Consider the following 252,455-nt stretch of genomic DNA (forward strand, 5'->3'; position numbering starts at 1 on the left):
TACTGCCCCTCTCATCGTGCAGCACTCCCTCAGTACTGCCCCTCTCACAGTGCAGCACTCCTTCACTACTGCCCCTCTCACAGTGCAGCACTCCCTCAGTACTGCCCCTCTCACAGTGCAGCACTCTTTCAGTACTGCCCCTCTCACAGTGCAGCACTCCCTTGGTACTGCCCCTCTCACAGTGCAGCACTCCCCCAGTACTGCCCCTCTCACAGTGCAGCATTCCCTCAGTACTGCCCCTCTCACAGTGCAGCACTCCTTCAGTACTGCCCCTCTCACAGTGCAGCACTCCCTCAGTACTGCCCCTCTCACAGTGCAGCACTCCCCCAGTACTGCCCCTCTCACAGTGCAGCACTCCCTCAGTACTGCCCATCTCACAGTGCAGCATTCTCTCGGTACTGCCCCTCTCACAGTGCAGCACTCCTTCAGTACTGCCCCTCTCACAGTGCAGCACTCCCTCAGTACTGCCCCTCTCACAGTGCAGCATTCTCTCGGTACTGCCCCTCTCACAGTGCAGCACTCCTTCAGTACTACCCCTCTCACAGTGCAGCACTCCTTCAGTGCTACCCCTCTCACAGTGCAGCACTCCCCCAGTACTGCCCCTCTCACAGTGCAGTACTCCCCCAGTACTGCCCCTCTCACAGTGCAGTACTCCCCCAGTACTGCCCCTCTCACAGTGCAGCACTCCCTCGGTACTGCCCCTCTCACAGTGCAGCACTCCTTCAGTATTGCCCCTCTCACAGTGCAGCACTCCCTCGGTACTGCCCCTCTCACAGTGTAGCACTCCTTCAGTATTGCCCCTCTCACAGTGTAGCACTCCCTCGGTACTGCCCCTCTCACAGTGCAGCACTCCCTTGGTACTGCCCCTCTCACAGTGCAGTACTCCGCCAGTACTGCCCCTCTCACAGTGTAGCACTCCCTCGGTACTGCCCCTCTAACAGTGCAGCACTCCCTCAGTACTGCCCCTCTCACAGTGCAGCACTCCCCCAGTACTGCCCCTCTCACAGTGCAGCACTCCCCCAGTACTGCCCCTCTCATCGTGCAGCACTCCCTCAGTACTGCCCCTCTCATCGTGCAGTACTCCCTCAGTACTGCCCCTCTCATCGTGCAGCACTCCCTCAGTACTGCCCCTCTCATCGTGCAGCACTCCCCCAGTACTGCCCCTCTCACAGTGCAGCACTCCCCCAGTACTGCCCCTCTCACAGTGCAGCACTCCATCAGTACTGCCCCTCTCATCGTGCAGCACTCCCCCAGTACTGCCCATCTCACAGTGCAGCACTCCCTCGGTACTGCCCCTCTCACAGTGCAGCACTCCTTCAGTACTGCCCCTCTCACAGTGCAGCACTCCCTCAGTACTGCCCCTCTCACAGTGCAGCTCTCCCTCAGTACTGCCCCTCTCACGGTGCAGCACTCCCTCAGTACTGCCCTTCTCACAGTGCAGCTCTCCTTCAGTACTGCCCCTCTAACAGTGCAGCACTCCCTCAGTACTGCCCCTCTCACGGTGCAGCACTCCTTCAGTACTGCCCCTCTCACGGTGCAGCACTCCCTCAGTACTGCCCCTCTAACAGTGCAGCACTCCCTCAGTACTGCCCCTCTCACGGTGCAGCACTCCTTCAGTACTGCCCCTCTCACAATGCAGCACTCCCTCAGTACTGCCCCTCTAACAGTGCAGCACTCCTTCAGTACTGCCCCTCTCACAGTGCAGCTCTCCCTCAGTACTGCCCCTCTCACGGTGCACCAGTCACTCAGTACTGCCCCTCTCACAGTGCAGCTCTCCCTCAGTACTGCCCCTCTCACGGTGCACCAGTCCCTCAGTACTGCCCCTCTCACAGTGCAGCTCTCCCTCAGTACTGCCCCTCTAACAGTGCAGCACTCCCTCAGTACTGCCCCTCTCACGGTGCAGCACTCCTTCAGTACTGCCCCTCTAACAGTGCAGCACTCCCTCAGTACTGCCCCTCTCACGGTGCAGCACTCCCTCAGTACTGCCCCTCTAACAGTGCAGCACTCCCTCAGTACTGCCCCTCTAACAGTGCAGCACTCCTTCAGTACTGCCCCTCTAACAGTGCAGCACTCCCTCAGTACTGCCCCTCTCACAGTGCAGCACTCCCTCAGTACTGCCCCTTTTGACAGTGCTGCCCTGCCTCAGTACTGGACTGGATTTTGTGCTCAAGTCTCTGGAGTGGATTCAACTACCTTTTAACTCAGAGGTGAGAACACCACCCACTGAGCCACAGCTGGACATGATGTGTTTTTCTGGAACTTTTTATTTTTATTCCATTGCCCACCCAGTGTGTGAGACATTAATTGTACTTGGCTTTTTGACAGGTAAAGTAAATAAACTTTCTTACATTTAATATCTTGAAAATAAATAGCCCATGTTTGAAAGCTTGTGAATTCCTGGCTGTTTTGTCATGATTAAATATTGCATGCACATAGAAAGATCAATGATTGGTATTGCTCAGGTTTATAAGTGGGGTAATAAAAGGCTTTGGTCACTTTTAGTCTTTGACCTGAACCATTGCCTGTATAATCCAAATGGCGAGGCAACCTCGTGAAAGGAGAGAAGTGATAATTCTCTTCCTCTGCTTTTCACTGCGCCTCGGAGATGATTAAACACCTGAAAGAACATAAGGAAATCGAGCAATATTACTGAGTAAAAATGACAACATACAGCACATTTAAAAAAAAATTATATAACACCTTTCATGGCCAAAGGACATCTCAAAATGCTTTACAGCCAATAAACTACACTCACGCTACTAATGTAGGAAACACAGCAGTCAATTTGCGCACAGCAAGCTCCCACAACAGCCTCTTGCGCATTTCCGATTTCCATCGCTCCACGATTGGCAGCTGTACCTTCGTCCGTCTAGGCCCTAAGCTCTGGAATTCTCTCCCTAAACCTCGCCGCCTCTCTACCTCCTTTCAGGGGATCCTCAAAACCTACCTCTTTGACCAAGCTGTCGGACGCAATATTTGATTTGATTTTATAAAAACAGAAAGTGCTGTAAATACTCAGCAGGTCTGGCAGCATCTGTGGAGAGAGAAGCAGAGTTAACGTTTCAGGTCTGTGACCTTTCATCAGAACTGGCAAAGGTTAACTTTGTTTCTCTCTCCACAGATGCTGCCAGACTTGCTGACTAATATGCAGCTCAGTGTCAAATTGTAGTCTGATAATGCTCTTAAAGGTGATATACAAATGCAAGTTGTTGTTGTTGGTGCACCAGGCATGCGAGGAGGTGGCAGGAAGCCAACTGGGCTGGTCCGCTGATTGACAGGCAGGACCCCTCATATTGCATGGTAGGCTGTCTGAAACTCAGCAAGATGCCAACCAATCCCAGCAGGCAACCAGCACACTTACTCCTTTCCGTGAGGAAATTACTCAGACATTACTCAGTGTCACACTCATGACACAAACCAAGGAGCAGCACTCCTGCCAGTTCAAGCTGTTAACATTCACACACGGCACAACAGCGGAAATGAATGCCACACTTGATTTGAATGCAGTGCCGAGTATTCATTTACTGGTTGACCGGTTGTCACACGGTGTGCATCGAGAGGGAGGCAGTTCATTTCTTTAAAATGTTCGATCCACACAGTGGTGCTCATGAGTGATTTTTTTTTGCGTGCAAAGGGGCATTCATTTATTTTTTGTTGTCATTTACAGATGAAAAATATTGTGTGACGGGGGCCAAAACAAATTATTCATTTTGTGACTTAGTATAGAATTTTGGATTTTTAATGTAGGGGCTGTTGTAATGGCAGGCTATTTATTTGTAAAGATATACTATCTTGCAGACTGGGAAGGTCAACTGTTAGTCACAGAGAGAATCTCAAAGGTTGTGGCCTAAGATATACGGGTTGGAGAAAAGAAGACTTACATTTATATAGCGCCTTTCACAACCTCAGGACATCCCAAACTGCTTTCCAGCCAATGAAGTACTATTTGAAGTGTAGTTACTGTTGTAATGTAGGAAACGTGGCAGTCAACTTGCGCACAGCAAGCTCTCACAAACAGCAATGTGATAATGACCAGATAATCTGTTTTTGTGATGGTGGTTGAGGGATAAATATTGGCCCAGGACACCGGGGAGAACTCCCCTGCTCTTCTTCGAAATAGTGGCCAAGGAATCTTTTACATCCACCTGAAAGGGCAGATAGGGCCTCGGTTTAACGTCTCAGTGGAAAGGTGGATAGGGCATGGGGGGAAGAACTGGAATAATTGGTCCAATATCAATTTTCAAGGAACATTACTTTATTTTTTAAAATTTAGATGTATGCAAAAAATCAAAACTTCAAAGAACTCTCCATATTATTAAATTATTACAATGTTTACAATATGGCCGACATGAGAAGTAAGATGCTCCACATTGGTTTCCATTGGCCAAAGGGAGAACTGCAGGGCAGCCTCATGTTGTTAATGGGAAATCCCGGCCACAGTGTCACCTACAGGCCTGGACAACCAATTATAACTGTTACAGGGGTGGGGAATGACATACCATGGGGACCTCCAATGAGGAATGTTGATACCCTGATCCCACTCGGCCTCTGGAAGTGTGGAGCAGAGGAACTCTAGCCTACTCCAGCACCACTCTAGAGGCCACATCTCAAATCCAGGGATAAGATCTTATGAATGGCCAGAGGGCGTACAAGGCATTGGTGAGGCCACACCTAGAGCACTGTTTTGGTCTTCTTACCTAAGGAAGGACATACTTGCCATGGAAGGAATGCAACGAAGGTCCACTAGACTGGTTCCTGGAATGACGGGATTGTCCTATGAGGAAAGATTGGGTAGATTAAGCCTATGTTCCCTGGAGTTTAGAAGAATGAGATGTGATTTAATTGAAACATATAAAATTCTTAAGGGGCTTGACAGGAAAGATGATGAGAAAATGTTTCCCCTGGCTGGGGAACCTAGAACATGGGTTCACAATCTCAGGGCAAGGGGTTGGCCATTTAGGACTGAGATGAGGAGAAATTTCTTCACTCAAAGGGTTGTGAATCTTTGGACTTCTTTACCTCAGTGAGTGGTGGATGCTCAGTCATTGAGTATATTCAAAACAGGTTGATATATTTTTGAGTACTAAGGGAGCTAAGGGATGTAGGGATAGTGCAGGAAGGTGGAGTTGAAATAGAAGATCAGCCATGATATTGTTGAATGGTGGAGCGGGTTTTAAAGGCCAAATGGCCTACTCCAGCCCCTATTTCTTATGTTCTTAAGTTCAGAGGAGGCCATTGACACTTGTGAGGATGCTTCAGCAACATCTGGCATTGTAAGGCGTATCAGATCACAGTTGCTGTAGCACGGTTCACCTCCCCCCCCACCCCACATCCCCACACCCCCACTGCCTCTTTTTGTGGCTGAACAGAGACGGAATTATTTTCTTAACCCTTTGGGAACCATCAGCTTCAAAAGCTTCCATTTTGCCTCCAGGCAAGGTAGTCGAAATCTTCCAGAATTGATTGCCATTAGTTTAGGCAAGGTTTGGCATCCTCTAGAAGGTCTGCTGAAACTTTTTAATGGTGTAAAGGGAAGAATTCTTGAGGTAGTCCCAAAAATCGAAGCTCCCTTAACTCCTTGACATGACATGGAAGGGGAGCATGAAAAGGATAAGAATGGGACTGATTGGATAGCTCTTTCAGAGAGCCAGCACATGCATGAGGGGCCAAATGGCCTCCTTCTGTGCTGCATGATTTCATGATTCTAAGAAAATTAGATTTTGCAGATGGCTGACTGTTATTCATCCAGGTTTTGAGGAGTGTGGGAAAAACATGAAAGATGAAATGAAAGGAAAGACTTGCATTTATATACTTTACAGCCAGTGGAGCACTTTTTGAAGTTTGGTCACCGCTGTAATGTAGGAAACGTAGCACCCAACTTACGCACAGCAAGCTTCCGCAAGCAGCAATGAGATAATGACCAATAATCTGCTGTCCTTACCTGGTCTGACCTACATATGACTCCAGACCCACAGCAATGTGGTTGACTCTTAACTGCCCTCTGAAATGGCCTAGCAAGACACTCAGTTATATTAAACTGCAACAAAATGTAAGAAAAGGAATGAAACTGGATGGACCACCCAGCATTGACCTAGACACTAAAAACGACAATGACAAACCCAGCCCTGTCGACCCTGCACAGTCCTCCTTATTAACATCTGGAGGCTTGCGCCAAAATTGGGAGAGCTGTCCCAGAGACTTGTTAAGCAACAGCCTGACATAGTCATGCTCACGGAATCATACCTTACAGACAATGTCCCAGACACCACCATCACCCTCCCAGGGTATGTCCTGTCCCACTAGCAGGATAGACCCACCAGAGGTGGCGGCACAGTGGTATACAGTCGGGAGGGATTGCACTTGGAGTCCTCAACATTGATTCTGGACCCCATGACGTCTCATGGCATCAGGTCAAACATGGGCAAGGAAACCTCCTGCTCATTACCACCTACCACACCCCCACCGCCTCCCCCCACCCCGCCTCAGCTGATGAATCAGTGCTTCTCCATGTTGAACACCAATTGGAAGAAGCACTGAGGGTGGCAAGGCACAAAATGTACTCTGGTGGGGGACCTCATTGTCCATCACCAAGAGTGGCTCGGTAGCACCACTATTGACTGAGCTGGCCGAGTCCTAGAGGACATAGCTGCTAGACTGGGTCTGCAGCAGATGGTGAGGGAACCAACGAGAGGGAAAATCCTACTTAACCTCGTCCTCACCAATTTACCTGTCACCGATGCATCTGTCCATGACATTATTGGTAGGAGTGACCACCGCACAGTCCTTGTGGAGATAAAGTCCCATCTTCACATTGAGAATACCCTCCATCATGTTGTGTGGCACTACCACCATGGTAAATTGGATAGATAGTCTAGCAACTTGAAACTGGGCATCCATGAGGCGCTGTGGACCATCAGCAGCAGCAGAATTGTATTCAACCACAATCTGTAACCTCATGGCCCAGCATATCCCCCCCTCTACCATTACCATCAAGCCGGGGGATCAACCCTGGTTCAATGAAGAGTGCAGGAGGACATGCCAGGAGTAGCACTAGACATACCCAAAAATAAGGCGTCATCCTTGTGAAGCTACAACACAGGACTCGCATGCCAAACCGCGGAGGCAGCATGTGATTAACAGGGCTAAATGATCCCACAACCAACAGATCAGATCTAAGCTCTGCAGTCCTGCCACATCCAGTCATGAATGGTAGTGGACAATTAAACAACTAACAGGAGGAGGAGGCTCCACAAATATACCCATCCTCAATGATGGGGGAGTCCAGCACATCGGTGCAAAAGACAAGGCTGAAGCATTTGCATCCATCTTCAGCCAGACGTGCCAAGTGGATGATCCAACTCGGCCTCCTCCTGAGGTCCCCAGCATCACAGATGCCAGTCTTCAGACAATTCGATTCACTCCACGTGATATAAACTGGGTGGGAGGGTGAGTTGTGAGGAGGATGCAGAGAAGCTTCAGGGTGATTTGGACAAGTTGAGTGAGTGGGCAGATGCAGTATAATGTGGATAAATGTGAGGTTATCCACTTTGGTAGCAAAAACAGGAGGGCAGTTTATTATCTGAATGGCTATAAACTGAGAGAGGGGAATTTGCAGTGAGACCTGGGTGTTCTCATACACCAGTCGCTGAAGGTAAGCATGCAGGTGCAACAGGCGGTAAAAAAGGCAAATGGTATGTTGGCCTTCACAGCAAGAGGGTTCGAGTACAGGAGCAGGGATGTCTTGCTGCAATTATACAGGGCCTTGGTGAGGCCACACCTGGAATATTGTGTGCAGTTTTGGTCTCCTTATCTGAGGAAGGATGTTCTTGCTATAGAGGGAGTACTGCAAAGGTTTACCAGACTGATTCCTGGGATGGTGGGACTGAAGTATGAGGAGAGATTGAGTCGGTTAGGATTATATTGGCTGGAGTTCAGAAGAGTGAGGGGGGATCTCATAGAAACCTATAAAATTCTAACAGGACTTGACAGGGTAGATGCAGGAAGGATGTTCCTGATGTTGGGGGAGTCCAGAACCAGGGGTCATAGTCTAAGGATACGGGGTAAACCTTTCAGGACTGAGTTGAGGAGAAATTTCTTCACCCAGAGAGTGGTGAGCCTGTGGAATTCGCTACCACCGAAAGCAGTTGAGGCCAAAACATTGTATGTTTTCAAGAAGGAGTTAGATATAGCTGTTGGGTCTAAAGGGATCAAAGAGTATGGGGCGAAAGCGGGAACAGGTTACTGAGTTGGATGATCAGCCATGATCATAATGAATGGTGGAGCAGGCTCGAAGGCCTGCTCCTATTTTCTATGTTTCTATGTTTCTATATCACCCGGGCGGGCAATATGTCGGCACAGACTCGGTGGGCTGAAGGGCCTGTTTCAGTGCTGTATCTCTAAATAAAATAAGATTTTAAAAAAAATCAAAAGAGCTGAATTCCAGAGATGAGCAGAGAGTGACTGCCCTCGATATTCAGGCAGCGTAGAACCGCAGAAATGTTACAGTACAGAAAGAGGACATTCAGCCCATCATGTCTGCACTGCTGAAAAAACTGGCTGCCCATTCTATTCCCACCTTCCAACGCCTGGTCTGTAGCCTTGCAGGTTTCAGCACTTCAGGTACAGGTCCAGGTACCTTTTAATAGAAACATTTGACCACGTATGGCATCGAGGAGCCCAAGCAAAACTGGAGACAATGGTAATCGGGGAAAACTCCCCACTGGTTGGAGTCATACCTCGCACAAAGGAAGATGGGTGTGGTTGTTGGAGGTCAATCATCTCAGTCCCAGGACATCACTGCAGGAGTTCCTCAGGGTACTGTCCTAGGCCCAACCATCTTCAGCTGCTTCATCAATGACCTTCCTTCAATCATAATGTCAGAAGTGGGGATGTTCGCTGATGATTGCACAATGTTCAGTACCATTCAAGACTCCTCAGACAATGGAGCAGTCTGTGTCTAGATGCAGCAAGACCTGATAAGTGGCAAGAACATTTGAGCCACACCAGTGCCAGGCAATGACCATCTCAAACAATAGAGAATCTAACCATCTCCCCTTGATGTTCAATGGCATTAACATCACTGAATCTCGCACTATCAACATCCTGGGGGTTACCTTTGACTGGAAACTGAAATGGACAAACCATATAAATACTGTGGCTACAAGAGCAGGACAGAGGTTGGGAATTCTATGGCATGTAACTCACCTCCTGACTCCCCCAATGCCTGTCCACCATCTACAAGGCACAAGTCAGGAGTTTGATGGAATACTCTCCACTTGCCTGGATGGGTGCAGCTCCAACAACACTCAAGAAGCTCAACACCATCCAGGACAAAGCAGCCCACTTGATTGGCACCCCATCCACAAACATTCTCTCCCTCCACCTCCGATGCACAGTGGCAGCAGTGTGTACCATCTACAAGATGCACTGCAGCAACGCACCAAGACTCCTTCGACAGCACCTTCCAAACACGCGACCTCTACCACCTAGAAGGACAAGGACAGAAGATGCATGGGAACACCAACACTTGCGAGTTCCCCGCCAAGTCACACCATCCTGACTTGGAAATATATCACCGTTCCTTCACTGTCGCTGGGTAAAAATCCTGGAACTCCCTTCCTAACAGCACTGTGGGTGTACCTACCCCACATGGACTGCAGCGGTTTAAGAAGGTGGCTGACCACCACCTTCTCAACGGCAATTAGGGATGGGCAATAAATGCTGGCCTAGCCAGCGACGCTCACATCCCATTAACTAAATTTTCAAATAAGTTTTAGCAATGTTGGTTGAGGGATAAATATTGGCCAGGGATAATTCTCCAGCTCTTCTTCGAAAAGTGCCTTGGGATTGTTTACATCCACCCGGGCGGGCAGACAGGGGCTCGGCGGCACATCTCTTCTGAAAGACGGCACCTCTAACAGTGCAGAGTTACCTCAGTGCTGTGGTTCAGTTGGTAACACTCTTGTTCTGAGTCACAAGGTTATGGTTTTAACTCCCACTCCAGGTCTTGACCACAAAAATAAAGGTTGACATTCCTGGTGCTGCACTGCCAGGGGAGATGGTGGCATAGTGATAATGTCACTGATCCCACAGAAACTTGGTCTAATGCCCTGAGGGCACGGGTTCATAATCCCACCACTATGCCAAGGAGGGAAGGTGAGTTCTCCCCAGTGTCCTGGTCAATATTTCTCCCTCAATCAACATCACAAAAACAGATTATCTGGCCATTATCACATTGTTGTTTGTGGGAGCTTGCTGTGCCCAAATTGGCTGCTGCCTTTCCTACATTACAACAGTGACTACACATCAAAAGTACTTCATTGGCTGTAAAGCACTTTGAAATGTCTGGTGGTCGTGAAAAGTGCGAAAGAAGTCTTTCTTTTGTACTGCACTGGAGTGCCAGCCTAGATTTTTGTGCTCAAGTATCTGAACCCACAGCCATCTGACTCAGAGGTAAGAGTGCTACCAACTGAGCAACAGTAAATAGCAACTGAAATGTGGCTAGTGAATTGTTGGAAGAGCAGAAGCATGAAACTGCTCAGCACGTTGTCCTGCCACTTTTTCATTTCTCATTCGGTCTCAGTATGGTTTTGGTGCCACTGGGTTGACTGATGACCAGGAGCTTTCCATACAGTGGAACCGCCCCCCACCCTCACCCCAGCCCCCACCACCTTCAGTCTGCAGGCCTTTTCCTGTCAGAAAGCACTGCCCCTAAAATTCTGTTTCTCTCCCGAAGGAAGTTCTCCACTGGGGGCTTGACAATTACTGCTGATTCCAGGGCCCCTATGATGACCCCAGTGCATTTGAGTTGCTTGTTGGAAGCAACAGCAAGAACCATAACAATAGCAGTTTGCACTGCAGCAACTTAGGAAGGCTCCTTAGACAGCATCTTCCAAACCCGTGACCTCAACCACCTAGAAGGACAAGGGTAGCAAATGCATGGGAACACCATCACCTGCAAGTTCCCCTCCAAGCCACACACCATCCTGACTTGGAACTATATCGCTGTTCCTTCACTATCGCTGGGTCAAAATCCTGGAACTCCCTTCCTAACAGCACTGTGGGTGTATCTGTGCCACATAGACTGCAGCGGTTCAAAAAGGCAGCTCACCACCACCTTCTCAAGGACCAGTAGGGATGGGCAACAAATCAAAAAATGCTGGTCTTTCCAGGAACAGTCAAATCCCATAAATAAATTGAATAAATTAACAACTTGCATTCATATAGCGCCTTTAACATAGTAAAAATGTGCCAAGGCATTTCACGGGAGTGTTATCAAACAAAATTTGACGCAAAACCACATGAGGAGATAATGGGACCCACTCAACCAACATCATTTTAAAAAAACAGATTATCTGCTTGTTGTCAGCATCGCTGTTTGTGGGAGCTTGCTGTGCACAAATTAGCTGCTGCATTTCCTACATTACAACTGTGACTATATTTCAAAAGTACTTCATTGGTTGCATAGCACTATGGGATGTTCCGAGGTTGTGAAAGATACTATATAAATGCAAGTTTTTCTTTCTTTAAAATGTTGACATTGGCAATCATTAACTCTGATATTAACTTCCACAGCCTCACAACCATTACCAAAAATATTTTTCCGCCGAAGAAACCCTCCAAGTTAAAATGCACCCCATATCAGTCTCCAAACAAAGCAAGTCTTTCAGTAACATACTTACATTAATGAAATGCTTTACCTTCAACCACCTGCTTTTCGCACTCAGGACATATGAATTTCTCCATGAAGCTGGGCATCAAGACTGCACAGGATAATCTTGTGTCATTGGTCAGGATGGATTTGACAGTAATTGAGTTGCAGGTTCTAAGGGCCTGTTTTGTGACAAGCACTGGAATAGAAAGTTGTTGCCTTAGCAACTTTCTTCAGGTCAACCATCCTTTTTCTGCCTCACATTTCTCTTGGTTGTGTGGACTGTGTTCAACCTGCCTGCTATCCCCAGGCCAGGCTTCCCATGCCAGTCACCTATGGGGGAAAGGGAAGGGATGGAGGGTGTGTGGGTAGAGCTCCCTTTGATCCCACATGGATCAGCTCTCTTTCGTATAGAATTACATAGGATTTGCAGCACAGAAACAGGCCATTTGACCCAACTGGTCCATGCCAGTGTTCACTTAAATGTATCTATGCTATTGGCCTTCACTACTCCCAGTGGTAGTGAGTTCCACATTCTAACCATTCTCTGGATAAAGGCGTTTCTCCCAATTCCTTATTGGATTTATTAGTTCCTATCTTATATTTGTGGGTGCTAGTTTTGGGCTCCCCCACAAATTTCCCACACTTCCTGGATCAGAAACTCAAGTGCTGCATCTTGAGTTACCAACCCTGGTTGGATGTATTCCTCAAGGTTTCCTTGTAGGGCCTTTCACTTTCAACTTCCCCAACTGCTCAAATAATCTTTCCCCTGACCTTCACTAAGTTTTATAATTAATAAACAAATATGTTCAAACAAAATGAGAAAAAAACATACCATTTTAACGCCCCTATGATCTTTCTTCTGGGGTTTTAGTTGCAAGAGATTAATCTTTAATTCCTGGAGACTCCCGGGCAATCCTGAAGGGTTGGCAACCTCCTCACCACATCATGGGAGCAACTTGCCCAGCTGTGCACCAAGACTACAGTCCACTCAACTGTAGCATGCGTGCAAAGGCTTTACTGTGAAGCAGACATCCTTTGTGCATGATCATGCAAAAGGTTAACAGGACATGGGCAAATCTTTATCAGGAAGGTGTCAGAATGCAGCATTGAGGTGTTTGGATAGAGTGGATAGGGAGAAGTTCCTTCCACTGGGCAAAAGGTCAGTAACCAAAGGACATGGGGATTTAAGATAATTGGCAAAAGAACCAGCGTAAAGATGAAAAGACTTTTTTAATGTAGTGGGTGATGATCTGGAATGCGCTGCCTGAAAGAGTGGTGGAAGCAGATTCAGTAGTAACTTCCAAAAGGGAAGAAAGGATGAATAAGACTTGCATTCATATAGCATCTTTCATGACTTCAGGATGCCCCAAAGCCCATTACAGCCAATGAAGTACTTTTGAAGTGTAGACACTATTGTAATATAAGTAACGTGGCAGCCAATTTGCACACAGAAAGCTCCCAGAAACAGCAATGTGTTAATGACCAGATAATCTCTTTAATGTAATGTTGATTGTGGGATAAATATTGGCCAGGACACAGAAGAATTCCCCTGCTCTTCTCCCATTAGCACATGGGATCTTTTATATCCACCTGAGAGGGCAGACGGGCCTTGGGTTAACATCTTATCTCAAGCACAGCACCTCTGACAGTATAGCACTCCCTCAGTACTGCACTGGAGTGCCAGCCTAGTGTATTCATGTCTCTGGAGTGGGATTTGAACATATAATTTTCCTGCTTCAGAGGCAAAGAGTGCAGCCACTGAACCACAGCTGACACTTGATTGGCATTGGATAAATACTTGAAAAGGAGAAATTTGCAGGGCTACAGGGAAAAGAGCTGGGGGAGAGTGGGACTAATTGGAAAGCTCTTTCAGAAAGTTGGCACAAGCACAATAGGCTGAATGGTCTTCTTCTGTGGTGTATGATTCTACATGGCTCTGATTATTAGCACAGGCCAGACCTTCAGGCCAAAGCAACCAAGCAATGTTCATGCCTGGACACTGGGTGGTGCTGCAGCTAACAAAATGCATTTTGATGTGCCCAAATCTCTCATGCTCCAGATGTTCGTGCTCCAGATGTTTGTGCTCCAGGTGTGGTACCTGCTCGATCAATTCTACATCCTGCATTGGCGAATGAGATTCAGGAAACTCCCTCAACTTAAATAAAGAAGTATGCAGCTATGATTTGTTGCACATTTAATCGTGCAGTAAATGGTATAAAGCTGTAATGTCCTGAAAAGAATTCAGTGGATGTATTGAATTACTTTATTACTTTGATTTCACCCAACCCAGCCCCTCTCACCTTCCCCTCCTCAAGATCCTGGGGAAGGTCTGCATCTTCAGCACAAAGACTTGCATTAATCGAGTGCCTTATCCTTCTGTTCCTTTCTCGTTAATGTACTTTGGAAGTGTAGTCATTGTTGTCATGCAGGAACTGCAGCAACCAATTTGCGCACAGCAAGCTCCCACAAACAGCAATGTGATAATGATCAGATCATCAATTTTGGTTTTGTGATGTTGGTTGAGGGATAAATATTGGCCAGGATGCTGAGGAAAGGTTGTGTTGCTCTTCTTTGAGACCTTTCAAAGTGCACTTCTGGGGTCAGATGGGGCCTCGGTCTAACATAATAAAAACAGAAAGTGTCGGAAATACGCAGCAGGTCAGGCGGCAACTGTAGAGAGAGAAACAGAGTTAATGTTTCAGGTCTGTGGCCTTTCAGACCTTTCGTCAGAACTGAACCTCGGTTTAACATCTCATCCGAAAGATGGCACCTCCGACAGCGCAGTACATCCCCAATGCCAAATTATTAAATCTAATTTCCTGCGTTCTGTTTTACTTAGCAATTAACTGCAGATGGCGAGATGCCTCTCAGCAAAAATGCAACATGTACCAAGACAGATAAGACAGCTAAGTAACCAGGAGTAAACCCACTTGAGCTTGACGTATTGTTTTGGATTATAACCTCTCTGACCCAAAACGTGTACAATTGGAGACGCAAAGAGATGAATAATTCCATAAAATCAAATTTAAAAATGCTTGCATTGCTGGATGGGACTTTCAAACGGAGAAGCTGATTACCAGAATGGTACCAAGGATGAGGGACATTAGTTATTTAGAGAGACTGGGATTGTTCTCCTTAGAGCAGAGATGGTTAAGGGGGTGTTAGTAGAGGTGTTCAAATTCATGACGTGATTGGATAGATTAGGTAGGGAGAAACTGTTTCGACTGACAGCAGGGTCAGTAACCAGAGGACACAGATTTAATCTGAAACGCACTGCCTGAAAGGGCAGTGAAAGCAGATTCAATAGTAACTTTCAAAAGGAAATAAGCTTTTGGCTAAAAAGGAAAGAGCAGGGTGTGGGACTAATCAGATAGCTTTTTCAAAGAGCTGGCACAGGCACGATGGGCCGAATGGCCTCCTTCTGAGCTGTATGATTCTATGATAAATGTTACTGCGTTTTTGTATTCCTTCAGCTGGCTGTTAATTTCCGACAGGTTACTGTAATGAATGGAAAGGTGAATAACTGATCATTAGCGTGTGCAGGAGTAGAAATTATTTGGTAATTATCCCTGTCTCTTGGTGCTCTCGTTCCTCCCTGCAATGCATGCTACAGAATAATTACATTACACAAGGCCCTGTTAAATTCGTATGGTGCAATCCCAGCATGACAGCCTATCTGTGCGTATGAGTTAAGCTTCTCTTTTACACTTAAGCAGCCTCAATGGTGTCACAAACAACACAACTTTTTATTTTAAAAAAGGCATTGTTTTTTCCTCCACAGTTAACAAGGATCGCGTGACTAATAGACTGATTAAGGTGTGCATGTAATGCTTTGGGTGAGTCATCATCTGTGCTGAGAAAAAGGTGCATTAGCCCAATGTAAAATTTGAACTCGTGTTGGCGATACAGTGGAGAACACAATCACAAGCACATCTGCCTCATGACAGTTTCTATCTCCTCGAAAACCTCTGCATCTGGTTCCATTTTATGACTCATTCTTCCCATGCAGCCCATATGTGCCTTGCCGAGGCCATATAACTTTGTTTGGTTAAATACCAAGCTGTGTACCTGGCCCAGAGCCAAGGGAAGGTAATAAACAGGCTCCATACAAAAACAAAGATGAATTCCCCACACATTTAAAACTTCATTAGAAAGCTTACTGCTCACTGGGGATGGAGGGGATTCTTTATGTTCGCAATGCACAGGGAGCATGGCAAGACTTAAGGGGGAGTGGGAGAGCAGGTTATTAATTATCCAGTCACTGAAACCTAAGTGAATCATACATCAATCTGACTAGCTCAGTGCGATCATGTTTTAATATTCCTTTTGCTGTGCCTATACTTGATTAGGCCTATCTATCTTGGGAAGTGAGAAAGAAAGAGAATTTCATTTATATATCCTCTTTCATTCCCTCAGGATGTTCCAAAGGCAACAAAGTACTTTTTGAAGTCCAGACATTGCTGTAATGTAGGAAGCGCAGCAGCCAATTTGCGCACAGCAAGCTCCCACAAACAGCAACGTGATAATGACCAGATAATCTGAGTTACTGATTTTGAGTTGAGGGATGAATATGGCCTAGTTCTAATGTTAAGAATATGTCCTCTTTGATATGGATTTCCCCATCAGAGGAAATAGCTTCTCTGTATCTACCCTATTAAATCCTTTAATCATCTTAAATGCCCAATTGAAATCATTCCTTAATCTTCTATATTCAAGGGAATACAAGATAAATTAATGCAATTTATCCCCATAATTTAACCCTCCAAGCTCTGGTCTCATTCTGGTGAACCTGCACTGCACCCTCTCCAAGGCCAATATATCCTTCCTGAGGTGCAGAGCCTGGATATGAACATGGGACTCCCAGTGGTCTGAAAATATTGAAAGACACTTTACAGAGATTTGGAGGGGAATAGTTGAAATCGATAAAGGGGGAGGGCGTGGAATCAAGGAGGGAGGGGTTAGAGGGGTTGATTAAGTTTGGTCAGAAAAATGGGGTTGGAGAAGGTTTTTAAAAGTGGGAAAGGTGGGAGGCAGAGGGATTTAGGGAAGGAATTCCAGAGAGCTTAGGGATACAAAATTGGTTGAGTGACAGGAAGCAGAGTAGTTGTGAACGGTTGTTTCTTGGACTGGAGGTACACAGTGAGATTCCCCAGGGGTTGGTACTAGGACCACTGACTTTCTTGATATGTGTAGGGCACAATTTCAAAAATTTGCTGATGAACTGTGAGGAGGATAGTGATAAACTTCAAGAGGACGTAGACAGGCTGGTGGAATGGGCAGACAGGTGGCAGATGAAATGTAATGCAGAGAAATTTGAAGTGGTTAATTTTGGTAGAAAGAACAAGGAAAATAAAGGGTACAATTCTAAAGGGGGTGCAGGAGCAGAGGGAGCTGGGGGTATATGAGCACAAATCATTGATGGTGGCAGGGCAGGTTGAGAAAACAGTTAATAAAGCATACGGAATCCTGGGATTTATAAGTAGAGGCATAGAGCATAAAAACAAGAAAGCTATGATAACCCTATATAAAATACTGGTTCAGCCTCACGGAGTATTGTGTCCAGTTCTGAGCGCCATATTTTCAGAAGGATGTTAGGACATTAGAGACAGTGCAGAAAAGATTCACAAGAATGGTTGCAGGGATGAGGAACTTCAGTTACGTGGATTGGTTGGAGAAGCTGGGTCTGATCTCCTTGGAGCAGAGAAGATTTAGAGGAGATTTAATGGAGGTGTTCAAAATCATGAGGGGTCTGGAGAGAATAGATGGGGAGGAACTGTTCCCATTGGCTGAAGGATCCAGACGCAGAGGACACTGATGTAAGGTGATTGGTAAAGCAAGCAACAGTCAGATGAGGAAAAACTTTTTCACACAGTGAATGGTTCGGATCTGGAATGCAAGGCCTGAATGTGGGGTGGAGGCAGATTCAATCGAGGCTTTCAAAAGAGAATTGGATAATTATCTGAAGAGAAAACAAATTCAGGGCTATGAGGAAAGGGCAGGGGAGTGAGACTGGGTGAGTTGCTCTTGCAAAGAACCGGCATGGACATGAGGGGCTGAATGGCCTCCTGTGCTATAACCATTCCACGATTCGATGATTCCATGATTTTATGAGAGAGAGCTGAAGTCTCTGACTACAGTCTTGGGACAAAGGGAATGGTGGGCAACGTACAGTGAGGCTGAATTTTATGGGCCCCCCCGGGAATGGGTTCGGAGGCAGGGGGGCCCATAGAATTTTGACAGGAAGCAGGAGGCAGGGAGCCCTTTACCTCCCCATTACAACGCAATTTGTCAGGTGTGGGATAGGCTGAAGACAGTCTTCCCGCCTAGAAGCCAATTGAAGCCCTTAAGTGACCTCTTAATGGCCTCTTCCTGCTGCCGCTGGCATTTAACCAGCAGTGGAGTGGGAGGGGGCCTCCACCGAGCGAGGCGACCTCCCTGCGGTCTTGGGGGAGGAGGCCCTCCTCTGTGGACAATCTGTGGCCGACGGTGGGGCCCCCGCTGGGAAAACCTGCACCTTGAAACACCGCCCCCCTCCCCCCACTGCATTAAACACCCACCCAATCCAGCGACCCCGCCTCACTTAGCTTTGATCTGGTCTCCTGTTCTGGGCCTGGGTGCAAGGCCTCTTGTTCCCATTGGCGCTGCTGTTATTGCTGAGCTGCTGGCCCTGTGATTGGCTGACAGCTCTTGGAGGCAGGATCCCTGTCTTTAAAGGAACTGGGATCCTGGCACTGGCTGGTAATTGGCCTGGCGCTGTTAAATAGATCCAGGGGGTCTCCAGCTGGCCGAGGCAGGATTTTCCTCGCCTTTTCGGCCAGTACCAGGAGCCCAACCGTGGGCACAAAATTCAGCCTTAAGGTGCAAGAAAGGTTAAGTGGGGGTGGGGGGCAGGGCAGGAGGGGGCATGAGACCATAGGGAGACTTGAAGATGAGGATTTTAAATTTAACGCGCTGGAGTATTCGGAGCAAATGCAGGTGATTGAGGATGAGGGTGATGGGTGAGAAGGACTTACTGCGGGATAGGATACAGGCTGCTTTCAGATGGCACACTAAACTTCTATCACTTCTGATGAAGGGTCACCAACCTGAAACGTTAACTCTGTTTCTCTCTCCACAGATGCTGCCAGACCTGCTGAGTATTTCCACCATTTTCTGTTTTTATTTCACATTAAACTGAGGCCCTATCTGCCCTCTCAGGTGGAAGTAAACAATCCCACCACATTAATTCTAAGAAGATCAGGGAGATCTTCCTGGTATCTTGGACAATATGTATTCCTCAATCAACATCACAAAAACAGGTCATTATCACATTGCTGTTTGTGGGAGCTTGCTGAGTGCAAATTAGCTGCTGTGTTTCCTACATTACAACAGTGACTACACTTCAAAAGTATTTAATTTGCTGCAAAGCACGTTGGACATTCTGCGGTTCTGGAAGGCACTGTATAAATGCAAATCTTTCTTTTCTTTATTTTGGGCGAAATGGTTTATGGAAGGGACGGATTATGTGAAGCATTTTTAAATGGGTCTGCTGGCATAGAGCACTGAAAAAATTAAATTTTTGCGTCAGTTAGCAGATATTGATCAATTTCACTCTTTACGTGTTCTCATTGGAGATACTCAGTTAAATGAAGAGAAATCTTTAGCTGTAGTTTGTAAGAGTAGTCCAATTTTGGTATGGACACACTGTCAGGCTGTTTGACAGACACCCTGAAGAATCTTGCTTATTCTTCAATTATAATCTCACCCAGGTCAATTACCGCACATGGTCTATCTGTTCAGACATTGTGGAGCCCTCTAATTGAAATTGCAGACTGATAGCTGGCTGTCTCATTTATTATCTGTTTTAATTTTTAATGTATTGTTCTGTAAAATAATTCAAGCTAATTCATCCTTAGACCCTGACTTCCTTGATGGCAAGATTTGGAAATGGACAGAAGTGAACACCCAATGAGCCATGCTTATTTGCTGTATTTGTCTTATTTTTCTTTCTGTCACTCTCACATTCATCAGTTCTGGGCACCACATCTCAGGACAGATATATTGGCCTTTGAGGGGGAAAAGTGCAGATTCACCAGAAAGATACCAGGGCTAAAAGAGTTAAATTATGAGGACGGTTGCATAAACCTGGCTTGCATTCACTTGAGTTTAGAGAATTAAGGAGTGCTGCAGTTGTGTTTAAGATGATTCAAGGATTTGATAGGGCAGATAGAGAGAAACTATTTCCGCTGGGTGGGATAGCCCAGAATGAGGGGGCGTAACCTTAAAATTAGAGCTAGGCCTTTCAGAAGGGTAAACAAGACAAGCTTTTCACACAAAGCGTAATGGAAAGCTGGTAGTCTCTCGCCTAAAGTGCTGCGGATCGATTGAAACTTCCAAGACTGAGATCAATAGATTTTTGTTAGTCAAAGGTATTAAGGGATATGGGTCAAAGACAAGTGTATGGAGCTGAGGTAAAGATCAGCCATGATCTTATTGAACGGTGGCACATACTTGAGGGACTGAATGGCCTCCTCTTGTTATGGATGAGTTAGATGAAAAACCCCTATCACTGGAGTTGAGAAGGCTATAGACCTCCGAGAGAACAGAAGGGCACCGGGCAAAAATGGAATCCCAGCCAAAATGCTCAAGCACGGAAAGTCCCATCTATTGTCACAGCTTTAGACCTTCTTCTCTGCTGGAAAGTAGGGTCTGTTCCACAGGAAATGTATGATGCCAAAATCATCACAGTACACAAAAACAAAGGTGACAGAAGAGACTACAACAATTACAAGGGAATCTCACTCCTTAGCGTCACGGGGAAAGCCTTTTTGGTTAGCTCAGTTGGCTAGATGGCTAGTGTGTGATGTAAAAAGATGCCAACGGTGCGGTTCAGTTCCCGTACCAGCTGTGATAGTTCATGGAGGCCTGCGTCCTTGCCTTGCCCCACTTGTGGACTGGTGACCCTCAAGCTATACATCACCAACTGTCTCTCTAATGGGAGAGATGCTTGTGATCCTTTGGGACTATGGCTACAACAACAATTTATAGACTCCATTTACTTGCAGACTGAGTGTACCTGGAAGCACAGTGTGGTTTCCGTGCCAGTAGATCTACTCTGGATATGATCTTCTCCATATGCCAGCTACAAGAGAAGTGTAGGGAACAGAGTATACACCTTCACCTTACTTTCATAGATCTCACTAGGGCATTCGACACCGTCAGCAGAGCAGGGCTGTAGAAGATTTTGGGAAAAATTGGCTGTCCACTGAAGCTCCTCAGTCTCATCCACTCCTTCCATGACAACATGCACTGCACTGTACATTTTGTTGGCTCCACTTCCAACAGTTTTGGAGTGAAGAATGGAGTGAAAGAGGTTGTGTCCCAGACCCCACTGTGACATCTTCTTCTCCTCGCTCCTGACTTTCACCTTCCCTGCAGATATGCACACTAGGTCAAACGGCAAGCTCTACAATCTATCAAGGTTGAAAGCGAAGACAAAAACATGTCTCATCCTGATCAGAGAACTCTTCTACACTGATGATGCTGCACTAGCCGCTCACACAGAAACTCAGCTACAAAGACTCATGGACTCTCTCTCTCGTGCCTGTAACTTGTTCTCCTTGACTATAAATGTCAAGAAAACTATGGTCATGCGACAAGGAGTTGCATCTCCACCCCTGATTACACTAAATAACACTCCACTGGAAGTGGTTAGTAAATTCTGCTACCTTGGGTCCACGGTGACAGACAATCTGTCCCTTGATGCACAGCTCGATATACACATAGGGAAAGCAGCTATCACTTTTGGCCAACTCGTGAAACATGTATTGGATAACATCAAGCTGACCCTTAGGACCAAGCTGATGGTTTATAAGGCCTGTGTTCTCAGCACCTTGCAGTATGGCTGTGAAACATGTGTGATTTACAGCTATCAGGAAAAGAAGCTCAGTAATTTCAATCTTCGCTGTCTGCAGTGCATTATGGGTATATCCTGGCAGGACACAATCACAAATGCAGCAGTCCTCTCAAAGGCAGAGCTCCCAAGTGTGTTGACACTAATCAAACAGAGGCAGCTTTGGTGGATCGGACACGTCTGGAGGATAAAAGACGGTCGTATATCCAAGGATCTTCTGAATGGTGAGGTAGCCGGGGTCAGATGACCAGTGGGGTGCTCAAAGCTCTGCTTCAAGGATGCTTGCAAGCGTGACATGAAGACCCTAAATGCTGACTATCGTACTTAGGTGTCACTAGCTGGTGAAATGGCAACACATCCTGTGGACTGGTGTGCACTACCAGGATGACCAGTTGCTGCAGCAGCTTGGCGACAGGCGCCAACATCAAAAACAACAACTCACAGCATCACTTGGCAGCTTCACGTGCAGCACTTGTGGCAGAACCTGCCTCTCAAGGATTGGCCTTCACAGCCATCGGTAAAGGTGCATCAAGAGAAGACGCCCCACCTAAATGGATTGGTCGGTGCCTGTCCATCATCTTTCATAGACGGAAGGATGCCAAAGATGCAACTGGTTCCTATATTCTCATTCTTCCACATAAATTCTCATCCTTGCTTACAAATCTGTCCATGGACTAGGCCCCCCCCACCTCCCTATCTCTGTAACATCCTTCTACCCTACAAGCCTTTGAGATCTCTGCACTTCTCCAATTCTGGTCTCTTACCCATCCGTGATTTTCATTGCTCCACCATTGGCAGCCTAGGCCCTAAGCTCTCAAATTCCCACCCTAAACCTCTCTGCCTCGCTACATCTTTCTCCTCCTTTCAGCTGCTCCTAAAGCCCTACTTCCTTGACCAAGATTTTGGTCACATGTCCTAATATCTCCTTAAGACGGATTGGTGTCAAATTTTGTCTGATAATCCTCCTGTGAAATGACTTGGGAAGTTTTGCTGCATTGAAGGTGCTATATCAATGCAGTTTGTTGTTAGTTAGCCTTGTAAGATGCTGCTGGAGACTGGGTGGAAGGATGGTTTGCATGTGAGGTTCCTGCATAATTCCCACCAACGCCATTGTCAATGCTCAGCCACGAGGTGTATTATAATGGAATCAAGGGATGATCTCACTCTCCCATCATCCTGCCCAAATGTAAGAAGGGGATATGTTCCTGGGCCTGGGCCTGGGCCTGTTGCATCGTCTGGGGCAGGGAATATTGGAAAACTTGGCAGGTCAGACAACACCCCTGAAAATAAACCTGCCTTCCGTTAAAACTATTGGCCATGTTTCTTAACAAGCCTGTGTTTCAAGATGCCCTATTTTTCTGATATTTACTGCTCTCGAAATCCTCTTCCTGTGTTCCTGTAAAGTGAAAACTGAACTGACTTGAAACGTTAACTCTGCTTCTCTCTCCACAGATGCTGAGTATTTCCAGCACTTTCTGTTTTTATTTCAGATTTCCAGCGTCTGCAGTGTTTTGCTTTTATTCCTGTAAAGTGAATTGCCAAAGTTGATCCAGACAAGTTGTTCCTGACAATGAAGAGTTCAAATCCCAAGGAACACAAGTTTTAATTCAGGAGGTTGGGAGTAAAATGCCCTGTATATGTCTACTTTGCAAGTATTTATCCAATTCCCTTGTGAAAGTTACTATTGAATCTGCTCCCAGCCCCATTTCAGGCAGCACATTCCCAAACATAACTTGAGCATGTCCTCCAGCCTGACCTTGCAGTACTATCTGTGGACTGCACTGCCGTAGGTGTCATCTTTCAGACACAGCATTAAACCAACTTCCCGGTCAAGTATGGAGTTAAAGATCCCATGGCACGATTCAAAGAAAAGCAAGGAATTTGCTGAGTGGCCTCGCCAACATTCATCCCTCAATCAACACCACGTTCAGTCATCCAAAAGCAAAATGTTGCAGAGGCCGGAAATCTGAAATAAAAACTGCAAATGCTGGAAATGCTCAGCAAGTCTGGCAACATGTGTGGAGAGAGAAGCAGAATTTCAAGTCGATGGCTTTTCATCAGAACTGGAAAAGGTTAGAGATGTAACAGGTTTTAAGCAAAAACAGAGGCCAGGAAAGCGGGAGGGGAGTAGAGAACCAATGGCAAGGTCTGTGATAGGGTGGAAGGCAGAAATGATTAAATGACAAAAGGGATGATGGTGCAAGGCAAAAGGGGATGTTAATGGGACAAGTAAAGAAACAAAAGATGGGAATAAAAACTGAAATTGCTGGAAATACTCAGCAGGTTTGGCAGCATCTGTGGAGAGAGAAGCAGAGTTAACGTATCAGGTCTGTGACCTTTCATCAGACCTTTCAGGTCACAGACCTGAAACGTAAACTCTGCTTCTCTCCACAGATGCTGCCAGACCTGCTGAGTGTTTCCAGCACTTTCTGTTTGTATTTCAGATTTCCAGCATCCGCAGTATTTTGCTTTTATAAACAAAAGATGGGTCTAGAGGAGGTGTAAATGGCAACAGCAGAGTCATTATCAGCAGCTGCTGTCCAAAAAGTTGGGGACCGAGGTTATGATCCGAAATTGTTGAACTCAGTGTTGAGTATGCTGTAAAGCTGTAAAGTGCCTAATTGAAAGATGAGGTGCTGTTCCTTGAGTCTCCTTTGAGCGTCATTGGAACTGTGTAGGAGGCCGAGGACAGAGAGGTCAGAGTGGGAATGGGGTGGAGAATTCACTCAATATTCTTTAACGGGGTTGCCATGTGCAATTCGGTGGCTACATGTGCTCACATAACAAGAGTGCAGTTTGGGATGTCCTAAGGAGCTAAACAGTGCTACATAAAAATATAGGTGCTTTCTTTTCAGTCTTGTAACTGGTGAAACAACAGTGACTGAGGGAGCAGGCAGGACTTCATTTTGGGGTCTCCAATAATGCTTGCTCAGAGGTGCTTGAAGATGTGCTAACCTACCTCACGCCAGTTTTTTTCCTTTTTTGAGGGTAACTTCTGGCTTCCACTCACACCTGTCCACGGTGCACTTGAGTGATGTGATCAAACACTCGACTGTACAACCTTATTTCCAAATCATATGAGTGTGGTCATCTACTTAGCATATTTAGACATGTACAATGGGCTGACAGATGGCACAATGTCAGTCACTCCAGGACCAAGAAATTTGCCATCTTATAAAAAGTCAATATGGCTACTGCCTTGGTTTTAATGACTCTTGTGGTAAGTGGAGTGCAATTAATGATTACTGGGATGGTACCTCGACTGGTGCTTATGGTAGTTGGGTTGATGTTAATGAAGGTGGTGTTGGCTGTACTGATGGGGTATAGACTGGTGCTTTGACTGGTGTTAATGGTGCTTGTGTTGGATAACGGTGGAAGCACTGATTGCGGTGCTGATATCTTAGCTGCAGATGGTGCCCTTAAAATCCCTAATGATCTGGACTGATCTGCAGAGAGACCAACTGTAGTCTCTGAGAACAACATAATTAACTTGCATGTTTGTATAGGTTAACAATATTTGTCTCATACATTGCCACTAAAGATGAGTGAGCAATTTTACTAGATTAATAATAATAAGCGTCACCTTGTGAGTAATACATGGCATAGTCAGAATCCCATTAGCATAACATATACCGCATAACATAATACCGCATGAAGATAGATGGGCAGAAGTTGTTGTGGTCGAGGTAGATTCCGGGAATGGGATGGAGCTGATTCATGTTGTGCTAATGGGATTCTGAATCTTCTTTGGCCTCCTTGTCTCGGAGACAATGGGTAAGCGCCTAGAGGTGGTCAGTGGTTGGTGGAGCAGTGCCTGGTGTGGCTATAAAGGCCAATTCTAGTATTGACGATTTCATTTGAATGTCTCTTCATGCAAACTCCTTCTAAAAAGTAATGCTGCAAATAGAAGGATGGGATCCGAGATGCAGGGGTACTTGTGCAGTAATAACTTAACAAAGAACAAAGAACAAAGAAAATCACAGCACAGGAACAGGCCCTTCGGCCCTCCAAGCCTACGCCGATCCAAATCCTCTATCTAAACCTGTCGCCTATTTTCTAAGGGTCTGTATCTCTTTACTTCCTGCCCATTCATGTATCTGTCTAGATACATCTTAAAAGACGCTATCGTGCCCGCATCTACCACCTCCGCTGGCAATGCGTTCCAGGCACCCACCACCCTCTGCGTAAAGAACTTTCCACGCATATCCCCCCTAAACTTTTCCCCTCTCACTTTGAACTCGTGACCCCTAGTAATTGAATCCCCCACTCTGGGAAAAAGCTTCTTGCTATCCACACTGTCTATACCTCTCATGATTTTGTACACCTCAATCAGGTCCCCCCTCAACCTCCGTCTTTCTAATGAAAATAATCCTAATCTACTCAACCTCTCTTCATAGCTAGCGCCCTCCATACCAGGCAACATCCTGGTGAACCTCCTCTGCACCCTCTCCAAAGCATCCACATCCTTTTGGTAATGTGGCGACCAGAACTGCACGCAGTATTCCAAATGTGGCCGAACCAAAGTCCTATACAACTGTAACGTGACCTGCCAACTCTTGTACTCAATACCCCGTCCGATGAAGGAAAGCATGCCGTATGCCTTCTTGACCACTCTATTGACCTGCGTTGCCACCTTCAGGGAACAATGGACCTGAACACCCAAATCTCTCTGTACATCAATTTTCCCCAGGACTTTTCCATTTACTGTATAGTTCACTCTTGAATTAGATCTTCCAAAATGCATCACCTCGCATTTGCCCTGATTGAACTCCATCTGCCATTTCTCTGCCCAACTCTCCAGTCTATCTATATTCTGCTGTATTCTCTGACAGTCCCCTTCAGTATCTACTACTCCACCAATCTTAGTGTCGTCTGCAAACTTGCTAATCAGACCACCTATACTTTCCTCCAAATCATTTATGTATATCACAAACAACAGTGGTCCCAGCACGGATCCCTGTGGAACACCACTGGTCACACGTCTCCATTTTGAGAAACTCCCTTCCACTGCTACTCTTTGTCTCCTGTTGCCCAGCCAGTTCTTTATCCATCTAGCTAGTACACCTTGGACCCCATGCGCCTTCACTTTCTCCATCAGCCTACCATGGGGAACCTTATCAAACGCCTTACTGAAGTCCATGTATACGACATCTACAGCCCTTCCCTCATCAACCAACTTTGTCACTTCCTCAAAGAATTCTATTAAGTTGGTAAGACATGACCTTCCCTGCACAAAACCATGTTGCCTATCACTGATAAGCCCATTTTCTTCCAGATGGGAATAGATCCTATCCCTCAGTATCTTCTCCAGAAGCTTCCCTACCACTGACGTCAGGCTCACCGGTCAATAATTACCTGGATTATCCCTGCTACCCTTCTTAAACAAGGGGACAACATTAGCAATTCTCCAGTCCTCCGGGACCTCACCCGTGTTTAAGGAAGTTGCAAAGATATCTGTTAAGGCCCCAACTATTTCCTCTCTCGCTTCCCACAGTAACCTGGGATAGATCCCATCCGGACCTGGGGACTTGTCCACCTTAATGCCTTTTAGAATACCCAACACTTCCTCCCTCCTTATGCCGACTTTACCTAGAGTAATCAAACATCTGTCCCTAACCTCAACATCCGTCATGTCCCTCTCCTCAGTGAATACCGATGCAAAGTACTCATTTAGAATCTCACCCATTTTCTCTGAGTCCAAGCATAACTTTCCTCCTTTGTCCTTGAGTGGGCCAATCCTTTCTCTAGTTACCCTCTTGCTCCTTATATATGAATAAAAGGCTTTGGGATTTTCCTTAACCCTGTTTGCTAAAGATATTTCATGACCCCTTTTAGCCCTCTTAATTCCTCGTTTCAGATTGCGCCTACAATCCCGATATTCTTTCAAAGCTTTGTCTTTCTTCAGCCGCCTAGACCTTATGTATGCTTCCTTTTTCCTCTTAGCTAGTCTCACAATTTCACCTGTCATCCATGGTTCCCTAATCTTGCCATTTCTACCCCTCATTTTCACAGGAACATGTCTCTCCTGCACGCTAATCAACCTCTCATTAAAAGCCTCCCACATATCAAATGTGGATTTACCTTCAAACAGCTGCTCCCAATCTACATTCCCCAGCTCCTGCCGAATTTTGGTATAGTTGGCCTTCCCCCAATTTAGCACTCTTCCTTTAGGACCACTCTCGTCTTTGTCCATGAGTATTCTAAAACTTACGGAATTGTGATCACTATTCTCAAAGTAGTCCCCTACTGAGACGTCAACCACTTGGCCCGGCTCATTCCCCAACACCAGGTCCAGTATGGCCCCTTCCCGAGTTGGACTATTTACATACTGCTCTAGAAAACCCTCCTGGATGCTCCCTACAAATTCTGCTCCATCTAGACCTCTAACACGAAGTGAATCCCAGTCAATGTTGGGAAAATTAAAATCTCCTATCACCACCACCCTGTTGCTCCTACAGCTTTCCATAATCTGTTTACATATTTGTACCTCTATCTCACGCTCGTTGTTGGGAGGCCTGTAGTACAGCCCCAACATTGTTACCGCACCCTTCCTATTTCTGAGTTCTGCCCATATTGCCTCACAGCTCGAGTCCTCCATAGTGCCTTCCTTCAGCACAGCTGTGATATCCTCTTTGACCAGTAATGCAACTCCTCCACCCCTTTTACCTCCCTCTCTATCCCGCCTGAAGCATCGGCATCCTGGGATATTTAGTTGCCAATCATGCCCTTCCCTTAACCAAGTCTCAGTAATAGCAATAACATCATACTCCCAGGTACTAATCCAAGCCCTAAGTTCATCTGCCTTACCTATTACACTTCTTGCATTAAAACAAATACACCTCAGACCACCAGTCCCTTTGCTTTCATCATCTGTTCCCTGCCTACTCTTTCCCTTAGTCACGCTGACTTCATTATCTAGTTCCTTACAGGCTTTAGTTACTACATCCTTACTCTCCACTAACCTCATTTGGTTCCCATCCCCCTGCCACATTAGTTTAAACCCTCCCCAACAGCGTTAGCAAAAGCACCCCCAAGGACATTGGTTCCAGTCCGGCCCAGGTGTAGACCATCCAATTTGTAATAGTCCCACCTCCCCCAGAACCGGTCCCAATGTCCCAAAAATCTGAACCCCTCCCTCCTGCACCATCTCTCAAGCCACGCATTCATCCTGACTATTCTTTCATTTCTACTCTGACTATCACGTGGCACTGGTAGCAATCCTGAGATTACTACCTCTGAGGTCCTACTTTTTAACTTGGCTCCTAACTCCCTAAATTCTGCTTGTAGGACCTCATCCCGTTTTTTACCTATATCATTGGTGCCTATGTGCACAACGACAACTGGCTGTTCACCGTCCCCCTTCAGAATGTTCTGCAGCCGATCTGAGACATCCCTGACCCGTGCACCTGGGAGGCAACATACCATTCGGGAGTCTCGTTTTCGACCACAGAACCGCCTATCTACTCCCCTTACAATCGAATCCCCTATGACTATAGCCCTTCCACTCTTTTTCCCGCCCTTCTGAACAGCAGAGCCAGCCACGGTGCCATGAACCTGGCTACTGCTGCCTTCCCCTGGTGAGCCATCTCCCTCAACAGTATCCAAAACGGTATACCTGTTGTGGAGGGAGATGACCGCAGGGGACACCTGCGCTGCCTTCCTGCTCTTTCTCTGCCTTTTGGTCACCCATTCCCTTTCTCCCTCAGCAATCCTAATCTGCGGTGTGACCAATTCGCTAAACGTGCTATCCACGACCTCCTCAGCATCGCGGATGCTCCAAAGTGAGTCCATCCGCAGCTCCAGAGCCATGCGGTCTAACAAGAGCTGCAGCTGGACACACTTCCTGCACGTGAAGGAGTCAGGGACATCAGCCGTGTCCCTGAGCTCCCACATTGAGCAAGAGGAGCATGTCAACTTAATATGAAACAGCCAGTGTGAGTAAAGAAAGGGAAGTAAGCTCTTTGTTCCTTCAAGGTATCAGATGCCCTTCTTTGAGTGGAGCCATGACTTTATGCGGAGAGACTGGAGAAGCTGAGATTGGTCTCCTTAGAGCAGAAAAGGTTAAGGAGAGATTTAATAGAGATATTCAAATTTAAGAAGGGTGTTCATAGAGTAAACCAGGAGATACTGCTTCCAGTGGCAGGAGGGTTGGTAACCAGAGGACACAGATTTAAAATAACTGAGGGGAAATGAGGAGAATATTTTTTATACAGCGAATTATTATGATCTGGAAAACATGGCCTGAAAGGGCAGTGGAAGCAGAGTGAGTCACAGCTTTCAGAGGGAATTGGATAAATACTTGAAGAGGAACATTTTTCAAGAATATGGGGAATGAGCAGGGGAATGGGACTGAATGCGTAGCTCTTTCAAAGAACAGACACAGACATGATGGGCCAAATGGCCTCCTTCTGCGCTGTGTGAGTCTATCCTAAGGAAATCACCAAGCACTGAAACAATGGTCCAGTTACAATTTACAAATTCTTTTGAAGTGTGGTCATTATTTTAATGTAGGAAAATACGATGACCAATTTGCAAACAACAATTAGATAATGACCAGGTCATCTATTCTAGTGATAGAAATAAAAGCAAAATACTGCAGATGCTGGAAATCTGAAATAAAAACAAAAAGTGCTGGAAATACCCAGCAGGTCTGGCAGCATCTGTGGAGCGAGAAGCAGAATCTGTTGTGGTGTTGTTGGTTAAGGGATATATTGGCCAGGACACTGGGGAGAATTCCCCTGCTCTTCTTCAAATCGTGTCGCAGGATCTTTTACATCCACCTGACAGGGAAGGCAAGGACTCAGTTTAATGTGTCATCCAAAAGACAGCACTTCCAACAGTGCAGCGCTCCCTTGGAATTGCACTGGAGTGTCAGCCGAGATTTAATGTCCAACCACACAGGTGAGAATGCTACTAAATGAGCCAAACAATACTCAAAAGAGAGCATTGAGTTAGAATAGAGAGCAAGCGAAACATCTTCACAAAGTGGATGAGCAGGTTCACCTCCAGAGTTAATGGTTGAATCATACAATCAGAGAAAGTTTAAGGCACCGAAAGAGGCCACTTGGCCCATCGTGTCTGTGCTGGCTGAAAAACAATCCACTTATTCTAATCCAGCATTTGATGCGTAGCCCTGCAGCTTACGGCACTTGGGGTGCATATCCAGACTCCTTTTGAATGAGTTGAGGGTCTCTGCCTCAACTACCCTTTCAGGCAGTGAGTTCCAGACCCCCACCACCCTCTGGGTGAAAAACCTTTTCCTCATCTCCCCTCTAATCTTTCTACCAATCACTTTAAATCTATGCCCCCTCGACACTGACCTCTCTGCTAAAGTGAATAGACCCTTCATCTCCACTCTATCCAGGCCCCTTAAAATTTTGTACATTTCAATCAGATCTCCCCTCAGCCTTCTCTGTTCCAAGGAGAACAACCCCAGCCTATTCAATCTTTCCTCATAGAGGAAATCTGGTTGAGCCCGATTCTACATCAACATCCAAGGTTGGATTGGCTGGATGGATAAATGAAAAGGTGATGAAGGGGATGTGGAAACAGGGAAAATAAATGTGATTAGGGCTATTTGATCATGTGTTGGGTCAGCTCCCACACGGGTTACATGGGGCAGGTATCATGATCCTGTGTTGTAACTCCTATTTATAAGAAGACATACCATACAGTGCTAGCAAATAGGTGACAGCACATTTGCACAGATGCAATTGGCTTTTCCATTTTTTAGTCGGCAAGGTTATTAAGGATTACCGAGCCAAGGCTGGGAAATGAGGTTAAGATACAGGTCAGCATTGATCTAACTGAATGGCGGTGGAACAGGTTCGATGGGCTGAATAGCCTATTCTTGTTTCTATATTTTAAAACACCTCATATATAATATATGCAAATACGGCAGCTGATTTTCACATAGCAAGATCCCACAAACACCCCAAACAAGATGAATGACCCAGTTAATTTGTTTTAGATGTTGTTGATTAAGGTGGAAATGTCAGTCAGGGTGTGAGGACTACTCACTGCTCCTCTTCAATATCCAGCTGAGAAGACCAATGTGGCCTCAGTTTAATCTTTCACATCTAACAAAGCAGCTGTACTGAAGTAGCCTAGCCTGGATTAGGTGTTCAATGGGATGTGGGACTCAAACTGACAACGTCTGACTTGGGAGGGGTTTGGTGGTGTAAGTGGCAGAGGGGCTGGACGAATATCAACTGAGCCAACCTGGCACTAGGAGAGGTGATTGCTCGCAGATCAGCACACGGACCTGTACAATGTGAATGAGGCAGACTGAACAGTACCAGGAACCAAGGGTAGGAGCGAACAGCTTATATTTGAGGTGATTTGGTAAATGGTGGGTGTTTCATTGCAATACCAGTCTGCAATCCTAACTTTCCAGATTGGTATATACTTTATATGCTTTTATTGCCCTGTTAACACTGTTCCAGGACACAATCTACCCGACTTTCTGCAACGTTAATCATCATTTGAAATTCTCCCCAGCATCTTTATTTGGTTGGGCTATACAAACTACACCTCCGCCCTTCTTTATCTAAACATAATATACTCAGTTGATCATGCCCCCCAAACCCATTCATAAAGGCCACAAATCCTCTTCTAACCACAACCAAATGAGGCATTAAACGAAGGCCCCATATCTCCTCACAAGTGGACCTGATAACACCACCAGTCAGCTGAACCTAGATCTGTCACTCTCCGTTAGCACTGTGTTTGCCTCCATGTTGGAAGGTTGTGGGTTTGAGCCCCAGCAATTTAAGCACAAGATGGCATCCAAGGACGTTACTGAGGGAGTGCTGCCTTGTCAAAGGTGCTGCCTCTTGGATGAGAACCGGAGAGTCTGCTCTCGCGGTGAACATAAAAGGAGAAGTTCCCGCTGATATCCTGGCCAATATTTATCCCTCAACCAATATCACTAAAACATATTATCTAGTCATTATCTCATTGCTGCTTGTGGGAACTTGCTGTGTGTAAATTATGACAGTGTTTCCTGCATTACAACATTGGCTGCACTTCAAACAAGTACTTCTTTGGGATGTCCTGAGGTCATAAAAGATGCTCTATAAATGCAAGTATTTCTTTCATAATCAGTTTATAGCCTCACAGATTCCTGTATAGTCATTAACCTGGGTTTATTTCTTCAGCAACCAACTGAGATACCTAGCAAGGCACTTACAGAGTTTTTTTTATTTTGCAGGTTACCTCTTCCTCAACTCTGGAAGGCTTGTCACAAGTTCCAGCAATAGGAAATATTAGAGTTAATATCTTTCCTTCTTGCTTCTTCAGTGACACTTTGCATCTGTCCACTTGAGGGCTAAATCCTGTGGGAAGTGAAACCGTTTAGGTGTGAATCCTCCCCGGAACAATATGGTATAATACCCCATTTAATTGCACCTGACAGCCATCGATATTTCATGTTATTCTATCAGGATACATTTTCCAAATCTTCCTCCAGCTCTTTAGCTCACAATTTCTTTTTTTTAACCTCACAACTTACTTAAAGATTTCTTCTAACTTCATCCTGATAGAAGACCTTGATGTCCTCTGAGATCTCTGCGCTCCCCCAATTCTGGCCTTTTGAGCATTCCCGATTTTCATCGCTTCATCCATTGGAGGCTGTGCCTTCAGCTGACAAGGCTCTAACCCTGGAAATCCCTCCCTAAACCTCTCTATCTCTCTACCTTTCTCTCTTCCTTTAAGACACTCCTTAAAACCTCCCTCCTTGTCCAACGTTTTGACCACCTGTCCTAATATCATTTTCTGTGGCTTGGTGTCAAACTTCGTCTGATTACACTCCTCTGAAGCACCTTGGGATGTTTTACTATGTTACGGTGCTATATAAATGTTGCTGGTACATTCTCATTAGCCAATCCCAACTCTAATTTTAGATCTTTTAGTTTGATGGCAGTTTCATGCAGTAATTTGCTGACTAAATGAACATTGGCTTGTGGTATTAAAGCTAACTCAGGTACTAACCACCCACCCGCCCCTCCCCCACCCACTGCCAGCCATTAAGACCAACAATGCAATTTGCTTTATTTGGTATCACTTTCACCTTTGAGTCAGGAAGTTGTGGGTTGAAGTCCCGATCCAGGCTGGCACTCCCAGTACAGTACCGAGGGAATACCGCATTGTCGGAGGTGTTGTCTTTTAGATAAGGCATTAAATCAAAACCTTGTCCTTCATCTCAGGTGCATGTAAAAGATCCCTTGACACTATTCGAAGAAGAGCAGGGGAGCTCTCCCAGGAGTGCTGGCCAATATTTATCCCTCAACCAACATCACTAAAAAAGATTTTCAGGTCATTGCCACGTTGCAGTTTGTGTGTTTCCTACATTGCAACAATGACTACACTTCAAAAAATAATTCATTGGCTCTAAAGCGCTTTGGGAGGTCCTGAACTTGTGAAAGGCGCTATATAAAATTTACCCCTGCTTTCCTTCCTTCTTTGTGTGTGGTCCTCTGTGGAGGGCAGGATAGGATCGGCCATGATGCACTTCCTGGTCAACTAGCTGCCCATGCTGACTTTCTAGGCCTACCTATGAAGAGCGGGTGCTTGAGTAGGGTATGAAGGGAGAACTGGCACCCATTGGCCTGATGTGAGTCTGTGCCATCTGTGGAGTGCAAGGGGAGCAAAGGGTATCAAGAAGGAGAGAAGGAGAGCTACTAGTCATTGCAATCAGACAGCAATTCTCCAAAGTTAAGCATGTGGTTGTTCAAGTCTGTGCAGCTGTTGGAGAATCTCCGAACACAAACAAGACATGGAAACTTTCTGAAGGCTCAATACCTGACAAATTGACTTTGGATTCACTTGTGCGTTGGTCAGCTGAGCTACTTTATGATTTTCCATTGAATTCCTCCCCAAGTTCTTGTAAAACACTCCAACGTAATTTATGCCCCAGGGCTAGAAATAATTATCCCTAAAAGTCCATTAAATACTGGAGACATTAGATTCTTTTTGTTTTTAATTTCCCTATAATAGTCGTGGCAGGCGTTTGTTTTAAAACATTGGAAGCCGCAGCATTAACTAGGTGAAGAGGGACATCAAGTAATGTATTGCTAATAGCGTGTCATCGCAAAACATAATATTGTCTGGAATCTGAAAAGAAAATCAACGCTGCATTTCTTCCATTTTTTTTAAATGGAGATTATTTATTTTTACAGTTTGAGCACTCTATGTTTCCATGACGTCGACACACATGTGTTGCTGATTGTGAAAACAGGCATGTTGTAAATGTCTTTGGCACAAGACACGCTTTAATCGCTTGCAGGTCTTGCAGTCGTCAGAGAGGATCCTCAGCCAGTCTGTCTCCATATGCTCTGGAGCCTGGAAATTACTTTTTGGCTTTTCGTTGCGAGTGGTCACTCAACTGGTGGAACATCCAAGATTACATAACAAAACATAATGTTATATAAGACGGTTCCGTGGATGACTGAAGGATGTTGATATCACGCATCAGAACCCGAGTAGTGGAAATCATCCCAGTCTCAGTGCTTTGGGACATCCCGAGGTTGTGAAAGATGCTATATAAATACAAGCCTTTCTTTCTTTTATTCAACAAGGAAAGGGAGCCTAGCTGAGTCCAATTGTCCTTAGCTGACCTCAATGCATGTTTCTTTCAATGGGGAACAGGGTGGGAGGCTTGTGGGGGTGGGGGGCGGGGAGCATATCACCGTAGGAACATAGGAACAGGAATAGGCCATTCAGCCCCTTGAGCTTTTTCTGCCATTTAAATAGATCAATTGGATGATCTGAATCTATGTCCCATTTACAATCCTTAATATGCTTGCCTAACGAAAATCTATCAATCTCAGTTTTGAAATGTTCAATTGACTCCCAGCCTCAATAGCTTTTTGAGGGAGAGGATTACAGATTTCCACTATCCTTTGTGTGAAGAAGTGCTTCCTGATATCCCTTCTGAATGGTCTAGCTCGAATTTTAAGGCCACTCGCCTACAAGTGGAAATGTTACTCTCTATCTACACAATCAACTCTTTCAATCGTCTTAAGTACCTCAATTAGATCACCCCTTAATCTTCTTTACTCAAGGGAATCTATTCTCAACAGATCCTTCTGGCAAGGGACCTCAGGTAGACTGGTTGGGGGGGCGGGGGGGGGGTGGGTGGAAATACTGTTTTAAAAGGGACTCCTGTCACAGTGAAACCTTACCTGTTTGCAGGTTGGTTGAGTTCATGCCACGGGAACCAAATGCTGCAAGTGTGCTTCTGGGACTTTTTCTCCAAGTGCTTTGTCATGTAATATTAGATTCAAAGTTGATGGTTGATTTTGCAATTCATCCCTATTGTTTCTTAAGAGGATTGAGTCCTGGTTGGCTGATAGCCAACAGTGGAATGCGGTTGGGGCCTGCTCAGAGCCAATGATTAAGTCCAAAGCTATATGCATACTGTTAACAGCTTTTAGCCTGCAAGTATTATGAGCTTCGATGTTCTACTGTATATAAAGGTCAGCATGTTATGTTGAAGCGAGATGCACTAAAGGTCTGCAGGGCCCCTAGATTGCATAGGATAGACACTAGAAACAAGGCAGAAAATAAGTGAGGATCTAATTAATATTTTCAAGAGCTCCGTAATGACAGATGGCTGTAGCTGAGGGGCTGGAGAATGGGAATCCCCATTTTTGAAAAGTTAGTTGAACAGATTTAAGACCAGTGGCAAGAGAACCAGATGTTGGTGGGGGGGGGGGGGGGGGGGGTGGTGGGCAGGGGGGGCGGGGGGCAGTGCGGGAGCGGGTGCAGTGGAAGCAGATTCAATAGTAACTTCCAAAAGGGAATTGGACAAATACTTGAAAAGGAGAAATTTAGAACAGAAGGAGGCCATTCGGCCCATCATGCCTGTGCCAGCTCTCCGAAAGAGCTGCACTATTAGTCCCACTCCCCTGCTCTTTCCCCATAGCCCTGCAACCTTCTCCTTTTGAAGTCTATCTGCAAAGGACAGCCATAAAGGAGGAGAGGTAGAGGGGTAAAGAGATTTAAAGAGGGAAGTCCAGTGCCCAGGATCTGGATGGCTGAAGGCACGATTGCCAATATTTAGGCAAAGGAAGTTGGGCATGGTAGAATAGAAGATGAGGTAAATAAATAGGTGATGATTAGATGATCCTAACCTTGGGCTTTAAAACCCAGAGCTTATTTTGGGGAAGGGAAGATTGAGGGAGGTGAGGAGGTCCACAGTTTTGAGGTCCTGGGAAAGATTGAGTTTGTTGTCAGAGACATTGCAGTGACTCTTCTGATAATTCCCCTAGCACTTCAGTGTACTACTGAGGGAAACATATAAACATAGAAAATAGGAGCAGGAGTAGGCCATTCGGCCCTTCGAGCCTGCTCCGCCATTCTTTATGATCATGGCTGATCATCCAACTCAGTAGCCTGGTCCCGCTTTCATCCCATACCCTTTGATCCCTTTAGACCCAACAACTATATCTAACTCCTTCTTGAAAACATACAATGTTTTGGCCTCAACTGCTTTCTGTGGTAGTGAATTCCAAGGGCTCACCACTCTCTGGGTGAAGAAATTTCTCCTCATCTCAGTCCTGAAAGGTTTACCCTGTATTCTTAGACTATGACCCCTGGTTCTGGACTCCTCCACCATCGGAAATATCCTTCCTGCATCTACCCTGTCAAATCCTGTTAGAATTTTATAGGTTTCTATGAGATCCCCCCTCACTCTTCTGAACTCCAGCCAATATAATCCTAACCGACTCAATTTCTCCTCATACGTCAGTCCCACCATCCCAGGAATCAGTCTGGTAAACCTTCCCTGCACTCCCTCTATAGTAAGAACATCCTTCTTCAGATAAGGAGACCAAAACTGCACACAATATTCCAAGTGTGACCTCACCAAGGCCCTGTATAGTTGCAGCAAGACATCCCTGCTCCTGTACTCGAATCCTCTCGCTATGAAGGCCAACATACCATTTGCCTTTTTTACCGCCTTTTGCAGCTGCATGCTTATCTTCAGCAACTGGTGTACGAGAACACCCAGGTCTCGCTGCATATTCCCCTCTCTCAGTTTATAGCCATTCAGATAATAATCTGTCTTCCTGTTTTTGCTACCAAAGTGGATGACCTCACATTTATCCACATTATACTGCATCTGCCATGCATTAGCCCACTCACTCAACTTGTCCAAATCACCCTGAAGCCTCTCTGCATCCTCCTCACAACTCACCCTCCCACCCAGTTTTGTGTCATCTGCAAATGTGGAGATATTACATTTAGTTCCCTCATCTAAATCATTAATGTATATTGTGAATAGCTGGGGTCCTAGCACTGATCCCTGCGGTACCCCACTGGTCACTGCCTGCCATTCGGAAAAAGACCCATTTATCCCTACTCTTTGTTTCCTGTCTGCCAACCAATTTTCTATCCATCGCAATACACTACCCCCCCAATCCCAATGCTGAACTGTTGGAGCTGCTGTCTTTCAGATGAGATGTTAAACTGCAGGCCCTCTCAGGTGGATGTAAGAGATCATGTGGCACTATTTTGAAGAAGGGTAGGGAAATTCTCCTTGGGGTCCTGGGCAATATTTATCCCTCAACCAAGATTATTAAAAAAGACAGATAATCTGACCATCATCATGTTGCTGTTTGTGGGAGCTTGCTGTGCACTAATTGGCTGCTGTGTTTCCTACATCGCAGCAGTGACTAGCGTTCAAAAGTAATTCATTGGCTGTGAAGCGCTTTGGGATGTCATGCGGACACGGATGCTGCTATACAAATGCAATTCTTTGTTTTTGCATTTGGAGGCAGGGATAAAATGCAAATTGGACTTTTAATTGAAATAATGGGGCAGCTGTCATGGCCTTTCTTCAGATGCATTGCAGCAGACTTTGTCAATACACAATGTTTCCAGCCTATTATAAGTTGTTGTTGTTGTTCTGTGCTACTGAGTTAAATTGGCTGGAAGACTTGAGGAGTTCTGTGTTTCTAACCAGAAGAAGAAGCATGTTGCAGCCAAGGGCCGTAACATGCAGAAAGCTGGCAAATTATATGTGTGTGTATATATATATATATATCTATATATATATATATATAGAGAGAGAGAGAGAGAGAGAGAGAGAGTTTAATGATGTTTGCTAATAAAATGAGCCTTGAGTCTCCTGTGTTGGTATTTCTAGTTTCCGATTGTTATGCTAGGCCCCACCTACCAAGAATGAGGCACATTAATTTTGTCATGACCATTGATTTTAAACTGTTGCTGGAGCGAGGAAAGGACTTGTTAAACAGATCAGCCGTGGCTGGAAACGACATTTGCATATTAGCAGACAGTGATTGGAAGGACAAAGGACCATTCCCTGACACATTCAACCCACAATGATCACCAGGTATTGTGTGTAAAAGGAGCATTCCAGAGACTGCTAAGGTGATACAATCCAAGACTTGATCAGACAAGTTAGTCACATGACTAACCTGCTTGGCAACCTGGGTTTTTCTGAATTGTAAAAACAGTTTGAACAGAGAGTGTCTGTTTGCTCCTGAACTGAGAAGATCTCTCCTGTCTGCTCCCATCTCTTTCTCACAAGCCTCTGAATTCACTGAAGATACATGAACCCCAAGAAAGAAAAGTCTCCTGCAGCGAACAAAGTTTAAGAAGAATAATGGGCCCCAATAAAAAGCGAGATCTATCTACAATCAAGGACACTACAGTGAGCTCCAAGAACCGTAACAAAAACTTTTCAGATTGTGCCTCAAACTTTTATTTTTCTTCTGCTCTTTTCTGTCTCTATTTGCATGGGTGTATCACGTGTGCATGCTAGCATGGGCGCGTCATGTATCCGTAGGTGTCAACCGAATAAGAGTTTAAATTTAAGTTTAATAAATTTCAACTTTCCTTCTTTAAACCTAAGAAAGTTTGTTTATGCTGGTTTCTTTGCCTTACAATTGGAAAGGGGTAAACAAGGATTCACCAAGGGGGAGCTAAAAACAGTGCGTTTAAAAATAAAACCCTGTTATGGTAAGACCAGGTGAAGGCTGAAAGGGAACCCTAGACATCTTTCTCACCTGGTCAGAACACCGATGTTCTCCAGCAAGTACTGGCAGATGTCCCGAGCATCTTCATCTGTTAACCTACTTCTGTGAGCAAACTCACCCCAAAAGTGGTCAACTTGATCAAAATCCATTATGATTTTAAACACCTCTATTAAATCTCCCCTTAACCTTCTCTGCCCTAATGAGAACAAACCCAGCTTCTCTCGTCTCGCCACATTACTGAAGTCCCTCATGCTGCAGTCACTGGCCAGGCCAGCACTAGCCACTAGCCATTGCTCGTTGTCCTGAGAAAGAGGTGGTGGGGCTTTGTCTTAAAGCACTGCAGCAGTTTGATGCAACTGAGGGGCTTGCCATGCCACTTCAGAGGGCATTTAAAAGTCAACCAAAATAGTGTAGGGCTGGAGTCACATATAAACCCACACCTGGCAAGGATGGCAGGTTTCCTTCCCCGAAGGACATTAATGAACCAGTTGGGTTTTTACAACAATTCAACAGTTTCACAGTCACCTTGACTGAGACCAGCTTTTTAAAACTGAATTTAGCTTCTCAACCTGCACATGGTGCCAATTTGAACTCACAATGCACTGGATTATTAGTGCAGATTACTAGTCCAATAACATAACTACTGCACTGCTACCTACACCTCCAGTATTTAGATAAACAGCACATTAAACCACCAGCTTTCAAATGTTCCCTCAGTATGGCTAATTCGAAGCACTGTGCTCATAATATACACATAGTAGATAACTGGCAGGGAGTTACAGTGTAGAAACTCAGTCATGCCATTCAGCTCAGTATATGAATGTAAACAAAACTACAGGTCTAAATTAATCTTAAACTCATAGCCGGACATTTATTATTCTTTATACTGTACTGTCAAATATTTGTTTTAGAATAACTTTTTTTTTATTAGCTAGGTGTGGGGGAGGGGATGAGGCAGGGAGAGTGCTAGTGTTAGCCTCAGTGCCGCTGGCTAGGGAGGGGGAAATAAAGGAACTGCTGCAGACCCCCCTGCTGTGTGAAACTAATCCACCTTTCGACCTGCCCACCAAAACATCACTGGGTTGTGATAGCAGTTTTTTTAAGGTTTAAAAAAAATGTGTATGAATGACATCCATTGTTGTATCATGAAGAGGACTGGACTGGCTTGGCTGCAAAGTGATCACCTGGCTGACTTTTCCTTTCTTTGGCAGGCTGGCAGCTATGTGTGGGGGGCCTGGCTAGGTAGGCCAACACCTCGAGCATGCTGGCATTATTGTCTGGAACAGTTGCTTGGCAGAGCTTCAGAATCACTCAGCATCCCCCTTCTCCCTTGCTCACCCAATGCCAGTCTTCCAGTGTGTTGTTCCTTGCTGGTGTTATTTTGATCACAAGCCAAAACCTAGCTGAAGGCCCTGGCTAACAAACTGGCTTCCTTTGGCTAACTTTCATCCTTTTTTTTGGCAAGTTGATACCTGGCTGAGGGACCTTTCTTGGCAGCCTGGTCTTTTTCAGTCCTCTTGTGACCAATTGGCTGGTACATGATGGAATCCCACTCATTTCTGCTGTACTGTGAGGAAGCTGTGTGAATTCTGCTGCTAATCCTTTCCAATGGGGCTCACCTTATCTAAATGAAGAAAGAAAAGACTTGTATGTGAATGGCGCCTTTCACTATCTTAGGACGTCCCAAAGCTTTACAGCCAATGTAGTCACTGATGTAATATAGGTAACATGGCAACCAACTTGCACACAGCAAGCTCCCACAAACTAATGTGACATTGTGATGTTGGTTGAAGGTTAACATTTGGACAGGACACCTGAGGGAACTCCTCCTCTTTGCCAAAATAGTGCTGTCAGATCTTTCACATCCACCTGAGAGAGCAGACACAGCATCGGTTTCATGTCTCATGCAGAGGACAGCACCTCCAACAGTGCAGTACTCCCTCAGTACTGCACTGGAGCATCAGCCTGGGTTGAGACCTCAAGTCGCGGGATGGCTCTTAGAACCGACAACCTTCTGATATAAAAGAATGTGGCCACTGGGCCATGGCTGATCGTGCCTTAAAGATTCATCTCTATATGTGTATATCCAAATGTAAACATAACAGAGACAGTCAATAACTTAATGATACACACTTGAAAACAAACCCATAACATCTTGGCAGATGGTATTCATTTTATAACATTATACAGGAAGGAGGTTTTAAAACATCTGTGATCATCAGCTTACACGGGCTGGCAATATTTCATTTCGTCCTTGGCAACTCATAATGGCTTCTCTTCTCAACCTCTCAGCAGGAATTGCCCAGAAGTCCTCGACCCTTCACCCATGAAATTTGTGCTCCTCAGGTTGTGACAAAGCAATGCCGAAGAGTGGAATAAAAGCAAAATACTGCGGATGCTGGAAATCTGAAATAAAAACAAGAAATGCTGGAAATACTCAGCAGGTCTGGCAGCATCTGTGGAAAGAGAAGCAGAGTTAACGTTTCGGGTCAGTGACCCTTCTTCAGAGCTGCATTTCTTGTTTTTACTGAAGAGTGGAACATTTTTCCCTCTGTACTTCACTGGCCAATATAGCACAGGACTTAAAAACAAATCTTCTATATACAACAGAGGAGAATGCAGGTGAGTAGATTAATGACACAAGTTATATTGGCAGCAATGGGGACAAATTTCCCACAATCTACTGCTACCTGAATATCAAGTGCACTGCCTCACATTGTCTCATCATTTCTCCACAGTACATATATCCACATCACTTTACCCAAGAGGCTAAATAGCAAATTTGCTGCTGTTTTAAGCAGTGGTTTTACATTAAGCATATCTAAACTCACTTCACTTCAAATACCTCACCATACAAGAGAAAAGAGTGCATCTCAGCTGGATATTAACTAAAGCTCCTTGCTTTGTACTCATTCTTAGTTTGTGAATGTCACCAGGATTTATTGCCCATTCTCTAGCTAATTGCGGCAGTCTATGTGGTGAAGGTGCTTCCACAGAACTCTTAGTCAGGACGTTCCAGGATTTTGACCCAGCAATAATGAAGGAACGGTGATATATTTCCAAGTCAGGATGGTGTGTGTGAGTTGGAGGAGAACTCAGAGGTGATGCTGTTCACATGCACCTGCTACCCTGTCCAGCTGGGCGGTGGACGTCACTTCTTTGGAGTCACGTATTCTCCAAACCAGATAAGAACAGCGAGTTTCCTTCCCTAATGGACATTAGTGAACCAATTGGGAGTTTTGCTCCAATCTGACAATTTAATGGTCACTTCCAATGACACCAGTTTTAAATTTCTAGATGGTGTTTTAAAATGAATTTAAATTCTCAAGATGTCATAGTGTTGCTATTAGCAGTGACAGCAAAGGTGGGGAGAATTTGACTCATTATCAGAACATTGAAGGCTTTGTCCAGATCTGCTAACATGGAAAAACCATGAGTCGTCCTAGGGACACATCTGGATTTGACCAGAGTACGTCGCATTCAGTCATCAACTAGTCTGCATGTGTGGTGTAGGGACACAGGAGGGAGATTCATGCCCAATACAGCCGAGTAGTGTTACACTACTGACAAGGGAAGGCTGAGGGGCTGACCTGATGCAAGTGTTAATGATTATGAAGGAGTTTGATAGGGTAGACATGGAGAAGATGTTTCCACTTGTGGGAGAACAGAACTAAGGGCCACAATTATCATAGTCACTAATAAATCCAAATGGCAATTCAGGAGAGGGTTTAGAGGGTGGAACTCACTACCACAAGGAGTGACTGAAGCAGTGTAGTGGCGCATTGGTTAGCACCACAGCCTCACAGCTCCGGGGACCCGGGTTCAATTCTGGGTACTGCCTGTGGGGAGTTTGCAAGTTCTCCCTGTGACCGCATGGGTTTTCGCCAGGCGCTCCAGTTTCCTCCCACTGCCAAAGACTTACAGGTGATAAGTAAATTGGCCGTTGTAAATTACCCCTAGTGTAGGTAGGTGGTAGGGAATATGGGATTACTGTAGGATTAATATAAATGGGTGGTTGTTGGTCGGCACAGACTCGGTGGGCCGCAGGGCCTCTCTAAATAAATAAAAAATAAATAACATAGATCCATTTAAGGGAAAACTAGATAAGCACATGAGGGCAAAAAGAAGGTAATGTTGATAGGGTGGATGAAGTAGGGTGGGAGGAGGCTTGCATGCAACATAAACACCAGCATGGACCACTTGGGCTGAATAGCCTGTTTCTATGTTGTAGATTCTGCGTATATGGATGATCCTTCATTAGAAGCAAACAGCAACTCAATGTAATTTCAGACCACAACCCAACTGATCCTGTTACTGCATCAATACAGCTCAGCTTTGGTGGTCACTGCAGTGGTGGTAATGGTCATTGCAGTGGTTGTTGTGTGGTCACTGCAGTGGTAGTTGTGTGGTCACTGCAATGGTTGTAGTGGTTACCACGGTGGTTATAATGGTCACTGCAGTGATTGTAATGATCACCACAGTGGTAGCCCCTCAAATGATCCAAGAAAATTGCCTCCCGTTGCAAACTTTTAACCTGCACAAACTAGTAAGTAAACAGCTATTGAAATTCTGAGTGAGTTGTGAATTGTCCTTAACTCTCAATCACTTACAAACTGCAAAGAAAGGCTGCACTGCTGAACCCTGTAGCTCCATATTCCCATGTCTTTTCAAACAGCACTCTCTACTCTAAATGCCTCTTGGGTCAAAAGCAGAGCGAAACAAAGCTCCAGTTAGAACCTAACCTGCCTGGCTGGGCCTGTGTTTCAAAATTCCATCAATTTCAATGGAGCCTAAAATTGAGCGGAGTGTGGAACAGGTGTCTGACCTGAAGCCTTGCTGGGTTCTTCTAGGTTAAAACCTGGGCTTTAGATACTGAGCAACACACTGAAGTAAAGAGGTCCAGCTGCTATTGAAGCTGCTGCTGATAATGTCGCTGAGTGCTGCTTGCAGTGCTGACTTCTGATACAGCAAAGAAGGAGGCCATTTGGCCCATCTCTTTGAAAGAGTTATCCAATTTGTCCCACTGCCCCTTCTTTCCCTCATAGCCCTGAATTTTTTCCCTTCAAGTATTTATCCAATTCCCTTTCGAAAGTTACTACTGAATCTGCTTCCACTGCCCTTTCAGGCAGTGCATTCCAGATCACAACAACTCACTGCATAAAAAAAAATTCTCCTCCTCTCCTCTCTGACTCTTTTACCAATCTTAATCTGTTTCCTCTGGTTACCAACCCTCCTGAAAATGAAAATCCTTATTTACTCTATCAAAACTCTTCATAATTTTGAACACCTCAATTAAATCTCCCTTTAACCTGCTCTACTCTAAGGAGAACAGCCCCAGCTTCTCCAAGCTCTCCACATAACAGAAGATCCTTTTCCCTGGTACCATTCCAGTAAATGTCCTCTTCACCTCCCCAAGACCTTGACATCCTTCCTAAAGTGTGATGCCCAGAATTGGACATGCCTCTATAGATAAAAGCCAGGATCCCAATTGATTTTTAAACCATCTTCTCAACTAGTCCTGCCACCTTCAAAGATTTGTGTATGTGAACCCCCAGGCCTCTCTGTTCCTGCACCCCCTTTAAAATCGTACCATTTAGTTTATCTTGCCTCTCCCTCATTCTTCCTTCTAAAATGCATCACGTCACACTTCCCTGTAATAGATTTTAGCAGCCACGTGCCTGCCCATTTCACCAGTCTGTCTACATTCTCCTGAAGTTTATCTACTCTCCTCCTCATTGTTCACTACAAGTCTGAACTTGGTGTCACTCGCAAGCTTTGAAATTATGCTCCCTATACCCAGCTCCAGGTCATTGGGATATATATTAAAATACTGAACTGCTGCCATGATCATTTGTACTGCTGGCCAGATTAACTAGAACAATAGTTTCACCTCCCCCATCACTGTAGCTACCAAACCCTGCAAGAACCAAATTAAATCAACACAAAGGATAATACCACCGCACATTTTATTTTCACTGAACATCACATACACACATTTTCCAAAAGGGTTCTTCCCCCCACCCCACCCCTTATATATATATTTCTTTTAAAACGACAGGTCTGTGCTTTTATCACGCTTGTTGTTCAAGTCTCTGCTGTACAGTTAAGTGTGATAACAGGAAATGTGGTGACAGTGTCAGTTTATGAGTAATTACACAAAAATTACACAGATAACTCACTTGAAATATACAGTATTTACAGGTTTTTGGAATGTATTTTTCCGCCTTTGCTAATATATCAAGCACTACACACAAAAAATATTCACATATAAGTTTAAAATATCTTTTAAAGTGATTTTGTTTCTGTTTCAAACCTTTTCAAAGGCATAAAAGATGTACACCGCTCAGGTACAATTCAATTAATGCTAAACAGTACTATATTTAAAAATCACCAGTAAGCACTTCATTTATAATGAATACAGCAACAGTCTGGATTAAAAATTTAATTCAAACAAATGATTACATCATATGCATTCTTCGGTTCTGAACCTATTCTCTTTTAAGTGCATAATCACGGTACGTCATTTACAAAAAAAATTCATATATAAAAAAAGGAGTAGGCATTACCATCTGTTACCCCGACTTTAAAAATGAAATCATGCTCCAGAAACACCAACAATTCTTTTTAAAAAGACATGTATTTAATATTTCTTTTTGTTTGCGTAGAGTTCTGAGTTAGTAACAGGGAATGATTGTGAATTTTAGCAGGGGAGTTGAACCGGGAGGAATCAGCAGTGTGGGGTGAGGGGGGTAGGAGTGGGCGGGGAAAGAGGGGTTTAATTAATGCTCTGGTATTCACCAGCTTAAATGACTGTAACCAGTCACCTTGGAGCACCAATGTTTAGTGGGGGCGGGGGGAGGAGTTTAATGCCTTCCCTCCCGTCCCAGGCTATTCTTTCGAGTTGCCTATCTCGGTCATGCTGCCAAGGAAGCTGCATGGGGAAGCCAGTGATTGGGAGTGCTTGAAAAGAAAATATTGAAAGAAGTTGTTTTTGGGATTTTCTTATGGAGATCTCTGAGCAGCAGACACACAGCAGCAGCATTTGACGTCAGCTTTGCGGATAGATCACCCATTTAACCCTCGGACACAGTCGGTGCTTCACTGGGGTTGCAGGGGGTGAACTAGGAGGGAGAGTGAGAGAGAGGGAGAGAACCTTAAAATAAAGACAAAAATTAACTGTACCTCAGGTGATGCTAATTCAGCTCCTTCTTTAGGGACAGTTTCTCTCTTTCCCATAACCCCCACAATATCATCAGCACTCACTGGTCAAACAGAAATAGAAGGGTATTAAGGACAACTCTTTGCGATGGTTTGAACTTTCAAAAAGCGGGGGATCAGTAGCGATGGCAGTGCCCACCCCTCAGAATCTCAGCAGCAAAACATTTACAGCGTACAAATCATTATCCTAACTTCAGCAAAACAAATCCCATGCTTCATGTAAGAGGTGCCTACAATGAGAGGGGGTGAAACAAAACCTCTACAAGTTATAAAACGAAAATTAATAAATATTAGTATCACAGAATCATTGCTGTACACAAGAGTAGTTCAATTGTATAAAAATACATTTTTAGTGCAACCTCACATATATAATGATATTCCACCCCTTCACCCCACCCATAAAAATAAACCGTTTCAAATCATTCACATCATTCAAGACAAAACCCCTTCCCAACCCACCAAGTGCTCTGAAGAGAAAACATTACAATTATTAAGCAGGTACACAAGTTCTAAAATATGTACAAATTCTCTTTTTTTTGTAATGCATACAAGAGTTCGAGCAAAAGTAAAAGGCACAAAATATCTGCGACATTTAAAAAATAAAATAAAGTACTTAACAGGATAACAAAAGTAAGTCTGCAAGTTGATTTTGGTCAGGGTTTTGTTTTTACATACAAATAGAAAATATTTCCATATATTTTGTACGTTAAGTCTAGACCACGGACAGACAAAGGTTGCAGCAGCCAGCATGCCCCCACTTCCCTCTAACTCCCCCACCTTACCCACCCCCCTCCCCCCTCCCCACACCTTGCCCTCACTGGGAACGCACACAGCAGGGCATCTTGCAGTATGTCTGCCCTGGCGGTTAAGGTCATCGCCTCCTATTGCTGTTTCTAGGCCTCCCATCGCTGTTTCTAGGCATCCTATCTAGATCCCCCTCCTGCAGCATGGCCACCAGTTACCCCTCGTGGCCGAACGTTGGCGGCCGGTGGTCCTCAGCGTGGGTGGATTGAGTCCCACTGAAGTGCTCCGCGCCCGACTGCTCATGGGCGTCCTGCCCGCTCGCGCTGCTCTCTTGCCGCCGCTGGCGTTCAAAGGTCTTCATCGTCTCATCCAGCCGCGACTGGGCAATCACTGCCCTGGTGGGAACCGGACTCGTCTCGGGACGGGTCTGGAACGTCCGATGCTCCTGCTGCTCCTCAATGACCCGGCTGTATGCCTCCTCCCCTGTTGTCCGACTCTCCTTGGCTCCAGAGGGAGCCAACTCAAAAGAAGCTGCAGGGCTGGTTGGCCGTGGAGGAGACAAGGCCATAGGAGAGGCCATTTGTACGTCTTCAGGCTTGGAAAAGATATCCATCTCCTTGATACTCTCAATGACGCAATGCGTTGCTTCGTCAATGATGCTCTCTTCCCTTCGTTTCACTTGCAGGGGGAGCTGAGAAGCCGGAAGCAGCCCAGGGAAAGCCGTGGCCCCAGAATGAACCATTTGAATGCCCCCAATTGGTATCATTTGGTACGGTGCCCGCACTTGCTGCTGTGAGTGCAAAGGAAGGTGGCTGAAGAGGCAGCCTTGTTGTCCCTCGGAAAGGATGGGGCGGCCTTGTTCTCCCTGGGCATTCTCACGAACAGGGTACGAAGGCCAGGGCATCATTCTGCTGTTATCGTATGAACTGTGGTGAGATTGTCTCTGTACATAAAAAAAGAAAGTTTTAAAAACATAACTAGAAAGAAAAATCAGTGCCCTACTTACGCATTTAATGCAAACCTCTGATCCTGTCCATATCTGTTTTCCCTCCGTGCCCATGGAATCATTTCATTGCTGTGTTGCTAGGGGAGGGGTTCCCTTTATAATTTATGCCTCAACCCAATAATAAATCCATCAATAATTTTAATAAGGTGAGATGAAAAGGGGTGGGAGGAGGCTCCTGTGGAGCATAAATATCAGCACTGACCTGTTGGGCCAAATAGCCTGTTTCTGTGCTGCAATCAACCGGCCTATCTTGTTCTCTTTCTAATTATTGGAACTGTTCTCTTATTTGAACAATGTAGGGTCACTAAATACACCAGAAAGCATTTGTTGGTGCTTTGTGTGTTTGAATCACTGCCAGCTAAACTCACAGTATCTAGGTGACAACCAAACTGTTCTAACAACATTTGAATCCATTTAGGCTGCGGGACTGGATTCAGAACGCTGCTGGTTTTTAGACTCCTTGGCCCTTGTATTAATGAGGAGGCGCAGAGGGTGTTGGGGAGCACAGTAGGGTGTGGAAAATCCAGTGAAGTAGGGGGCTGGAGGCTCTGCTGATCTTAATGAGCTGACGGTTATCTCAAGCTAGGCAAAAAACTTTTTTTATCTCACTTACACCATTTGCCACCATTCCTTTCAGTCAGCTGCAACCTCGCCTCCTAGTCAGAAGGTCTTGGGTTCAAGACCCACTCCAGACTCTCAAGTACAAAGTGCATGTTGACTCTCCCACTGCAGTATTGAGGGAGTGCTGCACTGCCAGATGAGACATTGAACTGAGACCCGCGTTTTCCCTCTCAAAGAACCCACACCACTATTTCAAAGAAGAGCAATAGGTTTTTTTTTAATAGCTAATCTCGCATTAACTAAGATCACTCACTTTCTTCTCTGTTATTGTGAGTTATGTGATTGTTCAGTGTTCCCTTCCCAGTTAAAACCAATATCAGTATTCGCCTGATGACGGATGTGTTAGACAGACCTTTTATAGCAGCAAGGAATTTACTTTTCCATTTAGGAGTTTCATATGAACTAAACTCTGCTGCTTGTATCCTAACTCGCACCAAGACACATTCACCCATTAATCACCCCTGTGCTAAAGGTCGGCGAAGGAAACCCGACCCGAGCCCGAATGCCGGACCCGGAAGTGCGACGCGACACATGCCGTCAGGTCCCATTGGGTTCGGGTCGGGTAGCAGGCCTTTACCCTGTGCTCGCTGACCTACATTGGCTCTCAGTACAGCAATGCCTCAAATTTTAAAATTAGCATCCTTGTTTTCAAATACCTACATGGCATTGCCTCTCCCTATCTCTGTAATCTCCTCCACCCCTACAACCCTCTGAGGTCTCTGAGCTCCTCCAATTCTGGCCTCTTGCGCATCCCCAATTTCCTTCACTCCACCATTGGTGGTCACACCTTCAGCAGCCTGGAATTCCCTCCCTAAACCTCTCTGCCTCTGCTCCTTTAAAACATTCCTTCAAACTACCTCTTTGAGTAGGCTTTTGGTCACCTGTCCTAATACATCCTTTTGTCTAATTACAGTCCTGTGCAATGCTTTGGGACATTTCACTATGTTAAAGATGAAATAGGAATGTACATTGTTGCTGTAGGCGATTGCAAAGTACAAGGAACGGTTATCTATAATGTTACAAAATTGCAACACGTTCTATATCTTTTCCTTCTTGAAAATGTGAATTTTTAACCAAGTCCTTCATGTCAGTGTATATACTCACCAGGTTCATTTCTGAATGCTGCATATACTGGTTCATCATATATGCACTTTGGAATGAACCCCTCCTTGGCGATGTTGCTCTCATCAATGGCATGTGTCTCCTTTCTCTGTAGTCCCTCCTTGGAGACAATTCTCTTCTTGGGGAGAGGTCTTTCACAGGGGAGAGCTGCCTTGGCGAAGGAATCTCTCTCCTTGAAAGGAAGTGTCTCCGCGGGGAAACATCTCTTCTTGGAGACAACTCGCTCAGGTAGGTTTCCCTCTTCGGCGATCGGTGCCTTATTGGCGATATGTCTCTTCGTGGAGACAGGTGTCTTCTGGGTGAAAGGTCCCTTCTTGGAGACAAGTACCTCCGTGAAGTTGGTGATGCATCTCTTCCCGGAGAGCCGTCGTAGGCTGGCGATGGTTGTGTACTTGAACCTGTATCACCCGAAGGGGACATTTCCCTGGAACTATCGCCTTTAGAAGATGTGTCATCAGTTCGTGGTAGCCACACATTTGTTGAAGTCGGTATGTCGAGTCTATCTTTGTACTCAACTGATTCTGTCAACCTATTATGCAAATTTCTCTGACAGTCTGTTAACGGAGTCCCTGCATGAGAATAACTGGGTGACATTAGTTGAGTTACTTGAATTCTAGGTAGTGTCACCAAGTAACTTATGAGGGAAGACTGATTGTTTGAGTGTGAAACGTCAAAGGCAGAGGGTGATGCAATGCTGAAAGTGACAGAGGATGGTTTGGAATTGCATGGTAGTGGGCTTGTACTTCGCGATCTTGTGGTTGGAGTGCTATCTCCTTGTCGGTCTTCATCTTCATCATCCTCATCTTCGTCATCTTCATCTCCCTCCTCCTCCGCTCCATCAGATTCTTCAGGATCTGAAAACTGGTGCCGGACTGGAACTTCGCTCAGTGCATCTTTCTCAGTCTCATCTGTAATTCCTGAAGGGGAAGGAAGTATAATGCTGAGTTTAGTGCACTGGTAATGTACTCACAGTCTATTAGATTTCCATAAGAGAATCTCTGCGTGACCTCCCAGCTTAATCCCAATATCTAATTTTAGAATCCTCACATACTGGGAAGAGTGAGGCAGTGCAGTTGGTCACTAAACTGCCCTTCCAACTCTAGCCCTGTGTTGAATTCAGCCCAGAGTGTTGTTTCTTTGTTTCTTGTAAGGGTTCAAAATGCCTCATCCCAATTTCCAATTGGATGGAAGAGTTACACTTTGTGTAGCCAAAGCAGGATGAGGCCATTCAGCCCCTCATGCCTGTTCCACCATTCAATTAGATGATAGCTGATCTGTATCACCATCTGTAACTCCTTCCACCCAGCTTACAGAGGCATAGAGTCATTACAGCACAGAAGGAGGCCATTCCACAAGCGAGTTCATGCCAGCTCTCTTCAGAGAAATCCAATCAGTCCCACTCCCCCGTTCTGTCTTCATAGCCCTGCAAGTTTAGTTCCCTCAATTACCCATACAATTTCCTTTTGAAATCATTGTTCATCTCCGCTTCCACCACACTCATAGGCAGCGAGTTCCAGATCATTACCACTCGCTGAGTACAATAGTTCTTCCTCACATCTCCCTGCATCTCATGTCCAAAACTTTCAATCTGTGTCCCCTAATCTTTGTATCATTTGTTAATAGGAACAGCTTTTTTTTTTGTCTACCTTATCTAAACCTGTCACAATACACCTCTATCAAATCTCCCAACTTCTCCAACCTAACCTTGTAGTTAAAATCCTTCGTCCCTGGAACCATTCCAGTAAATCCACTCTGCACCCTCTCAAGGACCTTCACATTCTTCCTAATGTGTGGAGGGGTGATGTATTTTAGCAGAAGGAATAGGGAGAGACAATATAACCTTAATGGCGCAGTTCTAAAGAGTGTGCAGGAACAGAGGGACCTGAGGTTCATGTGTATAGATCTTTGAAGGTGAAAGGATATATTGAGAGAGTAGTTAGCAAATCTTATTGGATCTCAGGCTTCATAAATAGAAGCATTGAGTACAAAACAGTGAAGTTATGCCGAACCTTTATAAAGCTCTGGTTAGGCCACAACTAGAATATTGCATCCAGTTCTGGTCACCACCACCTTGGTCCCATAACCCTTAATATCCTTACACATTGCAAATCTATCAGTATCTGTTCTGAAATTTTCAAAAAACCCCTCTAAACCTCAACAGCTTTTTGGGGGAGGGAGTTCCTTTGTGTGAAGAAGTGCTCCTAACATCACCCTTGAATGACCTACCTTTAATGTTAAGGTTCTGCTCCCTTGTTCTGGATTAGCCCCACCAGAGGAGATACTTTCTCTCTACCTCGCCTATCAACCTCTTTAAAAGGGACACTGCTGGTTATCCAGGAGTAAGCCTTGCATCCATGCTCTCTGCAGAATGATCAAGAAGGCCATGGGAACTGAAGATGGGGATATATATAATAAAAGGTAATGACACCAAAACGACATAAAACGTTGGTCTTGATGCTGCTGAGGAGGTGGAAAAGAATAGACAGGCTCCCTAATTGCTATCTAGTGATCCCTGCTGAAAAATGTTAAAGTGTGGACATAGGGCAAGGAGAGGAGTGGATCGGACTCAAATGTGAAGCCTCCCCGGTCCAAATAACCTCCTGGCACTGTGTAATAGAGTCATAGAGAGATACAACACTGAAACAGGCCCTTTGGCCCACTGAGTCTGTACCAACCAACAACCACCCATTTATACTAATCCTACATTAATCCCATATTCCCTACCATTCTCCTACCACCTACTGCACTAGGGGCAATTTACAATGGCCAATTTACCTATCAACCTGCAAGTCTTTGGCTGTGGGAGGAAACCGGAGCACCCGGCGAAAACCCCACGCGGTTGCAGGGAAAACTTGCAAACTCCACACACAGAACTGGACCTGGGTTGCTGGAGCTGTGAGGCTGTGGTGCTAACCACTGTGCCACTGTGCCACCCCCTCATACAAAATCTCATACAAAAATGGCTACTTGGGCAAGGAAGAAAGCTGGGAGTGGGTGATGATGTCTATACACAATTCTGGGCATCGCATTTTAGAAAGAGTATCAAGGTTTTAGAATGGGTGCAGAGGAGATTTACCAGAATGCTACCGGGGCTGAGGGGATTCTGTCATGTGGAGAGACTAGAGAAGCTGGGGTTGCTCTCCTTAGAGCACAGAAGGTTAAAGGGAGATTTAATGAGGTGTTTAAAATTTTGAGGGTTTCGGTAGATAGGGAGAAACTGTTTCCACTGATAGGAGGGTTGGTAACCAGAGGACACAGATAAGAGGCAATTCATAAAGCAACCGGGGCGGGGGAGGGGGGTGGAGGATATGGATTTTTTTTTTACACAGTGAGTTACGTCAGCAGACGTAGTCTCTTCAGACTACTGGAAAAGATCGGATGTCTACCAAAGCTACTAAGTATCATCACCTCATTTCATGACAATATGAAACGCACAATTCAGCATAGCAGTGCCTCATCAGACCCCTTTCCTATCCTGAGTGGCGTGAAACAGGGCTGTGTTCTTGCACCTACACTGTTTGGGATCTTCTTCTCCCTGCTGCTCTCACATGCTTTCAAGTCTTCAGAAGAAGGAATTTTCCTCCACACAAGATCAGGGGGCAGGTTGTTCAACCTTGCCCGTCTAAGAGCGAAGACCAAAGTACGGAAAGTCCTCATCAGGGAACTCCTCTTTGCTGACGATGCTGCATTAACATCTCACACTGAAGAGTGTCTGCAGAGTCTCATCGACAGGATTGCGGCTGCCTGCTCCGAATTTGGCCTAACTATCAGCCTCAAGAAAACAAACATCATGGGACAGGACGTCAGAAATGCCCCATCCATAAATATCGGCGACCACACTCTGGAAGTGGTTCAAGAGTTCACCTACCTAGGCTCAACTATCACCAGTAACCTGTCTCTCGATGCAGAATTCAACAAGCGCATGGGAAAGGCTTCCACTGCTATGTCCAGACTGGCCAAGAGTGTGTGGGAAAATGGCGCACTGACACAGAACACAAAAGTCCAAGTGTATCAAGCCTGTGTCCTCAGTACCTTGCTCTATGGCAGCGAGGCCTGGACAACGTACGTCAGCTAAGAGTGACGTCTCAATTCATTCCATCTTCGCTGCCTCCGGAAAATCCTTGGCAACAGGTGGCAGGACCGTACCTCCAACACAGAAGTCCTCGAGGTGGCCAACATCCCCAGCATATACACCCTACTAAGCCAGTGGCGCCTGAGATGGCTTGGCCATGTGAGCCGCATGGAAGATGGCAGGATCCCCAAGGACACATTGTACAGCGAGCTCGTCACTGGTATCAGACCCAACGGCCGTCCATGTCTCTGCTTTAAAGACGTCTGCAAACGCAACATGAAGTCCTGTGACATTGATCACAAGTCGTGGGAGTCAGTTGCCAGTGATTGCCAGAGCTGGCGGGCTGCCATAAAGGCGAGGCTAAAGCGTGGCGAGTCGAAGAGACTTAGCAGTTGGCAGGAAAAAAGACAGAAGCGCAAGGAGAGAGCCAACTGTGTAACAGTCCCGACAACCAATTTTATCTGCAGCACCTGTGGAAGAGTCTGTCACTCTAGAATTGGCCTTTATAGCCACTCCAGGCGCTGCTTCACAAACCACTGACCACCTCCAGGCGCTTACCCATTGTCTCTCGAGATAAGGAGGCCAAAGAAGAAGAAGAAGAGTTACTGAGATCTGGAATGCGCTGCCTGAAAGGGTGGTGGAAGCAGATTCAATAGTAACTTTCAAAAGGGAATTGGATAAATAATTGAAAAGGAAAAAAAAACTTCAGGGCTAAGGGATTAAAGAAAGGCAAATAGACTAATTGGCAAGCTCCCTCAAAGAGCCAACACAGGTATGATGGGATGAATGGCCTCCCTCTGAAGTAATGATGAAATGAGGAACAGCATTTTTACTTGCCTGCTTCTTCTGTGTCTGTGTTATACGTGCAGGTTACAGCTATTCCCAGCTCAAGGCATTTTTTAGTATGAGCCTTTGACTTCATATGTTTTGTCAGGTTTCCTAGAGTGGGGGAACAAAATTATAAAGGTAACCATATAGAGATAATTAGCCTGCAAAAGCAATGAAGGTCGACAAGGTCTATCTATTTCTGCTGACACGCTCAACACACTACACTTCAAACTTGTAACTGGCAGAGTGAGTCATTCAGTTCCTTCCCCATTACCAGTGATGAATATAAACAAGGAGCTCCGCAAATTATTTTTTGTTTTTAGAATAGTACCAAAGGATCTATTAATTTACTAACAGCCTGTTAATTTACCGCAATGCAGTCTTTACACTGTTACACTTCAGCTTGCGCTTTTAAGAGAACTCTGACCCGTTTACACGTTCAAAAAGCCTGTATCCATATCCTGCAAACATTTCAAAGGAGCTTTACATAAGCCGCTAGGAAGGAGCTGCTGCCATCCTCATTGTTATCGTGTAGAAAAAAATAAAACACGACAGCCATTTGGCACATAGTTAAATCCCACAAACAGTAATTTAAAGCACGACTACTTAAGCTTTTTTTTTAAACCCCTCTCTCGATAGCGCCCATTAAGGGACGAAATATTGTCCATCTTTGAATTCCGCCTTGGGATCTTTAAAGTCCATCTGAATCACCAAAGGCAGTCGGATCCTTGCTCGAAACATCTCCTTTGAAGGACGGCTGTGCCACACTCTCTCAGCACTTAAATGCCAGCCTAGAGCTGGACTCTCAAGCCTTAGAATAATGCTTGCACATTGGGGGTAGAATTCTGGATCTCTCACCCTCAAAAGGCTGTGGGTGCTGGAGCTTTCGAGACCGAGATCAATAGGCTTTTGTCAGGTGAGATTATCAATGAATACAGAGCCAAGGTAAATGGAGCTGAGGCCACAGATCAGCCACAAGGTCACTGAATGGCAGAGACGGCTCCAGGGGCTACTCTCGTTCCTAATGCTCCTAAACCCCCCAAAAATCCCTGCCTCAAGGCAGACTGTTGACATTATTTTTCAACATGAATATTTAACGTTCAGAACATGTTTTGTGTGCAAGTAAATTATCCTGAAATTAAAATTGTGTGGAATAATCCAGGTGAAAAAAATTTTGAGGTGTTTAGAGAAGAAAATGGACTATTATTTTGTGAAGACAAAGGAAAAATTATTTTCAAATGTGGCTATCTGCAAGTTTTAAGGTGGATTAGGTACTAGTTGCTCATAGGCTGGCACAGCATAGTACAGTACTTTTACAGTGAGACTGGTGGACACCTGGGAGAAAATCATCTGCCTAACAATAACTTGCATTTGTCTGGCACCTAACAACTTGGATTTGTATTGTATGTCTAACATGGTAAAACCTCCCCGTGATTGGATGATAGTTCTAAGCAGGTGGAGGAAGGGCGGTTAGAGGTGTGGACTAAAGGAGATTTGTTTTAAATGTGAGGAAAAGTTAACAGCAAGACAATGGGATTTGGGGAGGGATGTTCCGGATGTAGAAGCAAGACTCGTGAATGGCAGAGCCTGGGGGCCTGGGGAGTGAATGGATGCACGAGAGCAGGGAAACGGCATCCACTAGAATTGGAAGAACAGATGGTGTGAACAGAGGAGGAGGAACAAAGGGCGAGTACATGAAGGGCTTTGAAGATAAGGACGTGAATGTGCAAGAGGGACGCACAACCAAGGGAAGACACAAAGGTGTGTGGCAATAATGGAGTCAGCTGTTGTGTGGAATAGGATGTGGATGGAAGAGTCATGGAGCAGGCGAAATTTATTCCAAACTGGAGTCCAGAGAAAAGAGCATCCGGAAACATGAGTCTGGCAACGACAAAGACATGATGGATGAGGATCTCAGCAACATTGAGGATGAGGCCAGAGGAGAGGGGTAGGGCTTCAAAGATGTACGTTGGCAGGCACATTGAGGATCTGGAAGTAGGACTGAGCAGCACACTGAGCTGGTGTACCATCAGATTCAGTTTGAGCTCACATCTGGGAAGACCCACCTGATAGCCCTGCTAATTGTGGATAGTTTGGGGAGACCCACCTGGGGACAGTGAATTTTTATGGAATGCACGGAATGTGCATTGACCTTTAAAAGGAGACATACAAGTCTTTGTCATCAAATCAGGTCACCAGCTCCTCTTTTGTTTTGTTATTCATTCACAGGATGTGGGCATCACTGGCAAGGTAAGTATTTGTTGCCCAACCCTAATTGCCCTTAAGAAGGTGGTGGTGAGCCAACATCTTGGACCACTGCAGTCTGTTGTTAAGGTGCTAGCCGTTGTAGCTTTTTTTTATACAATTGAGTGGCTTGCTGGAACATTTCAGAGGGCAATTTAGAGTCTGGAGTCACATAAATGCCAGACCGGGTATTGACGGCAGATTTCGTTCCCTAAAAAGCATTCATGAACCAGTTGGGTTTTTATGACAATTGTCAGTTACATGGTCACCATTATTGATACGAGCTTCTTTGAATTCCAGATTTCTTAGGTTAACTGAATTTAAATTCCCAGTTACCATGGTGGATTTGCACATGTCTCCAGATCATTAGTCCCAGTCTCTGGATTACAATTCTTGTAAGATAACCACGAGGTTACTGTTCCCATCTGATAGACCAATCAGGTGTGGACAGGTGTGTGAAAAGTGGGGAGACTCAACCGGAAACTGGCATGAAAGACATTTTATGGGACAAAATGAATTAGTTTCCAGTATTACAGAGGACCTGGGATTGCTGAGTGTTACGTATAATTAATCTGCAACTCATGGTGACATTGAAGGACAGAAATACCCAGTATTGAAGAGCTGGCCATTCAGGGCTAATGTCGGGAAGCACTTTTTCTCATAAAAGATAATGGTAATCTGGAACTCTCTCCCCCCTCTCAAAACTGAGCTTGACGTTTGCTCGGCAAGGATATTAAGGTTGTGGAACCAAGGCAGGTTGATAGAGTCAAGATACAGATCAACCATGGTGTAACTGAATGATGCAACAGACTTGTGGCGCTGAATGGTCTCCTCCTGTTCATCTGACTTTGAAACGACTCAAGCATCACCACATCCTGACCCGCTGCTCTGGAGTGGGGCTGTTCCATTGCAAAATATTGAAACATATAAGATCCTGAGGGGTCTTGACAGGGTGGATGTGGAAAGGATGTTTCCCCTTGTGGGAGAATCTAGAACTAGGGGTCACTGTTTAAAAATAAGGGGTCGCCCATTTAAGTCAGAGATGAGGAAACGTTTTTTCTCTCAGAGGTTCGTGAGTCTTTGGAATTCTCTTCCTCAAAAGGCGGTAGAAGCAGAGTCTTTGAATATTTTTAAGGCAGAGGTGGATAGATTCTTGATAAGCAAGGGGGTGGAAGGTTATCGGGGGTAGGTGGAAATGTGGAGTAATCAGTTCAGCCATGAACTTATTGAATGGCGGAGCAGGCTTGAAGGGCCGAATGGTCTACTCCTGCTCCTAATTCCTATGTCCCAATTATTCCATCCCCTGTTTGCTTGCAAGTCCTCAATTCAAGCTTGCGCTTCTTCAAAGGAATTGGTTTCTACTTCGGAAAGTGCAAAGACAACAGGCATGCAGAACAACCGCCTGTTTGGTGAGTGAGCACGGATCAACAGCTCCTTGCTCCCCCCAAACCAGTTCACGCGACAGAACAAACCTTACCTTTCGTTTTAAATGCAAAATTGCAGAACTTGCACATGAAGGGTCGAAGATCGGTGTGCGTACGGATGTGCTTCTTCAACATGCTGGGCTTTTTACAGCGAATTCCGCATTCCTCACAAATATATTTCCCTCTACCACGACCCCTCACGTATACATAGTCTTCATTGGATTTATACCTACAAAGACAAAGGGCATTTTTTTTTAAGAAACTCAACGCTGAAAAAATATTTTTACAAAGGCAAAATATATGTACTGCTAAACTGCTCCAGAATCCTAACTGATCTAACTTGTCACACCGTGTTATCTTTTATATTTTCTGGTTTAGGATAGCATGGGATCAGGTATCTAGAGCAGGATTCATCTTCTCCATCTTGAGGACTGAGGAACGTCATGAACACACACATTGTATATCGTCTGGGAGGGTCTGGTGCAATTTCTAATGGCTTTTGATGTGGACAGGCCACTCACCTGCTCAGCATGTGGGAAAGGATTCACTATTTCACCCCGTCTGCTGACACACCAAAGAGTTCACACATAACTGCAGGGGTTGGATTCTGCTGTTATTGCTGCTGTCAATCACATTCAGGACTGAACCGTGTCCATTCTCACAGTTGACGGGTTAATAACCCCTCTGTCTGGGCTGGCATTTAATTTTCCAGATAAGTGTCAGAGGGCAAAAGGGTCAGATTGACAAATCCCCCGCTAGTGGAGTTTGTTTTATTTGGCCTAAGGGAATTGGATAAATGCATGAAGAGTGAAGACTGGCAGGGCTATAGGGAAAGAGTAGAGGAGTGGGACTAATTGGATCGCTCTTTCAAAGAGCCAGCACAGGCAGGATGGGCTGAATAGCCTCCTACTGTACTGTAACCATCTGATTCTATCCTGCCTCTCACTTAGCTGTAGTGGTCCAAATGACGTATGAGATCACTGTCCTCCTCAAATTTGGGAGATGCATTGCCGGTTGGGAGTCAGTAACAGATGACACCTCTAAAGAATACATGGTGTCACTCAGGCCTAGTCACCTGCTGAGAAATTGCTTGCATTTGCTAAATTTGATCAGTATTTTCACATGTCCCGAATATCATGAAAGTGACCCCAAACTGCAATAAACTTTTTGTTCCTGTTTGGGGAGGGAGAAAAGCTAAACATCATATTCTTTCGCTAAAAGAATTCAGACAAGATAAATGCCAATGTGTTGTGAAAGCAATTCGCTACCCATAGCAACCAGAGCTATTCAGTACTCGTAGCAACCGGAGCTATTCAGTACCCATAGCAACCCGAGCCACTCACTACCCAGAGGAACCAGATTCTAAAAGACAGTTTATCCACAAACTTTTAAAGGAAGGGTGAGAGGACTGTGTACATTTATGTGCCTTAGGACATTTTATTACATTACCGGCACTATGTAAAATGTGAGTTGTTGTTGTAGTTGTAGATTTAACTCTGAAGCAGAGTGTGGTGTGTGTGTGGAACAGATTTTATCAGCAATTTCAATTGTGAGTTGTATAAATATCTGGAGAGGAGTGTGAGGGGGACTGAGAGTTGGGAGGTTCTCTAGATATTGGGACCACTCAGGTAGATGGCAATGGTCATTGTAGGCCCTACACATTCAAGTGCTTCTCAGGTCATCCATTAGTGACATGCAGACGCGTTTTGACTGAGTTTTACATCAGAGCACTGTGCTTGTCGACAAATGGACCACACAAAAACAAAATTACACAGACTCTGCAGCACAGATAAAGAGCATTTAGCCCAACTTCAGGTCTATGCCAGTGTTTATGCTCCACACGAGCCTCCTCCCACCCCATTTTATCTCACCCAAAAAGCATGTCCTTCTATTCCTTTCTCCCTCATGTGTTTATCTAGCTTCCCCTTAAATGCTATTCGCTTTGACTACTCTATGTAGTAGTGCTCCATTCTCTGGGTAAAGATGTTTCTCCTGAATTCCTCATCAGATTAATTGGCAACTATCTTATATTTATGGCCCCGAGTTTTATGTTATTTTCTTCTGTTGGCTCTAGATTGGCAAACACTTTTGAGTAGGCAGTGATTTTTGAACGCTACACTAAAATTAAATTTGTGATTGAGTCACAAATAAAGAAGCAGAATGCACCACATCTCTGCCAGCCGAGTGCTTAGTGGAGAAAGGCACCATCTCGTGTGGTATAGTGCAACAGACAGATCAGGGTGACTGACGCTCGATCCCCCAATCCGTGATTTGGGTAGCTGATCACTGTGTCACTACAACCAGTGTCAGCAGTCTTAGACTGGGAGAAAAGTCCCCCACGATTAGCCAGCTGGAAAGTGTGGAAGTCGGGTGGTCAGGATGGGGCCCAGCTGTAGGGTTTGCCAACTCTCTAGGAATGCCCTGGAGTCTCCAGGAATTGAAGGTGGATCTCCAGAAGATTGCTGTGTGAAAAATCCCAGGAGAAAAATTATGGGGGCATTAAATGATGTGTGTTTTTCTACTTTCTCTGAACACATTTCTTCTTGGTTATAAAAATATCACAATGGGGGTGGGGGGAGCAAGGCTGTTTGACTGATAGTCAAGAACCATCCAATCGGGCAATGAAGAGATTGCTCGCTTTCCGATTGGCTGGAGGAAGACATTGCGTCACGAGATGGACGTGTCAGGCAACCAATGGCCAGAGTGTGGGGGTGGAGCAGTTGGAGACAGAAGGTCATCTGATGGCACACATGACCTCCATTGATTGGGGAGTCTTGTACAAGGATATATAACCTTGAAATCCGAGCCAGGCCATTCAGGAGAGAAGTCAGGAAACATTTCTTCACGCAAAATTTGTCACAGTCAAATAGAGTTGCCAATTCTGGTTGGACGTATTCCTGGAGTTGGTGTAGAAACAGGAGGAGGCCATTCAGCCCCTCGAGCCTGTTCCATCATTCAATGAGATCATGGCTGATCTGTTTCTTCAGGCAAAGGGTGGTAGAAGCTTAGAAGTTCCTCCCATATAAAGCAGTGGATTCTAGGGGTCAATTCATAACTTTATATCTGAGATGATTGAATTTTTTTCTATAAAGGGTATAAATGGATATGGAGCCAAGCTAGGTGGATGAAGTTAAGATACAGATCAGCCATGATCTCATTGAATGATGGAATAGGCTCGAGGGGCTGAATAGCCTCCTCCTGCTTCTATAACAACTCCAGGAATACGTCCAACCAGAATTGGCAACTCTGTTTGACTGTGACAAACTCCCAAGGTTCAAATAATCTGCTGCAACTCAGTGTATGAATTTCACAAGGGAAGGGGTCAGTGTCAAGGGGAGGAGGGGGAGCAGAATTTAACAGTTCAGGATTTAATTTGTTGAATATGGACCTGATTCTCTTTGCAAGAAGCACCCGCACAAGCAGTTCACAAACGGTCGTTAGTGATATTGAGACTACAGTAGTTAAACACAATGCCCTGTTTAACTTTTAACTTGCAGGTTGTTTAACCTGGCCGCAGGATATGCGACTGCTGTCCATCACTTGCTTACTGTATTATCTTGTCTCATAAGCAGTGCTGATACTATGGAACAGGTGCAGATGGCACATGCAGACAATTGAGAGCGTGGTGTGTGCATGCATGTGTGTGTGAGAGAGGATCAAAGCTCTGAAGCTGCACGCACACAAACATACACACACGCGCACACTCTCACAGTGAGCCAAATCACACCCCGAGTCACACCACATGAAAACTGATGAGTCTGCCTCGCAGTGCAGCTAATTCTATATATAGCAGCACACGTGGGCAGATAAAATATCATGATACAACACTTCATGTAAGTCAACCGCCAAGCTCAGTGACATCATGAAGACATTTGACTGCATTCAACGTTGAGTCTTCCTGTCTCAATCAACATCGCTGAGTCTCTCGGTTAAAAGCTGCCCCCACCAAACAAGAATCTAGATGCACCCCCCCCCCACTCCATCAATTCATGTCACAGCACACAAGCTGCCACATCCCATAAGCTAAGATCTGCTTTACTGCAATAACACAGAGAGAGGGTCATAGGGTTTATACTGAGGATTTCAAAATGAAATTTTCTGTTTTCCTATCATAACCGGGATAACACACAGTGAGGGGGGTGTCACAGAGCAGGGTCACAGTGAGAGGGGTATCAGAGCAGGGGCGCAGTGAGCGGGGGTATCAGAGCAGGGGCGCAGTGAGAGGGGTATCAGAGCAGGGGCGCAGTGAGGGGGGGTATCATCAGGAAGTGTGACAGCGAGTTGTGTGTTGTAAATATGTAAATACTGGACGGCAGAAAGAGGAAACACAAAGAAAATGTAACAGAAACTTTGTGAGGTGTTGTGCCGAATCTGCTTTGCAGCTGAACTTCACAAAAATCAGAGCAAGCCATTCAAAAGCATTGGAAGTCTCTAAACATGAGAAGGTGGGATGCAAAATAATGAAAAATCTTACAAAGAATAAACCGATATACGTTAAAGATATATATTTCACGTTTGCAAGGATGTTTACCCTCCATCGAAGACTTTGATCCTGGTGGGCTCCATCTGCTTGCTGGGATGGTCTTTATTGATACACGTTTCCATCTTTTCCCTCTCCTTTTCAAAACTTCCTGTCGCTTTTCTTCCAGCCCCATCACTATCACGCTGGGAAGATTCGTACCATTTAATCTGGAAAAGACAGATGGCATTTTGTTATTTTTTTTCTCTCGTCCAAGCACAAATATAAGCTTTTAACCCTTCCAAGGACCGTGCAGTTGCTTTACTTGCAGATGCTGAGGGTAAAAGCTGAGGAAAGAATGTGAATTCTCCAATTAAGAATCTTACAGCACAGAAGGTGGCCATTCGGTCCACCATGCCTGTACTGGCTCTTTGAAAGAGCTATTCGATTTTAATCCCACTCTCCCTCTCTTTCTCCACAGCCCTGCAAATTTTCCCCCTTTCAGTATTTATCCAATTTTCTTTCAACACTATTACTGAAACAGCTTCCACTGCGATGTCAGGCAGAACAACTCGAGCAAAAAATGTCTCCTATCTCCCCTCTGGTTCTTTTGCCAATCATCTTAATTCTGTGTCCTCTGGCTACTGACCCTTCTACTTGATCAAAACTGTTCATGATTCTGAACACCTTTATCAAATCTCTCCTTAATCTTCCCTGCTCTAAGGAGAACAACCACAGCTTTGTCAGTCTCTCCTCTTGACTGAAATAACGTTCTAGTAAATCTCTTCTGCACCCTCTCCAAGGCCATGACATCCTTCCAACAGTTTGATGCCCAGAAGTGGACACAACCCTCCAGCTGGAGCCTAACCAGCAGTTAACAAAGGCTCAGCATAACTTTCTTCCTTTAGTACTCTGTGCCTCTGTTTATAAAGCACAGGATCCCCTTTGCCCTTCTAAACAGCGTTTCTTTTACTCATTCACAGGATGTGGGCATCACTGCTAAGGCCAGTGTTTATTGTCCATCCTTTAAACAACTAAGTGGCTTGTTAGGCCAAGTCCAGAGGGCAATTTAAGAGTTAACCACATTGCTGTGGGTCTGGAGTCACAGATAGGCCAGACTGGCTAAGGACAGCAGATTTCCTCCCCTAAAGGACATTCGTGAGCCAGTTGGGTTTTAATGGAACATGGGAACATAAGAACAGGAGTAGGCCATTCAGCCCCTTGAGCCTGTTCTGCCATTCAACTAGATCATGGCTGATCATCTACCTCAATGCCACTTTCCCATGCTATCCCCATATCCCTGGATGTCTTTAGTATCCAGAAATTGGCCGATTTCTGTCTTGAACATGCTCAATGATTGAGCTTCCACAGCCCTCTGAGGTAGAGAATTCCAAAGATTCATCACCCTCTGAGTGAAGGAATTCCTCCTCATCTCAGACCTACCCCTTATTGAGACTGTGTCCCCTGGTTCTAGACTCACCAGCCAAGGGAAACATCCTACCCACACCTACCCTGTCACGCCCTTCTTCAAAACTCTAGAGAATACAGGCCCAGTTTCTGCAATCTTTTCTCATAAGACAATCCCAGCATCCCAAAGATTAGTCTGGTGAACCTCTGTTGTACTCCCTCTATGGCAAATATATCCTTCCTTACATAAGGAGACCAAAACTGTACACAATACTCCAGGTGCAGTCTCACCAAGGCTCTATACAATTGCAGCAAGACTTCTTTACTCCTGTACTCAAATCCCCTTAGGATGAAGGGCAACATCCCATTTGCCTTCCTAATTGCTTGCTGCACCTGCATGTGAGCTTTCAGTGACTTATGAACAAGGACCCCCAGGTCCCTTTGGACATCAACACTTCCCAACCTCTCACCATTTAAGAAATACTCTGTCTTTCTGTTTTTTCTACCAAAGTGGATCACTTCACACTTATTCACATTATGTTCCATCTGCCATGTTCTTGCCCACTCATTTAGCCTGTACAATTCCCATGAAGCCTCCTTGCATCCTCCTCACAACTTACATTCCCACTTAGTTTTGTGTCATCAACAAATTTGGAAATATTACATTTGGTCCCCACATCCAAATCATTTATGTGGATTGTGAACAACTGTGGCCCAAGCACTAATCATTGCGGTAGCCCACCAATCACAGCCTGCCATCCTGAGAATGACCTGTTTATTCCTACTCTCTGCTTTCTGCCTGTTAACCAATTCTCAATCCATAGCAGTATATTACCCCCAATCCCATGTGCTCTAATTTTGTTTACTAACCTCCTGTGTCGGACTTTATCAAAAGCCTTCTGAGAATCCAAATACACCACATCTCCTTTATCTATGCTACAAGTAACATCCTCAAAAAACTCCAAAAGGTTTGTCAAACATGACTTCCCTTTCATAAATCAATGTTGACTCTGCCCAATCAATCATTATTTTCTAAGCGTCTAGTTATAACATCCTTTACAATAGATTCTAACATTTTCCCTGCTACTGATGTCAGGCTAACAGGTCTGTAGTTCCCTGTTTTCACTCACGCTTCCTTCTTATATAGTGGGGTTACATTTGCTACTTTCCAGTCAATCCAATACTTTCACAGTCAGCATTACTGATACTAGCTTTTTATTGAATTAGTTGAATTTAAATTCTTCAGTTGCCATGATGGGACTCATGTCTCGAGATTATCAGACCATGACTCTGCGATTACATGTCCAGTAAGATAGCCACTATGCTACCCCACCCCTTATCTTACAAAAATTAGTTCATACTTCCCCCTGTTCCTGCACTGCCCTTTAGAATTGTAAAGTGCAACATCCGTGGGAACTTCTTACCTGAGCTAATCTTTGCTTCCAACTGCTGGAGGCCACGAGCTTTCCTGAACTGGGCCAACTAACTGCAGACATGATGTACATCTCTCGGCTGGCCTTCTGCTTGGATCTCAAGAGGGCCAAGGCCACCTTGGTTGCCGTCCCAGGCGGGTTGGGGTTGTATGAGCTGATGCACCAAGTGGCATACATGGACAATTTGGGAGCTGTATGCCGAGTGTGGTTGGGCTTGGTGTAGTTCAGGAAGCACCAGCTCACGCTAGTCGATGTGCGGAGGCTGGGGAACTGTAGGAACTGCTGGAGGTCAGCCACATCTGTTAGGAGAATGGTGCCCCCCACCACTGTCCCGCCTTGACTGGCGGGCACCTGCACCAGCATGCTGATGGGGAACTTCTGGATCTGCTGCGTCTGAGAGTCTGAGGTGCCTTCGCTTGGTGACTGAGGAGTTCTTTGGGGACTTTCGGCGTCAGTGCTGTCCAACGATTCCATGTCGCTACACTGGCTTGAAAACAGGCGCTCCTCGGATGGAATGGACTCCAGCGTCTGAATACTGTGCCGTGGCCTGAAGTCTTGTGAAGAGGAGGAGGAAGAGGAGGAAGAGGACAATGGGGAAGATCGTCCTTCTTTCAGCTCGGTGGTGCAGAACTGCCGCACCAGTTGTGGTTTCACTGGCTTGGCAGCGCTCTGCGCCATCATGGCCGTCGAGACGCTTGACTCTTGGAGGCTCAACTTCTCCAGCATCTGCCCGCAGATCTTTTCCTCTTTAATTCGCTTCTGCTGCTTGGTTTCCATGAAGAGCTCCAAACTGCTGGCCGGTGAGAGCATTCGCTTACTCCCGCCGATGGAAGAGGAGCTGTCCGTACTGGTCAAGTTCAGGGTCAGCGGCACTGAGGCCTCGATCTTGCCCGTCATCGAGGGGGGAAGCTTCCACTGTGGGTACTGCAGCAGGCCTCTCCGCTGGGCTGCCAGGACGTGAGCCAGCTCCTGGTCCATCCCTTGCACTGCCGTGGTGCTCACCAGTGTCCCCTTGGGCAAGTAGTCCTCCACCTTGCAGTTGACGATGGCATTGCTGCTTGTTGGCATGCGGGAGCCCAGGACATGGGAGACGCTGGTGTACATGACGCTTCCATAGGTGGGCATATTGGCTTGAATCCTGACTGGCACCAGCAGCGATGACGAGGGCCGCATGGCCCCAGAACCTGGGGTGATGACAACCTCGGGCACATGGGGTACCGCCGCAGTTGCAGATCCCCCGCCGCGGTCTGGCTGGAATTTCGCCCGACGACTGGGAGAATGCTGAGGGGAGGCACGGGGCGATGAGGTTGGATGATCCTTGTCTCTCGAGCCCGCTTGGCCCTGGAGCCACCTCTCAGTCAGAAGGCACGTCTGCTGTGTCGCATAGGCTTCACTCGAATTTGCCGGGTACAGTGGGATACCTGGCGGGACCTGTGGGTAGGGATGCGGCAACGCGGCCCATTGAGAGGTGTAAAGTTCGGGGGTCAGTGAATCCACTCCCCCGGGAGGGAGCAGACGACCCACCCCTGGGCCTGTAATCTCACTTGAAGACTGGGCCAGGAAGTAGGGGGCCGGCTGCTGGTGATGATGGAAGTACTGCCATGGCTGGTGGAGGTCAGGCTGTTGCAAGGCGTCACCAGGCAACTGGCAGGTTGGAGACCCGCAGGCTGCCTTGCGCCCATCATCCAGCGGTGCTGGAGATGGCGAACAGTGGCGTGGGCCCCGGGTGTTAATCGGGCATACCTGGGCAATCTGCATCTGTTCCGCTGGCTCCTGGCCCTGTTCCAGTTGGGCATTCTCCGAATATTGGCTGAGAGAGGCCTGGCGCACCAGGAAGCACTTCCTCCTCTCTTTTCCGAGGGGCGATGAGGCTCGTAGAGGTGCTGCCGCACAAGGACCTCCGGACAGATTCCCGTAGTCGAAGGATTTGCTACGCATCTCGGCCATCTCCATGTAGGGCTGACACGGAGCTTGTTCTGACGCAGAACGCCTCATCTCCTTCTGCTGCTGAATGAGCGGGCCAAGGGAGCTGATCCCGTATGGCACGGTCAGGTATTCCGCTGCCTTGCCAAAATCCTCCAGCTTAGCAACAGGCACTGGTTTCAGGCTCTCCTCCCTCTCCAGCGACAGTGAGAAACTTGAGCTGTGGGACCAGTTACTATCTTGGCTGGGGCTCCGGGACAAAGTGCTGGATTCCAAACTAGATTCCCCGGATGAATACTCCAGATCGGCCAGTCGTAGCCTCTTCTTCTTGGGCGGGAGCTTTTCTGCAGGCAGTTGGGAGAGAGTCTCACTCCTCTGTGGCCACTGGAACTCCTCGGCCATTTTCTCCGGCTCTTTCATGGGCATCTCTTGCTCCTTCTCGGGCTTGTCAGGCTCCTCTGTGACGCGGATTTCAGGCACCTGTATGTTGTGCTGGCGGACAAGTTTAGGTTGCAGCTGGGGCTGAGGAGGCAGTGAGGCAGGTAGGCCACTGGATTGATGCTCAGCCCCTTCTGGCTGCATGCTCCCTTGGCCTAGCGAAGGCTCTGTAGCGGCAGCGGGAATATCACACGACGTGGAACGTTGGGTGGGAATAAGCTCCATCGACTCTGATCGCTCGAACGAACTTGGCCTGCTCAGGGAATTGGTGTGTTGTATGACCGAGATTTCATTTCCAGTGACCCTGCGGCTGGTGTCAACTGCATGCTTGCCTTGTGGTGAATTAGGCCAGACTTCCACAGAGTTAAGGACATCCTCCACTCCGTGAGGCTCTCTCTCTTCTGCTTTGCCTCCAGCATGTATGAGCAATTTACACCCTTCCGAGTCCCTCAGTGGGCCGTGAAGGCTTGAAGCTGTCATGGTCGACACAGAGACAGTTCTGGAGGCAGGTTCCTGATCTAGAGAGGCGCAGTCTGTTTTGGAATCGCCCATCGAGGCCAGCGATGTGGTAGAGCCACTGTAAGGACTACCGTATTCACTGGGAAGGTCTTCGTCATCTCCTACACTCTTCTCTTTCCTCCGTTTTCTGAAAGGTAAGTTCTCTAGCCCCTGGCCTGACTTGTAGTGCATCATCTGCGAGTGCACCCCATATTCTGGGCAGCTCTCGCCAACAGGTTTGGGGACCATTGTCTTTATTCTTGGTGTGTGAGGCTGCGAGCAATAGAACTTCCTGTGGGCTTCAAAGTTGTCCCATATTTGGTACTTGATTCCACATATTTCACATTCATACACTGAGCCCTTGCCTTTCGGCGCTTTCCTTGCCAGGGTTGTGAGGTCGCCTTCGCCAGTCTCCCCCTCCTCTGTCTTGGCAATCACCAGATGAGCGCTTTTAAGGAGGCCGTGCCCCTGCTCTGGGTCATCGGATGAGCAACCCGCCAGCAGATGCCCCTCTACCCCGGAGAATAACTCAATGGCCGTCTGCCTTTTTAACATGCGTTGGTGCGGTAACACGGCTGAACCAGAGTGAAATACGTCGTCAGATCCAGTCATCCGCTCATCGAAAGAGTGGCTTCCTCTCAACACCTGGGGGACACCGAGCCCATTTCCTGAAGATATTGGCATCGAGTTGCTTCTGATTAGTGGTGTACTGTCAGCCATATCTGAAGGGACGCCCAAAAGTTCCTTCCCAGCTGCCAACATTAGAGACTCACTCACATTAGACTGTAGGGAGCCTCCACAATATGTTTTTGCATCACTCCCCGGATGTCCAATCAACATTTGATGCTTTTGCAACTCATTACTGTCTCCCCGGCATAAAGAAAACTTCCTGGGCTTGACGGTGTTTAGTTGACTTGGGTCAACTAATACTTCATTGTGCGTGATCAGCTGGATGATATGTTCCTCGATTAACTTTTCAATGTCTTGTTTAGTGCTAGAGATTGTTACCGAGCTGGCCTTCTCCTTGAAGCCCATCAGCTGAGGTTCCTGGGTCGCCATGTTCGCTGCCAGAGATCTCGGAGCCAGTCTTGCAAACTTCCCGAATATGATTTCTGCGTACGACTTGGCGTTGGTGTTGGGTGGGCTGATCTGTTGCTCAGCGCTTTCTGAGCGTGAAAAGTAGCCAGAGTCTGTGCTCCCCTTACTGTGGGGGCTTAAAAGGTTCAGGGACTGCTCACTGTCCTGTCCTCTCTTTTCACTCAACCTTAGTGCAAGTCTTTGCTTGATAGTGTGCGGGCCGCCATATTTCCAAACCACACCCGGACTTTGGGAGGGTTCCGTTTTTATGAACTGTGGATTTTCAGTCTGAGTTTTGATTCCGCCTTTTGGGATGATCAGTATGGGCACTTTCATCGGCCCTGCCGACAGCTCCTCACCGAACACATCGGAGTCCGAGCTATGTTTCTGACTGCTCCTGCTCATCATGCTCCTATCGGTTTTAGGTGAGTGGCATGGAATGAATTTCCCATCTTTGGCTGAATCTGACTCTGGCGCCACTCGCAAGGACAGCCTCCTGTCAATGCAGATCTCATCATCCGTGTCCGTGCTCTCATCGCCCTCAGACTGGAGTTCGGGCTCCTCCCCGGCTCCTGCTGGGTCAGCGTCCGATCGGCACGTGGCCTCTGCCTCTGCCACCGAGACGAGGCCGGCTTTGATGGCGTGGGCGTGGGATTTCCGGTGCTTGTACAGGTTGCTCTTGGTCTTGAAGGAAAAGCCACAGGGGGTGCAGGGATAGGGCCGTTCGCCCGTATGTGAACGGATGTGCTTCTTCAGCACGCTAGGCTTGGCACATGCCCGACCACAGTACTGGCAGATGTGCTTGCCGGGCTTCTTGGGCTTCTTCTCTCTCCGCAGTGCCTCTTCGCGCGGGCCAAGCAGTGCCTGGGAATAGTGCCGGTAACCGGGTGGTGGAGGGGCCGCCGATTTCTTGCTGAGCCCCGTCCCGGCGTGGTGAGGGCGAGGCTGAAGGGGGAGGAAAACCTCTGGCGGGGCGGGCTCCATTTGGCTGGCAAACTGCCACGCGCGTCCGTCCGAGCCTGGCTCCGGGGTGGAAGTGGGTGGGTAACTCGGAGGCCCAGCCTGGTGGGGGAAATGCGGGAATGGGTGGGTATAGCGGTAGGGACTGCCAAGAAGATGGCGGTGCTGGTGCTGGTGCGGGTGATGCTGCTGCTGAGGAATCTCAGCAGGGAGCTGAAGTTTGGGCGGATAGAAAGGCTGCATTGGTGTCGGGCTGCCAACCTGTGCAGAGTCCGGTGCCAGTCTTTGTCCCACCTGTTCAGAGAAAGTGCTGGGTTGCATATGGGACAGATCCCTATTGCCTTGACCTGCAGGGCTGGTATCCTCAGCTGTGCTCAGCATAGCATGTTTAGGCTCCATTTCTTCAGGAGGGTTGTAAGTGCCAGATTGCCAGGGCCTTACAGATGCACATCAACTGCATCTAAAGCAGTGCTTGCTGAAGTCCCAACATTGCCATCTGTCAAGAGCTGTTAGCATGGGTACAAACTGTTGCTGTGTCTGTTCTGTGAGGTCACTGTGGGAGTACTTTACAGGCGATCAAACTGAAGTGCAATCAGAGAGGGCTTGTCGCTCATAAAGTTCCCTTCATCAGACACCGCGTTTCTTGTCTTCCCAACCAAAGTGCGGGGCAAGTTTACGCAGACAAATTCAAACTATTTTTCTTGCTGTACTTGTAGCAGACCCGCTGAAAATCTTTGCTTTTAATCGTTCTGTCTTTTCCATTATAAAACAGCATTCTTTTCAATAGGCACAGGGGAATGCAAACACCAGTCCCTTTTTTCTCCGTTCCCGTAACATCACGAAATCGTGGAATGCACAGAAAACTAGAAAGGCCCCACTCCTGCCCGACGGCGAGAATTCAGTTTCCTGCCGAACAATGCTTGAACAATATTTGAAGCTTCCTTCAGAGTTTCTCAAGAGGGTCTTTTTTAAAGCTCCCTAAAAAGGAAAACAAAATAATAAATTGAAAATCAATTCCCACGACCTATTTTGATATTTAAAGCATCGATGTGGGATCTATAGCCTCTATAATCCATTCGCTGTGGTTCATGGTACCACACTCACCTCTGAGTCAGTGGGTTCAAGTCCCACTCCAGGACACTTAAGCACAAACTCCATGCTGACATTCCAGTTCAATAAATTGGTTGAGGGATAAAAAATGTTTTAAATAACTTAAAAAGAATGTCTTTTTTGGGTCGGCTCGGTGTCTGAAATGCAGAAACACTAATGAACAAGGGAGCCCAATTGTAGTAAAGGCATTAAAGCTAGAGAGAGGGTACAGTGCAGATTGACTGGGATGATGCCAGGGAGGTGAAAGTATTGATATGAGGAAAGAGTTGAGATACTGGGACTATTTCCTCTGAAACAGAGGAAACTAAGAGGAAATTTGATCAAGGTTTTTAAAACATAGAAACATAGAAAATAGGAGCAGGAGTAGGCCATTCGGCCCTTCGAACCTGCTCCGCCTTTCATTATGATCATGGCTGATCATCCAACTCAGTAACCTGTTCCCGCTTTCGCCCCATATCCTTTGATCCCTTTAAACCCAAGAGCTATATCTAACTCCTTCTTGAAAACATACAATGTCTTGGCCTCAACTGCTTTCTGTGGTAGCGAATTCCACAGGTTCACCACTCTCTGGGTGAAGATATTTCTCCTCATCTCAGTCCTGAAAGGTTTACCCTGTATCCTTAGAGTATGACCCCTGGTTCTGGACTCCCCCACCATCGGCAACATCCTTCCTGCATCTACCCTGTCAAGTCCTGTTAGAATTTTATCGGTTTCTATGAGATCCCCGCTCACTCTTCTGAACTCCAGTGAATATAATCCTAAACGACTTAATCTCTCCTCGTACGTCAGTCCTGCCATCCCAGGAATCAGTCTGGAAAACTTTCGCTGCACTCCCTCTATAGCAAGAACATCCTTCCTCAGATAAGGAGACCAAAACTGCACACAATATTTCAGGTGTGGCCTCACCAAGGCCCTGTATAATTGCAGCAAGACATCCCTGCTCCTGTACTCGAATCCTCTCGCTATGAAGGCCAACATACCATTTGCCTTTTTTACCGCCTGTTGCACCTGCATGCTTACCTTCAGCGACTGGTGTACAAGAACACCCAGGTCTCGTTGCACATTCCCCTCTCTCAGTTTATAGCCGTTCAGATAATAATCTGCCTTCCTGTTTTTGCTACCAAAGTGGATAACCTCACATTTATCCACATTATACTGCATCTGTCATGCATTTGCCCACTCACTCAACTTGTCCAAATCACCCTGAAGCCTCTCTGCATCCTCCTCACAACTCACCCTCCCACCCAGTTTTGTGTCATCTGCAAATTTGGAGATATTACATTTAGTTCCCTCATCTAAATCATTAATATATATTGTGAATAGCTGGGGTCCTAGCACCGATCCCTGCGGTACACCACTAGTCACTGCCTGCCATTTGGAAAAAGACCCATTTATCCCTACTCTTTGTTTATGTCTGCCAACCAATTTTCTATCCATCGCAATACACTACCCCCAATCCCATGCGCTTTAATTTTACACGCCAATCTCTTATGTGGGACTTTGTCAAAAGCCTTCTGAAAGTCCAAATAAACCACATCCACTGGCTCTCCCTCATTAACTCTACTAGTTACATCCTCAAAGAATTCTAGTAGATTTGTCAAGCATGATTTCTCTTTCGTAAATCCATGCTGGCTCTGCCCGATTCTACCACTGTTCTCTAAGTGCTCTGCTATAAAATCTTTGATAATGGACTCTAGAAATTTCCCCGCTACCGACGTCAGGCTGACTGGTCTATAATTCCCTGCTTTCTCTCTACCTCCCTTTTTAAATAGTGGGGTTACATTAGCTACCCTCCAATCTGTAGGAACTGTTCCAGAGTCTACAGAATCTTGGAAGATGACCACCAATGCATCCACTATTTCTAGGGCCACTTCCTTAAGTACTCTGGGATGCAGACCATCAGGCCCTGGGGACTTATTGGCCTTCAATCCCATCATTTTCCCCAACACCATTTCTCTACTAATACTGATTTCCTGCAGTTCTTCCCTCTCACTAAACCCTGTGTTCCCCAACATTTCTGGTATGATATTTGTGTCCTCCTTTGTGAAGACAGAACCAATGTATGCATTTAGTTAGTCAGCCATTTCTTTGTTCCCCATAATAAATTCCCCTGTTTCTGACGGTAAGGGACCTACATTTGTCTTCACCAATCTGTTTCTCTTCACATACCTATGGAAACTTTTACAGTCAGTTTTTATGTTCCCCGCAAGCTTGCTCTCCTACTCGATTTTCCCCTTCTTAATCAATCCCTTGATCCTCCTTTGCTGAATTCTAAACTGCTCCCAATCCTCAGGTCTGTTGTTTTTTTCTGGCGAATTTATATTCCTCTTCCTTGAATCTAATGCTATCTCTAATTTCCTTTGTAAGCCATGATTTGGCTACCTTTCCCGTTTTACTTTTGCACCAGACAGGAATAAACAATTGTTGCAGTTCATCCATGCACTCTTTAAATGTTTGCCATTGCCTTTCCACCGTCATCCCTTTAAGTAACGTTTTCCAATCCGTCATAGCCAACTCGCGCCTCATACCTTCGTAGTTTCCTTTAATAAGATTCAGGACCCGAGTCTCAGAATCAACTACGTCACTCTCCATCTTGATATAATATGAAATATATATATAATATAAAATATGAAGGGTCTTGATAGACTGAAGAAGAAAAGACTATTTCTGTTGGTTTAGGAGTCAGTGACGAGTCATTAATTTAAGATTATTACTAAGAATATGAGCAGATTGGTTAGGAGAAATTTCTTTATGCAGAGGCTTGATAGAACATGGGACTCTTTGCCACGAGGGTGCAGGTGGGGGCAGGGGCTGTGGCCGAGACTAAGACCATTGCATCTTTTAAGGGAAAATTATTACAATATTTGAAGTAGTTCAAGATGTGGGTCTATGGGGATGGTGCGGCCAGTGGGATTCGTTTTGCATTGGTCACGCAAATTGACACAATCGATAGAATTGGCGTCTTCAGAGCTGAAGATTTCTGTGGCTCTATGATAAATAAAAGTCTCCTAATCGTAAGAAATCCTTTTCATTGAGAGTGTATATGTGCATGTGGGTGTGTGCATATGTGAGTGTGTGTATGTGTGGTGTGTGTGCGCATGTGTGTGTGTTTGTATGTACAAGCTTGCATACATGTGTGCATGTTGTGGGGGGTTACACGCATGTGCTTTCTCCCTGTGGGAACACATTCTATTTACAAATCTAGAAACGTTAGCCTGAGGTTGGTTAAGTCTCCAAGTCTTACGGACCCCAAGTGTGAGTGTGGCTGTTTAAAAACACGAGAAGTGGGATACACTAGGTTTTAGGGTAGGATATAGCCCATTAATTCAGCCCACTAACAGTAACTGATGCAAAGCACTGCCCTTTCTAAGAAAAAAGTAGGGATTCTCAGCCTTAATATATAGCACAAAAAGGCCATTCACAAGTGACCACCATGTGGTGTTGCATGGAAATTCTCTTGTTGTCTGCACAGGGTTAAAGGAATGTTTCCAAGAGATTATGAGCCTGAGTGTTGTTTATCTTCTCAGGATCACCAAATTATTACAGTGCAGAAGGAGGCCATTCGGCCCATTGTGTCTGCACCGGCTCTCAGATTGAGCAATTCACCTGGTGACATTCCCCCCGCCTTCTCCCCATAACCCTGCACATTCTTCCTTTTCAGATAACAGTCTAATTCCCTTTTGAATGTTTCAGTTGAACCTGCCTCCACCACATTCTCAGGCAGCGCATTCCAGACCCTAACCACTCGCTGTGTGAAAAAGTTTTTCCTCATGTCGCTTTTGCTTCTTTTACCAAATACTTTAAATCTGTGCCCTCTCGTTCTCAATCCTTTCACTAGTAGGAACAGTTACTCCCTCTTCTCCTCTCTGTCTTCTCTTATTCTCCTCCAGCTCCCCTCCCCCCTTTACCTTTTCCATTACACAGCTGGCAAACTCCTGCATCTTTACCAGCCAAAATGACAGGGTAAAAACTGGCGCCTTATTGCAGTTCATATGCTGAAACACGGGCCAAATTCATTCTGTCTCTGAGCGCTACATACAGAAAAGATACAAATCATCCAAAACAAAAAGCAGAAGAGCAACAGATACTGGAAAACTGAAATCAATGCAGAAACTGTGAGAAACACTCAGCGGGTCATTCAGTATCCATAGAATGCTCTCTCTGCTGGAGCAGATCAATACCTTCAAATGTGCAGTATGTTAATGTTGCCGCATTCTGTACAAGATATCGGTAAGCTATGGATTCTATGTTAGTCCTGGCAAGGTTAAATGTCAGGTGTTTGAAACAGCAATAACTGGCATTTATTTTAAGACATGATTATTCCAGCACACACGTGTCCGGCCTCCCACGTACCGCCCTCCGTATCCTCCGTACCGCCCTCCGAGGTCATCCAAAACTCTGCTGCCCCTGTCCTAACTTGCATCAAGTCCCGTTCCCCTATCACTCCTGCAGTCTCTGACCAGCATTGGCTCGCAGTTAAGCAATGGCCTGAATTTTATGTTGCCGCCGCCCGTACAAAATGGTGTCCCACAAGCGCAGGCTTTACTCCGCGGAGACGCCGCGATATTAAATGCGTCAGCTCATTTACATGGCCAGGCTGGACCACCCTACCTCCCACCCCCACCCCCCCACCCCCGCTGATGTGGAGGGGGCGGGTGATTCGTCCCCGGCAATGGCGTCAGGTGCCATTGTGCAGGCGCCAATGCATTTTTAAAGGGCTTTGAGCCCCATCAATACATTTTGAAGCTTTAAAGTGATAGTCCAATAAAATTTATTTAAAAAAATTAAATACATGTTTCAAACTCCTCTCCCACCCCCAATTAACATACACTTCATTCTGTGCCCTCTCCCCCTTCCTTACCTCGTGATCCTGACCTTCCTCCCCAAAGTTCTCAAACGTTTATCGTTAACCCTTCCCACCATCCCCTCCACCAATCATACTAGTTTGACCCCGCTCCCTCCCCAACACCCCCGCACTGAAATACCTACCTGCTCCCCCCTCCCCACCAGTGTCCCGCATCGGATCTCCATGTGGCGTGCCGGCCACCGGCTACAATATCGGAGTGGAACAGATGGCGGGAGCGGGTAAGTATTTAATCATTTATTTTAATAAATTTAAATATTTAGATTTGCCTCCCGTCGCCAAGCAGCGGGCGGTGGGTGGAGGCTGCTATAAGGCCTTGCCGCCACCAGCAATGTCAGGGTGGGCTTTCCCTGCATCGAGGCCCATGGCGGACCTCTCCCGGAGACATTTTCCCGGCTCCCCGCCACGACCCCTTTGTCGGGGTGCCTGTAAAATCCAGCCCAATGTCTCAAGTTAGCAATGTCCCGATTGTAAAATTCTTATCCTCGTTTTCAAGTCCCTCCAAGACCTCACCCAAGGCCCCTCTATTCTCCTTGAGCTCCACAGCCCTCTGAGATATCTGCACTCTTCTAACTCTGGTCTCTTGAGCAACCCTAATTTCAGTCGTTCCACCATTGACACAGACAAGTTTCGTATCATCTGCAAACTTTATAATGCTGCTCCCTGCACCCGAGTCTATGTCGCTTATAAAAACTGAAAAGAGTTCTTCTTCTTCTTTGGCCTCCTTGTCTTGAGAGACAATGGGTAAGTGCCTGGAGGTGGTCAGTGGTTTGTGAAGCAGCACCTGGAGTGGCTATAAAGGCCACCAAATGAAAAGAGTAATGGATCCAAAACTGATCCTTGGGGAACACCATTGCAAACCACCTGCCAGTCCGAAAAACATCCATCCACCGCCATATTTTTGTGGTATTTTGTTGATGATAATAGGTTGTGTTAACAATGGTCTGGCGTTTAACGCTCTGTATCATGGCCCTTGGACTGCCATGTTTCTGACTAATAGGGAGCAAATGGATGGTTTAGACACTTGCCTTTCACCTCTAAAACCCAGGTTTCATTCCAGCACAGACTGATAGCACAAATATTGCCTTGCTTTATTTTGCTCTATGAGTGATGGTAAGTTTAGAGAGTTTGGGTAGTATTCAGTTTAATTTCTAATGGTCTTACAGTAACAGCACAGAAGTAATTAGCACCTGATTGGCACTGAATCGACGCCTCACTCGCAGAAGATGACAGGATCGCTATTGTGTGATGGAAGAGTCACGCTCATGTGGTAGAAAGTGCTATATACTGTGATTAGAGCTTTGACACATGGTTTATAAACTACAGGGGGTTTTATCCTGCATCCAAGCAAATAGCCCTGGAATGGACAGTGACCCAATCCCTACCATTAACAGCCCTCACCTCAACAAATTCACAAGCAAAAACCACATTTCGGCAATCCATTACCTATTTTTCCTTCGAGTTTCCCTTCAGTATGGTAATCCCAACTTTTCTTTATTGTGGCATCAGATTTATCTGGAAAGGATTAAATGGAGAGCCTGTAAGAATATGCTTTACAACTGTGACCAGCTTTATGAGACGGAACACAAACAAACATTCAGGCACCCATGTTCTCGTTAGATGGTGAATAATTAGACCACAGATTCCAAGCTAAACTCTAAACAAAATCTCACAAACACACGGAAATTCTCAAATAACCTTCCTTTGCAAAATAACCTGCTTCATTAGAAGCACTTCCAGTAAAATCAGTTCACAATATACAACACACGCCAGTTCATTCGAGAGGTTTAGTGAGGGAATTCCAGGCACAGCTGTCAACGGTGAAGTGATTAAAATAGGGGGTGTGCAAGAGGTCAGAATTCGAGGAGAACAGAGAGCACTGTAGGGTTGGAAAGTGGTATAGAGAAAGGCTTCACCACAGGTACTGTGTATTATCTAATCTTATGTCATGCAGTACTTATTCTAGGCTGGCTACCTTCCCTGCTGCTCCATTTCCATTGATCCAGTAGTTTGGGAGCACCCCAGACAGAATTTGATAATCTCTTTCTATCCTTACCCTCAGGTTAACAGCAGCTCTACTGCAGTAGATTGGGTGTGATAGACCTGATGGCCTTCATTATCAGCCCCAAAATGACGATCCTTTTTTAATAGATCAACCCCACTTACCTGTCTTTTCAGACCATTCCCCAATCCTTTCTGTCTCTAAAAGCATATCTAGAATTGCTCACACAATGACCTCTCTCTCCAGCAATCTGAACAGGAGGCTGCAGCTCATGTGAAAACATTCAGGAATACATCCAACCAGGTTAGGTAACCCTATATCCACCTGATTTCCCTTTCCCCTCCTAACTTCCTTATTTTTAACTTATGATCTTTGGTACTTGAACCTTTCATAGCAATAAACATTTGCTTTAAAATCTTGACAAGTTCAATTAGGCCACCTCAAAGTCTCGAAAGTATGGATGATGAGTCTACTCCTAAAATACTAATCTGTCTTTACCCTTTCCAAGTGTCGATGGACCTGCTGTGTATATCCTGAGTATTGCTGTTTTTGTTTCACATGTTCAGTGTTTGCAGCTTTTATATATACATCTGAGGAAGTGAGGGGAAATTATCAGAGATGAAACAGCAGTATTCAAGGAATTCCATAACAAAGGAAGTGTTTAATGGGCATTCATAGGAATTTGAGGAACTGCATAACAAAGTGAGGTCAAAGTTAAACACAGAAACCCTACAGGCAACAGCTAACATGTCTGTACACGGGATACACCTGCCAAACAAGTCATCAGAGGCCTCGATCATTTCATCTGAAAGTCTCATTATAATACCGCCTCCAAATGCAGTCCTGCCTTTGGAAAGACAGGACTATGCCAGAAGGCAAGCAGCGTAATGAAAGACATAGTGTATTGGACATGGGAAGATTGGAACAGGAGTAGAAAGTCCCTTGAGCCTGTTCCACCACTTGATTAGATCATGGCTGATCTGTATCTTAACGTCATCCATCCACCTTGGTTCTGTAACCCTTAATATCCTTGCCTAGCAGGCTCAGTTGGTAACATGCTGGCCTCTGCGTCATAAGGCTCTGGGTTTGAATCCTGCTCGAGGGTTTTCGGAGTGCAAAAGACTGGCACTCCAGTGTGATACTGAAGGGATACTGCACTGTCAGAGGTGCTATCTTTTGGATGATGTGTTAAACTGAGGCCTCATCTGCTCGCTGAATGTAAAAGATCCCATGGCATTATTTCAAAGTAAAGCAGGGGTGTTCTCTCTGGTGTCCTGGCCAATATTTATCCCTCAATCAAATCACAAAAAAAACAGATTATCCGGTCATTATCACATTGCTGTTTGTGGATGTGGAAGTTTGCTATTTTTTTTTTAGAGATACAGCACTGAAACAGGCCCTTCGGCCCACCGAGTCTGTGCCGACCATCAACCACCCATTTATACTAATCCTACGTTAATCCCATGTTCCTGCCACGTTCCTATGTGCAAACAGGCTGCTGTGTTTCCTACATTACACTTCAAAAAGTACTTCATTGGCTGTAAAGTGTTTTAAGACATCTGGTGGTCGTGAAAGGTGCTATATAAATGCAATTCTTCCTTTTGTAACAAAATTTTATTAAACTCAGTTTTAAAATGTTTCATTGACACCCCCCCCCCCCCCCCCCCCCCCCACCCCCCAACAGTCTCAATAGCTTTTTGGGGAAGAGAGATCCGGATTTCCTCTATACTTTGTGTGAAGAAGTGCTTCCTGACATCATCCCTGACCAACCCAGCTCTAATTTTAAGGTTATGCCTCTAGTTCTGGACTAACCCCCATCAGAGGAAATAGTTACTCTCAATTTACCCAATTAAATCCCTTATTATTTACACATCTCAATTAGATCACCCCTTAATCTTCTATATTCAAGGGAATACAAGCCTAATCTAGGCAACCTGCCCTCATAAATTTAACCCTCTATGGCCTGTTGTCCCCAGGATTCCAGAAGTGATGCAAGCCTCCAGAAATAGGTATAAACAGCTCACCGTGTCAGTGCCAAAGCCCTCGCCATTGCTCCTGTATAATAACACCACGGCATGGCTGTGCTCTGAATGGAATGAGGAAGTGGTGCTTAATGATATAACGGTGGTACATCAATGTGATTGTACAGACTAACCCAGCAATACTAGAGTGGGCCCTCAGTTGCTGATTCTAATGTTACTGCTGCTCTCCAAATCTACTCCCGAGAATAAATTGAAACCAATCTTTAATGCAAATACAAAATTATGTGATTTGGTAGAGGTATGGTAGCATAGTGGTTATGTTACCAGGCTCGTAATTTAAAGGCTTAAATAAATGATCCAGAACTATAAGCTCAAAACCCACCATAGCAGCTGGGAAATTTAATTCAATGAAAAATGTTTTAATATGCTCTTATTTAAGGGATAGTGCAGGAGGGTGGAGTTGAGATAGAAGATTAGCCATGATCTTGCTGAATGTTGGAGCAGGCTCGAAAGGCCAAATGGCCTACTCCAGATCCTATTTCTTATGTTCTGGAATCTCAGATTTGTAACATGAAGGACTCAAGCGTTGCATTTATTTTACAAATACTTGGAATGTCTTTTTAAAAATCATTTTTAGATACGGTGAGCACCAAGGAGTCCAAAAAAACTCCTTAAACTTAGAGTTGGGTCATTCAGGGGTGATAAGGAAGGACTTCTTCATACAAAGGACAGTGGAAATCTGGATCTCTCTCCTCACAAAAGGCTGAAGGGCTCAATTGAAAATTTCAGAACAAGGGCATTAGTGTTAGAGAACCAAGGTAGATTTAAGATACAGATGAAACATGATCTAATTGAATGTTGGAACAGGCTCAAGGGGCTGAATGGCCTCCTCCTGTATTCCTAAAAATAAATCCACGCTGATACATTTCAATATAAAAAAATATACATCCTTTCATGTGATGTGGGCATTGCTGGCAAGGCCAGCACTTGTTGCCCCTCCGTAATTACCCTTGACAACTGAATGCCTTGTCAGGCTATTTCAGAAGGCAGTTAAGAGTCAACCACATTGGTGTGGGTCTGCAGTCACATATAGGACATGGAAGGATGGCAAATTTCTTTCCCAAAATGACATTAGTGAACCAGATGGGTTTTTACAACAATTGATGTTAGTTTTAAATTCATTAATTAATCCCATTTCAATTTCACCAGCTACCCTGGGGGAATTTGAAACTGCGTCCACAGTGCATTAGCCTTGGTCGAGAGGTTACTAGTTCCGTGACATTACCACCATACCACTGCCACCTGTATGCTTCGTAAAGCATCCTAGTAAAAAAAGAGTGCTGAATGAAGGCAAATTTAACTGTCCCAACTTGTAAAGGAAGCACATCCCTGAGAGTTAAAGGAGGAAAATATTAAGGAAGAGAGGAAAGATGTAGCGATATCGAAAGTTTGACTCAAACCTACACAAAGGTTAGATGAGGATAACTGGAGTTGAGGTTAGCTGTACAATATGGCTGGGCATTTTTTCTCTGTTATGCGTGAAGCAGCTGAATTCTTCAAAGGACAAATTTAGAGGGAATATGGAAGGAATTAGAACTGGATGCATCATGCCAACCTACATAAAAATACAATAGTGGACTCACTGCAGAATCACGCGATCTGGTTCTGAAAGCTGTGATGTGCACGGATGTTAGTTATTGGGAACTTTCTAACAGTAAATTGGGTATCAGGAGACAGACCCAGGTGAGTGTCCCTTACATGGGGAGGCAGTGGCGTAGTGGTAATGTCACTGGACTGGTAGCCCAGAGGCTAATGCTCTGGGGACATGGGTTCGAATCCCACCGTGGCAGATGATGAAATTTGAATTCAATTAATAAAAAAGCTGGAATTTAAAAAAGCTAGTCTAGTGTGACCATGAAGCCATTGTTTTTTGTTGTTAAAAAACCCATCTGGTTCACTAATGTCCTTTAGGGAAGGAAATCTGCCATCCTTACCTGGTCTGGCCGACATGTGACTCCACATCCACAGTGATGTGGTTGACTCTTAAAATGCCCTCTGAAATGGCCATTCAATTTAAGGGCAATTAGGGATGGGCAATAAATGCTGGCCTGGGCAGTGACACCCACATCCCATGAACAAATAAGAAAAAACTACAAGGTAATTATATGAGAGGAATGCCATTCAGCCAATCTTAACTCAACCATCGAAAAGCTCCCGCGGTCTCCCCATTGTAATAATTATTTACTTAAGTGAGTCTAGGGTTTTTGCCTACACTTCTCTATCTGGAAGTTTATTTCACACAGTGAACACTCTTTACATGAAGAATTTCTTGATTTTCAGACATACTACTTGTCAACTGTGGCTCAGTTGGTAGCACTATTACTAACCACCCACTAATTCAGAAGGTTCGGCATAGTAACCAAAGCTGATGCTTCATTGCGTTTTTTTTCTTTTATTCATTAGGGGTGTGTGTGCACTGCTGGTTGGGCTAGCATTTATTGCCCATTCCTAATTGCCCTTGAGAATTTGGCGGTGAGCCGCCTTCTTGAACCGCTGCAGTCCATGGGGTGTAGGTACACTCACAATGCTGTTAGGAAAGAGAGTTCCAGGACTTTGACCCAGCAACAGTGAAGGAACGGTGATATAGTTCCAAGTCAGGATGGTGTGTGGCTTGGAGAGGAACTTGCAGGTGGTGGTGTGCCCATGCATCTGCTGCACTTGTCCTTTTAGGTGGTCGAGGCTGCGGGTTTGGAAGGTGCTATCGAAGGAGTCTTGGTGAGTTGCTGCAGTGCATCTTGTATGTGGTACACACTGCTGTCACTGTGCATTGGTGGTGGAGGAAGTGAATGTTTGTGGATGGGGTGCCAATCAAGCGGGCTGCTTTGTCCTGGATGGTGTCGAACTTCTTGAGTAATGTTGGAGCTGCACCCATCCAGGGAAGTGGAGAGTATTCCATCACACTCCTGACTTGTGCCTTGTAGATGGTGGACAGGCTTTGGGGAGTCAGGAAGTGAGTTACTTGCTGTCGAATTCCCAGCCTCTGACCTGCTCTTGAGGCAGGTGCTATCTTTCAGATGAGATGTTGAACTGAGACCCCATCTGCCCTTTCAAGTGGATGTAAAAGATCCCAGAGCATCATTTTGAAGCAGAGCAGGACGTTCTCCCCAGTGTCCTGGCCAGTATTTATCCCTCAATCAATATCACAAAAACAGATTATCTAGTCATTTGTTTGTGGGAGCGTGCTGTCTGAAAATGGCTACCATGTTTCCTATGTTACAACAATGACCACACTTCAAAAGAAAGTACTTCATTGGCTGTGAAGTGCTTTGGGACATCTAATAGTTGTGAAAGGGGCTATGTAAATGCAAGTTTTTCTTTTGAACCTGTCTCCTCTTCTCCCATTAATAATTTTTTTTCCCATTCGTTTAACAGCTTATATCCCAAGATAATATTAGCTCTGAAACACTTTCTTTTCAAGGTGAGTATAAGTTTCTACAGTCTTTCCTCCTAACTCGAAAGGCAGTTTTAGGGAGCAGCTTCCTGGGCATTCTCTACACTGACTTGAAAGGAAAAAAGGTGTAGGTTTATAGGAAAAGAGGAGGGCAGCACTTGAATCTCTCTCTTGTTTCTCAGTGATCAGCATAGACCAGTTAGCATACTAGAACATTTAATCATAATCTTTTCCAAATTACATTGGCTCTGGAGTTCAGCATTGCTTCATTACAACAATGACTACACTTCAAAAGTACTTTATTGGCTGTAAATCCTGAGATCATTGAAGGTGCCATATCAATGCAAGTCTTTTTAAAAATTTCTTTAAATGTTTTGCTAATTGTCTGAGATCTGCGCGTTCCTCCTATTCTGGCCTCTTTCGCATCCCCAATTTTAATTGCTTCTCCATTCATGGCTGTGCCTTCAGCTGCCGAGATCCAGAGCTCTGAAATTGCCTCTCTAAACCTTTCTGCCTCTCTCCTTCTCTCTCCTCCTTTAAGACATTCAGAGAAGGTTCACTCAACTGATTCCTGCGATGAAGGGTTATCTTATGAGGAAAAGTTGGACAGGTTGGGCCTCTATCTGTTGCAGTTTAGAAGAATGAGAGGTGATCGTATTGAAACATAGAAGATCTTGAGGAGACTTGACAGGGTGGATGCTGAGAGGATGTTTCCCCTTATGAGAAAGACTAGAACCAGCGGACACAGTCTAAAAATTAGGGGTCTCCCATTTCAGACAAAGGTGAGGAGAAATTTTTTCTCTTAGCGGGTCCTTAAGTTGTGGAATTCTCTTCCCCAGAGACAGTGCTAGCAGGGTTATTGAATATTTTTAAGGCTGAGGTAGATATATTCTTGATTGACAAGGGAGTAAAAGAGTATAGGGAGTAGACAGGAAAGTAGGGTTGAGGCTACAATCAGATCAGCCATGATCTTATCAAAAGGCGGAGCAGGCTTGAGGGGCCGAATGGCCTACTCCAGCTCCTAATTTGTGTATTTGTATGTTTATGTGTATGTTCCTTAAAACCTACTTCCTTGACCAAGCATTTGGCCATTTGTCATAATATCTCCAATGAGTCCCACTGCCCTCCTCTTTCCCTATAAACCTGCAATTTTTTTCCTTTCAAGTATTAATCCAATTCCCTTTTGACAGTCACTATTGAATTTGCTTCCACCAGCCTTTCAGGCAGTGCATTCCAGGTCATAACAACTCGCTGCGTTAAAAAATGTTGCCTCACATCACCTCTGGTTCTTTGGCCGATTGCCTTAAATCTGTGTCCTCTGGTAACTGACTCTTCTACCACTGGAAGCAGTTTCTCGCTATTTACTTTATTAAAACTTTCAGGATTTTGGACACCCCCGATCAAATCTCCCCTTAACCTTCTCTGCTCCAAGGAGAACAACTTTCCACATAGCTGAAGTTCTCCATCCCTGGACCCTCTCGTTAAATAGATGAAGTTCTCCATCCCTGGACCCTCTCGTTAAATCTCTTCTGCACCCTCTCAAAGGCTATGACATCCTTCCTCAGGTGTGAAGGACAGATTTGAACACAATATGACACCTGAGACCTAACCAGTGATTTATAATGTCACTGATTATAACTTGTTATGCACGGCTAATGCCTCTGGTTAACACTATTATCCGGCCAGTTCGGAATAATGTACAAGCCCACAGTGCAGCATGAAGCTAGGATTTATTGCAACTTTAGGTTTTATCCTGTTAATGACTGATAATTATTTTCTAATTTCACTAATATTTCCTGCTGTGTCCCATCTGCTTCTGTGCGTTACTTCATTCACAGAGCGTCACACAAGTGTGAAACTTTCTATTCATATCCAGAAATAAAAACGAGAGCTAGCACTTCAGAGCAGAATTTAGGTTAATGTCGTTCGGAGCCCAGTTATACTCGAATCAAAAACATTTTTTCAAAAATCTTAAAGGTTTACAATGTTCTCATCAGATCCTGAACTGAATGTGAAGTCAAAGCATTACAACTGAGACAAATAGCACTGTGAAAGAATTTAAATGTAGTCAATATTCCATCTGTGTCAGCCTTGGGTGTCATTCTTGCCTCTGGAACAGCAGCTGGTAGGTTGAAGTTCCATTCTAGAGCCTTGAGTACTTCATCCAGGCTTACACTCCCAATTCAGTACTGAGGAAGTATCATTACCTTGGGAGGTGCCATCTTTCAGATGAAATGTTAAACTAAGGCCCGTCTGTCCTCTCAGGTGGATGTCGATGATCCCATGGCTCTATTTTAAAGAAGAGCAGGGAAGTTCTCCCTAATGTTCTGGTCAATATTTATCCCTCAATCAACACTACTAAAATTAGATTGTCTGATCATTATCACACTGCTAGTTTTGGGACCTTGCTGTGCGCCAATTGGCTGCTGCATTTCCTACATTAAAACAGTGACGTTGTGTGGTTGCCTTTGTCATCCTGGTAGTCACATGATACAACCATAATGGAGTTCTTGCCTAATCATAGCAATCAATCGCTATCAATGAGTAAACAACAAACCCAGACATTAGATGAGGAAAACCCCCCAGTGCTGAAGAACTTTGGAACCACAGACCCAAAGTCACCTGTTTCTTCGGAACAGAATGCACTCACCACATGTCATGTCTCAAATTACTCATCTACTGTGTCCCAAAATATTGAGAGAGATCTACCAAATTCGGATTGGAATCAATCACTACTGAGTGCTTGTACTGTTTCCCTAGGGAGTTGGTTCCATAGATTGATCACTCACTCACTGAAATATTGTTGTTGCAGATTAGTTCCAAATTTATACCCTTCAAGTGCAGGCCATGTCTAGTTCGACAGTTCCAGACAAGGTTAAGGTAAGAGAAAAGGAAGACAATCTGAAAGGGGCAAGAGCACTAAGTGGAGGATCTCATGGTGGTTTTTAAACAGCAAAGTGACTAGGGAGAGATACTGAGGAGAGGCAAGCAGCAGTTCGAGAAGACCGTTTACAAGGGATCCTGGGCTTTCTGAACAGAGGAAGAGAGGAAAAAAATAAGGAAGTTAGGCTTAACCTTTGTAAAACACTGGTTTTGCACCAGCAGGAGTATTGTGTCCAATTCTGGACTCCACACTTTGGGAAGGATTTTAAAGCCTTAGAGAGGGTGCAGTTAAAAACATACAATGGATGGAAGACTAGTTACCTGGAGAGACTGGAGAAGCTGAGATTGTTCTCCTTACAGCAGGGATGGTTAAGGGGACATGTGATAGAAGTGTTCAAAACTAAGAGAGGTTTTGATAAGAGTAAATAGGACAAACTGCTTCCAATGGCAGATGGTTCTGCTGAGCCTTTTTCAAGCTCTGGTTAGGCCCCAAACTAGAGTATTGTGTCCAGTTCTGGTCACCACACTTTAGGAAAGAAGTGAGGGTCCTTGAGAGGGTGCAGAGGAGATTTACCAGAATGGTTCCAGTGATGGGGGATTTTAGTAACAAAGTTAGGTTGGAGAAGCTGGGGTTGTACTTCCTGGAGCAAAGGGGATCGAAGGGAGATTTTATAGAGGTGTGCAAGATTATGACAGGCTTAGATAAGTTAGACAAAGAAAAGCTGTTTCCATTAGTTGATGGTTCAAGGACTAGGGGACACAGATTGAAGGTTTTGGGCAAGAGATGCAGGGGGCGGTGAGAGAAAGAACTTTTTTACGCAGCGAGTGGTAAAGGCCTGGAACTCGCTGCCCAAGAGGGTGGTGGAAGTGGAGACAATCAATGATTTCAAAAGGAAATTGGATGGGCACTTGAAGGAAATAAACTTGCAGGGCTACAAGAATTGATCCGGGGAGTGGGACTGAGTACCTCCGCGGACAGCCGGCATGGACCCCGTGGGTCGAATGGCGTCCTTCTATTCCGTAAATGAGTCTATGACTCTAAGGGTCGATTACCGGAAGGCAATTAGCAAAATAACCAGAGGCAAAATGAAGAAAATACTATTTTCACAGAGTGAGTTGTTGTGATCTGGAATGTGCTACTTGAAAAGGTGGTGGAAGCAGATTCAATAGTAACTTTCAAAATAAATACTTGAAGGGGAAACATTTGCATGGCTATGGGTCGAATTGGATTGTTCTTTCAAAGAGCCAGTACAAAATGATGGGCCGAATGCCCTCCTTGTATGCTGTATTATTCTATGCAACCTGTGCAACAATATGGAATAAGAGGGTACAGACATGAATATTTTATACTGATGTTCCTTTTGGCTCCATCAGCTGGTGAAAGGTATTCTTGATAACACAAAAAAATATTTTTTAAGAAAACCTTTAACCGTTTATATAAAAAAAAACTTATAGATGACACGAGTAAACATCTGCATACATTAAACTTTTCCGCTGTGGGTAAATTTAACGTACGCCTTTGGAAAAGCAGAATCCAATTAGCTGCTCTTGGCAAAATGCCAGGTGCTGTAATCAAATTCTTCCTTTCAACAAAAATAATTGAATTGGGTTCTCTTTGGCACGATGCCTAAAATGGCAAATTAAATTCTATATTTCCTGCTGCAGTATAATATATTAAATCCAGAACACCCAGTTATACCATCACATCTCCTAGCTTTGTGGTAAGCATAATATAAAAGAAAAAGCAGTGTGTTTTCGAAAACTTAAGTCAGAAACCAATTGTTGCAAATAAGAATATCCGAGCCTGGCTAATGATCGAGCAGGAAATGAGGACTGATCCACTGAGTGATGCAGAATGTTTTCAAATCATAATTTATCAAATTTAATGGAGCTGAGTGGGAATGATTGGCTCCCTACTTGCAGAAGTCATGGAAATGCTAGGCTAAGTCATCAAGGATGAACAACGTGGGATGTAAATTTAGATAGATGTCTTTCAGTTTTGTACAATTTAGAATAAAAACAAGAAATGCTGGAAATTCTCAGCAGGTCTGGCAGCATCTGTGGAGAGAGAAGCAGAGTTAACGTTTCAGGTCAGTGACCCTTCATTAGAAGTAGCAGAGGCTGGAAATGTAATAGGTTTTAAGCAAGTAAAGGGGGGTGGGGCAAGAGATAACAAAAGAGGTGTTGATAGGACAAGGTCACAGAGAATAACTGTCCACAAGGTCATGGAACAAAGGCAAACGGTATGTTAATAGTGCGGTGAAAGACAAAGCGTTAGTACAGAGAGGGTGTTAACTGACAGAAAACTGAGCAGCCTGGCCCCAAGCACAAACATGAAAAAAAACGGTGGATAGGCACAGTAGAAACAAACTAAACCCCGGCTCACTGGGGTGGTGTAAAAGTCAGGTCAATATTTCCAAGTTAGGATCATGTGTGACTTGTGGAGGGGAACTTGGAGGTGGTGGTGTTCCCTTGCGCCTGCTGCCCTAAGTGGCAGCGGTCACGACTTTGGGAGGTGCGAAGTGTTTAAGGAAAGGAAAGGTTTTGATGGGGTAGACATAGGGGAAATGTTTCCATTCGTGGGGGGTGGAGGGAGACCAAAACTAGAGGCTATAATAAATCAAATAGGGAATTCATGCGAAACTTCTTTATTCAGAGATTGGTGAGAATGTGGAACTCGCTACCACAGGGTAAATAGAACAGATGCATTTAAGGGGGAGCTAGATAAACTCATGAGGAAGAAAGGATCAGAAAAGTATGCTGATAGGGTGAAATGAAGTAGAGTGGGAGGAGGCTCATGTGGAGCATAAACACTGGCATGGATGCATTGGGCCGAATGGCCTGTTTTGCTGTAAATTCTATTTCAATGAACCTTTGCCCTGGAAGTGAAGTGTTCACTCACAACAACAACTCGCATTTATATAGAGCCTTTAATGTAGCAAAACATTCCAAAGCACATCAGAGGAGCATAATCAGACAAAATTTGACACTGAGCCACGTAAGGAGGTATTAGGACAGGCGACTAAATGCTTGGTCAAAGAGGTTTTAAGGAACGTCTTAAAAGAGGTTAGAGAGGTAGAGAGGTGGAGAGATTTAGGGAGGGAATTCTAGAGCTAATGGCCTCAGTAGCTGAGGGCATGGCCACCAACAGAGTTGTGAAGGAAATTGGGCAAGAGGCCAGAATTGGAGGAGGACATTATTTAGATAACGCCAAGAAAAACCATAAACCATAAGTGCCTGCCACAAAAAAATTGTATTATTTCAATACTAAACTGTATCCTATAATTTGTGCTCTAAAGTGGGCAGTGTGTTATTATATTGGATGATTTATAACTGTACTAAACTGGTTGGCGTTGCAGGGTTTACTAGGTTGTAGGTTCCCATTGATGTAAACGTGGGACTCTCTACTAGGGCGGGGAATCCTTACATGATCTACGCTGACTCATTATCTGAAAAAGCGGTTGTTTGTGGTCAAACTGGTTATTCTCAACTGAAAGGTCATCTCCCTCAGGCCACACCTTCCCCGGACCTACACACCAAATAGTGACAGAGGGCAGGTGGGGCAAATTAGTCCAGTTATTGTACCCATTTGGGGTAGCATCATGGGCTGGCGATTTAGAAAACTTGATATTGAATCCCACCACATCGTTTTTAAAAATATCTGGAAATAAAATAACTGGCGTCAGTTAAAACGTCCTTTTGGAAAGGCAACCTGCCATCCTTATCCAGTCAGGCCTACACGTGACTCCAGTTCCGCCATTTAAAGGCATCAGCAGTGGCTTAGTTGGTAGCTGTGTCACATTCAAGTCAGAAGGTTCAAATCGTACTCCACAGACTTGCTTGCAAGGATCTAGGCTGGTGCACCAGGGTGTTACCGAGGGAAAGCTGCACTGTTGAAGGAGCTATCTTTTAGATGAGACATTAAATTGAGGCTCCGTCTACCCTTTCAGGTGGATGTCATAGATCCCATCCACTACTTCACAGAAGAGCAGGGGAGTTCTCTCCCGTGTCCCTGGCCAATATTTAGCCCTCAATCAGCATCACTAAAATAGATTAGCTTGTCATTAACACATTGCTGTTTCTGGGATCTTGCTATGCTCAGATTGGCTGCCGCGTTTCCTCCATTACAACAGTGACCACACTTCAAAAGTACTTCATTGGTTGGAAAGTGCTTTGGAACGTCCTGGGGTCGTGAAAGGCGATATAGAAATGTAATACTTGCATTTATATAGTACCTTTCACGTCCTCAGGATGTCCCAAAGCGTGTTGCAGCCAATGAAGTACTTTTGAAGTGTAATCATAACGTAGGAAACACAGCAACAAATTTGCTCACAGCAAACTAAACCCAACAGCTTTTTATTTCCAGATTTCCTTTACTGAATTTGTGGTGAGATTTGAACTGACATGCGTTAGATTTTTAGTCCATGTTTGCATGGATTACTAATCCAGGGACACAACCACCCCAGCACAGTAATCACTAAAAGTGTCCAGTTATCATCCCATCAGCAAACCACATCCTGACGTCCCCAAACAATCAGAGGGTCAAACCAGAAAAGAGTAATCCAAATGGCGTGACAAGCAACCGGAAGAACTGAGCATTAGATTCATGGAAACATGCTGCACAGAAGAAGGACATTCGGCCCTTTGTGCCTCTGCCAGCTCTTTTGAGAGAGCAATCCAGTTAGCCCCACTCCCCTTTGCAATGATCTCTGTTAGCTGCAGGCAAGGCAAACATATACGGGACCAATTTTAACTCTGCGTAAGTGAACGAAGGGAGGATTTTTCAGCCCCCTGGCGTGGGCGAGCACAGAGGCAGGTGGCTGCGAATATTCACGCCAGCAGCCGGTGTACTGGATTCCCAGCACCATCCCGCTCCCAGACCTTTTCTGGAGTCGGGATGTGTGCGCGGAGGGGTGGGGGGGGGGGGGGGTTGGACAGCAGGACTAACCCCCGCATTCTCAAGCATCAGGTAGGCAATTGAGCTCATTAAAGGCCTATTGCCAAAGGCAGACTGGAATTTTCCAATCAGCCCCCAGGTTCCCAGAACAGTGTAGCTTCCTGGAGGTGGCTTCCTGGCAGCAGAATGGTGGGGGCAGTGCTCCAGGCAGGCCTGGTTTCAGCTGCAGCAGCATGTTTGCCCTATGTAGGGGATCCTCCTCCACAATAGAGGCTCGGCTGCGAAATCTCTTATTTTAAAGTTGAAAAGTGGGACAGAAGGAGCCTCAAGATGGAGGCGCCCTCTCTCTCACTTACCTGGAAAGGCAGCCTGCTGCTCCTTCAGCGCTGGCGGGCCTCCTATTTGTCCTCCAGCTTCTAGAGCCCACCCGTCATCCTTAACTGGATGGCGAACCCGCCCTCCGGCCACTAACTGGCCAATTCAGGAAAAATCACAGCCAGGTGACCATTCCCCACATATTGCGGACTTTGGACCCCCATTTGACCCTGACATCGGGGTCCTGAGGCCCCCGGGCAAAATCCTGCTCTGGGTTTTGAGTGTTAAATTCTCGCCCATAGTTTCAATTTGTGCCAACACAATCTTATATCCAGGAACTGCTGTAGAATTGCACCAGGATAAAAAGGCTTGTGACAAATTGAGAGAGCAGGCGGAACAGGCTAGAAAGAGAGGAGGGAAGGGGAGAGAGAAAAAGAGAGGAGAGAGAGAATGGAAGGAGAAAGTGATAGAAAAGAGCAAATAGGACGAGAGAGAAAGAGATAGAAGGGGAGAGAGAGAAGAAAAGGAGGCAAGGAGAGGAAAGGATAAGAGAGAGACAGGAAGGAGAGAGAGAGAGAGAGAGATAGAGAAAGCACAAGAGAGCAGGAAAGAGTGGGGGATCAGAGGTGTTATCCAGAGGTTGGGAGCAGGGAGTGAAAATTGAGAAGCATCACTCTTTGACAGCTGCACTGTAATCTGCTAATTGCTTTCTTACAAAACAGCAGTGAGAGCTTGGGGAACATGTAATGTGCACTCTGCTGAGAGTGTGATGCATGTAAGCCCTGGAGGTGGGAGGACATTGATTGGAAGACTGCACACGACCATGGTCCTCCCCTTCTTGAGCTTTTGATATCAGCTGTGACTGAGGCTGTGCTTGCTGACAATGCAAACACTAGGTGGCGCTGCACTAGCACATGCGTAAATGTAGCCTGTTCCACGGAAACGTCACTGTCTGCGACATTCAGACCACTGCCTGGATTAAAGATGACGCTGATCAATTTATCACAGGAAAACAACTTCAACCCACGGCAGCACACAATGGACCTGTTTGATACTTGGAGTTAAAGTCTCATCAGAAGGACAGCACCTCTGACAGTGCTGTACACCCTCTGTAATTCTGTGAGGTTTCAGTATCATCCCGCTCTCCGGCCGCTCACTCCCCCCTCCCCGCTCTCTGGCTGCTCACTCCTCGCTACCCCACCCCCCGCCCCAACCTTCCAGATGCTAGCTCTAGGCCGCGGGCCCCGCCGCTTCCCTCCTCTCGGCCACTTGCTCCCACATCACCCCGTCACCCCTCACGGCCTGCTCTGATTCTTCGGGCGGAGCGAGTGGCTGAGAGGAGGGAAGCGGCCCACGGCCTAGAGCTAGCGTCTGGAGGGATGGGGTGGGGGAAGCAGGGAGTGAGCGGCCTGGAGTGAGTGGCCGAAGGGCTGAGTGCGTTTACCTGCGCGTGCGCCATTTAGTCCTGGAAGATGTAGGCTGTGCATGCGCAGCATCTCAGAGCGCAGGAGACCGTTTGCGCATGTGTGGAGCTTGGAGCACTCTGATGATGTCAGCAGGCTGCTGCGTTGTCAGGAGTCACTTTGAACAAAATAAGAGCCTGCTTTTAAAAATAACTTAAAGATTGCTTACGTGACAGCTATGGCTCAGTGTGTGACACACTTGCTTCCCAGTTAGAAAGTTGGGGGCTCAAGTCTCCCTCCAGAGACTTGAGAACATCCATGCGGACTGACATCCCAAGTGCGGTGCTGAGGGAATGCTGAGTTTTAAATGAGATGCCAACCCAAGGCCCCGTCTTCCCTCTGAGCTGCATATAAAAGATCCCATGACATTATTTGAAGAGCGGGGTGGGTGAGGAGGGTGTTTCTTCCCAGTGTCCTGGCCAATATTTATCCCTCAACTAACATCGCTAAAACAAATTATCTGGTTATTACCACACTGCTCTTGTGTGGAATCTTGCTGTGTGCAAATTAGCTTTGCATGTCCTCCATTGTAACAGTGAACACACTTCAAAGAATACTGCATTTGGTGTAAAGCACCTTGGGACATGCTGATGTCATGAAAGGCGTTATATAAATGCAATCTTTATCATACAATTAAAAAAAAAATCACAAATGCTGAAGGCCTAAAAAACTAAAATCCAAATGAAAGGGTCAATCAACAAGCTGGAAGTGATTAGAATTGTGGGGGAGAGAGGGGGGAGGTCATCCTTCATCAATTAATAAGTTTCCTTTTAGGTGTGAAACAACCTCCCGTGTAATTCCAGCATTTTCTCTCTCTCTCTCTCGCACGTATGCACACACACATTAAAACAAATGTGTTTTGCACTTCATGCAATCCAACAAGGCTATTGAGTCTAATAAGTGTGCCAGTGTGAACATTCTGCCTTTCACATACATACACTTTCCATTACGTAGCATTTGGCAAGGAGGATTTCTGCAAAGTTTCTTACACCCAATATAACGTAAAGTCAGAGAAACCTACTGAACCACACAGCATTTCCAAACTCACCGCAAAAAAAAATAACTTTGTTTTGCTTTTCTATGTATTTAACAATATATAAATGCTACCCTTCAGAAGGGCTAAGTGTCACTCGAGTTAGACCTCTATTGAAAGCAGTGTTGCTGAAAAGTAATTAAATTTCCCTTTTAAGTCAGCCATTCAGCCTCAGCTGTTCCAAATGGATTGCAGTCAGGATATGGAATTCCCTCCCCTTCTGTCACCAGTTTACCCTCAGTGACAATGGCCTGATATGTTAGCGATCGGAAGGTGGTTTGATTTCTCAAAAGGCTCAGTGATTTGCTCATTGTGACAAGGCTGTTACTGAACTTACTGAGCAGCTCATAGGGGGCAGTGAAGGGGAGGAGGGGTGGTGTAAATCTCTCAAAAATAGCATGTGCAAATGAAGTGCTCAAGCACCACGTCAGCAAGGCAGATGAACGTGGGTGGGCAGATAATGCACTGTTAACTGCAAAAGGGCAAACTATTAAAATTAAGAGAGAATAGTTTGCTTCTAAAAAGCCTGGACAGGAACCATCCATTTTCCAGTGTGCCGCAGATGACATGTGACATGATTTATCCGTTCCTGGAACCGCATATTTCACAAACACTCAGCTATCAAGGAGGTAACATGACATGCAGGAGTCTGGGAGCCTGAGGCCGAGGGCTGGCACTTTCAGCAAATAAAATGGGACATTTAAAAAAAGCACACAAATGCGCAATGATGAATCTCCTGTGACTTTGCTTACGCTACACCTGTTTTATAAGATCAGGAGATCTATTATACGTGATGGATAAAAGGTTGTCAGCTGTGTCACAACGGTTAGCACACTCCCCTCGGAGATAGAAGGTTGACGTCCCACTCCACACACCTCAGCACAAAATCTAGGCTGAAAGTCCCAATGCAGGACTGAGGGAGTGCTGCTCAGTCAGAGGTGCCGTCTTTGGGATGATGCCGTTTTTGCCCTCTCAGGTAATGCCAAAATATGCATGGCTTGATATCAGGCGCTGCTTCACAAACCACTGACCACCTCCAGGCGCATATCCATTGTCTCTCGAGATAAGGAGGCCCAAAAGAAAGGATATCACAGAAGAGCAGGAGAGTTCTCCTGGTCAATATATTTCCCTTCACCAACATCACTAAAATAAACAAACAGAGTACCTGGTCATTATCACATTGCTGTTTGTGGGAGCTTGCTGTGTGCAAATTGTCTGCCGCATTTCCTACATTACAACAGTGACTACACTTGAAAAAGTCTTTCAATGGCCATAAAGTGCTTTTGGGAGCTCCAGTGGCATTGCCCATGCACCTGCGCAGGAGTGTTGGCAAGCTGGCTGGGCTGCTGTCAATGGGCGGGCCTCATAGGCATGACGCTTGCCGATTTCTTGGCCAAAGTGGTCAGTGGTAAACAGTTGCCTGGAGCTACTGACCCCAGAACAGAGTGAGTGCTCCAGGGACAGAATCTCACTTGGGGAAAAGGGGGGTTGCGGATACCCAAGTTTGAACACCAAATGTGACCAGATTTTGGCGAAAAGACCATTATGCATTGAGTCCTCACCAAGGTGCACTATCAGGCTATTCCACAGCAGGAAGCATCACAGTTCAGCCCAATCCCATCCTTATCTAAGATTTCGCTCACTGGACCTACCCCCTTAACCCTTGCATGAGGAACATGACATTTCCTACATGACAAAAGTGACTATGTTTCAAATGTACTTCATTGCATTAACAACCTGCATTTATATAGCACCTATAATGCTATAACATGTCCCAAGGTGCTTCACGGGAGCATTATCAAACAAAATTTGACACCAAGTCACGTAAGGAAATATTAGGACAGATAATCAAAAACAATGTCTTAAAGGAGAAGAGAGGTGGAGAGGTTTAAGGAGAGAATTCCACAACTTGGGGCCCAGGCAGCTGAGGGCATGGCCACCAATGGTGGAGCGCTTAAAATCAGGGAGGCGCAAGAGGCCAGAATTAGAGGAGGCAGATATCTTGAATAGTTGTAGAGCTGTAGGAGGTTACAAAGATAGGGAGGCGTGAGACCGTGGAGCAATTTAAAAATAAGGGTGAGAATTTTTAAATTGAGGTGTTACTGGACTGGGAACCAATGTAGGTCAGTGAGCACAGGGGTGTTGGGTAAATGGGACTTGGTATGAGTTAGAATATGGGCAGCAGAGTTTTGAGTGATGTGCTTTAGGACATGAGGTTATGAAAGGCCCTGTAGCAATGCAAGTCTTTGTTCCATTTCTGTTAAGATGATGGGATAGTGATTTAGGAATTAGCAGTTTAACATCACCATTAAACAATGGAAAGAGGGATCTGGTACAAGCATCTTCCATAACCTCACAGTAACACAGCATGTGACCTGCTCAAGGCCTGGGGCCGGATTCTGTTCTCATCCCGACGGCGTGTTTCATGGCGGTGGGTGGGGGTTGGGGGGGTGGGGGGCCCGGAGAATCGGGGCAGAATCGCCCACCACGGAACCTGGCGCCGGGAATCCCGATTCCGATTCTCCCAGGGGGCGGAATTGGCCAATGACAACCTTCCAACCCAGAGGCCAAATAAGAGCCTCTTCCCGCCGCCTCTGGGATCTTGCCAGCAGCGGGCGGGAGAGCCTCTGCCGCGCAGGGAGGGCACCTGGAAAACAAGGCGCCCTCCATGCGGTGTTGGGGGAGGGGGCCCTCCTTCATGGGCAATTTGTGGCCCACCTTGGTTCCAGGGTTCCAGCGCTGGGCCTAGGTCTGAGGCTTCTGCAGTACCAGCAGTGGCCACCATTCCTGGTGATTGGCCAGAAGCACTTGGGGGCAGGATCCCCGTCCCTTTAAAGTCTTTAAAGGGACAGGGATCTCGCCTCCTTAAACATCAACACCAAAAGACTGGAGGATCGCTCCAAGAATCTGAAAAAATGCAGAGGCGGGGCTCCCCCCGCCTTTTCGCCCCGGTGCTGGAGCCCCGCCTCCTGCACAAAATGCAGCCTGCAATTTCTAAAACTCAAACCCTATTCTGCTAACATGCATCAGATTTCAGCTTCAGAAATCTCTGCTTATACCATTGCATGTGAGGGTTGTGTGTTATTATTTTAAATTTTTTACTGTTTTGCTGTTATTTTTAAATGTTTTTACTTCAAAAGCCTGCTTTTGCCTTCAATTGAGCAAACCTGAAATTAATGTGTCAGTCGTCGCTCAGAGGGGAGCAATCTCGCCTCTGAATCAGAAAGTTCCAAATCCCTCCATGGCCTCGCCCCTCCCTATCTCTGTAATCTTTCCCAGCCCCATAACCCTCCAAGATCTCTCCACTCTTCTAATTCTGGTCCCTTCTGCAGCCTCGATTTTAATCTATCCTCCATTGGTAGCCGCGCCTTCAGCTGCCAAGGCCCTGAGCTCTGGAATTCCCTCCCTAAACCTCTCCGTCTCTCTACCTCTCTCCCCTCCTTTAAGCTCTTTAAAACCTATCTCTGTGACCAAGCTGTAAATCGCCTGGCTTAATATCTCCTTATGTGGCTCAGTATCAAATCTTGCCTGATTACGCTGCTTTGAAGCACCTTGGGACATATTACTCTGTTAGAGGCGTTTAATAAATGCAAGTGGTATTTGTTGGTCATAAGTTCAGGCCCCAATCCAGACATGTGAGCACGAAATCTAGGCTGTGCTTCAGTGCAGTACTGAGCCAGTGATGCAGTGTTGGAGGTGCTGTCTTTTGGAAGAGACGTTAAACCGAGAGCCAGTCTGTGCTCTCACATCCCATGGCATGAAGAAGAGCAGGGGAGCTCTCCCTGGTGTCCGGGCCAATATTTATCCCTCAATCAACATCACAAAAACGGATTTTATCTGGTCATTATCACATTGCTGTTTGTGGGAGCTTGCTGTGCACAAACTGACTGCTGCACTTCCTCCTTTATAACAGTGACTATGCTTCAAAGATAATTGAGCAAAATACTGCAGATGCTGGAAATCTGAACTAAAAACAGAAAATGCTGGAAATACTCTGCAGGTCTGGCAGCATCTGTGGTGAGAAAAACAGAGTTCCTCAGGTCGATGACCTTTTGTCAGACCTGGCAAAGATTCTGATGAAAAAGGTTGTCAATCTGAAATGCTAACTCTGTTTCTCTCTCCACAGATGCTGCCAGACCTGCGGAGTATTTCCAGTATTTTCTGTTTTTAGTTCAGATTTCCAGTATCTGCAGTATTTTGTTTTTACTTTGGTTTAGTAGTCTGGCAACACAACCTCAACACTACCATACCTCAAGTTGACACAACACCTAGTTCCTAACATTTGCTTCCAAGACTCAGACAGGAATGAAGTTTTGCATCAACAAGGGAGTGGAGGACGGCAGCTGGTTCCTGTGGGACTAAAGCCTAACAGGGAGCTAACAGCTTCAGAGGAAAGGCGGAAAGGAAAGAAAACTGGCAGGGGGCGAAAACACGCAACGCTACTGCAACTGAACTGATTGTGTCACACAAATAGCACAGACGTCAGTCAGGTACCAGGGGTTCAAGGAGATTAAGTCTCCTGCTCGAGGGCCAAAGCCAGTCTGTGGCTTTGGTATTCATTGACCAGCTGCCTCTAGCCTGTGTCCCCTCTTCAAACGCCAGGTAATGTCACTTGACAGCCAAAGCCTCACTCGTCCCTATTCACAGATGCCCTCTTGTCACCTTGGCTGAGTGTCAAAGAGGTTCAGCTCTCTGTAAGGCTATTTTGTCAACACCCTTATCTACTCCCAAGGTGGGGACTGAGTGGCAATCTTTCCGAGGACTGGTCTGTTTAGTTGTCAACACTGTACATCACTACAAGCCCCAAATAACACCACTGAAGACAGTCGCGTAGCTTTAACTCGTTCATTTGCATCAGATTTCAGTTTCAGGAATAACCCTTTATCTGTAGCAATTTGCATTTTGCATTGGGAGGGGAACAAAAATGAAGTTCTCACAGATGAGAAGCCGAATGGGATGATTCACATTGCACTAAGCTGATCCAATAATGAGTAAAAGACTTGTATTTATATAGCGCCTCTCACAACCTCAGGACATCGCAAAGTGCTTCACAGCCAATGAAATACTTTTGAAGCGTAGTTACTGTTGTAATGTAGGAAACGCCTCAGCAGATTTGCGCACAGCAAGATCCCACAAACAGTAATGTGATAATGACCAGTTACTCTGTTTCAGTGATGTTGATTGAGGGACAAATATTGGGCAGGACACCAGGGAGAACTCCCCCTGTTCTTCTTTGAAATAGTGCTGAAGGATCTTTTACATCCACCTGAGAGCTAAGGGTGTATGAGTTTAGAGTGGGGCGGGGGGGGGGAGAGTGTGTGGGGAGGGAGGGGGGATGTAGAAAAGGTGGAGAGATAGAGGAGAGAGGGCGGAGAGATATGAAGACAAGGTTGAGAACCGCAACAGTTGATTCTGAGACCTGGGGAGCCAGTGGATATTGGTGAGGGGACAGGGGATGATGGGGATCCGGGCTTGATGAAGGTGAGTACAGAGGCTGCAGTATTTTGGATGGCCTAGTTTAGGGAAGGTGGTAGTGAAAAGTGGGCAATGAAAATGTTGGAGAAATCCAGGCACAACCCGAGAAAAATATGGATTCAGGATTTGGAGAGGTGAAAAGAGGTGGATGATTTTTTGGATGTGGAAGTGTTGGAGTCAGGTTGAATTTGCGGAGGGTAAATTGAGCTTGGGCGCAGTAGTACATTAAGGCACGGCATCACTGGCTAACTTCCATCACTACCCCTAATGCTTGGCTCTCAAACTGTGACTAAAATCTCTGGATAAATCCAAGATCCCTGCACACCTCCAATTCTGGTCTGTTGTCCATCCCTGATTTCCTTCGCTCCACCATTGGTGGCGATGCCATCAGCTTTCCCATCCCTAAACTCTGGAATTCCCTCCCTAAACCTATCTCTCTCTCTCTCTGTCTCTCTTCAGTCCCACTCCAAGGCTGGCACTCCAGTGCAGGACTGAGGGAATGCAGCCCCGTCGGAGGTGCCGTCCTTTTGGACGTTAAACCGAGGCCCCATCACTTGCTCAGGTCGATGTAAAAGATCCCATGGCAATATTTTGACGAAGAGCAGGGGAGTCCTGAACAATATATATCCCTCAATCAACATAACAAAAACAGATTATCTGGTCATTATCACATTACTGTTTGTGAGAGTTTGCTGTGTGCAAACTGGCTGCTACATTTCCTGCATTATACAAGTGACTACACTTCAAAAAGTACTTTATTGGCTGGAAAGCGCTTTAAGACGTCCGGTGGTTGTGAAAGGCACTATATAAATGCAGGTCTTTCTTTTTCCTTCCGTTCTCTCAACCCGCTTTAAATCACTCCTTAAAACTTTGAACGAGCTTTTGGTTCACCTGTCCAAATAGGTGGCTCAGTCTCAAATTTTATCTGGTGACATTCCTGTGTAGCTCCTGGGACCTTTTTTGATGGTAAAGGCACTATGCAAATGCACGTTGTTGTTGTTGGACCTGTAGGCAGGGAGTCAGCACTCTGCATCAGACAAGAGAAATTCCATCTGAATGGTTTTCTCACTCGTTTGATTTTTGGGACTCTCAGGAAATTTGCATTGTTAATGCCTCAGCATGTACTCAGTGCAGCCCAAAACAACTTAATAGTCAATGGGCTACGATTGAAGCACAGTGAACGTTCTTATGTTAAAGCACATGCAGCAGCCAATTGCAGATAGCTAGGTCAGAGAAATGAATATCCAGTTTGGCTGTGTATTGGTTAAGGGAGGAGTGTTGGCCAGGACATGGGGAGAATTCTTGCTCTTCTTCCAACAGTACTGTGCCACCTTAAGTAAGTAGAAGGGCTTCAAGTCTGCAATTGCAGCACTCCCTCAATGTATTTCTATTAGATAGAATTTTACTGCACAGAAATAGGCCATTGAACTCAACTGGTCTCTGCTGGTGTTTATGCTCCACATGAGCTGATATAACACTGAGGTGTCGTCCTAGGTTTTGCACCCCAGTTTCTGAATGTGAGGTGTGAAGCTTCAGCCTTCTGACTCAGAGCTGACAATGTAACCAACTGAGTGGATATGGAGGGGGGAGGGTGAGGGTGACAGAGATCATTACATTAATGACCAATTCCCTTAAACATCCCACACTTGATTGTCTAGTCAGTGGGTTTGAAAATTCATGTTTAACGTGGTGAATCGAGTGGTCATGATCTGGTTTTACACTAATGCGTGCTGAGTGGATTCACTGTTTGCCAGGGTTAGGCCGCTAGCAGATGCTCCTCTCAACACGTTCCCAGGCACCTGATAGCAACACAATCCAGGAGGTCATGTCGAGAGCATCTGTTCCAAGATAAATGCTCAGCAAATTGTGGTAGTATACATCTCGTGGAGATACAGAGAAAGAGAGGAAGAGGGAGGAAGGGAGGGAGGGAAGCAGAGAAGGAGGCAGTGAGGGAGACAGAGAGGAAGGAACAGCGAGAGGATAGGAACTGAAACAGAGAGTGAGCCGGGGGTAGTGATGGACAGCAGGAGGGAGAAAGAGGGGAGAAAGGAGGGAAAGGGAGAGAGGGTAAAAGAAGGGAGAGAGAGGGGGGGTGAAGAAGGAGAGAGAAAAGAAGAGAGAGGGAATGGAAGATAGGGAGGAGAGAGAGGGAGAAGGAGGGAGAAAGGGAGGCAGAGAGAGAGGGGAGGGGGAGGGAGGGCAGAAGAGCGAGTTAGAGGGGAGAGTGAGGGAGAGAGAGCGGGAAGAGGAAGTAATGGAGAGGGAGAGAGATGGAGACTAAGAGACAGAGAGAACGAGAGATTGTGAGACAAAATAGAGCTTGAGATGCAAAGATAGTGGGAGACGCATGCAAACAGGGAGGGGAGAGAGAAGGGAGAGAAAGAAAGAGAAGGGAAAAAAGAAAGAAAGAAAGAAAGAAAGAAAGAAAGGCAAGAGAGAGAGAGTGAAAAAGAAAGATAAACAGAAGGAATACACGAAGATCCATAAACTGCCATGCACCCAGCCCCAGTATAGACACACATAAAAAGAGAATGAATCTCAGCAATTCACACATATTCCAATGTGAATTTAAAAAGCAGTCAGAGAATATCAATATGCAGGAGAAAGGAGAGTGAGTCGGTGAGTATCCAGCCTGATTTGGGAAGATGGAATTTTCAGTTTCTAGATGATGAGCTTGCTATACTCACACCCTCACTGTGGCTTGGCACTGAGCAGATGCAGCTCAACCTGCTTTTCAAATACTGTGAAAAAATTCCTGAAACTGCAGATATTAACCCCACAGGTGCAGCGATTACAGTTTTGACTCTTTCTCAGAGGCAGCTTAATATTGGTACCGGGCCCTCTGGTAGTGTATGGACACTGGACACCGAATGTGCTGCCTCCACTCTCAGCACTCCATTTTTGTATTGAAGCTGTTTGCCATTGTACAGAGGCTCACGCTCGATCTCTATTCTCAGGATGCAAGTAAAGTCAGGTACCACTGGAGTTCATCCCTATTATATCATAACCTAGTCAGCAACAAGATCCATTGTGCTCTCTACAGAGATTTAATACGAACATCATACATGGGAGGAAGCAGCTGCCCAACACGTTATAACCACATAGAGACTGAGAGTGTTAAATGCAGCCGTGCCAGTCTGTAAATCCAGCAAAAAACTGTCAACAGCTTCAAAAACAGGGAGTGCAGCCCCTCAAAATTCATTCAAACACATTTCCAGGGCCACTAAATTGCACCAATGGAATCAATTCTATTCCATTTTCATTCCAAGTGGTTCAAGGATTTGTACCAGTGCTTTGGGAGCCACATCAATTCCGATTCCTTCGGCTATCAGCCATGGCTCGGTAGACAGCAACCTCACCTCTGAAACATTTGGGTGGTGCAGTGGTTAGCACCGCAGCCTCACAGCTCCAGTGACCTGGGTTCAATTCTGGGTACTGCCTGTGTGGAGTTTGCAAGTTCTCCCTGTGACTGCGTGGGTTTTCGCTGGGTGCTCCGGTTTCCTCCCACAGCCAAAGACTTGCAGGTTGATAGGTAAATTGGCCATTATAAATTGCCCCTAGTATAGGTAGGTGGTAGGGGAATTGTGGGGATGTGGTAGGAATATGGGATTAATGTACGATTAGTATACATGGGTGGTTGATGGTCGTCACAGACTCAGTGGGCCGAAGGGCCTGTTTCAGTGCTGTATCTCTAAAACAAAACAAAGAAAGTTGTGAGTTCATAGCCCCAGTCCAGGAACTTGAGAATTAAGACTGATAAATCTAGATAGGCAAGAGTGTCAATGGATGAGGTGGATAGATGGAGTTGTGAAACAGATCAGTCACAATCCAATTGAATGAGTGGTTGAATGTCCTCTTACTGGTGATAATGATATTGACAAAGAAGAGAAATACCACCTGTGAGGAGAGGGAAAGGTGGTAGGAGGGAGAAGTTAGAGAAAGGGTATCAAACAAATTTTTAAGTGTGTTTGTGCTCATTGACCTACACTGGCTCCCAGTTAAGCACTAACTCGATTTTAAAATTCTCTTATTTGTTTTCAAATCGTTCCATGGCCCCACCCTCTCTATCCAATCTCCTCCAATCCCACAACCGTCTGAGATATCTGCACTTATCTCGCACATCCTGATTTTAATCACGGCGGCCGTGCCTTCAGCTACCTGGGTCCTAAGCTCTGGAATTCCCTCCCTGAACCTCTCCACTCTCTTTCCTCCTTTAATACACTCCTTAAAACCTGCCTCTTTGACCAAGCTTTTGGTCACCTGTCCTAATATCTCCTTATGTGCTTCAGTGTCAAATTATGTTTGATAATGCCTCTGTGAAGTGCTTGGGGACGTTGTATTACATTGAAGTTGCTACAGAAATGCAAATTGTTGTTGATTTGTTCAAGAAAGGGTCATGGTATAAAGCAGTCTCTCACAGGTGTCCACAATTGTATTCTGCGACTTTAGATGTAGCGATATCGGATCTGATTTCATTGTATGAAAAGCACACATATCCCATATCTAGTATAAGACAGTAATTCAATCAATCAGTGCCAAGGCCAAAACAGTGAGCAAAAGCAGCAAAGCTCTCTAAGTGCCTGAACTCGAAGCTTTCATTGTAGGTTCTGAGGTATTTGTATTTGGAGGAAGTAAAGGACTTGCATTTCTGTCACGCCTTTCAGGACTTCAAGATGTCCCAAAGCGCTTCACAGCCATGCGAGCACTTGTGAGGTGCAGTCACTGTTGTAATATAGGGAAATGCAGCAAATAATTTTAACACACTGACCACCTCCAGGCGCGTATCCATTGTCTCTCGAGATAAGGAGGCCCAAAAGAATTTTAACACAGTAAGATCCCACGAACAGTATCATCTACTTCAGGTGTTGCTGTCAGCTGTGGCTCAGTTCATGGCACTCTCACCTTTTAGTCACAAGGTCCTGGGTTCAAGACTCAATCCGGGGCTTGAGCTTAAAAATCCAGGCTCACACTCCAATACAATACTGAGGAAGTGCTGCACTGTTGGAGGTGCTGTCTTTCAGGTGAGATGTTAAACTGAGGCCCAGTCTGCGCTCTCAGGTAGGCATAAAGATCCCATAGTGTGATTTTGAAGAGGAGGAGGGGAGCTATTCCCAGTGTCCTGGCCAATATTTATCCCTCGAATCAACATCACAAAAACAGATTAGCTGCTCATTATCACATTGCTGTTTGTGGGAGCTTGCTGTGCGCAAATTGGTGGCTTGCATTACAACAGTGACTGTACGTCATTGGCTGTAAAGCGCTTTGAGACATTCAGCGGTCATGAAAGACACTATATAAATGCAAGGTTTTTTTTATTAGTTGAGGGATAAATGTTGGCCAGGACACCGGGAATTCCCCTGCTCTTCCTTGAATAATGCTGTGGGATCTTTAACTTCCACCCGAGAGGGGAGGCGGGGCCTTGGCCAACGTCCTAATCGAAAGACCGCACCTCCGGCAGCGTAGCTCTCCCTCAGGGAGTGCCAGCCTGGATTAGGTACACTCTGGAGTAAAAATTGAATGATATGAAAGCAGAGAAATTAGCCGGTGCTTGTGCTGAGTATGAAAGAACTAGAGAGTTTCTGCCCTCCGGTCAAGCCTTTCCTCTGCTCCTGCAAAGACAGAGAGATATTGAGGAGCAGACTGGTGGTCCAGATTTATCCCATGCACCCACGCTCCTTAATGCAAACAAAACTAATGTACAAGATCAGGTAAAGCATCTTCACTCATGCAAATGTGATACTAACGCTCGCTCACTTGGAAGGGACCTGAAAGTGGAGCAGAAGGCTGGGAAAGGAACAGCAATCAGCCTATCCTGTCCTGCCCCACACCAATGGGGGAAACATGCACAACACCATTCGAGAATTTCAGTAGCATGAAAACTGGAGCGGAACAGTCAGTGGATCAGCACTGGGATCCTGTATAGAATAGAATGCTGCCAGGGAAATGTCACAACACATTTACATCAACACAGCGGCAGGAGTAGGAAACTAGGAGCGCTGTTTAGTGAGGAAGGACAGCAGGGGCGGGTGGTCAGCAATGAGGCATCAGAAGGAGGAGGAGAATTATGTTTCGTCTCTTATGTTTATTGCAGGGTCTCTGTTCACTTGCACAGAGTGAGGAAAGAACTGCTGATTCCAGTCAAAGCAGACAGGGTCCTTCTATGTATCTGATATTTGATCTAATTCGCCAAGGCTTAAAAGGGCACACCCCCACCTCCCCCCCCAAAAAAAAACAAGGTCGAAGGGTTGTCTCTGTAGCAATAGAAATAAGCTCCTGGACTCATGTGAACCTGAGGGGACCTGAAGACCACACAAGGTAGGCACAGAAGCAAGGTGTGATGAAAGAGAAGTAGATACTGTCTGTAAATCTGTCAGTCTTTACTTGTAAATAAAAAAAATAAAATTGATAATGGAAAGAAACAAAGATCGGAAATAGCCACGTCCTACCCCCTTGACAAACACCTGTTCCCTGTCAACCCACGATACATTTCAGATATATTCTCTAAATTAAAACACTGCATGCTCATTTCCCCATTTTACCTTTAAAAATAGGTTGCAGACTGATTGACAGCTATCAGTATGAGCTAGTATGAATTATCAGTATTCATGTTTTGAACAGGAAACAAGGCACCTTAATGTTTGTCCATTATAGAATTGAGGGTAGAGATTTGAAGCCTGAAGAGCAATTGAACTCTGATTGATTTCACTGCACAGCTCCCTCAGATAAACAATTAAACTCTGAATGACCCAGGGGTTGAAAATGTGTCCGTACATGGACATCAGTGTCTGTGCTAATTTTAAATGCCTTGCTCCAACCTTTGTATTAATAAAAACTTGGAGCAAGCCATTTAAAATTATCAGGAGTGAGAGTAATTACAAAGGATCAGATCATCGGGGCATCAGGCCAGGTCCTACAGCCCATCAAGGCTTTGTACCCGGTCCGCCAATCAAAAGCTCAAAGGGTTTGACTGCATGCGGACCTCCGTAGAATCAGAGCGCGGCGAGGTAGGACTCACTGGGAAGACCGGTGCCATCAATCAGGGGGCACTGACCAATGGGAACAGGGCAGGGGGTGGGGCAGGAGGGGGTGCTGGTGGTGCCGTTCATCCAGAGCTCTCTGCCCATGTACAGCCTGCGGAATCAGCCCAGAGAGTGTTGGTGTGAGTAGAAGAGATAGGAAAGTAATGATAGAACTGGAAAGGCAAGACTTCTTTGAGCCAGAGCAAGCTGGGTTTTTTTTTTAGGCAGACAGTCCACGTTCGTAACGCTCCAAAAGCCCTGGTTTCTCTTACAGTATGGGGCCAGTGCCGCTCCTGATGTATGGAGGTGAGCAGCAGAGGGACTGGGGGGGGTGGGGAAAGAGGTAGGGGAGAGAGAGAGAGAGAGAGAGGGAGGGAGGGAGGAAATGGGGAGAGGGAGGGGAGGGGGAAGCAGGAGGAGGGGAGAGAGAGAGAGATGTGGGAGGAGAGAGAGGACAGAGGGGCTGGGGGGAAGGGGGGGCAGAGGGAAAGAGAGAGAGAGGGGTGAAAGAGGGAGGAAGAGGGAGGGGAGGGCAGATGGGGGAAGAGGGGGAAGAAGGAGAGGGAGGGACAAGAGGGGGAAGAGAGGGGGACACATGGGAAAGAGAGAGGAGGGAAAGAGAGAGGGGTCACAGAGGGGGGTGAGAGGGGGAACACAGAGGGGAGAGGGATGGACATGAAGAGAGAGGGAGAGAGATAAGGACTGAGAGGAGATATGGAGAGGGGAGAGGAGAGAGAGAGAAAATTGACAGATGACATCTCTGAATTCTCTGCATCGCTACATCAAATGTGTGAGCAGACATTAACTACTTGTGCAAGCAGAAATAATGCCAGGTATCTCACTAAATAGGGAGAAATGTGTTTTAAATTGGATTGTGTTTTTCTGGCATTAGGTTGGCTATACACTTTATAAACAGATTAATTGCACCCACATCCATGGATGAGTCAATAATTTTGTCAAATATCTGTGGTGCATCTTGGTGCCTATCCCTGGACTGACCATATGCTACTTAGCTCTCTCACCAAGCAACTGAACTCTGACTGACCTGAAACTCTTTGTACAAAACTTCTGTCCTTATAAAGAATATATCACTCACCTTACACCAGAGTGGATATACTACAATATTCAGGGAGCACATGCCACATTGCAACATATCATCTGCATTGATAAAAGAAAAAAGACATATTTCTATCATGCTTTTCACGCTCACTGGACGTCCCAAAGCACTTTAAACCAATGAAATACTTTTTCTGAAGTGTTGTCACTACTGTAATGTCAGAAATGTGGCAAATCATTTGCACACAGCAATGTGATAATGACCAATCGACAGCACCTTCCAAATCCACAGCCTCTACCACTTAGAAGGACAACCATACAATAGCAGTGTGTACCATCTACAAGATGCACTGCAACAACTCAAGAAAGTTCCTTCGACAGCACCTTCCAAACCCCTGACCTCTACCACCTAGAAGGACAAGGGCAGCAGATACATGGGAACACCACTACCCAAGTTCCCCTCCAAGCCACACACCGTCCTGATTTGGAACTATATCGCCGTTCCTTCACTGTCACTGGGTCAAAATCCTGGGAGTCCTTTCCAACTGTTGGTGTACCTACACCCCAAGGACAGTGGTGGTTCAAGAAGGCAGCTCACCACCACCTAACAGGGTACTTATCAACGGGCAATAAATGCTGGCCCTGCATTTACTCACATCCCAAGAACAAAGTAAAGAAAGGATCACACAGCACTTTTTCAAAGAACAGGAGTGGTGGTGGGTGGGTGGGGGGGGGGGGGAGTTCTCCTGGTGTCCCCAACCTTCTGACTTCTGACTCAGAGCTGTCAACTTTTTTCACTATCTTTACCTCATTTGGTATTTGTGGGATCTTGCTGAGCAGCAAGCAACAGCCATGTTTCCTACGTTAAGGCAGTGACTACACTTCGGAAGTGCTTCATTGGCTGTGAAGCCTTTCAAGCTGCCTCCAGGCACAATAGAGATGCAAGTTCTTATCTTTTTACAATGAAGCCTGATGTAACCATGACACTGTGCACACCTGCTCGCATGGTCTAGCACAAGCCACTCAGCCAGAAGGAGGGATGGGTTTTGTCCCTCCAATTACCCACTCAGAAATCTTGATTCACTGCTTCCTGTGTCACAGCTGGGCAGATTACCACTTCCCCTGCAGATGCAACTTGAAGCTTACACTGACATGGGTTGATGGAAAAAACGGTCATATTTTCCACTGTTCAGTCTTGAAACCATTACTGAACCAAACCTACATTTAGATTTTCCACAACATTTTGTGTTAAAAAGAGCTCGCAGCAGAAAAAACAGCTGCACAAAATGCTGATTAAGTGAAGTGATGAGGAGAGTGACCCACGCAGGCGCTGGCTGATTATATAGATGCTGCTGCTGTTTTCATACAGTCAGCAGTGCAATTTAAATGCTTGATTTTTTTCCCCTCTCTTGTGTCTAGAACTGATTAGTTGCTGTCCCTGCCTCTGCATCTCCTGACTCTATTAAAGCAGAACAGCCGGTCTGTGTTGTCAAGAGGACTTAACAGCTGTGGGCTTCCCTCCAATTAAGCTCATGATAACAGTCACGAGAATCTCTTCCCAAACTGCACTTTGCACTGGTTAAGGTCAAGGCACCCAGGTAGCTGTGTTTGCAGAAAATCATCAAGCTCAGAAAGAAGCCATTCAACCTATTTTGCCCCCATCGGCACTGTTGAAAGAGCTATATAGAGCCTTCTGTGAGCACTGGATGTCTCAAAGTGCTTTACAGCCAATGAAGTACTTTTGAAGTGCAGTCACTGTTGTAATGTAGGAAACACATCAGCCAATTTGTGCACAGCAAGCTCCCATAAACAGCAATGTTATAATGACCAGACAATCAGTTTTTGCGATATTTGATTGAGGGAGAATTATCGGCCAGGACACCGGGGTTAACTCCCCTGCTCTTCTTCAAGATAGCACCAGGCAGTCTTTTACACCCACCTGAGAGGGCAGACGGGGCCTCATGTGAAAGATGGCACCTCCGACAGTGCAGCACTTCCTCAATACTGCGCTGAAGTGTCAGCCTTGAAATTTGTGCCCAAGTACTGGAGTTGGACTTGAAGCTACAAGCTTCTGAGTTAGAAGTGAGAGTGTTATCCACAGAGCCACAGCAATTAGTCCCACTCCCTCTGCTATTTTCTTGTAGCCCCACAATATTTGCTTCCTGTTCTCACACACTGAGTGAGAGCACTTGTGCCCCTTGCTTTTCAGATGAGTGATTTCAGCAATACAACAGCGACTTAAAGAGGGGATGAAAAAGGCCCAGTGGTCCATCAAATTCAATTCTCTCATGAAGTGCGTGCAAACTCTCCTCCTGTAAACTCCTCTCCATTTAATTGCCTGAAGGAAAATAACTGCAAACCACAGAGCTATGGAAGTTAACAACCCATGAGGAAGTAATTTGGCCCATTATGACTTTTCTGGAGCAATTCAAATTCAATCCCACTGCCCTGCTGTCTCTCTTTCTCTCTCTATCTGTCTCCGGATTGTCCTTGACTGAAATGCTTCAGCAAACTCCGCAGTATCTATCAATACTGAATCACTCTAGACCCATATACTTAGCTCAACAGACTTAACCTCAGTCCTAACCAGATAGGTACCTAGCTCTTTTCGGTTTTGTTTGGAAGTATTCCCAAACTATAACGCTCTTTGAAAAATCTCATTGCAATTTTAAAAAATCTTTCACGGGATATTGCCCATCCCCAATTGCCCTTGACAATTGAGTGTCTTGCTAGACCATTTCAGAGGGCAGTTAAGAGTCAACCACATTGCTGTGGGTCTGGAGTCACATGCAGGCCAGACCAGGTAAGGACAGCAGATTTCCTTCCCTAAAGGACATTAGTGAACCAGATGGGTTTTTACAACAATCAATGATAGTTTCATGGCACCATTAGTGAGACTAGTTTTCAATTCCAGATTTTTATTAATTAATTGAATTTAAATTCCACCAGCTACCGTGATGAGATTTGAACCCGTGTCCCCAGGCCAGATTTCACCTTGCCGATCTGGGAAAAGAGAACTGAAATCTGGTGAATTTTGAACTCAAAGCTAGCACTAGGGGTTGGAATACTTTTCCATTTCAGAAATCTAATGTCAGCATTAGGGTGGTACAGGTTAGATACAGAATATAGCTCCCTCCACTCTGTCCAACAATGTGCTTCAACTCAACCTCAAAGAGCCTCATATACTGTGTCATTTATATAACAAAAGACTTCCATTCATATCGCATCTTTCACGACCACCGGACATCACATAGCGCTTTACAGTCAATGAAGTACTTTTTTTTGAAGTGCTGTCTGTTATAATGTAGGAAACATGGCAACCAATTTGCACACAGCAAGCTCCCACAAACTGCAATGTAATATCAACCAACTAATCTGTTTTTGTGATGCTGTTTAAGGATAGATATTAGCCGGGACACTGGGGAGAACTCTGCTGCTTCTCTTCGAAATAGTGCCATGGGATCTTTTACATTCACCTGAGAGGGCAGATACAGCCTCAATTTAACATCTCATCTGAAAGACAGCACCTCTGGCAGTACAGCACTCCCTCAGTACTGCACTAGAGCATTAGCCTTGATTTGTGAGCTCAAATCCTGGAGTGCAAGTGAAATTGAGTACCTTCAGGGGCAGAGGAGAGAAAGCTATCAACTGAATCACAGCTGAGATTGCTTTTTGCTAGTGTATGTGTGTACATCTAATTAACTAAATATGAATTAAACATTTTACAAAAGGTTTATACATTTATCCATTGTGTGCACTGACCAAGAATGACAGAAGCAAGAATGAGATTGCAAATTTAGTGCTAATTAAAGCTAAAATATTGGTGATTTCAGACTTTTGAAACTCATTTCACCCTTGCATCCAACAAACCATATGGTCTGGAGATGCATCTAAGTTCTGGAGGCAGAAGGTCTTTGCATAATTCACTGCACAAACCAAACCCCAGAAGCAGTCTACCTCACCAAAAAAAAGGCTATCGACCTGCTCTCTCCTTAAACACGGTCAGAATTGACATTTTGGAATCAGGTTTGTAAGCAAAATTACCCCTGGTGTAAACAGCACCACTATAACTTGGTTTTCATTGATGGAAAGTAGGGTGTGTGGAATCCTGATTTTGAGAATTTTTTTTTTATAAAAGGGACACTGTAGAAGATGCAGACAGTATTCAGAAAGTTGCTATCAGAACTGAGTTATTATATCTATCAAGAAAGGCAGAAAGGCTGGAACTCTTTTCTCTAGAAAAAGGCAGAGGGGTGATTCAGATAGAGGTCTTTAACAATATGAAAGGGTTTGATAGGGTAGACATAGAGAAAATGTTTCCACTTGTGGGCAAGACCAGAACCAGGATCATAAATGTAAAATAGTCACTAAATCCAATAGGGAATTCAGCAGAAACTTCTTTACCCAGAGAGTGGTGAGAATGTGGAACTCGCTACCACAGGGAGTGGTTGAGGAGAATGGTATAAGAAGCAGCTAGATAAGCACATGACGGAGAAAGAAATAGAAGGATATGCTGATAGGGCGAGATGAAATAGGGTGGAGGAAGCTTATATGGAGCATAAACACTGGCATAGCCAGTTGGGCTGAACGGCCTGTTTCTATGCTGTACACTGTATGTAATTCCAAGTAAATTTTAAAACATACAATTCAATTTTCCTAAAGCAATCACAGCTCACTATTAAAAATGAACTGTAAGTTACAATGAGGCAAAGAGAGACATAACAGTGCTCCTCCTTTGCCAAGAGAGCTGTTTTGGATACAGGGATGGAAATATACATGTCTGGAATCTGTGGTGAGCATTCCATTCAGCTACTTAAAGGCCACTCCTTAGTCTGACCCCCCCTGAACCCTCCCTCAAGAGATCTGCAGGCTGTGTGGACTCCAACGTTGGACAACAGTACTTGAATTGAGTTGAAAAATGACCCTGTGCTGTTCCAGAGCAGTGGGATGAAAGTTTCACATCACCTCACTACCTTTGATTTCACTGCACCTCTAAGCTGCCAATTGCTGTTCTACTGATTGGTCAAGAGAATGGAAACCAGGTATCTCCCTATTGGCTGGAATTTTATGGCCCACATCCCCACCCCCACCCCCAGCCCCTGGGAACAGGCTTGGAGACTGAGGACAGTGGGGGTGGGGCGGTGGGGGGGGGGTGGTTATGCTTAAAATCAGGTGGGATGGTGGGGTCACTGTGCCTGTCGCCTACCTGCCTCCACTGATACTTTACCAGTGACAGGGAAAGGTGCAGGGTGGCCCCCTCGTCCTTGGGTCAATTGAAACCCGTAAGGTTAATTAATGACCACTTAAGGGCCTCTTCCCACCTCCGCTAGTATTTTACCAGTGGCAGATGGGCACCGTTACCTGGCAAAGCTGCCCACTAAAACCTGGCAGCCTGTCTGTGGCCACAGTGGGTGGGCTGGGGGAATCCCTCCTGATTGGGTAACTATGCCCCCTGAGGGCCCCCCAGTAGCAAGTACTGCCTCTGCTGGAAAACCCCCTCCTGCCCTCGCAATCGACACCTCAACCTATCATCGAGGCCTGCCTGATTGGCCCCGTGGATCCCCAATTCCCCTCACCTGCACTCTGGGGCCTCCTTGATGGATACTGTTCCAGGGACTGCTGCAGTCCCAGCCGTGGCCACTACTCCCAGTGGCATTGCTGGGACTGAAGAACTGCCGGCTCTTTGATTGGCTGGCAGCTTTTGGAGGCGGGACTTCCTATCTGAGAGGCGGAAGCCATAACCTAAGGCAATTAACGGCCAGAGGACTGTAAAGTACAGTCATGGCTTGCAGGGCCGGCGAAGGCACGCTCGCCCCCGACCTGTCAGCTAGTGGGCAGGACCACTACCTCCTCGTTAAATTCCAGCCACTGAGCAGACGGCTGAAACTCACCATCAAAGATCACACACGAACCATGGACATTTGGATGAGGCGTCAGAATGCAACAAACAACAACACATCCCAAGGTGCTTCACTGGATCGTTATGAAACAAACGTTGACACTGAGTCATGGAAGGAGATATGAGGACAGGTGACCAAAAGCTTGGTCAAAGAGATAGGTTTTAAGGAGCGTCTTAAAGGAGTATAGAAAGATAAAGAGGGGGAGAGGTTTAGAGAGGGAATTCCAGAGTTTAGGGCTCAGGAAGCTGAAGGCATCACCGCCAATGGTGGAGCGATGGAAATCAGGGATGCACAAGAGGCCAGAATTGGAGGAGCGTAGAGATCTCAGAGGGCTGAAGGAGGTTACAGAGATAGTGTCCTTTTCAAAAATGACTTGACTAACTACCTCGAAAAGGAAAAGTTTGCAGGGCTATGGGGATAAAGCAGGGGAGAGTGGGACTAACTGGATAGCTCTGTCAAAGAACCACCACAAGCACGATGATCCAAATGGCCTCTATTATTCTATGATAACAATGGATCAGCAATGATTGAAGACCTTCAGGAGAGGAGAGGAGCCAGGAAACTAGAGGAGGCAAATGGCAACAGAGTCCCCTCCCCTCAAGAAATATTTTCTTTAAACCCTCTCACCGTCTTTAAAAAGGTTATCCCTGCTAACGTACTTTCCAAATTTACCTATAGCTTTCCCAGCACCAGGACACTGTTGAAAGAAAAGAAAGACCTTTATTTAGATAGCACTTGCACGACGTCTCAAAGCACTTTACAGCCAATGAAGTACTTCTGAAGTGTGGTCACTGTTGCAATATGTTGGGTTAACAGGTACCATTCCCAGCGATGTCTACCTATTCCGGGTTATCAATGTTTTTTTACATTTGTGAGTTTTTATCTAACAGTACAATGGCTGACTGTAATTGCCCTCAATTACTTTGCCATCTGATCCAATTGTTCTTTAATCTTGAAGACTGAGTGAGAGCTTCCAACACTGATGCTGCTCCTGCTGAATAAACAATACCTGTAATTTGTTTGCATTGGTTGTAACACTTGGAGGAGAACAGAAATAGCGCAACAACCTTTTGACTATTCGTTGTAAGGCAGACACAATTTGTTTGACCTTTAATAACTGTCAATTTTTTTTAGCATTTGCCGTCTTAACAAAACAAATGAGCTCATAATCATTTGTTATAATTTGATTGGCTTTGCGAAAAGAGAGGCGTTGAGCTATGATTTCACAGCATTATTGAAGAATATGGGAACAATTCCTGATTTAAGTAAGGTTCAGCTCCAATATTAATTTCAGAAAGCTAGAACATCACCCCCCTCCAAACATATCCACTGCTCAAAATGATTCAAGGAGTTGATAAGGTAGATAGAGAGGAACTATTTCCTCTGGTAGGGGGAGTCCAGAACAAGGGGGAATAAGCTTAAAATTAGAGTCAGGCCGTTTGGCGTGATGTCAGGAAGCATTTCTTCACACAAAGATTCATGGAAATCTGGAACTCTCTCCCCTAAAAAGAACTGTTGAGAGTGAGGGTCAATTGGAGCTTTCAAACTGACTTTAATAGTTTTTTGTTAGGTATGGGTAGTAAGGAATCGAGGCGGGTAAATGGGGTTAAGCTTTAGATCTAATTGAATGGCAGAACAGGTTTGAGGGGCTGAATGGCCTACTCCTGTTTCTATGTTGTTGCCTCCCAAATCTGGGCCCCTCTTTCCCACAATTCTATGTTTGAACCTCTCCAGTCAGGATTCTGCCCCAGCACAGCACTGAAATGCCCTTTATCAAAGTCATAAATGGTGTCCTCTGTGACTGTGTTTGCAGTACACTATCCCTCCTCATCCTTCTTGACTCCTCCCAACATACAGTGCATAAAATGTAACGCATTGTTATTAGGACCACTGCACAGAGGCACTTCACAGCATGATTACTGCAGTAAAAGGAATTATACACCTGCACCTGTGGGGGAATTACTTGGTGGATGTGGTTTTTGAGAAATCGCTCTGGTTTCCGCCCTCTGCGGGGGACAGGGATGGTGAGGGAGCCAAGAGAAGAGAAAGGAGAAGTTTCATTTCTTGACAGAACATAAGGAGCCAATCTCCTGAAAGATGCATCTGTTCAACGGAGGTAAAAACACACATTCATTCGGCAAAACAGTGTGTTTTAGGGTTGGAAGTGTGAGCTACTGTATGAGCATTAAATGTGACTGCGGAGGTTACAAGGGCTGTATCACCCCGCCAGGATACAATGACATGCTGACTACATGACGTCATTGCTGCGTTATTGATTCTATCTGCTACCACAGATTTTGATATTAATCTTGATTATACAAATCCTAGCAAGATGAAAGCCTCTGTAGCAGGTACTGCAATTGTAGCAGTACGTGCTCACTGCAGGTCTTGGATCAGACTGTCCCCAACAACAGCCTGCCCAAATATTGTGACACTGAGCATCTTCAGAGTCTGGCCAAAGGCCAGGACCCCAAGCAGTGTCTTGCTTCAGAGACCACTCTCGGAATCACTCCAATACTCTGCAACACGGAGGGATGGACTGCATCCACAATTCCTACATGGTGACCCTGTAATTTTATATTTATGACAATGGACCTCAGCCTGGTCAAGGTGGGACACTTACCCCACTGGAAAAAAACATGGCAAATGCGTAGAAGGATAGGAACAGGAGTCGAGCAATTGGCCCCTCAAACCTGTACTTTTTTTAATTTGCTCGTGAGATGTGGGTGTCGCTGCCCATCCCTAATTGCTACTGAGGAGGTGGTGGTGATCTGTCCTCTTGAACCACTACAGTCCGTGTGGTGTAGGTACACCCACAGCATTGTTAGGAAGGGAGTTCCGGGATTTTGACCCAGTGACAGTGAAGAAATGGCAATACAGTCAGGATGATGTGTGACCTTGAGAGGAACTTGCAGGTGGTGGTGTTCCCATGCATCTGCTGCACTTGCCCTTCTAGGTGCTAGAGGTCACAGGTTTGGAAGGTGCTGTTGAAGAAGCCTTGGTGCATTACTGCAGTGCATCTTGTAGATGGTACACACTGCTGCCACTGTGAGTCGGGGGTGGAGGAAATGAATGTTTAAGCTGGTGGATGGGGTACAATCAAGCTTTGTTTTGGATGGTGTCAAGTTTCTTGAGTGTTGTTGGAGCCACACTCATCCAGACAAATAACAAGTATTCCATCACACTCCGACTGTGTCTTGTAGACGGTGGACAGGCTTTAGGTGTCAATTAGATTAGATTTGCACCTTAACTCTATTTATCTGCCAATGTTCTATATCCCTTGATATGCTTACTCAAGAAAAATTAAACTATCTCAGTCTTGAAAGCTCCAGTTATCCTTCAGCGTCCTGAGCCTTGTGCAGGAGAGAGTTCTAGATTTTGATTACCCTTTGGAAGGCTAATAATTCGTTCTAAACCATCAGTTTCCATACAGCCTCATCGCCGGTTCCATGTAGACTGGGTTAGTCTTGCTCTGTAATAGTATTCCCTATTTTTCTGTCACTGGGAGGGCAAAAGGGAACAATGATGAATCCTAGCTCTCCTGCAAAACCTCGAACTCTCTCCTGCAGACTGGCAGCCCATGAGCAGGGGGGCCAGAAAAATATGGTGTTCATCAGTCCTGCTGATGGCCAGAAGTGGAAAAGGAAGTGGACTACAAATAGCAGTCTGTAGAAGTAACACTGCTTTAAGCAAAATAAAAACAAGCTGCTTTCCCTGGTTGGAGAGTCTAGAACGAGGGGTCACAGTTTCAGGATAAAGGGTCAACCATTTAGGAGTGAGACAAGGAGAAATTTCTTCACTCAGAGGGTTATGAATCTTTGGAATTCTCTACCTCAGGGAGCTGAGAATGCTCAGTCATTGAGTATATTCAAGGCAGAGATCGACAGATTTTTGGCCACTAAGGGAATCAAGGGATATGGGGATAAGGCGGGAAAGTGGAGTTGATGTCGAAGATCAGCTATGATCTTGTTGAATGGTAGAGCAAGCTCAAGGGGCCGAATAGCCAACTCCCATTCCTATTAGGCTTCTCAAAAGAAGCAATAAAGGAACTAGAAATATGAAGTAGGAAAAGAAATAGAAAATGCTGGAACTACACAGCAGGTCATTCTAGATTTCTAAAGAGAAAAGGCAGCTTTGCACATCCTGATGGAAGATCCTTCTCAGGCTGACTGATCTGCTGGGCAGCTCCGGCATTTTCTGTTTTTGCGTGAGAGCGTGTGAGAATTTTTCTCATTCAAAACGCAATCTTGCTTCTCAAGTCTGTTTAGAACTAAATTTAGATCCATTCAAAACCTGGCCACAAAAACTGCCACTGTGTGAATTTCTTTGTGCAAATTGCTGCTCTTTGCTTTCAGGTAAAGATTTCTGAGAACCGAAGCTGACTGCAGTCCTGGACAAAAGAAAATATCCAAAATGTTCAATGTCTTATAGTCTCCCCTTTCTGCTCCCTCCAGCCACCAATATAAACAAGCCCAACATTCTCTTGATCTCTTCCCAGGATGTAAATTCATGGCACTCAAGAGTCATCTTTATTGCTTGCTTTCCAAGATTACGTGACTAGAACTAAACACAGCTCAAGAGTTCTGGGCAATCCCCCACAACAGAGCAATAATGAAGATCTTTTGACCTGCATACAGACGGCCAGGGGGGCAGGATGGAACCAAACGTCTCCAAATTCATGAGGAAACTGCATAGCTCATCTTGGCCAAAACGTGTATTTAGGGGTCGAAATTATAGAATTTTACAACGTAGAAGGTGACCAGTCTTCCCATCACGCCCATGCTGGCTCTCTGAAAAAGCAATCCAGTTAATCTGAGGCCGTTTTCCTTTTTCCATCACCTAATAAATTCTCCTTTTTCACTATTTCTCTTTGAAAGGCTGAAATAGATTCTGCTTCCTCCAGTCTTTCTGGTAGGGTATTCCATGTCTTATCAACTCTCTGTATAATGGAAACTAACTTTCCTAATCTCTCCTGTCTCTCTTAAATCTATCCCCTCTCACTAACTAGTGGAAATATTTTCCCCCTTTACCCCAGCAACAACCTTATCACATCTTCCCAATATTCCCCAACCTTTCCTCCTTGCAATCATCTCTTATTCCATCTCCATGGCCTCAACATCTTTCGTAAAGTAGGATGCTCAAAATTGGGCACAATGTTCCAACTGCGATCGAAGCACCGATTCCTGTTGGTTTTACATTCCGTCTTTATGGCTCTGTTTATTAAACCTTGGATTTCTGACCTTGTTTTAAAAAGCAGTTTTGCTAACTTGTCCTCCCATTTGAAGACAAATGTCTATTTGAGCCCCCGAGTCTCTCTGCTCTTCAACTCCTTTTAACATGTTACCATTCAGTTTATATTTCCATTCTCTATTCTTCCTCCCAAAACATGTCGACTGGCATTTCTCCAAAATCACTGTGTGTCCAATCTATTAACTTGCCTGAAGCTAACCTCTTCCATTAGCTACACTCCCTATTTTTGTGTCACCCGCATGTTTAATTATTGCACCCTCTGTAGCTGTGTCCAGATAGGTTGGAATGAGATAGGATGAAGTTGGATAGGGTAGGGAAGGATAGGATAGGATAGGATAGGGTAGGATAGGATGGGATAGGATAGGATGGGATAGGTAGGATGGGACAGGATAGGCTGAGATAGTGTAGGGTAGGATGGGATAGAGTAGGGTGGGGTGGTGTAACTTTGAATAGGATGGAATGGGATAGGTTGGGATAGGATAGGATGGGATAAGATGGGATGGGATATGATAGTGCTATACTGGTGAATCAGAAATGGGGGCTTTGCTTCACAATCATGCCCTCCCACAATAATTCAAATGCTCACCTCTTGAAAGATCCTGACTGTCCGTAAATCCAAATTCAAAACTTGAACGTTTGCTGCTATATCTGAAAGACTCTTCCAGCACCTCACGTACCCCTGGACAGGGTGCAAGGAGAGACTTCTCATTTTTGTCCTGCACCATCACCGCGCCCCCCACCCCCCCCCCCGCCCCACCTTTGACCCTGTCATCTAGAAACAAATGAAAGCATCACTTTGATCTAACTGAACTCCACCCACATTCAGGTACTAAAGACGGGCTTGGTTCAAATTTAATATAGACGTGCGCTGTTGCTGGTGGTGGGAATGAAGGAAATAAAACCCAAGCAACACACTGGTATTCTCACATCTGTATGTGCAATGTTTCTATGGTAACTGTGCTGTGTATCAGGTTATAAAACACTACCAGTCCAGCCCGTTGGGATCAGAAAACCATTAAGAATGACTGAATGTTTCCTTCTACATTTGTGTGCCAATGGAAAAATCCAACATTTCTGCACAGATAGGAGGCTGGGTTTCCATGAAGAAGCCCGCTGCAGGATGAAACATACATAGTGACATCACTCCAGAACATGACCTCTGATAAACACTGACCACAACAGTTCTGTGTCTTTCTCGAAAGTGCCACTATCTTAGGAGCATGGGCATGAAGAAACCCTCTGGAAGATGCTTGCAGCCCTTTTCCTTCCAGTTAAAGATCTTTACTGTAACCACCAGCTGTCCTCTCGGCATCACAAATGGAAAATTCACTTGGCAGTCCGAGCTCCAATCTGCCTCACTTTCATATCCTGGTGTTGTTCACTGGTGCTACACATCACAAGACGACTGCCAATCTCTCTCAACCCTCCTTAATTGAACTATCTGGCGGGGTTTTTCTTTTGGATCAGTGCTGCTGGATATATTCAACTATAGAAACATAGAATGGTTACAGCACAGAAGGAGGCCATTCAGCCTGTCATGCCAGTGCTGGCTCTCTGTAGGAGCTACTCAGCTAGTCCTACTTTCCCCATAGCCCTGTAAATTGTTTCTCTTTAGATATTTATTCAATTCCCTTTTGAAAGCCCCCACTGAATCTGCACACTCTCAGGCAGTGCGTTCCAGAGCCGAACCACTTGCTGCGTACAAAGGTTTTTCCTTGTGCCACCTCTGGTTCTTTTGCCAATCACCTTAAATTGAGGTTCTCTGGTTCTTGACCCTTCTGTCAATGGGAATACCATACCCCACAAAAAGAAAACAACAGGTCATTCCCCTCAGTCACTAGAGGGAACCTCTGGTTTAGTGGTAGCCTTTCTGCCCCTTGAGTCAGGAAATGAAGTATTTGAACCCCACTCCAAGCAACCCCAGTGGGTGGAGACTGGAGTTCAGGCTCAGAATTCCGAGTTGACATCCAGTGGGATACTCAAGTCCAGTATTGTGTGTGACCACTGCACCCCCCCTGCACCCACCCCCCCACACACAATACCCCTTCATTGTACGGTTTGTAGGAGCCAATAAAACCCTCCTTCTGTCTATGGCTAACACCCCATCAGCTGGTGTAATGATGGTCAATGTGAATATGCCAAAACAACAACAGTTGCTATTTGTGGGATCTTGCTGTTCAACAATTGATCATTTAACAAACGGAATTAATTTGTGAGAATATGAAGCACTTTAGGATGTCCTGAAGATAAGATAAGGCTCTATTTCCAGATTTTGTATCTCCAGTCTTGGATTATGCCTTTGAACTGAATAACACAGGCAGTGAAGGCGGGAGTGACAGATTTGCCACTGATGGTGCAGCTAAATATACATTTCCATGCCTGCTGTTGAGTTCAATATTAACATTAGATCACTAAATATTTTTGTTGCATCATTATTTTTACCACAGCCATATATGATGCAGAAAGAGGGCACCAAATGTTTACAGATTCTAACCCACTACCATTTACAATCATGACTGAGCTGCAGAGACACGAAGTAAAATGGCATCTGAGCTTACAAAGTACTTACAGCACTTGGTCCGAAAGGTCCATGAGGGTGTGTATCAGCAGCATTCCCTCATACCAGTGGCGCATAAAACCAAAGTACAAAATGAAAAAGTTCTCACATGCACAGACCTCCTCCACCTGCTGCTCACAGTATAGGGGTAGATATTTATACATATTTGAATTTTGCAATAAGCAATCTCCGTCCACACTGCACCCCACAAGCCCCCCGTCCTCCCCCCCCCCGCAACCCCCCGTTCCCCCACCCCCAGCCAACCAACTAGGCCATTTTCCTCACCATCCCAATAAATGCTCCTCCAGAGACACAAACAACTGGGGCGGCACAGTGGCGCAGTGGTTAGCACCGCAGCCTCACAGCTCCAGCGACCCGGGTTCAATTCTGGGTACTGCCTGTGTGGAGTTTGCAAGTTCTCCCTGTGTCTGCGTGGGTTTTCTCCGGGTGCTCCGGTTTCCTCCCACAAGCCAAAAGACTTGCAGGTTGGTAGGTAAATTGGCCATTATAAATTGCCCCTAGTATAGGTAGGTGGTAGGGAAATGTAGGGACAGGTGGGGATGTGGTAGGAATATGGGATTAGTGTAGGATTAGTATAAATGGGTGGTTGATGGTCGGCACAGACTCGGTGGGCCAAAGGGCCTGTTTCAGTGCTGTATCTCTAAACTAAACTAATCTATCTACATGGAAGGCGATCCAACATCTGACCCTTTGGCAAGTCCGGCGATGCTTTCAATGTGAGACAAGATGAGCAAGTTTTGGCTCCAGTAGAACATGCATCTTTGCGATGTCTTTAACTCAACTGCATGGACAAGCGCTCAGAAGATGTAAAAAGTTTTCTGAATCTGCTAAAAGAGTGCAACATTCCAACTCTGAAGCCTGGTGTGCTAGAAAGGAAGGTGATAGAGAGAGGGCAGAGAGAGAGTGGTAGCGAGAGAGAAAGGTGAAGCAGAGAGGAGAGCACAGAGACAAAAACAGAGAGAAAAGCAGAGAAACATGGTGGTAAAGAGAGGAAGAGAAAGATGCAGAGAAAGGGCAGAGAGAAAGAGAGAGAAAGTGGTAGAAAGAAGCAGCGAGGAGAGGGCAGATAAAGAGATAGAGAGAAAGTCATAGAGAGATGCAGAGAGAAAGATGCAGGGAGAAAGAGAGTGAAAAGAGAGGCAGAGAGAAGCAAAGATAGAGAGTGGTAGAGAGAGAGAGAGAGAGGCGCAGAGAGAAAAATAACTTTAAAAATCCAGAGCATGAACAAGAGATGACAGTGAAATTTTAAAAAGCATTCTGTGTGTGGGTTTTACATAGGCAATGACAGAAATACATCAGTAATCCAATGATTTCTCCCCCATCACTACTGACAGCTTTTATTTAATTAGCTAAAGTTCACCCACAGATAATTGATCAGATACACAAACTCTACGGAATGATACTTTAGAAGTATCAAGGGCCACTAATCACATCAAGACAAAACTAGAAAAACTATGGGAGCAAATATCAAGTGTGCATGAAGTGTCATCGAACAGCCACAAAATGAGATTAAAAATTTCAGAATGATTCATGTCTTTTGTGGCTAATAACACAGGGAGTGGGGAATCACCACAGAGCCTGGCCTCCCTCTGTCCGATGTGCGGTGCTACCCCTCGTGAAGGATGAATGATTCATGATTGTGACGTGGTTACTGTCACTTTCTTGAGTTATGACCTGCAGATGTAACAGCAGCAGAAGACCGTGCTACATAACAGCAGTCTGCATTTGTTCCATAACCTGCCTTGTTAGTATAGAAAAGCTGCAGAAAAAGAAAGAGAAAGAGAGGTGGAGAGAGAGAAAGAGTGAGATAGAAAGAGAGAAGTTGGGGAGAGAAGAATAGGAGAGAAAGAAAGTCTTGCCTTTATATAGCGCCTTTCAAGACCTCAGAACGTCCCAAAGTGCTTTACAGCCAAAGAAGTACTTTTGAAGTTGAGTCACTGTTATAATGTAGGAAAGAGAGAGAAAGAGAAAGGAACAGAATGAGACAGAAAGAAAAAGAGAAGAAAAGAATGAGTAAGAAAGAAATAAGAGCGAAATAAATGTTAAATTAAGAGATTTTCTTTTTATTTCTTGACAAGCCTATTTCCCAAGTGAGTCAGTAGGCAGAGCACAGAGGTGCTTGCCTGGGTTAGCAGACAGTACTGCAGGTCAGCGCACACTCTCGCTAACAAGGCCTATGGCTGATAATCACGCGAAACAACAGCAGGGGGAGGAGAAAGCGGATGGGCAATTTATTTATTGAAGTGACAACTGGAGAGAGCAGCTGACGCTGACCCACACTTGCGCCTCAGTCCACGCTGCAGAGACACAGAGTTACTGAGCAGAACAGCAACTGCGTAAGTTGCACTTGCATCACATCTTCACTGGAGGAGGGCAGAAGAAGAGTTCCGTGTCGAGTGACGCTGCCGCAAGTCTCGATGCACGATTTTTCAGATCATCTCAAGGGTCAATGTGAATGGGGTGGGGAAAAAAGCCAACAGCATTCAAGAAAATGTTTCCAAAACACTTCTCCATTACTGCTGTTGGAGAGATCCTTCCTTAGAATTTAGCAACTGGGCACCTCCGTCTTTGGCAATTATTCCTTTCTCAAAACTATCAAATCAAAGAGTCATGGGGACTGTGAACAGATAGGGAGAAACATGAGCTGAAAAACAAGAGCCTTGAATAGGCAGATATCTCAGGCAGACGGGTGTTGTGCCAATGTTCAATTACATACAATTAGCAGCATGGCAACAGGCCATTCAGCCCAAAAGGACCATGCCAGTGTTTATGCTCCACATGAGCCTCCTCCCACCCCACTTCATTTTACCTTATCAGCATAACCTTCTATTCCTTTCTCCCTCAGGTGTTTATCTAGCTTCCCCTTAAATGCATCTATACCATTCGCAAAAGTAACATTCGCGCTACACAAGTGCCAGGCAATGACCATTTCCAACAGGACAGAATCTAACCATCTCCCCTTGACAGTCAATAAGCATTAACCATCATTGAATCTCCCACGACCAACATCCAGGGGGTTACTGTGGACCAGAAACTAAACTGGACCAGGTCAGAGACTGGGAATCCTGCGGCGAGTAACTCACCTTCTAACCCCCCAAAGCCTGTCCACCAGCTACAAGGCACAAGTCAGGAGTGTGATGGAATACTCTCCACTTGCCTGGATGGGTGCAGCTCCGACAACAGTCAAGAAGCTCGACACCATCCAAGACAAAGCAGCCCGCTTGATTGGCACTCCATCCACAAAAATTCACTCCCTCCAACACTGACACACAATGGCAGCAGTGTGTACCATCTACAAGATGCACTGAAGCAACTTGCTAAGGCTCCTTCCACTGCATCTTCCAAACCCGCGACCTCTACCACCGAGAAGGACAAGGGCAGCAGAAGCATGGGAACATCACCACCTACAAGTTCCCCTACAAGCCACACACCATCCTGACTTGGAAATACATTGCCGTTCCTTCACTGTCACTGGGTCAAAATTCTGGAACTCCCTTCCTAACAGCACTGTGGGTGTACCTACCCCACATGGACTGCAGCGGTTCAAGGAGGCAGCTCACCACCACCTTCTCAAGGGCAATTAGGGATGGGCAATAAATACCTACATAGACAGCTACGCCGACATCCCATGAACGAATAAAAAAAAAATCTCAACTGTGTTAGCAAGTTCCACATTACCCTTTCTGGGTAAAGATCTTACTCCTGAATCCCTTATTGGATTTATTAGTGACTGTCTTATATTTGCGGCCCCTAGATTTGGATTCCTCCACAAGTGGAAAAAACTCTACGTCTACCCTATTGAATCCCTTCATAGTATTAAAGATCTTTATTGGGTCACCACATCAACCCCCCCCCAAGCCCCCCCCCACCTTCAGGGAAAAGAGTTCCAGCCTATTTCACATTTCCTGATAGTTAAAACCCTCACAGTCCTGGCTTCATCCTTGTAAAGCTTTCTTTTCACCTTCTCCAGTGCCTCTGAGACAGTGCAGGGAGAACACACAGGAGTTCCTGTCACAGTATAACACGGTGTGCTATGTGTCAGGACGGTGATGGGCCTCTCAGCACTGGGCCAGGCCTGATAGGAGCACTGAGCTGCTCTCTGACTGAGGGTTTCCTGACTCGAGGGGCTTCCCACACCATCAGTCCAGGGACTGACGCATCACAGCCAACAGCCTGCAAGCATCGGATGTGAAAGGTCATTGTAAATATTTTAAAAGCAAGTTAGACGGGGAGCCCCCAGTTTTCAGAAGCACTTGACGCAGTTGCAAAGGAAAATGCACAATTTTTTTCCCATAGGAAATCGCATCGATTTTCCCTATGTCAGCGAAACACTGAAGCGCCATGACAAATTAAGCCAGTGACTAAAAATAAAGTTTCAGCTCCCAGTAGGCCCTGTTACAGCGAAAAATCTCTGGTGTAAAGTCTCAGGCTGGGTGAGCAGCATTAACCCTTCCAGTTTCTTTTGCAAAAAATTGTCGCATGGGGCAATCCTTAAAAGGCAGCTTGGGGTTTGCGAATAGATTTTTCAGGATTATTAACCCAATTAAATTGGTATTCACAGCAGATCACATCAGCACTTGAGACTGGCAGAGGACAGCTCTGACCCAGCTAGCCACTTTGTGACCTGCAAAATATGCCAATAGCAATGGCTGGAATTACTGAGGGACTCCTTTGACAGTGTCAGATTTTCCTTTATCCTAAACCTCTCTGCCTCTCTACCTCTCTCTCCTACTTTGAGGTTCTCCTTAAAACCTACTTCTCTAACAACCTCTCCTAATATTTCGTCAAATTTTGTTTGGTAACCTCTCCTGCAAAGCACCTAAGGCACTATATAGATGCAAGTTGTTATTACATACTGCAAATTAATCAGATGACTCCAAATCCTTTAAGTCACCACGCAGTATAATCATTACAAACTACTATGAAGCAACAGTCTTCAACCATTTTGTGTCTGTTTTCACTCAAAATGAGCAGATCTGTTTGTGTGTGTGTGTTTCCCAGTTCAGCAGCAACAGACGATCAGCAGCAGTATCGGGAGCATTAGCAGATTGAGAGTAGAATAAGTCTTGTGCTGCTGTTCCTGTGAGCTGATTCTGGTGCTGAATTCAAGTCTGGCAGACTGTCAATCACCTTTCATGGTCCCATCCATTTCCCCACAAAAACAGGAAACCAACAGCCTTGACAGTGATCCTTTCCAAGACCCGAGGAGCACAGAAAGCATCACCCCTCTGCTTGCTGCTCGCTGCCCTACATTAGCAACCGGTACAGCAGTGCTTCAATTTTAAAATTCTCATCCTGGTTTTCAAATCCCTTCATGGCCTCACCCCTCCCTATTTCTGTATCTCCTTCAGCCCCACAACCCTCCAAGATCTCTTCAATTCCAGCCTCTTGAGCATCCCCGATTTCCATCGCTCCACTATTGGCAGCCGTGCTTTTGGCTGCCTGGGCTCTAAGCTCTGGAATTCCCTCCCCAAATCTCTCCGCTTCACTCCTCCTTTAAGACGCTTCTTAACACCTACCTCTCTAACCAGACTTTTAGCACACGCCCAAATACCTCCTTAGGTGGCTTGGTTTGAAATATTGTCTGATAATGCTTCTGTGAAGCGCCTTGGGATGTTGTACGACATTAAATGGTGTTATATAAATGCAAGTTATTGTTGTTTCATAGAGGACTGATCTACAGGAATCAGTTTATAGAAAGGAATTTTTTTTGTATGTGTATATAATTATTAGTTAACAAGAGTAAAATATATTTCACCTGATGGCAAATGTTGTGGGTTGTTTTGCCACTTTAATGTCAGATCCATCTGGGCTGTCTCTTGTTGCCCGTTTTTAAAAATATGTTTATTTGTTGTGTGTTCAAGTCCCACTCCAGGGACCTGAGCACAAAATACTGGTAGACACTTCCAATGCAGTACTGAGGGAGTGAGGCAGTGTCCGAGGTGCCGTCTTTCGGATTAAATGTTAAACCAAGACTCTGTATATTCTCTCAGACTGAGTTGAAAGTTCCCATGGCACTGCTTGAAGAAAAGCAGACAAATTGTCCCTGGTGTCCTGGCAAATATTTATGAGATCTAAAAATGGATGATATTGATATTATCACGTTGCTGTTTGTGGGAGCTTGCTATGCACAAATTGGCTGTCATGTTTCCTGACTGACAACAGTGACTATTTCATTGGCTGTAAGAAGCTTTGGGGCGACCTGAGGTCATGAAAGGAGCTTTATGGAATACAAGTATTTCTTTTTCTTTTTATGTAAACATATCATGCAGGTCACCCCACTGCTCCATCCTGGGAACCCGAGTTAGGTCACAGGCGGGCGGGGACCGTGCAGCTGCTGCTTTATCATCTAGTCCACATTTTTAAAGCGTCACCCTGTCACAGCAGCTGTGTTTAAAAAAACTTCAAGAGTAAAGGAGGCCCTTTTCCAAATTAGCTGATATCAGCAAAAATCTACTGCCCGAATTGCCTTTGCTCTGTTGGAATTGGTTTTACAGAGAGATTGAAGGGAAAGCCCGTAGCCTTGTCTGCTATGGCGTTTCAAGTGCACATCTAAATACTTCTTAAATATTGTATGGATAGTTCACATACAATATGCATTGTCACAATAGCCTTTTCCAAACTTACTATAACCCCCAAAATAAAAGCAAAATACTGCAGATGCTGGAAATCTAAAATAAAAACAAAAAGTGCTGGAAATACTCAGTTCTGAAGAAGGGTCACTGACCTGCAACATTAACTCTGCTTCTCTCTCCACAGATGCTGCCAGACCTGCTGAGTGATTCCAGCACTTTTTGTTTTTATTACCAAAAAACCCCCAATGGAGAGGGAAATCTACAGATGAGCATTTTCACAATTAAACTGAATGTATCCCCTGCTTGGTGTTGTAGCGAGCCTCACAAGCTAAAGTTTGAGCTCTGGTCTGTGGCCATGCCCGCAATCTGAGGTGGCATGAGTTGGGTTTTACTATTTGTCTAAATGTCCGTGTCTTGGGTGGGGGGAAGAAAGGTGGTCCTATTGTCACCAGCACAATCCAATGGCCCCCATCAGAAAGGGCATATGCACTCAACATGTCGGCTGACACAATGACCATATGGGGCAGGCAGATGAGGACTTTCAGCACCCCATGGAATGGTGCCACAGCAAAAGTTAGCACTTCAATTTCTCCATAACCCAGGAAGGTAACTGATAAAACCCTGACTGCTTCCAAGCAGAATTAGAAATATGTACATCCATCCACATTTGAGTGTTAATGAAAATGAAAAGTAGCCTTTCTCCATACAAAACAAATCAAGCAAACTTTATTTTATGATAAATACCAAGGTAGGAGACAATGAGAATGGTCACCGAGAGAAATATTTCTCTCCATTTACCTGATAATAAAATTCTCCCCAAAATACACTGGTTGGTTTATATGCCACCAAATACCACTTTATACAGTAATTACAGTACCAGGACAATTCATTATACTCCCCACCCCACAACGCAAGAAGTTTTCAAACTGAATTCACCATTTCTTCAAAACAAAAATACTGAAATCAGGAACTACACCAGCACATCTCATACCTTTACTGTACAAACCCAAGAAATACCATCTCACTATTAAATCAGACTTGAATCATTTTCATAGTTATTTATGTCTTGATTGCTAGCCCGCAAATTACCAGATTTATTGAATTCAATCTGCAACTTGGCATGGTGGAATTTGAACTTACAATGTCTGAGGTACTGGTCCAACACCAGAACTACTGTAATACTGCACCTATATGATAAGAACACTGTGTCCTCAGTACCTTGCTCTACGGCAGCGAGGCCTGGACAACGTATACCAGCCAAGAGCGACGTCTCAATTCATTCCATCTTCGCTGCCTTCGGAGAATACTTGGCATCAGGTGGCAGGACTATATCTCCAACACAGAAGTCCTTGAAGCGGCCAACACCCCCAGCTTATACACACTACTGAGTCAGCGGCGCTTGAGATGGCTTGGCCATGTGAGCCGCATGGAAGATGGCAGGATCCCCAAAGACACATTGTACAGCGAGCTCGCCACTGGTATCAGACCCACCGGCCGTCCATGTCTCCGTTATAAAGACATCTGCAAACGCGACATGAAATCGTGTGACATTGATCACAAGTCGTGGGAGTCAGTTGCCAGCATTCGCCAGAGCTGGCGGGCAGCCATAAAGACAGGGCTAAATTGTGGCGAGTCGAAGAGACTTAGTAGTTGGCAGGAAAAAAGACAGAGGCGCAAGGGGAGAGCCAACTGTGTAACAGCCCCGACAAACAAATTTCTCTGCAGCACCTGTGGAAGAGCCTGTCACTCCAGAATTGGCCTTTATAGCCACTCCAGGCGCTGCTTCACAAACCACTGACCACCTCCAGGCGCGTATCCATTGTCTCTCGAGATAAGGAGGCCCAAAGAAGATGATAAGAACAGAAGAATTAAGAGTAGGAGTAGACTATTTGACCCCTCGAGCCTGCTCCACCTTCAGTAAGTGGCTGATCTTCTACCTCAACTGCACCTTCCCGCACTATCCCCATATCCCTTAATTCCCTTAGTACCCAAAAATCTATTGATTTCTGTCTTGAAAATACTCAGTGACTGAGCATCCACAGCTCTCTGGGTAGAGAGTTCTGAAGTTTCACAAACCTCGTCTCAGTCTTAAATGGCTAACCCCTTATGCTGAGACTGTGTCCCAGTGTTCTAGATTCCCTAGCCAAGGAAACATTTTCTCAGCCTCTACCCTTATTAAGCCTCTTAAGAATTTTATATGTTTCAATGAGATCTCTCATTCTTTTAAACTCCAGGGAATATAGGCCTGGTCTACTCAATTTCTCCTCATAGGAGAGGACTGGCATTGGCAGACTAATACCCCAGCACCACTCAGCACATTCAGGAATGGGGAACCAGTGGAGGGAGGAAAAGAGAGGAAGTATACAGAAAAAAAGTGGACACAGCACCACTTCCAGACTGAACCAACCCAAGACCAAAGTGTACAGTCCAGCAAACCTCAAGCCATTCTCCTCACTCCTGGGGCCTTTGCTTAAGATTTGTGGCTTCTCATCTATTGGACTCACCTTTACAACTCTGTCTGCTCTGTGGAGTGAAATTGTGAACAGCTCCCTTTAATTATAGCTACACATATGAAGCAGAGCAGGCATTCCCTGTGATCAGTTTATTTTGAAGGGTTGCGCCAGATCTTTCTTTTGTGCTCAGGACAACTTCTGTAAGCTATTAACTGATGATTGTCACACTGCTGTTTGTGGGAGCTTGCTGTGTGCAAATCAGCTGCTGCGTTTCCTACATTACGACAGTGACTACACTTCAGAAGTACTTCATTGGCTGTAAAGCACTTTGGAATGTCTCGAGGGTGTGAAAGGCACCTGCAAAAATGCAAGTCCTTCTTTGGTGAGCCCTCATGTTCTCCTAATTCTTTGTGTTAAAAAAAATGGACAGTGTCATGTTATCAGACCACAGATTTAAAGGTTTTGGGCAAGGGGGATGCAGGTGGAATGTGAGGAAGAACATTTTGTCGCAGTGAGTGGTAATGGCCTGGAACTCGCTGCCTTCGAGGGTGGTGAAAGCGGAGGTGATCAATTATTTTCAAAGGAAATTGGATAGGCACTTGAGGGAATTATACTTGCAGGTCTACAGGGATACAGCGGGGGAATGGGACTGACTGGATTGCTCTACAGAGAGCCAGCATAGACTCGATGGGCCGAATGGCCTCCATCTGTGCCATGATGACTCTATGTGACTTGCACTATAACTTATCAATCTGATTTAATAAAAAATTATTTCATTCTCCTAATTCGTTGGCTCGTATGTTCATTGATGGGATGTGGGTGTCGCTGGTTAGACCAGCATTCATTGCCCATCCCTAATTGCCCTTCAAAAGGTGGCGGTGAGCTGCCTTCTTGAACCGCTGCAGTCCTTGTAGTGAAGGTAAACCCTCAGTTACATTTTTGTAGCAGTTTGGTATGTTGCTAGGTCATTACCGAGTCAGTCACGTTGCAGTGGGCGGAGTCACATTTAAGCCAGACCAGATAAGGACGGCAGGTTTCCCTCCCTAAAAGGACATCAGTGAATAAGACTAGGTTTGATGGCAATCTGATACTTATACGGTCATCAATACCGATAGTAGATTTTTATTCCAGAGTTTCTCATTATTTAATTAACAATTTAAATTCCCCAGCTGCCATGGTGAGGTTTGAACCCCTGTCTCCTGATCATTAGTCCAGGCCTCTGCATTACTAGTCCAGCGACATAATAGGCTACCATACCCCTACAAAAACGTAGCAATTAATTAGCAGCAAAAGATCAGTGCAGGAGAATTAATTAATTTATAATATTTAATTCACAGCTCTTTGATTCACAAAAGAATAAGATACTAAACTTGGCTAACTCTCCTAACACTGAACCTCCACCAATATCCAAAGCACAAAGTTTAGACATGAGACTGAATCTGTCCCCATTGAGACTTTAAATATTCACTTACATTGCGTGCATATTGCAGAATACACAGCCCTGTCTGGGCACAGAGGTGGAAACTTTCCCCCAGAGCCAACTCCTGGGACTGTCCCCTGCCACGAGAAACTCTTACTCCAAGTCACCTCTCACAAAAGCTCTGTGGGAAGCACTCTCACCTTTCAGTCAATGGGTTTACTCACACCACGCAATTTGAGCACATATACCACGACACTCCAGTGCCAGTACTGAGGGAGCACTGCACTGTCGGAGGTCCTGTCTTTTGGATCAGATGTTAAACCAAGGCACTGTCTGCCCTCTCAGGTGGACGTAAAAGATCCCACAATGCTATTCATGGTTCGCCCCAGTGTTCAGTCCAACAATTACCCCTGAACCAACATCACTAAAATAGACTATCTATCTGAGAGTGGCTTGTAGGATCTCGCTGTGCGCAAACTGCTGTGTTTCTTACATTACAACAGTGACTACACTTTGAAGGTACATTTAGATTGTGAAGGCGCTATATAAATACAAGACTTTCTTCCTTTGTCTGACTTCAGTCTTCCTCCCACTCTATTCTCGGACAACGGTAGAGAAGAAAAGGAATTCATAGCCACTCTATTTACATAGTTATGAGCTGTAGGTAGCAGGGAAGCTTGGAGCTGAGACAATTCATACATTCTAAGTAATCAAGGCTGAGCAGCGAGCAAACTAAAAGTAACGACCAAAATCCCAAGAACAGATCTCCCCCTCTGTCACAATGAGATCATAAACTGGAATAGCCATGATAGAGGGGAAACTCCATCAAAAAAAAGTGAAAGACCACTAAACACAAGTAACTAGTCATTCAAGCTACTTTATCATAGAGTCATAGAGTTATACAGCACAGAAACAGGCCTTTCGGCCCATCGTGTCCGTGCCGGCCATCAAGCACCTAACTATTCTAATCTCTATTTCCAGCACTTGGCCCGTAGCCTTGTATGCTACGGCATTTCAAGTGCTCATCTAAATACTTCTTAAATGTTGTCAGGGTTCCTGCCTCTACCACCTCTTCAGGCAGTGCGTTCCAGATTCCAACCACCCTCTGGGTGAAAACATTTTTCCTCAAATCCGCTCTAAACCTCCTGCCCCTTACCTTAAATCTATGCCCCTGGTTATTGACTCCTCCGCTAAGGGAAAAAAGTTTCTTCCAACCTAACTTATCAATGCCCCTCATACTTTTGTACACCTTAATCATGTCCCCCTCAGCCTTCTCTGCTCTAAGGAAAACAACCCCAGCCTTTTCAGTCTCTCTTCATAGCTGAAATGCTCCAGCCCAGGCAACATCCTGGTGAATCTCCTCTGCACCCTCTCCAGTGCAATCACATCCTTACCACAGAGGACTGGTTGCTTATCACAACTCCATGAGCTTCTACTCAGCCATACCTTGTAAACAGACAAATGTATAACCATACAAATAACATGACAGAAAAGCAAAGCCGACAGGGTGGGAGTAATTTTGTCTTTCTGCCATGGTGCAAAGCGATGGTAGATCTGCTGCTTGTTGGACACTTTGCCTGATTTGCTTTTTGACTCAAAGGAATCGAGGGGGCTGTTTAACAACAGTGGTCCAATATCACCATTACCAAAACCAAGAACTACACTGCCCCTTTTTTCTTAATTATTGAAAGGCTCGTAGTGCAAGGCACCACTGAGGTTGGAAACAGCAAGAGAAAAGATAATTAGGGGACGCTGATCTCGGGCTTTAAAAAGTTATTTGCAGGAGGAAAGGGTGGTATGAGTAAGGCAAATAGTTGAGTTTTGAGGTCCCAGAAAAGAATGAGTTAGACTAGTAGAGGCTGTGTTGAGCTAATTCCAAACTAATAGAACGTCACCAGAACTGTAGGTCATTACCAAAATATACAACTTTCCCACCTGCCAAGTAGCATATTTCCTCATCAGTTTTTAAACCTCTTCGGTCCAAACTTGACTTCATACTTGAACCCCCTCCTTATATATTTCTTCTCTGAAGTGAGACAACAAGATATCATCTTTCCACTTGCTCTGTTTTTTTTTATAAAGATCTAAAATTGAAAGCGCTATAATTAACCAAATATTCAGTCAATAAACATACCCTCCAATAGTCTCAAATTCCTTAAGTCCTGGTCAATCTTCTTTAGTCTTACTTTCAGTGATCGGGACTGCTTTCTCAGCCTCTCTTCATTCCAACCTCACTTATACGATAGGCAGCTCTGCCTAGGATTGCAATTCAACCTTTTCGGGTCAACTCATACATCGTAAGGGGCAGTGGAAGTGTCATACACCATTGATCATACCCACAGCAAGAAGCTCAAACTGAAGACATCGACAGGTTATTTTTCTCCATTGATTTCTCATTACATAAGCATGAAAGTAAGATACTTTTTGTACTTCATGAATCCACAATCATAGGACAGAATGGCTGGTCCATCTGTCTACTTACCATGTCCCCCCACTCATGATGGTGTCAGCTGTGTCTCAATGGGTAGCCTCACTCCCTCAAAGTCACAAAGGTTGTGGGTTCAAGTCCCACTTCTGCACAAAGTCTAGGTTGACACTACAGTGGAGGAGGGCTGCAATGTGGCAAGTGCAAGCTTTTGGATGAGACATTTAACTGAGGCCTTGTCTGCCCTCTCAGATGGACATAAAAGATCCTATGGCACTATTTTGGCAAGAGCAGGGGAGTTCTGGTGCCCTGGACAATTTTTAACCCTAAACTAACCTCACTAAAAAACAGAATATCTGATCATTATCACATTGCTGTTTCAGGGAGCTTGCGGTGGACAAATTGGCTGCTGCGTTTCCGACATTACAACAATGACTGCACTTCAAAAGTATTTCATTGGCTGCAAAGTGCTTTGGGATATCCTGAGGTCATGAAAGGCACTATAGAGATATAAGTTCTTTCTTTTTCATATACTTTTGCTTCTTATCCTCCTGTTACCTTCAAAGCTACTTATTATTACAGAGGTGTGGTTCCATGGACAGCTTCTGATACCCTGCTCAAGAGGTCATTTTACAAAGTGTGAGCTTAGACAGCGTCAGCAGACTGCTGGACCACAGGATTATCATGGCCCAGCTCCATTGTGTCTTCAACCCATGTTCATAAAGGTGGGAGTGGGGCTGAGGGAAATCCCAAAGCTGCTCACTTCTCTACAAATGGGATCTTGCTGTCCAGTCAGCTGGGATGCCCTGCGACCACGGAAATCGACTAAAAAAAAAATCATTGGCCTGTAAAATATAAACAAGTGTCTATGGAGAATTATGTTCAGCATGGTTAAAGCTCAAAGTATTCGACTGAATAATGTTGTCAGGCAGTGACAGCTTATGTTTGTATAGTGTCTTTAATGTAATAAGACTTCCCAAGGTGCTTCACCAGAGCGTTATGAAGCAAAATTAGGCACCCGAGCCACATAAGGCAAAATTAGGGCAGTGACTAAAGGTTTGATCAAAGAGATAGCTTTTAAGGAGCATCTCAAAGGAGGAAAGAGAGGTAGGGAGTTGAAGTGGTTTAGGGTGGGTATTCTAGAGTTTAAGGCTCAGGCAGCTATAATTGGGAGGGGCTAGGCCATGCAAGTATTTGAAAACAGGGATGAGAATTTTAAAATCGAGGCATTGTTTAACCAGGACCCAATGTAGGTTTGTGAGCACAGGGGTGATGAATGAATGAGAATTGGGGTGAGTAAGGTCACAAGCAGCAGAGTTTTGGATGATCTCAAAGCTTAATAAAGGGGATTTTAAAAAAATTACAAACTGCTGCTGCTGCTGCTCAATCTTGCTATCTTTTATTTAAATGGGGGTGAGGCAGCATGAATAAGGGAATTGATTTCTGTCATATCCTGTCAATTTAGGTATTGCTAAATGCAAAATTCCAGTCCCAATGAGCCACCATTCAAGTTGACGTAAAGTACTGTGAACAAAATGCACTCATCCCCACTATGAAAGGTGGGGAGTTTTGCTTTTAAAGTTGTGAACTTCTCTGTCACCAGGAACATGTGGGTAGATGGGGGAATCTCCCTCCCCATCCAACCACTCTTAACACTGGATTGCCAGGAAGATGTTTACCCAATGAAATTCAAAGCACAAACAGTGTTGTAGCAGGAAACAAAATCTATGCAATGTGGTTTCAGGAGGTAAGTGAACTCATACAGTTAACAATAGCCTACTCTCAATGACAAAATATGGCATCTTCTACCATGATGTATGCTGACTGTATTGATGCTTACAGGAATTCTTCGCAACAGGAAAACCCCATCATCAAGTGCAACATCTCCATCACTATTGACTCACCTTACCTCCCACCTTCCACCATTTCACCTCATTCCTCAGCCCCCTCTTTCTTCAGAAGCAAATCCCATTTCTTCTTGAATCTATTTCCTGTCCTGTTTCAAAGCCCTAACCCTGCCTGATAACTCATTCCACAAGTCAATTCTACATAATAAAAAAAAAATCCACTCGATTTCAGTTCTGGCCTTTCTGCTTTCTACTTGTGCCCCAATGGTATTTGAACCCTTCGACATAATGAATAATTTGTCTGGATCAGCTCTGCCAGTCTCCTTCGTGATTTTGAAAAACAGCAATGTGGCCAAGGCAAATCACCTCCCTTCCAAAGAAAGCAAGAGAAACAGCGTGAGCTTTTCCTCATAACATAAACTCCTTATACCTGCAGTTATCTTGGTTACTTGCCTCTGTACTGTGTCAGAAGTAACTGATTTCCTTACAATAATAGGCCAAGCAGAGCTGCATACAGTCCTCCTGATAGAGTCTGGCTGACACATGCACAACAATTCATAGCGACAATTGTCCAGGCATCTTAAACTTGACCTCTTTCACTTGCCTTTATTTGCCTTTAGAATGGAATATTTTCAGGATGCCAAAGTGCATACCACTGAAAGCAAAGTCATATAATCATAGGCCATTTGGCCCATCATACCCATGCTGGGCTGGTTCTTTCCCCATAACTCTGCAAGTATTTCCTTTTCATGTATTTATCCAACACCCTTTTGAAAGTTATTATGGAATCTGCTTCCACCACCCTTTCAGGCAGCGCATTCCAGATCATAACAACTCACTGCGTGAAAAGAATTCTCCTCATCTCTACTCTGGTTCTTTTGTCAATTATCTTAAATCTGTGTTCTTTGGTTACTGACCCTCCCTCATCATTTTGAACACTTCTATTAAATCTCCCTTTAACCTTCCCTGCTCTAAGGACAAACATCACCTGGACATTTACCAAGTCCTTGACTGTCGACCTAAAGTGTGATGCCCAGAATTGGAGGTGATACTCCAGTTGGGGCCTAACCAGTGCTTTATAAAGGTTTATGTCAATTAAGAATATCCTGTAATGATGCATTTCAAGACCAATTCTCTAGTGTAAAAAAAGTCAGATACATCCGGGCAGTTGCTGACACCTAGGCTGTTAAATTAAAACTGGCAAAAGATTGCTGGGTTCCATGACAGCTTGAAACTATCTCCTTGGCCACACTGGGCATTATTGATATAATAAAATCAAAATACTGCGGATGCTGGAAATCTGAAATAAAAACAAGAAATACAGGAAATACTCAGCAGGTCTGGCAGCATCTGTGGGGCGAGAAGCAGAGTTAACGTTTCAAGTCAGTGACCCTTCTTCAGAACAGGCATTATTGAGCGCAGCTCAAGTGCTCATGAATTGGACCAACTAGACACCTACAATGTGCTTCTGTGTTGGATACACTCTAGAATTGGACTTTATAACCACTCCATGCACTGCTTCACAAACCACTGACCACCTCCAGGTGCATATCCATTGTCTCTCGAGACAAGGAGGCCAAAGAGAAAGAGAGTTGGATACATGGACCTACAGCCATTCTTTTTAAGGTTGGATTGCAGATTGAGTTGGAAACACCATCCCTTGGCCAATGACAGCAGGCCCAGCAGAGGTACATGATTTGTGATGGTACATTCCACAGTCGGAACCATGGGAGTGCACATCGCCAACTGTCTTCAAGTCAGAGCAAAATGAATTAGATATACATGAATGAGCAGGTGACTCCAGACAAAGATGAGCCCAAGTTCATCGGTTCTAAAAGCATAAAAAAGTTTGAGAACTTCACTCATTGGTGGAATACCAGCAAAATCCTGATAGTAACTGTGGATCTTGAGACAAATCAGGATCTTGTTGAGGTGAGCGAACGAGAAAGAAAGCAACCCGCGTACAAATTAATGCAGTACCAATCCATATTTGAGTATATGAGCAATACGAGACATGACATGTGGTGAGTGTAGCGTGCTTGGAAGGAACAAGTGACTTTCGACCGATGGGGCTGGATTTTAAGAGTCCGCCGCCAATTTTGGCGGCAAGCTCTCAAAATGGCCGCACGCCAAAGAACCACCACGATCTTAAGCACGGCGGCTCATTTAAATAACAGGGGCGGCCCCCCCCTCCCCCAATCACGTGGAGTCCGTCGCCAGCAATGGCTTCAGCTGCTTGTGAGCAGGCGCTGGTGCCACTTTTAAAGGGCCGCCAGCCCTACCGGAATATTTAAATTTTTAAAGATCCCCCAAACTAAATAAATAGATAAATTTCTTATGCCCCTTTCCCACCCCCTCCAATAACAATTACAATAACTATTTATCATTTCTCTCCTAAAACACTTACCTTTGACAACTGACCTTCACCCCCCACAAACTGCATTAAGTTTAAGGTTCAGTCCTTCCCACCATCCCCGCCACCCAATAAGTATATTTGACCCCGTTTCCCCCACCCTCCGCACTGACAAACTTACCTCCTCCCCCCTCCCCACCAGTATGGTGCTTCGTTTCCCCGGATGGGGATCTGAAGGTGCAGGAGTGCCGGTCGCCACACCGAAGATCACAGTGGGCCCGCAAGATCTCGGGTTAATGTGTTTAAATTTCTTAATTTTATTGACTTACATATTTAAATTGTAGTCCCGTTGCCCAGATGCCGGGGTGGGAGGGCGGAGCTGCCACAGAGCCTCGCTGCCGCCGTGAGTATTGGGCTGGGCCCAACTGGCATCAAGGTCCATGACGGGCCTCATGCATTTCCATCTTCGCTCCCCCCGGCCACAGATCACAACTTCTAGGGCCTCTTAAAATCCAGCCCATGGTTCTCAAAGATCTCCAGCACTGGGCGTTTTCCTTACATCTTGTGTAGGTCTGTTGCCGACTGATTGATAGAGATTAATTGTTGTGATTGATCAATGATGTCATTACTGTTGCATCATGTGACTACCAGAATGGTAGCACAGTAAGTGGTTAGGATCTGGAATGAACTGCCTGAGAGTGTGATGAAGGCAGATTCAATCATGGCTTTCAAAAGGAAACTGGATAAGCTCCTGAACAGAAAATATTTGCAGGGTTATGGGAAAATGGCAGGGGGAGTGGGACAAGCTGAGTTGCTTGTGCAAAGAGCTCTTACATATATGATGGGCCGAATGGCCTCCTTCTATGCTGTAACCATTCTACGTTTCTATGACCTTGGTCTTTGTCTATAGAGACACCACAAGTCCCAGCCAGAGGAGAAATGATTGGGTTATTCTCTGTCAATCACACCTAAAGACCACACTGCTGTAAATGACCGGGATTGATTTTACGCACATAATTTGTATTAGAGTTCATTATCAAAGATTTTACAGCAGAGTACTTAGAGAACAGTGGTAGAATCGGACAGAGTCAGCATGGATTTACGAAAGGGAAATCATGCTTGACAAATCTACTAGAATTCTTTGAGGATGTAACTAGTAGAGTTGATGAGGGGGAGCCAGTGGATGTGGTTTATTTGGACTTTCAGAAGGCTTTCAACAAAGTCCCACATAAGAGATTAGCGTGTTAAATTAAAGCGCATGGAATTGGGGGTAGTGTATTGCGATGGATAGAAAATTGGTTGGCTGACAGGAAACAAAGAGTAGGGATAAATAGGTCTTTTTCCGAATGGTAGGCAGCGACTAGTGGGGTACCGCAGGGATCGGTGCTAGGACCCCATCTATTCACAATATACATTAATGATTTAGATGAGGGAACTAAATGTAATATCTCCAAATTTGCAGATGACACAAAACTGGGTGGGAGGGTGAGTTGTGAGGAGGATGCAGAGAGGCTTCAGGGTGATTTGGACAAGTTGAGTGAGTGGGCTAATGCATGGCAGATGCAGTATAATGTGGATAAATGTGAGGTTATCCACTTTGGTAGCAAAAACAGGGAGGCAGATTATTATATAAATGGCTATAAACTGAGAGAGAGGAATATGCAGCGAGACCTGGGTGTTCTCGTACACCAGTCGCTGAAGGTAAGCATGCAGGTGCAACAGGCGGTAAAAAAGGCAAATGGTATGTTCGCCTTCATAGCGAGAGGATTCGAGTACAGGAGCAGGGATGTCTTGCTGCAATTATACAGGGTCTTGGTGAGGCCACACATGGAATATTGTGTGCAGTTTTGGTCTCCTTATCTGAGGAAGGATGTTCTTGCTATCGAGGGAGTGCAGAGAAGGTTTACCAGACTGATTCCTGGGATGGCGGGATTGACGTATGAGGAAAGATTGAGTCGGTTAGGATTATATTCACTGGAGTTCAGAAGAGTGAGGAGGGATCTCATAGAAACCTATAAAATTCTAACAGGACTTGACAGGGTAGATGCAGGAAGGATGTTCCCGATGGTGGGGTCATAGTCTAAGGATACGGAGCAAACCTTTCAGGACTGAGATGAGGAGAAATTTCTTCACGCAGAGAGTGGTGAACCTGTGGAATTTGCTGCCACAGAAAGCAGTTGAGGCCAAAACATTGTATGTTTTCAAGAAGAAGTTAAATGTAGCTCTTGGGTCTAAAGGGATCAAAGGGTATGGGTGAAAGTGGGAACAGGTTACTGAGTTGGATGATCACCCATGATCGTAATGAATGGCGGAGCAAGCTCAAAGGGCCGAATGGCCTACTCCTGCTCCTATTTTCTCTGTTTCTATGTAACTATCCCCCACTCACAGCATTTTGGTGGAGAAATAATCCTTCTATAGTCGGGAGATGTGGTTTGCTGTAGTTTAGGTCATGAGTTTGGTAAATTAAAACCACATGTCCCACCACTGCCTCTGCCTTATTGTCTGACACAGTGGTGTCAATATTCGCTCCCTTCCTCGTCTAGCTTTTCCCAAATTCCTATGTTGTAACGGCTTCATATCTGTACAGTAGGATACAAGTCGGATGCAGACAGGGAGAATAATCACCATTCTGACCATCAGCTTCCAATCAAACTGGTTTGTGAAGCGAATACTTTAGAAACACAGGCCAACAACATGGCAACCTTCAATAGCGTATCTCTTTCTCCAGCTGCCACAGCATATTGAGTGTTACAATTTCTTTTTATATCTGTACTTGAAAATCAAGAACCCTTCCAAATGAGATTCCAAATTAATCACAATTTCAGGGCATCAAGACCTAAAAGCCATACTCAATTTTTACCTCCAAAACCAAACTTTCTTAAAAAGAAGTGAATGACAGGCAATTTTCTTTACAGGCGAACTAATTCTACACAAGTATTCTCGGATTCAACTGCTCGATGACTGCTGTCGTGTAACTCAGTAACCAACAGTGCTCCTGCCATAGTATCCACCACACCTCCTGGGCAGCCACCCAGCTACTGGTTCCAAGGGGACTACTTTCAAGGAGGGAGAGAGAATCTGCCTGTTTATCCTCCGTCATGACACTCACTCAGGCACAGGCAACACACAGCCTGCATCACTCTCTCTCCTAATAGACAGAGATTAAACATCTCCATTAAGAGCTGATGCTTCAGGAAATTAAGTGAAATAGTCGTATTATTGGTTTTGGCAGGTAGCCTGGACCTAACTACGGGAAAAAAAATAAACAGATGGAAGCAAAGCAAAAAATAAAATCGAACAGCATCATAGGAAATCAGCCACGGGCGGAGAAGGAAAACGTCAACATACTGTGGGGAAAACTACAATCACATCTTAGAATCGTAAGATATCTGGAGGCCATTTAGCCCATCATGCCTGTTTAGATTACCTCCCTAAACCTCACTGCCTCTCAATGCTCCTTAAAACCTAATATCTCCGGTCGTTCAATGTTAAATTTTGCTTGATAACACTGCCGTGAAGCAGCTTGGAACGTCTGACTAAATTAAATGAGCTACATAAATGCAATTTCTTATTGTTGTCATCAATGGTGGTATTGACAACCAACATGATGTGGCTTTCTTCAGCCACAGTCGCAAATTAGCCCTCATGTCCAATCTTTCTGCCTTATGATACTGAACACCACTGAGTTTTTTGTTTCATTATTAATGTTGGCCAACTTCTTAACCATCCCTGCCTGTGTGTCTTTGGGCAATACAGCCCTCATTTATTTATTTAGAGATACAGCACTGAAACAGGCCCTTCGGCCCACCGAGTCTGTGCCGACCATCAACCACCCATTTATACTAATCCTACACTAATCCCATATTCCTACCACATCCCCACCTTCCCTCAATTCCCCTACCACCTACCTATAATAGGGGCAATTTATAATGGCCAATTTACCTATCAACCTGCAAGTCTTTGGCTGTGGGAGGAAATCGGAGCACCCGGCGAAAACCCACGCGGTCACAGGGAGAACTAGGCTGACAATTTAATGGTTATTCAAACACCGCAACCAGAGCAGGTAATCCTAGCCGTGCACTCACCCAGAGCCAGCACTTCCACTGCGGCTTTGCAAGGTGAACAGAAGAACAGGAGCCCTGGCCAGTTTTACCTGTCCCTCCCAGAGGATATCAAGGTGAACTGTAGTGTGGACACTGAGGTCATCCAGCTCGGCACAGATCAGGGGCTTAACCCTGGCATGTTATGACTCAATCCTGCACCACATGGAATACTTACCACTGTTTCCATATCGAGGTGGAGGAAAATAAGATTAGAAATTTAACATCCTGCTTGGTAGTCACAGCAAATGATGGAATGCAAGACAGGTACATGCAAGTCACATGCTCCTCAGGCTTCTCTCCTAACCTTTTTTAAATGTATTTTTTGTTCCCCAATGAGTCATGCTGACACGGCTGCATTTATTGTCCATCCATAGTTGCTGTGAGCTGCTGGTAGTAATGGAATGCTCCTTGAATCATTGCAGTTCTTTTGGTGATGATACTCCTACAAGAGTGTTAGGTAGGGAATTCCAGGATATTGTCCCACTGAGGATGAAGAAACAGTGGTGATATATGTCTCAATCAGGACGGTGCATGACTTAAGAACATAATAAGAAACATAAGAAATAGAAGCAGGCCATTTGGCCCCTCAAGCCTGCTCTGCTATTCAATAAGATAATGGCTGATCCTGGATCTCAACTCCACTTTCCTGCCAGATCCTCATATCCCGTCATTCCCCAAAGTCCAAACGTCTATCAATCTCAGCCTTGAATGTACTCAACGGCTGGGATGGGGAATTCCAACGATTCACAACTCTCTAAGTGAAGAAATTCCTCCTCATCTCAGTCTTAAATGATCAACCCCTTATTCTGAGGCTATGCCCCCGGTTCTGGAATTTCCAGCCAGGGAAACAACCTCTCAGCTTCTACCCTGTCAAGTCCCCTCAGAATTTTATACGTTTCAATGCGATCTTCTCTCATTCTTCTAAACTCCAGAAAGTATGGACCCATTTACTCGACCTCTTAGCATAGGACAACCCGCTCACGCCAGGAATCATTCTTCACGACACTGCCTCCAAGGCAAGTATATCCTTCCTTAGATAAGGAGATGAAATTAAAATGTCCTGTTTATCTCTACTCTCTGCTTTCTATCTGTTAACCAATCCAAGCCAATGACTTGGGAGGTGATGGATTCTCAGGACTTTTCTGGTCAGCTTCACTTTTCAAAGATGGCAGTGCCAATCAGCTGTTGCCATTAACTGCTTCCCCACTCCTCCAGTGCTGGGACATTCAAACACAACTTTCCCTCCAGACTTCTGGGCAGACTGTTGACTAACTTTTGATTTAAAAAAAAAATCCAGAGACATGTTATTTGCAAACTCTATTTGCAAACACGATACACAGTGCCATACAGAGTACTGAAACACCTCTATCGTGAAGCTCCAATGACAAGGAGTTGGGCAGCTCTTCCCCAAATCAGCAAAAGATTCACCAAAACCTATTATATCCCTTTAATAACGCAGTGAGAACTATGTTCTCCATCTTAAAGTCTGGAAGTCCTACAAGAGTGGAGGGCAATTCTACATCTCAGATCCTGCAATCAGAGCAAGCCTATTAACTCACTAATGACAGAAAATAACCTGCCAGGTTAACACAGCAACAATGACCTCAAAAAGTCATCAGAAACCTTTTACACTTCTGCTGAACAGTTAAACAATCTGTTCACAATGTTTCAAAAGAAGAGAAGGAATTCGAGGGGAAGTACTTTCAATACAAGTATCCCGGCCCCCTGCAGCATTGAAAGCATTGGCGGTACCTCCTTCCAGTTAGCTAATAGCTTTGTTTCGCATGTGTATTGTCCCTCTTTGGGGCATCCACCATTTCAATTTGCATTTATGCAACATCTTTAATGTAGAAAACATTTCAAGAAACTTCAAACTTTCTGCTTTCACTTTGAAGCTAGTCTGAGGTCAATGGACAGACTCAGGACAATGACCAGTCTCAGGACAATGACCAATCTGTTGTCAATGACAAGTCTGAGGACAATGACCAATCTGTTGTCAATGACCAGTCTCAGGACAATGACCAGTCTAAGGACAATGACCAATCTGTTGTCAATGACCAGTCTGAGGAAATGGCCAGTCTGAGGACAATGACCAATCTGTTGTCAATGACCAGTCTGAGGGAAATGGCCAGTCTCAGGACAATGACCAGTCTCAGGACAATGACCAGTCTCAGGACAATGACCAATCTGTTGTCAATGACCGGTCTGAGGACAATGACCAGTCTGAGGACAATGACCGGTCTGAGGGAAATGGCCAGTCTGGATACCAAATGGCAGTGGACTGGCTCCATTTGTTGGTAGGGCCAGGATGCAGGGGCTGAGGGCAGAGAAGGAGGTTGTCATTTTAGATTGGGACATTACGATATGCACAACTATAACACTTCCCTGACTCAGATACCGCCTGACCAATCTGCCATTGAGTAAAGGAGGCACTCTGGTAGTTGCCATCCTATAACAACTAAGATTTGGGCATCAACTTCCACTCTGTCCAACGAGGCTTTTAGTGACAGCCAACTGCTGTCAACTCACAACTGCGAAGCTGGAATGTCTAAGTAGTGTCTGCTTTTACCAAATATGACCGTTAAACACATTCTGCAGATGAGATCTTAAACCAAGGTCCCGTTCAGGTATTATTTCACTACATGAAGAAAAGCAGCAAGTTCTCCAGTGGCCTGGTCAACAGTTCCCCCTCAGCTAACACCACTAAAAACGGATGATCTAGTCATTCACTCATTTATTGCTTGTGGGGCCTTGTTGTGAGTAAACTAGCTTCGGTGTATAACTAACAACAGTGGCTGTATTCAGGTTGTGACATGGTTTGAGAGGTTCTGACCACAGGAAAGGTACTGTATAAATGGAAATTAAAATAAATTCATTTCCCGCTATTGTTGCAAGACTGAATTAATTAAATTTGCTCATTTGTAGGCTGGCACCAAATAAAATGAGCATGAAATCTGCCCAACTGTTGCAAAAACCCAACTGGTTTCAGTAAGGCAGTACATGCAACTCCAGGCCCACATTTTGTGGTTGATTCTCAATGCCCTTGGGGCAACTAGGTGTAGGCAATGAATGCTGCCCTATCAATGTCGCCCACATCCCAAGAATAATTAACAACAAAGTCTTTCTTTCTTTATAAAGAATACTGCCAAAGATCTCTCTTCAATCTGACCTTGAGTCTTGGCTTGTACACTCTTGTCAACAGTAACAGAAATATTGGCTTACAGTGAAACAACAACAACTTGCAGTTATATAGAACCTTTAATGTAGTGAAACCTCCCAAGATGATTCACAAGAGTGTTGTCAAACAAAATTTGACACTGAGCCACGTAAGGAGATATTAGGGAACATGCTTGGTTCTAATCAGTGTCTTAAAGGAGGAGGGAGAGGTAGAGAGGTTTAGGGAGGGAATTCCAGAGCTTAGGGCCCAGGCTGTTGGAGGCGTCGCTGCCAATGGTGGAGCAATTAAAATCAGGGATGCTCACGAGGCCAGAATTGGAGGAGTGCAGAGGTTGTTGGGCTGGAGGAGGTTACAGAGATAGGGAGGGTGAGGTCACAGAAAGATTTGAAAACAAGGATCAGAATTTTAAAATTGAGCCGTTGCTCAACCGGGCGCTAATGCAGGTCAGTGGGCACAGGGGGTGATGGGTGAACAGGACTTGGTATGAGTTAGGATACGGGAAGCAGAGTTTTGGATGAGCTCAAGTTTATGGAGGGTAGACCATGGGAGGCTGACCAGGTATGCATTGCAGTAATCATCTAAGCAACTGAAAATACTGCAATTATTTCGCCTGCTGCTGTTTTTCAAACACAAGACAGCCTAACCAAAACTGCATTCACCTTCCCAGAAATAAAGAGACTACAGGAAGGTAAACTGCTGAGTGGAGGAGGGAGCTTCCTGAAGTATACCTTTGAAATCTTTGCAGAAATGAAGCACTCAGAATCTCAAAGTGCTCATTCTGCAAATTCACTTTTACATTCACCTCAAAATATCCACACGCGTTGGATGTAGTGTCAGCCACAAACACAAAGCATCTAACTACTACTGCAAACATGCATCCAAAAATAATCTTTCCTTCATAACTAGCCTCCCAAACTCTCCACAGCATTTCTCTTCCCCAATCTTTAGTAATTCATGGCTATAAAGTGCTTTGGGACGGCCTGAGGTTGTGAAAGGTGCTACATAAATGAAATTTCTTTCTGCTATTATCTTATTGAGGCAACAATAGTCATTGCACCTCTCACTTTTCCTCTTTTCTCCCCTTTACCTTCCAAGTAGACTGTTCTGTGCATTCTTCTCCCTTCTCTATGCTACTCCTGATGTTGAAATCACTTTCTCTAGCACAATCTGTCCCAGCACCTCAAAACTGAATTTCTTACCTGCCTCAGTTTTCTCTTCTTTCTAAATCTACAGAATGTTAAAAACCCAAACCCAGTCAATGTTTGAACAGGATTTACAGCAGGGCTTTGCTGCAGAAGTTCCTCAGGGTAGTGTCCTAGGCCCAACCATCTTCAGCTGCTTCATCAATGACTGGATGGTGTCGCACTTCATGAGTGTAGCTGGAGCCGCGTAAGGTCAGAAGTGGGATTGTTCGCTGATGATTGCTCAGTGTTCATTACTCCACAAATACTGAAGCAGTCCAAACACATGTGCAGCAAGACCTGGATAACACTCAGGCTTGGGCTGATAAATGGCAAGTAAGATACATACTGCATAAGTGCCAGGCAATGAGCATCTCCAACAAGAGACAATCTAACCATCTCCCCTTGACGTTCAACAGCATTATCACTGCTGAATCCCCCACCATCAACATCCTAGGTGTTACCATTGACGAGAAATTTAACTGGACCAGCCATATAAATACTGTGGCTACAACAACAGTTCAGAGGCTGGGAATTCTGCGACCAGTAACTCACCTCTTGACTCCCCAAAGCCTGTCCACCATCTACAAGGTACAAGTCAGCAGTGTGAGGATACCCTCCACTTGCCTGAATGATTGCGGCTCCAACAACACCCAAGAAGCGTGACATCATCCAGGACAAAGGAGCCCGCATGATCGGCACCCCATCCACCAACTTAAACATTCACTCCCTTCACCATCGACACACAGTAGCAGCAGTGTGTACCATCTACAAGATGCACAGCAGCAACTCACCAAGGCTCCTTCGACAGCATCTTCCACACCCACAACCTCTACCACCTAGAAGATCAAGGGCAGCAGATGCATGGGAACACCAGCACCTACAAGTTCCCCTCCAAGACACATACCATCCTGACTCTGAAATATATCGCTGTTCCTTCACTGTCGCTGGGTCAAAGTCCTGGAACTCCCTCCCTAACAGCACTGTGGGTGTGCCTACACCATCTGGACTGCAGCAGTTCAAGAAAGCAGCTCACCACCACATTCTCAAAGGCAATTAGGGATGGGCAACAAATGCTGGTCTTGCCAGCAATGCTCACATCCCATGAACAAATAAAAAATAATTATTGATCTACTGTGCCTCCTACAATTTTTAACCTTGATGTTGTTCTTTACGATAGCCATCAGGGCTTCAACTTGGCTTCTCAGCTTCAATAAAAGCACCCAACAGAAGCAAACACCCAATCAATATAAATGATTACTGCTGTAATTAATAATGAAAAATGTAAAGTATTGCATACCAATATCAAAAATAGCAAACAGCAAAAATGTTGGAATTATGGCTGAGCAAGTAAAGTCGGAAAAAATAAGTAGTATTGGCTGCTTCAACAGTGAAAATATCACTACAGTGCAGGACACCTGATCCAAAGACAACTAACATATGGAAACAGAAAGGGCTGGAAATACTCAATAAGTTTTGCAGCATCTGTGGCGAGAGAAACAGAGTTAATGTTTTAGGTCAAGCAACCTTTCATCAGAATCTAACCTGTCAAACGGTCTAAGAATTTTATAGGTTTCAATGAGATCACGTCTCATTCTTCTAAACTCCAGAGAATATAAGCCCATTCTACCCAATCTCGCAAGAACTGCTTATTCTGGTGAAAGTTTAAAGTGGCACCACGTAAGTAAGGAGTTCTCCGACTGACCTCCCCAACACTACTCTGTCAACCTGCTGCTAAAGAAAATCCAACTCAACTAATCAGTCAACTCATGGCTTGATATAAGACAGTGCTTTTGCAAAATGGATGGTGTGTCTTTCTACATAATCAGTCATTGCATTCAATTGGGATTAACATTAACATTACTGCTCCTAAACACCAAAGTGGACTGGTTAAGATGTACGCCTAAGAACACAAGAACAGGCGTAGGCCATCAATTAGATCACGACTGGTCTTAATGCCACTGACCCACCTTGGTTCCATAACCCTTAATATCCCTGCCTGACAAAAATCTATCAAACCTCACTTTTGAAATTTTCAATTGACCATCAGCCTCAACAGCCTTTTTTATTTGAAGGGGACAGAGTTCCAGATTTCCACGACCCTATGTGTGAGGAAGTGCTTCCCAACATCACCCTGAACGGCCCAGGTCTAATTTTAAGGGTACTCCTCCTTGTTCTGGACTCCTCCCATCAAAGGAAATAGTTTCTCTTTATCTACCCTATCAACTCCTTTAATCATCTTAAACACATCATCCTGTTTCTTTCTTTCTTTATTTATTTAGAGATACAGCACTGAAACAGGCCCTTCGGCCCACCGAGTCTGTGCCGTCCATCAACCACCCATTTTTATACTAATCCTACACGAATTCCATATTCCTACCACATCCTCACCTGTCCCTATATACCCCTACCACCTACCATACTAAGGGCAATTTATAATGGCCAATTTACCTATCAACCCACAAGTCTTTTGGCTGTGGAAGGAAACCGGAGCACCCGGAGGAAACCCACGCGGTCACAGGGAGAACTTGCAAACTCCACACAGGCAGTACCCAGAATTGAACCCAGGTCGCTGGAGCTGTGAGGCTGCGGTGCTAACCACTGCACCACTGTGCCGCCCCTTGTAGAATTTCTATGTTATAATTCCGTGAACTGTCAGATGTTTCAATGTGAAAAGATGATAAACGCAAGAAATGATTATTTTAAATTCAATAAAAGAATGCAAGCTCAATTAAGTGTTGCTAACGTTAAGACATTGGAGATGGTGGGATTGATGGAGGAAGGGCAACACAGAAGGGCAGCACAGTGGCGCAGTGGTTAGCACCGCAGCCTCACAGCTCCAGCGACCCGGGTTCAATTCTGGGTACTGCCTGTGTGGAGTTTGCAAGTTCTCCCTGTGTCTGCGTGAGTTTCCTCCGGGTGCTCTGGTTTCCTCCCACATGCCAAAGACTTGCAGGTTGATAGGTAAATTGGCCATTATAAATTGTCCCTAGTATAGGTAGGTGGTAGGGAAATATAGGGACAGGTGGGGATGTGGTAGGGATATGGGATTAGTGTAGGATTAGTATAAATGGGTGGTTGATGGTCGGCACAGACTCGGTGGGCCGAAGGGCCTGTTTCAGTGCTGTATCTCTAAACTAAACTAAACTAAACTAAACTAAACAGGATGCAAAGTAAAAGCTGAGTTGGGGTTTGTAAAAGTAGACCATGGGGCCAGCCCATCGAAGAATTGGCCGTAAAACAACAACTTGTATTTATATAGCGCCTTTAGCAAAGTAAAACATCCCAAGGTGCTTCACAGGAGAGTCATCAAAAACGGAGCCACCTAAGGAGATATTAGGACAGGTGGCCAAAAGCTTGATCAAAGAGATAGGTTTTAAGGAGCGTCTTAAAGAAGGTGAGAGAGGCAGAGAGGTTTAGGGAGGGAATGCCAAAGTTTGGGTCTTAAGCAGCTGAACGTATGCCTGCCAACAGTAGAGCAATTAAAATTGGAGATACATAAGGGACCCCCAGAATTGGAGGAGCACAGAGATCTCGGAGGGTTGTAGGATTGGAAGAGGTTACAGACATAGAGAAGAGTGAGGCAATGGAGGGATTTGAAAACAATGTACAGAGTTTTTTTAAAATCGACACCAGGCGCCGGTATAGGTCAGTGAGCACAGGGGTGATGGATTAAAACAGGGTGGATTCCCACAACCAAGTGCACTGAGCTACCTCTACAGCCAGAACAACTGATTGCCCCCAATGCTACTCTTGCCATTGGAGATAATCCTATAGACAGGTTGATAAAGGTGGTTAGGAAGGTAAATGGGATACTTGCCTTTATTAGCCGAGGCATAGAATATAAGAGCAGGGAGGTTATGATGGAGCTGTATAAAAGGCGAGTTAGGCCACAGCTGGAGTACTGTGTACAGTTCTGGGCACCACACTAAAGTAAGGATGTGACTGCCCTGGAGAGGGTGCAGAGGAGATTCACCAGGATGTTATGAAGAGAGACTGAAAAGGCTGGGGTTGTTTTCCTTAGAGCAAAGAAGACTGAGGGGGGGACATGATTTAGGTATACAAAATTATGAGGGGCATTGATAGGTTAGATAGGAAGAAACCTTTTCCCTTAGCGGAGGGGTCAATAACCAGGGGGCATAGATTTAAGGTAAGGGACAGGAGGTTTAGAGGGGATTTGAGGAAATTTTTTTTCACTCAGAGGGTGGTTGGAATCTGGAACACACTGCCTGAACGGGCGGTAGAGGCAGGAACCCGCACAACATTTAAGAAATATTTTGATAGCACTTGAAACGCCATAACATACAATGCTACGGGCCAAGTGCGGGGAAATGGAATTAGAATAGTTAGGTGCTTGATGGCTGGCATGGAAACGATGGGCCGAAGGGTCTATTTCTGTGCTGTATAACTCTATGACTCTATGATGACAATATTCGAGGTGTTGACGAACGCAGCAGCTGCTGGAATCATGCTAACAATCCATTTGGGGGGTTTCTAAAGGAGGCTGGATACACTCCTGCTTTGGCAGTGTAGTGTTAATGTCACTAAAACTGGCAATCCAGAGGCACAGGCTAATGTTCTGGAGACATGGGTTCAAATCCCATCATGGCAGCTGGTGAAATTTAAATTCAATTGATTCATAAAATCTGGAATTGAAAACTAGTCTCAGTAATGGTGCCGTGATTGTTGTAAAAACCCATCTGGTTCACTAATGTCCCTTTAGCGAAGGAAATCTGCTGTCCTTACCTGGTCTGGCCTACATGTGACACCAGACCCACAGCAATGTGATTGACTCTTAACTGCCCTGTGAAATGTCCTGGGGCAATTACGGATGGGCAACAAATGTTGGCCTTGCCAGCAATGCCTACTTCCCATGAAAGAATAAAAAAAATTCAGGAGAGCATAGTGGGTTATTGCTCGAGTAGGGAAAGGAAAGGGACAATCATGCCTTGAATTAGGAGCTGGGTGGCAGAGTAAGCAGCACGAGCTGAAAGACCTTTTTATGCTCCCTATATTCTCATCTTCTACCAAAATTACAAGGAACAAAAGGAAAGAAAGAATTGGGCCTTTCACGACCTCAAGACATCCCAAAGCACTTTACAGCCAATGAAGCACTTCTGACATGTAGTCACTGTTATAATGTAGGAAATGCAGCAGCTACTTTGTGCACATCAAGCTTGCACAAATAGCCATGTGATATTGACCAGATAATCTTGGTTTTTTTTTAGGTATTGATGAGAGATAAATATCACCCAGCAAGTACCGTTGAGCAATGTACCCTCTTACTACTATAAGATGCGAGGCTAAACCAAATAAGCAGCTGCATACTCAAGTTCTTTCTTTTTCTTTTCTTCTTTTGGGCCTCCTTATCTCGAGAGACAATGGATATGCGCCTGGAGGTGGTCAGTGGTTTGTGAAGCAGCGCCTGGAGTGGCTATAAAGGCCAATTCTGGAGTGACAGGCTCTTCCACAGGTGCTGCAGAGAAATTTGTTTGTTGGGGCTGTTGCACAGTTGGCTCTCCCCTTGCGCCTCTGTCTTTTTTCCTGCCAACTACTAAGTCTCTTCGACTCGCCACAATTTAGCCCTGTCTTTATGGCTGCCCGCCAGCTCTGGCGAATGCTGGCAACTGACTCCCACGACTTGTGATCAATGTCACACAATTTCATGTCGCGTTTGCAGACGTCTTTATAACGGAGACATGGACGGCCGGTGGGTCTGATACCAGTGGCGAGCTCGCTGTACAATGTGTCTTTGGGGATCCTGCCATCTTCCATGCGGCTCACATGGCCAAGCCATCTCAAGCGCCGCTGACTCAGTAGTGTGTATAAGCTGGGGGTGTTGGCCGCTTCAAGGACTTCTGTGTTGGAAATATAGTCCTGCCACCTGATGCCAAGTATTCTCCGAAGGCAGCGAAGATGGAATGAATTGAGACGTCGCTCTTGGCTGGCATACGTTGTCCAGGCCTCGCTGCCGTAGAGCAAGGTACTGAGGACACAGGCCTGATACACTCGGACTTTTGTGTTCCGTGTCAGTGCGCCATTTTCCCACACTCTCTTGGCCAGTCTGGACATAGCAGTGGAAGCCTTACCCATGCGCTTGTTGATTTCTGCATCTAGAGACAGGTTACTGGTGATAGTTGAGCCTAGGTAGGTGAACTCTTGAACCACCTCCAGAGCGTGGTCGCCAATATTGATGGATGGAGCATTTCTGACATCCTGCCCCATGATGTTCGTTTTCTTGAGGCTGATGGTTAGGCCAAATTCATTGCAGGCAGACGCAAACCTGTCGATGAGACTCTGCAGGCATTCTTCAGTGTGAGATGTTAAAGCAGCATCGTCAGCAAAGAGGAGTTCTCTGATGAGGACTTTCCGTACTTTGGACTTCGCTCTTAGACGGGCAAGGTTGAACAACCTGCCCCCTGATCTTGTGTGGAGGAAAATTCCTTCTTCAGAGGATTTGAACGCATGTGAAAGCAGCAGGGAGAAGAAAATCCCAAAAAGTGTGGGTGCGAGAACACAGCCCTGTTTCACACCACTCAGGATAGGAAAGGGCTCTGATGAGGAGCCACCATGTTGAATTGTGCCTTTCATATTGTCATGGAATGAGGTGATGATACTTAGTAGCTTTGGTGGACATCCGATCTTTTCTAGTAGTCTGAAGAGACCACGTCTGCTGACGAGGTCAAAGGCTTTGGTGAGATCAATGAAAGCAATGTAGAGGGGCATCTGTTGTTCACGGCATTTCTCCTGTATCTGACGAAGGGAGAACAGCATGTCAATAGTCGATCTCTCTGCACGAAAGCCACACTGTGCCTCAGGGTAGACGCGCTCGGCCAGCTTCTGGAGCCTGTTCAGAGCGACTCGAGCAAAGACTTTCCCCACTATGCTGAGCAGGGAGATTCCACGGTAGTTGTTGCAGTCACCGCGGTCACCTTTGTTTTTATAGAGGGTGATGATGTTGGCATCGCGCATGTCCTGGGGTACTGCTCCCTCGTCCCAGCACAGGCATAGCAGTTCATGTAGTGCTGAGAGTATAGCAGGCTTGGCACTCTTGATTATTTCAGGGGTAATGCTGTCCTTCCCAGGGGCTTTTCCGCTGGCTAGGGAATCAATGGCATCACTGAGTTCCGATTTGGTTGGCTGTATGTCCAGCTCATCCATGACTGGTAGAGGCTGGGCTGCATTGAGGGCAGTCTCAGTGACAGCATTCTCCCTGGAGTACAGTTCTAGGTAGTGCTCAACCCAGCGGTCCATCTGTTTGCGTTGGTCAGTGATTATGTCCCCCGATTTAGATTTGAGGGGGGTGATCTTCTTGATGGTTGGCCCAAGAGCTCTCTTCATGCCATCATACATTCCTCTGATGTTTCCGGTGTCTGAGGCCAGCTGAATATGACTGCATAGGTGTTGCCAGTAGTCGTTTGCGCAACGCCTAGCTGTTCTTTGTGCAGTACTTCTGGCTGCTTTAAGTGCTGCGGATGTTAAATCGCTGGGGGCTTTCTTGTAGTTCAAAAGTGCAATGCGCTTAGCGGCTATGACAGGTTCCAGCTCTTCATTATGAGATTGAAACCAGTCTGCATTTCTCTTCGCACTTTTGCCGTAGGTGGTCAAAGCTGACTCATAGATGGCGTCTCTGATGTGGGCCCACTTGGTCTCAGCATCCCCTGTGGGAGTGTTTTGAAGGGCTGTTACAAGTGAATTTAGAAATTTTTGTAACAGCTGTGGGTGAGAAATTCTGCTTGTGTTGATGCGCGGGTGGCCCTTCTGCTTGGAATGATGCAACTTCTTTGGTCTGAGTCTAACCTTGCTGCACACCAGGGAGTGGTCGGTGTCGCAGTCCGCACTGTGGAAGCTGCGTGTGATTTGAACACTGTTTAAGGCGGCTCGCCTTGTGACAATGAGGTCTAGCTGGTGCCAACGACGTGATCTTGGGTGCCTCCATGAAACCTGGTGACAGGGTTTAGTGTGAAAGAACGAGTTGGTGATGCAGAGGTTATGATAGGTACACAACTCAAGCAGTCTCTGCCCGTTCTCATTCATCCTTCCAACGCCATAGCGCCCAAGGCAGGAGGGCCATGAGTCATGGTCGGCCCCAACCCTGGCATTAAAGTCCCCCAGCAGGAATAGGTGTTCGGTGTTGGGGATGCTGCTAATGATGTTATGGAGTTGTTCATAGAACTGGTCTTTAGCTTCAGGTGCGGAACAGAGTGTTGGAGCATAGATGCTGAGTAGGTGTACTGGACCAGAGGTGGTGAGCAGTCGGATGGACAGTATGCGTTCCGAGCCATTTGAGGGAGGCTCTATCATGCTGAGCAAGGAGTTTCTGATGGCGAAGCCCACTCCATGCTGTCTTGGTTCTTCAGGATCCCTGCCCTGCCAGAAGAAGGTGTAGTCTTGCTCTGCTAGAGAGCCACTCGCGGGGAGGCGAGTCTCCTGAAGTGCTGCAATGTCCACATTGAGTCTACTGAGCTCGTTGTTAATGATGGCGGTCTTCCGAGAATCGTTGATTTGTGTAAGGTCTTCCGACAGGCCAGGACACATAGTTCTGACGTTCCAGCTTGCAAAGCGAAGGGCTGGTACCTTCTTTCCTTTTTTCATGTTGTTTGGTGCGGTGTATCAGTCCACCTTTCGGGCAATGACCCTGAGCTCCAAGCACCCATTGAAGCAGGCAGACTGTGGCGGGACAGAACCTTATTGACCGGGGGCTGCCCGGTTTGAGGCGGGCGGTAGCTGTCCAGTGAGGTGCAATGACCTCTCCCACCGACAAAGGCAACCCGTGGCGCCCAGTTTCTACGCCAATTTATCTGGACTTATAACCCGTAACTGCTGCCTTCCGTGTTGTTTCAGTCGCTGTGAGGCAACTATGGAGTGACCTCTCCATGGCGCATGCCTGGGCAAATTTATGGAGGTTGAGAGTTGCCCAGTCGTCAAAACCCCCCTCTCGGCCTTTCTGGTGGGGTCCAAAGGAGTGCAGGACACGACGTTTGGCACCAGTATGGCTGCAGGAACTGCCGGAAACATGCCAAAGGTGACACATGACCGCCTACGGGGTTCCGCTCCGGATTTTCTGTTAGGGTTTACTCCCTTAGCCTTGGTCTCTCCCGAGACGCCCACAAGGCAGTGGGGTTGTTGGGGCCCCTACACAGGTGTAGGATGGTGCCGGTGGGAGGAGGGGATGCAAGGGGGAGGGGTAGAGGGAGGGGGTGGGGGGGGGTGCAGGGGGAGGGGGTGCGGGGTGAAGATGGTGCGAGGGGGGGGGCGGGCTGGGACGGGGTTGTGAGGGGGTGAGCTGAGAGGGTGGAGCAGGGAAGGGGACGGGGGTGGGGGGGGGGGGGTGGAAGGGGGGTAAAGGGGGGGGGGAGGGGGGGTGGAATCTGGTTACCAGCTCAAGTTACCAGCACATAAACACGTAGTCTAGACTGTCACTCTGGTGCACTAGTACCAATGGAACCTTGCATTGTTAGAGTTGCCATTCTTTGGATTAAAGCAAGGTCCTGCTTTCTCTGCCTGTCCCATTGTTTCAAGTATATATTGAAGATTCCATGGCATTGGATTTGAAAAACAGTGCAAAGAGTACTCCCACTATACTGGTCACCACCAATAGCAGATTATTCACTTCATTACCAGCTTGTGCACCACCAAATCCAGCTAACAAGCCACTGCATTGCAAAGCAACTCACTGCATGTGAAGTGTTTGAAAGACATGTTAAGGCATTATACAAATGCAGGTCTCTCTTTATCGAGATTTGAAGAAATGGGAGCAGCCAAACTAAACAAGTCAGTCCCACCATCCCCGTAACTACATCACTGAAAGAAACAAAACACACAGACTTACAGGACAATTAACAGCACATAACAGTGTTCTTCAATAGAATCAAACCTGCAGCCTCATAAACTTATCCTACTCAACAAAAACTTATTGCAATAAAAATAGAAACACCTCCCGCATGCTAACAAAAAAATACCCTTGGAATGTTTTATGCAGTGTGCAGGACACGTTTACTATCTTGTAAACTCAAGAATTTCCTCAAGTTTACATCAATTAAGTTAGAGAGTTAATTGGAGGTACTCGGTTAAGGACAGACCTCGGTGAACATCATTGCCATAATCTGAATAAGAGTAGCACCTGATCAGGATTGCTCCTATTGTCTGAGTACTCATTCCAAGCGATCCTTTGCTATAAACAGATTTGTCTTGGGTCCTACATTCCCATCTCCTTATTTTCTGTATTGATTCTCGGACAGTGGGTGATGCTGGCAAATCCATCCCTTGTGACCCTGAACAACTGAATGTATTGCTAGGTCATTTCAGAACGCATTTCAGAGGGCAGTTTGTTTAGGCTGGAGTCAAATATTGGCACAGACCATGTAAGAACGGCAGGTTTCCTTCTCTAAAGGATATCGATGGACCAGTTGGGTTTTTACAACAATCCCACAACTTCATGGTACCTTTTGCCCATACCAGATATTTTTATTCCCAGATAATTTTTCTTGAACTGAATTCAAATTCGCCAACTGCAACAAAGTGGTTCTGTTACTGGCCTAGTAGACCAGGGCTAATAATCCAGGCAACGCGAGTTCAAATCCTATCAATAGCAGTTTGAGATTTGGATTTGTTTTTTTTTAAAAAGAAAATGGAAATAAAATGTTGGTGTTTTAAAAGTGACCACGAAGCTGTCAGATTGTTGGAAAAACACCACTGGTTCACTAATGTCCTTTAGGGTCCTGTGAGCCAGTAAATGTTCAGATTAGACACTAATTTCAATAGTTGTATATACTGCTCTATACACAGTTGAGCAAGACACTAAAGGAGTAGTCATCACACCTCATTGCAAGCACACAAAAGGCCCCATGACTGATAACAGTTAAAATCAAAACACAGTGTGTGAACTAAGTCAGCTTTCGAGCAATGTTTTTCTAAATTTACAGGTAAATTACAAGAGGCACGAGTAGCCAGCGAGTGTATTGATATCGAAACGTCATGGAGAAGCTATTTAAACCACATGGGCAGAGCGTAAGCAGCCTTGATAAGAGAATGTATAACTTCCTGAGCTAACCTCAGCTGTACCAGGTCCACCAACTCAGAACGAAGCAAAGTAGGTTGAAGGTGAGAAACAAAACAGCCTAGATTTACCTCCTACCCTTCCTCTGCCTGCCTGCTAAGAAGTGGGACCTACACTACTTTAAAGCCCTCTTTCCGAATGGCGAGAGGTTAGGAACTGTGGCGAAGCAGGGAATGATTTAGGGATCCGTGTGCAGATATCACTTAAAACTAGTGGAGAGGTACAAAAATTAATCTAAAAGGCTAATGGAATGTTAGCCATCATCTCAATGGGGACTGCAATTTAAACGGATGGAAGTTATACTACAGCCATACAAAGATCTGTTAGACCATATCTGAAGTACTACATTCAGTTCTGGGTACCGCACCTCATGAAGGAGGGGGTGCAGCATAGCATGATACTGGGGCAAAAAGGGTTAAATTATAAGGGCACCTTGCATAGACTAGACTTGTTCTTCAGTGTATAAGATTTTTGGGGTGATATAATTGATTTTTTAAATTATTAAAGGAGTTGCTTGGGTAGATAGAGACTATTTCCTCTGGGTGGGGGAATCCAGTACAAGGGAGCATAACCTTAAAACTACAGCTAGGTCATTCAATGGTGATGTCAGGAAGCACCTCTTCACACAAAGGGTAGTGGAAATCTGGAGCCTTCTCCCCCAGAAAGCTGCCACAAAAGCACATTCAGTAATGGCTGTACCTCGTGTATATGAAACACTATTCCTGAGACATGCTATTACAGTACAAATTCAAGTTCTTTCTTTCTCGAATGGTGAAGTGTTGACCTCCACTCAGTGGTGTGAATGCCTGGTAGAAATATATAATCATATAAATAGTGTCATAATGCCTGTGTTTTAGCCTGCCGTGCAATTATATGTTGGCACTCCAATGCTTTGCTCCACATTTTGGGCAATTTTCATTCTATTTCCCCCAAAAATCGGCTATGCCAGGAACAAACCAGCGGTCTCCCAGGAAAACTCACTCTCAAATTCTATATATTTCTAAAATTCTGTGGTAATATTCACCATTAAGCCATACCTCGATAGGCTGGATGAACAATGGTCTTCATCATATTTGATTCCATCCTTCCTGAATGCACTCATAGTCTCAAGAGAAACCTCTTTATCAAGAGAGTGGTTGGAATATGAAACTCACCACCAATGGAGAGGTTGAGGTGAATAGCATAGATGCATTTATGGGGAAGCTGGATAAGCCCATGATGGAGAAAGGAATAGAAGAATATGGTGATAGAATAGAGTGGGAGGCAGCTCATTTGGAACATAAACATTCACTCCCTCCACCATAGGTGCACCATGGCTGCACTGCGTACCATCTACAAGATGCACTGCAGCAACTTGCCAAGGCTCCTTCGACAACACCTCGCAAACCCATGACCTCTTTCACCTAGAAGTTGAAAGGCAGCAAGTGCATGGGAACACCACCAACTAACTGCAAGTTCCCCACTAAGTCACACAACATCCTGACTTGGCAATGCATCACCATTCATTCACTGTTGCCAAGTCAAAATCCTGGAACACCTTCTCTAACAGCACTGTGGGAGTTCTTACACTACACGGACTGTAGTAGTTCAAGAAGGCAGCTCATCACCGCCTTCTGAAGGGCAATTCGGGATGGCCAATAAATGCTGGCCTTGCCTGCGATGCTCACATCACATGAACAAATAATAACAAAATCACCAACATAGACCAACTGGGTGGAAATGACTTGTTTCAGTGCTTTAAATGCCATGTAATATTGTCCTCCTAGTGTCAGCCTTGGCTCAGTAAGTAGCACTTTCACCTGAGACTGGACTTGTCTACATAATCTAGGTTGACACTCCATCGTCTTTTGGATAAAACATTAAACCAAAACTCTGCACCGCCCCACACTCCCCGCCACCCCCCCCACTTCTGCCCACCCAGTTAGAGATAAAAAAAGATCCCTTGGCATTATTTGAAGTAGAGCAGGGAAGTCCTGCCTAGGTCAACACATATCTCCCAACCAACACCAGGAAGAAACAGATTATCAGATTACACATCTCATTACTGTTTGTGGAATCTTGTTGTTTGAAAATTAGCTTCCACGTTTCCTGCGAAACAACAGTAACACCACCTGAAAAGTAACTCATTGGCTGTGAGGTGCTTTGGGACATCCAGAGGAATATGGAAAGCATTGTAGAAAGTCAAATTCTTTCTTGCGATTACAGAATCACACTGTTTCTTTAATAATTCCAATGTCCAAGCCTCAGCCAATGCAATGGCAATGCATTAAAGTAAGCCATCTTCTGTATAAAGAGTATCCTGTTGTCCATCTTAATTTTGCCCTTTACAACCCAGAACTGGAGCCCCTTGTCCTATGTCTATGATAGCCCTGTGCTCTCTGGAAGTATTGTTCCAAGTTTACTTTCACCATTCCATTTAAGTATTTGAGTAAGTCCCAAGTAAGATGCCCTTTTAAAGAACCTCAGACACTTCAAACCATGGGGGTACGTCGCAGCACTCAATCTGTGCTAACTGCCTCCCAACAGTGCAAGAATAGAGGGGGGAATGTTTTGCTGGGGTTACGGGGGATGCAGATGGTGGTGTGGGAGAGGGGATTTACAAAAGTCAGTCCTGGAGCACTCTTGTAAGACTCCTAGCTACCTGCTTCAGAGTAACGGGGCAGCCGTTTAGTTAGAAGTAGGTCAAACATTTGTTCTTGAAGCTCCAAATATTGTGCAGCAGGGGTGTGGCAAGACAAGATAGTACAGAATGGTTTCCAATATTCCTCCCTGCAGCCCACCCACACCTCTCTCCCCCACCACCCCCCAATAAATAAAAACATTGTAATAATATTCTGCAGATGGCTCATGATGCAAAAATCCAGGCCTAACCTCCCCTTTGGGGTCTTGAAGATTATTATTTATACAGTAGACACTTAGATTACCCCAGTGTTTGCCCCAGTGAGCCACAAGGGGATTTTTCTTCCACTATATCATAACAGTGGCTTAATCTTTTGGAAACCACCTATTGCCAACCTACATTCTGTTTACATCAGTCAGAAATGTTAACATTTAAAACAAAATTGCTGCGCATCAATGATGCTTCCTTCTTAATCCAGGCTGACTCTCCTATAGCACCAGGACTGCTGCACTATCAGAGGTGCCATCTTTCAGACTTAAGCCAAGGCCCCCTCCTGTCCTCCCTAGGTGGGTGTAGGAGATCCCAGGGCACTATTCCTAACTGCCCTCTTGAATGCAACTCAGTAATCTGGTAAGCCATTTCACAGTCAACCACATTGCTGTGGGTCTGGAGTCACATATAGACCAGATGAGGTGAGGGTGATAGCATTCGTTTTCATGGCCACAGTTACTGTTACCAGTTTTTTTATGCCAGATTTATTCAATAAATTGAATTTAAATTCCCCAGCTACCATGGTGGGAGTGAAACTCATGCCTCAGACTCATTAGGCCAGGACTCTGGATTACTAGCCCAGTAACATAACCGCTGTGCTCCGTACCCAACTCTTGCCACAGAGGCTGCCTGACATGCTGAGTATTTCTAGCATTTTCTGTTTATATTTTGGATTTCCAGCATCATGCAGTATTTTGCTTTTGCTTTACTCACTGCAGATTGTGGGATCTTGCTGTGTGTACCCCATTTCCTACATTGCCACATTGCCTGTGAAGTCCTTTAGGTTGTCCTCAAGTCATAAAAGGCGCTGTGCAGATCTAAGTTCCTTCTTTGCTTCCCTTTCTTGTCAGCATGCCTATCATTCTATAGACTTCTCTATTCCAAAGTCTAACCAAAATCAGTAAAAGGCTAAGTTTAAGGTATCGGTTGTTGGTTTCCTCTTGCTGCAGGTAAATCGAGAAGTAATAGTTAGGCAACAACATGCGTGGTTTGAGAAGTCCATAAAAGGAAGGGACGATCGAGGGAGGTCAGAAGCTACCACAGTCTTGAGACTCTTAGTAATCAGAGAATGAGTAAGGGACAATGTGATGAGTTTTAATTTCAACACATTGAGCAGACAGGACATGGGAGGAGTGTGTCGAAATACAGAGCTGGAGCTTAGGAACATCCTGAACCACAGTTACTGAAGCAAGCAGTAGGTGCTACGGAAAAACTGCCATCTGAAAAAAACTCACTAGTTTTCCTTGCGCTATTGCCAAACAAGATGATTTTATTTTGCTAGATATTCAGTATCATGAACTTTGTCTGCATTGTGATTGGATTAATATGTAATATGTTAAAAGAGGAGAAAGAGAGAAAGAATGCACGAAAGAGAAAAACAGAGACACTTGCACTCAAATGGAGGAAAAGTTTTAAAATCAGAGGATCTCGTGTGCATCACAGTGATATTATAAACAGCTCAAAGCACTTTGCATGTCTGAGTCCTGTATAGGCCCAGACCGGGTAAGGACGGCAGGTTTCCTTCCTTAAAGGATATTAATGAACCAATTAGATTTTTACACCAACCCAACAGCTTCGTGCTCACTTTCACTGATCTCAGCTCTTTATTTTCAGTTTTTCTTTTAAAACTGAATTCAAATTCTCAAGTGGCCCATGATGTTATTTGAACTCCCAGGGTTATTCGTCCAGCTTCTGGACTGCTAATCTAGTACGATAACCACTGCACGACTGTACCCCTAAACTACTTACTTACATTCAATTGATTATTCAGTTTGGATAAAGTTGTAATAAAAAAAGACTTGTATTTATATAACACCTTCCACGACCCTAGGACTTCCCAAAGTGCACTGCAGCCAATGAAGGACTTTTGAAGTGTAGTCACTGTTGTAATGTAAGAAAGACAGCAATCAATTTGTGCACAGCAAGCTCCCATAAACAGCAATGTGATAATGACTAGATAATCTGTTTTTTAGTTTCGTTTAGTTTAGAGATACAGCACTGAAACAGGCCCTTCTGCCCACCGAGTCTGTGCCGAACATCAACCACCCATTTATACTAATCCTACACTAATCCCATATTCCTACCACATCCCCACCTTCCCTCAATTCCCCTACCACCTACCTATAATAGGGGCAATTTATGATGGCCAATTTACCTATCAACCTGCAAGTCTTTGGCTGTGGGAGGAAACCGGAGCACCCGGAGAAAACCCACGCGGTCACAGGGAGAACTTGCAAACTCCACACAGGCAGTACCCAGAATTGAACCCGAGTCGCTGGAGCTGTGAGGCTGCGGTGCTAACCACTGCACCACTGCGCCGCCTAATGATTGAGGAATAAATATTGGCCAGGACACCAGGAGAACTCCCCCTGCTCTTCTTCAAAATAGTGCCATGGGATCTTTTACGTCCACCTTAGAGGGCAAATAAGGCCTCTGTTTAACGTCTTATCCAAAAACGGTACCTCTGACATTGCAGCAGTGCATCAGTAGTGCAACAGAGTGTCAGTCTTGATTTTGATTTTTGTGCTCAAGTCCTAGAGTGGGACTTGAACCCACAATCTTCTGACTCAGAGGAGAATCCATAATCCCCTTTAGCACAACAGATCTAAGAAAGCTTAACTTATAAATGTATTTTTTTGGCAGCTGAACATGTCATTCAACAATTTAAAAGAATTCCATGTTTAACCATTCCACTGGCCCTAATGTTAAAAACACTGTTTAAGTCTGAATTGACAGCGAGGTAAAATTCTGTACATTGACCTAACCTTAAACTGAGGCAACTTTAGAGATGACTGCATGTGGATAGGGGAAGACCAAGAGAATTGGTTTCATGTCAGAAGTGTTCTGGATTTGGTAACGGCAGTTGAAAATATAGTTTTGATGTATTCTTCCCCCTTGATCTCCCTCTTAGCTTTGGTCCAGGATGTACAGCCTGAGAGGATTGACAGAAAGGTCAAGTTGCAATCCTAACATTTCCACAGCTTCTGCCAATCTTGTTATGTGGCCAGCTGGCAGCAATACTCAAGTGAAAACCCCATGTGAAAATTCTCACTATCTTCCTTTTCCGCGCTATTTTGACTCTAGCTCAGCCTAGTGGGGATGAATATCTAGCTGAGATATTATCAGCAAAGGCTGAGTCGACAGATGTTTTCCTAATGCACCAGTGCATTGACTACCCATAAGCTACTGACAGCCACCTCACCTTGTGCTTCAATCAGCCCACTGTAATCCAATCCCAGGGCATGTTTCCCACGACCACTGTGAAGTTAACATGTCTTTTTTTTTGGTTAAACTCTTAAGCAATAAAAAAAGACCATCTTGCGTGATGGCCTAGTGGGTTTATATAATAAATAATGGATCACAACAGATTGAAAAGGTCTCAGGCTTAATCCAGAAACTATGTTGAGCAGGCTGATCACTCAATGCTACAACGGTTTTACTGACTCATAGGTACGTATGGGGATGAGGAGGAGGAGCAGGGGAAGGGGTGGTGGGGTGGGGGGGGGGGGGAAGGGCTAAAGATTCCTACACTTGATTACTATTCAGTGACTCCTATTGTAAATTTACACATGGACATCAAGTGAGGACAGAATCATGTTCAGTTGAGATGCCTCCTGCAAACTAAGAGCGCCTAAAAGGCTAAATTATGAGACCAAGTTGCAAAAACATAGCTTGTATCCCCTGATTTAATCAAGTTATTTATAATGTTAAGATGCTTCGATGAGGTAGATACAGAGAAACTATTTCCTTTGGTGTGCAAATAAAGAACAAGGGGACACAACCTTAAAATTAGAGCTAAGCCCTTCAGTAGTGACATCAGGAAACGTTTTCTGAGACAAAGGGTACAGGAAATTACAAATTCTCTCTCTCACAGCCTGTTGATGCTGGGGGTCAATTGGAGCTTTCAAGACTCTGATCGATTAATTTTTGTTGGGTAAGGGTATGAAGAGATATGGAGCTAAGGCTGGTAAGTGGAGTTGAGGTGCAGGTGAGCCATGATCTAATTAACTGATGGAACAAGCTCTAGAAGCTGAATGGCCTCATCCTATTCTGCTTGTTACTTTATTACTGTGTTAGCAACAACTTATCGACACTCACCATCAAGAATTACATGAATCATCATCACTCGAGCCAGATGCAGTCAGTGAACCTTCCTACTGTAAGCAAGTCAATGGCATTTAAGGAGGAGGGGAAGGGGAGCCAGTTGTCAGAAAAACAAGGCAATTTAAAAAAAAAATACACAGTTCCATATTTGAATGATACTACAGGACTAGAGAGAAGTGAGGGCCACTGGTTAGCCCATCAGATGAGTTCATTCTCATTCGGACCAAGTCTTCAATAAACAATACACTAGGGTCAAGTAGCTGAATCCCCCACTATCAACATCCTAGGGACTACCATTAATCAGAAACTGAACTGGAGTAGCCATATAAATACCGTGGCTACAACAGCAGGTCAGAGGCTAGGAATCCTGAGGCGAGTAACTCACCTCCTGACTCCCCAAAGCCTGTCCACCATCTACAAGGCACAAGTCAGGAGTGTGATGGAATACTCTCCACTTGCCTGGATGGGTGCAGCTCCAACAACACTCAAAAAGCTCAACACCATCCAGGACAAAGCGGCCCGCTTGATTGGCACTCCATCTACATTCACTCCCTCCACCACCGATGCACAGTGGCAGCAGTGTGTACCATCTATAAGATGCACTGCAGCAATGCACCAAGGCTCCTTAGACAGCACCTTCCAAACCCGCGACCTCTACCAACTAGAAGGACAAGGGCAGCAAATGCATGGGAACACCACCACCTGCAACTTCCCCTCCAAGTCACACATCACCCTGACTTGGAACTATATCGCCGTTCCTTCACTGTCGCTGGGTCAAAATCCTGGAACTCCCTTCCCTACAGCACTGTGGGTGTACCTACCCCAAATGGACTGCAGCGGTTCAAGAAGCAGCTCACCACCACCTTCTCAAGGGCAATTAGGGACGGGCAATAAATGCTGGCATAGCCAGTGACGCCCACATCCCATGAATGAATGAATAAGAAAAAAAGCTCTTGTGTGGACAGACAATCGAGCATTGAAAATGCACCAGTTATCTCTTACTGACAATCTCTACAAGAAAGACTGGCATTTATTTACAGCCTTTCACAAATGGATGCCCCAAAGCGCTTTAAAGCCAATGTAGAACTTTTGTAGTGACTGTTGTGATATAGGAAACGCAGCAGCCAAATTGTGCACAGCAAGATCCCACAAACAGCAATGCAATAATGATCAGATAATTGTAGTTTTGGGGATGTTGGTTGAGGGACAAGCAAAGCAACTATCAACCCCAAAGTCCCATCTTCCTTCGGTGCACTCATCTGCTTAATAGTTACTGATAATGCAGTTAAATCACCAAATGGAATAACTGTGAGTAATTAACCAACTGGGGTATAAGTATAATTCCTACCACAAGAGTGCTTCTAAACCATGGAATTTGTTGTGTTTTGCACTTGCTGGAAAACAAATCTATTCCATATGCTGTTAATAGTTTCCAGCATTGACATGTGAAGTGGTGCACACTGTGGAAAGAACAATTCTTTACATTAAAATCTGTACAGGAGGTTTTTAAGGTCAATGTGTAAAATTTGGTCATTTTGATGATTCCAAACCACAAGCTAGAGAGAGAGAGAGAGAGAGACAGATCCCAGACTGTAGCAGGAATGCCAGCAACAACCCCCCAAGGCTCAGCAGGAGTTTAGATAGCCAAGCAGCCAAGCCACACAGACCTGGAAGACTCTCGATTAAACCTCTCATCTGTACCAAGTTAGCTAATGGCAGCCAGGAGGTGCACCCCAGATCATCATGCTAGAAGCTTGTTTGTGTGGATATCAGCTAAGGGCATAGCTGGGCCAAACTGGGATAACCCCCTGCAACCATGATTATGTAACCTGCTGGTGCTCGCTATACAGATTCACACATGAATAATATATTTCCAGCAGAAAATAATATTTCAGGGAACAGTATATAAGACATGATGTGTGGTGAGTGTGTAGCTTGGGAGTGACTTTGTACCTCTGGTTCTCCAATGTTCGCCAGCACTGGGGGCTTTCTTGTCTCATGTCTGGGTCTGTTGTAGACTAATTAATGGAGATTGATCACTGTGATTAGTCATCACCTCCATTATCATTGTATCATACAACTACCCGGATGGTAAAAAGAAAACTAGATGGAGCTTTACTCCCTGAGATTGTAGTTAGACTGCAGATATGTTTTGAGAGATCTGTGTGTCTGAAGATCTGGTTGCATCCTTCACAGTGTTGCTGCACAGCTCATAGGAACAGGAAGATGCCATTCTGCTCCTCAAGCCTCTTCCACCATTCAATTAGATCACAGCTGATCTGTACCTCAACCCCATTTACCAATTGTTGTTCCATATCCCTTGATAGCCTTACCTAACAAAAATACTATTTTGTTCTGGGTTCCCTCACCAGAGGAAACATATAGCTTCTCCATATCTACCCTCTTGAATACCCAATCAGATCACCCTTCAATCTTCTAAACTCAAGGGACTACAAACCAAGTTTACGCAACCTGATCTCATAACTTAACCCTCAAAGTCCTGGTTCATTAGCATCCAACAAACACTATAATGAATAAATTTCAATGCTAACAACTGTTGCAACACAAGTTCAAATCCCACTACAGCAGTTTCAACATTTTTAAATTCAGTTAGAAAATAATCTGTCAATTAAAATACTGGTAATAGTGAAAGCTGCCAGATTGTTGTAAAAACCCAACTGGTTTGCTCATTTCCTTTAGGGAAGGAAACCGTAGCTTGGCCTATATGTCATTCCCATCCCCTATCAATGCAATTGATGCCGAACTACCCTCTGGGCAACCAACCCATTCCCTCATTGTCGCTGTGTCAAAATCCTGGAACCCCCTCCCTAAGAGCACTGTCGGAGCATCTTCACCACTACACGGACTGTAACAGTTCAAGAAGGTGGATCACCACCACCTCCTCAAGGGCAAGTAGGGATGGGCAATAAAATGTCAGCCTTGCAAACAAAACCCATCACTCAGAAAATGAATAAAAGTCAGATGGCAGGAAATTAGCATCCGGGATCAAGCTGCAGCATCGCTATTGATACACCTGGCTTCCTGATCCTAGCAGTAGGATCACAGGCCCATATTTTTGTCCGAGATATCTACGCTTAGGTAATTCTGTTCTCCTGAGCATCCCCAATTTTAATCTCTCCACCACTGGTAGACGTGTTTTCAGCTGCCTCGGCCCTAAGCTCTGAAATTCCCTTCCTACACCTCTCCACCTTACTTTCCTCCTTTTAGACACTCCTCTTTGACCAAGCTTTTGGTCATCTGACCTAATATCTCCTCATGTGGCTCAGTATCAAACTGTGTGTCATTATGTGAAGTGCCTTGGGATATTTTATTATGTTAAAGGCGCTTTATTAAAAAATTTGTTGTTGAGGTTGGTGCGGTCCATGATGCTATCTCCGGGATAGGTGATCTGGCTTAAAACAAGGAGCTGGAGGATGGTTTATCTCAATCTGAACAGGCACCAGTGTTAAACATGAATTACATAATCACATTACACCACAAGTGATGAGAAAAGGAAATAAATTGCAAAGTTTAGCAATCTGAAATTAAAATGAGGGAAGGTCAGGATTTTATACAGAACATTCTAAATGAAGCGTTTGAAAAGTATTATCTGTTCGGGTGCCAAAGCAGATATTGTGCATTTCCATACTTATCTATTTTTATTACACAAGCGATGTCAGTTTAATGAGGAAATCAAAAAAAAACCCTGCTTTACAGCGGCATCATGAATACTACCCAACAATTACGACTTGTCAACCTTCACATGCTCATTGAGTTCTGGTGTGCCTTCCACTCAACTTACATGATCTTTGAACTTAAAACTTGATGCCTACCTCAAACTTCTATAAATAGCACTAATACTTATTGTTAGGTGCTCAATAACACAGGCACAGTCCATATCATTACACAATAAAACTCCCTGCATCAGTTGATCCACTGCAGTCTTGGGTTTTTTTTAATTCTTTCATGGGATGTGGGCATCACTGGCAAGGCCAGCATTTGTTGCCCATCCCTAATTTTCCTTGACAACTGAGTGGCTTGCTCGACCATTTCAGAGGGCAGTTAAGAGTCAACCACATTGCTGTGGGTCTGGAGTCACATATAGGCCAGACCAGGTAAGAATGGCAGATTTCCTTCCTTAAAGGACATTAGTGAAACAGATAGGTTTTTACAAGAATCGATAATAGTTTCCTGACATCATTACTGAGACTAGCTTTCAATTCAATTTTTTAATTAATTAATTGACTTTAAATTCCACCACCTGCCTTGGTGGGATTTCAACCTTAACCCCAGGGCATTAATCTGGGCCTCTGGATTACTAGCTCAGTGGCATTACCATTATGCCACCATCTCCTCCCAACACTCTTTGTACACATTCATGAAGGATTCATCACATGACTTCTCGCCACCAATCGCGCAGCCCTTCATCGCCTGACCTCCCGCCTACAATCGCCCTGCTCCCACTGCCCTGCCATTGGTCGCCCGACATGTCCATTCCCGTAGTGCACGGCCTTCCGCCACCAATTGTAAAGTCAGCAGAATCTTGGATATCTGATTGAATTATACTCAACTGTCAAACAACCTTTTTTCTCATCTCCAATATGTTTTATAAATAATAAATGACAAGTAGTCAAAGAAAAGAAAACTGGCACACCATGGGAATGGGACCGTGGATTGCTCTAGAGAGCCGGCATGGACCTGATGGGCTGAATGGCCTCTTTCTGTGCTGTGATAACTCTGTAACAATGTCTTTTCAATGCCCTATGACTGTTCTCCCAGGCCTTGCTCACAGCAGTGTTCAGGAGATTAATCTTTAATTCCTGGAGACTCCACCATAATCCGGGAGGGTTAGCAACCCTGACTGTAATCACTGGTCTGTCAACGTCGTGCTACAGAAGAATTCCACTTTCTGTTAAGTTGTGCTGAGCCCACAGGAATAAAAAAGCATGTTGGAGGTGTTCCCTGCAGTCGCTGAATCTTACAGCATGGAAGAAAGCCATTCAGCCCATCTCTGAAACAGCTTTCCACTCCTCCCTCTTCTTTTCCCATAGCCCTGCAATTTTTTTCTTTTCAAGTACATATCCAATTACCTTTGGACAGTTACTATTGAATCTGCTTCCACTGACCTTTCAAGCAGTGCACTCCAGATTGCAACATTTCACTACATAAAAAATGTTGCCTCATCTTCCTTTTGACTCTTTTATCAATAATCTTGAAACTGTGCCCTCTGGTTACCAACCCTATTGCCAGCGGAAACAGTTTCTCCTTATCTACTCTATCAAATCCCCTCAAAATTTTGAACACCCCTATTAAATCTTTGTTAACCTTCTTTGTCCAAAGGAGAACAACTCCAGCTTCCTATCTCTTCACATAAATTAAGTTCCTCATCTCTGGTATAATTCTAGCCAATCTTCTCTGCATCCTCTCCATGGCCTTGACATAATTCAACTCACTGTGCATCAAGGACTTTCTTCCTAATGACAATTAACCACTTATCTACCTTCTCATTAAATCCATGCTTATACATTGCACAATTGGCATTTGCCAATTTTATAGTTCATATCACAACTTAATTGATTCAGTCTGTAAACTCCTTGTCTTGTGTGGTATTGTCATGAATTCTGTAGACTGAAACAAGGTTAACTACAATAAGCAGATTATTGCAAGTGAGTATCATCAGTAACCCCTCATGTGAACACCTTGCGGGTGAGTACAAAAAGGTTTAGTTTCCAGATCATATTGTACAGCACTTACAGGAACTGCTCCCAAGGGTTTGAATCATGGAAATTCAAGAATTGAGTAAGTTTAATGGGAGCATGATGGCTTCGTAGACCTCTCCTTTCCCCTTCTCCCAAATGAGTGCATGTGGTTCACAACATAGTGCGAGGTAAAGAGGGAAAGAGAAAAGAAGGACTTGAGTTTATAGAACAGTTTTCACAACCTCATGACATCCCAAAGCACTTTACAGCCAATGAAGGACTTCTTGAAGTGTAGTCACTGTTGTAATATAGGAAATATGGCAGCCAATTTGCACACAGCAAGCTCCTACAAACAACATGATAATGACCAGATAATCTATTTTCCATAATGTCAATTGAGGAATTAATATTGTCCAGGACACTGGGGATAATTCCCCTGCTCTCCTTTAGAATAGTGCCATAGGATCTTCAACATCCAATTGAAAGAGGACACCTCCAACAGTGCAGCATTCCCTCAGTACTGCACTGGAGTGTCACCCTAGATCGGTTTACTCATGTCTCTGGAACAGACTTGAACCCATGACTTTGTGACTCAGTGGTGAGCAGGTGATCAACTGAGCCAGAGTTGATAATGCAAGAAAGGACTTGCATTGACTTAGAGCCTTTCACCACCTCAGGATATCCCAAAGTGCTTTACAGTTTAATGCAGCAAAAGCATCAACAAATTTAAAAAAGAACCACTCACACAAATCAAAGTCACTTCTCTTTAGCCAAGATTAGCACGAGGAAAGGCACTGACACACAACATTAGGAAGAATCAAAAAAAAGATTGTCATCTCTGTGCTTGGGTATTACAATAATCATTTACACAAAGAATGTCGTGTCAGTGCAACACTTTCAACCCATTCTGCTTTAGGCTTGCTCATTTCTGTAATTTTAAGTTCCAAATATATGGCATTGAGAGAATAGCTCAGGAGCAGAGAATGATGCCAAAAGTCGCACCCACTGAGGAAGAATGAGTCTCTGCTTGTCTCATCATGTGTTGCTGCACTTGCTCCAGAGAGTGAACCAATGGGGATTCCAACCTTTGTGTCTAAACGGGTTTCACTTCCTCACTTCCCGGGAGGAGGTGGAGTGGGGGAGGATAGGAGAAAGAAACACAGGAACTGATCCTGCCTGATGTACTTTAGCCAGTTTTGTCTATATAACTAGAGTCTCTACACATCAAAGGTAATTCACTCTGTGACGTGCTTTGGGAGATTTTGCTGCAATAACATGCTCTAGAGTAAGAGGATTCATTGCTGTTGCTTTGAATATCTCCGCAGTTCCTCTGAAGACACAGACTTGTTCTTAGGTAAGAGTCCATGGGTGTCAGTGTAGCTCCTGGTATCTCAACCTGCTCATTTTTACTTAGTCATGGGACATGATTCAATCCTATCTTGACTCGACATGTGCACACACATTCCTTACGGCAGGATTCAAATGACAGTGTGGTAGCAAAACTGGCCATTTGCTTCTCCCCCCTAGCCCATGGGCACAGAGACAACTTGTTGCATCTCGATTACAACTCCAAAGAGATCTGCAAACTTTTTTTAACAGCTCACGTTTTGAACACAGGACTCTGTACACCTCAAGGGTCAGATTGTGCGGTAAACTGTGTCATCAGGGGAGTCCTGCCGGCCAATTAAAAAGAAAGTGCCAAGGTGCTGCCAGCTCCTCCAAACTATCGGGGAATGGTGTCCTAAAATTTATATGCAAAAAAACCTGAAATAAAAATAGAAAATACTGGAAATACTCAGCAGGTCAGGCAACATCTGTGGAGGGAGAAACAGAGTTAACGTTTCAAGTTGATGGCCTTTCATCAGAACTGGAAAAAGTTAGGGTAACGGAATAAGGGAGAAACTTAGTATGATGAAAGGTCAGACCTGAAACGTTAACTCCGTTTCTCTCTCCACAGTTACTGCCTAGCCTGCTGAGCTTTTCCAGCATTTTCTGTTTTTATTTCAACTTACTGGGAAGGTTTGTTTTACGGGAATCTCTCCAGTCATTGCAGAAACAATAGCAACCATTTGTTTATTGAATGACAGCACAGTTAGAAAGAAGCAGCAAGATGGTAATTTTATTTAGGATGGCAATGAAATCATTAGCCACAAGCACAATTGATTAATGGATGTCATTATAAACCCAGAGACTCATCTACTGTGTAAGGTATATTAGTCTCAATGTAACAATGTAACCAGGGCTTAAGGATTCAAAGTCGCACAATGGGTTTGAGCACACAATGTAGAACATCATGCCAGTCGAGTACTGTGGGAGCTCTGCATTTTTGGAGGGACGATCTCCCAGATGAGACCTTCAAGCTTCATTCCCATCTGCATGTTCCGTTGGATATGAGAGATCCCATGGCACTATTATGAGGAAGAGCAGGGGAGTTCTCTTGTTCAACTAACCCCACCTCAAACAACAAGGCCAAAATCAGACTGGCTAGATATTTATTTATTTTATGTTACCTGGGATCTTGCTGTGCACAAATTGGCCACCAGACTTGCCTGCACGACAACAGTGACTGCATTTCAAAAGTAACGTATTGGCTGTGAAGCACTTTGGGATTTCCTGAGACGTTGAAAAACATGATACAAATGCCTCTTTGTTCCCTCTTCTCTATTGGTGTTTGGTCATACTGTGACCATACCTTAGGAAGAATATATTGGCCTTGGAGGGAGTGCAGCGGAGATCTACCAAAATGATACCTGGACTCCAATGGTTAAATTACGAGGAGAGATTAAACAAGCTAGAATTTCGAAGGTGAAGGAGTGATTTGATCAAAGTTTTCAAGATATTAAGGGGAACCAACAAGGTATTTTGGGAGAAACTATTTACACTGATTGGGGAGCCTAGAACTACGGGGCATAGTCTAAAAATTAGAACCAGAATTTTCAGTAGTGAAATTAGGAAACTAGTCTTCATGTCAAGGATGGTAGATGTTTGGAACTCTCTTCCGTAAATGGCAATTGAAGTAAGATCAATTTCAAATTTTACAAGTGAGATTGATAGATCTTTGTGAGCCCAAGGTATTAAGGGAGATAGGGCAAAGGTGAGTATATGGAGTTCGGTCACAGATCAGACATGATCTTATTGAATGGCAGAACAAGCCTGGGAGGCTAAAGAGTCTCCTTCTGTTCCCATGTTCCCAGACTCCAAAATGAGATTGACTGAAGACTTGTGAGCAGTTATCACAATTTCATCAGTCTAGGATGCTACAGTCACGCGAGTCACAGGAGGATATATTTCATCCAGCAGAACAAGATGAATCAATAAACATGTTATTATATGGAGAGCACTGGATGGCTGTCCATGAAATGAGGATACTCAAGTTAATTCTGCCTCTCCACTCATGCCTGAGCTCAGAACTGGCATTATCAGCCATTCCATTCAGAACCAACCCTTGCCCACTTTTGAGAAAGCTACCCAAAAATCTCCAGGGTCCTGATTAGACACCAAAAGCATGTTTATTTTTTAAGATGGTCATTCCCAATCAGCACTTCCCAATTTTCTGCTGGAACCACTAATTATTAAAGATTTTCATGTCTCAAGCCATGATCTGATTTCCCACCCCTCTGTGACTTCCCCCACCTCCCCTACCCCTGCCCCCATTCTTTCCTACCCTGCATACTTTGGCTCTTGGCAAGAAGTCATGACGCTCACAGGAATGCACTGCGCAGAGAGAACCCGCTGCCTCAACAAAGCCCACAGTGCCCATTTACTATCTGACCTAGAGTTCATCCTTTGATCCATTTAAATAATTCTTCTGTACTGTCAAAAGTTAAACAAATCCAGTCAGTGTGCAGATTGAAAACAACTGCCAGTTTTCACCAGTTTGTTCCATATACACACTCTGTCCGACACATACTTAAAAAGCATACAGGACTGAGGATTTCATTGTAAACAGGTACAGGTTCATTATAATAGACAAGCTTCACAATTTACACTGCACAAAAATAGCTTCATCGTGACAGAAGACAGCAGTTAGAATTCAGTCATGACAGGTGCAGAGATTTCGCTATCTCCACACACACTGTACAAGTCCATTCGTACCAAACGAAAGGAAGACTTGCATTTACATAGCACCTTTCACAAAGCACTATACAGCAATGAAGTACTTTTGAAGTGTAGTCACTGCTGTAATATCACAAAAGAGGCAGCCAACTTGCACAGAGTAAGCTCTCCCAAACAGCAAGGTGATGAGTTACCAGATCATCTGTGTCTTTAGTGATGTTGGTTGAGGGATATGTATTGGCCAGGACATCAGGGTGATCTCCCCTGCCCTTCTTCGACATAATGCCATGGGAACTTTTACGCCCACCTGAGAGGACAGACGAGGCGTCCGTTTAATGCTGATCCAAAAGATGGCACCTCCAACAGCGCAGCCAAAGAACTTTGGAGTTGCATTTTCAAGAAACTCAGAAACACCTTGTAATGATGGTACAAGAACTTAATTTCAGCATTTCAGAAAGTTGAAACTGCTCAATTAAAGGGTGTGGCTCGCCAAAATACAACTGAATATTACCACCATCTTGCAAAATGGCTCAGCTCTCACAGCAATTCCATAGGGGGTATCATCTTATCTTGCACCTATCCCTTTTTACAGTGAGCCAACGAAGCCAACACTCTCCCAATTCTCCCAATCCTCCCAAGTCTTTCCCTCCACTTTTTTCCAATGTAGTCTCTCTGAACTACACAATATCTGCAGAAAATGTTGAATGCAAAGGCAGCTCCTTCCACAACTTCCTTTCCCCCTCAACCCTCCCTATCTCTGTAATCTCCTCCAGACCTACACCCTCTGAGATGATCTCTGCGCTCCTCCAATGATGGCCTCTTATGCATCCCTGATTTTGATCGCTCCACCACTGGAGACCCTGCCTTCAGCTGTTTGGACCCTAAGCTCTGGAATTCCCTCCCTAAACCTCTCTGTCTCTCTCTCTCCTCCATTAAGACATTGCTTAAAATCTACCTCATTGACCAAGCCCTGTTGTATTATATCCTTACACAGTTCGGTGTCAAATTTTGTTTAATGACGCTCCTGAGAAGCCCCTTGGGACGTTTTGCTATGTAAAGGTACTATATAAATGCAAGCTGTTGTTGTTGAGGAGAGCATTCAGCCTTTGTGTGACACCTTCGCTCAGCAGCGTGGTTAATAGCAGCGAGCAGGGTAGCGCATGGGGAGGTGGGAGGGATAAAGAATGGAAAGAATACACAGTCATTTGCCATTGTACCATCTAACACTCCCACAACACTTTGCACTGTCCAATCCGACAACTTAACCCGCTGTCAAGAACAGACTTTAACTATACAACTCTATTCACTGGCAGACTGGCATTCATTACTGCAAGGTCCACCACATACATTAGCTGCTATCATTGGTCCTCCTGCTCAAAAAGCAAACTTTGCAGCAATTACGAATGGAATTCAAGAATAGAAGATGCAAAGTAACTGAAGTAAAAATAACAGTGAACTCTCATTAAAAAAGTTGGTGATAAATTACAAACTTGTTTGACAATAAACCAATCATTACTTTTCCCAGAGAGTGAACACTTAACTCAAAACAGCCAACAATTACATTTTAAAGCATTAATTTCCCACTTTGCCATGTTATTAATGTTGCTTAATTCAAATTATTAGATAATTAAATTTTAATAATCTTCAAGTGATCAGGAAAGGATTTTATCAAGTAGCACGATAGCCGCATCACAGACTGACCCTGGAATCACTGGTCATAGACTGACCCTGGGGAATGCTGGACATAGACTGACCCTGGGGAACACTGGACATAGATTGACCCTGGGGAATGCTGGACATAGACTGACCCTGGGGAACACTGGACATAGACTGACCCTGGGGAATGCTGGACATAGATTGACCCTGAGGAACACTGGACATAGATTGACCCTGGGAAATGCTGGACATAGACTGACCCTGGGGAACACTGGACATAGATTGACCCTGGGAAATGCTGGACATAGACTGACCCTGGGGAACGCTGGACATAGACTGACCCTGGGAACACGGGTCATAGACTGACCCTGGGGAATGCTGGACATAGACTGACCCTGGGAACACGGGTCATAGACTGACCCTGGGGAATGCTGGACATAGACTGACCCTGGGGAACACTGGACATAGACTGACCCTGGGGAATGCTGGACATAGATTGACCCTGAGGAACACTGGACATAGATTGACCCTGGGGAATGCTGGACATAGACTGACCCTGGAAACACTGGTCATAGACTGACCCTGGGGAATGCTGGACATAGACTGACCCTGGGGAATGCTGGACATTGATTGACCCTGAGGAACACTGGACATAGACTGACCCTGGGGAATGCTGGACATAGATTGACCCTGAGGAACACTGGACATAGATTGACCCTGGGGAATGCTGGACATAGACTGACCCTGGAAACACTGGTCATAGACTGACCCTGGGGAATGCTGGACATAGACTGACCCTGGGGAACACTGGACATAGACTGACCCTGGGGAACACTGGTCATAGACTGACCCTGGGGAACACGGGTCATAGACTGACCCTGGGGAACACTGGTCATAGACTGACCCTGGGGAATGCTGGACATAGACTGACCCTGGGGAACACTGGACATAGACTGACCCTGGGGAATGCTGGACATAGACTGACCCTGGGGAACACGGGTCATAGACTGACCCTGGGGAACACTGGACATAGATTGACCCTGGGGAATGCTGGACATAGACTGACCCTGGAAACACTGGTCATAGACTGACCCTGGGGAATGCTGGACATAGACTGACCCTGGGGAACACTGGACATAGACTGACCCTGGGGAATGCTGGACATAGATTGACCCTGAGGAACACTGGACATAGATTGACCCTGGGGAATGCTGGACATAGACTGACCCTGGAAACACTGGTCATAGACTGACCCTGGGGAATGCTGGACATAGACTGACCCTGGGGAATGCTGGACATTGATTGACCCTGAGGAACACTGGACATAGACTGACCCTGAGGAATGCTGGACATAGACTGACCCTGGGAACACGGGTCATAGACTGACCCTGGGGAATGCTGGACATAGACTGACCCTGGGGAACACGGGTCATAGACTGACCCTGGGGAATGCTGGACATAGACTGACCCTGGGGAACACGGGTCATAGACTGACCCTGGGGAACACTGGACATAGACTGACCCTGGGGAACACTGGACATAGATTGACCCTGGGGAATGCTGGACATAGACTGACCCTGGAAACACTGGTCATAGACTGACCCTGGGGAATGCTGGACATAGACTGACCCTGGAAACACTGGTCATAGACTGACCCTGGGGAATGCTGGACATAGACAGACCCTGGAAACACTGGTCATAGACTGACCCTGGGGAATGCTGGACATAGACTGACCCTGGGGAACACGGGTCATAGACTGACCCTGGGGAACACTGGACATAGACTGACCCTGGGGAACACTGGACATAGATTGACCCTGGGGAATGCTGGACATAGACTGACCCTGGAAACACTGGTCATAGACTGACCCTGGGGAATGCTGGACATAGACAGACCCTGGAAACACTGGTCATAGACTGACCCTGGGGAATGCTGGACATAGACTGACCCTGGAAACACTGGTCATAGACTGACCCTGGGGAATGCTGGACATAGACTGACCCTGGAAACACTGGTCATAGACTGACCCTGGGGAATGCTGGACATAGACAGACCCTGGGGAACACGGGTCATAGACTGACCCTGGGGAACACTGGACATAGACTGACCCTGGGGAACACTGGACATAGATTGACCCTGGAAACACTGGTCATAGACTGACCCTGGGGAATGCTGGACATAGACTGACCCTGGGGAACACGGGTCATAGACTGACCCTGGGGAACACTGGACATAGACTGACCCTGGGGAACACTGGACATAGACTGACCCTGGGGAACACTGGACATAGATTGACCCTGGGGAATGCTGGACATAGACTGACCCTGGAAACACTGGTCATAGACTGACCCTGGGGAATGCTGGACATAGACAGACCCTGGAAACACTGGTCATAGACTGACCCTGGGGAATGCTGGACATAGACTGACCCTGGAAACACTGGTCATAGACTGACCCTGGGGAATGCTGGTCATAGACTGACCCTGGGGAATGCTGGACATAGACTGACCCTGGGGAATGCTGGACATAGACTGACCCTGGGGAACACGGGTCATAGACTGACCCTGGGGAACACTGGACATAGACTGACCCTGGGGAACACTGGACATAGATTGACCCTGGAAACACTGGTCATAGACTGACCCTGGGGAATGCTGGACATAGACTGACCCTGGGGAACACGGGTCATAGACTGACCCTGGGGAACACTGGACATAGACTGACCCTGGGGAACACTGGACATAGACTGACCCTGGGGAACACTGGACATAGATTGACCCTGGGGAATGCTGGACATAGACTGACCCTGGAAACACTGGTCATAGACTGACCCTGGGGAATGCTGGACATAGACAGACCCTGGAAACACTGGTCATAGACTGACCCTGGGGAATGCTGGACATAGACTGACCCTGGAAACACTGGTCATAGACTGACCCTGGGGAATGCTGGACATAGACTGACCCTGGGGAATGCTGGACATTGATTGACCCTGAGGAACACTGGACATAGACTGACCCTGAGGAATGCTGGACATAGACTGACCCTGGGGAACACGGGTCATAGACTGACCCTGGGGAATGCTGGACATAGACTGACCCTGGGGAACACGGGTCATAGACTGACCCTGGGGAACACTGGACATAGATTGACCCTGGGGAACACTGGACATAGACAGACCCTGGAAACACTGGTCATAGACTGACCCTGGGGAATGCTGGACATAGATTGACCCTGGAAACACTGGTCATAGACTGACCCTGGGGAATGCTGGACATAGACAGACCCTGGAAACACTGGTCATAGACTAACCCTGGGGAACACTAGACATAGATTGACCCTGGGGAACACTGGACATAGACTGACCCTGAGGAATGCTGGACATAGACTGACCCTGGGAAATGCTGGACATAGACAGACCCTGGAAACTGGTCATAGACTGACCCTGGGGAATGCTGGACATAGACTGGCCCTGGGGATCGCTGGACATAGACTGGCCCTGGGGATATTATGGACACTAACTGACCCTGGGGAGTGCTGGACATAGACTGGCCCTGGGGATCGCTGGACATAGACTGGCCCTGGGGATATTATGGACACTAACTGACCCTGGGGAGTGCTGGACATAGACTGACCCTGATGATATTATGGACATAGACTGACCCTGGGGAATGCTGAACATAGACTGCCCCTGGGAATATTATGGACATACACTGACGCTGGGGATCACTGGGCATAGACTAACATCTTTTATTCATTCCTGGGATGTGGGCATCGCTGGCTAGGCCAGCATTTATTGCACATCCCTAATTGCCCTTGAGAAGGTGAAGGTGAGCTGCCTTCTTGAACCACTGCAGTCCATATGAGGTAGATACACCTACAGTGCTGTTAGGGAGTTCCAGGATTTTGACCCACCGACAGTGAAGGAACAGCGATATAGTTCCAAGTGAGGATGGTGTGTGGCTTGGAGGGGAACTTGCAGGTGATGGTGTTCCCATGCATCTGCTGCCCTTGTCCTTCTAGGTGGTAGAGGTTGCATGTTTGGAAAGTGCTGTCTAAGGATCCTTGGTGCATTGCTGCAGTGCATCTTGTAGATAATACACATTGCTGCCACTGTGCATTGGTGGTGGAGGGAATGAACATTTGTGGATGGGGTGCCAATCAAGCGGGCTGCTTTGTCCTGGATGGTGTCGAGCTTCTTGAGTGTTTTTGGAGCTGCACCCATCCAGGCAAGTGGAGAGTATTCCATCACACTTCTGACTTGTGCCATGTAGATGGTGGACAGGCTTTGGGGAGTCAGGAGGTGAGTTACTCGCTGCAGGATTCCTAGCCTCTGACCTGCTGTTGCAGCCACAGTATTCACATGGCTACTCCAGTTCAGTTTCTGATCAATGGTAACCCCCAGGATGTTGATAGTGGGGGATTCAGCGATCGTAATGCCATTGAATGTCAAGGGGAGATGGTTGGATTATCTCTTGTTGGAGATGGTCATTGCCTGGCACTTGTGTGGTGCAAATGTTACTTGCCACTTATCAGCCCAAGCCTGGATATTGTCAATGGGGGTATTGTGGACATAGACTGACCTTGGGGATCACTGGACATAGACTAACTCTGGGGATATTATGAGCAACGATTGACCCTGTGGGATATTATTAGAGTCATAGAGTTATACAGCACAGAAATAGGCCCTTCGGCCCATCGTGTTTGTGTTGGCCATCAAGCACCTAACTATTCTAATCCCATTTTCCAGCACTTGGTCTGTAGCCTTGTATGCTATGGCATTTCAAGTGCTCATTCTAAATACTTCTTAAATGTTGTGAGGGTTCCTTGCCTCTACCACCTCTTCAGGCACTGCGTTCCTGGCTCTGGGAATAGCTGGAAGCACAGAAAGAAGCATCGCACGTGGGAAAGATTGAGACCGCAGTGTTAATCATCAAGTTATGGATTTCCCAGTAAGAGATGGGTATCTCCACTCTTGGACGTCTTGAGTGCAGAGTGACGGAGTTTCAGGGGCAGCACGATGTGAGAGCGCCAGAGGCAAGAGATGCAACATGTTCAGCCTGCTCTAGAGCAGTCTTGTCGAGGGTTTGTTTTCCCTGTGAAACTTCTCAAACGATAAGTGTTGCAAAATTTCGACACCTCGCAGAAAAATATATCGACTAACATTTTCACCAACACTACTGCAGTTAACCAGATCACAGGAAGCTCAGCACATTGCATATCCTTTGGTGTCAGCACACTGGAGCGAAAAACAACATGAATTTGCAGCTTCTGAAAGCATGACAGATACCAGGTTCAACAACACCAGGTCAGCACCTTAAAAAAAAATACATTTAAAAAACAAAATGCAAGCTCTGCTTCTGTCTACTCTGGCTTGTCAAACAAACATCGAAAGTTGATAGAGCGTAAAAATACGTTTGCTTGAATGGCACCAGTCAAAATTCTACATTTAAAATTCTACAATTCAGGAAGAGCAGACGGAACCAACCTCGTTGCTTCTCTGTGCACAAGACTTCACTCAAACCATTCATGCAAAAGAAAGAGAAAATAAATATATTTAATTACCTTTGAGATTTCATTAAAAGCCGGGTTGTACAGCCCAGTGAATGAAAGTACTTTCTGAGTCCCCTTATCATAAAACCCAAGGGTAGGAGATTTTCTGTCGAAAGATAAAATGACAAATCTATGTTTACAGGCACAGCAACCTCTTTAATGTTTAATCATTCAAAGGCATCCTGGAAATTCCTCTTGTCCGTCCTCTGAGGTCACTAGTGTGAGCTGAGCAGCAGCTCTCGGAGCTGCTATCAATCATAAAGCAGTGGCTTGACTGGAGAGTGTGAGCTCGGAGAGTCTACTGATGTAAGCTCGTCACCAGAGAAATACCCAGCGATGATGCACGTCCCACGCACAGAAATAGCTACAGGGCCCCACTGAGGGTTTAACCGACAATCGACCAGCCTCCGCTGCTACTCCACAGGCAGACTGATTGACTAGAAAAAACAAAATATCAATGCTGACAGGTATGGAGACTGTCATCTGAGGGGGTTTTTTTTTAAATGATATGTTTACCAGTGAAATTGGTCAGCAATTACACGCGTCTGGGTAGACTGCACTGACGTAGCCTCAACTAAAGGGCACCATTCACATGATTTGAAAAAAGTATTTATTCTGCGCATAAAATATAGATATTCCATGAATGAAATACTGTATTAGGAGTATTCAGAGTAGGAGCACTAACTCTGCATGAGGGAAACAGGCATGGACAGAATTCACTGCGTTCTGCCTCTCTCTCTCTCTCTTTCCCTCCCTTCCTCTGTCTCTCGCTTTCCCCTCCCGCCCCTTCTCCCTCTTTCTCCCTTTCCCTCTCTCTCTCTCTATCTTTCCCTCAGTTTCTCTTGCCCCTTCCCCCTTTCATTCCCTCCCCTTTTACTCTCCTCTCTCTTTGTCCCTCTCCCCTTTCCTTTAATCACTCTCTATCTCCCCTTGCCCTCTCTTCCTCTCTCCTTTCCCTTTCTCTCGCTCTGTCTCTCTCTATCTCCCCATCATCTTTCCCTCAATCTCTCTCTCCCTCTGTATCCCTCTCTCTCCCTTTTCCTTTCACTGTCTTCCCATCATCTTTCTCTCCCTCAATCTCCCTCTCTCTCCTTAACCCCTTGTAGTTGTGAAACATCCTTTCTCATTCCATTTGTCCTTTTCCTACCCCATTGCCACCACACACATCACCAACTAAACAGGTAAAAGTTCTGCTGCAGGGCTTGTGCAACAAGGAAAGAAAGGAAGTCAGGAAATGAGTGCAATGACTCAGCAGACCAGGGGAGACACCGCACCCTATAAAGGTACTCCAAACTGGAATATCAAACCCGTTTTTTTGTCTCTATTGGCTGCAGAGGCGGATATCACGGAGTTGCCGTGTAAAGCCTAAATCTCTGTTCCCATTAATTTGCATATGACTCAAGTTACTGACATTACAGAACTACTGATTTATGATTTAGCCATCACTGCAATTACAGCTCAAACATTTCTCTACATGACAATGGTGATTGTATTTCATTCGCCATAAAGCACTTTGGGATGTCCGGAGGCTGTGTAAGGCACTATATTAATGCGGGATCTTCCTTTCTTTCTGAGAGCAGCCTTGTGCAAACATCATGGTCTGCAAAAATCCAAAAGAGGATGAGCCAGCCAGTGAGAAGCAGAGAAAATGCAGGTCCGAGTTACCTGGGTTCCAAGGGGTGGGAGGGTGAGAGAGGAATCCAGCTCAGACTGTAGCATCCTGCTGTAATTCACCCTTCCTCACCTGCCCATTCGAAATAGAGCCAGACAGACCAGGACCATCATAATTTGCTTAAAGCTCAAATCCATTTCACAAAGCTGAACAGATCTTAAGAGATGAAGTCAACAGCAACTTGCATTTATCTAGCTCCCTTAAAGTAATAAAACATCTCAAAGCGCTTCACAGTAATATTATAAATCAAAATTTGACACAAAGCCACGTAAAGAGATATCAGGGCAGCTGACCAAATGCTTGTCAAAGAGGTAGATTTTAAGGAACATCTTAAAAGGAAGAAAGAGAGGTAGAGAGGCAGAGAAGGTCAGAGAGGGAATTCCAGAACTTAGAGCCGAGGCAGTTGAAGTCACATGAAAACACAATGCAGGATGTTTTTTCTCAATTCACCAGTTCACCAGAGAGGACTGCATTGTCCAGAGCAACAGGTTCAATTCACAGTCCCAAGTCAGCCAACCTCAGCCAAGGTGGCACTTTTAATCCGTGATTCCCGTAGGAAAGTAAGTAGATGTCAAATGAGGAAAGCATCCAGCTCCACAACAATGATGCACATTTTCTGTGCTCGCACATGGAGAATGACCACTGTATAGAAACACAGATGAGCAGATGGTGTCTGTAACACTGCATCCTCAACCAGGACACATTGGGTGAGGAGGAGAGAGGAACAAAATCCACGATGGATACAGGGAAGAAATTACATTCCATTTTATTCTATTACCACTGCAGCATATTAATCGCCTGCAGAACTGAATAAATTTCACACGTGTTATAATTAACACATAATCACTATGTGCATGAATAAAGCAACAGTTGTCTCAGAATTCACTTCTAGCTCAAACACTAGTAAACCTTCCTGCACTTATTCAAAATTATCCAGTAAAACTGCTTAAAAATCAGGTTAGCTTTCAGTGATGACAAAATCTGCTTTTTTTAAAAAGACGTGTTAAAGAATCATAGAATGCTTACAGCGCAGAAGGAGGCCATTCAGCCCATCGTGTCTGTGTGAGCTCTCTGCAAGAACAACTCAGCTAGTCCCATTCCCCCACCCTTTCCTCAGCCTGGTCTCTCCACCCTACAACCGTACACTACCCACAGACAAGAGGCTAACATTCAAACTGCAAATGAGCTATTCAACAATGGACGGCAGGGTGGGCATCACAGGCATGCCCGATTGTCCACACACACTCACAAACACCTGTGTGCAAGCGCACGGACACATACATGCATAAATGCACACACAGACGCGCACTCACATACACAGGCACGTACAGTCACACATATGTAACACACACAAACACAGGCACATGCATGCCCACACACAACACTCACAAACACAGCGTGCACCCACACATAAACATGTGCGCACATGTAACACACACACATGTGCAGGTATGCGTGCACACACACACATATTGAGCAGGAAGCCACTGGACTATAATCAAAAGCAGGACCCCTTGTTGATATTTCCCCGTTCCCAGAATCTATCAACAACGCTAAAACTGTCCACCTTGAACGTAATGGATGACTCATCCTTGATTCTTAGGTTGAAGGGTGGGAACAACAAGTCTCCTATCAGCACTTTCCCATGGTGATTCAGTGACAAAAGCAGAAAATTAAGTACGGTATGTAACAAGTAACAATGACAAGAAAACTTACTCATATGAGGGGTTTTGATAGAATGAATCAGGAGAAATTATTTCTACTAGTGGGTGGGTCGGTAACCAGAGGGCACAGATTTAAGGAAATTGGCAAAAGAACCCCAGGAGATGAGGATAATTATTTTATACAACGAGTTGTTGTGATCTGGAATGTGTTGCCTGAAAGGGCGGTGGAAGCAGATTCAACAGTAATTTTCAAAAGGGAATTGGATAAATACTTAAAAAGGAAAAATTTGCAGAGCTGTGGGGAAAGAGGAGGGGGGTGGGATTAACTGGATAGCTCTTTCAAACAGCCGGTAAAGGCATGGTGGCCTCCTTCTGTACTACATGTGGTTAGCACCGCAGCCTCACAGCTCCAGTGACCCGGGATCAATTCTGGGTACTGCCTGTGTGGAGTTTGCAAGTTCTCCCTGTGTTTGCGTGGGTTTTCTCCGGGTGCTCCGGTTTCCTCCCACATGCCAAAGACTTGCAGGTTGATAGGTAAATTGGCCATTGTAAAGTGGCCCTAGTATAGGTAGGTGGTAGGGAAATATAGGGACAGGTGGGGATGTGGTAGGAATATGGAATTAGTGTAGGATTAGTATAAATGGGTGGTTGATGGTCGGCATAGACTCGGTGGGCCGAAGGGCCTGTTTCAGTGCTATATCTCTAAACTAAACTAAAGACTCTATGAGTCTATGACTGGCAGTGGACAGTTTAACTAACCTGAAAACAAAACTAGTCTAAACATCTCAGGAGACAATATAGGGAATAATAAAAAATAAACTAAAAAGAAAGATTTGCATTTCTATAGCATCTTTCGTGACTACAGGACGTCCCAAAGCACATTACAGCCAATGAAGTACTTTTCAAATGTGGTCACTGTTGTAATGTAGGAAACGTGCCAGACAACTTGTGCACAGCAAGCTCCCACAGACAACAATGTGATAATGACCAGATAATCTGCTTTTGTGATGTCGATTGAGAGATAAATATTAGCCAGGACACCGGGGAGCATTCTACTGCTCTTTTCGAAATAGTGCTGCCCGAGAGGGAAGACAGGGTCTCAGGTTAGTATCTCATCCGAAAGACAGCGCCTCCGACAGTACAGCACTCTCTGCACTGGAGTGACACAAAAAGGCATAAAAGGACACATAAGAGGAGGGGAATGAATCCCATTAGTCCATGGCACAGTATGTAGTGTTTCAATATATCACCATTTATGTGAATAGTATAATACTCTACAGCATATAAAACCAGGACATAGAACTGTGAAGTGTAAATGAAATTCAGTACAGACAAACCTCTAATGGGACTAGTAGTCATTGCCAGGCTTATTTAGCATATTCATGCAAAGAGACCGCAGAGACGAAAGTCTCTCAGACCAATTGCAGCCTGTGCGATACTCTTAAATTTGCTTTATGTCGGGGCCAATGGTGTGTCAAGCAGCAATGGGACACCAGAGCATCCAAGGTTTGTCCTTGAATCCAGCAGGTTTTCCTGAGGTCCCGGGCTTCTAAAAGTAGTGGGCACAGGACTTCCACAGGTGCCAGTAGAAACAGAGCTTGAATTATTGAACTCAAGCTGGTTCCACAACCAGTGACAGAACCTGTCGCCATCACCTGGTGCTTCACTTCAGTGTCAACTGTTTAAAAATGCTCTCACCACACACAATCCACATCTGGAAGGACAAGAACTATACTTGTACACAACTAGGCATTTCCACAGCTCCAAAGAGTAAGGAAGTCCTGCTGCAGCTATATAGGGCTTTGGTGAGACATCTGGAGTGCAGTGTGCAGTTTTGGTCTCCTTACCTAAGGAAGGATGTACTTGACATATAGGGGTTGCAACAAAGCTTCACTAGATTGATTTTCTGGGATGAGAGGGTTGTCCTATGAGGAGAGATTGAGTAGAATGGGCCTTTATTCTTCAAAGTTTAGAAGAATATGAGGTGATCTCTTTGAAACATATAAAATTCTTCAGAGGGATTCTCTGGGTGGATGCTGAGAGGCTGTTTCCCCTGCCTGCAGAGCTTAGAACTAGGGGTCACAGTCTCAGAATAAGCCATTTAGGGCAGAGATGAGGAGAAATGTTTTCCCTCAGAGCGTTGCGAATCTTTGGAATTCTCTATCCCAGAAGGTTGTGGATGCTCAGTTACTGAGTATGTTCAAGACAGTGTCCATTGATCTATCGATCTCTAAGGGAACCAAGGGATAGAAATATAGTGCGGAGTTGAGGTAGAACTTCAACCATGATCTTGCTGAATGGTGAAGCAGGCTAAAGGGACCATATGACCTACTGCAACACCTATTTTTAATGTTATGTTCTTAAATCGGCATAGCAAAAACACTTTTACATAGCCCACTGTTGTTCTTTTCTGACATTCTATCTTTCAGATGAGACCTTAAACCAAATCTGTCTGTTCAGGTGTATGGAGAAGATCCCTATGGCACTATTCAAAGAGTGGGGCACTCCGCCTCAACCACAGAATTGTTACAGCACAGAAGGAGGCCATTCGGCCCATCATGTCTGCACCAGCTCCCCGCAAGAGCAGACACAATGGGCTGAATGGGCTCCCTCTGCGCTGTAACACTTCTGTGATTCTGTGCTTGCGGAAGAGTGCCCCCTCTTCCTCAATCACAGAATCAGGGGGCACCAACCCAACCAAAACAGATTATCTGGTCATGTTTGTGGGATGTTGCTTTGCACAGAATGACTGCGCATGTTTGTCTACTTTGCAACAGAGACTACACTTCCAAGAAAGAAAGGATAAACTTACATCTATATAGCACCTCTGAAGTACTTTTGAAGTGTTGTCACTGTTGAATCATAGGAAACGGGGCAAGCCAAATTGTGCACAGAAACCTCCCACAAACAGCAATGTGATAGTGGCCAGACAATCTGATGTAGTTATATTAGTTCAGGGATAAATATTGGCCAGGATACCAGGGAGAACACATTCTTCGAAATAGTGCTGTGAGATCCGTTATCTCCACATGAGAGAAGGGGCCTTGGCTTAACATGGCAGTGAAGTGCTTTGAGACGGCCTGAGGAGGTGAAAGGCGCTACATAAATGCATGGCCATTCTTTCTTTCCTGTGAAAGAATCACGTCGCTCGTTAAAAAAAAAGATACAGATGTGAAGGCGGAGCGCAACTGCATCACAGTCAACAAACCAGGACTGCTTATTCTCAATTCTGGTTGTGCTTAATGAATACTTAACAATGGAGTTTACTGGTTAAGGATGAAATATTGATCTCATCCCCATTAAGAATGAAGCCAAATCTGAGACAGGAGGTGACATCTTGCAGGAGCAAATTAGTCAGATGCTCCACGGTCACATGCTTTAATATATAACCCAAGTCGAACAACTTTTTCAGCCTGCTAAAGCAAAGGATTCCCCCTAACCAACTGAAAAATATAAAAATTCAAAATATCTCCACTCGGGGAAACAAAAGACAAAACAGACTCTACTTTGGATTGAAAAGACTGTTCTGTTACATTTAATTCATGTCCGTCTAAGAGGCTGGGCGGGGTGCTAAACAGATTCCAGAGCGTTACATGATGCCACTATGTTCTAAGATTACTCAGAAGCAGAACCAATGCTGTCTAAACACGCCTGCCTTTTCTTTGCAGGCTTCCACCTTATTGGGGTGGGAAACTTTAAAGGGGTATTCTCGGTGTGTCAAGAAGTGCTTACCCATAATCTTGCAAAAGACCCTTGTTCTTCCACATAGTGGATGGGGTGGGGGGAGGGAAGTTTAAAAAGAGAGACCCCTAGATGAGGGGTTAGATCCAACAAAGCAGCTCATCACCTAAGGTAAACTGAGTAGCAGAAAAGATGAAGCAAGTTAAATAGTGGTCGTGAGAGACACTTCAATACAAGGTTAGTGGGTGAAAGGAAGAGAGGAAAATAAGAAATAGGAGCAGGAGTAGACCATTCGGCCCCTCGAGCCTGCTCCACCATTCAATACAATCATGGCTGATCTTCCGCCTCAATTCCACTTTCCCCCCAACTCCCTATATCCCTTGCTTCCCTGGGAGATCAAAACTCTGTCTATCCCAGCCTTAAATATATTCCAACAATGGATCCACAAGCCTCTGGGGTAGAGAATTCCAAAGATTCACAACCCTCTGAGTGAAGTAATTTCTCCTCATCTCAGTCCTAAATGATTGACCCCTTATCCTGAGACTGTGACCCCGTGTTCTAGATTCCCAGTCAGGTGAAACAACCTCTCACGTGTTTAACCTGTCACGGGTGAGTGACTTTTTTTTGTATGTTGTGAGTTGTTGTGATCTGGAATGCACTGCCAGAGGGGTCAGTGGAAGCAGATTTAAAAGTAACTTTCAAAAGGGAAATAGATATATACTCAAAGAGCAAAAAAAAAGTTGCAGGACTATAGGGAAAGAGCAATGTGCGTGCTCTTTCAGAGAGATAGCACAGACACAATGGGCCAAAATATGGGCGGCACAGTGGCGCAGTGGTTAGCACCGCAGCCTCACAGCTCCAGGGACCCAGGTTCAATTCTGGGTACTGCCTGTGTGGAGTTTGCAAGTTCTCCCTGTGTCTGCGTGGGTTTCCTCCGGGTGCTCCGGTTTCCTCTCACATGCCAAAGACTTGCAGGTTGGTAGGTAAAATTGGCCATTATAAATTGTCCCTAGTATAGGTAGGTGGTAGAGAAATATAGGGACAGGTGGGGCTGTGGTAGGAATATGGGATTAGTGTAGGATTAGTATAAATGGGTGGTTGACGGTCGGCACAGACTCGGTGGGCTGAAGGGCCTGTTTCAGTGCTGTATCTCTAAACTAAACCAAAAGGCCTCCTTCTGTGCTGTATGATTCTATAATGGAGAAAAACGGAGATATATGGCATTCCTGGTAATGTAGAATATCTTGCTCAGTAGCATGCCGCAACCATACTTCTTCATAATACAGCAGCAGCAGGAGCCTGTTCAGACCCTTGACCCTGTTCCTCCATTTAATTAGATCATGGCTGATCTCCACCTCCAGCTGTCCACCTCCAACACATTACAAAATCCTGAAGCAGCCAGCACTGCACTGATGGGCTAATCAGAATCTTAATCAACTATGCCTGTGTAGCTCAGTAAGTCTCTTGCAAAACAGTTCAACTCTCCAGACCATAGAAGTGGCTAGTCCTCTGTACAGAGTCTGAACAGCAAGTATTGGCAGGGCACCTTCCAAACCCGCGACCTCTGCCACCTAAAAGGGCAAGGACAGCTGATGCCTGGGAACACCATCACCTGCAAGTTCCCCTCCAAGCCACACACCATCCTGACTTGGAACTATATCGCTGTTCCTTCACTATCGTTGGGTCAAAATCCTGAAACTCCCTCCCTAACAGCACTGTGGGTATATATACCCCACATGGACTGCAGCGGTTCAGGAAGGCGGCTCACCACCACCAAGGGCAATTAAGGATGGGCAAGAAATGCTGGCATAGCCAGCGACGCTGACCTCCCAAGAAAGAATAAAACTTAACTGCACAAAGTTGGTGGAGTAGGGAGGGTGGGAGATGGTGAAATGCATCTCACCAAGTGCCCACATACTCGCACTTTCCAGCGACAATTACTAGATAACCGCAGAAACAAAAAAAACCTTTGCTTACATTTTTTTCCTGCTCTAGCCTAGGGCAATGGGACTTACTGTAGCATTCCCAGACACTGCGCAGCTGAGATACTAGCAAGCCCAGCACATGACAAGTTTGAGCAGTGACCTGGGGCCTTCCTGGTCTTTGTCACCAACCAGTCGATCTGTCTACTGAGCAGACCCCTCATTCTCTCCCTGACATACACCATAATGGGGTATATTATCCAGGTGTCTCAGGAAAGGAGTTCAGGCAAACACAGCAGGCAAATTCAAGTGTCGGGCAATCCTGCCCTAATGTGGAAGCCTCATTTGGTAAAGTTGCAAATCCAGACTTGTTCTTGTTTTAATGCCGCTTCCAGGAATAACCTCTACATACTCAGCACTACAAAGGACACGGCTTTACAAATTGAAACACTTAGAAAACCCATATCTATGCTGAGTTAACCAACCTCATGCATGGAAATGGGTTCTCAGAATGTGGGACTCCCTGGTAAAGCCAGGATTCATCGCCCATCCTTAGTTGCCCTTAACAAGGGACTTATTCTTGAACTGCTCCAGGCTGTGTGGTTTCCGCAAGGCTTTATTCCCTTTATTCTTTAGAGCGGTTTGATACAACTGAATTGCTTGCTCGGCCACTTCAGAGGCCAGTTAAGACTTAATCACATTGGTCTGTGACTGGAGTCACATATCGGCCAGACCGGGTAAGGATGGCAGATTTCCTTCCTTTCAAAGGACATTAGTGAACTGGTTGGGTTTTTACAACAATCCAACAGCTTCACAGTCACTTTCACTGATACCAACATTTTATTTCCAGGTTTTTTTAAAACGGATTTGAATTTCCAAGATGGGTTTTCAACCCACTTCCTCTGGATTATTCGTCCAGTCAGGTGATCACTAGGCTGTTACACTCACTGTGCAAGTGCTTGGGGGAAGGGCTTGAGTAAAATCAGATAGAATCTGTGCTTCTGATTGCTAGCGAGTGTTTATACTTCACCATTACCACTGTCAGGAAGAGTGAACATTCAGGTGAGGAATCATAGAGCTTGACAGTGTTGTGAGCCCCAGTCAACTTTCAACATTTACTGCAGTGAGAATCCATTGTTGCTCTTCGGTAAGTAAGGCTAAAGGGAGGAAAACCAGAAATAAAACTGGAAGACAGGAACAGAGCAACAGAATGACATGTGCGAGCGAGCTGGACTGGTCTTAATTGCAAAGCATTGAAACTTGATCTTAGTCTGTAGTGGTCTTGCACTTGTCTATGATTGTATCGCCGGAGTTAAGAAAGAAAGACTTGCATTTATACGGTACCTTTAACAACCTTACAATGGCCTAATGTGCTTTACAGCCAGTGAAGTACTTATGAAGTTTAGAAATTGTAAGGCAGGGTATATGACAGCAAGCTCCCACAGTTAAATGATAATGTTTTTATTCACAAATGATAATCTGTTTTTAGTGATATTGGTTTAAGGTCAAAGATTGGCCAGGACACTGGGGAAAACTCCACTGTCCTACTGTGAAGTAATGACATGTGATCTTTTATATCCACCGGAGAGGGCAGACAGAGCCTTGGTTAAATGTCTTGTCCAAAAGACGACACCTCTGACCACGCAGCACTCCCTCAGTACTGCACTGGGAATGTCAGATGAGATTTTCTGCTCTGGAGTGTGACTCGAGCCCAGAAAACCCCTGACTCAAGAGCCAAGAGTGTTCCCCACTGAAACATGGCTGAGATGAGCCAACGGTCAACCTGATGGTACCTTTCACTGATGCCCTCCTCAGAGGTTACCAGGGGCAAATGGCGATGCATCCCATCACACATGAATTTCCAAGATTTTCCTCTTGAGTTGTGCTCAGCTTTGCCTCTTCTCACCGTACCTCTCAATCCAGTCACTCTCCTGAGATGCATCCAATTACTTCTTATCTGCATGGAATGTTCACAGTTTCAACAGCCTTCCCTGTAAATTTATTCAACAACATTTTTCCCCGTGTGAATTATAGTTGCAAACGACCCGGCCAATCCCCTTCTTAACCTTGAAGCCTTCAAGTATTCACCCCAAAAACCTTCCTACTGGCAAACTTCTTTGAATTTCCGCATAACAAATTTCTTGACACCCAAAATCATTTTTCTTGCTTATAAGCATGCCCTCTCCTTTATAGTTTAGATTATCTCAAAGTATTTTGTAAACAACTTAAAACAGAGTGTGACTAACGGCAGCGACCTTAAGATACACTACAACTATGAATGAATGCAGAGAGGTAGCTCACAGCTGCCAGGAACAGTGGGTGGTGGTGGATCAGTTAAGACATGATACATTGCACATCATCTTTATCGAAAGGCCTAGTGGAGCTCACGTTACACAGGATTTGTAATTCTTAGAGCTGCCAGGGTACATATCAATGTGTAGCTTTACAACAACAACTTGCATTTATGTAGTGCCTTTAAGTGTCCCAAGGCACCTCACAGCAATGACTATCAAACAAAATTTGATATCGGGCCAGATACGGCGGTATTCAGGCAGGTGACCAAAAGCTTGGGCAAAGAGCTAGGTTTTGTGAAGTGTCTTAAAGGAGGAGAGAGAGGTATTGAGGTGGATAGGCCTGGGGAGGGAATTCCAGAGGTTAGGGCCTCAGCAGCTGAAGTTATGGCTGCCAATGGTGGAGCAATTAAAATCAGGGATGTGCAAAAGGCCAAAACTGGATGAGCGCAGAGATCACGGAGGGTTGTAGGGGTGAAGGAGATTACACAGATAGGGAGGGGCGAGGTCATGGAGGGATTTTAAAATGAGAACACATATTTTTAAGTCAAAGCAAACAGGGGTGATGGCTAAGAGGGACTTAGTGCGAGTTACGGAGAGCAGAGTTTTAGGTGAGCTCAGATTTCCAAAGGGTGAAAAGTGGGAGGTTTGCAAGAACAGCATTGGAATAGTTGTCCAGAGGCACCAAAGGCCTAGATGAGGGTTTCAGCGGCAGATGCGCTGAACAGGTTTGGAATGGGCTTTTGAAAAAGTGGGACACAGCCTCTAAAAACCAGATAGAAATACAATGAAATCATGTATTTTTTAAAAAACTGAATACATTGGGTTTCAGTAAAAACCACTGATCGCAATTTATACAGAAGACAAACTCGCTCTAAGACTCAGAGCAGCTCATAGCTTCCGAGTTCAGTAATGGTATCAATGCAGCAACTATAATATATTTTAAAAATCACATGCTTGCACACATTTCCTGGCTACGAAACCTGACTTTCCGTTGTCATTTTCGTGTCAACTTTCCATTATAAGTTCCTATTTAAAACAGAAATGACCTATATAAATTTCTCATGCTGTAGTGAGACCCTCCTACCACTGATGGCACTGCGGTGCCACAGTTTGGTACCTTCCCGTTCCTCAGCCTGCTCTATAGAAAAGCCCCTATGCTCTAACCATCTCTCCTTACCTAAAGGTTGCTATTTGACTATAAATAATATTAAATCAATTAAACAAATGAGGACAGAATGTGTGGCTTTAAGAGTCTGAATTGCATCTACCTGCACTAGTCCAATTCTCCCCAGCCTACATTCGGTCTTGAACTCCCATCTGCATCGCCACGGGAGATCGATGAGAATTAAGATCACATTTGAACCAACTCATCATCTCAAAATCATTGGTGGCATTCCGTCACTTTTGTATTATGCAGCTTAAAAATGCTCTCTTCACTCAGAACCCAAGTTTGGAAAGGGAAAATCTAATAGTGCTACAGAGTATTTTTCATCGTGCGATTGAGCACTTCACGCACCCACCAATATGAAAAAAGACTTTGCATTTATATAGCACCTTTCATGACCTCAGGACGTCCCAACGCGCTTTACAGCCAATGAAGTACGTCTGAAGTGTAGTCACTGTTGTAATGTAGGAAACACAGCAGCCGAATAGCACACAGCAAGCTCCCACAAACAGTGATGAGATATATGACATGATAATACTTTTTGTGTGATTTTGGACAAATATTGGCCAGAACTTCTTCAAAATAGTGGCCATGGGATGTTTTAAACACAGCCCCCTGCAACGCACCCCCCCCCCCCCCACCCCATCCCCCGCCTTGTGAGGGCAGACAGGGCCTTGGTCTAATTATTTTATTGGAAACCCAGTGCTAACACAGTGAATTGGGGTGATCTTATTCGGCTAACCTGAGCTAGTAACAGTGATGGTGGAGAGGTAAGGGGTATTTCCCTCCGTACACTGAGACCTTTGCGGTAGCCCTGGATTCTGCTGACACGATCTGCTATATAAATGAAAGTTTCACAATCATTACAAAATTAAAGAACTTACTAAGAAGCTTATACATAAAAATAATAGGTTAAGGGAGGAGGGTAAAATCAAACACACTCAAGCAGCCTGACTTCTCACTCCTGCTCACCATCCAGTGACAGTGGCTGGAAAACAAGCATATTTGGAAAGCACGCAAGAATAGGAATAGTTTAGCTGTGACATCACTGTCAAAACAGAACTGCTATAGTGGCATAGTTATGTCACTGGGCCAGTATTCCAGAGAGCATGGGCTGGATTTTATCAAGCCCACGATGTCGGTATCCATGGCGAGTTGGTGGGGGAAGAGGGGAGACTGAATATGGGTCCAGCAGCGACCTACCACGGAGGCCGACACTGGGAGGACCCGGCCCGATCCTCCTGGCAGCGGCATGGCTCTGTGGCGGCAACCCTCCACCAACACCACCAGCACCGCCCCCCCCCCCCTCCCCCACCCACTGCTGGGCAACAGGTCCTGAATTTCAATATTTAAATCAATAAAATAAATGCATTTAAATTAACTTATCTTCTATCTTTCAGGCCCACTGCGATCCTCAGTGCGGCGGCCGTCACTCCTGTGTCTCCAATTCCCTGTCTGGGGAAAGCCTGCGTGACACTGGTGGGGATGGGGAAGGAGGAAAGATTTTCAGTGCGGTGGGGATGGGGGGGGCGGTCAAATAAATGTAATGGGTGTAGGGGATGGTGGGAAGGGGTGAACTTTAAACTTTGTGCAGTTTAAGGGGGTGGAAGGTCAGATTTAAAAGTTAAGTGTTTTGGGGAGAAACCTTTGTCCCCTTCACTGTCAGGTCAGACTACCTGAAGGTGTTGGGGATATGGTTCGGAAGGGCCGGGGTGTGCACCAAAACCTGGAAGGAGTGAGTAGCCAGGATACACCATAAGCTGAGCATGTGGGAGCAGCGATCTCTCTCCATAGTGGGTAAGAACCTGGTCATCAGGTGCGAGACGCTCACATTGTTGCTGTACGTGGCGCAACCTGGCCCATACTCCACTCCTGCACCGTGGCGGTCACCCGAGCCATTTTCTGCTTCATATGGGGATCCAAAATGGACCGGGTCCGGAGGGACACAACGTTCAAACCCCTTGATAAGGGCGGGAAAAATGTACCCAACTCTGCCCTCATCCTGATGACCACCTTCGTGTGCGGCTGCATCAAGCTGTGTGAAGGCCCCCAGTACACAAACTCCAAGTGTCACGACATGCTGAGGTTCTCTCTGTCCCCGGCGTTGCGAAGGATGGGTCTGGTCACATTGCCGTGGAACGCTCCATTCAGTTGGACTGTGCCGTACCACCTATCCTTCGTGGAAAAATTTCTACAGAAAAACATCTTTGACCACCAATCCATCAGGCAGTGGTCTGCACGGAATGTCCTCAAGGCCCTACGGGAAAAGGAGATGGTGGATCCTGTTGGATGGTTCCCCGAGCAGACTGCCAAGGTCATTTGGCGGAATGCCTCATCACCAGAACTTTCAAACAAGCACCAAGATGTAGCTTGTCTGGCGGTGAGAAGAGCCCTCCCCGTCAGATCCTTCCTGCATGCCTGGAGTCTCACACACTCTGTACAATGCCCTTGAGGTGGCTGTGGTGTGGAAGAGACGGTTACCCACCTCCTTCTGGAATGTGTCTTTGCAAAGCAGGTGTGGAAAGAGATGTAGTGGTTTTTGTCGAGTCTCATCCCAAGCAGCTCTGTAACACAGGAGTCTGTGCTCTACGGGTTGTTCCCAGGGACGCACACCGAGATAAACATCAACTGCTGCTGGAGGATTATCAATTCGGTGAAAGAAGCCCTTTGGTCTACCCAAAACCTGCTGGTCTTACAGCGCAAAGAGTTGTCCACGACCGAGTGTTGCAGACTCTTCTTTGGCCTCCTTATCTCGAGAGACAATGGATAAGCGCCTGGAGGTGGTCAGTGGTTTGTGAAGCCGCGCCTGGAGTGGCTATAAAGGCCAATTCTAGAGTGACAGGTTCTTCCACAGGTGCTGCAGAGAAATTTGATTGTCGGGGCTGTTACACAGTTGGCTCTCCCCTTGCACCTCTGTCTTTTTTCCTGCCAACTACTAAGTCTCTTTGACTCGCCACACTTTAGCCCTGTCTTTATGGCTGCCCGCCAGCTCTGGCGAACGCTGGCAACTGACTCCCACGACTTGTGATCAATGTCACAGGATTTCATGTCGCGTTTGCAGACGTCTTTAAAGCGGAGACATGGACGGCCGGTGGGTCTGATACCAGTGGCGAGCTCGCTGTACAATGTGTCTTTGGGGATCCTGCCATCTTCAATGCGGCTCACATGGCCAAGCCATCTCAAGCGCCACTGACTCAGTAGTGTGTACAAGCTGGGGATGTTGGCCGCCTCGAGGACTTCTGTGTTGGAGATACGGTCCTGCCACCTGATGCCAAGTATTCTCTGGAGGCAGCGAAGATGGAATGAATTGAGACGTCGCTCTTGGCTGACATACGTTGTCCAGGCCTCGCTGCCATAGAGCAAGGTACTGAGGACACAGGCCTGATACACTCGGACTTTTGTGTTCCGTGTCAGTGCGCCATTTTCCCACACTCTCTTGGCCAGTCTGGACATAGCAGTGGAAGACTTTCCCATGAGCTTGTTGATTTCTGCATCTAGAGACAAGTTACTGGTGATAGTTGAGCCTAGGTAGGTGAACTCTTGAACCACTTCCAGAGCGTGGTCGCAAATATTGATGGATGGAGCATTTCTGACGTCCTGCCCCATGATGTTCATTTTCTTGAGGCTGATGGTTAGGCCAAATTCATTGCAGGCAGCCGCAAACCTGTCGATGAGACTCTGCAGGCACTCTTCAGTGTGAGATGTTAAAGCAGCATCATCAGCAAAGAGGAGTTCCCTGATGAGGACTTTCCGTACTTTGGACTTCGCTCTTAGACGGGCAAGGTTGAACAACCTGCCCCCTGATCTTGTGTGGAGGAAAATTCCTTCTTCAGAGGACTTGAACGCATGTGAAAGCAGCAGGGAGAAGAAAATCCCAAAAAGTGTGGGTGCGAGAACACAGCCCTGTTTCACGCCACTCAGGATAGGAAAGGGCCCTGATGAGGAGCCACCATGTTGAATTGTGCCTTTCATATTGTCATGGAATGAGGTGATGATACTTAGTAGCTTTGGTGGGCATCCAATCTTTTCTAGTAGTCTGAAGAGACCACGTCTGCTGACGAGGTCAAAGGCTTTGGTGAGATCAATGAAAGCAATGTAGAGGGGCATCTGTTGTTCACGGCATTTCTCCTGTATCTGACGAAGGGAGAACAGCATGTCAACGGTCGATCTCTCTGCACGAAAGCCACACTGTGCCTCAGGGTAGACGCGCTCGGCCAGCTTCTGGAGCCTGTTCAGAGCGACTCGAGCAAATACTTTCCCCACTATGCTGAGCAGGGAGATTCCACGGTAGTTGTTGCAGTCACCGCGGTCACCTTTGTTTTTATAGAGGGTGATGATATTGGCATCGCGCATGTCCTGAGGTACTGCTCCCTCGTCCCAGCACAGGCATAGCAGTTCATGTAGTGCTGAGAGTATAGCAGGCTTGGCACTCTTGATTATTTCAGGGGTAATGCTGTCCTTCCCAGGGGCTTTTCCGCTGGCTAGAGAATCAATGGCATCACTGAGTTCCGATTTGGTTGGCTGTATGTCCAGCTCATCCATGACTGGTAGAGGCTGGGCTGCATTGAGGGCAGTCTCAGTGACAGCATTTTCCCTGGAGTACAGTTCTAGGTAGTACTCAACCCAGCGGTCCATTTGTTTGCGTTGGTCAGTGATTATGTCCCCTGATTTAGATTTGAGGGGGGCGATCTTCTTGATGGTTGGCCCAAGAACTCTTAATGCCATCATACATTCCTCTGATGTTTCCAGTGTCTGAGGCCAGCTGAATATGACTGCATAGGTGTTGCCAGTAGTCATTTGCGCAGCACCTGGCTGTTCTTTGTGCAGTGCTTCTGGCTGCTTTAAGTGCTGCGGATGTTAAATCGCTGGGGGCTTTCTTGTAGTTCAACAGTGCAGTGCGCTTCGTGGCTATGACAGGTTCCAGCTCTTCATTATGAGATTGAAACCAGTCTGCATTTCTCTTCGCACTTTTGCCGTAGGTGGTCAAAGCTGACTCATAGATGGCGTCTCTGATGTGGGCCCGCTTGGTCTCTGCATCCCCTGTGGGAGTGTTTTGAAGGGCTGTTACAAGTGAATTTAGAAATTTTTGTAACAGCTGTGGATGAGAAATTCTGCTCGTGTTGATGCGCGGGTGGCCCTTCTGCTTGGAATGATGCAACTTCTTTGGTCTGAGTCTAACCTTGCTGCACACCAGGGAGTGGTCGGTGTCGCTGTCCGCACTGTGGAAGCTGCGTGTGATTTGAACACTGTTTAAGGCGGCTCGCCTTGTGACAATGAGGTCTAGCTGGTGCCAACGACGCGATCTTGGCTGCCTCCATGAAACCTGATGACAGGGTTTAGTGTGAAAGAACGAGTTGGTGATGCAGAGGTTATGATAGGTACACAACTCAAGCAGTCTCTGCCCGTTCTCATTCATCCTTCCAACGCCATAGCGCCCAAGGCAGGAGGGCCATGAGTCATGGTCGGCCCCAACCCTGGCATTAAAGTCCCCCAGCAGGAATAGTTTAGTTTAGAGATACAGCACTGAAACAGGCCCTTCGGCCCACCGAGTCTGTGCCGACCATCAACCACCCATTTATACTAATCCTACACTAATTCCATATTCCTGCCACATCCCCACCTGTCCCTATATTTCCCTACCACCTACCTATACTAGGGGCAATTTATAATGGCCAATTTACCTATCAACCTGCAAGTCTTTGGCATGTGGGAGGAAACCGGAGCACCCGGAGAAAACCCACGCAGACACAGGGAGAACTTGCAAACTCCACACAGGCAGTACCCAGAATTGAACCCGGGTTGCTGGAGCTGTGAGGTTGCGGTGCTAACCACTGCGCCACTGTGCCGGTGTTCGGTGTTGGGGATGCTGCTAATGATGTTATGGAGTTCCTCGTAGAACTGATCTTTTGCTTCAGGTGGGGAGCAGAGTGTTGGAGCATAGATGCTGAGTAGGTGTACTGGACCAGAGGTGGTGAGCAGTCTGATGGACAGTATGCGTTCCGAGCCATTTGAGGGAGGCTCTATCATGCTGAGCAAGGAGTTTCTGATGGCGAAGCCCACTCTATGCTGTCTTGGTTCTTCAGGATCCCTGCCCTGCCAGAAGAAGGTGTAGTCTTGCTCTGCTAGAGATCCACTCGTGGGGAGGCGAGTCTCCTGAAGTGCTGCAATGTTTACATTGAGTCTACTGAGCTCGTTGTTAATGATGGCGGTCTTCCGAGAATCGTTGATTTGTGTAAGGTCTTCCGACAGGCCAGGACACATAGTTCTGACGTTCCAGCTTGCAAAGTGAAGGGCTGGTACCTTCTTTCCTTTTTTCATGTTGTTTGGTGCGGTGTATCAGTCCACCTTTCGGGCAATGACCCTGAGCTCCAAGCACCCATTGAAGCAGGTAGACTGTGGCGGGACAGAACCTTATTGACCGGGGGCTGCCCGGTTTGAGCCGGGCGGTAGCTGTCCAGTGAGGTGCAATGACCTCTCCCACCGACAAAGGCAACCCGTGGCGCCCAGTTTCTACGCCAATTTATCTGGACTTATAACTCGTAACTGCTGCCTTCCGTGTTGTTTCAGTCGCTGTGAGGCAACTATGGAGTGACCTCTCCATGGCGCATGCCTGGGCGAATTTACTGGCACATTCCAAGGTCCAGGACTACGTGTTGAGGGACGCACTAAAGCTTGGGGCAGCCGCGGCAAAGGCTCAATGGGGAAAGACCACAGTGTAAGGTCCCCCCACCAAGCTGAACTGGGGGGCTGGACCCATGGGAAACCCCTCGATCTGTAGCCAGAAAATATTTGTTTGCTGTAAAATGTACATGGCATGTCAAATGAAATGGAAGGGTTGTGAGGCAACTCACTCCTGTATTGAAGGAAACTGATCTTCTTTTGCACTCTTTGTATTGTTTGACTTTGTGCTTTTTGGAACTGTTTTGTAATGTATTTTTTACAGATTTTATGAATAAAGTATATTTTGGAAATTAAAAAAATGTTTTGGGGGGGAAAGGGCAAATAGTTAATGTGATTGGTATTGGGGGGGTGGGAAAGGGGCGTTAGAAATTTATTGGATAAATTTTGGGGGATACTGCTTTAAAAATTCAAATTGGGGGACAGTGCTGGCTGCCCTTTAAAAATGGCGCGAGTGCCTGTGCACATGCGGCTGACGCCATTGCCGGGGATGGACAGCCCACTCCCCCACGTGCTTGGTGGGCTGCCCCAGCTATTTAAATGAGCTGCCACGCGGGAAATTGCAGTGGGCTCTTAAAATCCAGCCCCATGAGTTTAAATCCCACTGTGGCAGTTTGAGACTTTGAATGCAGTTTAACAAAATCTGGACATAAAAAGCTGGTATCAGAAGCAGTGACTTAATATTTGTCAGCTGTGACTCAGTTGGTGGCACTTGTACTTCTGAATCAGAAGGTGTGGGTTCAAGTCCCATTCTAGAACCTAGGGTGATACTCAGTACAGCACTGAGGGAGTGCTGCAATATTATTCAGATTTGATATTAAACTAAAGCCTTGTCTACGATCTTAGATGGCCAAAAAAATCCTGTGGTACTATTTTAAAGAGCAGGGAAGGTATCGCTGGCATTCTGACCAATATTTATCCCTCAAATAACATCAGTGGGAACTTGTTGCCATGTTTTCTGCATTTCAATAGTGGATACACTTCAAAAAAGTACTTCATTGGTTATCAAGCGGTTTGGGACATCCTGAGGTCGCTATATAAACGCAAGTCTTTCCTTCTTTAGGGTAGGAAACCTTCAGGCCTTACCTGGTCTTGGCCTGCATGTCTACTCCAGGCCTACTCGAGTCCCACACTTGTGGAGTTGACTTCTATCTGCCCTCTAAAGTGTCCTAGTACGTCACTCAATTATATCCAGGGCAACTGTGTGATTGGAAATAAATACTGGCCTTGCCTGCGATGCTCACATCCAGAGAATGAATAAAAGGAAAGAAACAGCCGGGCGACAGTCATCAGCATGGGCACCTTTGGTGGTGAATATGAGGACCATTAGTAGATGGCAGCTAGTGTCAGATTCCACAAGAGAGGAGTGGAAGAGGATGTGGGAAAAGGGTCGGATGGGAGGAAGGTAAACTCTTCCTTCTTAATGTGATTGCCTGAAAACAGTGGCGCCAGCATCTTAAACCAAAATGCAAGACGTTAATTGGACATTGAAACATCGTCGCTGTTAGGGTTCAAAGGGTAAACTGCTCTTTTGACCGTACCTTGAAAAATCTTGCATCGAAACTCACATTCTTATTCATACACTCCCCTTAACTACAAATACAGATGAATAAGCCAACAATGGGTGATACAAAGATTTCTGAAAAATATTACATTGAACTTGCAAAGACACTTCGCATGGGCTGGATTCTATATACTTTTAGGGGAGGGCGCACTAAATACATTTATTTTGTGGTCACATTAAAATATATATTAATAGATATATTTTTGCCCCTCCGTTGGTCATTTTCATGAGTTTGCAAGGCAGCTGGAGACAGGAGTGGGGGTGGGTGCAGCCCATCTGAACACTGCTGGAGGACCTCAACAATTGTGGGTGGATTGTATCAGTTGCCAAGGCATCGATGAGACCATCACCTGGTCTGTTACATACTCAAAATGTCAGTTACCAAACCACACACCCCCCCCTCAACTCCCACCAGGCGCTACTTTAGATTTTTGTAATTTTATGACTCACTGTATAGAGTTGCGTTGCAGTCAACAGACATGTGGGATAATGGATGATAATGAGGGAAGGTCTAATAGCTTTTAGTCAGTAGAGTTAGAGTTGTCCAGGTGCAGACAGATTTAAAGTTATTGATTTCAGTCATTTGGGTGCCACCCCTTCATAGTTGCCATGCGGCAATAGGCCATTCGACCCGACCAGTCCTTGAGCGCTTGTCATAGGAACAGGAGGAGCCCATTCATCCACTCCCAAACCTGTTCCACCATTCAGTTAGTTCATGGCGGATCTGTAACTTAACTCCATTTAGCCATGCTGATTCCTTAACGCTTAATACCCATACCTAACAAAAATTAAGGTTTTGGAAATTTTCAATTGACCGCCAGCCTAAATGGCCTTTTTGGGGGAGAGTGTTACAGATTTCCACTACCGTCTGTGTGAAGAGGTGATTCCTGACGTCACCCCTGAATGGCCCAGTTCTAATTTTCAGGTTATGCCTTGTTGTTCTGGACTCTACCACTGGAGGAAATTGTGTCACATGAGCTCACAGTTCTGATCACATTTTCTAATCCCATTTCCATATCCCTTTTACATTTCCTTTACCCACCTATTCTACGTAATCTGGATTGTCGATGTAGTGACTCCCACAGCACCTCAATTCTGTGCAAGGAGGTTCCCCCTGCCCTCTGCTCAAAATCTCTTGCATTTAATCTTGTTCCCTCCTTCTCAACAACTGGAAACGATTTGCTTTTATCTATCCAATCACATCTTTCCATAACTTTAAATATTTCTCTCACATCAACCCATAATCTGCTTTGCTCCAAGAAAGAAATAAATGACAATTTTTCAGAGTCTTTCTTTGTATTTGTTTCCTCATACCAGGCAGCATCCTAGTGAATCTGTGCTGTTCCTTCTTTAGAGCCTCAATATCCTTGCTGTTGTGTTCAGCCCAATATTACGCACAGTGCCCCAAATGAAGTCTCAATGGACATTGATCTACTTCAGGCTCTCTCAGTACCATTACAACTGGGGTTTGACACAAGCCCAGGTAGCTCACATGTTGATGTTCATTTCTTGACAGGAGTGCCTCAGCTCTGTTCCACACGTCCAAAATGGTTCACAGGTATTAGTAACTCCCCACCATTTACAACAGACCGCAGGCCATTAGCGGGAACAGGCCATAGGAGGAATGGGAATTACAGGGCAAGTGCCATGGGAGAATGGGCATTAGAGGGAAAGGGACATGGGGAATGGGCATTAGAGGGAAAGGGACATGGGGAATGGGCATTAGAGGGAAAGGGACATGCGGAAATGGGCATCAGAGGGAAAGGGTGTCAGAGAAAAAAGCAATGGGTTACAAGGGACTTGACACAGGATATAGAGGGGAGGGGGAGAGAACATGAGAAGATAAGGAGCATGAAGGTGAGGGGATAGAGAACAAGAAGAGGCAGGGAAGATGGAAGGGAGGGGATACACTACATTGAGAGAAGAAAAGAAAGGTGCAAGGTAAGGAAAAGGGAGGGAGGTTAAGGAAAATAAAAATTACCTTATAAGGTGCTCCCAAAACAAAGGCAGCATTGCAATATCTAATTATCATTCCATTTAAAAATAACATGTAGAACAATGAAGCCCTTGGAATAGAATTCTTTTAAAGGTTTTTTTTGTGTAAACCTGCCCTTCATGTTCAGTGTATGTGTGTTATGCAGTGATTAGCAGTAAGCAGGACTTTATAGATTCCTTGAGCTTAATTGCTTCATTTAAAAAAAACAGAAATGAGTCAGAAACAAATTGAGCACTTTCATCTCCCCCCAGTGATTGATGGCCTGGGACTTTGGAAGCTGTGTTCTTTATTATTTATGCTTTATTTGCTGTTCCACTAGTGCCTCACAAAACTTCTGCAGATTTTGCCTCCAGCTTTTGGAGCTGCACTTTACATTGAGGACTGTCTGTACAATCCAATTCCCACCTCACCCAATTGATGTATTATGTTGAATTTGCAGCACAGGAGCAAGCCATTTGCCCCACTGGTCTGTGCCAGCATTTATGCTCCACATGAGCCTCCTCCCACCCTTATTGCATCTCACCTTATCAACGTATCCTTCTATTCATTTCTCCCTCAATTACTTAATGGGCTTGAGTCAGATGGCTGCAGGTTCAGAGACTTGAGCACATAATCCAGGCTGACACTCCAGTGCAGTACTGAGTGAGCGCTGAACTATGTGGCCTCTCAGGTGCAAGCAAAAGATTCTTACAGCACAATTTCAAAGAACAGCAGGGGAGTTCACCCCAGTGTCCTGACCAATATTTATCCCTCAACCAACATCACTAAAGCAGATGATCTGGTCATTATCTCATTGCAGTTTATGGGAGCTTGCTGTGCGCAAATTGGCTGCCGCCAATTACAACATTACAACAATAACTTCAAAGGCACTTCACTGGCTGTAAAGTGCTTTGGGACATCCTGAGGCCATGAAAGGTGCTATATAAATGCAAATCTTCTTTTCTCTTCTAGAGGCATGTCTCAGCCAGAGTGAGCTAATCAGGTTGTATCCCGACCAGTGCTCAATGTTTAAAGCTTTGGAGCTCTGACGCAGGCGGCCAGGACACTGAAAGCTGCTGGGTAGATGCCCAACTGGTTGCCAACTTTCCAGGACTGGCCTGGAATCTTCAGGAATTAAAGAAGAATCTGCTAGTGACTGCTGCAAACAGGAAAATCACAGGCTTTGTAAACAAAAAAAACTGTGTTTATCTTTTCATTTTCTTTGAATATTTTAATTTATTACCTATTAAAAATATTTGAGATGGGGATGGAAAGGATATTTGATTGGGTGGGGTGGGGAGGTGATGTGATGAAACCTCCAGGAATATGCCAACCAGAGTTGGCAACCAGGGCATTAGCCTGGGCTTCTGGATTACCAAGTTCAGTAATAGGGGGAGTGTTGTGGAAGAGTCCAAAACATTGACTGAAGAATTAAAGAAAAGATTCTTACAGCACAACAGGAGGCCATTCAGCCCATCATGCCTGTGCTAGCTCTTTGAAAGAGCTATCCAATATGTCCCACTCCCTTGCTCTTTAGCCATAGCCTTTCAATTTTCTCCCGTTCAAGTATTTATCCAATTCCCTTTTAAAAATTACGATTGAATCCACTTCCGCCGCCCTTTTCAGGCAGTGCATTCCAGATCACAACAACTCCCTGTGTTAAAAAAAATCTCCTCCTCTCTGGTTCCTTTTGCAATCATCTTAAATCTGAGTCTTCTGGTTACTGATTCACCTGCCAGTAAAAACAGTTTCGCCCCATCCACTCCAACAAATCTCCTCATAATTTTGAACACATAAATTCCCCACACCCTGCGCCCCTCCCACCCCCCACTGACCTTCTCTGCTCTAAGGAGAACAATCCCAGCTCCTCTGTTCTCTCCACTGACTGACTGACTGACAAGTTTATACAGCTACAGTCATCAGTTAGTTACAGTACTGCAGTGAGACTGGACAGGTCTGCACGCTGTATACACGGTTTAAAATAAGGCCTCTTATCCAAATGGATTGCTGGAGTGCTTGCTCTGTCTGTTTTCCAGCAGCATAACTCACTCCATTGGAAACCTCCAAGTGCAGCTGCTTCAGTGCCAATTCCAAAATGGCTGCCTTGGCAACATGACAAGACAAGCGACCATAGAATAAATACCAAATGTAGTGTTCAGACAGTCCATAAACTCTAAATCACTGCAGATCAAGGAATTTTAATTATTACATTTAATCCCTTTACGAAAAAGAACTAAAATCCAAATTGGCTGACAAGCAATCCTGCAAACAGTAACTGACTTTTGACCTCAGCACAACAATATTGTTATGGGCCTCCTTCGCCAACTTCATGTGGAGAACCTCACGTGCGTAAAGGGTATTGAATAAGTAATGCTATCCAACCAAGAAATTCATGGGTAATTTAACTGTTTGCACCAAACTTCAAGCCAGGAAGGGTTGAATTTTTAACAGGACAGTTCTCAATGCAATGAGGGGAAATGGAAGACAAAGCATTCATTTCGTTTCCCTATTTTTCATTTTCTTAGACTCCTGAAATATGTGCCTTCAAGATTTCTCCCCATCTGCCTCTTGGCAAAAGAAGGAACAACAACAAAAGCAACAACTTGTATTTATATAGCACCTTCAACAAAGCAAAACATCTCAAGGTGCTTCACAGAAGCATCATCAAAAGAATCTGACACCGAGCTACATAAGGAGAGATTAGGCAGGTGACCAAAAGCTTGGTCAAAGAGGTAGGTTTTAAGGAGTGTCTTAAAAGAGGACAGAGAGGTAGAGAGGTTAAGGGAGGGAATTCCAGAGTTTAGGGCCCAGGCAGCTGAAGGCACGGCCGCCAATGGTGGAGCGATTAAAATCAGAGATGCTCAAGAGGCCAGAAATGGAGGAGCACAAAGATCTTGGAGGGTTGTAAGGTTGGAGGAGATTACAGGAGATAGGCAGAGTTGAGACCATGGAGGGATTTGAAAACAAGGATGAGAATTTTAAAATTGATGCATTGCTGGACTGGAAGTCAACGTAGGTCAGCGAGTTCAGGGGTTATGGGTCAACGGGACTTGGTTTTAGTTAGGATACAAGCAGGAGAGTTTTGGATGAGCTCAAGTTTATAGACAGTGGAAGATGGGAGGCCGGACAGGACAGCGTTGGAACGGTCAAGTTCAGAGGTGTGGGAGATGAGTAGAATTTGTTTTATGCAGCGAGGCGTTATATTCTGGAATGCGCTGCCTGAAGTGGAAGGTGACTCAATAGTAACTTTCTAAAGAGAATTGAAAATCGTCCTGAAAAGGAAAAAAAGATTGCAGGGCTATGGGAAAAGAGTAGGGATAATCGGATAGCTCTTTCAACAGCTGGCACGGTTGGCAGTATGGCATCCTGCTGTGCTGTATGAATCGATGATGCACTCATTACCAGATCAGAAAGACAAACAGGCGGCCAGCTCGTGAAGTTCATCCCTTGCTACCATGGGAACCTGAGGTTAATTGTGAAGGGATTATCTGTCTAATATCCCCTCACTTTTGGTCTTCACTCTGCACTGCCCTGGCAGGAAGTGGAGTAGGAATTCACTGAATGGTGAACTGTGGACCCAATCCTACAGCCAATCACTCCACGGGCCTGCTACTGTAAACATCAGACTATACACATAACACTTAGGTCAGTTGGTCGCACTCTCACCGTTGAAGCTTCAAGTCGCACACCAGGACTTAGTGTCGGATGATACCCCAATGCATTGATAGAGGTGTCACTTTCAGGATGTGGCAAACAGAAATCCTGTCTTCTTGATGTTGAAAAGCTGCAATGGGAAGGATGAAACTGACCGGCTTGAAGATCGTTCTTCATCCTAACCTCTCATAATTACTGCTCTTAATTTTAAAGCATGTGCCCTGTACAACCCTTATGGATGATCCAGCGAGCTTGCAAAGCTTTTACCTTTGAATGTGATTGAGTTGAAGCCAGAATAAAGTGAATAAAGCCTCTCTTCTCTCTAATGACTAAGGAAACTACAGGAAACAGGTCTCAACCCAGATCCAAGTGGTTCACAGCACAAGCTATTCAGTCAATGCTAGAAGACACTAAATCAGTCTCACTCGAAGGCCAAGAGGATGGTTGGTCTTGGAAATGAAAAACATGCGCGCTTTAGTTAGCAGTTCCCCCAAGGTCCATTTCAAGCTGCATCCATGGGACACAGTAGAGAGTTCTTTACTCTGCATCCTGCCTACGCTTTGCTAGACTCAGTCGTTCTCAACGCTAACACTAGACAGTCCAATCACCATCTAAAAGTACAAGTGAAAGTAGCAGAGCTCCTATATACCATGACATTAAACAAATATAAATTCTCTTCCTCTTTCAGGTTTGAATGTCAGACGTCTATGGGTTCAAGAGGGACGTCAATGCAATGAAATTGGCAATCAAGCGGAAAGGCTATCGTCTACATCTCTTCTGTGCCAGTGACACGGGTTAGATTACAGGTGCTAATGCTTCATTGAGCGCAAATCCCGTGTGTATTTTTATCTGAAGAAGAGGTTTTTTTGGGGGCTGAAGTATGAGAGCAGAGGCAAAGTAACGAATCTGTGCAATTCCAAATTCGGCAATGACACATGCAGCACTGAAGAAAAGATTTGTAGCTGCTCACTGCATCGTTCAGAGCAGCTCACATGTAGTTGCGAGGAATTTAAATAAGTCAATAAAACACAGCCATTATATAGGCAGAAACAGAAGCCATTTTGTACCTGGCAAACTACACCTGCACCACCAACAGCAATGAGTTAAATGATCAGTTTCTTTTAATTGGTGGTGTTGATTGAGATAGGCACATTGGACAGGGCACTAGGAAAACTTGCTACTCTCAAAGTAGTGTGACATTCCTAACAGTGCTACTCTCCTACAATCCTGCACTACAGCATCAACCCAGAATCAGTGTTTAAACCCTGGAATGGGGTTTGAAACCACAACCTCATGACTCAAAGGTGCTACCAAATGAGACAAGTTGACATTAAAGGTTAGATGGTCAGAGATTACTTCAATTAACAAGTCAGAAACATAGTGGTCCTCATTAGAATCATTTATAAGAACATGCTAGCACAAGAAGCAGTTGAGAGGGATAGCACAGATATCTTCAACAGGAAGCTTGAAAAACATGAGGGAGGAAGGAATATAAGGGTATGCTGATAGGATTAAATGAAGAGGGGAGGGAGGAGGATAAATACTGGTACAGACCAGTTGGGCTGAATGGCCTATTTCTGTGCTGTAAATTCTATGTAGTTTCTGACCATTGTATCCACAGCACAGGTGAATGGATTGAGTTCTATTTTATATTTTGGGTTACTGGGTTAATTTTCTACTTGTTAATCTTTTTCTTTTGTTCACCCGGTCTGAAATCTGCATTCAGAAGGGCAGATGCACAGCAGGTTTCCAGTGACACTTGCAGTTTCCCTTCAAAATAAACCACAAACAGCCCAGGCATAACTACTCCCCACCTCTAATTTCCCTATCTTCTAAAAATGTTCCTTTTAAGAATGTTAGAAATAGGAATAGGCCATACGGCCCCTCGAGTCTACTCTCCATTCAATAAGATCATGACTGATCTTTTACCTCACCTTCATTTTTCCGCCTGATCCCCATATTCCTTGATTTTCCCAGTGCCTGCCAGCTCAGTAGTGGCTCCCACAGCAAAAATCAGACTTGAACTACTTCAAAAATTGGTCTTGTGTAAAATAAGCCAAAACTGTGCTAAGGAACCTGTTGACGGGCTCGGTTGCGGTCGTCAACCAGGAAGGTCAAGTGTTATCTGAGCCTCAAGATTGAACAGCAAGCATATTCCAGGAGTACATGGCGGGGAGAGAAATGCGGAAAGACAACATTTAAGAATAGTGTTGGCATTCAGCAGAAAAACACCAGCAATGTAAATAACTTTCTAGATGTGAGACACGTGCACATGGATTTGTAGCACTAGGATGCAAAATCTCACTTCACATGTGTGCAGAAAGCCAGTAATCCCAGAGTGGTTTGACAAGTACATTCAGTAAAGACAAGTACATTCACTAGGTTCTGAAGGGGTTGATGCACGGCTCCTAAGAGACGCCAACCTTTTTGCTGCAGATTTCACTGAGAACTACACACTCATACTCATGATTGGAAATATTGTATGCAGGACATATCTAATTCTCGTACACTAAGTAGATACCCTCAGAGGACTGATCCATTAAAGGGGCACTGCCATCACAAGCAAAGTGCCTGTCAAACCTTATACCAACCTCATTGAAACACAATGAGTCACTTGCAAGTGACGTTACCAAGATAGATGGCGAGCCCTTTGTTGGCTTTTGTCAAATCAAAATACGTTTTGCTTATGAAGACAAACGTTCTCTAACAATACACTATTGACACGAGTCAGATACTCTTGTCTTTCCATCCCATCTCATTGTGCAAGTATCTAGTCTGCCCAACATTATTTATTTATATAACATGGTTCCGTTAATCTTGGCTCTTGGGAAACCTGTGCCATAGTTATCCAGGCTTAAGCAAATGGGCCGTGTCCTTACCGTGCCAGAGAACTCGCTCCATATCAAGCAAGTGCCACTTCTGTGTCATTAGATTTTTTTTTTAACTCTTAAGCTAACTGTGTGATGTGATGTGTGCAAAAACCAAATGTACACAAAGAAACCATAAGTTTAAGTGCAGTCCTTAATGACAATAAAAATTTATCGGTGGGTTACAGGAGTAGGATTGTGCCATTGCTCTTCGCCCCAACCCTCCATCACTGTGTTGAAGATGTGTAAATCGCAAACATACCTGTGTGTCTCAAGCAAACTGGACAATAAGCAACAACAGTACAGTGAAAAATAAATTGTACAACCGTGACATCAAACCATGTAAAAAGCCACACATTACAAGCCCATTTTGAAATTCAAACAGGTTTGCAATGATTGGCAAAAGAAGCAGAGGCAATTAGAGGTTCTTTTTTTCATGCAGTGAGCTGTTGTGGGCTGGAATGCATTGTCTGCAAGGATGGTGGAAGCAGATTCAATCGTAACCTTCCAAAGGGAAATGGATAAATATTTGAAGGGGAACATTTACAGGACTATGGGGAAAGAGTAACACAGTGAGTCTAATTGCATAGCTCTCAAAGAGCTGGCACAGGTACAAGGGGCCGAATGGCCTCCTGCTGTGCTGTATCATTTTATGGTTCTATAGGGGCTCGGAGATAATTCATAAACAGGCAAGAAATTGAGGAGATCGGACCGAATTGTCCAGCTAGAGTGGGTTGCAGTAGTTAGAACTGGACAGAACTCCCATTAGTTACACTCTTCAAATCCATTACAGATCACCACATGCCCCACCCCATGACTATTAATGCACTGGATAATTTACTGGACTGAGTAACCACATTCCCAGCAAGGACATCTCATCCATTTACATTCGGTTTCACTGTGTCACTGGACTATGCACTAGAGAAAACACAACCTTTCAGCTGTTGATTTTCTGTCAGCTCGTTTTAAAATTAGATCAGACAATTCCCCGCTCGGCTGCAAAATTTGTAGATTGCAGTGTCAATGACTGAGATCTAGTTGTTCACTTAAAAAAAATGAAAATCGTCAAGAATAACTGAATCATCAGTGTTGTCTGCCACTCAGCACGACCCAGTGACTTCCAGAACTACATGATTGGCATAAGTGAAGAAAGACTTGCATTGAAATATCACCTGTTATGACCGCAGGACATCCCAAAGCTTTACGCTAATGAAGTACATTTCAAATTTAGACACTACTGTTTGGGGAAGATGGTGGTGTAGTAGCAATGTCACTACCAATTCAGAGGCCCAGGCTAATGCTGTGGGGAAACCAGTTCAAATCCTACCATGGCTGAAGTTTAATTAATAAAAATCTGGAATTACCAATGGTTGTAAAAAAACATCTGATTCATTAATGCCCTTTTAAGGAAGGAAATCTGCTGATCTTACCTGGTCTGGCTTACATACGACTCCAGAACTACAATAATGTGTTTGACTCTTAACTGCCCTCTGAAATGGCCCAGCAAGCAACCCAGTTGTCAAAGCCAATTTGGGATGGGCAACAAATGCTGGCCTCGCCAGTGATGCCCACATCCCACGAAAGAATCTGGGAAACAGTACAGCCAATTTGCACACAGCAAGATCCCACAAACAGCGATGAAATGAATGGCCAGATGATCTGTTTTAGTACAGTCGTTTGAGCAATAAATATTAGCCCAGGATGCTGGCGAGGACTCCCCTGCTCTTCTTCCAAATAGTGTCAGTGTTGGTGGAGTGCTGCACTGTTGTCAGTGCCATGGACTGCAGTGGTTCAAGAAGGTGGCTCACCACCAACTTCTCAAGGGCAATTAGGAGTTGGCAATAAATGCTGGCCTAGCCAGCGATGCTCACGTCCCGTGAATAAAAAAAGAAAAAAAATGTTTTGGATGAGACATTAAATAGAGGCTTTGTCAGGTGGACGTAATAGATCTCATGGCACTATTCAAAGAAGAGCTTGGGTGTACAGGTCAATATTTATCCCTCAACCAACATCACTAAAACATTATCCCTGCTGTTCGTGGGAGCTTGCAGTATGCAAATTGGCTGCCACATTTCCGACGTTACAACAATGACTACGCTCCAAAAATTACTTCATTGGCTATAAAGCACTTTGGGATGTCCTGATGTTGTAAAAGGCGCTATACAAATGGAAACCTTTCTTTCTTTCTTCAACCCGCAAGCATTTAGTATGGTCACAACTGCTAGATGAGAGCGTGCATGGTGCCATCACATAACTACGACTTGTGTAACAACTGTTTGATTTTTTTGAGAATGCAGCTGAGCAGAGGGATTGGAATCAAACAGCACCCGTAGAATGATACAGCACCGAAGGAGGCCATTCGGCCCACTGTGCCCATGCCAGTTCTTTGAAAGAGCTATCAAAGTCCTTCATCATTAAATAAAATTGCACGCACCGACTTTCATAACACCAGATCAATGCAGTAATGAGTACTGTCACATTTGATAAATAGCTCGAGGGGATCACTTGTGAACTGAATTGTTCTCCCACATCCCCAATTTTAATCAGTCCACCATTGGTGGCCCTGCCTTCAGCTGCCTCCTAAACCTTGCTGCCTCTCTATCTCTTCCCCTTTAAAATGCTTCTTAAAACCTACCCTCTTTGACCAAGCTTTAGCTCACCTGTCCCAATATATCCTTGCATGGCTTGGTGTCAAATTTTGTTTGATAATTGCTCCTGTGAAGTGCATTGAGATGTTTTATTCAGCGTAAGGATCAAATAGTAAACTGTTCTCATCCTGGTGACTGAGGTCATGCTCGAACGGAGCCCTGCTGGCTCGTTACAATTACAAGTGGTGTAGTATCAACATTGTGTTGTTCCCGCACATGAACCTTTAAGTAGTATGGTTGGGGCAGAGAGAAAGCCACTGTAAACAGAAAATACACTGTTCAACATCCGGAGAAGTTCTAGATTGTGCCCTTCACCAAACTGCAGCACTGAGCCATCACTTTGCTTCGTGAAACTACACTGATTCAGAAATACGTTTCTCTCCTTTATTAAAAAAAAAGTCTCCTTAGCCTTATCTTTTAACATGTACATGTACTGGGGAGTCTTCACGCAAACAAGCTCACTCACTAGAAGTCCTGAAACGTTAAGCATTGCTCACTGCAACAGAAATCATTTTGTGGTATTAACTTCTGTCGATAGTTCAAAGTGTAACGGGGGCAAACCTCATGAGGGGTCACTCTACACTGCTTTGTCGACCAACGTTACAAGCACTTCCCAAACCTTTTTAAAAATTAATTCCCATGATGTGGGCCTCGCTGGCAAGGCTGCAGTTACTGCCCATCCTCAGTTGCCCTGAGAAGGTGGTAATATTATTGAGTGGCTTGCTAAGGCTATTTCGGAGGGAGGTTAAGGGTCAACCACAATAATGTGAGACTGGAATCACAAATAGGTCACATCGGGTAAGGGCAGGGGTTTCCTTCCCTAAGGGGGACATTGGTGAACTAATTGGGTTTTTCCGTCAATCTGACAGCTTCTCCGACACTTTTCTTAAACTGTCTCAGTTCAGAGGATCAAAGCCAAGTCAGCAGAATAGGCATAACATTCAAAACAAATTGTTACAAATTAAATATAAGGGCAAGTTTACACTTGCCAATCATTATAGTATCTAGAAAAGCTTTGAGCACACATCCTTGGACAGAGGCAGTACCGATGTAAGATAGGAAAAAAGGGATAAGCTCATTGTACCAAGAACCAATGAGAAGGAAGTTGATCTAATGGAGCACACTTACAATCTACTAACATATGGTGGATGGGGGGGATCAAAATGGGTTGTTCCCTTTGAAGAAGTGAAAAAGAAAAGCAGAGTTTGTAATAATTGCTCATCAGAGGTTGTATCAATGTGGTTTTGGGTGGGAGAGGAACCGAGGAGAGCTTTCGCATCTGATTTAAGACTTTCCACGTCAAAACAGGGGAGATCAAACTACTGCAGTTACTCCCTTGTGCGGGATAATAACAGAGGAGTTATTTTTGGTTTTAGCGTTAAGATTCCTTCAGCGTTATTGACTGGATTACTTATCCCATTTTACCAATAAAGTGGCAGGGATAGAAGAAATTTACGCTCAAATTGCTATGTTGTGCTGAACTCAACTCATGACCCCAACTTGATGCTTTGCACCCACCCCATGCTACCACAAACAGCGATGTACCGCTAACCACTAGCACCTCATCCAAGTATCACATAGCACCAAGCAGCATTGTCACCAAGACACACCCCAAGTTTCAAAGGATAAAATCTACCATTCTATTAACGGATTTTTAAAAAACAAACCAGTCAAGTCAACATAGTGCAAAATTCTGGTTTTGTAACCAAAAATTTTAATGGACCAGCCACATAAATACTGTGGCTACAAGAGCAGGTCAGAGGCTGGGTATCCTGCAGAGAGTGACTCACCTCCCGACTCTCCAGAGCCTTTCAGCCATCTACAAGTCAGGAGTGTGATGGAATACTCTCCACTTGCCTGGATGGGTGCAGCTCCAACAACACTCAAGAAGCTCGACACCATCCAGGACAAAACAGCCCGCTTGATTGGCACCCCATCCACAACCTTCAACACTCACTCCCTTCACCACCAATGCACAGTGGCTGCAGTGTGTACCATCTACAAGATGCACTGCAGCAACTTGCCAAGGCATCTTTGACAGTACCTTTGACAATATCGCCTTATGATATAAACGCACACAGTGTAGATGCTGCAGAGGTTAAATGAAGAACTGTCACTGTCGTACAATCCCCTGGAGCACTGACACAAGATGCCACTACTAACAATAGGAAACCCGCCTGAAAATGTAAACCCTGTAATTTCGTCCCTTGTGCCCTCCTCTCTGTCTGTCTCCACTCCCAGAAAATTGTAATTACAAAGAATCTGGGCACGGCCCACTTTTAGAAAATGTACCTGGAGAGAGACAGAAAGAGAGAGAGAGAGAGAGAGAGAGATGAAATCCTGGTGTGCAGAAGCACAGTCCTGTAGTACTGTGTGGAATAGCAGAACGCACTTTTGGCAAGAGTGATCCTGTGTTTAACCAGGTCACTGGTATCAGCCTTGTCACCTCGAGCAGGCACTGACCGGTGTGGTTATCTGCAATGTGATGGTGGGAGGGGGCGGGGAATGGGAGGTGACCAGAGACAGGGAGGAGCAGTCACACTGAGCAGTTCTTATCCCTCCATCATTGGTGGGATCAAGAGTGGATTTGGGTTGACTGTGCCTTGGTGTATTTGAAAATGAGAGAGAGGATAAACAAGATGGTATTGTCATTTCAGTAAAGAGTAATTTGGAAATTGTGGATTTTTAAAATTCATTCACAGGATGTGAGCATCAGTGGCAAGGCCAGCATTTATTTCCCATCCCTAATTACCCTTGAGAAGGTGGTGATAAACCACCTTCTTGAACCACTGCAGTCTGTGTGGTGAAGGCACGCTCACAGTGCTGTTAGGAAGGGAGTTCCAGGATTTTGACCCAGCGACAGTGAAGGAACGGTGATATAGTTCCAAGTCAGGATGGTGTGTGACTTGGAGGGGAACTTGCAGGTGGTGGTGTTCCCATGCATCTGCTGCCCTTGTCCTTCCAGCCCTTCCAGGTGGTAGAGATTGCAAGTTTGGGAGGTGCTGTCGGAAAAGCATTGGCGAGCTGCCATGTTTAGATTCAATTTAAAAAGGGATGAAAAAGATGGTTGGAAAGGACAACTAAAGAAACGTGAAAGCCAATCTCAAATGAATATGCTCCTTCCACCCAGGAAGGATCGTGCTTACATGTTAGAAAATAGAATACAGGCGCCCAGCAACAACTACTCTACCATAAAGCACCTGCCTTACCTGATCACTATATAAAAGACATCAATGAGCATGAAGTGAACCAGCTTAAGACAGCCATAACAAAGATCATGGTTAGTCCATTCAACACACGCCCTTGCTCTTCAACTTCTGCCAACACACAGAAGAAACGACCTGAGCTAAAATAAAAGAGGCTAACACTTAGGTTACACAGCAAGGTACTCACCGAGGACAGGATCGATGCTCAACCTTCGCGCCCTGTTAAGTTGCAACAGTTTAAAAACACTGGCCACTTGAACCACTAAAATGGAGATTGTTGTCTTGAAACTGCTACTACCTCCTCTGTAACTTCCCTCTTAAATGTGTTGCGTGGAACCTGCAGGGAAGGAATGGCTTAAAACCCGTCTGCTACGCTGTAGATGTTTAACCGGAAAATAAAGTTGTGCTGCAGACTCTTTCCTCCCCATCCTCTAGTGTAATCGTATTCTGGAGTAACAACACGTCAGTCAAGAGGAATTCTACAAGCAGAAAGCTGCCAAGACCACCTTCAGTAAACTGTGCGACTGGACTTGTTCTCCACAACCAGTCAAAGTTATTTAGTTTTAAAGATTATTCCACCACCATTGGCCTGGTGTCTAAGAAAAAAAACAGTAAATAGTTCACTAAGTTATACAGAGCACTGCCGCCAACATTCCCTTCTACAGCCCTCATGCAGTAGTCTGGACGGGGATGATAACAGGGTATTCATCTGCAGGGGAGTCTGTGTGTATACACATGTCTAAACAGGGGCACTGCATCACTTAGGAAACATGTTGTTTACATTTAATAAGCCCCTTAAAGTTGGAACTAGACTGGGCTGGTGTGGGTGGGAGGCAAGGTAGTGCAGGGGAGAAAAGTCAGCCTGGGTTTCTGCTATTAATAACTGCTACTGGTTAACCGGTCAGCATTGACATTAGGTGAGGGTTCAGCATCTGGCTGTGATGTGCAACTGGTTCCCACTCTTATCTGAAGTCAAAGAATTGGCTTCAATGGCTTCTCTTCCTGCTTCTGCTCTGTTACTTCTGGTCTCCCCCAAGGATCTATCCTTGGCCCCCCCCCATTTCTCATCTACTCGGAGTCCCTTGGCGAGATCATCTGAAAACACATCAGGTTCCACATATATGCTGACAACATCCAGCTGTATCTCACCACCACCTTTCTTGACCCTTCCACTGCCAGTGATTTGTCACACTGCCTGTTTACTTATTGCTATGGGAATCAAGGAATATGGGGATAGCGCAGGAAGGTGTAGCTGAAGTCAAAGATCAACCACGATCTTATTAAATGGCGGAACAGGTTCAAGGGGCCAAGTGGCCTACTCCTGCTCCTATTTCTTATGTCCTTATGCTGCCCGACATCCAGTATTGGATGAGGAGTAATTTCCTCCAATTAAATATGGGAATGACCAAAGCCATCATTTTTGGTTCCTGCCACAATCTCTGTTCCCTAGCCATCGATTCCATCCCTCTCCCTGGCCACTGCCTGAAGCAACTTTGGCATCCTTTTTGACCCTGAGCTGAGCTTCCGACCTTTCCACCATCAAGATTGTCTACTTCCACTCCTGTAACATTGCCCAACTTCGCCCCTGTCTCAGCCCATCTGCTGTTGAAATCCTTAACCATGCTTTTGTTACCTCCAGACTTGATTATTCCAATCTTCTCTGGGCCTTTCTCCCATCTTCCACCCTCCATAAATTTGAACTCATCCAAAAGTCTGCTGTCTGTGACCTAACTCACACCCAGTTCCATTCATCCATCACCCCTGTGCTCACTGACCTACATTAGCTCCCAGTGCAGCAATGCCCCAATTTCAAAAATTCTCATCCTGCTGTTCAAAGCCCTCCATCATCTCGCTGTCCCTAAATCTGTAATCTCCTCCGGACCTACAACTCTCTGAGATCTCTGCGCTCTTGCAATTCTTACCTCATGCACATCCCTGATTTAAATCGCTCCACCATGGGTGGCCGCACCTTCAGCTGCCTGAGCCCTAAGCTCTGGAACTCACTCCCTAAACGTCCCTGCCTCTCTACATCTTTCTTCTCCTTTAAGCCACTCCTTAAAATCTACCTCTCTGTCCAAGCATTAGATCATCTGACCTAATATCTATTTATGTGGCTTGGTGTTAAATTTTGTTTGATCATGCTCCTGAAAAGGGACATTGGGACATTTTACTACATTACAGATGCTGTATAAATATAAGTTGGTGTTTCTGATGATGCCACTCATACACATATATACATACACTTGTGATTATATATACAGATATATTTATATATGTGTATATTTATATATAAAATGTATGAATTTGTATGTGTGTGTATGCTTATATATTATATAAAAGCATAAACATACACAAATTGCATACAATACATATATACACACACGTACAATTATGGAATAGCCTGCAACACTCCCCATCCAGACTCATGCATGAAGAATGTCTACCTGAGGGAAGGTTTGTCAGCTCCATTGAGCTGACCCCAGCATGAGTCAGCACCTTCAAATTTTCCTGGGGCCAGGGAGGCCAAGAGAAGGAATTGGTGCTGGGACATCGAGGGTCGACAGCAGGGAATATGTTACATGAGCCACTTACGAAACACACATGAAGAGAAGTCACTTTTTTTTTACTTAAAGCAGCTAAACACTGCTGAAGAGGCCGTATGAAAACGGCTTCTCACTGCATCAGCCTCCTCAGTGTCAAAGACAATTATTTATAAGGGTCTGGGACATTAAAAAAAGAAGCTTCAGGAGTGTAATACTTGCTTTAATGCTCTAAGTCAAGTGTCATAACTATCAGGGTTTCTACCATGCTCACTCCCCCATCAACCCCCACCCCCCACCCTTTCAAAGACTCATGTAACAACACCAACTAAATCCTGACACAAGGTTAAACCATCTCTAGCACTATGTACACGAGACTTTGAGTAACAGCAGGCTGCTGAGAAGAAAAACAGCTAAGTTTCCACTGCACATTCACGATGAAAGATAAAAGCCAGCGACATTCTGCCTTCAGATTTGAACTTGCTGACAACCCACCTCTGCCTCTAATTATAGGTCTCCACTTTGTGCCGGCTCCTTAGCAACCCATGGCCACTGTAATCCATCATCGCCTTTTAAAAGTACCTGTTTCTAGAACAGGAAGAATGGGGGTGCGGGGGTGCGGGTGGGAGGAGGGTGGTTTGGGGCAGGCAAGCAAAGAAAGTCAGCCAATTCAGCTGACGGCTGTTTGGTTTGTGTGAGATCGACTGACTGACACACAGTATTTAATTGTTTTTTTTTTGCTTAAACCCCAGAGGATTCCCTTCAAGTTTAGGACAGTGCTCCTATAAACACTGGCAGAAATTAACAATCCAAAAGGAAGGCCCTTTATCACAAATTAAACAGTAAACTCACCAAATCCAAAGACACACATAACACACATGCTATTTGCCCACCTGACACTGTGTCCTCCACACATAATGTGACTGATGGATTCTCCCTATGGTAACTCGGCACCTTCCATCCTGGTTCTTTCAGAAGACTGTACATGCACATACTCCGTCAAGTATAGCCATTGCGACATAAAACTGTATTCCCCCTCTGTCACTCTTTAGAGCAGATCATTATATTTCTTACATCATCGACTTGGGAAGCACCACCTGCCATTCCATTGGTTGCCTTCCGGAACTAGAGATGTCAATCAGGATACTGGACCAGTATTGGCTGAGTACAGAGTGCAGACATGAAAGTCAGTGGGTCTCAGCTGGCTCCCTGCAGAAAGAGGTGGGTTTTTGTTTTGAAGCAGGAAGAGGGGAGGCCATGAGAGCGTTTCCTGTTGTGCAGCTCAGACAACTAAGGACGTCACTGCATTCAAACTCCCTCAGGGTGTCAGCAGATAAAGGGCAAAGTTCAGTCATTTCCAACAGGCTGAAAGGAGAAGCCACCGAGAGAATGACGGAGAGAATGAGAATACGGGGGAGACAGGAGGGCAGAGAGAGAGAGAGAGACAGGCAGAGTGAAAGAGGAATTGACAGAGAGAGAGGGAGAGACAGAGAGGGAGAGACTGAAAGAGAGACTTAGAGAGACGTTGAAAGAGGAAGAGATAGTGATAGAGATAGAGGGACAAAGACAGAGAGAGGGAAGAAGGAAGGCAAAGGCAGAGAGAAAGAGAGTAAGACAGCAGCTGTATAAGACACCATTAAATACAGCCGTTATCAGTTACAGCTTATATTAATAAACATGCACATTACTCCTGGACCAAGGAGACAAGGGATCAATATGATCAGTCACGATTTTTTAAAATGGTATTTTCTCTGTTCAGTTTTGTTCTGGATTTCTATCTGAAATGCAAAGATGGATTGCAGTAGAATAAACCAAAATGTGACAACAAATGGGAGGGGGAATTAAATAAAATTAAAAAGAGGATAAACTGATTTAATCAAAATAAAATTTATACTTAAAATGTGTAATGCCCTAATGAAAATTTCAGCCACTGCTTAAACTGTACTGGGAATTCTCAATGCAGAAATGAAGCCACATGTGTTAAGAGTCAAACAAAGCAGTGATCACAGCAAGGTACTTTAAAGCCTGGGCAAATCTATTATAAGAATTATCAATCCAGAAACATTAACACATCAACAATGTAGAACCACAACCTGTCATTTGTTGCATCTGTAAAAATAAAGATTTTGACTTGTGCGGTCTGCAAGAAGCTTCACCAGTATTTTTCACCTTGGAGTGGAATTTAAAAATTAAATTCCCCCATGCACTCAAATTTTTGGAGGATATATTTTACATTCACACGTTAATTGTCTTCTTACTAAAATAAGGTACTGGAAGAAAACATAGCTGGTGTGACTCCTTATATTTTCTTCTCAATCAATGCACCTTGGAATCCTATTTGACCTTGAGCTGAGCTTCCGATCCCATATCCAAGATCGTCAACTTCCATCCCTGTAATATCACCCGTCTCTGTTAGCTGATAGCCTGCTTCCAAACTTCCTGCTTCGCTTCTTAATCCCAAACAACTCTTTTTTAAAACCTGCATCCCCTGGCATTTAACCCCTTTTGCTACACTAAACATTACTCTCTTACAACAGTGACTATACACTTCTAACATACTTCATTGGCTGTGAAGTGTGTTGGGACGTCTTGAGGTTATGAAAAGCACTATATCAATACAAATTCTTTCCCCTTCTCTATTCTTACAGTTAACAATTTATGCAGATCAACATTCCCTCTTCCTCTCACAATCTTGAAAACTGATCTTCCAAAGTCTCTCCTCCTTTTCCGAAGTCTCTACTACTTCCTCAACCTTTCCTCATAACTTGGATTCCAAATGCCTGGAATCACCTTCACCGCTGGCCTATAGACCCTCTCAGAGAGTAGTGATAACCTTTTAATGGTTCCGACAGACTGCCACTGCGCTTGGGGCTGCTCAATGAAGCTCCGAGTGACATCTTACGCAGCACTTCTTGCAATGTTTTCATTCAAGGCAAATTTTATGCCTCCCAAAGCCTGGCCCATACATCCTGTGAGTCATCAGGACTACGAAGGAATATTCACTGGTGTCGGTCTAAAAATAGTAGGCTCTCAACTGCAGATCAGTGGTATTGGTCATCGCTGGCACATTAAGCAATCATGGGACAGCCAAGCTGCAGCTTCGAGCCTGGGGCTTATCTCTCATACACTACTTCCCATCTACACTTACATTGACAAAACTACCACAAAAAAAAGTTTAAAAAGAAACAACATAAAAAATTCTGGAAGTATCCAATGTGCCGGGAAGCATCCGTGGAAGGAACAGGCAGGCTAACATTTCAGGCGTAGATCCTTCGTCAGAAGTGGGAGCGGTTACAGACAAACAGCTTTTTAAAAATGGATCAGAACAAAGGTCATTGACCTGAAACGTTAACTCTGTCTCTCTCTCTCTCCACAGATGCTTCCTGACCTGATGAGAATTTCCAGCATTTTCTGTTTTTATAACAGAACGAGGAGAATGGAGTTGATAAGAAAACACACATGCACAAGCATGTAAATGCGAAAGTGCTTAAGTGGAGAATAGAAAATAGTTAAATCGCAGAAGTAATATAAGGCTGAGACAGTAACAATAACAATTTGCATTTATATGGTATTTTAACACAGTAAAGCATTCCAAAGCACTTCACAGGAGTGTTATCAGACAAATTAAGTTTGACACTGAGCCACATAAGGGGATTAGGACAGGTGGTCAAAGGTCTTGGTCAAAGAGGTAAGTTTTAAGAAGCATCTTAAAGGAGAATAGAGAAGTAGAAAGGTTTTTAATCATCTGTCCGAATATCCCCTTAGGTGACTCGGTGTCACATTTTGTCTGATAATACTCCTGTGAAGTACCATGGGATGTTTTGCTACATCAATGATGCTATATCAATACAATTTGTTGTTGTTGTTTATCATCATGCTTTGTAGATGACTGACACCTGAGTGTATTGTTAGAAATAGGACTTCTGCAACTTCTGTTGAAGAAAAATGTTGACTTTTTGGGGCTGGCAGTAATTGGTAAAGCATAACAATGAGATTTGGTTTTGGCTTGAATCCCTGTAAGCAATTAACTTTTACCATCTTGAAAAACTGCTAAAGTGCATCTGCTGCCAACAGACTTTTGAATATATGCTTAATAGTAATGTTTATTCAAAAAGGAGCTGGTTCCACATTGGGACTTTTTTTCCCAAAAGAAACTCAAACTTCGGATCAAGTCACTCCAGAAACATTTTACTCAGATAGCATCACTTTGACAGATCAAGCAAATTTATACATCTTTCTTTCCTCCCTAAGTTTATTTCCTTTTATCGTCTCCGTTCCAGAAGGTACTAACTCTTGGGGAACAGGCTTGAGTGGCTGAATGACCTCCTCCTATTTCCAGGCACCAAATGTTCCTATGCAGACACCAAACCTACCCACAAGTAACATTTTCTGAGACTCACTCAATAACAGTCAAAAGTAGGAATGCTGGTCAGTCTCAACTCCCCCATCTCTCTCCCCTCTCTGCTCTCCACCAAACCTCTCCCTTTCCCTCGACTACTCCAGGCCACTGAAACTACTTGTATTCCTGTCCCTGCCCTAGTTGAGCTTAGCTGATGCTGCACAGATTGGGAATTGAAATGCGGGACCTTTGGGTCTGCTTGGCTCAGCATTACACTTGCCCCCTAGCCACTTGAAAAACATTTTGTCACACATCACCACTTTGATAGCTGGGGCAAGTCTGTCCTATAGCAGATGCATTGGAACTGGTTGCAATGAATTGAAGGTTTTTTGGCATACTAATTTATGTTGTCAGACAACAACGTACATTTATATAGCACCTTTTGGTGATGTCAGTTGATGGATAAATATTGCCCAGGACATATTTATCTAGGCTGATGCTCCAGTGCAATACTGAGGGAGTGCTACGCTGTTGGAAGTGCCATCTTTCAGATGAGATGTTAAACTGAGGCCCTGTCTACCCTTTCAAATGGAAGTAAAAGACCCCATGGCACTATTTTAAAGAAATATTAGATAGGATTAGCATAATAAGAGAGGAAGTACTAGAGGGTCTGACATCCTTGAAAGTGGATAAATCGCCAGGGCCAGATGGATTGCATCCCAGGTTGTTAAAGGAAGTCAGGGAGGAAATAGCGGATGCGCTGAGGATCATCTTCAAATCCTCACTAGATACGGGTAAGGTGCCGGAGGATTCGAGGTCTGCGAACATTATACCATTGTTTAAAAAGGGTGCGAGGGATAGACCAAATAATTATAGGCCGGTCAGTCTGACCTCGATGGTGGGTAAATTATTAGAATCAATTCTGAGTGACAGAATAAACTGCCACTTAGAAAGGCACATATTAATCAGGGATGGTCAGCATGGATTTGTTAAGGGAAGGTCATGTCTTACTAACTTGATTGAGTTTTTTGAGGAAGTAACAAGGAGGATTGATGAGGACAGTGCAGTGGATGTGGTGTACATGGATTTTAGTAAGGCACTTGACACGGTCCCGCACGGCAGACTGGTCAGTAAAATGAAAGCCCATGGGATACAGGGGAATGTGGCAGGTTGGATCCAAGATTGGCTCAGTGACAGGAAACAAAGGGTAGTAGTTGATGGATGTTTTTGTGAATGGAAAGTGGTTTCCAGTGGTGTTCCACAGAGCTCAGTGTTGGATCCTATGCTGTTTGTGGTATATATTAATGATTAAATGTGGGAGGCATGATAGGGAAATTGACTGATGACACAAAAATTGGCCATGTAGTTGATAGTGAAGAGGATAGCTGTAGACTCCAGAATGATATCAATGGTTTGGTTGCGTGGGCGGAAAAGTGGTAAATGAAATTCAGTCCAGAGAAGTGTGAGGTAATGCATTTGGGGAGGGCAAATGAAGTGAGGAAATACACAATAAATGGGAGGATATTGAGAAGGGTAGAAGAAGTGCATGGAGTGCATGTCCACAGGTCCCTGAAGGTGGCAGGACAGGTAGATAGAGTGGTGCAGAAGGCATATGGAATGCTTTCCTTTATTGGCTGAGGTATAGAATACAAAAGCAGGGATGTAATTCTGGAACTGTATCAAATGCTGGTCATGCCACAGCTGGAGTGTTGCATACAGTTCTGGTCACCACATTACAGAAAAGACATAATTGCTCTGGAGAGAGTACAGAGGAGATTTAGAAGAATATGGCCAGGGTTTGAAAGTTGCAGCTAAGAGGAAAGATTGGACCGGCAAGGGTTGTTTTCCTTAGAACAGAACAGGCTAGGGGTGACTTATTTGAGGTGTACAAACTTAAAAGGGGCCTAGATAGAGTAGACAGGAAGGACCTGTTTCCCCTAGCGGAGAGGTCAATTACCAAGGGCACAGGTTTAAGGTGATAGGTAGAAGGATTAGAGGGGACATGAGGAGAAACTTTTTCACCCAGAGGTTGGTGGGTGTCTGGAATTCACTGCTAGGAACGGTGGTGGAGGCAGAAACCCTCAATTTTTTAAAAAGGTACCTGGACATGCACCTGAAGTGCTGTAACCTGCAAGGCTACGGACCAGGTTCTGGGAGGTGGGATTAGATTGGGCGGCTATTGTTTTTGGCTGGCGCAGACACGACGTGCTGAATGGCCTCCTTCTTTTCTACGGTTGTAAGAACAGAGGAGCTCTCCCTGGTATATAATAAAAACAGAAAGCACTGGAAAAACTCAGCAGGTCTGGCATCATCTGTGGAGAGAGAAGCAGAGTTAACGTTTCAGATCAGTGACCCTTCTTCAGAACTGGTAGATATAAGAAATGTAAAAGATTTGAAGCAAGTAAAGTGGGGGTGGGGCAAGAGATAACAAAAGAGAAGTTGTCCTGGCCAATATTTATCCCTCAGCTGACATCACTAAAACAGATTATCTGGTCATTATCACATTGCTGTTTGTTGGACTTTGCTGTGTGTAAATTTGTGGCCATGTTTCCAATACTACAACAGTGACTACACTTCAAAAAGTCCCTCATCAGGTATACAGCACTTCGGGATGTCCTGTGGTTGTGAAAGGTACTTCCTTTTACATGTACAATACAACAGGTGCAGCAGAGCAATTCAATCACCAATATCCTAATGACAATTCCTATAAATACACGCTACAAAATATGAAACTTACATTAACACTATTACTCGCCTGTAAGCCTTGCTGATAACAGAGAAACCAGCACTCACTGTTTTAGCCTCAGAGAGATACAGCAATGATACAAGCCACACATTTCCGTAAAAATGGTATGCAGCTCTTGTATTACTCATGCTCAATAGATACACAGGGGCCAACTTCTCTAATAAACTTAATACAAATAGTTATCACACCTTGAGTGCAAGACACCTGGGTCATGATAATTAAAAGAAATTCTGTCCTGGACTATACCCGGTCTTGAAAACTGAATGAATGATGTGAGCAAATTTTCCATTTGAACAATTTATTGGTCAGCACTGCCTTCTTAACTCATAGCAGCTTGTAATGTTCCTCCACTATTTATAGCATAAAATAGCAACTGAGCTCTTAAACTTGTAAGACTTAAAACCCACCCAGAAATGACTGCACCTTTGGTTGTTCTAGATTTGCAGATTGTTAGCTTTGGGTGGTTGAGGCCAATTTCCTGGGTGTTGTTATTAAAATGGTATGATTAAATATTCTGGGAGCAAGCAATTGAATAAATAGGTTGAAGGGCCTTCTTTACTGGAAGCAAACTTGACATCTTGAGGATATGGATTTATTGGAACAAATACAGTCAGAAAAACTAAGCAATGCAAGTTTCCCCCAAAAAACTGGCATTTGTTATGCTTAGTCCATCAAATTCTTGTTACACTGCATAAGTTTCCCAATGAAATTCCCCTACACTGCAGAGTACAGCAGTAAAGTGATTATGTTGCTGGATTAGTAATCCAGAGGTCCTCGGCTCATGGTCTGGAAACATGAGTTAAAGTATCACCATGGCAGCTGGGGAATTTAATAATTAAATCTGAACTAATAAAGCCAGTATCAGTAATTATGACCATGTAACTACTGGATTGTCATAAAAACTCTGTTTCTCTCTCCACAGATGCTGCCAGACCTGCTGAATATTTCCAGCGCTTCTGTTTTTATTTCAGATTTCCAGCATCTGCAGTATTTAGCTTTTATTTTAGTGTCATAAAAACCCATCTGGTTCACTATGGTTCACTAATGCCCTTCAGGGAAGGAAATCTTCCATCCTTACCCAATCTGGCCTATATGTAACTCCAAACCCACAAGCAATATGGTTGACTCTTAATTGCCCTCTGAAATGGCCTAGCAAGCCATTCAGTTAAGAATAATTATGGATGGACAATAAATGTTGGCCTTGCTAGTGATGCCCACACAGTGAATGAATTTTTAAAATCTTTTAGCTTTTAATTACTGCTAAACTACTCAGACTCTTTCTTTCCGAGAAATCCAAGGGCACAGAACAAGTCGTCAGGTCTCCCTTCGTCCCACAGGCTTTTAAAGCTCTTGTATGGTGTCATGTGACCACCACTCCTTCATCTATCTCATCTTCTCATCAACTCTGGTGGTACTCTGTGTGAGGAACATGGGCCCTCAACCTCACCTTTCTCAATCAATAAACACAAGTAGATGTTGAGAGGGTGTTTTAGATGTTGAGAGACTGCTTCCCCCTGGCTGGAGAGCCGAGAACTAGTGGCCTTAGTATCAGGATAAGCCGTCAGCCATTTAGAACTGAGATGAGGAGAAATTTCTTCAGATGGTTGTGAATTTTTGGAATTCTCTACCCCAGAGGGCTGTGGATGCTCGGTCGTTGGGTATATGTAAGGCTGAGATTGACAGATAGTTGGACTCTAAGGGAATCAAGGGATATGGGGATAGGGCAGGAAAGTGGACTTGAAATAGAAGATCAGCCATAATCTTACTGAATGGCAGAGGAAGCTTGAAGGTCTGAACAGCTTACTCCTGCTCCTATTTCTCATGTTCTTATGTTCAAACAAAAGCATTTACAAAAAAATTATTTTGCATCAAATAGGTTCAAGAAGAAGGTGGCTCACCACCACCTTCTCAAGGGGCAATTAGCGATGGGCAATAAATGCTGGCCTAGCCAGTGATGCTGGCAACCCAAGAGAATGAATACATTTTTTAAAAGTAACACCACTAAAGATTTTGGGCAAACCACCAAAGATAATTCAATGGCCATCAAGACACAATGAGTCGAGCAGCCTTGGCCTTGCTTTGAGACTTGACATACGCAACAACTAGTCCCATTAGACAAAATAGATTCAGGCTGATTATCTCAATACAATACTGCAGCAATTCAACACTGAGCACTGCAATGTGAAGCCCATGCTGTGGGCAATTTATTGCATTGTGCCACTTACAAGTCTGTAGAGGGTCCGATCTAATAACTTCTCAATTGGTTGTCAGGAGACAATTGCAGTCATGCATCATAGAACTCTACCTGAGGGGAGGGAAGAGAGGGTTGCATTTAGGGTTAACACATAATTAGCTTGATAATTTGATATGCACTACTTATTCCAATTTAAACAAATAAAATAAATACAAATGTTATGCACAGCTGCCATTTGGAAGGAAGCAAGGAAGACTTGCATTTATATAGCGCCTTTCACAATCTCGGGATGTGCAAAAGTGCTTTACAGCCAATGAAGTGCTTTTGAAGTGTAGTTACTGCCATATTGTAGAAAATGTGGCAGCCAAATTGAGCACAGCAAGCTTCACAAACAGCAATGGGATAGTTACCGGATAATCTGGGTTTTTGTCATGTTGATTGAGGGCTAACTGATGGCCAGGACACCAGGGATCCCCTGCTCTTCTTTAAATTATGCCATGGGATCTTTTACATTCAGCTGAGGAGTCAAACAGGGCCTCATTTTAATGGCTCAGATGACAGACAGCACTACCAACAGTGTAGCAGTCCCAGAGCATTACACTGGCTTGTCAGCCTAGAACTTAGCATTCAAGGCTCTAGAGTGGGACTTGAACCCACAACACTCTGACTCAGAGGCAAGAGTGCTATCAACTGAGCCATACTGACACATTTGGAGCTATCATTGTGAACAAGGCCTCTTTTTTCTGTAAAACAAATGGGTTTTATTTACAGGCAACAATTAGCCATGACTATGCCATTAGGTAGGCCATTTATGACTGAGATGAAGAGGAATTTCTTCAGTCAGAGGGTGGGGAATCTTTGGAATCCTGTACCCGAGGGAGCTGTGGAGGTTCAGTCATTGAGTATGTCCAAGACAGAGATTGATAAGATTTCTATATATTAAAGATATCAAGGGATATGGGGATTGTGCGGGAAAATGGCATTGAGATAGAAGATCAGCCATGATCTAGTTGCATGGTGGAGCAGGCTTGAGGGGCCAAACGGCCTACTCCTGCTCCTATTTCTTATGTTCCTATGTTCCCATGACCACCTTCCTTGGCTTCACGCTGTCTCCACGCAGACCAGGGGTTGAAGCATGAAGCATTCCTGGTCTGTTTGGCTTGGTACCCAGACACAAGGTACATTTACATTCTGAACCATGAGGGTTAAATGAGCTATTGTTACTATAAACCAGGAGGCATCCTGTTTACATGGGGCTGCCGTCCATCCTGGACATTTATGCAACTGGTTTAAGTGGCCAGAAAACATCTGTATTTGAAGCAAAATTAGGTTTTCAGAATTCATGGAATAAAGGAAGCACCTACAGTCAAATTTTGCATCTTATTTGCAGTCAAACTTTTTAAAGGCTTGCATTTCTATTGCATCTTTCACAACCCCAGGGCACTCCAAAGCACTTTACAAACAATGAAGTACTTTTGAAGTGTAATCACTGTTGTAGATTTAGATTGCAACAAACTGCATATTAACCATCAAGACTTTGGACATCGAAAATTATCCGGTTTACTTGCAAAGCACAAGTAGCACCACTTTTGAAAAAGAATGGTCAAAGGTTTATGAGACTTGTTATGACCAGGTGAGAAAGGGGTTTAGGGTTCCCTCTCAGCCTTCATCTGGTCTTACCATAACAGGGTTTAATTTTAAATACACCGTATTTTTAGCTCCCCCTTAGTGAATCCTTATGCTTTCCAATTGTAAGGCAAAGAAACCAGCCAAACAGGTTTTCTTAGGTTTAAAGAAGAAAGGTTGAACTATATTAAACTTAAACTCTAATTCGGTTAACGCCTACGGATACGCGATACGCCCACGCGTATGTAATACACACATGCAGATAGAGACAGAAAAGAGCAGAAGAGAAATAAAGTTTGAGGCAATATCTGAAGATGGTTTTGGTTACTGTTCTTCAAGCTCACTGTAGCGTCCTTGATTGTAGGTAGGTCTTGCTTTTCGTTGGGGCCCAGTATTCTTCTTAAACCTTGTTCGATGTAGGAGACTGTTCTCTCTTGAGGTTCATGTGTTCTCAGTGGGTCCAGAGGCTTGTGAGAAAGAGATGGGAGCAGACTGGAGAGGTCTTCTCAGTCCAGGAGCAAACATTCTTTCTGACTTCAAACTCTCTGTGGCTAGTTCAAAGAACCCAAGACTAGCCAGTTAGTCATGTGACCAGTTTATTTAACCAGTCCTGGCTTTTGTGGATTGTATCGCCTTAGCAGTCTCTGGAATGCTCTTCCTTACAACTTCAATGTCTGGTGATCAAAATCCATTGTGGGATAAGTGGACCAGGGAATAGCCCTTTGTCTCCACAGGCACTGTCTGTTAGTATGCAAATGTCCTTCCAGCCAAGTGTCTGGTGATTTTTTAACAACTCCTTTCTTCACTCCAGCAACTGTTTAAAATCAGTATTCACATGACAAAATTAATATGCCTCATTCTTGGCAGGTTGGGGTCTTCATGGCAGACTCATTGACCAAAACTATAATAAAAGGTGCTCTTAACATGAAACATTTTTCTCCCCTTCTCCTGAATAAGTGCTTTTATTGCCTGAGATTAGTGTATGATACTGTACTATCCATGATTTCTGCAGCAAATCTCAGAGTATGTGCTAATATCTGCCAGAGGTTCCCAGGAATGTGGGATCATCGACAGATCAGCCGCCACACATGAAGCCTGGAAGAACACCAATTGAGAGAATGGACATTGTGTAGTTTTTTTAAAAATTTATTGCACAACACATGGCTGACTGAAGGAACAGCACAAAGTCACTTTCACAAAATTAAATTCCCTTGTCGAAAGAGATAATAAAGGATTGAGAGTATACTTAATGTAATCCTTCATTCAAGTAACTGCCAACCAACTTAAAAGTGGATATGTACTTAAAAAGAAAGAAATTGCAAGTCCATTAGGAACGCGCAGGAGAGTTGAACTTAGTGGATAGCTCAAAGAGCCAGCACAGGCACTATGGGCTGAATGGCCTCATTCTGTGCTGTATGATATAGGTAGGCTGTTTAAGGAGTAGCTTGCTCTATAAACTATGCAGCACAGTGACCATACTTGCCATTTCCCAGGCCAACATGCTCTGCTTAAGCATGTTCACCCCAACACTTAAATAAGTAGACAAAGGAATCACAATCAATCACTGTGGACTGTTGCCAACATTGTCTCAACCCTCTCCACTCCTACAAGGGTTTACTTGTTAATTGGAGGTACGAAACAGGCTCCTGCAAAACTTTCCCAGGAGTATGACTCTCGCTATAGCAAGACTTATTTATCTTCAGCATACCGTATGGGTTAGGTTTACTAAAGTAATGGTACATTGCAAGATTGCTGCTATTAAGCTTGCACACATATAAAGTGACATTTGTGTAATTTAGCATTATAAAGGTGTAAAGTGTGCGTTTTTCTTTACTGCTTTTTCATGAAAAATATCTTTACACCCTACTGTCGTGACTAAGGGTGATCTCTGGTTCATACCCACTCTGTTTATGAGTTGGCTCACGTCAGCCACAACTAGCATCAGTAAAGGAAAGACTTGCATTTATATAGCACCTTTCACAATCCAAGGGTGTCTCAAGTCGCTTTACAGCCAATTAAGGAGTGGGTGGGGGTGAACATGAAGCAATAGAGGGCAATCATTACATTCCAGTAACAATAACTTGCATTCATAAAGTGCCTTTTGTCCAGAAGTACTTTATAGGGCCATGATTGAGAAATGGTTAAGTCAAAGGAGGAAATATTCTAAGGGGTGACCAAAAGCTGGATGGGTTTTAAGGAGAGTCTGAAAGGAAGTGAGACAGAGGAATTTAGACAGAGGAATTGCTATTCTATCTGGTATCCACTTTTCTGTGAAACTCATTAATCACTGAATGTGATCCCAAAACGTCAGGAAAAAACCTAGAATGCCATGCAATAAAAACAGACTTTAGCTTGTTCAATCCTCCTGAACTAGTGGCCTTGGCGGTTACTGCCGCAGCTCATGGGATGCTGCACCTAACCTTGGGTACCCTGCATTTGCAGATAGAGATACAAAGTGCAAAACAGATGAGAAGGAATTCCACTTGACCAGTACAAAAAAAAACGGGTTGGTATATTGAAATGAAATCCAAAATACATTTTAAGGATCATACAGGGGGATGAGATGGGGAAGGAACTTTCTTTTTCTGAAAGACTAATCAGGCCAAGAAGTTTCAGGATGCGGTGGGAAGTGGTGGTGGCCAGATTTCAGAAAGACACTTCAGGACATCAAGAAATATTTTTAATATGAGATTGCGCCATGCATATTTTTTCAAATAAAAATTAGTGACAGCAGGCAAAGCAGCAGCTTTCTTTTGAGGCAACTCACTACATATATAAATAAAAATACATTCTATAACTAAAATGCTTCCACTCTCAATAGTGAAATCTGTCTTTAGGAGATCCTGGAAGTGTGTACTGTCCCGTAAACTGCTGTCCAGGATTTTAGCAACTTCACAACAGACAAAATGCTCTGCTGGAATATTGCCACAATGAGTTTTTACAACGCCATATATTGCACTGATACACACACAAACACTAATATAAAGAAGTATAAAATAAAACAAAATTATAGTTCTCATGACGGAAATCTCCTAAATTCCCAGTTGATCGCTTAACCCTGGAGAATTCCCTGTGATAAAAGTCAGACACACCCCGTACAATGTCATCAGTCCAATTGCTTAATGGCAAATTACGTTTTTTTTACACAACTTGTGGGGTGCGGAACATTTTTTTCATCCAAGAAAAGCATTGGTCGCCTGACTTTAAGCCTTTGCCGGCGAGAGCAGGGAGCTGAAACCCTATCGAGCTAATACCTTTCCTTGTTAGGCAGCTCATATGTTGCATTAGTGGAAGGAAATCGCATCTCCCAGACATAAACAGCATGTGCTGATGCGGAGTCTTCTCTGAATGTTCAACCCTTCAGGCTGAGGAATAATATTCACACACACACACACACCGGGCTGGCCCATTGAGCTTCCTCCTCTCAGCTCCCAGCTGCAGCCCCACTTAACCCTCCTTTCCTGGACACGTCATGGAACATTCCCGGAACGCTTCCATTCCAGCCGCAATCTTTTCCGAAACACCGGGATCCGGGCCAGGTCCATCACCCGGGCCAGAACCAGGACCCGGGTTAGAATCGGAACCAGGTCCAGGGTCTGGACCCAGGCTAGGACCAGGGTCTGGACCCAGGCTAGGACCAGGATTAGGGTCTGGACCCGGGCTCGGACCAGGGGCAGATCCAGGACAAGAACCAAGTACAGGACCTCGACCAGGACCCGGGCGAGGACCAGGTCCAGATTAGGAAAATAAACCGGTCCAGGAACAGTACAGGACTGGGACAGCGGAAGCGACAATGTCACTCATTTACAAACACAATCAATCCGAACCAATTCACAACCTTTACATTTGCTTTACTACAGGCACAGGGTACTTTGTGGTTAAAACGTAACAAAGATGAATACGCACTAATTACATTGAACTTTCAAAAACCGATACATGGTCTAACATTAAAATAAAAGCAAAATACTGCGGATGCTGGAAATCTGAAATAAAAACAAGAAATGCTGGAATCACTCAGCAGGTCTGGCAGCATCTGTGGAAAGAGAAGCAGAGTTCCGATGAAGGGTCACTGACCCGAAACGTTAACTCTGCTTCTCTTTCCACAGATGCTGCCAGACCTGCTGAGTGACCCAGCATTTCTTGTTTTTGTTTCATGGTCTAACATTGTTGTGCAGATGTCCCTGATAGTGAGGGTATTCCCCCGTGTTCCCTCCCCTACATCCTGAGCCCCGGGAGTCCATTAGAATAAATACATTACTTCTCAATCCATTTTCACTTCAGTTCGCGTCTCAATTGTACAGCAGCAAACGCACAAACCTGTTGTAAAATATATAACCAGACCAATCACTGTCTTCCAGCCTGAAGTCAGTGCTTTCTCTTAAAGCTCAACCCAGTAATTCCTCAATCATGTAATTCCCCCAAACGTGAAAAAAAATCTTGTCGCAAGAGAAAAAGACACCTTTCCCCTCCCCACAAGTCATTACAAAGAAAGTCAAGAAACCCCTCCTCCCCCATCACACACACACACACACACACACAGAGTTATTAGAAAGGGTCTCACTGTTGCTTTGCTCTCAGCTGGCTTTGTGTGTGTGCTTTGTTCTGATATCCTTCAGTTCACCTGTGGAGCGGGTTCTTGCCTTCTCTCCCTGGCCTCGGTGAGTGAATTGCTCTTGCTTTCTCTTTGACGCTGCCGTGTGTGTGTGTGTGTGTGTGTGGTGTCGGCTGACAGGGTTATTCCTGGCACCGATTCCCAGAATAGCAATTGTTTAAAAAAAAATCCTGGAGACTTTGTGCAGTGACGTTGTTGGATCCCCCATCGCGTCCTGCAGGGAGACTGAAAGCCACTTCAAGTGGCCCTTCATCAGAGGGGTCAGATTTCCACACTGCAATCTTGATCAGATCAAAGCTTTGTCTCATAATTTAAAATAGGAGCTTATCAGGAGTGAAATTGCATTGTCAATAGTGGATTGGAATAAATGCTTGCTCGGCCTTATCTGAGAGTTTGATCTGAACTGGGAGGGAGGGAGGGAGGGAGTGTTGCTTGGTTATTTGATTGTGTGTGGAAATACCTTCAGGATTGCCTCTTTGCAACACACACACACACACATTCGACCTTCACTCGTTCCCCTGAGCCAGGGTTGAATGTCACTGTGGCAGCGATGCCGTCATCAGCGGAGGAACAACACTGCGGCGTGTGCTTCTAGTTAACCCCTTGGGTGCTGGACTCCATAAGCTATCAAGCCGAGCAAATTCAATGCGGAGCAAGGGGGGGGGGGGGGACGGCATGCATTTATTTTGTTAGCAAAAACCACCATCACACCCACACACCCACACCCACTGCGCCCCAAAGCTTTGTACAGGGGGAAGGAGGAGTCTTTTAGGACTGCCAGGTGCATTTAAATCAAGCAAAGTAAAATAAACAGCAGAGCCACTTGCAATCCTGCAGTTTTACACCTGGACGAGATATAAATAAATATATATATAATTTAATGTGCTAAATACAAATAAATAAAAGTTTCAAGTTGAGGGCTTCTACTAAATTCTACGATCATTCATTAACAGATCTCACCATCAGAGATCCACAATGTTTCTTATCTTAAAAAAAAATTATGATGGAAGTGGGACTGCAAGGGGCTGGATTTTGTTCTCAGCACGACATCGGATTCCGTGGCGGCGGGGTTACCGGAGAATTGGAGCGGCAGCGGCCGCCATGGAGCCTGTGGCCAGGATTGTTGGTTCCAATGTTCCCGGCAGCGGCTAGGCTCCATGACGGCACCTCCACCGCCCCACAACGAGATCCGACTTTAAATATTTAAAACAGCTCTCCGCATGAATTTAAATTTAATTCCCCACAATCTTATCTTCAGTTCCCAAACTTGGGCATATCGTGCGGCACTCACATACCTTCACTTTTCCATCCAGGAGAAGCAGGCGCTACTGAGGTGGGGAAAAGGGCCAACTCTGCATCATTTAGTGTATGGGGGAATGGGGTCAACTCTGCATCATTTAGTGTATGGGGGGGAATGGGGTCAACTCTGCATGATTTAATGTATGGGGGAATGGGGCCAACTCTGCATCATTTAGTGTATGGGGGAAGGGGTCAACTCTGCATGATTTAATGTATGGGGGAATGGGGCCAACTCTGCATCATTTAGTGTATGGGGGAATGGGGTCAACTCTGCACGATTTAATGTATGGGGGAATGGGGCCAACTCTGCATCATTTAGTGTATGGGGGAAGGGGTCAACTCTGCATGATTTAATGTATGGGGGAATGGGGCCAACTCTGCATCATTTAGTGTATGGGGGAAGGGGTCAACTCTGCATGATTTAGTGTATGGGGGAATGGGGTCAACTCTGCATCATTTAATATATGGGGGGAAGGGGCCAACTCTGTATCATTTAGTGTATGGGGGGAGGGGGTCAACTCTGCATCACTTAGTGTATGGGGGGAAGGGGTCAAATTTGCGTGATTTAATGTATGGGGGGAAGGGGCCAACTCTGCATCATTCAGTGTATGGGGGGAAGGGGCCAACTCTGCATGGTTTGTATGGGGAAGGGGGGAAGGGGTCGCTGCATGATTTAGTGTATGGGGGGAAGGGGTCAGTTCTGCAAGATTTGTATGGAGAAGGGGGAAGGGGTCAGTTCTGCAAGATTTGTATGGAGAAGGGGGAAGGGGTCAGTTCTGCATGAATTAGTGTATAACTGAACTCTGCAATATGTTGTACTGTGTGCAGGACAGGCAGCTTTTTGAAAATGGCCCCAGCACCTGCTCCTGCATCAGGCATTAATGGCACCGACAATGCCACCCCTGCCACGTGATTGTGGAGGGGGGTGGTAGGCAGCCGCCATGGTCCGTGCATGCCGCCACTCCTGGCGGCAGGACTACAGAATCCAGCCCAAGATGTGGGATTTTGGCATCTGGTTGTAATTTTGGGCTGGATTCCTGCCCTCTGCCTGCCCACACCCTGAATATATGTACCCTCACAAAATACAGCTCCTTTCAGTTGGTCCACCGCTCCCTCGTAATTGACAATCAGTGAAATGCATGTGCCATTGTTTCACTTAGATTTCAATGGGAATGATCCTGTGCAGGTTTTAACAAGTGAATGAATTATAATAGTTTCTTTCCTGCTTATCCAATATTTGCATCTTCACTCTTCCCCCTCCCCTCCCCACCCCACAGCAACAACTTGTATTTATACAGTGCTTTTAGCATCGTGAAACATCCAAAGGTGCTTCACAGGAGTGTTATCAAAGATTTGACACTAAACCCATAAGGAGATAATAGGTCAAATTATCAATAGTTTGGTCAAAGATGTAGGTTATAATGAGTCTCTTGAATTATAGAATCATAGAATTCATGGAATGGTTGCAGCACAGAAAGAGGCCATTCAGCCTGTCATGTCCGTGCCAGCCAAAAAAGAGCTATCCAGTTGAATCCCACCTTCCAGCTCTTGGTCCATAGCCCTGTAGGATACAGTGCCTCGAGTGAATATCCAACTGCTCGTTTAAATATGATGAGGGTTTCTGACACTACCTCCCTTTCAGGCAGTGAGTTCCAGGCCCCCACCACCCTCTGGGTGAAAAAATTACTCCTCAACTCCCCTCTCATCCATATACCAATTACTTTAAATCTATGCCCCCTGGTAATTCACCTCTCTGCTGAGGGAAAGAGGTCCATCCTATCCACTCTATCTAAGCCCCTCATCATTGTATAAACCTCAATTATCCCCTCAGCTTTATATTCATATAGCTTTGTGTTCAAATGTTTATGCTTGCACTAAGCCACTGGTGCAATGTTACTCCAGACATGCATGAGCGATTATCTTGGATGTCAATCCCTCGGGTGCTGGCATCCACAAGCTGTCAAGCCAAGCAAATTGACTGTGGAGCCAAAGGATTTATTTATTTTTTTGATAGCAAAAGCAGTCCTACACCTCCCAACCCCACTCACCCCCACCCCCCACTCACCTCACCCACCCACCCACCCACCCCACCCCCACCAAATTTCTGTACACACCTGGCAAGTTAGGTTAAAATGTTCCCCAATAATTCTATGATCTGGTCATTACCCCACTGCTGTGCATGGGATCTTGCTACGCATACATTGGCTGCTACATTACCACAGTAACCATGTTTCAAAAAGCCCCTCAATGCCTGTGAAGCGGTTTGAGACAGACTGTATATAAAATCCACGGCCTTCTTTAAACAGTTATCTTTGGTTTCGGGCTGCTGCATGATGGGTAAGACCACTTGTACTGCGATTGTGATGGTACATGAATATTCACTCCAAAAGCAGAACTAAAAATTCATCAGAGGATCATCATGGGTTCAACGGCCACTCTAAGCTGGAATCTGGCCATTATAAATGCTGGGAAGATCTAACAGTGGAACAGCTAGCCTGGAAATCATACTTCTTTCATGGTTACAATTGGGGTAAAGGGAGGAACAAAGTGACACATGTTTTTAATAAGATGTACAGGATGGTATGTTACCATTTCTTGTGGTTGGACAGCAATACAGTCCGGCCTCTTATTTTCCTTTCAACATTGCTGGTAATACAGAAACTATTGCAACTGATATTAGCTAAGGCATAATAGATACCATTAAGTACATTACCAGCTGCAATCCAATCAAGAGGTTCTGGTGATTTATATATAGAACAATGGCAATCTGAGAGTGATTACAGCCCGTAATCCAATCATATAGTTTATATATGGACTGAGACTGTTAACATTCTGGACTGTTACAAAAGAGTAACATATCAAAGGTTTGACAGTAACATCTGTATGACACATCAAACATTAGATTATGTTTATTTATACATCTCTGTTGTTTTTGTTTGTTTGCCCACAGGAGTGATGAATGACAAAGGACTTCCATGATTATGACATGCAACAGCAGTATTATTTGGTGGCAATAGTGGGATTTGTTACATATTAGATTACATGAGCATATCATAGCTTCATATCATCATATATCGAATAATGGGAGTGAGTTACAAGCTGGAATCTAATCGAAAGGTTCAGCAGGTTTATATATAGAATAGTGGAAACCTGGGAGTCTGTTACAGGCTGGAATCTAATTGAGGGACTTATGTGGTTTATGGATATGTGTGGGTAAGTAACAGGCTCCGTGGCTTTAAAGTCTCACCCAGTATAATGCTGACAGTGCTTGATGACTTCATAATTTTTTCTTGTCATTGTGGCATGTTATTCATTGTTCCGTGGTGCATCACTGCACCAAAAGGGTGGTGACATGTCAAGCAATTCAGGACTGGATCTGCAGTGTGGTGTCACTGCTGGATTCAGAACAACATTAGAACGCCAGTGCGTGCTTCTGATGATTTTCGTTTGTGGCTGTGAATTTTCCCAGGACAGAAGCTGATATGGAAAAACAATGTAAAAATAACATTGCTGGCCTGACCTCTCTGCTTTATCTTTTTGCATTCACTTTCAGAGCATGGGCATCGCTGACAAGGCCAAAATTTATTTCCCATCCTTAATTGCCCTGAGAAGATGTTGGACCTTCTTCTTGAACATCTAGGTAGCGGTTTGATTCAACTGTGTGGCTTGCTAGGTCATTTCAGAGGTACGTTAAGAGACAACCACATTGGTCTAGGGCTGGAGTCTCATATAGGCCACATCCGGTAAGGACAACAGGTTTCCTTCTCTAAAGTTGGATTTTTACTACAATCTGACAGCTTCATGATCACTTTTGTTATTATTTTCAGATAATTTTTATGAATTGAATTTTTCAAATCGCCACGGTGTGGTGTGAACTCATGTTCTTTGGATTACTTGGCCAGTGACATAACCACAATGCGGGAGAACCGAGACATCCACACATCACTTTGGCACATTTAAGTTTTGAATCCAGTAGTTTCCCGTCACCAGAGGATCCCTTGGAAATGATATGAGTCTTGGTGGCATTGGAAGGTCATGGGACAAGGGTTTAGGGAGTGCAGTACATAAGATGTCACCTGTGGTTCGATGGGTAGCACTGGCTCTCCAGTGTAATATGGAAGGAGTGCTGCACTGTCGGAAGTGCCACCTTTAGGATGAGATGTTAATCTGAGGCCATATCCCATCCTCTCAGGTGGATGTAAATGTTCACGTAACCCTATTTCAAAGAAGAGCAGAGGAGTCCTCACCTGTGTCCTGACCAATATTTATTCCTCAACCAACATCAATGTCCCCCCACCCCACCTCATACCCACTATGCCCCTATCTGCCCGACCCCACACAAACATCTTATTAAGGAGCATTTCTCTCTATCGACCCTATCAATTCTTTAATCATTAACACCTCAATTAAATTACCCCTTAATCATTTATATTCGAGAAAATACAACACTAATTTATGCAACCTGCCCTCACAATTTAATCTGTTGAGCCCTGTTATCATTCTGGTGAATCCCCTCTCCAAGGCTAATATATCCTTCCTGAGATGAAGTGCCCAGAACTGAATGTGGTGGTGGGAATTCCATTGAAAAGTGAATAAAGAACAAGAATAAGCCATGAAAGCTGAAATAAAAACAATAAATGCTGGAAATACTCAGCAGGTCTGGCAGCATCTGTGGAGAGAAAAGCAGAGTTAACGTTTCAGGTCAGTGACCCTTCATCAGCAGTTCTTTGGGACATTCCAATGTTGTAAAATTCAACGCATAAAATCAGGATCTTTCTTTCTAATGCCATGTCTATGGTGAATAAGGCACTTTTTATTCTTTACAGCTTACAGGGAAAGTCTGGTGTATTGGAAATCTATATTGCTGTACTCTAACCAGGTTATTAAGAGATCTCTTGAACCATATATGAATGCGTTATCAACTGAACAGCAATAAAATAATAGGTATTCCAGTTGAAGTTTGATACTGTGCCAGTCAGTGACAACAAGCAGCTAATCAGAAGCCATCTATAACCATCCATTCAATGAGAATTGGTTCATTTCAACAGCAGATAAGTCCTGCAGTTACTGAGCGAACATAATTCTTGGATCTTTCTTGTTCTGTGTGCACTTGGCTCGGTTGTTGAACTCAGCAGCTCCGGAAAAGGATGGACAATTATAGAAAGTGAATTTACCAGTTGTCCCACAGGACAGATCACATGGTCCAGTATAACCTTAGGGCTACCATAAATTTGATAGCAGTCTTTGTTCCAAATCATGCTATGCTGTTGTTATCTCTCAACAAACATCAGATAATTGGCCCACATCAAAGGACTGGATAGCACTTGAAAACGTTGTAAAAATGCAGTCTATTTTTGAGTGGAGCTGCAGTAATTGATCTGTGGGGTTTGCTCAGTTGACAGAGCACTGGGCTTAGAGCTGAAAGGTTGTGTGTTTGAACACCACTGAGGCCCCAGCTTCCTTCAAGCTGAGGTTAGCAAAATGAGTCCCACTGATACAAGGAACTGTTTCCTCAGGTGGGGGAGGGGTCCAGAACAAGGGGCCGTAGCCTTAAAATTAGAGCCAGACCATTCAGGGGTGATGTGAGGAAGCACTTGTACACACAAAGGGTAGTGGAAATCTGGAACTCTCTCCCACATAAAAACTATTGAGACTGGGGGCCAACTGAAAATTTCAAAATAGAGATTGATACATTTTTGTAAGGCAAGGGCATTAAGGGTTGCAGGCAAATGGAGATAAGGCACTGATCAGCCATGATATAATTGAATGATGGAACAGGCTCGAGGGACTGAATGGCCTTCTTTTGTTCTTATGTTCATCGATTCTTAAAACTATCTCCAAAAAGCTAGCTTTCCTCTGTGTGCCAAATACTTTTTTTCCCTCATAACTCTCTACAAAGCTCAAATCTATGCAAAACTTGAAAACATAGAGTCATAGAGTTTTACAGCACAGAAACAGGCCCTTCGGCCCAAAGCGCCTGCGCGGACCATCAAGCACCCGTCCTAACTAATCCCATTTCCCCGCACTTGGCCCGTAGCCTTGTATGTTATGCTGTTTCAAGTGCTGATCTAAATATTTCTTGAATGTCGTGAGTGGTCCTGCCTCTACCACCTCTTCAGGCAGTGTGTTCCAGATTCCAACCACCCTCTGGGTGAAAAAATTCCTCCTCAACTCCCCTCTAAACCTCCTGCCCCTTACCTTAAATCTATGCCCCCTAGTTATTAGCCTCTCTGCTAAGAGAAAAAGTTTCTTCCTATCTATCCTATCAATGCCCCTCATAATTTTGTATACCTCAATCAGGTCCCCCCTCAGCCTTCTCCACTCCAAGGAAAACAACTCCAGCCTATCCAGTCTGTCTTCATAGCTGAAATGCTCCAGCCCAGGCAACATCCTGGTGAATCTCCTCTGCAGCCTCTCCATTGCAATCACATCCTTCCTATAGTGTGTCAACCAGAACTGTACACAGTACTCCAGCTGTGGCCTAACCAGCGCTTTATATAACTCCATCATAACCTCCCTGCTCTTATATTCTATCCCTCGGCTAAAAAAGGCAGGTATCCCGTATGCCTTCCTAACCACCTTATCTACTTGTGCTGCTGCCTTCAGTGATCTATGGACAAGCACCCCAAGGTCCCTCTGACCCTCTGTATTCCCTAGGGTCCTACCATTCATTGTATATTCCATTGCCTTGTTAGACCTCCCAAAGTGCATCACCTCACACTTCTCAGGATTAAACTCCATTTGCTACTGCTCTGCCCACCTTACCAGCCCATCTATATCGTCCTGTAGTCTAAGGCTTTCCTCTTCACTATTTACGACACCACCAATTTTGATGTCGTCTGCAAACTTACTGATCATACCTTATACATTCATGTCTAAATCATTAATGCACACTACAAACAGTAAGGGTTCCAGCACCGATCCCTGCGATACACCACTGGTCACAGGCCTCCATTCACAAAAACAACCATCGACCATCACCCTCTGCCTCCTGCCATTAAGCCAATTTTGAATCCAATTTGCCAAATTACCCTGGATTCCATGGGCCTTTACTTTGTTAACCAATCTCCCATGCGGGACCTTATCAAAAGCCTTACTGAAGTCCATGTAGACTACATTAACTGCTTTACCCTCAACTACAGCTCTAGTCACCGCCTCGAAAAACTCAATCAAATTAGTTAGACACGATATCCCCCTGACAAAGCCATGCTGACTATCCCTGATTAATCCCTGCCTCTCCAAGTGGAGATTAATCCTGTGTCCCAGAATTTTTTCCAATAATTTCCCTACCACTGATGTTAGACTCACTGGCCTGTAATTACCTGGTTTATCCCTGCTACCCTTCTTAAATAATGGTACCACATTCGATTTCCTCCAATCCTCTGGTACCTCTCCTGTGGCCAGAGAGGATCTGAAAATTTGTGTCAAAGCTCCTGCTATCTCCTCCCTTGCCTCACGTAGCAGCCCCCAGATATATATCATCTGGGCCTGGGGATTTATCCACCTTCAAGCCCACTAATACAGCTAATACTTCCTCCTTTTCGATGCTAATTTGATCAAGTATATCACAATCCCCTTCCCTAATCATTACACCTACATCGTCCCTCTCCATAGTGAACACAGATGAAAAGTAATCGTTCAAAACCTCACCTATGTCCTCCGGCTCCACACACAGATTGCCTCTTTGATCCCTAATGGGCCCCACTTTTTCCCTGGTTATCCTCTTTCCCCTAACATACTTATAAAACTCCTTGGAATTTTCCTTTATCTTGTCTGCCAGTGATTTTTCATGTCCCCTCTTCACTCTCCTAATTACTTTTTTAAGTACTCCCCTACACTTTCTCTACTCCTCTCGGGCTTCCGCTGTTTTCAGCACTCTGAATCTGCCATACGCCTCCTTTTTTTCCCTTATCCAATCCTCTAATTCCCTTGACATCCAGGGTTTCCTTGACCTGTTGGTCCTACTCTTCACCTTTACAGGAACATGCTACACATGAACCCTCACAATTTCCCTTCTAAATGACTCCCACTGGTCTAATGTAGACTTTCCTATAAGAAGCTGCTCCCAGTTCACTTTGGCCAGATCCAGTTTTATCATATTGAAATCTGCCTTCCCCCAATTCAGTACTCTTATTTCTGGCCCCTCTATGTCCTTTTCCATAACAACCTTAAATCTTACAGAGTTATGGTCACTATCCCTGGAATGCTCCCCCACTGACACTTCTACCACTTTTCTGGCTTCATTCCCTAGGATTAAGTCCAGTACCGCTCCTCCTCTTGTAGGACTCTCTACGTGCTGGCTCAAAAAGCTCTCCTGAATACACTTGAAGAATTCCGCCCCCTTTAAGCTTTTTGCACTAATACTATCCCCTCTAATATAGGGGAGGTAGAAATCCCCTACTATTATTACCCTATTATTATTGCACCTCTCTGAGATTTGCCTACATATCTGCTCCTCTATCACTGCCTGACTGTTTGGAGGCCTGTAGTACACTCCCAGCCAAGTGATTGCCCCATTTTTGTTTTTAAGTTCCACCCATATGGCCTCATTAGAGGAACCTTCTCGGATATCATCCCTCCTTATTGCAGTAATTGTCTCTTTAATCAACAGTGCAATGCCACCTCCTCTTTTACCCCTTCATATCTCATGAGTCTCTTGTGCAATCTTTTTCTCGGCCCTGAACAGGACACGAGATAATGCTCGTCACCTTACAGGTAAAGCCACTCCCACCTCTAGACTTCAGCTTCCATCTCTCTGTTGCAGCCGTCCTTGTCTGTCTCTCTTTATTGACACTACTAGGATGAATGCTCCTCTGACGTTTCCTCTATTCGTCCTCAAAGCTACAATACATCATGTGGCATTATCTGTTCCTGACTATATCCCTACTAGGCTGAAAGCAAGACAATTTCCTCCTCTGTCTCATTCTTTCCTAGGCGTTCCGACCTCCTCCCTCAGTTTCACTCACTCCGGCAACATTAAGGCTTTTAACAAAAACAACAATTTGTATTTATAATCTTTAATCCCCTATTTTAATCTCACCACCACTGGCAGCTGTGTTTTCATCTGCCTTGGGCCAAAGCTCTGGAATTCCCTCCCTAAACCTCTCCACTTCTCCACCTCTCTCTTTTCCTTTAAGACACTCCTTAAACTCACCTCTTTGACCAAGCCTTTGTTCACCTGTCCTAATATCTCCTTATGTGGCTCAGTGTCAAATTTTATTTGATAATGTTCCTGTGAAAGCACCTTGGGACGTTTTACTATTTTAGAGGTGCTATCTAAATGAAAGTTGTTGTTGTTGTTGGTTGCTCACACAGTAAAATGTCCTAAGGTGCTTCACAGGAGCATTTGACACTGAGCCACATAACGGGATATTAGGACAGGTGAACAAAGGCTTGGTCAAAGAGGTGAGTTTTAAGGAGTGTCTCAATGGAGGAGAGAGGTAAAGAGGCAGAGAGGTTTAGGGAGAACCCAAGTGTTGCAAATTTGTGTCCGTCACTGATAATTCCTCAGTTTCAATAGCATCAGTCACTCCTGTAAGTACACCTTGTGTTTTATTTCCAATGAAGTCATCGGGAGGGATGTAGAACAGATTGCCAACTCACTATCACTAAGTTTACACTATCAGACAAAGAGAAGATCCACCTGATTTCCGAGGCAAGTTGTTTACAGTCTTTGTGGAAACTACTTCAAAGCCTTGTTGACGAGTATTTTATCCACCTTTTCATCTCAGTGGTTTGTGGCAAAAAACACTTGTGTGAATACAGTTTGCCTTAAAAACCAAATATTTAGAAATTACTTTTTTCTCAACTCCTTTCTATGGAAATCTACCCGCCAGGAGTCAGAAGGAGATAGGTAAATAATCTGTATTATTTATTTTTCACAAGAAAATATATAGAAAAAAATTTCTGCTGGGAGATTATTGCACTCCTTGGAGTAATGAGGCAAGAGACTGAAAATGGCCATATCTCTGTAAACCCCTACCCCACTCCCCCCACCCGCCCCCCACCTCAGACTCTCTGTTCCTGTGACTGACCTCTGGTATCTCCCCATCTACCATTGCCCTGCCATTGGCACCCATGCCTTCAGCCAATTAGGCCCCATGTTCTGGAATTCCCTCCATGAACCCCTCTGCCTCTCTCTTTGAGACCGTCCTTCAAAGTCTCCTGTTCAACAAAGCTTTTGATCACATCCTTCTCCGGGGTGAAACTGGTCTTGGGTGGCAGCAAAAAGGATGATAGTGAATTGGCAGCCTGTTTACATCATGTCTGATTTTCACAGAATCACAAAATCAAAGAAGTGTTACAGCACAGTCAGAGGCCATTCAGCCCATCGTGTCTGTGCTGGCTCTCTGAAGGAGCAATTGACCTCGTGCCACACCCTGCCTTCTCCCCGTAGCCATGCACCGTCTTCCTTTTCATATAACAATCCAATTCTCTTTTGAATGCTTCAATTGAATCTCCTTCCACCACACTCTCAGGCAGTGCATTCCAGATGTTCACCACTCACTGCGTGAAAAAGTTTTCCCCCATGTTGCCATTACTTCTTTTGCCAATTACCCTATATCTGTGCCCTTTCGTTCTCGATCCTTCACCCAGACGGTGATGGGTGTCTGAAATTCACTGCTAGGAATGGTGGTGGAGGCAGAAACCCTCAGCTCATTTAAAAGGTACCTGGACATGTACCTGAAGTGCTGTAACCTGCAAGGCTATGGGCCAGGTGTTGGAAGGTTGGATTAGGATGGGTGGCTAGTTTTTTCAGCTGGCGCAGATACAACGGGCTGAATGGCCTCCTTCGGTGCCGTAATTTTTCTATGGTTCAATGGGAACAGTTTTACCCTATCTACTCTGTCCAGAACCCTCATGATTTTAAATGCCTCTATCAATCTTCTTTCAAACCTCTCCTGTCCAAGGAAAACAGTCCCAACTTCTCCAATCTATCCACGTGACTGAAGTTTCTCATCCCTGGAACCATTCTTGTGAATATTTTCTGCACTGTCTCCAATGTCTTTACATCTTTCCTAAAGTGTGGCACCCAGAACTGGACACAATACTCCAGGAGGCCAAACCAGTGTTCTATACAAGTTTAACATATCTTCCTTGTATTTGCACTCTTTGCCCCTATTAATGAAGATTAGGATGCTGAATGCTCCATTAGCTGCTGTCCCAACCTGTCCTGCCACCTTCAATGATTTATACACATACACCTAGGTTCCTCTGCTCCTGCACCCGCTTTAGAATTTCACCCTTTGGCCGGAATTTTACACCACCCCAACATGCGGGAGGTTCTGGGAGGCTTTCCTGACCCGCTCCCACCTCCACCACCCTTTACGTAGGGTGGGGTGGGATGAAAAACAGCCCGCCCATTCAGGCCAATCAAGGCCCTTAAGTGGCCACTTAACGGCCACTTAAGGGCTTTCGCCTGCCTCCACGCGGATCTTACACGTGGCAAGCAGGCGTCCTGGAGCCGGGAAAAGCCGCTTGGGAAAACCAGGCAGCTGCGATCGTCCCGGGGTGGGGGGGGGGGGGCCCTGCTCATCGGGCACAAGGTGCCCAATGGAGGGCCACCCCTGCTAGCCCAACTACGCCCAAGATCCAACACGCCCCCCTTCTCCCCATCAGACCACCCTTGCCTCGCCGGGGGCCGACCAATTACCCCCGGCGAGGCAACCAAAACTTACCTTTCCTCCTGGCTCCCAGGCATCTTCTCTGCATGCTGGGTTGCAGTCCTAGCAGTGGCCACCGCTCCCGGTGGTGCTGCTGGGACTAAGCCCACCGGCCTGCTGATTGGCCGGCAATTCACTGAGGCGGGGCTTTGTCCCTCAAGCGGGTGGGAGACCCCCTCAGAACAATTAAAGCCTGGAGACCTGTAAAATATGGAACGGCACCCCAGGCGAGGCGGAAGCGGGCTCGCCACCGATATTTACGTCCGAGGCCGGCTCCCGTCCGCCCACCGTAAAATTTCGGCCTTTATTTTATATTGTCTCTCCACATTATTCCTACCAAAATGAATCCCTTCACACTTCTCTGCATTAAATTTCATCAGCCACCTGTCCACCCATTCCAGCAACGTCTATGTCTTTTTGAAGTTCTGCACTATCCTCCTCACAATTCACAATGTTTCCAAGTTTCATATCATCTGCAAATTTTCTTTTCCATTTGAGCTGCTGGTTCGCTATTGTCCTTTTTGTGATGCGCTGAAGATCAATTTAAAACTCTCCGCCCCCCCTTTCGACATCCATTCTTGTCCGATTACATCTCTATGAAGTATCTTGAGATGTTTTTCTGTATTAGAGGTGCTTGTATAAATGCAAGTTATTGATTACCAGGGTTCCACCGATCTCCCACTGAAATTACGGCTGGAAATAGGGACAAATCCTGCAGAAATTCAGGGCCAGAGTGTTTATGTATAGTAATATAGGAAGAAAGAATTTGGGAATTCTCATCCTTGTTTTCAAATCCCTCCACGGCTTCGCCCCTCCCTTACTCTATAACTTTTTCTAGCTCTACAACCCTCCGAGACTTCTGTGCGCCTCCAATTCTGGCCTCTTGCACATCCCCGATTTTCTTCATTTTACCACTGGCAGCAGTGCCTTCAGCTGCCTGAGCCCCAAGTTCTGGAATTCCCTCCCTAAAGCTCTTTGTTGCTGCACCTGTCTCTCCTCCTTTAAGACACTGCTAAAAAGCCTAGCTCTTTGACCAAGCTTTCGGTCACCTGTCCTAATATCTCCTTATGTGGCTTGGTGTCAAATTTTGTTTGATAATGTTCCTATGCAATGCCTTGGCGCTATATAAATAAAATTAGTTGTTGGTGAGAAGAGAGAATTGGTGAAAGGAAATAGGGACTAGCAAAAGCAACGTGTTTCTTTTTAATCTCAAGTTTTTTTCTAGCTGTCATATTTTATTTAGTTAGAGATACAGCACTGAAACAGGCCCTTCAGCCCACCAAGTCTGTGCCAACCATCAACCACCCATTTGTACTAATCCTACATTAATCCCATATTCCTACCACTTCCCCACCTTCCCCTATCACCTACCTATACTAGGGGCAATTTACAATGGCCAATTTACCGATCAACCTGCAAGTCTTTGGCTGTGGGAGGAAACCAGAGCACCCGACGAAAACCCACACGGTCACAGGGAGAACTTGCAAACTCCGCACAGGCAGTACCCAGAATCGAACCTGGGTTGCTGGAGCTATGAGGCTGCGGTGCTAACCACTGCGTTGCCCATCTTGTGATGGGGCTGAAAAATGGCCAGACAGGGGAACTTGTAATTCCCCTGGACTGTCAAGAGACCAAACAGTTAACACTTCGTGCGGTTGAAGCAGAGCAGAACAACAAGCAAATTCTGCCATATGGAGTTTTGACAAAGTTTGCAAGTGGTAGCTGTGCGTTCGGAGTATGTACCAACACAAACAGATGTGGCTTTTACCCTGCAAATCTCCAAGTAATAAATGCAAGCAACGAGGAAGCAGACTTCAATCATTGAGTGTTATTAAACAGCTCATATAATTTGATTTCCTATGCTTTTCTTCAAGAGGGTGGGGAATATAGTCTCAAAATATTTTCATTCTTGACTTAAGTGCTTTGAATAATCTACCTGCCTGTCAATTTTTGAATCAAAGGCTTTTATATTATTTGAAGAGGAAATATTATAGTTGGTGGGGAAAAAAATCAAATTACGTTATTAAGCTTATTTTTCCATTGCCAACATCTTGCTGACTTTGAAGAATCCTGCCTTGTGTTTCAGTGTTTCTAATTGTAGTGGAGTGAAATTTTCCACTGTTGCAGGAATGAGAAAGGCTGCATCTGTTATTGCCCAATTTCACCTGCATTTCACTGTGTCTTTTCCACGAATACAGGACTCCATCTGTGTTCAGTTTTCAGCACACTCTCCCCCACATCCAGTGTGCCCGTAAGCACAAACAAAACATATTCAAATATGCATAGTGGGGTGGTCGGTTTAGCTATGTGCCTAATTTTCCCACCCATGATAACATTCTTAACCTCACCCATTCGATGTTTCAGCAAGCTTCTGCTCTGAGTAGCTGAGGTATACAGTCAAGAAAAAATCGAGTAACCCCCAAATGAGGTGAACCAAACCAGGTATCTTTTCATATCAACAAATTAACTATTTATTAAAAAAACTAAAATCTTAAACACTACTAAGATAAACCAATATCTAAAGACCTTATAACTTATTTAAAGAAATCTAACTCCCACATTTGCATACATATACTCAAACTAACAGTGTTGTTTAATTAGCTGCCCGAAAAAAAATGAAATAACAATAAAGTCTTTGCAGATTACGCTTCCTGATGAACGATCCTCTGATTCAAAGTTCACTTGCAGTCTTCCAAGGCCTGAGGAAAGGATCCTTTCAGAGATAGGAATTCAGCAGTTCAGTTCAGCATTTGAAGCCTCAAACTCTTCTTCTTTCCAGTGATGAACACAGATTAATAATTTGTTTTTTTTAAGGAATTTAATCTGGCTTGACGTTTTAGAATTTTGAGAGAATAATAAACTAACCTCTTCCTTCAATTTAAATGGTCTGAGAGCTCTTCTTTGTCCCTTCAGGTGTTAGCACACAGCTGCATTAACTGTCTGTGTCTGCCAGCCAGTTTCAAAGTCAAACGGCAATATTGTATTTCATCTGTTCTCGATTTGCATGGTTGTAGCCAGGCAACTAGAATACACTTTCACTTACAGTCCCTGGAGCTTGTTGCCTTAAAGAAGTACTGATCTTTTACAGCCTTAAAGGCACACTGCTTATTTCCCGAGGAGAAAATAAAACAGGATTGTGACATATGAAGGTGATCATAACGATATGTTGGGCCTCAGTGGCTCAGGCTTAGACAGGCAGCATTGTCAACTCTGATTGAGGTTCCATCATATGTTCTCCAACTGCCCCCCCCTCCCCCCACCATGCTCCTGCTATTGGTTGCCCAACACATCCATCTTTGTGGTGCATTGCCTCCCCAGGGATTGGGACTCTGCAATACCCAATTGGATGGCTCTTGATCATCAGCCAAACAGCCTTTTTCCGATCTCCAATATTATTATGACTAATAAAGGGAAGTGTTCAAACAAAATGAAAAATAGGTACAATTCTTTTTAATGCCCCAATGAATTTTCTCCTGGGTTTGCTCTCAAGTGTCCTGGAGATTAAGCTTCAATTCTGGAGACTCCAGGCCAATCCTGGAGAGCTGGCAACCCGAGAGAGAGAGTGAGAGAGAGACAGATAGAGGAGAAAGTCAG

At 45.0% G+C, this 252,455-nt stretch overlaps 1 protein-coding gene across 6 annotated transcripts; it reads right to left on the bottom strand.

The window, feature by feature from the left end:
- Positions 1-47,570: 47,570 nt before the first annotated feature.
- On the bottom strand, positions 47,571-235,949 carry hivep2a (HIVEP zinc finger 2a). Of its 6 annotated transcripts, XM_068045554.1 has the most exons (9): positions 221,276-221,595; positions 182,865-182,958; positions 78,442-78,510; positions 66,117-71,999; positions 63,358-63,515; positions 58,880-59,055; positions 55,168-55,269; positions 50,241-51,175; positions 47,571-48,452 (listed from the first exon to the last, which is right to left on the bottom strand). In XM_068045554.1, the coding sequence occupies exons 4-9, from the start codon at positions 71,418-71,420 to the stop codon at positions 47,724-47,726; spliced, it is 7,404 nt and encodes a 2,467-aa protein (XP_067901655.1). In that variant the 5' UTR covers positions 71,421-71,999; positions 78,442-78,510; positions 182,865-182,958; positions 221,276-221,595; the 3' UTR covers positions 47,571-47,723. The 6 variants fall into 6 exon arrangements, with proteins under 6 accessions (XP_067901655.1, XP_067901657.1, XP_067901658.1 ...); XM_068045556.1 differs by lacking the exons at positions 182,865-182,958; positions 221,276-221,595 and adding an exon at positions 235,849-235,949; XM_068045557.1 differs by lacking the exons at positions 182,865-182,958; positions 221,276-221,595 and adding an exon at positions 229,693-229,714.
- Between the last annotated feature and the right edge of the window lie 16,506 nt (positions 235,950-252,455).

Source organism: Heterodontus francisci, chromosome 13, assembly GCF_036365525.1.
Source record: "Heterodontus francisci isolate sHetFra1 chromosome 13, sHetFra1.hap1, whole genome shotgun sequence".
Classification (NCBI taxonomy): domain Eukaryota; kingdom Metazoa; phylum Chordata; class Chondrichthyes; order Heterodontiformes; family Heterodontidae; genus Heterodontus; species Heterodontus francisci.

Coding starts and splice junctions, on each gene's coding strand:
- hivep2a (XM_068045556.1), bottom strand. CDS start 71,420: ATGGAGCCTAAACATGCTATGCTGAGCACAGCTGAGGATACCAGCCCT. Junction 63,516..66,116: donor GGAAGCAAAGATTAGCTCAG/GTAAGAAGTTCC, acceptor TGTCTTTTCCAG/ATTAAATGGTACGAATCTTC. Junction 51,176..55,167: donor CACAGACACAGAAGAAGCAG/GCAAGTAAAAAT, acceptor CTTCCCCTTCAG/GAATTACAGATGAGACTGAG.